This window comes from Nipponia nippon, unplaced genomic scaffold (assembly GCF_047370975.1).
Source record: "Nipponia nippon isolate SJK-2023a ecotype South Korea unplaced genomic scaffold, ASM4737097v1 scaffold_28, whole genome shotgun sequence".
Taxonomy (NCBI): Eukaryota; Metazoa; Chordata; class Aves; order Pelecaniformes; family Threskiornithidae; genus Nipponia; species Nipponia nippon.
The window spans coordinates 3154197-3439022 of NW_028262345.1; the positions used below are offsets into that span (position 1 = coordinate 3154197).

At 45.6% G+C, this 284826-nt stretch overlaps 7 protein-coding genes and 2 long non-coding RNA genes across 35 annotated transcripts; 4 read left to right on the top strand and 5 right to left on the bottom strand.

The window, feature by feature from the left end:
- The first annotated feature begins 12672 nt into the window (after nt 1–12672).
- On the top strand, nt 12673–41795 carry JAM3 (junctional adhesion molecule 3). The gene is made up of 9 exons (XM_087763478.1): nt 12673–12852; nt 36621–36686; nt 37576–37689; nt 38129–38281; nt 38518–38720; nt 39078–39177; nt 39538–39667; nt 40894–40948; nt 41597–41795. The coding sequence occupies exons 1-9, from the start codon at nt 12807–12809 to the stop codon at nt 41630–41632; spliced, it is 903 nt and encodes a 300-aa protein (XP_087619604.1). The 5' UTR covers nt 12673–12806; the 3' UTR covers nt 41633–41795.
- Nucleotides 13644–43842, bottom strand: LOC148054982 (uncharacterized). 5 transcript variants are annotated; one of them, XR_015706092.1, is made up of 11 exons: nt 43707–43825; nt 30395–30527; nt 29836–29970; nt 26655–26948; nt 25595–25720; nt 19100–19159; nt 18817–18972; nt 17042–17305; nt 15754–15876; nt 14881–15049; nt 13644–13957 (listed from the first exon to the last, which is right to left on the bottom strand). It is a non-coding gene; the product is annotated as an uncharacterized LOC148054982 (long non-coding RNA). The 5 variants fall into 5 exon arrangements; XR_015706093.1 differs by adding an exon at nt 16068–16329 and having other exon boundaries at nt 18817–19159; XR_015706091.1 differs by having other exon boundaries at nt 17042–17180; nt 18817–19159.
- A 1347-nt stretch (nt 43843–45189) lies between these two features.
- On the bottom strand, nt 45190–75310 carry NCAPD3 (non-SMC condensin II complex subunit D3). Of its 2 annotated transcripts, none has more exons than XM_087763322.1 (35): nt 75177–75310; nt 74796–74950; nt 73898–74060; nt 72909–73087; nt 71145–71324; nt 70660–70721; nt 70305–70392; nt 68844–68977; nt 68047–68119; nt 67312–67437; nt 66881–67133; nt 66303–66365; nt 66044–66127; nt 63210–63283; nt 62139–62273; nt 61136–61356; nt 59470–59661; nt 59029–59126; nt 58783–58898; nt 57231–57338; nt 56569–56683; nt 56366–56473; nt 55108–55346; nt 54289–54368; nt 52852–52989; nt 52382–52515; nt 52032–52231; nt 51317–51427; nt 50742–50897; nt 49778–49950; nt 49396–49535; nt 49192–49269; nt 46203–46277; nt 46041–46101; nt 45190–45948 (listed from the first exon to the last, which is right to left on the bottom strand). In XM_087763322.1, the coding sequence occupies exons 1-35, from the start codon at nt 75247–75249 to the stop codon at nt 45837–45839; spliced, it is 4497 nt and encodes a 1498-aa protein (XP_087619448.1). In that variant the 5' UTR covers nt 75250–75310; the 3' UTR covers nt 45190–45836. The 2 variants fall into 2 exon arrangements, with proteins under 2 accessions (XP_087619448.1, XP_087619447.1); XM_087763321.1 differs by having other exon boundaries at nt 66282–66365.
- Nucleotides 75311–75475: 165 nt separating this feature from the next.
- On the top strand, nt 75476–90993 carry VPS26B (VPS26 retromer complex component B). Of its 4 annotated transcripts, none has more exons than XM_087763265.1 (7): nt 75476–76032; nt 79434–79590; nt 80440–80604; nt 81380–81555; nt 82237–82379; nt 86877–86912; nt 89592–89666. In XM_087763265.1, the coding sequence occupies exons 1-7, from the start codon at nt 75480–75482 to the stop codon at nt 89649–89651; spliced, it is 1290 nt and encodes a 429-aa protein (XP_087619391.1). In that variant the 5' UTR covers nt 75476–75479; the 3' UTR covers nt 89652–89666. The 4 variants fall into 4 exon arrangements, with proteins under 4 accessions (XP_087619391.1, XP_087619392.1, XP_087619390.1 ...); XM_087763266.1 differs by lacking the exon at nt 89592–89666 and adding an exon at nt 90854–90993 and having other exon boundaries at nt 75477–76032; XM_087763264.1 differs by lacking the exon at nt 89592–89666 and adding an exon at nt 82966–83145 and having other exon boundaries at nt 75480–76032; nt 86877–86995.
- THYN1 (thymocyte nuclear protein 1) lies at nt 86667–92875 on the bottom strand. Of its 8 annotated transcripts, none has more exons than XM_087763276.1 (8): nt 92451–92875; nt 91880–91969; nt 91179–91262; nt 89931–90160; nt 89385–89453; nt 88600–88692; nt 87808–87903; nt 86667–87163 (listed from the first exon to the last, which is right to left on the bottom strand). In XM_087763276.1, the coding sequence occupies exons 3-8, from the start codon at nt 91219–91221 to the stop codon at nt 86879–86881; spliced, it is 816 nt and encodes a 271-aa protein (XP_087619402.1). In that variant the 5' UTR covers nt 91222–91262; nt 91880–91969; nt 92451–92875; the 3' UTR covers nt 86667–86878. The 8 variants fall into 8 exon arrangements, with proteins under 8 accessions (XP_087619402.1, XP_087619400.1, XP_009467821.1 ...); XM_087763274.1 differs by having other exon boundaries at nt 91876–91969; XM_009469546.2 differs by lacking the exon at nt 92451–92875 and having other exon boundaries at nt 86667–86899; nt 87013–87163; nt 91179–91265; nt 91876–91927.
- On the top strand, nt 91214–99434 carry ACAD8 (acyl-CoA dehydrogenase family member 8). 5 transcript variants are annotated; one of them, XM_087763268.1, is made up of 12 exons: nt 91217–91354; nt 91864–91981; nt 93151–93251; nt 93647–93816; nt 94629–94738; nt 94999–95075; nt 95355–95492; nt 95861–95996; nt 96099–96196; nt 96442–96594; nt 97538–97640; nt 98548–99434. In XM_087763268.1, exons 2-12 carry the CDS (start codon nt 91921–91923, stop codon nt 98598–98600), a joined length of 1200 nt encoding a protein of 399 aa, XP_087619394.1. In that variant the 5' UTR covers nt 91217–91354; nt 91864–91920; the 3' UTR covers nt 98601–99434. The 5 variants fall into 5 exon arrangements, with proteins under 5 accessions (XP_087619397.1, XP_087619394.1, XP_087619396.1 ...); XM_087763270.1 differs by lacking the exons at nt 91217–91354; nt 91864–91981 and adding exons at nt 92127–92266; nt 92886–93048; XM_087763271.1 differs by lacking the exon at nt 91864–91981 and having other exon boundaries at nt 91214–91354.
- Nucleotides 99435–100096: 662 nt separating this feature from the next.
- On the top strand, nt 100097–125619 carry LOC104016663 (beta-galactosidase-1-like protein 2). The gene is made up of 19 exons (XM_087763406.1): nt 100097–100228; nt 104478–104675; nt 105275–105343; nt 105661–105756; nt 106665–106773; nt 107085–107177; nt 110072–110153; nt 113310–113374; nt 115665–115749; nt 116786–116923; nt 117599–117679; nt 117913–118019; nt 118428–118574; nt 118993–119064; nt 119998–120076; nt 121304–121391; nt 123206–123320; nt 124264–124380; nt 124857–125619. The coding sequence occupies exons 1-19, from the start codon at nt 100146–100148 to the stop codon at nt 124941–124943; spliced, it is 1911 nt and encodes a 636-aa protein (XP_087619532.1). The 5' UTR covers nt 100097–100145; the 3' UTR covers nt 124944–125619.
- A 525-nt stretch (nt 125620–126144) lies between these two features.
- Nucleotides 126145–165909, bottom strand: B3GAT1 (beta-1,3-glucuronyltransferase 1). Of its 8 annotated transcripts, none has more exons than XM_087763411.1 (7): nt 165426–165909; nt 142447–142565; nt 142145–142291; nt 138759–139231; nt 135838–136134; nt 129791–129908; nt 126145–128525 (listed from the first exon to the last, which is right to left on the bottom strand). In XM_087763411.1, the coding sequence occupies exons 2-6, from the start codon at nt 142448–142450 to the stop codon at nt 129822–129824; spliced, it is 1008 nt and encodes a 335-aa protein (XP_087619537.1). In that variant the 5' UTR covers nt 142451–142565; nt 165426–165909; the 3' UTR covers nt 126145–128525; nt 129791–129821. The 8 variants fall into 8 exon arrangements, with proteins under 8 accessions (XP_087619537.1, XP_087619536.1, XP_087619533.1 ...); XM_087763410.1 differs by having other exon boundaries at nt 126145–128522; nt 138759–139267; XM_087763407.1 differs by having other exon boundaries at nt 138759–139267.
- Nucleotides 165910–194609: 28700 nt separating this feature from the next.
- Nucleotides 194610–252752, bottom strand: LOC148054983 (uncharacterized). Its single transcript, XR_015706011.1, has 3 exons — nt 252445–252752; nt 203322–203381; nt 194610–194718 (listed from the first exon to the last, which is right to left on the bottom strand). It is a non-coding gene; the product is annotated as an uncharacterized LOC148054983 (long non-coding RNA).
- Between the last annotated feature and the right edge of the window lie 32074 nt (nt 252753–284826).

The window sequence follows — 284826 nt, forward strand, 5'->3', positions numbered from 1 at the left end:
CCAGAGATGCAGAAATAAGCAGGTGATGGACAAGTTAACCAGGGCCAGGGAGCTTCCAAAATGGTCCGCGAGACGGACGCTGGCTCTGAGCCACTGCAGCTCATCCTGCCGTCGGTCGCACCGAGCCGGCGAAGAGCCACAGTGACATTTCAAGAGCTGGGAGAAAACACCTCCTGGCAAGAGACTTAAACTGCTGTACCCACACAGCCGAGCAGAGATGTAGGGGCTGCAATGCCCCCGGGAGCAGTGCTGCCCGCTGCGGGAGCTTCAGTCTGCCGGGGAGAGGCAGCGCAAGGCTGTGGCTGGGAGAGAAAACCAGGCAAACTCAAATTAGCATTAATAAGGCACAAATTGTTAGCGGCAAGAGGGATTAACGCTGGGAAGAGGCTGCCAAGGGGCACGGGGAGAGAGAAGCACCTCCTCGGGTTTCCGCTCAGCTCAGAGTGGCGTCTCCCATCCCAGCAGCAACATGGGAGCTGGCCCAGGCCCTGGTTCACCCAGGCACCTTCGGAGGGGAAACCTCTGCAGCATCCCCCGGGCTCCCCGGGGGGGACAGCTGTGCCTCGGACCTGCCACAGCCTGCACACGCCAAACCCAGGAGCTGCACCACGCCAACGCATGTTTAGCAATGCCAGCAGCCAGATCCTGACCTATTCGGGGAGCAACTCATTCACAGCAAGCAGACCAGCTCTATCCCTGGCTCCTGCCCCGTGCAGGGCTTGGAAAGCAGCTTGCAGCCTTGCCTGGCACGCTGAAGCCTGATCCCCAGCCCAACAGCATCACTGCAGGACAAGCACTGCAGCTTCCCATGCCCAGGGATCTCTCTCTGCCGGGCAGGAGCAGCCGCAATCCCATATGTCCATCTGGGTGTCCAGCGGGACGCGTCGGGAAGATGCTCTGCAGTGCTGCCCCCCATCCCGAATCACCGTGCTGCCTTTGGAGACCAAGGGGTCACACACAGGAGCCCACCAGCTTCCCTCGCCTTTTTGGCAGCCCCCAGCCGGGAAGCAGCCCCTGTGCTGTGCCGGCTGCGGGCGGCTGTGGCTGCGGCGGAGGTGGGAGCGATGACTCAGGAGATAATGAAGCAGATCAGAAGGAGGAGAGGAGCGGCGAGCGGACGTGGCGGGGAGGCAGCTGCGTCCTTCGGGCCTACACCCGCTCCCCCCTTACGCAGCACCGCAGCTGGGGTGCGGGCACACGCGCCCCCGGCCGCTCTGACTCACCCGGGGGGCACAGCAGCGCCGGGGCGGGGGGATAATTTTAGCCCCCCCCTCGGGTACATCCATCCCTCCTCCTGCCAGGGATGGGGGCCCCCAGGCGAGGAGGTGAGAGGGAACTGGGGCTGCATTTGGGGCACCATGGGGACGATGCCTCTGGGGCCCCCACCCATTGCCCACCGCTCGGGCTCTCACTGCCGTGCCACCCTGCAGGGAGCCCACGGACTGGCTGCCCTGGCTTGGAGCGGTGCCTTTGATCCACAGGGCTCCTCCTGCTGCCAAACCTGCCGGTTCCCCAGCTCCAAATGGGTAAACAGCCTCTCCTGCCTGGAGAAACTGAGGCAGGGAGACATCAGACTTGCCTGAGGCTGCCGTTTGCGACAGAGCTGGCGAGGAAAGCCAAGAGTCCTGGCTCCCGTGTTCATCTTCATCCCAAATTCATTTATAAAGTCATTTTCCCCTGTGTGCCTGTAGGAGAGCAGTCCCAGTCACCCGCAGGGTGGTCGATGCCACTGGATCACCCTTTACTGGCCCAGCCCGTTGATGGCTTCACCCAGCACCAGAAGAAGGCAGCTTCTGCAGCTGAGAGCCGCCCCTGCCTCTCCGTGTGTCCCCAGGCACAGCACATCATGCTTCCCAGCCTCAGTTTCCCTTCTTGTCCAAGGGCATCCACCCACTGCAGAGGCAGACCTGGTACTGTTGGGTGCCTCAGTTTCCCCATGTCAGAGCTCAGCTTTGGGCCACCTCGCCCCTGGCAGTGCCGGGAGCACCAGGGACCCTCCCCAGCATGGGACGGTTGGGCCCTGCCGGCCCACAGCATCGTACTTCCCCGGGAGCCGAGCCTTGGCAAGGGGAAGGAGCTGCTTATGCAGAACAAATGGAATCAATCAAAACAAAAGGCAGCAGGCCTGCTTCTATTTATTACCCATCCAAGGGTTTAAAACGCATCTACAGGCATCCACAGCCATATGGAGAAGGGAAACCCACCGGGGCCACCCTGGCGGGCAGGGAAAGGCAGAGCCAGCCGTGCCCACGGTGCTCGGACGCAGGTGCACGCACCACCGGCTGGCCGTTCGCCCTGCTCTGCCCCTGGGCTGCTCTGCCGAGCCCTCGGCCGGGGTCTCAGGGACACCTCCCAATCTCTTGCAGCTTTTCAGCCCTCTGTATCACACCCTCAGCCCATTCCTCGGGACCGCACTGGTCCCCAGCCACCCTATGTTTAGGGATGCTGCCACCGAGCAGCCAGGGTGCATGGAGCGGGGGGGGGACGGGGAGCAGGGTGCCGGTGCCTGCCAGAAATAGCCGGCGCTGGGTGCAGCGCATCCCCTGCAGCACCACCTCCACGGACACTGCAGGTGCTCGGGATCCACGGTGGAGGATCCAGCAGCAGGATCCAGCAGCAGGATCCAGCCCACACTGCCGAGTGAATTCAATCTGTGCCTGCTTTCTCAGGGCTGCTGCTCCTGCTAACAGACTCCCTGAGCTCCAGGCAGCTTCTCGCCTCTCCCTCAGCCTTATCAGCTCATGGTAGAGGTGATGCCGGAGGTACCTCTCCACTCCCTTCCCAGCTGGGGCAGCACTAGATCGAAACAGAAGTCGTCAGCAGCAAGGAATGCCAGCAAGAGATGGTTTATTAATGTGCTGATGAGGCAGCAGCCGGGCAGCGGCGCGTCAGGGCCTGCATGCCGGGGGGACAAGCTGGTTCCCAGCAGATATGGCCAAGGGGACCTGCCGGGAGAAGGTGCCTTTGTGGCCGGGAGCTGCTGCGAAAAATCACGGACTCTCATCCTGCGTGGCTGACATGACACTGAGATTGACTCACGGCTAACAGCAGACCTGGGCACAGTTGCCTGAAAGTCCTGGTCCTCTGGCTGGCACCTATGGGCCCACCATGCTGGGGTGTAACATGCTCTTCTTCCCTATGCATGCCCAGCAAATGTGCCGGAATGTGCCTCAGTTTCCCCGTGCTGTCAGACATTGCCCACCCCGCTCTGCGACCTGGCCCCAGCGCAGCAGCAAGACCTGCCGAGCCTGACCCACCTGCGAATCCTGGGACCCGATCCTTGCAGAGCCGGCAAAGGGTCGGCTCCCGCGGGTCTTGGCTCCAGCTTGCAGCCCCCCACGAGGGCGTTACACCCCGGCCTGGCGTTCAGCCGGGCTGTGCATCGAGAGCGAAATGACGCCACGCTGCTGCTCGCTGCCAGCACGTGGGGTGCAGCCATGTGCTGCACAGCCATTACCCAGGCAATTAGGAGATGCCAGCTGGGCTTTGTGGTTATCGGAGAACAAACCAGGCCACGCATCTCCCCTCGGGTTATCGGGCTCCTCCTTGGCTGAAGCTCAGCCCTTCCCACCTACCTGGGCTCCCCGTTGCATCCCTCCAGGGCCCCCCGCTTTGGGCAGCACTGGTGGGGTGCAGGCCAGCTTGCAAAGATCTTTGCCTCCAGAAGACTAAATCCGATAGGAATCGGGGGGGCAGGAGGGGAGGGAGAAGAGTTACTATTTTCCTTTTCCGATTTGATCTTATTAAAACGTCATTCAAAGAAATAGAATTTTCATCTCAAATCTCATGCAAGTTTCATGGCACTGCAGGTGGCGGAGTGGGAAAATGCCCGTCGGTGAATTTAATGACAGCATCTGGCCCTTAAATGGGTTCCTCACCAGGGAGGGCTGTGCCGGCTGGCCCGTGGCCCTGCTGCCCACCCAGAGCACCCCCCAAGCCATCCCCCCACTCCCATCCTCTAATCGCTTTGCTCACGTTCTTCCTCGTTAAATCTGCAGCACTCCCGTATTCATAAATCCCCCTGATGCGCCAGATGCAGGCAGCAAGCGCAGCCCATTAGGAGATCAGCGTGGCCGGGCCATGTCCTGCTGTCACCCCTCGCCACACACCGTGCCTCAGTTTCCCCCATCTCTTGAGCAGGGATCTCCCTGCTGCTCTGCTGGGAGGGGAGGCAGCGAGCGAAGCGGCAGCATCAGAAGCGGCGGTGGCATCGCCGCGGCCTCTTGCGGGACCTGGTTATAAGCGTGCTAAACGGTGCGGGTGCCCGGGTGCCTCAGATGTCTCCCGAGGACAGCAGAGGAGCCTCCCACCCCACGGCAGGAGGGGAGGCTGCCTCTCAGGCTCTGTGGGAGCGGTGACTAAACAGCATCCCCAATACAGTCATTAATAAACATCGATGCCGCCCGGGTGCTGCTCGCCTCCGCGCCGTGTGGAGCCCTGCTCAGCATTGCAGCGAGGTGCTGACTCATCACGGCTCGCAGGGAACCAGCTCCCTTCGGCTCCAGCCTCTCCTCCTGCCAGCCAAGAGGGAACGGGGCTCAGAGAGGCTGCGCAGACCTCTGGCCTGGCCCGGGGGAGCCCGCGGAGGCCTCCTTTTCGTGCTGCAGCCACAACCACCATTAGGCAGCTGCAGAGCATCTGGTTTCCTACGTAACAGGGAAGCCCAGTCCGTCCCCCAGCTCATCCGCCCAGAGGTGGGTACGGAGATGCCAGGGTCTTCACGGCTGTCCTGCTCTCAGGCCCTGGCTGTGCTACGCAGCCCTGCTGCAGCCCCCCATCACGGCTGTGATGATTTACCTACCATAAACTGGCTGTCCATAGCTCAGCCGTGCTGCAGGGCAGGCCTGTGCCACAGCATCCCTGCACAGACACAAAGATGGGGGACGTGGGGCGTTCAGCCAGAGCCCGGGGGGATGGGGTGCAGAGGTACCCGGTGCCGGGCATCCCAAGCTGGCTCATCACCCCTGGCGAGGCAGGAGGCTGCGGGAGATGCAGAGCTCTGCTGAGCCGAGCTGGTAACAAACCAGCTGCGGCTCCGCAGCCTGGCAGATAACCGCACACCCCTGCCTGCTGCATTCGTGCTGAAGACACCCCGGACCCCCTGCCCCAGCACCCCGGGGTGCTGCTCTTCAGCCACGAAGGAAGCCTGCGAGGCACCGGGTACAGCTGCTGCCGACCCTCCGAGCACCCAGGGGGGCTGGGGGGCTCAGCCCAGCCCCAGCCCCGGGCCGGGCTCCCCCGGCACCCCCCCACCCTGCTCGGTGGGGCTCGGGCAGCGGATGGGCTCCTCGCCCGGTGGCGAGCAGGGCAGCCGAGCCGGGAGCATCTTGCCACAAGGGGGAACCCCTGGGCTGGAGAAATTCATCCCAGAGAGGCTTCGCGGCTTTGCACCCACAGCCCCTCTTTGCAGAGAGGGGTTTTTTGGCCAGGAAAGGATGCTCTCCTCTCGCTCAGCTGCCTAGCAAGGGCTCTTGGACCCCTTCTCTTGCCCCAAACTACCTGCAAGCACCTCCTGTCACTCCACAACCCACCCTGCCCCAGGGGTGGTGTGGCCCCGTGGATACGTGCCCTGATCCGGTTTTTGGTTCATGGGATTCCTCTCTCTGACCTCCTTTCCCCAGCTGATCCTAGGGATGAGGGTCAGGCAGGACACGCGACTCGCACTCGGGATGCAGGGGAGCGCTTAGCCGAACGAGGGAGCGTAGCAGGGCAAGGTTTCCTAGGCATCTGATCGTACCAGAAGAAAAAGCCACATATTCTGCGTGGGTGGATCAGTCAAGCAAGGACAGCTGGGACACTCGTATCATCACGGTGAAGGAAAGCCAACAGGAATTCCAGGAAAAATATAGCTGGCCTGGCTCCGGTTGCCATCCTGTAGCACCCACACAGGTGTATCAGGAGCAGGCTCCATCCCAGCAGGACTTGCAGCACTCAGGAGGGAGCCCAGGGTCCTTTGGTGGGGCAGAGACAAGAGCCACCGGAGCTGAGCACTGGTCTCCAGTCCTGCCATTCAGCTTTACATCCCCGGTGGCTCTGGGAAGCCAGGTCAAGCTTTGCAGCCATTGCTCTCACGCATGGACGTGCATCTTCCCCTCACCTCCCCGAAGGCTCCAACCCCCCACAAAAGAGCACTGTATTTAGGTTGGCTGCGTAGCTCTCCAAACAACAGGGCAGTTCCAGGCTAAAGCTCCCCGTGGTGCTGTTAGCAAGAAGCCCACAGGAGTGTCTGTTTAGGTAAAAGTATTGAATAAACTCCAGGCTGGGCAGGCTCCAGCGCTGAGCACGGCTGGCCAGAACCTGGGCCAGCAGCTCAGCACCTGCAGGCCCCCCGGTTTGTGGGGTGCTGCCTGAGCTCCCCAACCCTACATCTGGGGCCCTGGCAGGAGCATCACCGACACATGGGTTGACAGAGCACCAAGCATGCCTGGAAGGGACCCGAGCAACGCTTCATCACATGGAGCAGCAGCACCAAGGGGGGCAGATGGGTAAATAGAGGTGACAAGAGCTACAGCGGGGTTGGGAAGTTGTTTATCCAAAGCCCTGGGATGACAAGATTTCCCTGTGGCTTTAATCTGCACAGGGACGCTTTCAGCAGAAGGAAAAACATTCCTTGGAAGACAAACTAACAGTAATGTATTGGGAGAAGGGTGGGGGATGCTGGGAATTTGTCTGCCCTGAAAGACCAGAGATGCTAGTACCAGGAGCAAAGGAGAGAAAAGCAAAGCAGGGAAAGGGGAAGAAAGATGCCAGGAGGATGGAGAAGAGAGGCATGGACCAGCAGGATTAGCAATGATAAACTCGCAGCTAAACCAGGCTTATGTCAGCATGTATTACCCGAGAGTGACAGGAATGATGGGCTTGCTCATCTGCCATTTATAAGTGGCAAATTCTCCCTCCATCCTGTTTACTATGAATTAGCTGGCATATGTCTAATCGTCTTTGCAAGCGCAACTCAACTGGCAGAGATTAAGGCCCTGCTCCTCCTCCGAACGAAGCACTGCTCTTCACTGCAAGGCAGGAGGAGAGTGCTTTCTACCTGGCTGCTGAAGGACAGCAGGGAGGGAGGGGACGAAGGATGGCACTCAGCTACATCAAGCAAGGTCAATGGAGATAAAGAAATAGCACTAACAGGTACCTGAGAGATCAAGAACCACATTCCTGACTCCTTTCCAAGCAACCTACTGCACTTGAGCACAGCTGCCAATCCAGAGCCCAACGCAGTACTCAGGAGTCATCAAGAGCCATTAAAACCGGCTTTAGCTGGGGAGCCTAGCGCTGTCTGCTGGAGAGCCGCAGAGGAGAGCCGCAGAGGAGAGCCGGGATGGCAAAACCCAAGGCACTTATTAAACAATAAAGCAGTGCCATAGGCGTGTGTGTGCGTGGGGGGTGTTTGCATGGCTAACTGCTCGCCCCAGGGCGTGTGTTGTTTGGCGAGCAAGGTGCTGCTTGGGTGGTGGGAGACCCTTGGCTGACACTCGGCTGCTAGTCAAGCATGTCAAAACAATCCTGGAGAGTTTGGAAAATTCAGCTCGCCGACAAGGCTGCTCCACCACATCAGCATGAGTCCTCGGAGCCAGAATAAACAGTGGCTCAGGAAGAGAATGAGCAAAGGTGATTACAGGGGGATAGGTGCGTTGGGAGGCAGCGAGAGGCACTGCAAAAGCGGGCTGTTCTTACCTGCACAGTAGGGATTTGAAGACCCGACTGGCCTCCTGCCACGATGCCAGAGCAGCTCCTTCAGCCCTGGGTATCAGCAGCCCGAGTGTAAGATCAGGAGCCCCGAGCTTTGCAGGACATCCTCACCCTCCTTAAGCAAATGTCTTTCCCTCTTTACCCCTTGGCTTCTTTCAAGAACAGAGATAAATTCAACAGAGCGTTAGCTCTAGCAGTTTTTAGCATGTTTGTGAACCAGTGTCTAGGTGGGATCAGAAGAGAGGAAGCATCCCCTTCCCACTGACAGTCAAAACTTGCTTCCACACCCCAGGCAGAGGAAAAGGGAGTAGTATCCCTCTCCTCCACACAGCCCCGGCCTGGGGGAGGTGGCGCTTGCCATTGCCGGCGAGGCGTCCGGTAGCGTTAAGACCTGAGCTGGGTCACCAGCCTGAGCGCCCAACCTGCCGCTCTGCGAGTTGGTGCCATCCCCCGAGCTCGCCTTGGCAAGGGAAAGAGAGCAGTGTAACGTGATAATGACCAGCTGGCCTTGTAATCTGCAGCTCCCGTTTGCTGAGGGCTGGGGCAGGAGAGAGAGGACTTGGCTGTGAACAGAGCTAAGGGAAATCTGCAGCACGACGCAGGCAGCCCGAGGGGTGCTCGCTGCCTAATGGGTCAGCCAGATGCTGTTTGTTCGTCAAGGAGAGAAAAGGACTGCACGCACCAACCGCTGCCAGGGCTCCCTCGCGCCTCTGTGCTGCTCTGGGGCTGCTGGGGGGATCACAGCTTCCTTCCCAGCTGCGGCTTAGGAAGATGCTGAGAGCCAGGTAGACAGCAGTGCTTGGAGAGACCAGATTCCTAGTTGGGCAACCTGGTTCCAGGTCATCTCTAATGACTATCGCTCTCTTCTCCATCCCTGGACCACCACTGGGTGAGTGAGCTCGACTCAGGGATCCCCAGGGACGCGGACTGCTCCAGGCCGTGAGCCATAACCATACAGCTTGGGGACAGCTGCAGGGAGCTGCGAGCAGCCATGGGCAGTGGGGCTGCAGGACGAGAAGGCAGCTGCGTCCATCTCTTGGGGGTGTGGGCTGGCTCCTCCACATAGCTGATATCCCACCGCGCTGCCGCGGACCCCTGAGGAATGCAAGCCTTCCCCCTCATCCCGGTCTCTCTGGAAATGTGCTGCTGGGAGGTGAAGGGCAGTGTATTTATTTAGCAAGAGGGATTCTATGCATGGCCAGTCCCCAGCGCTTACTGCCTGCCCTGCTGACCACAGACACGAGAGCCCTCGTATGCAAAATATCCAGAGAAAACTACCTCTAATTAGAGGGTGGAGTTAAAAATACCCATAGTCCATGAACAGAGGGAGGCAGACAGGGAAAAGGCACATGCCAGTGTGACTGACGCCCTGGGAGGGAGACGAGATTAGGAGCGACTCAGCCTCACACATAGAAATGATTCAAAATAGACAAGCATATGCCTGAGCAATGAACTAGGGAAAAATGATGGGACTGGTGTAGGAGTGGGGTCATGGTCTGTGACACCGGGGAAGCAACAACTTGTCTAGACTACAGCAGACAAAAAAAGAGATGCTGTCTTAAGTTAGGAGTGAGAAACACTGCAGCACGAGCGCATTCATGGAAAGCTGCCCCAGCAGCAGAAGCAGCACGGAAGAGGGAGGGATGCAGGCCAGGCACCTGCACCTATTCCCAGAGCTGCTGAGAATGACCTTGGGTAAATGGAGTATCTGCAAAGTGCTTTGAGATCCTCAAACCAAAAGTGATATGTATAAATGAGAGAATATCTTTTTATTTGCAGAGCCTCAAGTCAGTCTAGAAACTCTTCCAGACAAGGCAGGACTTGGCTTCCAAACACCCTACCCAGTTAGACCAAGAGGTCCTGTCCAGCCCCTGCAAAGGGGAAAGAGCCTCGTTCAGCCAGGGCTGGGGTACAGCTCCACACGAGTGCCGTGGCCTCCTGCTCACCCGAGTGCGGCTCTGGAGGGACTTTCTCTCTCTGATGGCTGATTCTGTCACGTAAAGATGGCTTTAGAGACACTTCAGATCACCTAACTAAACCCTGTCTTGCTGGCATTTGCCCCCTGAGCAAACACAGTGGCCCACAGCCCTCCTCTGATGTGTAAAGAAGTTTCTCTTCCACGCTGAGCAAAGTGGGTTACTTCCAGGGTTGCCGTCCTCCCTCCGGGGCAGCACCGAGAGCAGCCAAACTCTTGCGCTGGCTGCGGTGTCTGCCAGGACCTCCTTCTTCACAAGACAGCAGACCAGCCTGCCATAATCACGGCTTCGAAGTTAAAGAGGTCTGGAGCGAAGCTAATGGTCGGGACAGGTCCAGATGGACAGCCCTGCGGACTCAGACAGGCTGCTCCTCCGTGCACGAGGTCTGTCACAGCTCGTTGGCAGAGTCCTTGGAGCCCCGGTGCCTCAGATAATAACATTCCTGTCTGCCATGTGTATTGCTATTGAAAACTCATCCTGACAGGCACAGCCTGTTATTACAGGTTTGAGCAGCTTCTTCCCAGCAGGGCTTGAACCTCAGTTTGGGCCTCCAGGCACTACAAGCATCAAAAGGATATCCATTTTTTCTGAGTTGCCTTCAGCTGCTTTCAGATCCCAAACACTCTGTGTACAACACGCTCTGTACAACCTTTAGAAATCCCTAAGGTGGGTTTTTTTTTTCAGTTTAGTCCTCAGTCACCTTCCCTCTGTTCTTACAAGTGCCAGGAGCAAGGCCCCACTGCCTTATCCTGCACCTCTCCAGTGCCAGCACCACTGCCCGCGCTTGGGCTGGATCACACAGCGCTTTCTTCTCCATCGCTCCCCAGCGCAGGCCTTCGCGGGAGGACACATGCTCCCTCCCTCTCATCCTGCAGGGTCCTCCTCTCGCTTTGAGCACAGATGGGAAGCTCTTCAGAGAACAAAGAAATCATAGGAGGAGGCAGGTTTACGCTGCCCCTCATCATGCCTGAATACATCCCTGCACTACACAGGGCTCCTCTTAGCGCATATTTTATTCTAGTTACGTGTTTCAACATTAAATAATGAAATGGGAGCTCCATTTGTGTGTGAAAATCAATGTTTTACACTGCAGTGCTTTGCCATCCTGGTTTGACGGGCGCTGCGGTTCTTGTAAAATATTTATTGTGACTCCTTTGGCTTGTTGAGTTTCACATTTCAAATGGCTCCTCGGTGGCAATGGCAGATTAAAAGGCAGAACCTTGCTGTAATAAAACCATGGAGGCAGCACAAAGAGAAGAGCTGGCACTAGCCCTGTCTGCCCGAGATAGGCGACTGGCACATATGTCCTGTGCGAGGATGTATATACAAGATGATGTTCAAGGTTTCACGCCCTGGTGTTATCTGCTAAGGTCCTATCTGCTTTGATTATTCGCAAATGTCCTCTCAATGCACGCCCAGGCTAAGCTCCAGCAGCCTGGAGAGGGACATCAAGGCTTAGAAGAGCCCCTTAGCACTGGTCCAGCTCCCCTTCGAGTGGCCCAGATGGCCCGGGGAAGCCAGCACACCGCAGCACGGGCCACCTGCTGCTCTCCCAGCACTGCTCTTCCCCACTCCGGCATGGCCGGGCTGAGCCCAGTTTCCAGCGGGGTCCGTGGCCAGCAGTGGATGGAAAGCCCACGGCGTGGGGCTGCTGCGGGCTGTTTGCAGGTCCACGTTTCGCCTGGCCGCATAAACACGGCTTAAAAGGCCAGGAGAAGCACGTAAGAAACCCTCCCATCCTTTCTTGTTTCCTCTCTCTCAGCTCCACTCTTCCCTGCTCAAGCTGCTGTGGGAAGTTACAGAGGAACCTGACACCTGAGTGATTACACTTTATAGCCAATTATCCTCCCTGTCATCATATTTTACATCTCCTGTCATTTCAGTCCAAATGGACTGTGTTAAAATGACTCCTTACTCAACAGGGACCCAACCCAAAGATTGCTAGTCAGGTTTTAAGCTATACAGTCTTACTAGGCGATTCCTTTCCCTTCATCCTCAATTGTCCCATCTGGCCATTAGAATTGATGAGAATCTCTGTATTCATTTCACCAGGCTCAGATCATCCCTTTAAATCTACTCATTAGCGTCTTGAATTAGATCTGCTACGTTATCAAGTTAAATACATTTTTACATCCCTTCATTTCTACCAGCTCTCCCGAGCTGGTTTACAGAACAGCGGAGAGCTCGGCTTTCATTCCAGCTGCTTGATCTTCAACAGCATCTTAATTACATCTCCATCACACGCGCCTGACAGTAAGTGACGCATGAAGCAGCGTTAACCCAGGAGTGTCCCGTGCTGATCGTTTTTGTTTCTGTCTGTTAATCAAAGAAAAAGGTCCTGGGACACTTTCGAGGACCACACAGCAGCTCGGGATGCTCTCTGTGCAAAGCCACTTTTCAGGGCAGAATCACTAAATTAAGCCCGTGTCAGAAGCAATTTGGTCCAGCACGAGGACTCGGGGAAGCTCCTCAAGGGAAGCACTCTCGTCCCAACTGGTTGTGTTTCTTGCTTCAAGTTGCTCAAAAGTTTATAGTGAAACGGACAGTTCAGCGTGAGGTAGCTTTTTGGGGAAAATTCTCGCAAGGAAATTCTTCTTTTTAGGGGTTCTTATTCAATACAGGGGGAAACAGCCACTCTGGAGCAAAACTTGGATGGGGTTTGGTAACCAGAACGCTGCCTTCGAGTCAATTTCCAGCTTTTGCTGGCTCAGAAACATTTGAAGTCTTCCCGGCTCCTTTCTCTCGGCGACTTTCCCTGCGCGGCGCCTGGCAAAGGGTCCCGCGTGTGGGACCAGCGCCTCTTCCCAGCCGCGGGCCCAGCTCTTCCCGGGAAGCGGCCGGAGGACCCGCGGGATGCGCCCGGCTGGGGGTCCCCCCTCCCCGCCCCGGGGCCGGCCCCGTCCCTCCCTTCCCCTCCCTTCCCCTCCCTTCCCCTCCCCTCCCCTCCCCTCCCCTCCCTCCGGCACCTCCCGCTGCCGGCCCCCGCCGCCCCCCGCGGTGCCAGGCGCCGGGCTCCGCGCCTCCCCGCCCGGTTTCCGCGGTAACGGGACGGCGGCACCCCCCGCCCCCGGCCGCCCCCGCCGCCGCCCGGGCAGTGCGCAGGCTCGGCGCGGCGGGCTCGGCTCCGCACACCCCATCATGGCGCTGCGGCGGCCGGCGGTCCTCCTGCTCCTGCCCCTGCTCGGTGAGTCCCGGCTACCGGAGTCGTCCCGGCGGGCGAGCGGCGGCGGCGGGGGCCGCCTCGTCCCGTCTGCCCGGCGGAGCCCCCCCCCCGCCCGCCCCGGGACCCGCCGCGGGGAAGGGGATGCGCTGCCTCGGTGGCGATCCCGGGGAAGGGGAGGAGGGATGCGCTGCCCCGAGCCTTGTCCCGGGGAAGGGGAGGGATGCGCTGCCCCGGCGGCGATCGCGGGGAAGGGGAGGGATGCGCTGCCCCGCTGCCGGGGGGATCCATGGACGGGCCCGGGGATGGGAGGAGGGCTCCGGGGCCAGCCCCGCAGCTCGCCGGCTCCCCGCATGGTGCTGCAGGGAGGGGGGGGAAACAAACCAGCCCGAAAACCCCAGCTCAGCAAGGAGCCGGGTCCAGGGATGAGGGTGCCAGGAATGTGCAGCCTCGGCAGGCAGGCAGGGCGGACACTAGTGCCTATTCAGGACCAGGCACAGGCGGCTATTGTTCCGGGGGCCCCGCATGAATGTTTGCAGTTTTAATTGCAAAAACATTTGCTAATTCCGCTCAGGAATGAATTTGGGCTCATTTGGTGTCTGGCTATTAATAGTGGGGGGGATGAGGAGGGGGACAGCAGCCGGTGGGCTCCCGTTGCCCTCCCCCAGTCTGCCCAGACGGCAGAAGGAAAAAATGGGATGGAGCGGGGTTAGGGTGACAACCAGCAACTGATTACTAAAATACCCGGGGCTGTGCACACATGCACATGTGTACAGACACACAAATAACTGTTTTGGGTCAACTCAAGACTGAAATGTATTGAAATATTTCAAACAGTTTAGCGAAGGACAAAACAGTTCTCCGACGACTCCAAGTAATTTGCAGATTCTCTTGGGCCTCAAAGTGAGGTTTGGGCACTATTTACCAAAAAAAGTGAGTGGAGGGGTGAGAAGATGGCTCTGACACATATCTGCGATGAGGGGATGGTTGTCACGCGCTCCAAGGGTCTGTTGTTCGCTTGCTTTACCGTGGTTTTTAGCAGAAACAGTTTCAGCAGGAGAGACTGCGAGTGCCTAATCCTGCAGCATCGCGTAGTCTTCCAGGTGCTAACTCTGGATTCGGATGCTCCCTTTGAATGAGAAAAAATGACAGACTTAACACGGCTTTTCCTTACACTGGGGCTGCAAGGTAGAAAGGTACCCCGTCTCCTTCCCCTGTTACGTGAGTAGTGCCTAAGTGTCCAGTTGAATCTGGCCTAAAAGGCAGCAAGACTGGAAATGAACTACAGATACTCCTGCATCTCTTTAGACAGACAAAAGTTGCTAAAAACAGCCACACACCACTAGTTTCACACCTCTGCCTGAGAACAGTTATCTGGTGAGTAAATGAAGTGGTAACAGGCTTTGCTCTCTGTTTAAATACAATGGGTTCTGGCCAAATCAAAGTGCCTCATCCTGTACTGATTTCCAGCAGTTTTCAAATTCGGGGTTATAAGCCCAGAAGAGTGGGCAGAAGCAAGGCTGAGAATAAAAAAGTTTGTTCCACTACACTTGACTTTACGTACTGAGGGGCATCCCGCTAAGTTAAGGTTACGCTGACAGCAGTACATAAAATTAAACATGTACTGAAGTCTGCAGGGTTGGTGCTGGATAGTGGGCTAGGAGTGAGACCATAAGGATGTGTTTGATGCCAACTGACTACTTAAAAAAAAAAAAAAAAAAAAAAAGGCAAAAAAGGAAGCTGACAAAGCTAACAAGATGCTGACATCCCAAGCTGCAAAACTCTGACTTGTATGCTTTAGACTATAAACGTGCTTTAGACTATAAGGTGCTGCTTAGACTATAAGCGCTGCGGAGCGGGGATTGCCTCCTCCTGCAGTGTTATTGCCAGAACAGACCCTACTCTTGGTCACGGCCTTAAAACATCGCCGCGAAACAGGAGCCAGTGAAGCATGGAGTATTCAGTGCGTACCCAGCTCTAGGCACTAAAAGCGTCTAAAGATTCTGCGCATCAGGGAAATGCCATGGTCGTAATTACACTAGCGGAACTTACTGGCATCAGCGATGGAAAGTGGGGCTTACAACTGACATCAGTGTTACGTCCTGCCTCGAGGTCTCTATTGCAAGCTTCCCCATGGAAACAAACATTTGGATTTGGAGGATTTCACGTGCTGGACCGAAGGCAGAGCTGTGGAGCCCTTCCCAAAACTCTCAAGTATTTCCTGTTGAAAATAAAACACGTTGATACCTTACAGTCCTTGATGGGGAGATCCGGCAAGTCCCTGGCACATTTCGGTTTTAAAGCTCGATGTATTCAAATCTCCCTTTGATTTAATTCTGAGGTTTTGGTAATATGTTGGAGTTTGCAAAGGGCTTTTGAAAATCTACAGAGTAGAAGTTCTCATTTCCATATTTTTTTTTTTTTATACGTGAAGTCCATCTGTCCCAGCCACCAACAACTGTTCCGAGTCAGCTGTTAGTGCCAAAAACCACTCAGTTGAAATGTTGTTAGCTCTGCTGCAGTTATGATAAGTTGCTTGTTGGTATTTTCTGATGGGAAGTATTTGCAGCATTGCTTTCTTTTCAATAGGCAGTAAAAAAACGGGACAAACAGCTTTGAGAGCCATGCCAAAATCAGACGCTTAGTAAGATCTTCAAAAAAATTCTTAGGAAGGGCTTGGTGTTCCTATTTGGGTAAGCAATATCTGGCATCACCACCAAAGAGTAGTTGGATGCACATCTATTTTACAGCTGTTGACCAAGAACGTGACACCAGCACATTCCCTCTTGCTGTGAATACTTCTGAGAATTACTTGGTTACTGAAGCACAAGTAGATTCAGAGAGTAAAATGTGTTTTTTTAGTGAGGAGAAAGAGCTGTGGACTGAGATGTTGCTCTGATTGTGAACTTAGGTTCTTTTACTGACCTGTTTATTTTCCTTGTACAAGTTGAATTCTGGGTCTCTTGGCCCGCTGCAACTGTTTTTCAATTATCTGTCCACGCACTGAGGATTTGCACCAGGAACACACGTTGAGTTGCCAAAAATCACCTAAACAAGTAAATAAAGCGGAATGAGCTTCTGCATTTAGCTTGACAAACAAGGGCAGAAGCTGCTCTACATAATGGCTGCGGGGGGGCCTGGTTTCTGAGCCTCCTGCCAGTTTGCCCCTAATTTTAGCTATCTCCGAAGGGTAAAGCATTGGTTAGCCCCGACTTGCTCCTGCTTTCCTTGCAGCTTACTTGGATTATTATTTAAGTTTCTCTTGCAAATTGCGTTTGCCGCTTTATGATCCTTTGCGATGAGTGTTTGTGTGTTGAAGCAGAACTGGCCTCCCAGTTGTATATTTAGAGCTAATGCTTCACAGTTGATTGCATCAAGCCCTGATGATCCGGAGAAGGTTCGTGAACTCCTTACAGAGCAGGCCTGAAGTGGTGGGAGGGAGTTAGCAAGGGGAAAGATTTCCACAGACCAACAGGATCCCGAGTCCTCAAGAGTCCTTTTCTGCAGAACAAGAGCGTGTATTGCTAACGTGCCCCTCAACAAGATAAAACAACTGCTTTATGCGTAAAAGCTGGTGGCCTGCTTTGAAACTGCTGTTTATATAAAAAGAGATGAATTCAAGATAGAGAATTAATTAGGATAATTACATTCTCAATCTGGCTTCTCTATCAACTGGAATATGAACTGCAGCATCTTTTTCCAATTGATAAAGGCTGTTTGCCTTCCCTCTGAACCCCTAGGGAGTATCATGTTTTTGTGAGAGACAGGATCAAAACCAAATTCAACCACTAAACGTCAGTTCCATGTAGTGGAGGAGTAAGGGTGTGTACCATGCAGCAAACCCCATTCCTTTGCTGAGTCAGGACACGGCCTAAGAGCCAGTTAATGGCTTTAATTGCACTAATGAATGTTCTGGACACAGTCTTAATTTTCACCCAAAGGGGCTGGATTGCTGTTTGGGTGTGGTTCTGTCAATAGCTGCGCTTGGGGCAGAGGAAATACCTGCTGGGTTCCAGTTCTCAAACTCCCATGCTGGAAATAAGAGTTTTCAGTTTCAGAAAAATAAACAATAACATGAAAACTGGACCTTTTTTTTGGCTGGAAAGCTCACGTCTCTGTTTGCTTATGACCCTTCAGAGTGCTAACACCCTCGGTATTAACTTGAGATTAGAGGTATTGTTTGGAGAGTTTAATTCGGTTTCTAGAGACTTACCAGCAAAAGAGTACATCTGTGGGGAACAGGAGAGCAAGGCACTCCATGGACTTCACCAGAACATTGGTCTCAAGGATAACCAACTCCTCACAAACTTCTGCTCCTTGTTTTAGATAAGCGGAGGTCAAGCAGGCTTCCTCTGGGGATAAACGTTGAGGGAGGTGTATATTAAAGATGTTTCCTGCACAAGAATGGCCAGCTGAGGTTCTGTTATCACTTCTTCCTCAGCAGTCGCTAACTTTGATTGCCTTGCTGCATTTCATTCTGTAAGAAAGCTTTGTGTGACTCCTGTGCAGAAGTTCAGCTGTCTAACACACAGCTTGGAAGTGCAAAACCAAGACAGCTGCATAATTGAGCTGGTGCCCACTTCTTATTAGAGCAGCATCCTAAGACAGGCCTTCAAATTTCTTAGAAAAAACACTAATATGCAAGAAGCAAGGTCTAGAGAGGGTGTTCCTCTGCAGTTCTTAAGCGTCTTGTCAAAGCTCCTTCTCTGCTGTGTTGGGTATTAAAGGAAATTGCTTTTGGTGCATGTTCCAAACCAGACAACTGGCAGAGAAAAGAGCAGCAGATGCAGAAGCAAAATTTATAGATGGGAGTTGGCAAAAAAAAAAAAATTCTGCTATTTCCCCTGCTCCTGAGAGCACGGTTGGGTAGGATTCCCACGAGCTCACCTGCAGACTGCCGAGAGCTGTCAAATGGGAGTCCAGTCAACACTGGACTGCCATTAACTAATTAAAAAGAAAACTAGCCACATACATGCTGTAACCTGACAGCCCACAGGTACTTGAGATAAGCTCAGAAAATTAATGGGAATTGTTCTGTCATGCAAGAATCACTTGTCAGTATAAATAATATAATGTATTGGGTTATGTAGTGCCCCTCGTGGGATGCAGCACAGGGCTTAACACAGAGTCAGTTACAAGGGGAAATGAAGGTTTCAGTGCAGCAATAGATAAAGTAGATGAAATTAAATTGTGTTCAGAAAATGCTCAAGGTTTTCTTTTTTTTTTTTTTTAAAGTCATAAATCCCAGAGATTTCAGAGTTAAAGCCAGAACACGCTCACATCAATGTACCTGATTACTACAACACAAACGTAAGATCAGCGGGTTTTTAAGAGTTCTCTTAATTCATTTGGGCACAGCTGGCTCACTGGAAGACACTGAGCTTTAAAACTGCAGCGTGCCAGGGACTTACTGTATCTTTGGCATGTGGCTAAAAGGTAGCAGTTGACAACATTCAGCAGTATTTCAAGATTTTTAATCGCACTATTAAAAATACATTTTGGTGGCCTAGGTAAGATTTCTGCTGAGCTGGAGAAATCCACTGAAGTCTAAGGGGATTTGTTCCCATTACGAAGCTGCATTTCTGACGCCCATGGCCTCTTCTGAAAATCCCTGCCTTAATAAACTTTGGGGCAATTTCTTATGTAGGTGGGCAGCATTTTACAGGTAGGATGTAAATTGAGGCACTTTGGTTTTGATTGTGTTTTGGAGGGTGAAAGTGTAATACTTCTAAAAATTCAGGTTCATTGAAAGCATCCAACTTCCCTGCTCACTCCCCCACCTGAGACACCTAATTCACTTGCCATTTTCGACAGTCTTGTCAGGATGTCTTAGGACGTATAACCATGAAGTCCTTCAGTAGTTGCTGAAGGAGCCCATAATGTTCTACATATCCAAAGTAAGTCAGAATTTTTGTTTCATTAGCAATAAGGAATAAGACTGGCAAACAGCGCCATGAAAGAGAAGCTGTTTTGAGAAACCAAGCTTACCTTTTAACAGGGCCAGCAGTGCTCTGCACAGCAGTCCTGCTTTTCATTCCCAGTAAAAAGGTTCCTGCCACTTTACATCTCTCCAGGGTGGCCGCGTGCTCTCTCAAGCCTGCTTGAGTGTAGTCGGTTGCGCAGCTGAGGGCTTAATGATTTTGTCTGCACATAAATGTACAAGGCTCTGCTTGATCTTTTAGGCCAAGATCAGCCATGGAGACAACATTTTTGTTTTGCTAGGATGCCGTCCTTGGAAAACAAAGGCCTTGATAGATGTTACTGCTTTTACCTGCATTACAGTAGCATGTACGGCTTCCGTTCATGGATCAATGTCTGTCTTTGCTAGGTGCTGTCAAAAAAAAAAAGTAAGAAAAAAACTCACTATACCCATTTGTGTCCTCGCTCAATGAAAGCTACCAAAAAGACTAATTCATTGCGCTATTGGGCTGCTATGAAGATGAGGAGCATTCCATAGAGTATTGGATGATAATGGCTGCAAGAGCAGCCCTTGAATCGCAGCAGTGGAAAGAACCGAGTGTCCATAGGCAAGGCAGCGTCTCCCACAGACCCCGAGGATCCATTAAGGAGATTGCTGCCTGCTAATGGACTTCCTCCTGAGGCGCTCGGGCTGCTAACACTCTCTTGAATGATTTCCGGGAGCTTACACAGTTAACGGCAGGGAAGGTGTTGCAAAGTCCTCAGTTCTTGCTGCTTCTGTAAAATAGCTTTTATCCCCTCGAAGGATTTTATCAACAGCTCTTTTTTAATACACACTTAAATCTTTGCTTTAATCTTTTTCTCCTGCATTGATCTCTGCAAGAGCCCAAAGATAAATATTTCTGTATACCCACCACGGAGTTAGTTATTTTTAGAGCCTGGAAAACATCCGCTCTGTAGTAGCGAGGTCCTCTGCATCAGTAACGTACCTTGGAAGGGGAAGTCCCAGCTCTGTGCACAACAGCGAATTGTACCTCTGGACCAGCCCCGACTTCCCTGGCCAGTGGGAGTCCCCCGTCCTTGAAAGAGCGGGTTGTTTTTGTTTGGGTGTTTAGATACCAACAACCAGGGTGGAAGGAGTAACACACAACCCCCTGTTAGTGTGAATGATCTGTGCTTTGCTGACAGGACTGGATGCACATGCCATGAAACAGGTTAGCTTCAACCACCATGGATCTCCTTGTTGATCTAGTAGCTCCTAGAGCAGAGGAGGTGCTGGTTTCTTTCCCTCTCTGGTCTTAGCTACTCTGCTGAGATTGCACATCGATGGGGCTAGTCTGATTTCTCAGGAAGCGAGGAGGCAATGGCTTATCTCATTTCTTGTGCACGAGCAAATAGCTATTAGTTGGCTACAGCTTGGGCAGTGCTGATGGAGTTGCCTTTGAACTGGCGATGTGGAGATGAAAGGCAGAGTGCCTTCTGATCGCCTCCTGAGCCTCATGGGTTCTCCCTCAAGCAGAACCAGCTATTTGAGTTGGTAAGCATCCTTATATATCTGGTGTTTTCCCTTCGTTTTGGCCAGTTTTCAACATCCCATAAATAACAGGGCAGTGCGGAGCTCTGCCTGCCAAAGCTGCCTTGTGCGTGCTGGACAGGAGGTTAAACCAGGTACTAACTTCTTTCTTCTTCCATCAAAAATCCTCTGGTGGGCCTGGCCAACACACAGCTGTCCTCACCCACAGGCACTGCATGCTCTCCCACACAACGGGGCAAGATAAGCCCTTTGAAGTCTACGTTTGGGCTGGCAGCAGCTTCTAAGGCACTCGGGTGCCCCCCTCTCCCAGTTGCCAGCTGCGCCTTGAGTTCTCCAAGTCAACAGCTGAGCTACGATCAGGGCTGACAAGTCTGCAGTGCTGGACCGCTGGGGCTTTGCCAGGGGACTCCAGATTCCAGTTCATTTGCGGTGCTCTGTGAGCGTGGGAGGACGCGGGGGCTTTTTCCCCCGACATTTGTGCCGAGGCGTGCTCATCGCCCGCCAGCAGCCCGCTGTTGGTCAACAATAGCGATTGTGCTCCTCGCCCGGGCAGGCTCCTGGTGTTCTGCTGCAGGCTCCTCGATCCTCCTCTTTCTGCAAATATTTGGAACAGATCCTGTTTGGCCCTTTTGACAGATTGACTCAGCTATTAAATGACAAAGGCAAGCTGGACTCAGGTTCACCACGATAACAAGTGGCTCTATGAAGAGGGGAGACTAGGGTCAAACTCAGGGATGAGGCAGCATGCTCTGTGGGGGAAGCACAGAGGAGGTGCAGTGACCTGGCCTCCGCTGTTGGAGCCGGAGCTGGGTTGCATGCAGCAGTTCTGCCTGCAGCATGTAAGGGGATCCCCAACCTTCTTGGCTGTAACGCTGCACAGTCTCAAGGAGAACATGTTCTTGGAGCTTCTTGTGCTCTAGTGACAAACATGTCATAATTCCGGCTGCTTAAACATTTCCCAAGAGCTTTTCAATTCCTGGCTCATCCTCGGTCACTTCTAAGACACACATGTCATATGTCTTGCATCTGTCACTCAGCTTCACGTTCTGGACTTGAGGCAAAGCCTGTCTTTGCTACAAAGCCTTCCCTCTTTTCCTCCCTCCCTGGTTTCCTTTTTGTATCTGTGTCCCTCATTGAGAAGCAGTAGCTCCTTCAAAGAAGTGCGAGGGAGCCCATTTGCAGAATTTACAGCTGCTTCCTGAGGCTTGAGTGTCCTCCTCTTTAACAGCAAGCTGTTAAGCATGTTCTTAAGTGGGAAGATAAGTGGTGTTACGATCCTTTCATCTTCTGGCTCAGAGCAGGCTGGAGATAACTGATAAGGGGATGACAGCAAGGAAGATGCATAGGCACCTTTGGATTTAATTCCTACTTTGCAAGGCAGTCTTTAAAGCACATCTCTGGTGGGAACACAGGCTGGTAAAATAAAGCTGGTCCTTCCTTTCTCAGCATATGTCTTTTCCTCATGTCTCTGAGGCAGATCCTCTGTCTGTGCCAGCAGAGCCGGTGCAGAGTGCGCTAGGTTCTCTGTTTCAGAGCCCTCCTTCTGGTGCTGACATTCGAGGGACTTGGCTTGAGTTGTCTCTAGACAGTGTTTCGGCTGGTGATTTCATTTCCATGTTTCCTTTTTTACAGCAGTCCTTTGCGGATTGAAACTGTACTTTAAACAGGGCTGCATTTGCAGTATGGGAGTAGCGGTCTTGCACATGATGGGCAAAGATGCATTCCTCTGCAAGGATCTGTAAGAGAGCCACATCAGCGACAGCTTCACGTGGGTGGGAGTCTTCAGACCACTCTTTAACAGACTGTGCATTCAGTTCCAGAATTCCTGGTTTAGTCCCTCGTCTGCCGGCTGAAACAGGTGGCTAGCACATGCCTGTAAGGCTCTTTATTGGGGGTGGTCTTCAAGGTCAGCTGTATCCAGCCCACATTCCAGCTGAGTCCCTCTACCTCATCTCCTGCTCTAGCTGGCTCTGGGCCATCCAGCCCAGAGGTTCCTAACCATGGCACACATGCTGCTTGTCGAAACCAAACCACTTGAAAGTAGTGTATCTGTGGCCCAAGCCTGTGCCAGCCTGCTGCGTTTTCCTCCAAGGAAAGGGGGAAAAGTGGTTGGGGCAGGACCCGTCAAAAGCTCAAGAACGCCTCTGGGGCGCGCACGCTGCCTGGTGCAGCAGAGAGCCACTGCTCATCCCATGTCCACGTGAGTCCTCCCAGCACTCTGCATGCTCTATGGGGTGGCAAGTCTTTTACAGATGAGGCTACAAACCTTCCCATAGCAAACCCCTGTCTGCCTGCCTGGCAAGCCTCCCCTCTGCTTTATCTGGGGAGCTGCTGCATAGCTGAGCAGTGCTGGCTTTTCCACCCTAGAGCTCTTGCATTACAGCCCGAAGTGTGAACAGAGGCTGCAGCCTCCCTCTCAAACCAGCCCCCAGTGCCTCTGCACCTCGCTGTTACTCTGCACTTTTCACTGTCAGGGAATTAAGTAGGATTTCTAGGTCATTGTGGGCCTGTCAGGAGGAATTGTCTCCTGTAGACCTCATTATCAAGGCTCTTTCTGCAATGCCAGACTTCAGAACAATTGCAGCCTGGTTCCCTAAACACTGACTAATGAGACAGAGCTTTTAGCAGCAGTTTGCTAAATAAAGGCTGTTTCTGCCTGAGACAGAATAAAGCCAGACTGGATTTTTTAGCTGTGTCTCTCTCACACAGAAGGTATTTCAAAGGACCCTTATTAAAATAATGAGCTAGATGTTGCTCTTGTGGTGGCTGCACAGGGTCAGTGCTTGATGCTAGTGCCAGGCGCTTCCCCAAAGCAGTGACTTCAAGTAACTTGTGCTCAAGTGACCTAAAAACCTCTCCAGGTCGCTTGGAGGTATCTTGAGCATTTACCTGAGCTCCTATGACTTTGTCCTGCTCTGATAGTGACGTGCTGCCTCACGGTGGACAGGCTGCCTGTAGCTCTCAGTGACTTCCATCTCCTTGGGTGCCATTAGAAGATATTCTTTGATTTCTGGGTTGTAGCAAAGCTTGCTCAACATTCATGTGCATGGCTTTGGACAGGTAAGGGATCCAGCATCTGAGCAGGTTGGACAAGTGGGACTGCGGAGAGGACTGCCTTGTGTGGCTGCTTTTCAAAGGTGCTGGAGGTTTGCAGATAGGAGGCAGGTGAGATTTCTCCTTACGCCTGGATGCTGAGCAGGAAGGACATAGCCCCTACCTAAGTTGTCTGAGGCCAGGTAACTTCTGTTGGTGTTCCTGAAATGAGATTTTTCATCCTACCTCTTCTGTTGTCAGAAGGGCCTAGATTAAAGATGAACTCTGAAGCAAGATGGGATGGGTCTGACTGCCTCTGGCTGGAGCAGGCACAGGAGAGCTGGGGATTATTACTTGGCCAGTTTGCAGGTTTGTTTGAAGTGGTGCTTTGATGTGGCAATGGGAGTCAATGGAAGGTAAACGGTGTCTAGACAGGTTTTTCTCACTCTCTGTTGTTGTCTCTGAAACAGCAGAAACGGTGCCAAACAGGCTGAACGGCTCCAGGATGCGAGAAGCAGAGCTATTTCTAGAAAGATGGAACAATGGTTCTTCAGGAGAATCCAAGCCAGCTCTCACTGAACCCGTGTCGAACCTCCTGCAGGTGGAACTGCTCCTCTCTGTGCCCCATGCACTGCCTGGATCAGTTAATTGCAGCTAGATGCTATTAAGAGTGAGCAAGGGGAAGTCCAAGAAGTGGCTGGTGTGTTTCCAGGTGGGCTGGCATGGCAGAGAGGTACAGGAGAGGTCCATTAACCGGTGCTCTGGCCGGCAGGGTTGGGAATCCAGGAGGTCAGTTGATTTTGGCAGCATTTGGAGAGCGATCTGGCTGGCTCCAGCAGCAGTGTGCTGAGAAAAGACTTCTGCAGTTTGGCTAGCTGGATGCTGCCAGGATTTGCCCAGCAGAGGTGGCCTGCATGCCCAGTAACAACTGTAGCCAGTGGTTCAGCTACACGGGGAGGGAAAGAAAAGGCAGGCTGTGATCTAGAGAGACTTGTCGCTGGCTGGCAAGCTGTGCTCTCAGCACTGTCTTGGCTCTGATGTGCCATGTCCCCCAGGCTGTTTGGGAGGGGAAGTGGAGACTGCATTGAAATGCCTATTGTCTGTCCTTCAGCTGGGAGCAGAGCCAGAAGAGAGAGAGGCTCTGGCAGCATCTGATACAGGGGGCAGATGTTAGGGGAAGCATACTCATCCGTAAAACGCTGTCGCTGGGATTTTCAAAGGAGCCTCAAAGGTTAAGTGCCCATGTGTTGGAATGTGTACATGAAGGTCAAGAGAGAAATCCTGGGCTCCTGGGATTCCTGCTGGACTCGGGGAAGCTTTCTGAAGGTAGCTCTTGCCACTGGGACAAAGCCTCCTGCGGCATCTGTGAGTTGTCCAGGTGACTGCTGTTCTTGGCCCCATTTGTTCAAGCATAGCTGGGGAGAAGGGCAAAGCCACACACTGCCAGATTTAAGCTCTCGTGGGGGCCTTCAGAGGTGCGCAACTGAGTTCCCCTCTCCCGTAGCCAGCTGCCAGCTTCTGCAAGCATGAGCTGAAAGCAGAGATCCTGCTTTCCTGATCCTGCCTGTCCTCTCCCTTCACCCCTACCAAAGTAGGGCTCGGCCACAGGTTTCAAGCAGAGCTGGAAACTTGGCACTGAGGCGAGGAGCAGAAAAGAGCCCAGCTTGCTCTCCTCTGTCTGGGTTGGCTTCTGTACTGCTGTGGGGAGTACAAATATGTTCCCAATCTGTTTGCTTCACTGACGTGACTCCAAGACACACAGGCAACAGATACACTGACCAAGAAGGGGCCATTGTTAGAGGGACCTTCTTGACTGTGGCTCTGCTGTAACCAACCGCCGCTGCTGCTCTCCCGCACTGGGCTGCAGCCTTCCCCATGCTTCATTCACGAGATCCAGAGTGCTGGATCCTCCCCCAGCGTTAGCTGCACATTAGCACAGACAAGCCAGGGGTTCATTCCTGTTTTACTCAATTTGTCCATCTATGTGCCCTGATCTGGCTTTTTGATTTACATGCCTGTCTCTGGCAGGCAGGTATTAAGTCAAGCTGCAGATAAAAGAAGTTACAAGCATTGCTTCCCTGTGCACCGCCCCAGACATTCACTGACACATTGCTAATTGCACAGAGGCAGACAGCCTGAGCAGGCAGATAGCTTGCTCTGTGCTGGAGGCTGAGCAGCGAGGAGCCAGGGGAAGGGAGTGATGGACTGATGGACAGGTTAGCGTTTTGGCTAAGGAGGAATAAGGACCCCAAGAGAACCAGGGAGGAGGAAGGGAGTTACCTTATTTGTTTCCAGCAGCCAATGCAGGGTTGTCCCCTGAGAGGTATTTCCTTAAGCTTTATCCAGTCCGATTTTAGTTGCAACTTTTATGAACAATAAAGGCTTCCATGGTTTCCCTTGGAGGAACTGGAATGAATCCAAATAGATTTTAGTGCTGAGAAGCAGATCCTGTTATTAATGTCAGCCTAATCATTTCTTTCTATCTCCTTCCCACCTTTTTTTGCCATTCATACTCCTAAAAAGCCTGCAGGTGGTTATCAAGCCCAGTCCACCCTCTTCTTTAGCTGCTTCTGAAATTGCAGACCAGATTGCAGCCTCCCCTGGCTTTTAGGATCTCTGAGAGCATTTAATATGCCTGCACCAGGCTGGTGGGGGGACTGTCCCCATGCCTCAGGAGAGACCTGGCAGTGTGACATGCAAACCCCAGAGCTGGCAGGACGATGAAACAGAGCAAAGCTGAACTGGGGACCAGCACATAGCCAGGAATCATCTTCCATGCAGAGCAGCAACCCTCCTGCTGCTGGGCCTGTGTCTCTCTGGGAAAAGGGCCTCTGACCAGGACTCAACTGGGAGCATTTGGCTGAGAAAATTCTCTGCTAAAAATAGCAGCAGGAGATGTTTAAGGAGAAAAACAAGTCAGGATCTGGGAGAAGTTAGTTCCCAGATATGTGGCTTATTCAACTCTCCCGGGACAAGTAATCTTTTAACTCCTCCATGCCAAGGCTTGTTTCTGCTCTTGGGACAAGCCAGGTCGGCTTTCGTCCTCACTCTTCGCTCTGACATGGCATTACTTTCCTCCCTCTTCCCCTGCTCATTTACGCCAGTATATTCCTAATAGCGCTCTGTGTCAAGCTTTTCATCTTTATCTGTCTGTGACTTCATTTGGGTTCCCTTTAATTCCCGATACACTTCCTAAGAAAATAATCTCTGTTGAACCCTGCAGCGCAACTCCCTCTGCAGGTTTGCAGCCTGTGCTCAGGCTGATGTTAACAAGGTAAGTCTTTTCAGATCTGTTTGAGTGATTCAGGGCTGCCCCCAGAACAATATTCCCCCAACTCACATGTCTTCAGGCCTGCACGTGGCTCGTGCAGCTTTCTACCGAATGCCTTTTTCCCCCTTGTAGATCTGCATCCTTTGTTCTGACAGATTCGCTGCAAAGCTTCAAAGCTGCGTTACAGAAGACGGCCCCACCTCTCCAGCGTGGAATGACGGCAGTAGTTTCACAGGCTCTTGGTTGCACGCTCATAGGCAGATGTGAATGCTCCCTTGGTGCCTGCAGTCAGTCTCTTGCAACGTTCATTTGTACATGTTTTGTGCAACGCATTAGCTAGACAATTCTGTTTTATACCCGAGGCTAGAATTATACACACGCAAAAAGACAAAAATGATGCTGTAAAATCGGAAAAAATGTTCTTAAAAAGAGAGCTGTTTTCAGTCTTGTCATAAATGATTTCTCTGTGTGCTTGCTCACGCCCTCTCCTGTTCCCTTCTCTAGCCTACTCTCAGCTCTTGGCTCTGATGACTACTACTCTCTTCCCAACTCCTGTTTTCCACAGGAAGATGACATGGTTGGTCTCTGATAAGCAGAACTTCAGATCTCTGTTTTGTTGGTCAAGCTATAGGCTGGAGGAGAACGGAGGATCAGGAGATTAGAGTCACAGACAGAGGAATAGAGGATTATAGGCTAAAACCCTGCGAGTCTCTGTATTGATGGTTGGGACACAGCCAGACACTAAAGAGTATTGCAAAGCCTGGTGCTGATAGCATATCCGCTTATTTCCTGTCTTTGCATTTCAGGCAGCTTTTGATAAATGTGTCCTCATCAAAAGCCAGGGTCAGGCAGGTACCGAGCATCCTAGCTCCTTTCGAAGTCAAATACCTGCTGAGATCAAGCCTGTGCGTTGGCTGGCGCTCAGCCTGGAAAACGTCACTTTGGCTTACGAGATTCTCAGCAATCCTTGAGTCAAATTCCCACACAAGACAAAAATAAAGGAACTTGCCCCTTTTCCTGTTACAGTTCATTCTGTCTCCTTGATCCTGGCCATAGATCCCTGCCATGTCTCACTGACCTGGCTCTGCCCTGGAGACTTCCCTTAGCATCTGTCTTGCTGCAATGAGAGCCCTGCTGGGAGGAAGGGAGAGGACTGGAGGAAGACCATTGCCCCTGGCTCTTATCACAGTTATCTGCTGGTTCCCTCCCACTTTGCACTAATTTGGTATCAGCATCTGCCACTTTTGGGAGGAAAGGGACTTGCTGAAGTGAGAAATAACGTAGGATGTGCCTGTATGGCAATTCTTGGGGCTGGCTGGGGAAACAATGGAAGGCAAGTGGGAATAGGCAGGAAGGGTTGGTTTCAAATCTGCCCTGTGCAAATATTCCCACTTCTCTGCAGTGCTCACCATTTTTGTTCTTGGCCTTTGCTTTTGCTGTTGTAAGGCACTCTCATCCGGTAAACAGGTCACAGAACGGTATATCCACTGCCGGCTGAGATAGCGTGGTCCTGACTCTTCCTGTGACTTCCCATTCCTCAGTTTTTTCCTCCAGTGAACTGGAACTGTACATCCTTACCGAATTGCAGGGGACACTGAATTTGAAGGGACTGAGGCTTAACTGATAAATGTACAGCACTTTAACAGATTAAAATGATCCTGGGGAAACACTGCATGTGAGACCCTCAGCAGACATCCAGGGGCCCAGCCAGCTGTATTCCTTGGGTTTTCATGCCCTAAAGCAGAGGTGGGGTTGAGCTGACCTCCTGAGATCCCCTCATGTCCCATTTTCTGTGAATGCACTAATTTTTGTGGTCCGTATTGGCTGTGAGCCAGACCAGTTTGAAGATGTAATTATGCTGTCCATTTGTTAATGAAAATGGCAAGAACAGCGCTCAGTACAGTGTGACTGTTTTGATGCATTCCTAGCCAAGTGATCCGTAATTGTTTCCTTGTTGCCTTATTTCTCTTCTGGCTTTTGCCAAAGACTTGGTGCAGATGTAATTAGGAGGTCTCCTGCCTAATGGCCTTCCCTCAGAGCCACACAGCAAGGCCACCTGCCCCTGTTTTTTCCTCCCGGAGAGTCAGCGTAACATTGTAAGCCCAAAGCATCTGTGTTAAGTAAGGGGCTTGACCTCAGAGGCCAGTAGCAAGGCAAAATAAATGATCTGGGCAGGACTTAATCCCCTGGTTAGTGGTATCTAATGCAAGGCAGAAGCTGCGTGCCCTATTCCCTGTTGCTTACCCAAGGAAAATGAGACTTTCGGTTCAGCCTCACATTTGTTTCTTGGGAAGGGAGAAGCAATTCAGGAGTGCAAGGGCTGATAATAACAGCCTCTTCTGTGCACAGCTTTCCTATTCATGTTTCCTTTCTGTTCCCTCTCCATTACGCTTCATCCCAGATTTTGAGGGGCAAATTCTAACTCTTTCCATCTTTTCTTTGAGTTGAAGATGGCCTGAAATTATATTACAGAAAGAGATGCAATCTGACGTGCTGGAAACCCTCTAGCCCTTGCTGCTTCCATCTGAATCTCTTTTAAGTATTAGGTATTAGTCATCTACCCAAGTATTGTTTCCTTCCCGTCTTGCACGTACGTTCAGTCCTTTCCAGGAGAAAAGCCAGAAGCCGGGGTATGAGCTTGGGAAAACAGGAGAGCTAGGACCAGATCATGCACAGATTAAGATGCTGGGCAAGGCACGTACAGCCACATCTGCAAAGTATTAAATTCCCATCTTCCCCTTGATCTCAACAGCATTTAAATACCTTTGCGGAGCTGGCTTTTGGTCTCTCGAGCCCTGCCTTTTCTGACGGGTAAAAATCGATGTCAATAAAATGGGCTAAGTGTGCTAGGCCCTTCGACCTGGGAGCTTTCTCCCCAGGTTGCCAGCCATCGTCTCAGCTCTGGCTCTCTCCTAAAGCATCTGCATCTCCCTTAGGGAGAGCAGAGCATGAGAACCTACTGGTGGACGAGGTCCAAGCTCAACATGTCCAGCCAAGAGCTCAGGCTTATGCTAAGACTGTGAGTAAGCCTGAACTCTTCCTGTTCAGACAGCTCTGAAGCATGGCTCATGATGCCTCCTCCTAGCACAGGCCCAAGGATTTGCAAAGTGGGTGGCGTGCACATCTGATCTTGAGCATAGGCGGTCTCATTTTTGTGGAGGTGCAGATATGCAGGGCCTTATTATCTCATGTCTAAACACACTGCAATGCCATGAGCAAAATGGCAGCGAAAAGATTGTGAAATTCTTACCTCCAGAAGCCCTTGTCAGATGGATGTTTGAGGCAGTTTGTGTGCAGCTGCATCCCAATGTGACAAAACCAAACTTTGGGAAACCAACAGAAAGCACTGTGCGGTCTTCACCAGGCAACACCTACGCTTCCGTCCCTGCATGGGAGAGAGGAGGAATGTTTGCTGCAGAAGGAGACAGCTTTGCAGAGAGGTTTTTGTCTTAAGAGGGCTCTGTATCTCCTTGATAGCAACCTGTTTCACTACCGAGTGTGGGTGTGTAGGCTGTGCGTATACCAATGGCTTTGCTGTCTGATTAGGAGGTAGAACAGTAAATCCTCCTGTCCAAAAGAGGGGGGAGAAAGGAAAAAAGATTGTGTGCATGGCCTGGATGCTAATGGGCCTTCTTTTCTGCAGCAAATACAGGCAGGTCTTTAAGGTGCTGGTTTAAATCAGGAGATTTAAACAGGTTCAGATTTTGTTCCAGAGCTGTATGTATTCTATTCACAGACAGGCATCTCCTTGCCTTCTCTAGTGGTGAGCAGGAAGAGAGTGAATTAAGAGCAAAATCTGAAACTCTCACATCTTCAGAGGAATGCAAATACTCAATGGTCTTCCACACAACTTTGTCCTGTGGGATCCTGGTCCTGCTGAGACCACCAGAGACTCCCTTATCATCAGCATTTCAGAAGAAACAAGTGCTGTCAGCTAGGTACCTAAGAGAGGAGAAAAGCAAAAGCCAGAACCATGTGGAGCGCCAAACACTGCTCTGTAATGTTGCATTTGCCTTCTCTAGGTTAATTATGCTTCGTGTTCCCTGCCCAGGCGGGCACATCTCCTCTGTTTGTAGGTGTCTATCAGAGAGTTGGCACCCTTTTAACTGAGCGGTCCAAGCCATGCATCTAAAATAAGTCATGCTGTTTTATGATAGCTGGTAAAAATAAAGCCTTACTAGCACAAGCAGCTATAACAGCACAGAGGATTTACGACTGAGTGGGTTTTTTCCAGGGTGGGCTGGCCACAGTCTGGTGATGGCCTTTTTATAACCGTTATCAGCTCCCACACAGACCAGGTCCATCTGTTACTTAATTTGAACAGAGACACTCCTAAGCTTTTGTTCACTAATCTCTCGCTGCACATCTACATTGTTCTCTAGCAGGGCAGCCCACCCGTGAGTCAGGCTTGGCTTGCTGATCTCGGGGAGGCACCACGGAAAACTGGAATAAAAGAAAGGCAGGCAGCAATGTCTGGTCGCTTGACCGGCAGGGTCCACCTGCCTGCTCCCTTGTATCAGCTTGAAGGGGCTTTTAACCTGCAACTTGGATGCCAGAGCAAACACAGCCAGCTCCTTGGACTGGAGGCAAGGGTGGAAAGTTAAGACTCAGTACTACAAAGCAAAATCCTACTGACTGCATCTAATGGCATAGGCTGGGTTTTTCACACAGACCTGTATAAATTGCCACTTAGAAAGGCAGTGAGACACCTAAAAACATAAATGAGGATCAATAGGATGGCTAATTCCCACTGAAATTCAATAAGAATGAGGTATGCCATTCATTCCCTGCCCATACATTTATGCTCCCTTTATAAATCCAGTCTCTATATATCACAAGTGCATTTAAGTCCCTTAAGCTATTCCTAGAACCACAGCCAAGGGACAGTTGGACAAAAAAAAAAAAAAAACAACTAAGTGAAAAACTTAGCGGAGCCAGAGCGGGTTACGCATTTTTTGGTATCTCTTTCCTATGCCATGCTGTGTTGCCTGTCCTACACCACCTTGTCTACACTGGCACAAGTTGCATGGCGGAATTGCGGTGAGATGCACTGGGGATGGAGAAGAGGGAGGATAAAGAGCCTGAAGCACTGAGAGACAAAAGGATGGCTATTTCGAGGTGCAGATGGTCGGATGTTTCTGAAAGTTAGGGCTTATGGTGATTTCCTCAAAAGAAGCCAAGGGGAGAAGCCTGGCCTCCCTCTTCCTTGTCTTACCCAGTCCAGCACTGCGTGGCTTCCTCTGCTCTTCCTCTGGAGGCTTCTCACACATTTAACAGTTAGCTTCCTCCCTACCGCATACACACAACACTTGTAAGGCAGGGACAGTCCTGGGGTCAGCTGGGCTGCCCTTCACAGCAGTGCTTGTCTCCTGCCTGCTGCTCTGATCACCTCCGCTGTACTGGCCTTGTCACCGTTTCTTTCACTGCAGCTCACAGTATTGAGGATGGATGCTCTGGGGGGCATCTCCAAACTGGCAGTCATAAATGTGCTGACATGCAGAGGATTCGGCTAACATGTTTCTAACACCTAACAATATATCACTCACTCTCACTCACTAGCACTCCTGCTACACCGAGTAACTGTCCAGAAAGCGAAGATGCTTAACAAGGCATGTGGCTTATAGCAGCGTTCCCACATGGCTTACATGCATTTTGAATTGCAAATCAAGCAACGGCTTAGTGATGATGGACACCTCAAGCAAGGCATATTTTTGTTGCTTTAGTGGGCAGGTGTTTAAATACAGCTGCATGTTTTTGTACTGCTTGTGCCTGACAGTTCATTAACTAAAATTACCGTATCAGATAACTGCAATATCGGCAAAGAAGCATTGAACAATGCTGCAGCACAGACTCCTGGCAGCAACTTATTTGAACTGTTTCCTGGTCATCCTTTTTACCTTGCCTATAATACCTTAGGAATACTTTACCTCATCTTCAAATTTCTGCCTAGAGTTTTTAAACAGAGAATAGATTGGGATGGAAAGAGATGGAAGGTCAGGCTTTACCTTAAACCTGGTACAGAGATAGGAGATTTAACACAGTCTAGTTGTCTATGAAGCTGTTAGGTTTTTTTCTGAAACTGTAGTTTTGGTGTAGCATTTTAAAATGATTCAGATAACATGAGTCACAGTAACAAGCATGGGCTGGATCTCTTGAGCTGAAAGAAGTGCCATAAGAATATGCTACAGACTTCACTGCCTTGTCCTGGATTCTATTTTGGAGAACCGATGGCATTTGGGATTCAACCATATGTCTGGCTGAGTCTGTAGCACATACAGATCTGGTAGGTATTCGGAGATGTAGCACATACAGATCTGGTAGGTGCGCCTGTGGTGGCACGCATGGTGCTCTGGAAAGGAACGCGCGCCTGTGCCTGGCTGTTCTCCGCATCCTGGGTGCTCAGGCCTTTGAAGGGAGATTTACATAACACAAAACCTTGGCTGCTTACTTGCCGAGGGCTGAAAGAGGTCTAAAGGAACACCTTTGGAATACTCTTTTTAAAAGGTGGCAGTCACCACTAATGATGATTTAACACAAAAACAAAGCAACCCATTGAGTGTGGTCACCAAAGAGACGAGCTTGCCAACGGCAGGGAAATGTGACATAGCACAGATGCCCAGGCTCCTTCAACAGGAGAGTGCTAACAGCTGGGAAACACTGGCTTGGTGCAGATTCCTCCAGCCCCACGGAGACTGGGGAACAAGGGATACCCCAAAGTAACGCTAAGAAGAGCTGTAACAGTGTTCTTCTCCTGCTTTGCAATCTGCCTGGTCTCTTGGGGTTTTTGTTTTGTTTTGCTCCCTGCGTAGCTGTAGCCTTGTTATTTAGAACATGCTACTTCCAGTATTCTTCTGCCGCACACAGAATAAATCTGTCTTAGCTGTGATTTAAGCAGCCACATTGATCTCTGCCCGCAGTCAATACATGTAATAATGTCAGAGCCTCTCACACAGTCTCCAGGGACTCAGCTTCTGTCTAAAATTTGTTGTCATCCTGCTTTGTGCCTGAGGGATAGACCTAAATCTTTGGTGTTTAGTGGGTGGGAAAAAGCCTGCTGTGAACAATTTCCAAGAAATGAGATGGGGCCGGAGTTTGCTGGAGTCCCACTGTCTTGGAGTGAATACTTCTAGAGTCATAACTCCTTCAGAGTAACACAACATTGTGGTATTACTATCTCCACCTTCAACTGAGCTGATAGTGTAGCTACAGTAGGTGTACTTCAGTAGGACTGTTACCACACAATTTTTCTGAAAAAAGATCTCACGTAAACTGGAATGCATAGCAAAAAGCAAACTGGTGCATCGGGTTTCCTTTAAGGAGCAAGGAACCCTTACCACGTACCCTTCCCTCCCCATCTTTCTCTAGCATTTCCAAAAGGAAGATTTATAGGGTAGTACAGACCAGATAGACGCTGTGCAAGCTGGCTTCTTCAGGTGCAGTGCAACTCTATATAGTCATCCGCTACTTCAGGTCTCAGAAGAAAGCTATCATTTGTCGAAGTGTCTTTGTAGTGCAGTTCCCTGGTGAAGGAGGGTGCTGTCTCTGAAGAAAGCAGAACCTACAACTTCCCCCCCTTTTAAAAACTGAGCCAAACGCATTATGAGAGCCACCTGCCCCAAGCAGGAAGGCAACCAGGTCTCCAGCCTGGGCCCTCAAGAAGAGCTCTCTTGGTTCCAGCAGCAGGAATCTCACAGCAGAAGCAATCAAATGCCTTGTTTGTATGAAGTGTCCTACAGTATTGCTGAAAATGCGTCCATAGATTTCAAAAGGATTTTCCCAAGATTGTTGCTTGTCTTCTGGTGACTAGCTACTTCTAATGCTCTGGGGTTTTGCTGGGATCAGTGAAATCTGTTTATGCTCACAAGGGAGCGAAGCAAGGATCACAACCCCAGACAGAACACCTGAGAGGATCAGAGGATGAACACAGGGAAAGGAACATGACGGCATCTTGTGGCGTAATTACCTTTTTTCAAGGGGTAGGTCCGGAAGCACCAGGCCTGATGAAAATGGACTCTGCTTCGTAGCAGACTTGAACGAGTTACTCGTGGCTGCTTAGACCACCTCTGAAAATGGCATTCTCCTGGCTCTCCGAAGTAAAGCATAAGCAGACTGAAAGCCAAGTGCTCACTGTGCTGCCCTGTTACTCATTTCAGCTCCGATACAGAAGGCTTCTCCCAAATAGCTACGTTATAGTCCAGAGCACTGTCATCTTAGTTCAATATTGGATTTCTCCCAAATACTGCATGAATGTCTCAAGTGCAGAAGGGGGAAGGGTGGAAAGGTCCTGCTAAGAGCAGTTTTGGCTGGCCCAACTATTAGTTTGCATCAGCTGGTGGCTGTTATGTGAGTAACAATTATTTTGTACACAAAGCCAGCTTCTAAACCTTGCCAAACTCCAGCTCTCCCCAGTGGTCTTTGGGGTATAAGCACCGAGAGCCAAGGCACCGAGGAAGGCGTCAGCGTTGAACGAACAATGAGGGATAAGAATCGGCAGGGAACGTTTCAAAAATGATGAAAGCATTTTAGGTGTTCAAGGCCCTTGAGCTTTCAGTGAGAGGACCTTCGCAGCTCTTGGGTATTTCTCAGGCTGCTGCCTTGCTCTGTTATGCTGTCTGATCCACTCCACCAGAGGAATTTTGCCCCTGCATTGTCAGATTCTCTCTCTCCAAAAGCTTTCCACCCTGAAGGCCAGGAATTTCCAGGCTGTCGTGATGCTGAGGATCCTTTCTTTCTCCACACCTCCCTTCAGCTGCGTCTTCTGCTTTCTGTTCAGCTTTGTTATGACTTTTTTGCTCCGAGTGAAACAGTCTTAACCTTTAGATACATCTCTTTTCATGTCACTGAGGCACTGGTTTCCATCATCTTTGTTTGATTGAATGCCCAGGGACGTCAGTGGGCATCCCCTAGATTTCAACAAACTTGTGATTGAATTTGTAACAGCAAAGTTGCATATGGGGCCGTGGCATCCCCCTGTAGCTGATTACCTGGCGCCGATTATAGTATGTCCTCCTCCTGTAAGACAGGGCTTTGGGGCAGCCTGTGTTTTGCAGAATACCATAGTCTGACTGAGAGGTGATGGGCTTTGCAACAACCAGAACACCCGGTTCCAAAACATCCTCTATGATGAAGGCATGGCTTGCCTCTGCTGTCTGATTCACTTTCTTCCTACTGCGCCGTGCTGGAAACTAACTGCTTGCTTTCTTCTCCCTCAGGAGAGTTGTTTGTGAGTGTGGCTGCCCAGCAGCACGTGAATGTTGTTGGTACCTGCTCCAGTGAAACGCACAGCAGAAAAGACATGGAAAGCCGATTTTCTTACAAAAAATAATACGTGAAAGACGGAAAATTACTGTATTAATTGGAAACATTTTGGTGCTCAGAGCGGGCAGTACAGTAAAGGGAAATAGCTTGTGGTATACGGATGCCTTGCAGCATTGCATGATTGAGCTTTTGTCCCAGTGTCAGTCTGGCTGGGACTCTACCCAAAGAGCTGAACTCCTCTGTTTTCTCCTGAATCGCAGTCCTTTCATGATTTACTACCTTGCATTTTACATTACCACGCTGAGTCTTAAAATACTTGAAGATGTAATCAGCACATGTTAGAGGCCTGGCATATTTCATCTTTTAGGCACTGACTGGAACTCTGGAGGTTGGTCTGTTTCCTGTCCTTTCCTGATCATCAAATAATTTGCAAAATAACACATTCACTCTCGCATTGTCAGAGTAAGAGTTCCTTTACCATCTATCTACATAAGCATAAGGCATGAGGAAATGGCTTGTGCTGGCACTGCTCTTGTGCGATTATGTTAATCCTCCTCTTTAATTGCTACTTCTAACAATTATATTTTCCTGTATTTACACCACAACGCCTAAATAAACTTAGGCCTGCTGGACCGGCATTAGTAGTCAGGAATAGGTTTTATCTAGGGAAGTTAGTCCATGTTGCTGGCTGAGAAGGTTTCTCAGCAGGCGGTGTGTTTCTAGCTGGGTGACTTATGAGCTGTGCTATTTCTTATTACCTTCTGTTTGTTTTTCCAGGCTGCAGACTCTTGGCTGTGGAACTGACATCCAGCAACACCAAGCCCGTGGTGCAGGAATTCCAGAGTGAGTGCTGCGGGGGCCCGCTGGCTGCCGGACGCGATGGCTGCACTGCCTTCTGCCTGGGGATTTGCATCGGTCCAAACAATTGAGAAAAATTTTGCTTATTGCCCATGGTATCTGGTTTCTTGGGGGAGGCAGGACAACCGAGAGCCTGAGATTCAGAAAAGCGCTTAAGAATACGGCTGTATCTCTCCCTGTTTAGCAAAGCACTTGATTGAAATGGTTTATTGAAGTCCCCTGCAAGCCATTGGCATTGCAAAGTATCTGCCTAAGTGCTTTTTTGAACTGGATCCCAAAAGGAGGAAAGGCAGTCGCCTTGCAATTAATATACTGAAAAGGGGGTCAGGAAGTTTGTATTTTATCTTGGCCCTACTACAGACGTGCAATGCGATACTGGGTAAGCCACCTCTCTTGAACCTGCTGCGATGCCTTCTTCTGTAGAGGAGACAGAGATGACAATGCCTGCTTCAAAGGGGAGTGGGTTTGCTGAATTTATCCCCAGGCATCGTAGTCCTCAGTACATTACCAGACACCACCCAGGGAGATTCTGCATCCCTGACTCACATTGTAGGCTCTGATTAGCAGCAAGACGGTGCTGTGGACTCACCCTGTCATAAGGTCTTGTTTGCCATAAGTTAGAGCCTGTAGAGAACAGTGTGTTCATTTCTCTCCATAGTTGATATCTGTTCGGCTATTATTTTTGCTGGCCAAAATCCATCTTCCCCAATAGCTCCTGAAACCCAGCAGTGTTTCTGTTTGTGAGGCAGATGAAAGGGAAGGCTTTGCTTTGTGGGCAGGATCTCCTAATAAAACACTGTACAAGACTGCTTAAAGCAGAGCAAAAATACAGCTGCTTCCTATTAATCTGTATTTTCTTTATTTCTCCTGCTAGGTGTTGAGCTGTCCTGCATCATTAAATCCACCGTAACACCAGATCCCAGAATCGAGTGGAAGAAAATCCGAGATGGCGAAACCTCTTACGTATTTTTTGACAATAAAATGCAGGGTATGAAGATTTATTATTCTTAGGCTTCCAAAACAGCCTCAGAAACAATACAACTGAGAACAAACAAGTCTGTAGGAGGCAGGACCTCTGCCTGTCTTACTGCTTTCTTCTGGAACTAGAGTTCAGCAGTCGAAGTGCAAGATGGAGAGAGAGCAGGATGCTCTTTGCTCTCTGCCCTATTGACAGTTCACCTTTTGTCCAATTTTGCCACAGTTTTTGAGATTTGGGGTGGTGCTTTCCAGTTCATCCTCTTTCATGGTTAGCAGCGTTGGTTTCCTTTGTGGTCACTGGTGAGAGGAAGGCTCTTGAGAGCATCGAGTTCCTTTCAGGTGGTTCTCTTGACTCCAGAAAGAGTCCAAGATCAACCACTTAGTTCAGATGCCTAAAGTTAGTCTGTGTGACTACCCTGAAATTTTTCTCTCTTTTTCCTCTGTATCAGGAGACTTTGCGACTCGTGCAGAAATTCTGAGCCGGACATCGCTGGTGATTAAAAACACCACCCGGATGGACACTGCCACATACCGCTGCGAAGTGGCAGCACCTTCTGATACTAAAACCATAGATGAGATTAATATCCAGCTTACAGTCCAAGGTATTACTTTAAACCCAGATACCTCTGCAAGCACTGCTAGCTAACAGAAGAGGCTGTGAGTCTCTCCAGAGTTGAAACAGTGGCACTCAACAGACTCTGGAATTTCTCCTTTAAAAGCAGCTGGAAATGGTGGACAGTTTTGATGCCTTTGTAGCACAGCCATCTTAGAAAGTACGTCAGAAATTATTTAGTTCAACTCAGCAGTGCCGTTCACATGGTTTGTGTCTTTCCCACAGTGAAACCTATGACTCCTAGATGCACTGTGCCTAAAGCTGTACCTGTTGGCAAGACAGCCTCTCTTCACTGCCACGAGAATGAAGGTTACCCAAAGTCCACTTACAGCTGGTACCGCAACAGTGAACCTTTATCACCAGACACAAAATCAAATGCCAAATTCCAGAATTCCTCCTACACCGTGAATCCCACCACAGGCACTCTGGTAATGCCCTTACAGATGTAATCAAGACTTGTTTCACTGGACAGGTTATTTTTAAGGTCACTTGTAAAAGAAAAAAGTTATTGCATGGCTTTCGAGGAAGGTATAATTTGAAGAAGGTTAGATGTTCTAGGATCTGGATGACTTGGGAAAGGGAAGATTAATGATGGAAGAAGATACTACCCTAGCTGTTTGGTTTTGATCACTGCCAATACCACATGCCATTTTAGAAAGAGGGAAGGAAGATGCCTCACAGCCCGCTGTGAACCCTGGGCAATGGAGGGTTGCTTATACATGCTTATACCCTCACAGCGCCTTCTCTCTCTCACGTCCTGCTCTCCCCGCCTTTCTCCTCACCAGGTTTTCCATGCCGTGCACAAAGGTGACACAGGCCGTTACTCCTGCATAGCAACAAACGACGCTGGCTTTGCCAAGTGTGAGGAGCAGGAGATGGAAGTCTGTGAGTGGCTCTACATACTTTTCATCAATGCTGATTAATATATCACCATAAATAAAGTGTCATCACCATATGGAAAGAAGGGGGACATCCTAGAGCATTAAGTCTTTCCTGCTTTCTCATAGCCCCAAATGCAGGAAGAAAAAAAAAAATCTAAAAATTCAGGGAAACATTAAAATGTTTAAATTAAACATGTTCAGATTCATGAACTGTTTTAGTCTTGGAATCAGGGACTTACTAGGTCCCTATGAATTACTGGGGTTTGCTTAAAATATTCGAGAGATGTCATTTTAGTGTATGTAAAGCTAGAATATTGCTACTGCTTATAAAGAAATACTGGTTGATGGCTTCTCTCTTTGCCAGATGACCTCAATATTGGTGGGATAATTGGTGGAGTCCTGGTGGTCCTAGCAGTTTTGGTGCTCATCACTCTTGGTATCTGCTGCGCCTACAGAAGGGGTTACTTTGCAAATAGCAAAGAGAGTGGGGAAAGGTAAGCTGGGATTCAAAGTGTTCTTATACAAGTCCCTGTGCCCAACAGCTAGCATGAAGTAGTCTGAAGGGTGCCAGAAATTGGTGGCTAAAATGTATTTCAATGCCCGACTTGGACATATTTCTTCCTGGTTCCCTACCAAAGGCTACAGGCCAGCCCAGTTCTTGAAGTGTCCAATTCCCCACTGCAAACCCTGCACCATGGCAAAGGTTTATTTGTCTAAGGGAGAATTTTGGTGTGGCTTCTCTTGTGCTTGCTACCAAGACAAGACAGAGGAGTGAAAGCTGTGCTCTAATATCATCATGCTTTGCACGGGGAGGGGAGACCAGCACAATTAAGTGCCCACAGGTGTTTGTCCAATAGGTTATGTGCTGTTGGCATAATGAGGTCTACAATTTAATGAACAGAGCTCACTGCACAATTAGTTTAAAGCATCAGGACATGCATAGAAAATATATGCAGAAGAGTAGGCTCTCTGCAGGAAATCTCACTAGTTGTGAGAACCTAAATTTGGGATTAAAAACAACCATTTTAGAATGCACATTAAAATGTTAAAACCAACAGCATTAGCATCAGAAACAAGCCTTGATATCCTTACAGAATCTGTAGAAGAGATAATATATGTAAAACCAAGATTCTCACCAGATAGATTTGTTCCATGTTAACTGTTGCTTTTCAGCAGAAGTCCTGTCTTGTTTGGTTTGGTTTGTTTTTCAGAAAAAGCTCCAAATATCCTATTTAAATGCAGCTGAGGGTTGGCATACACTGGACTTGACAGTCGTATATAAATTCTGAATTCCTGTGGGATTGCAAACAAGTGGTGCTTCCTTATAACTAAGGAAAATGCTGAAGGCATCTGGCAGTGAAGGTTTAAAATGAACTTTATAATTGCTGCAGGAAACAATGCAGGAGGCACACAGAAAGGTAGTGCACAGGGACCAGAGCAGGAGAGCCCAGAAAAGAATCAGTTAATCTCTTTGCAGAATTAGTCTTGTGGAAGCATACAGCAATCTTTTTACCCTGTGCTGAAGGGGAATTTAGAAAAAAAATCCCAGTCATGACAAATGATGGAATAAGCACAGATCTATCATTTGAGCAATGAGCTGGGTTTCTCTCGCTTTCTTTTCATTCGGCCGCTCTTCCTCATTTTCGTCTTTCTTAGCACCTCCTCTCCAAAATCCTCCTGTCTCCTTGTCCCAGAAATGAAATCTTTTCCTTTATTTCAGCTACAAGACTCCAGCGAAACCCGATGGTGTTAACTATATCCGGACAGATGATGAGGTAACCAATGATTTGCATTTAACATCTCTCTGCTTAGGAGAGGAAGAGGGTGGGCAGAGGACTACTAGCTTTTTTAGGGACTACAGACTTTCTTAGAGTGGGCACCATTCAGAAGCAAGGATTTAAAACATAGAGAAAACAGAAGGGTGAAGGCTGAGTCATTTCCTTAGAAACGATGAACAGTTTAAGTTGCCTTAAGTCACTGATGCCAAGAGCTATCAAATGCAGCTCTGCTCTGTCTCAGTTATCTTATGGCTTGACCCCTTTAGGATGAGTTTCATTGGATTAAGTGGGCAGGCCATGATGCTTTTACAAGAGAATTTGCATTTTGGGATTTGAATAGATCACTAAGCTTAAGATCAGAAAAAGCCTCTCCCTATTAGCAGAGATACTGAAGAGGGAATGAGAAAGTCCCCCGCCATGCCTTGGTATGTGAGGAGGACAGCAGGAGAAGGAGCGTCTGGCCAGTATGAGTGGTGGCTCCCTCTCCTCACCAGCTGGAAGCGGGTGCCACCTAGACCGAATGCTAGAAGTTATACAGGTTGGGTCTGCCTTTCACGGGCATGTTGCAGTTGGGGGCAGCAGGAACAAAGAGGTGCCTGGAAAAGCCACTAGATCCTTCCTACATCCAGAACTGTTTTCTTGCAGGGTGACTTCAGACACAAGTCTTCATTTGTCATCTAAGACACCAAAAGAATATTGCAAACCAGCAAAAGCAAGTGTGAAAATACCTCCTCCAGGAACTCAAAGCAAGAGCAAAAGATGAATTAAGTGCGCTTGGAAGAGTTTGGAACACACAAGAACTTGATAGCTAGCTATCTGTATATCTTCTTTTTCTTTGCCAAAGTTTAAAGTAACTCCTCACTGCCCAACTTGCGTCTCCCCTGCCTCCGGAGATACCAACAGGATCACCTAAACCTGTCCTTGGACTAAGGAAGCATTTTAATACTTCCCAAGAGACTGGGCTGTGGAAGTTTGTGGAATTGCCTTCTATTTGTGCTGCAGGGACACAGCCACAATGTGCAAACCAACCAGGGGAACAGCGTTAGGTAAACGTGTAGTAGACATTACTAGTACAAATTACTAGTAGACAAAAAAGGTGCTGATACGGCAATAGACGGACTTCAAAGAATAAGATTTATCCATGCAAGGGGCAGCCTTCCTCTCAGCAGCTTGTTGCCCAGGCCTGGCTGGTGACTTTTACACATTTGTGATTGTCTTGTGCTTTTGACTCTGACTGCTCAGGTGCAGAACGGGGTATCTGAATAGCCTACAGTGACAGATACCGCTACAGTAAACGCAACTACTGTTCTCAGCCCTTTTGTAAACTTACTGAATTCTCGTTGCTCCATTTAACATGAAACATGGGCAGCATCAGGCCAGAAGGATTGCTTCTGTTCACTGCTTTATAGAAAACCCATTGCACGCAGGTAACCCTTCATTCTAATCTGCACAAAGCAGGCTTGCCTCTTGCGTCTTCTGGTGTTTTAAAGAGGCTTATAGTGGAGGCAGAGAACCTAGTGCTAAGACATCCCTTTCAGGAAAATTAAAGCCAAATACTTTCAGGGGCTAAGATTCCCATAAAAGGTACTGAGGTGTCTTCAAGCTTTTTTACCTTCTCCATTTATTTTTTAAAATCCCACATTCTAAATTTTTTGCAAAGATATATTTTGATTACTTCAGAAAAGGTAACATTTCTATTTAAAGTGTAAATACATGATGCCAGCAGTGTTTAAGGAATGTAGCTATTTTTTTACTTTTTAAGCTACAGAGAGGAGCTCAAATGTTGCTATAGTATGGCACTGTCAGAGCATATCAGTATTATTGCAAAGTGTAATAAAAAACTGCAGGTGGAACAGCATCTCCTTCCTCTTAAGCTAGCTTCAGCAATTTCCTTGTCACAAGAGGTCTTACCAGACACAGAACAGAGTCACTCAGGGATAGTTTTTGTAAATTTATGGCAGGAGCTATCAACTTTCTTATATATAAAACTTACTTTTCTTGCCAGTGACCAACACTTTGTTTTTGTTGTTGCAAGAAATATCCAGGGATGGCTTTTGGATTCAGTTCCAACAAGGTGACAGAGTGACTTCAATGTCTGCTACCCCTCTGCAAGTTCCCTAAAGCACTAACACAGTGTGACCAGCTGTGGCAACTTGACAGGTTTAAACTGCATAGCCAAGGCAACTGTTTCTGGAGTTAGGAAAGCAAAAGCTCAATACAAAAGCACTTTTGTAGTGTCAGTTGCAACTTTTCTCTAGATGGTAAAAGAAAAAAAAAAAAAAAAAAGAAACCCAATCTAGTTCTCTTGCCTTTAGAGAGAATAATTGGAAACACGTGTTTCCCAGAAACATGTATGTTGATAGTGTTGAACAGCATTGGGTAATATAAGACTGCAAGATGTGGATGCAACACTAGAACTGTGCTGTGGTTTAAGAATTTTTTTTAACGTAGCATAATTTAGTGTTCTTGTATTTCCAATATGAATTGAGTTGTCTTAACTTTTCCTGTATACAGTATTTTGGATACTTGACGATTTGGACTGTCAGTGTTATTTTTTAGTGTTCTGCATTTATCTGCTTTGTTTCCTAGGGGCCTCGCTGGACATGCCATTGCTGCATTTGTTTTGCCTAAACAAAGTGTTACCACTTCTTCTTTTGCTAATGAAAGTAAAAATAAGGATGGGGCAGCAATAACCATACGTTCTCTGTGTAACTCGGACATTACCACTGCTATTTTGCAACTACATTACGGTTACCTTCTCAAGACGTGCTCTTCGACCAAGACACACTGTACCGTTCACTGGCTGCACGCTGCCTCTAATCATTCTGACAGTAGTGAGCGTAACATTCCTTTGCACCTTCTGTATATCCACTATTCCTTTTCTATGCTGCTTTTAGGATACCTATAATAAGGGAGAGAAAGAAAAGGTTTGAATCAGGGTAGCTCTGGGCACTATGGGAGCACAATCTACAGTCTCACCATGAGCCAAAGGCAGCCTTCGTGTGAAAAGCCAGCAAGCTAAGAATCAAGACTTATTTTTCAGTTCTAAAATGTGACAGTGGCATCTCTAACGAGAGAAGGGGAGATGATCCCCCTGATACAGCTCACGAGATCTGATTGATGGAATTCATTGTATCATTGTGAATAATATTCAGGTTTGTACTAATGTATTACGTTTAACTTTGCCAAGAATGTTTTACATAAATACCAAGCTATAAAGCATTTTTGTAGGGTTTTTTGTTTGGTTTTGGTTTTAAACAGTCATATTATTGGAAGCTTCTGTTTTCAATTCAGTGAAATAAGGGAAAGTCTCTTCTGTCAGAGCACTCACTTACTTGTATTGGGCTGAAGGTTACAGAAAGTCCAAGGTATCTTGCTCTTCATCAGTTTGTTCTTGGACACTTGTCTATCCCTGGTTCTTCTCTAGAGAAGACAGATTAATGCTCACTGGGCTCATCTAAATGCTGCTCGAGGACAGAACAAAAACTAGAAGAGCACGAAGTAGGAAATGAACCGTTCCAATTTACCAAAGTGGTTAAATAATACTTTAAGGCAGGAGAGAAGGTACAAAATAAATGGATGTGGCCATAACTGACCGTCACTTAAGCCAAAGCCATTCCATACGTCCCCTGTTCCCAGGTTTTGACTTTGACTTTGAGAATAAAGTTTAACCTCACTTGAAGGTTTCTCTGATCTTCAAAACAGAATAGGGAAAGTGAGGGCAAATGATGGGATTCCAGTGCAGAAGGTAAGTGCCTCTGGAAGGGCTGTGGCAAAAGCACGCTCAGCCTCTGTTTCCACTTGCACCGAGAAGCCTACTCCGTTTCTGTTGTGAATTCATGTCTGAGTAAGACAAACCAGCATGAATAAAACAGATTCCATCTTCAAGTTTCAATGACATCTAGGGCAAGAGCTCTGTAATAGACGTTAGCAATGGGAAAAACTTCAATTAGGTTAACAGGGCATCAGAGAGACTCAGGAAGGGTCAGATTCCAGCATTTACACAGCGCATTTACGATAAACAAGTTATCTGCGCAGAGCACAGCAAAGCTATGCATACGACTTACCAACCTTGATTTCAGTGAGTTACTCATTTCCTGCTTGCAGTCAAGTACGAGTCTATATTTAAAAGCTGCTGGGTCCAACATTAATTGAACTGAGTGCCTAAGATACCAGCGACGTAGTAGAAGAGACTTTGAGGCTGTAGAAATCTATAGAAAAAAATAATTTCTCTGTCAGATCAAGAAGAGGAGAGAAGCTGTGGGTGGAATTAATTCTGTAACCATTTATTTTCATAAAATTTTAATAGTTGGAAATAACATAGTTCAAGAATGGAAATATTCCATATAAAAGAACATTAAGGCTGTTCATACACACAGGAGTTTGCACAACAAATAAGAGGTGATGTAGCGTGCAATTACCAGATTTAGGGGTGTGGCAGTGACAAGCTGTTATACCTTTGTTCAAATTAAAGCAACTCTAGTATATAACCAAGAGGGACAATGAGGGATCGAGTAAATAAGCTGAGCCACTCACTCCCTGCAAGCTGTGATAAATGCATTTATTGCTAAGCTTGTGGCAACATTATGCTCTTACTTTTCCAAATGGACAAATTATACATCCTGTGAGTGAAGAGCAGGCCTCCCTTTATACTGCAGCTTTCTAGCACTCCAGTGAGCTTTGTCAACAGCAGCAGTTTATAATACATACATGTGTTAATGCAGGCTTTGTATGCCCATATTCTAGACAGTTTCATGTAAAAACCAAATAAGAATAGATAAGGAAGGAAGGACGTGTGCCCACAATGATTTATAAGTACAGAGGAAAAGGACAAGGACAGATTTCGGGCAACATGATGATTCTGTACAAAAGTTCAATGAAAGGATCAGTTGTCTGGTTTCAGTGGAGTCCTTCGCTGGGACCGTCTCAGAGGGACACGTTGGCTGCTTTTTTTCCTTGCTGGGGATTCTACTTTCCATTCCCGTGGCAGGGACGGGCTAGAAGAGGGAAGCAGAACAACCATTTATTTTAAAGCACTTTATCAGTCTTTCTCACTGTGATTGCTGTTTCAGACCTGCGTTGAACTTACGGTTTCTCTGGTGATGTCAAACAGATAATATCTCTTGGCTCATCCTCAGCCTCTTTCTTCTCTGCAAATAATGCGTATATTTTCATATTTTAAAAAATGCCACAGATTTGATCATTTGGGTTTTTTTCCCCCCCTCAAATTAGAATCACAAAGATAACTTGCCTGGAGCTGAACCGGGTGTGTGCGTCAAGCTGATGTAACTGACCCCAGCACCAAAAGTCAAGTCATTAATGGTCTCTGAAAGAAAAAGCACATATTAGCAGTCAGCTTGTGACATAGCCAGAGGGCAAGGCATGCTGTAGTAGAACACTTAAGTGTCACAGAGTAAGTATATCCCGTTAATTGCAAGCACATACACATCTCTCCTTTCCAGCCCAGCAGATCTCAGTGTCTCCCGTCCAGCCTCAAAACTATGTGCTGAATCTGATGGGCCATCTGTGCACATCAGCTTCATTCTCCAGACTTACGGCCTCCCTTCTATGTGGAGGAACTGAATTTAAATACGGGACCTCAGTCACGCACCTCCTTGTCCCACCCAGGTGGGAGAGCCACACCTTGAACCGAAGCTTCGCCATCTTTCACAACAACATGTTAGAGTCAGGCCAGTTGCTTTGCCTAGTCAAGGCAGAATATGGGGCCCCTGAGGACGGACAAAGAACCTGAACAGCCATTCTGTAAGGAACTGCCTGCAGCCAGAAAAGAGGAATCACTTGACAAGGAAGCTAAGTAGAATTTAGCTTGCCTGAATAGGCCATAGTTGTCAGCTGTCTCTTTCCTGTCATTTATCTCGGGAGAGATGTCACAATATTCAGATTTTACTTTACTGAATGCTCTGTTTTATGCTCATGTTTCCCAGAATCTTTCACAAGGAATTAAGGTAGAAAGTGCTTTATAGGGCAGGAGTTGGAAACTCTGGTAAAAGGACTTCTTTCTACAGACTACCTGGGTTTGCTCTTTAACTGCTTCCCTGTCCTGCAAGGGAATCACTGAAGCTTGTAGTGGAAATCCAACTTGATCTATCTACCTGCCTCAGTTGGCCTCTGCATCTCAAGGCTGACCTGCAAGTGTCCTGACTTTGTGCAGTGTGTGCCTTAACAAGTTATCTTGGTTAATGAGAAGTTTATGTGAAAGGAAGGAAGGGAGGAAGGAAATGGTAGACAACGGTCATCAGGTAGGGCTTCCCATGCCATCAAAGGTGGTATCTTCACAACGTGTGTTTCTTTACCACAGTGAAGCAATCTCCACTTGCCCAGACCCACTTAGCCATTCCCAAAGTAACGAAGTTGAGAAGGAGACCCAAAGACAGCAGGGGAGAAAGTGACAGCCAGAACGGTTGAATAAGGTAAAGAGAAGAGACAGCTGTTCTTAACTTCTCAAGTACAAAATGGTTTACAAAGAACTGCATCTCCAATAGTTTTAGAATGATATACCAGAGAAATAAAAATGTTTTATTTTGATTGTCTACCAGCCTGCAAGACCCAGCGCCACCATGCAGATGGCTCAACACACGCTAACTGAAGTGATGATACTGCACTGTACAGTTTGTCTCCCTGCTGAAGGACACATGCTGCCTCGAAGCAAAGTAGGAATTCAGCCCTAGTACCACTGCAGATTAACATCCTTCCTCCTTTTCACCATATGGTGCTCAAGAGAAACAGCCACGCAAGCTTCCAGACAGAGATATGGCGCTTAAAGATTTTTGCTCTCTAAAAACATGCCCCCAATTTTTTTGCAAAAAGATCATTGCTTGTTGCTCAGGCAGCAAAGAGAAACATTGAGGCAGACAAATCTAGCCAAACAGCGGAGCATACAGGGAAGAGAAGGGTCGGATTTTCCAGTGGATGCACATCACTGCCGCTGGTTTGCTCCTGCCTGCTCGCGGATGTCAGGTATTTGCAGACTGCCGCACAGCTGACTGCCTTATTGGCTACATGTCGCTTGCTCTCCTGTGTGCCTGCAGGTCAGGAGTTTGCACAGATACAGGCAAAGAGTGCAGTCAGGTACCTATGCTTCTGCAACATCGACCCCTCCCCGCAACAATTCACAACTGCCTAATGAGAGATGACCTGTCAGACACTCACCTGTACTCCCAGCTTAACTGGAGCTCTCTCCAGAGTGCGTGAGGGTGTTCATCACACTCACAATTCGCGCTACAACGGAGATGCCCTAAAGGAGCGCAGCAGCAAATTGACATAAAGGAAAGGAATCTACTGCTGGAACTCAGTTTACTATAACTGCCCCTTGCGCTTGCAGAAAGCGACACTGCAGAATGCTGCGGGGCTGTCAGAATTTTCCAATAAAATCTAACTTTTGAAGGTCAGGTTTTGTGAGATGGCGATTCAACTGCAGTGGACGTAAGCACAGCAGGCTCTCACAATTTGTGTATTAGAGATTCCTCTCTGTGTATTTTTACTTTAATTTCCACAGCAGAGTAAAAAAACCAAATCATTCATTCTCCAATGCTCATTTCAGTTCTTTCTTAGGGTAGAACACACACACACAGAGTCAGAAATGACTGTGCAGGTTATTAATCCCACTTGAGCAGATCTTTGTGTTCTCTTGCAATTGTCACAGGTCACTGCCTGCTCTAGAAGCAGGTCCTAGCTCACCTGAGATCCTTTGTTTGGACAACAGGAACCCCCTGTCTTAGAGCTGAAAAGGATCAGACCTTCAACCCCTCCTCCACAGTAGGGTTCTGTAATTCAGTCTAAAAACGGTAAGCTATGCTTCCAGAGTTAAGGAGAGCAAATGTCTCAATGCAACAGAATCACAGAATCTCGCACACTTTGGGCAACGCATGCTATTAAGGAACGATGACAACATGCCTCCTCGGCACCCCAGAGTTGATGGAGGAAGAAAGGGCAGTAGCTCTGTTACTTCAGCAGCCCAAAATAAAAGCTTTCCTGCACTGACTCAATACTATAATATAATAATATATAGTATTGGACTGTCCTTTCCTATGCACATCATTCATCTGAGACCTTCAATTTCAGAACAGTTCTTATTTACTACAACCATTTAGATAAATACATAATCTGTAGCTACCAATGACTAGTTTTCTCTGCTCTTTAGGGGAGCCATGCATTGCTACCTCTCTCAGAGAATGAGTGCTCAGCCCAATTTGGAAAGGGTTTCTTTGGGTTACACTTACGTTCCGGTGTGCTGATTGCACGGCCCACCACAGAAACATTTTCTCCGGTAGACTGTTGATTCAGGCTTTGAACGGATACTAGAAATAACAAGGAAATAATTAAGAATAGAAATGTATTCACTTAGAGACCTCAAGGGTCTAACAATCAGGCTGTGTCAACTAGATCTAGGCCAATGCCAGATGAGTTTGCAGCAAGCTTCCTACCTCGCTTGCTGCCAGCTGCGCTTGATGGAAGCGATACAGCCGATAAACTTCCTCCAACACTCTTGCTGCGTTGCTTGCTTCTGGCTTCCGTTGCTTTCCTGGCAGAGTTCAGGATGGCAAGCGTGCTCAAGGACGCTGGCCTACAGGGCAAAAAACACGACAGAAACAGTGAAGTGATTTCCTTCTGCAAGCCCAGATGAGATACATGTAATGAGGAGAGAGACCTGTCCCCTCCCAATCCCTTATGATCTTAAACACCAAATGTAACAGAGAAGATGATGCTGCAACACTGGTGACTTTCATACCACTAAGTAAGGAGTGGATAAGCAAAGCAATAGCCCTGCAGAATATCATAACCAGTAATATAAAGAGAAACCCATACCTGCAACTGAGTAACGGCTGTTTCAGAACATCAGCATTATGTGTAAGAAAGTCAGAAGGCACAGAGGAAGGACTCGATCCAGGTGGCAAGGACTGTCTCCCACTTACAGGAGACTGACTATTATTATTCCAGCCACCAGAAGGTGGTACAGCTGTCTCCAAAGACAGAGGTTGCTACAGAAAACAGAGGAAAATATCATATGTCTAACAATGGATAAAAGTGTAGAAAACCCTAGATACAAGATGCTTAGACCTACGCGCTGTGTGATTAAGAACTGCCCTTTGTGTGACAGACGTAGAGGGGTGCTAGGGAGAAAGAATTTATTGGCCAAAATTTTAACAAGAATCGAATAGGAACTTTTGATGGGATACACATGTCCCAGTTTAGAAGTCTATATATAGGTGCTCTTTTAAAGTCAGCAGAGAGAGAAAGGTACTTCCAGGGTAGAAGTCATCTCATCTTAAGGTATGCATCTAAAATAGTTCAGGACAACTGACCCAAGCACACGCTTATTTCTTTACACTAACTTTAAAAGAGGATCTGCATGACTAGGCCAGATGTAAGTTTCCACTCTGTATACACCTAAAGTCAGACAAAATGAACCCTTTTCTTTTTGACCTGTTTATCATCTTTAGCGCTCTGGGAACAGAGAGCAATACGACATGTAAGCACAGCCAGTGGCAAATTAGACTTGGTTTTCCCTTTAAATTGAATTCTTTTTACAGTAATTGCTTGCTGCTCCTCTTTGCCTAACGTGTGTTGTTTGTTGTCGTTCTAAGCACATTAAATCACTCTGAAACCAAAGCTTCCGTCAGCAAATGTGAAGAAGTATGATAACATTACATAACCATTCTGTTAAAAGTGCTGTAACAAGGTCCACAGACATACAGACTCTGGGTGTTATGTGTGCACAAACTTTAGCAGAGGAGACAGTACGTATACAAAGTTAATGGCACCAACAAACCTCTGCCTGCGCTGCTGAGACCTGCTCGTAGTGTGACTCCTTCTCCCTGGCCAGCTGCTCTTCATATTTCTTCATATCGTACTCCAGCTCGGCTGCCAGCTGCTTGTCCACAGCAAAGAAGTCTTTGATTTCATTTCGGTAATCTTGCATCATTTCCTGGAGCAATAAGGAATGTTTAAACTCTTTCAGAAATCTCTCCTGACTACTGATTCATGTCTCCATTCAGATCACAGCTGCTTAAGTGCAAAAGGAAATACCAGTTGGTAGAGCAGAGGTGTTTTTAACAGACTAAGAGTTTCAATTCCAATTTGTACTTCGGAACATGAAAAAGCTTTCCAGCATTCAAGCGTTCTGCCCACGTTCCACTGAGGACGCTCACGCATAACACACTGTGAGATCCTTATCTAAAATCCCTCCAACCTCCCACATTATTTAACACAGTGGCAGTGTCACAACATCATATGCCTTCTAAATTTCCTTCTAAGAAGGCTGTTCGTTCCATTACTGATTGCACATGTAACACATTAACTCAACAGAGGAAAAAAAAAAACCAACAAGAAAACACTTCCCCTTACCCGCAGGTAGTTCATAAGGTCCCTAAGAGCTGGGATCCTCTTCTGCTCCATCAAAGACTTCAGTGACGTGATTATTGGGATGATATTTTCTACGAAGTTCTTCTTTTGAACCTTTGTTTGAACAAGGCACGAATAGTTACACGATGCAATAAAGGAGAAGCCACTCTGTGGCTAGATGAATGGCCTAAGTGAGAGGAGTTATCACTCCATAGCACGGGAATTACCGCAATTAAGCCTGCTCTTATGCCGCATGCATGTACACAGGCTTTTAACCTAAGTGGAGTCTTTTAAGATACATCACTAATTCAGTCAGTTCTCACACTGAAAGCAAATTGCCAAAAGGTGCACAAGAAACATTGTTATGCTCAAATGTTTTACCAGTAAGAGATCTGTGGAACAAACGGAGCCTAGCATAGCTTCACTGACTTCAGAGGAAATGCATTTCTGATTACTCCAACTGACCCCTCAATTACAAGCCCTTCACAAATTTAGCCTTAGTGTTTTGTTTTTACAACACACAGTGCTTCCACAGGTGCCCTCAGATGAGAGTGGGCCTGCAGACAGAGCCTGAATAACAGCCTACAGGCACAGTATGTCATTGGCATCGCTATGTTACTTGGATAATTTTTGTGCAAGTTTCTCCACTGCAGAAAGGTAAAATTCCTCCCAGTATGGTGGCCAGCCCTCTTCCCACAACAGATCAAGTGCCATTCACCTGCGAGATCAGCTTTTTTTGTGCCACCTGCATGACAGCATTGGCCATTGCCATTTCATCTTCATCAGGCTGAATGTCTTCATCGGGTTTTGATCTCATAGTCGATAGCTTGATTTCTTTGCAGCTAAGGACTGCAAATGTATCCGAGAGCAGCTCACTGGCTTCCAGGTCCAATGGAAGGACCTTATCCACAAAGCATGCTGGAACACACAGGGAAGAAATAAGAAGTATTTTACTGGAAACAGCAGTGCCAGTAAAGACAGGATGATAACATGGCTGGATTGAGAGCCTAATGGTTTTATACAGACATCCGTTCTTTGTTTGCCAGATTTTTAAAGATGGACCCTTACCTAGGATGCTGTGGCTGATCTTTGTTGTGATGTTGAACCTCTGCTCATCTGTAAAGTGGTCTAGCAGGAACTTATAGATATGCATCCTTTTTTCTTTGTTATCTTTTCCCTTCAGAGAGAAAAGATTCTTCGCCCTGTGGTAGAGCAAGACATTTTACAAGGGCCGAGTCACATTATGCGAACTCACAGAAATAATAAGGCTTTAAATCAGCAAGGAATATTTGAATGTCATTTTCAAGACCCATAAACCTGTTCGGATACCACACACTCCCACAAATTACATGCAGAAGTCCTCCCAGAAGTGTAACGGGGAAGGCAGGACGCTCTTAATTTAACAGTTTCCCCTAGCTGTTTTCACCCTATTGCATACATAATTATAAAGTGCCATGAGTGCTTTGCTGTGACCAAAAGCCGCATGGCCAGACAGACAATCATTTAGCAAAAAGGAGATACAAATGTGCTTAACTGACCGCACACTCTGGGGGAACCTGTTGTACTTTTCATGTTTCTCATAGCTATTGAAATGGAAGATGCACTCAATGAAGTGTTGGGAGAACATTACTGGATTCCTCTTCAGCAAGAGATGCACCAGGCAGAACTCTCCAAACCTGGAAAGGATGAAAAGAAAGAACTTATCATCAGGTAGCTTCTAAAAGCCATGCCCAAAACAGTGTAGGGTTCACAGGCCGTAAAGCAGGGGGATGGTTTTCCTCTGCCAAGTCTCCCTCAATACCACGTTTAATTCTTGCCCAGCTCCATCTGGGCTTGAACAAGGATATCAGCTCATTGACTTTAAGCCTTTTTTCATCCAGAAAGAGAGAGATGTTTTCAGCATCCACAATACTACTTCCTTTTTTTACCATTAAAGTAAACAGAGACAGAAATAAATTTGAACTTGAATCCAGGCACAACACTTCCATTATTTAAATAACTTAAGTTCCATTGTGGCTGAGACACTTACAGTACTTTGCAAAAAGTTAATCACCAAAAGTCCTGCAAAAGCTGCAAGTCAATCCCAGACCTGAAGAACATGTTTTTGTCTGGACGCGGTCACTGAATGCAGATGCAAAGAAAAAGGTTCCCAAAGAAACAGCACCGTGTTCCTTAGCTAAAGCTCTAGGAACATGATGTTGCAATGTCACCATCTACTGGAAAGACATTTTTACATATTAAAAACTCACTGAAGAGAAAAGTAAGTGTGAATATGCACTAGCAAGCAACGACAGGTTGACGGCCTTGGAAACACCAATCTTCAGATTGATTGTTCCAGGTAGAAACAAGTAGCAAGGTGTCCAAGCCTTCTCTGCATCCAGCATCCCTGCATGATCTACCATCCTTAGAGAAATCTGCCCCACTCTCATTTCTCACGTAATAGAGCAGCTTGAGACTTTGAAACCTACAAAAACTTCATAAACATGCACTTAAAGCCAGTGTGCATAATTCCTCTTACATGTCAAAGTATTACAAAATGTGGTAGAAGGCTTAAAAAGACAAGGCATGCCATATAACAAAAAAGATAATATTTAACCCTATTCCTAAAACAAAACTGGCACTCAAGACAGAGCCTATTAGAAAACCATGAGGAAGATTTCATAAAGGCTTGTTTCAAAAATTCCTTTTTTTTGGATAACTGAGGGTCAAAAATAGAGCAGAGCTGCATGCTTTCAAGACAGCCCAAGCTTGCTACTTGGGGACCTTCAAATGACTTGGAAAGAGGTTCACCACTCCTTTGCTACCGTTGTAGACCTTAAAGCATGAACAACTGCAGAAGTGAAGAGGTTAATGGGATAATCATCTACTCTCTCACTGAAATTTTTCTTTGCGTGCTGAAGGTGCAAGACCGGGATTGGTTTTGAGTACATCTCTGATCTTCAACTCCTTCATTATTTTAGAGATGAGTATTTTACCTGGCAATATCTGGATTTGGATCCACCAAGACACTGACGAAACGGAAGAAGAGACAGTCTTTCCATTTCACAAACTCCTCCTGTTAGAAATCGGCAGAAAGTGAATTATCAACCTGAATCAGGAAAAACCTAGTGTGAACCTTCAGACTGTAGTCAGGACAACATCTGATGGAGCCTAGCAGCATGTACATCACGCAAATGAGCAAGCTACACAACTTCAGCTGGAGGTACACAAAATAAACCGCAAGAAGACAATGTTTTGGAGGATGCTTTAAACAGCATAAATGCCACAGCAGCAGGCATCTAGGTCTACCACAGGTATCAATATAAAATTGGAAACATGAAAAATCTGTTCTCCCATCCCAAGGCACACATGCTCTTCCACACTGTTCTCAGAGCTAAATGCACTCCAAATCTGCCTTGGTTGGTTTCATATGAACATTGGGAAGGTAAACATCTTGAGCCTCTCAACATTTACACAACAATAAGCAGAGACAGTAGGAAAAAAAGGTGCTGTGATGCTTGTTATATTCATTCATATAGGAGTGAAATTGAAGGGAATTCACAGAAACAAAGACCAGAAAAGAGGTAACCATTGCCTAAAAACAATCTCATCCAACTGTGTTAAGTGTCCTCGATATGATTTCTGCCTAGCTAGCAAAACAAAGCAGTAACAAAATATACAGTTTAAAGTCTTCATGATTAAACGTAGATTAATCAAGGTACAAGCAATACACACACTGGTCAGGTTGCCAGTATTCAGCACAACAGCGGTACTTGAAGCGGGCTGTCAGATACAAGCTTAGGACCTCTATTTACCTGCAGAAGGTTGGTAAGCAGGATCAGCGTCTGCTTACGGATGAAGGGATTTGGGTCCTTCAGACACAACGAAATGTTGGGAACGTATCTGTCCACCATGGATGTGTAGCGGATACATAGATCACACATAACGATGACAACGTTATTGCGAACAGCCACATCATGTGACACCTCCAGTTCTCGAGCTAGAGCTGCAACGCATTTCTTTGCCAGATCCTCATGCTGTAAACACAATTTACCTGTGAAACAGAGACGAGACTGTCAGTGCTGTGAATTTGTTCTTCTTCCTAACCACCACAGCCCAGCTTACTGCCTCCTTTGAGTCCAATATGAGCCAAGAAAGGAATCAGGAAGTAAACAGGGGAATAAACAAAAAACACTTGCTGAAACTTGATGAGCAATCTGCACGATCTCTCAAAGAAATGATACTTCAAGGAGTTCTTCCAAACTCCTCTTAGACCTATAGTGTGGGTCTCTATGCCAAATTCCCTCCTTCACAGCGAACTATTTCTGTGTACAGGGTTTTATTCAAAGCAGCTGAAAAGAACAGCCCCAGCTGTCATAGGCATAGCAGGGAGACACCCACCTCTAAGAGCATCACTAAACCAACTTAATATAAAATAGCCTGCGTTCCAACATTACTTCTCCCTAACTGTTTCTAAGCTCTGTACAGAAGTATTAAGCTTCCCAAAGCAGTTAAGGAAAGAATAATACTATCTATCTACAAGAGAAGAGACTTGTTTCTAACCACAGAGGTACTACAGAACTTTCACTTAGTACTCTCCGTAATACTGGAGATGTAGATTTGACCAGGCTTCTATCACAAAGAAGCTCTTTGTTCATGCTGAGGAGAACAAGTAACTACGTGCAGTCATTCTGCTCTAAACTGCATCGAAAGCACCAAGTTTTCTTCATCCTCTGTTGAGCACCTTACTCCATGTAAGATGATCCCTCAGCCAGACAGCAACCAACTTTGAGTACAAGGACAGTACAATTCTGAATGACGTTACTAATTATTAATCACTATTAATGCATTAACCACCTCAAGAAGCAGTCACATAGATGGCAGTATTTTTACGGTTTGTGCAACTTGTTACCATGGATATTTGCATTGCTAAAAGCTATCAGCTGAGGCAGTGCAACCATTGAGTACTGTGGCTATCTGTTACAACTGACACAGCTTTTGAGCAGAACTTTAACGAAAAAGGCTGAGAATTGGGTACATGAGGGCACGCTTCTACTGCAGGATGGCACTTACCTAAAGTAATGAATGCATGAGCTCTGACTACTGGAGGCATGGCTGATCCTCTGAATTGGGACAGTGGCTGAGAAGCTGGAATTTCCTCACCATCTGGAGAACTAGACACTAGGAGAGAACAGGTCAGGAATGAAAACATGCTTTTCTGGTAAAGAGTGTTGTCTGTAAATGCAAAACCAAAGGCAGTAAGGAGAGCGCCTCACATGGGTCCTCGTTGACAGAAGAAGCCAGAATGGACTGAATCAGAAGAAAGATGCGTCTCTCCACTTTGGCTGGACACAGCTGTGCAGCCTCACCCAAGATGAAGAGGTGTCTCACCTACAGAGATAAAGCAACACTGCAGTCAAAAGGCAATGGCTGAGCTGCAAATTAAGTCAGCAGGAGCCGGTATGGTACTTCTCCAAAACCAACTTAAAATTCCCTCAGTCTTTTCAAGAAGACAGTGGCTAGAGAACAGGAGGTGAAGCTTTGAAACAGAAATAGGGTGTGTGCATGTGTGTGTTTAATACGCTATAACTCCCACACATCTACTAATAATACTGAAATACTCCTCAAAGCATTCTATGCGTTTTACTGACTTATTTCCCAAACAGCTCATCTAAGAAGTATGAGTGGAAAAGCAAAGAAAAACCATGTCATTTTATTAAAAATACATGGGGTATCATATCCTTAAAGCAATTGCTGATCATAAAACTGTTGTATGCTCCCAGGCCCATAAATACCAGATTTCGTTACGAGCTTACGCCCAGGGAGAGCACATCAGTATTTTCCTGTGTAACACAGTTATTGACGTGAACTTTAAGGAACACCAATTTCAAGTAGACCTACATCCTTTGACCAGTCTGTGAAGGGGAACCAAACTTACCAAGAGATCTTCTTGCAGCTGCTCTGCTCCATCCTCTTTGAGGACTATATTCGAAATATAGCTTTCACAGGTGGATACTAAATCTCCACACACCTGGTTGAGCAGCTCCTGTTCCATAATTAAACAAAATTAATTCAGCACTTTATTAATTAAACAAAATGTAGCTGTAATATCTGTCCACACATGAATCCCTAATCTGAAAGTCTTGATATGCTTTTAATAATCTAGGACTTATTGAAATCAATCAGACAGTGCCTTAGAGCTTTAAAATTCTTCCTGCACATCAAAGGATGCGTGCAAGTGTCAAAACACCTTGGAGAATCTGGCTTTTAATGATCCACAGGCCTAAGTTTACTTCATTATAGAAGTCACACAGATTTAAACAAAAAGGATTTAGGCGACTGTTTCATGTATATCCAACACATTTGAGGTTGTCTGTGTGAATTTTTAAATGTTGTTTGGAAAATGCAGTTCCATTCAAATGAAAACACGATGTCAATACTGAGGAGTGGAGGGGAAACAGAAAAAAGCTAATCGTCTACCAGACTGTGATGAAAATAAAGCATCATTTCTCTTTTTCTACCATCTAAAACTGGTAACATGAGAAACCAAATACATATACATATGGCAGCTAAGGTGTTAGAACTGCTAAAGTGACCAATGTACAGGAACATCTGCATGTGGTTGTAAGCCAACATACTGTGATGCCTTTACCTGCAAGGGAGGATTTTCTGACTGTTGATCTAAAAAACCAGAAACCATCAACCCACCCTGGCTTCTGAAGCACAGAGTGCGCAGTTTTGCATACTATTTACTGAACTTTATTGGGATGCCTATTATAAAATAGATGTCATCCATATTGAAAGAGAAATATAACACATACACAAAGAGAAATCATTAGCAAGAGAGACCTGCATCTTCTTTGCGACTGTGCTCAGGCCGAGATCTCTATTTTACCAGCAGCAGATAGCCTGCCTTCTCACTACAGGAGCAGAACAAAGCCATGGCATAAAACAAATGGGGGCAGAGAAATGTGCAAATGATGTGTTATTAAATCCCTGTTTGGTGCCATGAAAGAGGTCTAGAAAAGAGAAATGTGCAATTGATGTGTTATTAACTCCCTGTTTGGTGCCATGAAAGAGGTCTAGAAAATATGTGTACCTACAGCAGCTCTGATATAGAATAATCAGAGCATATAGTATAAACCTGTAGCTTCAAACTGGACCAAGCCTGAGAAATAGCTGATATCATAAAGGCACCTTTAGCAATTCCGTAAACTTTGACGGAAGGCAAATTTTGGGTGGGGAGAAAAAAAATCCTTCTGAAGAAAAAAGATTTCTTACAAGCCCATGCTGAGCTACAGGATGCTCTCTAGCACAACAGCAGTAAAGCAAGTAAAGGAGCTGAGCAGAACAGACTCAAGTTGCTGGAGTCAGATCCTCTTTGTTTAGAGAGCTAATCAAGCAACAGACTGGAGACAGAAGCTGCCTTCAAGAGACAGCCCCCCTAAGTGTGAAACAAGCTATTTTAGAAGACGTATTTTAAGTCACACCTGTGCCTCCTCCGGCACATCTGCATACGCATGGCAGAGCTTCTGCAGAGTTTCTACAGCTGGGCTAATCACTTCCAAGGGACCCTGAGACTCCCTCAGCCAGCACTTGATATTATCTGAAAACGAGATCACACACATAAAATGAGCATTTTCTAAGCTTATCAACCGCTTCTGGAGAAGACATAACCATTAAGATGGGAGGCATGAACCCTGCCTTCCCCTCTGCAGTTTCTCAGGGCCACTCACCGATCAGCCTCTCACAGGTGCTTTTAGGGAGGTGCTTTGCAACATGACCGATGACACACAGTATATGTCCTGTAGTATCAGTGTTCATGTTCTGCTGCCTGAAAAACAGCAGAGCAGACAAACTAACATTATCACTAAGGAAGAACACCAAATCACAGTAGAAAAATCCTTTCATCTGGGATATGCATTATTAAGGCTGACCTGTCAAACCAAATGAAAACTCAAAAAGCTTAAGGTAAGAGTTGGTTACTGCACAAATCTGCGGGCCATTGCTTGCCTCCTACCTGCAGAACCGATTGCCTGAATAAAGAACTGTGATCTAAGCAGCTAAACAGCAACCTGCCTGTGGAAGGACAGAACATGCTCACTTGCTGTGTTCCTCCTCTTCACCCCCATCTCTTTCCTGCAGAATGGAGGATGGAGTTCAAAGCACACATATACCTGCTGACATTGTCCCAGGATTCAATGATCTTGGAATAATCCAGCTTGGGTGAAGAACCTGCCACCTTAGCAAGCAACATCCAAGCCGCTACAGCGTGCTCCGTTTCCACATGAGACATGACGTTATTAATGAAAGTGGAGGTGAACTTATTCTGTCTGGACCACATATGAAAAGCTTTGGTCAAGTAACGGCTACAGGGAAGAAAGAAAAGAAAAATAAGTTAAAGGAGGAGTAAACAAAACACTTGGTCTTAAACACTGGCAGTAAAATCCAGCATCCCTGTCCAGGATACACGGGGCAACACAACGAAGCTGCTATCGCTTGGCATTCCCATTACTCAGAATACATAGGGATTTCTACTACGTATTTTACTAGCAATATTTTCAATCTTTCAGTTCATAATCCTGACGCACTACAGACCGGGCATACAAGCATGGTTGTAGTGCTCTGTGTCAGCAACACAGAAGGTCCAACTGATACCATGACACATCAAGAAAATACCATTTCAGCAATCTGTAACAAAGACTTTCTAGTAGTTGTTATTTAATACCCATAATGGGACAGGATACAGTAATGTTAAGGCACCAAAACTTGCTCAATTTTCTATTTAACCCTAATTACCTACTTCACGCTGAAAGAGTTCTGAGATTTATCAAGCTGCAAGGTACTCTAAGGTCATGAAGAAGAAGGTACCATGAATCTCCAATCTATGTTATAAAATAGCCCAAATTAGAACATTGACAGTTTCACAGATTGGCAAGGCAGCAAAACCAGTATCTCATTTTCTATTTCTGAGCTATTATGCCCTGTTGACTAATAAACATACAGCTGTCTTTAATCAATGTTGTGTCCTTGTCATACTGTGTGTCATCCCGTTTCTTCTGCTTCTTCCCACAGCATTCTCCAAAAGGCAGAATAATTCTATTTGTCATAAGACGAGTAACATATTGTACATCAGAATTAATAAAAGGCGATGTTCTCCTTTCTTTATATATCCTCTCTTATTTCTGTCATCAGAACACCTCCATTTGATTTAAATATTCATGCTGCTATCAACACATCAAGAACAGCATGCAACACTCCTGTATATGAACACTCGAGTTCAGGGAGAGAGCACAGGTAACAAGAGCAGCAAGTGAAAATACTTGACACAGAGGAAAACTGCACTCTTCTCACCCATGGCCAGCTTGTCCGTGCTCGACAGCTCCCCTGTCCCAGGAACTGGCAGAGCAACACAAGCACCTCACAACGTGATAGTTTCCAACTCTAGCACTAACAGGCACTTATACTGACTGTTTCAAGCAGGGAATTCAAATAGCTTAAAAAAACCCCAAACAATAAATTTAGTTTCTTGTCCTTGCACAACAGACAGCACAGGCATTTAAACAATATGTAAACTATGATACCTAATGGTCTGGGGCTACACAGTGAATGAGCGTGCTGAGAGTATCAACTCATACTCTTATCTGAGTCCTCCAGTTAATAGGCAATTTCCTTTTGTAAAGGAAAAGTTGTGTATTCTAACAGGATTAAAAGTAAAAAAAAATCTGGATTTTGTCCCTGAATGCTAACATAGTAAAGGCAATAAAAACATCCAACGCATTGGACAAAGGGCTGTTACAGAAAAGCCATCAGAGCCCACAATGAAGGGGAAAACGCACTTACTTCAGCTCCTGGCTTTCTGAAGTCAGGAGGGTAAGGAGATCCCACGCTAGAGTCTGCTTTTCATCTTCACTCCTGAACTTATTATAACATTTTATATGTTGCAACAAGAGCTGATCAAGGCAATCCAAGGCCTTTTCTTGGACAGAACTTTCAGTGTCCATCACAACAGGCACCACTCCGTTTAACCAGGCCTTCTGCACTAGAACGTTATTGTGCTGAGACTGAGAGAAACACACATTGTATTAGAAACATTTTTAAATCATTATAGGATCCTATATGCATAGGTAAGATCAGCAAAGGCCTAGCAACATCCAGATTCAGCTACTAACTTTGAAAATAAATTTCAATAAACCCCAGCATACTGCTCAACTAGCACAGCAATGTGGCAGCATACGGGACAAGGGGACTTGTATCCCCTTGACACCACAAGGTATTTGATCATATCTATGATCAAGCTACCTGGTGCTTCTGCTAAAGTACTGTAATACTTTGTTTTAAAACCCTATAAATAATTATAACAGTATTGCGATAAAGCTCTACAGCAGATGATTTAACACTAAAAAAAAAAAAAAAAGAGCTTTGCTTAATATAAACCCTATGCGCCAAGCTTAAGTTACTAACCCTTTGCGAATAAATAGAAAAGAAGGAAAAATATTGCAGTGCTATCATCTACACATTCCATCTTAGTAAAGTGATTCAGATTTTTTTTTTTAACTTGAGAAGGCCAGCAACATAAACATTTTCTCCATGACACATAAATCAACGGCCAGGAAAATAAATGTTTCCAACAGTTGGAAGCATCCTACATAAATCAGAAGTATGTATAAGAATGAGTCATGACTTACAAGTCAAAAGGTAATAAAAAAAATTAAAACACAGTCATAAAATGAAATTCACTGAATGAACAACTGACGTGTACAAGATTTGTCTGTTTCCTCCTTCTTTTAACCCAGAGTTCAATCATCTCCCGTCTGCATAAGAATTCATGACATTTTTTTCTCACCACAAGGAGCTCTGTTATAGACTGCAAGGCCTGCTTCCGCACAGAAACAGCAGGGTCCCGGCAACGATCCTGAAGAGTGGACAAATCTTCTTCAGTACAAGGGATCACTTTGTGCTTCAGGATGTTCATAAATACCTGGAAGTCAAATATCAGCATAACTTTGTTGGGAATACAGGCCATGCGCGTTGGGTAGCAAATCAAAAATACAATCTACCCCCTACCAACTTTAACTGGAGATTAATTTATCTCACTGAGAGTGAAACATCACATTAATAATTTATGAGTATTGGGCACAACCAGAGATGTAGAATGAAACAGAAAGTATCTTTTCAGTCATTCCGTTTTTATAACAGCATTTGGATAGAGTGAATGTCACAATTTCCCCTTGAAAATAATGTGTCTCTTGTATGAACCATGTCTTTTACCTGGTAATAAGGAAGAGGGGATTTTTTTTTTTTTTAATCAAAAAGCATCAGAACAAGACAATTGTAAAGCCTTAACTTGAGAAGCTCAAATCAGCCTGTGAACTGAGGGGGAAGAGTTGGGCTGAAGAGGACTAACAGAGGAAGGCAGTCAACAGCAGACGCAATATTTTTTAAAACGATGAAATTTTCATTGAAGTGTATCTCTTTAAAAGCTAATGACTTCATCAAAAAAATTAAGCAACAAGCAAAGCAATGCATACCTCAAAAAGAGGCTGGATATAACCTAATCTCTTTGTTAACAAGGTCAAAACAAACTAAGCAGCTAATATGCTTCAGTTTATAAGGAAGTCGCTTAATTGAAATGCCTATTGACATTTGAAAAGAGCCTCTCTTTCTAAAAGACGGAATAAGAGAATGCCAGCAAGAGTACTAGAAAAATTTTCCATCATCATCCTTGCATTATTTACTTATCAGGAACTAGTAAACAAGACCTTTTTAAGGCCTGTAGGCACTCTGCAGGAATAGCACGAAGCTACGGGTGGGCAAAGTCACATGCAGTTCGCTACAGTACTATGGCCTAATTATTTATTTTAACAGCATTCTGGGTAATCACTGAGAACAGGGAAACATGCAAAAACCACCGTACCTGGAGAGCAGATTTCCTCACATTGGTTTTCTCATCCCCAGCTCTCAGTCTCAGCACGGCCATGACTTCTTTTCCTATCCAAAACCGCGATAAAAAGGAATTACCCACACCACCATTTAGCAGCACTAAAACACTGAACACTGTGCAGCAGCAAGGCGGAATACAGCTCTGAACATGACAATTTGTTGCCCGAGACTTTCAGAGGGCAAGAGAGGAGGACTGAACAAAGCACAACAAAAAACCACCCAGAATAATTCAGAATGAGGTATAAGCCAGAGGGGAAAAAAACCAAACCAACCATTTTTCCCAAGTTCTTTCATTTGAAAATATACCTTGGACTATCACAAAAGAAAGTGACATACCAAATCATTCCATACACGCAGCAAAAAGAAAAAAAAAAATCGGCAATTTCTGACCTATTTATTTTTCTACATAAAAGATGCTAGGCTACCTTCACGGTTTGAAAGCTCATCAGATGAATCATGCACCGTTCTAACAAAAGCCCATAGCACAGGTAACCCTGTCATCTGTGGGAAAAGCATGTTGAGGGCAGACCACAGACAAATGATGCAATGCAGACCCAAGATAGGTTAACAGACTTGCATGCTGAGAGCTTAAAATGCCTACAACCTTTTGTGAGTTATGCCTCAGAGCTCCACACGGTACAAAGTATTAATATATGAACTGCTGTCGTTTTACAGGAGAGATGACTCCACATATGAACTGACTGAATTCCTTGAGGCTGCAGAATGGCAGCTGCAAAGAAGAAGCCAAGAGCCTACAAGGAAACCAGAACACATTTCCCCTCCCTGAATGTCATGCTAGGCCTCAAATTTTACTTTCATAGCCATATTCATACTTATTTCTGCACGTTCTCAAGAAAAATACATAATCGAGATGATAGTTTATTAAATGACACACAACTGAATACACAGAGCCACAATCAATTATTTCTCACCTTTTGAATCATTCAAATGGACTATTGACAAGCTGGCAATACTGATTTCAAGCATTTTACCGTTGCTTTTAAGGTTTCTATTTATTGCTGTGCGTTAGATTTCTTACAGCATTAAGTAAGATTTCCCAAATATATGCCAAATTCAGAGATCAGTTACTTAGAGAGATTCATGTGGAGATCCACTCTGTTGCCATTAAGAAATAGGATTAGTCACAGGGAACTAATCAAAAGTAGTTTGAAAATAAATTTTTACCAAAGGAAGCAAAGGGACTTTGATCTGCGCTTTCTTAACGGGCAGCTAACTTCAATTGTATCTTCCTCCTGAGAACAGCTTGACAGAAAAAGCACAGAACCTTTTTCTTGCAAGATTTTGCCATTAAAATAGTCCAGCTCTTGTGAAGGTGACCAAATCTGCTAAAATAATCACACTTTGCCAACTGACATCGGTTTCACTCACAGTGACACAGAAAAGAGAGAAAAAAAACCCAAACAAAACAACAAACCACCAACCAAACAAAAAACCTGAGTTCTAAATGGCTGAGAAGTACCAAGGGAACATTATGTTTGTATACTGTTGGGCAGTGGTAATTCTGCAGCACGTACTTCACCCTGCAGATTATCCCTACCCTTCTTATCTTTGCCCTTGCGCATTTAGCACGTTCTGACTATCCTCAGCTAAGATTTATTTTGCTTCTAAAATATGAGCTGTTTGGTCTTCACAGAAGTGCAAAATTAGCACAGGCATAAGCCAAATGCAAGCGTGTGCCAGACAGCTTTACTAATGCACCTTGACTGACTTGGAGAGCCCTGTATTTCAGCTATCCTCTTGAGCTCCAGACAGTCCTTTTTCATCCAATCCTTTTCTTAATTTGTTTTGCCAAGTGCCAAGTGTATGCTCAGCTGGGTATCAGATACAAAACCAGGCGTCCTCTGCCACAAAGAGTCTGCAACTGAGCAGGGAAGACACAATACCTTAAGTGGCCTGGAGGACATTTCTATCTGAGAGGGCAGATTAACAAAATTTATCAGCGAAATGTTTTAAAAGAAAGCTTTCAATGGAGAAGATTGGAGGCTGGCTCGTGGAGATAGGGAGAGAGATCCCATGTGAAGAGCAGCATGAGATGTGTAACAAAGACACAAATGCGGGATGTGAACTAAGCAGAGAATTGAATTGTCAGCAGTTCAAGAGAGGTGAACTGCACGAACTGAGAGCAAAGATACTGGCAGAGGCCTAAAGGTTAGGAAGAAAAGCTTTTACGTGGAAGAGGAAAAGAAAGGAAGAGATTCAAAGAAGGAACATCGTGGCCACAAAAGCCAACTTACATGCTGATTTCATGCTATCAACAAATTAGAACTAGCTGCTTGCCATTCTGCATCAGTCCATTTAACCTGACACTTTGCTTTCAACTCCAGCCAATACTCGATACTGCAGAGAAGTGAATTCTTCCCTACATAACAGTGCTAGTCAAAGGTGCTGTGTTTTATGTAGGAAAAATATATTAGTTTTTTGTGCACTGGAGCAAGGGATTTAATTACCCTTAAATTTATGGAGTTACAAGTATTATATCCCACGTCAATTACCATCCTTTTTGGAAAGGATAAATTACCTGCTTTTCAACAAGTGTTGCCACCATATTAGTACACATGAATGCCAGTATTTCAAGATTAAATGTATTTTTCAGACTTGAGTGGAAATAGTATTTCTTTATGGCTGGCACTTCCACCCCCTTCATCACCCATAAGTGTTTTTTAACAGCTCTACAGAAAGCTCTGTCCACTTTCTTTGAAAAATGGACAATGAATACACTTCAGAAAGTCTAATTTCAATTAAGGTTTTGAAGAGTTATCTGAAAAGGCTAGTATAATTTTGACATACCATCAAGCACAGTAGTATCACTGCTGTCCGTCAACTCAATAGTTTTGAAAGTCGGTAAGGTCTTCAGTGGATGGTTGGACATAGCTGAAAGAAAAGTTAAAAGTTTAAGAATAAAAAAAGGCATATGTTCACCCAGCAAGATGGTGCACAGTCAAATAGAGAGCCTCACGCATGCCCTAGGTTTTACAGATATGCATATTTTTAGAAAATGGCATGCCAAGAAAAGCCTGAGACTTACTATAAGAGAATGACTCTATACCTTCTGCAGTGACTATCAAACTCGCAGTGTTTGTGTTTGCTTCCAAGACTGTATGGTCAGAGGCTGCCAAAAAGAAATAAAAAAAGAAATTAAATGAAGTATTTTAATTCCAGATATTCTGTCATTCCAAATTTTTTCAGGCAAGTAATCTAACCGTAGGATGCTATGTGCATACTTCTGAATTGTGCCATCTGGCCTTTACCACACCTGAGGGAGTCCAGAATGCCAATCACGAACAAAACAACTTAGCAGAAGCAAAAGGCAACTCAAGATTTAATCAACTGTCAGGCAAGAATCAATTTTTTTTTTTTTCAATGAGCAATTTCAGTCATCTGTAAATATCCTTCAAAGGTATCTCATGGAGGAATCTATTTAGGACTGATATATGAGAATAAATGCTTTCCAAATATAAGGCTTCATGAGTAACAAGACTCATCTATTACTTCTCATTATGACACAATACATAAGGACACTATGTGCATATTTTTAAGTTCCTGACGACTAGTTCTCCTGTCTCCCAGTAATTATTCCCCAGAATGTTCAAGAAATATTTTCACTAATTTATCCATAATACTTACAGCTTTGTAATAAGTCCTGTATACTCTCCAAGGTAGCAGCAGCTTTCATTTCAAGACAGTGGGCAAAACTGCTTAAAGCTTTGCTACGGACCACGGGTGCTTTGTCCGAACACCGGCCAAACACCATGACCTGTACTAAAAACTTATGCTTTAGAAACTTCTGATGATCCAGGGACAAGGAGCTGTCCGAGTTCCTCTCTGGCACATCCAACAAAGCTAACGCTACATCAAGAGCAAACACTCTGTAGGCAATCTGTTCGGAAGAAAAAGCACACATGATGCTCTGATAACATAAGCAAAGACAGAAGCATTGCCTACTCCGTTTACCCGCTTTTAGGTACTAGCAATAACAACAATGCTATTCAGTACTGATATTGGACCCTTCATCTTCAAAATACCGCTGTATCCGAACATCAAAGAGATGTACTTACTTTCGTGTTGTGTGAGTATTTATAAAGCCAAGCGATGAAGTTGGCAAACTCTATACAAGGGAGTTTATTCAGCAAATTCACCAAGGCCTGTGCAGCATATGTGCGATAATCGGCCTTATCTGGGACCTGAAAAACAAGGGCAATCGCATGGTGTGATATTTTGACGCTCTGCTGTAGAAGCCAGAATGGCATTTTAGGGCTTAAGAGAAATATTTTTTATTTAATGAGGAGATACAGTCACATTCGGCAACGACTGGGACAACAATCACAGCTTCCTTGGTCGTTACTTCAGCACTCACCCACAGTCACACAGCAAATTCCCCAAGGCAAAAGTGGAGCTTAGATTAAATCCAGAGGCAGTATTTATACGTGCCAGTCTTCAGATAGTTAGCTAGGCAAAGATCTCTCATAATCCTCATTTTCCTCTACCAAAACAGTGGCAAAAGCAACTGCAAATTTCGGAAAAGTCAAAAGTAGGGTACAATGAATTGTGAATGAGGGGGGAAGCGTTCACCCTCAGTATTCTCCTAGAGTGTGACACTATTTTTAAGATGTCTGAAAACTCCGATAAAGATCAACAGAAAATGCAATCAGGCTGTCAAGAAATTTGCAAATGATTAAAATCTTTTCATTCCTTACAAAACGCTGTGAAAATGGATTTCCTAACTATGACAGATACTGCAATGTATTCACGCATGAGTTCTTCAGCTTAAGATGGAAGAAAGCTTAGCATACCTTGGTACAGATATGTTGCAGTAATATTCGAAGAACAGGAAAAACAACTTCTTTCAGCTCATCTACTACAGAACTGCACAGAATAAAAAGAAGCAAATTTTAATAAGGCTGGTTTTATAAACAGAGCAAAAATAAAGTCAAGGACATTCCTTTTGGATTGCACTTCAAAAGTCAAGAAAAGTGTGCGTTCTGGAATCACGAGAGCTAGGGCAACAGGATCTGGTCAGAGAACAGACCTACTTACTTTCTACATTAACCTGGCTTTGCAGGCAGAAAACATTTCTTCCAATACCTTTCTACAAGTAGAAGGACAATATGAAAAGCTTCTTCATTCTCAGTCTGCTTAGTATATGTTGTCTGGGGATCCCTGCACAAACCACACTTTCCAACAACACGGATCCCTGCACCCGGTGAGTAATAAACAGGCAAAACAGATCTTTAAGCAGGAGAAAGCAAAGAACTAAGGAGAAGCGAGCTCCCTATTAATCTTTTATCTTCTTTACAATACTTTGTAGTAAACTACAAAACCTGAAAAACTGACACAAAGCAAAATACAGAAGGTAGGTCCCTTACACTCACTGCCACTTTTCTGTCAAACAGAACCTTCTTTCCCCTCCACCAGCAAGTTCAGTAAATTCCCATTACAGACATTTTAATTAAACCTCATTTGCACAAACAGCTTCAAAGTCAGTGCCAGTTTGTCTCATCCTTTTATCAACTAAACAGTAAAGCGAAGGCATGCCAGAAGAAAGAGCAGACATACCCAGGAAGGGTAGTGCCAGAGCTCTGTACTTCACCTGATGAATTTTATAGCCTGATTCCTGGCACTGATCACAGTTGATGTGATTGCAAGGACTGAGCGTCTGGAACCCGTACCACTTTCCAGCATAAGAATGACATTGAGGATTCGCTGGAAGACACTACGAAGAATCTGGAAAGAAAAGGTTATTTTCAGGTTCATTTCAGTAACAACTGGAGCCCGTGGATAAGCATTCTGACCAGGTTTATGAATAATTCTGAACCAAACAAGCTTAGATCCAAACAATAGCACCTGTCAAAATATGAATCCCAGCAAAATAATTCAAAGACAACCCATTAATACACACAACATCTTTTGTAGCTGTGATGCTCTCATACAAGGCCTAACAAGGGCTTCCTGACAACATCAACACATCCCCTCCAAAGCAGTGGACTTCAATTCACCAGACATTTGGAATCTGAAGAAATTAGTTGGTTTTTGCACAGAAGACGTCTTAAACTAAGTGCATATTTTTACTGCCGTGTGCACTTCAACTTTTGGAGCTCCCTCCTCTCCACACTTTTGGGACCACAGCGTGCCTCATTATCCTGACATTCACTGGGCAGTCAAACAGGAGAGGCAGGGAAGATGAGGCAGGTCTGAGAAGGGGAGCTACTGCATCTTGCTGATACCAAAAATGTCAACAATTCTGAAAAGCCTGTGCTGCACTGAGAAACCGAGGAGGTTGAAACACACAGGTCTAAGGCTGCCAAAGCTGGGCAGACACTCAGGTATATGCCAGGTTAGTGTGTACTAAGCTCCAGGCTTTCCTGACAAGACAGCTGCTAATACCCTGGCTTGCTAGCTGGGAACTAGTTCAGATGGGTTTACAGAGACTCGCAGACACAGCAGCACGGTCACACCCAGAGTTCAAAAGCCCCATCCACAGGAGCAGCACACAGATAAGTGGGAGATGACACAGTGTGCTTGACAATTTAACAAAATAAAAAGGTAAAGCTGCAGACACATTTCTGGTAAAACTGGATGTTCCATGATGACAGAATATTCTCTGAATGAGAATCAGCCCTGCTTACCATCATCTGCGCATAGCACTTCCCCATCATGCTTCACTGCTGCACAACCCAATGCTACCAAGCAGTGCTGGAGCTCCACCTAGCAGGAAACCAAGAAAATTCCAGGCAAAGGCAGTAACCTGGAATTCTCTTTTTTAAGACAGAGATCTAATGCCACTGTAGCTATCTGTTTTTGATTCATTTGCCGCAACAGTCTTAGAGTACAGAATTCAGTGATCATGAAACGCATCATCATACAAGTCAAAGTAAATAAGGACTGGGGTGGAAGAAAGCATCTTGCCTCTGACCCAGCAAAGACATGCACACACACACTAATGTAATAAGTAAAAAACATGCGAGCGAAAATGACACGCGGAGAAGGAAAGAAACAACTTCTCCTTTTCAATACAGCAGTGAGAATTTTAAAGATTTTGTCCAACTTTTACCTTATCTTCCGTTCCATGTAGAGGGGAACAGAGTAATCGCAGTCCATGATAGGCCAGCTCGGGAACGTACTTGGCTTCATTAACGCTCCTAAGCAAAAGAAGGCAAAGAGATGTCTTCACCTCTCATCAGAGAAACATTTGCTGCAACTGTTACAACTAAACATGCTCATTGACTGGAAAACATTCAATATTCACTAAATGTTGTTTACTGTTATCTAGGTGGAACACGTTCTAATTACCTTCAGTGAAAGAAATCACCGCTTTCATTTTCATATAAACAGAATAATAACAACACAAGCATTGAGTGCTTTACTTGTTCAAAGCACCGTATAAACCTTAAGAATTATTTGCTCACATTGCTGCTGAAAACTCGAACTCGTGTACCGCTGGCTCAAAGTTTGTCATTTCAACAAAGATCTGCAAGGAAACACAGCCAAGCTTAGCTAATTCACATGAGGGGAAGACGTGCAGGTCTGCTTGGATGTCAGACCACAGAGAACTTGAGTCTAACTTTCCAACCACAGTACCTCCCTTGAAGCAGAACAAGCAGACCCCAAAGCCCAGAGGCTCAATGCCATGCGTCTTCCCCACGGGTACGGGGAGGGGTAAGCACCTCAGAGCAAACCACGAACTGCCTGGCTGGCACTAGCCAGCATGTGCTAAGCATAAGAAACAGACATGGAGCAAGCACGCCGCTCCCAGATTTACACTGAGGACAGTTTAATCGGGACCAGTTTATGAAAGGCAGGGCTGCCATCACTCCCATGGCTATGGAGTGCTCTGCATCCACCAAAAGTTTCTGTTAGGGGACATAAGGTTCCTTCAGTTGAATCTTATTACCTGCAGGCAGTTCTGCACACAATGAGGCTTTTCTTTTAGGGAGAACTTCAGCAGAAGTCTTAAGAAGTTTTTCAAAAGAAGGAAGATTGAGTTGCGAACTTGAAGAAGATCGTCCGTTGAAAAGTAAACATTTTCACAATCCTCTTCCTCCTCCTCCTCCTCTTCCAATATCTCTTCTCTCTATATTGGTAGAAAAGAGAAAGAGCGCCTTCCTGTCCCACAGCACTGGCTGATCTCTTTTGCACATTTCGGTGCTTCACACAGTTCTCAGGCTAGATCCTACATGATTTAACATCCAAAATTCTAAATCTTTTCTTTCAGATTAATTAATGCACTTAACAGTGGTAAAAAACCAAACAACAGACAGAAAGAGGAAAGTTGGATAGAAAAAAAGAAGGCTCCAACACAGCCTATTCTCATTTTGAAGGAGAAAGTCCATCAGAACTGAAGACAATTATCTGAATTCTACTCTGACACTTCGAGATTCATCTCAAGTAATTCCCATTGTGCCTACGCCGTTCTTCCCTTGCTTGTCATGAACTTGTGGCACCTGGGGCACCAACGTTCTCTCAGGATTTCTGATGCATAAGCCTCAATTCTGTTAAAAAAACCCAAACATATAAATGTTAGAATGAGCAGCTGAGTACAGCTAACCAAAGCATCTGGAGTGTGGCTATCGATGGCTACAGGCTGTTCAGAAGGGACAGGCGAGGAAGGAGGGGCTCAAGAGTCAAGTCAGGACCCTGAATCATGGAACAGATCCTCCTAGAAGCTATGCTAAGGCACATGGAGGACAGGGAGGTGATTCGAGACAGCCAGCATGGCTTCACCAAGGGCAAGTCCTGCCTGACCAACCTAGTGGCCTTCTGTGATGGAGTGACTACATCAGTGGACAAGGGAAGAGCTACGGATGTTGTCTATCTGGACTTCTGTAAGGCCTTTGACACGGTCCCCCACAACATCCTTCTCTCTAAATTGGAAAGATATGGATTTGATGGGCGGAGTGTTTGGTGGATGAGGAATTGGTTGGATGGTCGCATCCAGATGGTAGCGGTGAACGGCTCAATGTCCAGATGGAGACTGGTGACAAGTGGTGTCAATGGTTTTAAACTAAAAGAGGGTAGATTTAGACTAGATACAAGTAAGAATTTTTTTACAATGAGGATGGTGAAACACTGGCGCAGGTTGTCCAGAGAGGTGGTAGATGCCCCACCCCTGGAAATATTCAAGGCCAGGTTGCATGGGGCTCTGAACAACCTGGTCTAGTTGAAGATGTCCCTGCTCATTGCAGGGGGGTTGGACTAGATGGCCTTTAAAGGTCCCTTCCAACCCAAACTATTCTATGATTCTGTGATTCTATGATTTAGTCCTTAACTTCCCATCAGTAAGTTGGGAAGGAAACTCAAATGTCATTTGGAAGCTGGTCGCATACTAACTTGAAGGTCTCTTGAAGAAGCTGATATAAATTAGTTTCTCCTTCTGCGACTGAGCTTTCTAACAATATGCCACAGACAAATAAGCTGTATTTTTTCTATTAGTCAGCAGCCAGGAAACTGCAGCTAATGTTGAATCATCAGATCTCTGAAATTCCTAATAATAGATAGAGGATCAAAAGCGGAGCTGAACTGCTGAATAAAAGGTTAAGACCTAAAAAAAGGGTGGAAAAGAGGAAGAATATCACACTGACCTAGAAGTGAAATAGCTTGCCAACAGTTTGCTTATTAATAGAGATTTATATCTGAAGAGATTATACAAACATCTTACATTGCCATTCCTGCACGGTCTTCCTTTCTTTCTATTTCTTCTTCCATTGGTCTGAGAGCTTTGAGCGTGCATCTTCTTTCTTTTCCTCATCAGATCTGGTTCTTGAGGCCAACATTTTGTCAGGGTGTGAAGACACTTATCAAACATCACTTGATGGAACAGCTGGTTAGCTACGCTGCCTGCACAGAAAAGACAACATCAGCCATCTTACAGCCAAAATACAGAGGGAGCATCAAATCATCTGACCATCTCTCCCTTTGCTTTGACAGCCAGATAGGTGGCCAGGACAAAGGCAAGGAGTAAGAAAGTTCAGGAGAAGAAAGAATTGTTTGAACAAAGCCAGACTGCATCAGGATGACATGTCATCAGCGATGACATTTTCCAGTAGGACCACCAGGTGATTGACCCCTTCTAGCTGGTAACATGCTGCACGACAAAGATCAGCAAAACTGAAGCAGAGTACGTGTTAGCCTTGAATACCACAGGATACTGCTGTGAATCAACCTGCCAGAAAACTCCAGCTGCTGGTTATTTTAAACAAATACTTTTGTTTTCACAAATGAACCTGTCCAAAAGCACTGCACAGTGAAACCCTCTCTAGCTACAGAGCAGGAACAGGAATAAGCTTCTGCCTTTTTTATGTGTATTATTGTCAAACCAGAGGGATATGTGTGGTTCCAGCTCTGCGTACCACGCAGACTCCTCTGTCGACCTTGTCACAGAACTACTAAGAAGACGCATGGCAATGCAGACCCGGACTGAGACCATCAAGCCACTTTGTGGCAGGAGACCAAGCTGCTATCAGACCGTAACAGCTGTTCAGCACTCAACACCATGGCTCAGTTTGATCCCTGAGGATTTCAGGGACATCAAGCGAACAGTTAAAAAGCCATCACTTGTTCCACCTGGAATTCTTATAAATGAGAGAAAGCTGATTTTGCCCAAACAATGTTTTATCCAACAGTCGAGAGGCACATCCCTTCGCTCACCTGGGATTTCCAGCAGTAAGAAGTACAACCCAGCCGCATGAAGAGCGTAAACCCTCTGCTGTGCATTAGCTCTTTTATGCTGGCCCGCTTGGACAAAGTGATGCAACACAGCCACGAGAGCGTTATGGGAGAAGTTGTTTTCAGCAAACAAGGTCCAGATATTCTGAGGTGAAATATACGAGTAACGGTGAGAAATTCTGTAATAACATAGCTCCCTACCAGTAGATACAATTCACGTTTTAACAGTTGCTGCTGCAAACAACCTCCTATATACATTATATATTCTTTAAAATATGTTTTAATAATTACGTGATAGTATATAATACCATATGTACGCTGGAGATGGACTTTTTACAAGGGCGCATAGTGACAGGACAAGAAGTAATGGCTTTAAACTGAAAGAGGGTAGATTTAGATTAGATATAAGGAAGAAATTCTTCAGCATGAGGGTGGTGAGGCACTGGAACCGGTTGCCCAGAGCAGCGGGGGATGCCCCATCCCTAGAAGTGTTCAAGGCCAGGCTGGATGGGGCTTGGAGCAGCCTGGTCTGGTGGGACCCTGCCATGGCAGGGGGTTGGGACCAGGTGATCTTTAAGGTCCCTTCCAACCCAAACCATCCTGTGATTCTCCAATAATTTATTTTCTATTATATTGTATTATATTGTGTTGCGTCATATCGTGTTATATTATTACGTTATGTTATATTACGTTATAAAGATGTTTTCTAAACTTGGGAATAGCTTCCCTCTGAAGCATCCTGGCAGACGTGACAAGAATTGTTCGGTGCAGTCTGAAACTCTTTTATAAATTGAAATTTTTTATAAATTCCGAGGCAGGGCAGGCTTGGAGAAGAGGAAGGCACAGGACCCGTACCTGCGCGAAGCAGAACTGGCCTCACCTCTCTGCTCTCCCGGTCCTCCCCAGCGAAGGGCGACAGCGCCCGGTGAAGCCCGGTGAAGGCATCGAGCCCCTCTCCCGCGATCGCCTCCGCGACCCGGGGATCCAGCGGTTCCGCCTCGGTGAAATCCAGATCCCAGACGGCGTTCGCCCAGACTGGCAGAATGAAAGCGTTTATAAGCGCTTATAAGCGTTTATAAGCGCCGGGCGCGAAGCTCGGCCGCGGCGCGCGTTTCCCCCGGGTAACGCTTCGAACCCGGCACGCGACCAAGGGAGGGTCGCCGGCCGCCCCAGAGGTCGGTGCCCCGAGGGTGACGTCACGCTCACCCCGTGCCCGCGGCGGGGTACGCGCCCCTCGCCCCCCGCCCGCACCGCCCCGCACCTCGGCCGACGTCACGCAACCGCCACCCCTCCAGGGCGCGCGACAGCTCCCCCGCCGCCGCCGCCGCCGCCATCCCGCCGCCGCCGGCCCCTTCGAACCGGCCAATCGCGCGCGGCCGCGGGCCGCGGCCAATCCCCGCGCGGCGCCCGCCCGCTTCCCGGAAGCGGCCGGGCCGGCGGCCTCCCGCGCGCCTGCGCCGGGCGCCGAGCGGCGCGAGGGGCGGGCGGCGCCTGCGCGTCGCGGCGGGGCGGGGGCAGCGGCGCCGCGGTCCCGGCCCCGGCCCCGGCCCCGGGCGGGCGGCGCATGCGCGGTGCGCGGCCCCGGGACGGCGGCGGCGGCGCTCCCGCGGCGAGGCGGGGGCAGCGGTCGCGCGTGGCGCCGGGGGGGGCCGCGCCCGCCCGCCCCGGGCTCCCTCAGCGGCAGCCGGGGAAGCGCCGGGCCGCTGGGCCTCGCCGCCGCCGCCGCCCCGGCATCCCTGCCGCATTGCGGCCCCCCGGCCCGGAGCGCCGCTGTCACCGGCCGCGCCGCCCCCCGCCCGGCGCGGCTGCCCCCGCCGCCCGTCCCCCCCCGGGGCTCTGCCAGCGAGCTCTGCCCGCGGGGCGGCGGGGTCCGCGCCGCCCCGCCGCCGGTACCATGAGCTTCTTCGGGTTCGGGCAGAGCGCGGAGCTGGAGCTGGTGCTGAGCGACGGCGAGAGCCGGCGGCGGGTGGAGCACAAGACGGAGGAAGGGAAGAAGGAGAAATATTTCCTCTTCTACGACGGGGAGACCGTCTCCGGGCGGGTGGTCCTCACCCTCAAGCACCCCAACAAGCGGCTGGAGCACCAGGGGATCAAAGTGGAGTTCATCGGGCAGATCGGTGAGCGGGGCGCGGGGGGCAGGCCTGCTGCGGGGCCGCCGTCTCCCCAGTCGGTCGCGTTGCGGCGGAGGTTGGCGCGTCCCTTTGCGCGCACGTTAGCGCGGGTCCCGCCGACGTCGCCGCGCCCCGCGGTACGGAAAGCCTCGCCGGTGCGAAGTAGGTTAGGCTCGCTCCCGAGCAGCGCCTTGCCGCACGGAGAGTTGCCACCGCCGCCTGAAAGCGTTCGCCCGCCCTTCGAGCTGGGCGAGCCGGCCTGCTCTCTGGGCTCCAGCCCCGGTGGAAGGGAGGGGGCTCCGGTCCCTTCCCGGGTCATTGTTCTCCCGTCCTTACGTCTCGCTCCTGCTCGGTCACCGATTTCAGCTCTAAAACGCACACGCCAGGAGGTAGGGGAAAATTCGTTTTCCGTCCTGCAGATGCAGGTCTGAGCCCGGACGCCCTAGCAACGCCAGCCGTCGGGCGGTATTCTGCAGGCTGCCTTTATTCGCAGCCCTGCGAGCTGTCTGTTTGCATTTCTTGTGTGCCTGTTGATTCGGTCAGGGAAGCGGCGGCTCTGCCGGGGGTGGTGAATCGGGTGGGCTTTGCCCGTACGTTTCAAATCACCAACGGCACCTTCCCAGTCCCCACCACACAACGTGTTTTACCCGGGTAGATCAGCTTTCTGGAGGCCTACGTGCTCAGCTCAGCTGATTCCGTCCTTTACCCTCTTATTCTTGGAGCGGGTGACCACGCATCCCTGCACGGTTAGTTGGGTGGCTTCAAGTTGCTCAGAACTCACGGTTATCTGTGCGTGTAACCAATTTAGATTTAATATTTCCTGCTTTCCTAGAGGAAAGGTAACTGCCACCCTTCGATCTGAGTGGAGATGTCCATGTTTCATGGACATGCCCGAGACCCACAAGCCAAAATAAGTTCAAGATGTTCCCCGTGCTGCGACTGTGCTCGGCGCGTGCAATGCCTCACGTCTGTGGCTCTCCCTACTCGGGTTTAACCCTCAAAATCACTGCGCGAGCCGTGGGCCTGCAACCTTTGCATTGCAAATCATGCGGCGCAGGAAAGCGAACTAGAGGTTTTCCCACCCAACCCCGATACTGCTGTTTAATATTTTTGCTGGCCTCGCTTGTGCGTAACACTGCCTTGGGAAAGAAAGGGGAGGACAGGCAGAGGGAGCTTGTAAATGATGGAGTGTAAGCGCGCCCGTTCATCAGGAGCTAGCTTATGATCTCCTGCTATTTGATTATGATCGTCAGTGGAAATTAAGCATGAACTTTGTTTCCTGCTCCACTCTGTCTCCTCTCTGCTGCCTCGCCTGCTTCTGATTCCCCATTTTGGAAGACTTTTGAGCCATACTTACTTAGAGTAACTGCTTTGAATTCACGTTATTGCCCAAGCAGGGTGTGTAAGCAGCTGCTGTGGCTGCACATGAGTCTTTTCTCTTTGCCCGTCATGCCGCTTTAATAAAGCGCTGAAGTTTGCAGTGCTGATGGCAATTCCTTAATGCTTTCCATCTCAAAACAGCTCGCCTTATATTCTGACTTCCCGCTGCCATGGGATCAGTAGCTATATGAGACAATTTAACAGGTAGGGAGACTGAGACGTAAAGGAGTGATGTGTCACAGGGAAGATGGCTGTTCCAGACGGGGTACCAGAATCCGGACTGCGAACACTGTGTCCTGCGCGGTCTCCGGTGAACACAGAAGCCATTTAAGATTTCGTTTCGCCTGTGGTTACTGTGTCCTGAGCAGGCCACCAAAACGTTGGCAGGTTATTTTTTTAATCTGGAAAGCTTAGAGCTCTGAAAACCTGAAATTACAGCTTATGCCTGTTTGACATGCTAATGTCTTCTGAAGTGTGGGAAACATCAATCCTTCTTCTCCTTAAGGCTGCCAGGTGCCAATCTGTGCCCTTCTGAGGTAGCAGAGAACTTAGTACACTGACATTTGCCTCCCCTTGCTTTAAATTCGATCGTTGCCTTCTGCTTCGTGTGGGAAGATGATATATTTCTCTTTTTATATGGCACGTGGCTTCTTCCTCTCACATCAACAAGCACTTTCCTCTCAATGGACATGTCTTCAATGCAGAGAGAGTTGGTTTATTTATGTCACCTGCCTGCCCAGCCTAAAGGGCCTGATGGCACTCGCTGTTCTGCGTAAGTGAGGGGTGTTCTAGTGCCAATATTTCCATTATAGAGATAAGGTGAGCAAAGGGGTGTAAGAAACAGGCATTACTTAAAAGCTGAAGCCTCATCCTGCACCTCAAGGAGCAGAGAACTGAGTCTCGCTGCAGCTCCTGAACTCTACTAATACCTCTCAGAAGCCTCCTCTGCACAGTTTAGTGCTGACAGCGAACTTGTGTGTATATGATTGTCTGATGAGTTAGGTTTTTGTTTCCTCGTCTAAACCTATCAGATTGGCTAAGGCTTTACCTTTTTGAAGGACTGTGTGGGAGTCTTGTAGTCACACAGCTCAGCGCAGGGTTGGGCAGGGCAGATTTCATTGATGGTTATGTGTAATAGAGAGCTGTTAATGCAAATTGCAGAGTTTTAAGTTTCTGTTGCTTTGACTTAAGGGAGAAAACTTTGTGGAAGTGCAGAAAGGATTGCTTTCGTTAAATGAGGAAACCTGTAGTTGTTTCCTGCTGACGCAAGAAGGCTGTGGGGAAAGCTGACCATGTTGGTTCCTTGACCTGGTTTGAATGGTGCTTCCAAAGGTGAATGCTCTTCCCTCATCGGTGTTCACATGGCCATTAATGTGTTATCCCGGGGCTGGTGGAACAGTTGCCTCAACTGCCTCCCCGCACGCTTGGTAGTCGTGCACTGAACACTGGCTTTGTGCAGAATCGGTGAGGATTTCCACTGTTACTTACTCCCTGGTGCGAATCAAGACCACTCAAACTCTGTTGTCAACGGATAAGCAGGAACAGTTGGAAGCCTCCTAGCCCTTCATTTTTGCTCTGTCACTGTTTGCTGTTCCAGAGAAGCAGTGGTGTTTTTTCCTCTCTTTACAGTTGCAATGCCTTTGTAGAAAATTCTTGGAAGGGATTGCATGAGCTGCTTGCTCCTCTTCTCAAACAGCCTGAACATAATTAATATTGATAATAGGTGACCCATGTCACTCTAAGGCAAGCTGAGTTCCTGGTTCGTTGCAGTAGGTGAGGCTGTGCAGACCTCTTCCTTCCTCCTTTCAGGGAGGAAAGTTCTGGACTGCACCTGGCTCCGACGGAGAGCAGTGAACAAGTGCAGTATGTTGCAGCCACAGGCTCCCCTTGTAGGTTCCCTGAGTAGTGGTGAAGGAAGTAGTGATCTGGACAGGAGCGTTGCTTGGAGCTGTGAAATCTCCTGCCTTTCCTCACTGTGTCACCTGGGATTAAGCATCACTGCTTAACCTGGACTTCTGTCTTCCTAGAACTCTACTATGACCGAGGAAACCACCACGAGTTCGTGTCTCTGGTGAAAGACCTGGCCCGTCCTGGTGAATTCACTCAATCGCAGACATTTGACTTCGAATTCACACATGTGGAAAAACCTTACGAGTCCTACACGGGGCAGAATGTGAAGTTACGGTGAGTCTCCTCCCCTTGCTGACCCCAGTTCTTGGTTCTCTGCAGTGTGCAAGTACTGATATTTACTGTGATGATACTGGAGTGCAGCATCCCTTCCCAGACATCCTTGCAAGCTTATAACGTAACTCCAAATGATTTTTGGTGGGCTGAGTTGTAAAAGGTTGTCTTTGAGGGCTCTGCTTTTACAAGCATGCGTCAGGCTTTATGGAACTTGTTTTGCACCATTTAAGTGACAAGAGAAATCAGCCCCTTTTGAATCAACCGGATAGTTTCTAATTTATTTGGTAATTCAAAAACCAGAAGAAATTGTTTGTTTTAGTCTCCAGTGGGGACATTTTCACTGTCTTGTAATCAGTCTTGTTGACTTTAATTGTGCTCTATAAGCAAACAGATGCCTAGCTTGTAGCTTGTTCGTATGTTGCAAACTGTATTTCCCATCTAGGCGCTTGAGTTGACTTGAAATCCAGTCACTGGCTTCAAAGGGGGGGGTTGGAAAATTCTGAGATCTGCAGAATGAGGTGTGTCTGTGGAGACCGGTGTGATCTAATCTCTTGCAAAAGAGCAGTGGTTTTAACATGTGCAGGCTGTTACTCAGATCCCCAAAATGGTGCTTAGGTAACTCAGGCTCACAAATGTATGAAAGCTTAGAGAAGTCTTAGAAGAGTCTGCTTTTCCATTTGAAAATTCCCTTCTGTCTTTTCCAACATGGGGTATTAGCTGCTCCAGAAGCCAGGGTACCAGTAAGACTGCTTGGATAGCCCAGTGCAATCCATTCAGCCCTGTGTCCTTCCCTGCTTCGTCTCTCTTGCTACCTGTACAACCCTAATAGGAGGGGGACTCTCCTTGCAGGTATTTCCTCCGAGCGACTGTCAGCCGCAGACTGAACGATGTGGTGAAGGAGATGGACATAGTCGTGCACACTCTGAGCACCTACCCAGAACTCAACTCCTCTATTAAGATGGAGGTGGGGATTGAGGATTGCCTGCACATTGAGTTTGAGTATAACAAGTCCAAGTAAGTGTCTCAAGAGCTGCCGGTGGCTGTGGGGAACCATCTGCTACAGGGGACAGCTTGGTTTGGAAGCCCGAGGCATGTGTCTTGCACGTGATCCTCAAAGGGGTTCTTTGTTCACACGCTCCAGCGAGGCTGGCAGACAGTTCAGATCCTAGTTGAGGATCTTTGGGTTCCTCTCCTTGCCCATAGATGTACTTTCTGGACCAAGGAATCGGAAGAAATGGCTGTGGCTTACTGAGCTTTGGAGCACAGCGTGAGGTTGTTTTGCTTTGCATTCCCTGTATCCTTGGCAAGATCAGTATTTTCACGTGTCTTCAAAGTATAACGTCTGCTCTTTACCAGACGATACAGCTGAAGTGGGACCTTAATTCAGGCACAGAAGTTGGAACCAGCTCTTTTAAAACTACTTTTACTGCATCTTTCCCAGCTGATGCTAGCAGATTTCCCTGCAGTGTAACATTTGGGTTAGTTTTAATTGACCTAAAAAATTGGTTTTGGAGGCTTTGCTGTCACAGGGGTTTCTTGCAGCTATTCAGCCTGAAATTGCATTTAATTTCTCTGATCGTGCTAAATGTTCTTGTCAATTTCCAAAAGACTGGAGGATGAAAGCTGAAGTGCTGTTTACAGCAGCCTAGTGGAGGAGGTTGATATGCCATCTGAAATTTACAGCTGGGCCACCGATAAGAGCAAAGTGCCTGACAAGCAAGTTCCCACTCTTCAGTCCTGGTCTGCTGCGCGGTGTTTGACTGTGGTGCTGTCTTCCTTCATGTGCTAGGTATCATTTAAAAGATGTGATTGTCGGAAAGATCTACTTCCTGCTGGTGCGAATCAAGATCAAACACATGGAGATAGATATCATCAAGAGAGAAACAACAGGGACCGGACCCAATGTATATCATGAGAATGACACAATAGCTAAATATGAGATAATGGACGGGGCACCTGTGAGAGGTGAGAAGGCAGATGAACCCTTCAAAATTCCTCTTCTGAAGTCTTTTGGGGTGGGAATAAGAGTCCTGCAATGTCTTCAGCTGCATCTGTGTGCTCAGTAGTAGTATGCCTCCTATTTCAGTGGGGGACTCACGGCAGTTTACATAGGCGATTGAATCTGATCCCCTTCCTTCTCTGGTACGATGAGGAAGAACTGAGGCCTAGTGAGTTGCAATGACTTAATTCTTTTGATGAAGCAGTGGCAGAACCAGGAATAGATGTAAATTCGCTGTTGGCATGGGCCACCAGCTGGCATTGCTGCAACTTGGAGCAGAAAGATGGTGTTCTAGCTCTGTGCCAGTCTCCTGTGCCACTTGTTTTCCAGTTCCATTGCCCAGCAGAGTCACCCACCAGAGAAAAATGTCACCTTACTCATTTTTTCCTGCAGTGCTGTCTTGATGCAGGTCACAAATGAGTCCTGTGCTGTTAAAGTGGAGATGGAATAGCTGTCAGCAAGGGCAGGATCTGGCTATGGGCCACGCATGCTGATTTTTGAAGGGAGTTAAGGTCTTTTAGCTCATCTTACTCCACTTCTGGAAATGGCCACAAAGTTTGTGGCCTGGTGAGATTTTGTTTTGCTGGTGCTCTCCCAGTTTATATCTGTGCGTTCTGTCTGTGCTGATGGTTCTGTGCACTTTGTAGGGGAGTCCATTCCCATCAGACTCTTTCTGGCTGGCTACGAGCTGACTCCAACGATGAGGGACATCAATAAGAAGTTCTCGGTGCGTTATTACCTCAACCTGGTGCTGATCGACGAGGAAGAGAGACGCTACTTTAAACAGCAGGTGAGAAACAGACCTGTTAGTTCTTCTTGGACCTGTAGACTGTCGCTTGGGATACCATGTTATAAGGACCTTCTGGGAATTTGGGATTCCCATGGGGGAGAGTCATGCTCTTGACTGAATATCTGTAAGGACTAGACAAATGAGAGTGTGCAAAGAGGGTCTAAAAGGAATGGTCCATGCAGGTCAGATGTGCGTGGTGGTAGGGATGCATGTAGAAGGTGCCCACCTGGGACTTCTTTTCCTCTCTGTTGCCCTGTGGTGGAGCTTCTGTGCTTCACTTTATCAATTCCAGTGTGGTAATAGGACAGAGCTGCCCTAGATGTCCAGTGGGTTGCCTCTGTGTGCTCAGATCCTGGGGAGGAGCACTCTACCCAAATTTTCAGGAAGGCTGCATTGCAAGGCCTCCGCTTGCCACTGCAAGCGGCCTCATGTGCGTGGCTGCGGGTGGAACATGCCAGCACGGGCTGAGTTCTCACTGGGTGCGAGCTGCTCGCCTGGCAGCTTGGTTCAGCCTTTGGGTCTGGGTGGGGCCAGGAGAAGGTCTCGCAAGCCCTGACAAGCCGTGGTGCTGGCTGTGTTACTACAGGAGGTGGTGCTTTGGCGGAAAGGAGACATAGTGAGGAAGAGTATGTCCCACCAAGCAGCCATCGCCTCCCAGAGGTTTGAGGGGACATCCTCACACACCGAGGCCAAGACCCCCAGCCAACCTGCAGAGAACAACGGCCGGCAGTGAGAGGCCACGCAGAGGAAGGCTGCTGTGGAGCCGGTGGGGACAGCAGCAAGGAGGAAGAAAAAAACACTTCAGAGACTTCATGAAAATAAATATCCGTTTTTGACTTAATTCCTTTCTTCAAAGGACTCGTAGGGTGGGAAGGGGATGGGAGGGCAAGGCAAGCTGGAGCACTGGTGGTGCGGAGTTGAAGGTACCTCAGTGCTTCCCAATCAACTACATTCCTCTGGGGTCGGCTGCTTTGAGGCATGTGTCCGGAGGCTGCGGAGCTGCCTGATCTCCTCTTTGCCCCGAGACCCCTTCAGTGTGGCAGCGGGGAGGGAGAGAGCAAGTGAAGGCCAAATCTGCTGCTTCTTCCCAGCAGTGTGGAGGTTGCTTTGGGGCTGTGTAGGATGGATATTTTTCTTGCCTTTCTGAAATCTTCACGAAGGGAAAATGACACAGCGATTAGCTGGAAGGTAGAGGAGGGAGTCAGAGACTGAGGTGCGGCCTACTTGAAATTGCTTAGTGTTATCCCCTCGCTGCCTCCCCTTCCTCTTCATGCTGGCGTTGGATTCCTTGTCAAAAACACTTATATAAGGTAGTTGACTCAGCCCTGGGACTGCCACGCGGAGCACGGGCGGCAGGCGTGCTGTTGTGTCCTTGCTGTGGAGCTCCTGACTGCCGTGTTGCGTCAAGGGGGAGCTGCGGCTGGTAGGAGGCAGCGAGGCATGCGAAGGCATAGGAGGTGGCACAGGTTGGGCAGAGCGGTGAAGGTCCCAAGTGCTGCTGGGTGGGCAGGAAGGCTCCTGGCTGAGAGCGGTGCTTTCCTAGTCCTGTCCCGGCAGCTGCCTGAGTGCCTCTGAGATTCACTCTGTCTGGTTGCTGCACTCGTACAGGTCCCAGTTGCTGCTGTAGAGCAGGGGCAGACCAGCCTTGAGAGGTCTAGAGAATAGTTTTGGAACGTGAGAAATAAATGGGGGCTCTCTTGGGAGTGGGCTTATGCTGCACACGCTGCCCTGCTCGTGTCTGTGTTCTTGTGGCAGAGCAGGCTTTGTAGTAGGGACAGATGGCGGTACAGAAACACGTGTGTGTTCTTTTGTTTGCTCCCTTGCGCCTGTGGGATGAGGATTAGTAAGGACAGAAAGTGGATGCAATTGTTTTAAGAAGCTCGTGGCCTGTGTGTGCTGCTAGATGAAACCAAGCAGCAACTGGAAGGATGGTAGAGCTCTCTGATTCCAGAGACACATTCCTGAGGCCTGAGCTGAAATCACCAGTGAGGTCTGAGGGTATCCCATGAACTGAGAACCTGAATGTGGGTTTTTTCTTTTCTAAAATAAGCTTCTTCTAGTCTTCAGCTAAGTAGAATCATGAGAATGTTCCCAGAAGGGAATCACTCCTCCATTAAAAATTAGATGTGGCTTTGTAGACATGATTGACTGAGTCTGGAGAATATCCATCCTGTTTAGATGCCCTTCAAGGAAACAGGTGGTTAGACCTCCTACCAGATGCAGAGACAAGACTGCAATAAATGCTAGGGATTTAAGCCCTAGCAAGTGGGATTTGTCTGGATTTCCCTGTGAGTTTGTGGCTTGCTAGGGTTTTGTCCGGCTTCCTTTTGACTCTGGAATGAATCTCCTCTGCCTCTGTCCTACAGCTGAATGTAGAACAGTTGTCTCGCAGCTGGGAAATGGAAGTATCTTTGCTTTGTTTAGTGGAACAGTGCTGGTGGGGGGAATGGGGCCTGGGTGGGAAGGGGAGCTTTTTATGTACTAAGACAGCTACTGTATTTCAGTGATAAATGTGTGTTTCTGCTTGCCAAAGTAAGTTATCTTTTACTCACCATGTGTAAGGTTGTGGTTTTTCGTAGAGCTGGACAGTCTCGCTCTGTTGTAAAGGACACTAACGATCTCATCTCTGCTGAATGCTCGTGTCACACCATGTTTCTGCTCTGTAATAGTGAAGACGTGGCTTGCTTTTCTTTACATGAGAAGTCTGTGCCATGGGCTGGAGCCGTGTCTTCCTAAGACTGAAGCAAAAGCTTACTTCAGACAACTACCTTGCTATGCCAGGGCAAGGGGTGGTAACCTGCCGCAGGTCTCACATGGCAAAGGAATCTGGATGTTGCTTTTGACACTCTACTCCCCGCTCTGTGCGGGCGGAACCACCTGTGCTGTGGCAATACACAATCTTTTAGAGACAAGCGAAGCTCCCATCGGGAGCCTCTGGGGATAGCAGACTAGCTTTCCGTGGCCAAGCTGAGCACAGCAGCACCCTAACCACCCTCTAGCTTTCCCTCAACTCCCATCCCGCCTAGAATTTTTTTCCTTTCCTATTCCTCTTGATTGTAGGCCATGTGGTATTAAAGAAACCCCATGGATGAAGATGTCTCTGCATTCCAGGAGTGTTTTTGTGCACTGGCCGAACAGCATCAGTACTGGATATAAGATGATTGTCTGACAAGACAATGCACTGTAGGGAGATTTCTATTAAACATTTGTTCATCGCTTCTGGAGGGATTACTTGGAAAAGGTGCATGAGCCTATACATTGGGTTGGGTTAGGGTATTTTCTTTTCCCCGACTTTGTGCCCCTCTCCTGTGTGTCCCTACTTGTGGAATCAGAATTTAGAAATGATCCCCATTTTTACTTAATCTAAATGGACCATTCGAGCTGTTACCTGCTAGGCCCTCTGTTTGTCTGGGGTGGAGCAGATGTGCTGAGCATCCTTAGAGAGAAGTTGAAGCATAAGGTCGCTCCAGGACAAGGTACTTTAGAAAAGCATTTCATTAGCATGGTAAGGGGCAGACACTGCTCGAGCAGTCGTGTCCCCCTAAGCTGGGCGGTTCTGTTTGGTACTTGGGTCATTCCTTCCCTCCCAGGCAGAGTCAGGCAGGGGGGAGTGTGCAAGTACTAAACCAAGCAGTGCAACCTGTAATTAAGCCTCTGCTGTGTTTACATGTTTCTTAATTCGTCGTCTTTTCAATGGCTGTATTTTAAAACTTGGGGTTTTTGTCTCTCCAATTAAAAAGAGCCAGCCCTGGCTGTCAAATGCTGTGCATGAGTTTGTCTGATATGGTTTATATTGCCTGGTCTGGGTTTGTTTCGGTTTTTATGGTGTTAAGACATTTTTCTTTAGTGCCGTGCTGTGCAGCCCTCCGCACATGCTCGAGGAGTTTCTCCTTTGTTATCTTTATAAATTCTTGGTCTTTCTTTAAGCTATGTCACTGCTTAGAAGCTGTTCTGGCGGAGGACCCATGTAGCTTAAAAATTAGCAAGCTAGCTTTATTTGCTTCTATTTCCCTGATGTCAGTCCTAAAGTAACATGGGAAGTTTTGTACCTGCAGGAAGTTAACTGTGAGCTGCTTTGCAGCAATCAGGCTGGATGTGTACATACATCTAAATTTTCTTGTTCTAGGCAGAAGCTTAGTGATACCTTTCTGCAGAAAAATGTTCCTCTGCGGGACACGGAACTGCACTGGATCCTCTAGTAAACATCCTCAAGGAGGATGTGCCTGTTACGTGCTTCAAGAGATAAATTGCAGATTTTTCCACTATTAAAAAATTGAGTAGTTGCAATTGATTCTAAAAGGCTTTATTTAAAAATAAGCAAAAATAACAGTGTGTCAGAATAAGGGACGTGTAGCTGCAAATCATGTGCGGGCATGTTCTTGTTGCTGCGATTGAGCAAGTAAACTTGCGAATTACGCTGGTTTAGGAGGAGGCATCAGTGGGCTGGGTAGAAGCTGTGCTGCTGTCAGTTTCTTAATGTGGCTTTTCCTCTTCCAGGCTCAAGACAAAATCAAATTCCTCTGCGTTGAAAAGGTAAGGAAGAAAAAGCCATCAGTGGAACTTCCAAGTTCTCTGAGTGAGGGCTGCCTCTCAGAGGGAATGGCACCAAGAGTCCAGAGAAGAAGGTTCTTACCTTGTGTCAGTGGTTGGATGGAAAGACGTTGTCTTGTGAAGAGCATCATGTTCTTTAGGGGGCCTCCATCTGCTTTATGTGCCAGGTGGTGAGCCTTGATTTCAGAAAGGGGGATGAAACGTTTTGTCATCCGCACAAACTGGACATCCACCTGGGAAGTGATGGGCAGCAAAGGAGCATGGTTGGAGAAGGATATAGCCTCCAGATGTCACATAAGATCTTTGGGAGGATAAAGATTTTAAACTGAAGCAGATGACTGATGCATACTATCTTATAATGGTACGGAAGCTTTTCCTTGCTCAAGGCTAAAATAACTTTCAGATACTTCTGGCAGGTGATCTGTTTACAGAAATCCTAGCACTGTGCACTAGCAACATGCATTCATGTTGTCACAGACAATACAAAATTAAGATGCGGGATGTAGCCAGCCTGTGAACAGTCACTTCCCTATAATTTAGTGTGCCTCAGAACTACAGCTTTGTTTGCTGTAGACTGAGAGCCATACTTGAAGATGTTCCTTCTCTTTCCTAACCCAGAATTCTGCCATGCACAGAGGTCAGCTCTGCATCCAAGTAAGATTTGAAAATTTAGGGAGATATATTTTGGCAGCCTTCTGGAAGGGAGAGGGGAAAGGTAGAGAAAACAATCAGGATTGGATTTTCTCTTGAGAGAGAAAAAGGTAGCTAGGCCAGGACAGAAGCTTAAGAAGACGTGCAATATGAGGATAAGAGGCTTCTAACTTCACTCAACTTGCTTACAGAGCTTGAAACAGCTGTATTTAGTTTACTACATTACCATGGACCATTTGGGGTTCTCTTTTCTGCTGGAGGAATCATAATGAGGATCCTTCTGATCAAACTGTGTGTGATCAGGGTATGCCTCCTTTACAATCTGAAGCAGAAGGGGAGAAGAACATGAGACAAGTTCCCATCAGTTAAGAACTATTGTCAGCACAGGGTATGAAATGCCCTTAAGAAAGCTGTGACTAGACATAAGGAATAATCCTGGTACAAAAATCAACCTTGCTTTCCCTGAACTCCATTCTAATGGTGGGATATATTTCCTTCCTTTACGTTTCTTGGTCAAAGTGCTGCAGAACAGTAGGGCTGTCAATGAAGCGCCATCACCTCTTTGGAGAGTAATGTGGAAGGAGCACACGCAACAGAAGAAAAGTGGGTAGATGATAATGATAGCCTTTATGACGAGTTCTGCTCTTGAAGAAAAAGCTTTTCTGTGCCCTAGGTTTTATATTACTGCCTTGCAGGCTCAGCTGACTAAAATTTAGTGAATCAGATTTTAATCAGAGTGTGGAGCAACACTTGACTTGGCTGGAAGCACTCTGAAATGTCAGCAGGATAACAGCAGTGTGGTTCCATTTCTCTGGGGAAAGATGCCTGAGTCAGCCCTGCTGTGATACGTACTGTTGAGCCTAGATGCCCTAGGCTCAGTCGCTGCTCTGACCGGACAACTTTTGCACTCCTTTGGTGCTGAGACAAAAGTAGGGGTAATGAGCTGTTTGATAACTCACCAATTATTATTTTTCCCGCCCCCTGCCCTGTGAAACACAGAATGAGAAGAGGCACTCACCTTGACAATGCCAACAATGCCAGGCTCTTTACAGTTACTGTGGTAGAAGAAGGCCTGCTGCCCAAGTTTCATGGCTCTCAGGAAATTCCTTGCCTGTCAGGTATAAACAAGAGACTTTGAGCTCTTTGTATCAAGCTCTCAGGGTTGTATTATAAGCAGCTAGGAACAAGAACTAACAACAAGAGAGGTGTATGTGCTTCAGAGCTACTCAGGTAAGGTTTCCTATAGTTGTATGGATGTTTTGTGCTGCAATGAAGTGAAGTAAAAACAAGGCTAAAGAGCAAGATCCTGTTGGTTGGAAAGTATGTGGGAGTTCAACGGCTCAGCCACCCTCATTCAGAGATAGCAGAAGACTTAAGACTTGTAGCTGTCAGCAAACAAGCAGCAGAGCGGACCATATATAGTAGGGGGATCATATATAGTGGGGGAAGCATGCGTGGATTTCCTTTGCAGAGAGGCCTGGAACAGAAAGCTGTACACTGACAAGGCATAGTATTTGGGTAAGTACAGACTTGCTAAAAGGTGTCAAGGGAAATAGAGGCTGGTCTAAGCTAAACACCAAGCTAAAGAAAAACTGGATGATTTGACAGAATATTACTTAGCCTGAATCTGCCTTTGACCTAGAGGCAATTAAGCAGGAGTTTTGACTCTAATGCACCTGTAAAAACAGGCAGAGTGCCTCAAAAGGAAATCCTTCAGGCAAAGGGAACAAGTTATCTGTGGGGAGAGCCACCTTTTTTTCTAGTGCTATTTCAGCGACTCCATCTTTGAGATGTGCTCCTTACCTGGTAGTTTCTTACTCCATCCCAAAAGGTTGTCTGATTGGGCTGAGCTTTCAAGTCATCAATGCTGAACTGCCAAATGGAATGAAAATACGGGTTAAGGTAGTCTGATCTTTATTGTGGCATTGTCTACATTGTGCCTAAACATTTGTTCTTAGTAGCTCCTTCAATTATAGTACAAACTTGACACAATTTTTTTGGTTCCCACAGGGGCTAAAGAAAAGCCTTCACAAAGGAGGAACACTGCAGCAGTGTAAAGGCAGAGTCTGAAACAGACACTGCCCCTGCTATCAACAGCCAAGCATTTAGGACCTGATTTTTATTACAAGTATGAAACCCCAAGGTTGTCACTCTGGAAGAGAAACAACATTATGTCTTTTTGTTTCCAGGAAGACAAATGTTTTTTGAGAAGTAAAGACACAATAGTGTTAATATTGCAAACAATCTTAATTGTCTGATCCTGTAACTCGGCATTCAGGCACTAATGCTCTGGGTAGTAGTGAAACTGCTTCTATACTTTGCTGAATAAGGATGGGTGTCGGTGCTTACTTTCACATCCACTCCCTTCTCGAGCCTGCTCTCTGGTTCTGATTTCAGAAGCCAGTGACAATAGGTTATCTTGCTTTCCTCTCCACCGGAGTCAGATTCTTTTGTCTTCTTCCAGTTCTTCCATCCTGACTTGGAACTCCCAGCTGGAGGTTTTGTGGACTTCTCCTCTTCCTCCTTATCTGGAGTCTCCTCCTCAGTTTTGGCAATTTTAGCATCAGGCTCCTTTTTATCTTAAAAGAAACAACAAAAAAAGACCATTCAGATAAAACACATTTTGTTTCTGATAAGGCCTGGTGCTGAAACATTTTTAGTCATCCTAGCTAGTTTCACGTACTGGTATTTGACTGCAGCAGAAGTTTGGTGCACCCCAGATGCTATGTGTAAGGTAGTAGTATTACGCACCAGTATTTCTGAGTATTTCTAGTTTGCATCTGAAATAAGGATTTTTTTTTTTCTGTGTGGTGTGCACAAACATAGTTTAATAGTCATAGTTAATCATAAAAAAATAAAAACCAGGGTAGACCATGTTGCTCACATGAAGTGTAGTTGAATTGGTTTTTAATTAATCGCTGAGGAATCAACTGCAGGCAACAAAGTTGATTTAGGTGAGTCTGGTGAATAACAGGAGAATTCAGCAGCAAAGCAAGCTATTTCAATTACTGCAGTAGCTGGAAACCTTAGATTAAGCCTCCACCCTGCTACCTGTTCGAGGGGGTCTATGTCCCTGTTTGTCCAGGACCCAGACAGCAAAAAAGAATTAATAAGAAGCGATTAAAGGGTAAGAAGGTGGTTATTTGCTGGAGTTTATTAAGCAGATGAGTGGGACAGATGAGCCAACTGTATAATTTTTTCATCTTACACCTGAAACACCACATAATGTTGCCTCAAGTGCAAGGTTTTTGGTTTTTATTTTTTTTTTGCAGATGGTACCACATCACCTTCCTGCCACTACACTGGGTGTGCTTTGACCAACCATCTCTAACGCGTAGGACCTGTAAGCTCTTCATAAATGGGCACGAGTTACGTTTCTTAACCACCTTGTGCTGAGAATACATCACTGTCCCTATCATACATCTAGCTGACTTGTCTCAGTCACACATGGATGCCCAGCCCATTTTTACAGAGGAAATGCTGTCTATAAGACACGCGGCTTTGAAAGACAGACGGTTAAGATGACTGACTGTAGTTTCACTGTGGCTTGGAACCTCAAGTGAGAGATGGTAAATTAGTTAGGATGTCAGCACATACCTGCTACTGCTCCTTTGTCTCTCTTTCTGCTCGGCCAAGGCATCTCTGGTCTCTTTGAATTATCTTCTCTTCACTGAGAAGCACCTGCTGAATGAGAGAAGAAGGAAGAATTACTGCTTATTCGGGCAAGCTGAAAAAAGTGGAGATATCTGAGACAGAACAGTGAAAGCTGTACGGTAAGTGGAGAGTAAGTAAGTTTCCTTCCTTGAGCTCGGCCATTTCCTCTATCAGTGCAAATGCTGGCGGTGGTTGAGGACCACACCCTTGGCGTGCTGGAGGCAGGCAGGCCCTCCACAGCAGTGCTCTGATGGACATGGGCAGCAGGGCTGCTTTTCTCCACGGTGGCGCAGCTGTTGGGAGAAAAGTCCCGAAGGTGCTCGGCCTAAGCGTGGCCCTTCTCTGCCGTGCAAAAGGAGCTTTTGGAAATGGGAGAACAGCTTGCCTCCAGAGCTCGGTCCAGCCTCGCGCCAGGGGTGTCTGGCTCAGCTTGTTGCTGACAGATTATGCATGCAGAGTCCCTTTGGGAAGGGGAGCGAGCTGGCTGGTCCAGCCCCTGCCCCTTCTGCCAGCAGCCCGTTAGAAGTTATTTGGCTCCGAGCTGGCCTCCTTCTGCCAGAGCGGGTGGCATCAACTTTTCCACCTTCTGCGCCAAGCTTCTCCCCTCCTTCCCTTCCACCCTCCCCAGGCTCCCCCTCACCGGCTCTGGCCGCAGCAGCCCCCTCGCCTCGGACTGGGGAGAAAGATGCTGTCGCCTCGGCGCAGGAGGAGGAAACACGCCGCCTCGAACCCGACTGGAGTCGGAAGTGGGTGACCGTTATGCAAAAAAAAAAAGGAGAAAAAAAAAAGAGAGAGAGAAAAAAAAATACACAGGCAGGGCCTGTCGCCTTGCCTCCTTCCCCGCAGCCACCGCGCGAACGGGAGGCGCCGAGGGCCGGACTACCGCTCCCAGCCTGCCCCGCCGAGAGGCTGCTGCCCGACGGCTGCCGCCCGGCCCGGCCCCGCCATGGCTTGGCGAGGAGCCCCCCGCGTCGCGGCCCGGCTGCTGCTGCTGCCGGCGGGGCGGCGGGGGATCGCCTCCTGCCTTGACCGTAAGGCCCCGCCGTCGCTGCCCGAGGGAGGGAGGGGGTCTCCGGGGAGGCTCGGCAGCGGGTCGGGGAGCTGGGGCCTCCTGTCCCCGCCGGGAGGGAGCTGTCCCTTGCGCCGGCCCTGCGGTGGCATGCCGGGCCGGACCGTGCCCACCTGCCGGGAGAAGCTCCTTCCCCTCCCCCGTACCTCTGCTGGGTCCTCACGGGTTTTCAGCTTGGCTGTGAACCGGAGAATATCTTGGTGAAACACTGCGGAAGATGGGCTGCCCGTTCGTGAGTCGGGTTGTCCTGGGACTGAAGTCATCTTCTGATCGCTGGTGACCGGGATAACAGCTGTGTCTGAGCCGGACTCCTCCTACAGCGTTCCCCAACGCTTCCCAGATGAATCGCTTCCATGTTTAAATGTAACCACGTTTAGGATTGAAACGGCAGCATCCCTATGAATTTTAGGAGAGGAACTAACAAAACGATGTTGGATCTATGTGCAAATGAAGCAGGAGTTTTCAAACGGAGGGTGTGACTAAAACTTTAGATGCTGTTTCCGCAGGGCTGCTGTATTCATTGCTTGCTTCCTAGTGTCACTTCTTTGAAGTCCCAGGGCTGTGTCCTTGTATTTCTGCAGCACAGACCTAGTGAGACGGAGTGCGGCTGCTGTGGACTGTGCTGCTCCTGTCCATAACTAGCGTTGAGTAGAGAGAGATAGCTGGGACCTCGCGTTTGTTTTGCCCTAGGAAAGCCCCCTCCCAAAGCCCACTGCCCTCTGTCAGAGACTCTGAGCTCTTTGTGTGAGTTAAGGGACACTTTGAAATTGTCTGGGGTATGGAAGAGGTGCTGGTGCTTGCTTTCCCGCAACAGACGCGTATTCTCATCTCTCCCTGCCTCTCTAGCATCCGCCGGCCTGACTGAGGAGCAGAAGGAATTCCAAAAAGTTGCCCTTGATTTTGCTAGCAAGGAGATGGCTCCGCACATGGCTGAGTGGGATGAAAAGGTACGACAGCCTCAGAAGGGTTGTACTGCTCGGTTTTTCCTCCCTTAGGACGCTGTTATCCCTGGGTCTCACCAGAGGGGTTCCTGCAATAGCTCCTCAGTGCTGCAATGCCATCTGTAGAGATTTTCTTTGAAGCTGCTGCTGTACCTGGGGTGGGAAGCCATCAGAAATACCTTGAAGCCTTCCTAGCCAGGCTGTTCAATCATCTGACAACCTGAAGATGATATGTATCTGTCTAGATAGCTGCCTCTTCTTTAACCCACCCAATTAACTTAAACTCTGCAGGAGTTTGGGACTGGACTGGGTAGCCCAGGTGAACCAGAAGGAAGAGATTGAATATCGAGATTGAATTGATCATGAATATTCACTTGCGATGTCTCTGTCTGTCCCAATAGGAAATATTCCCTGTGGAAACAATGCGGAAGGCAGCCCAGCTAGGATTCGGTGGGATCTATGTGAAACCAGATGTCGGTGGCTCTGGATTGTCACGACTCGATACCTCCATAATCTTTGAAGCTTTATCAACAGGATGTACCAGCACCACTGCTTATATGAGCATCCACAAGTGAGTGTCTCTGCGGAGCGGTGGATGCTGTCAGCCTGACTGAAACCCACATTTTTTCTCTGGGCTATAAATGCAGCTGGAGACAGCTCTCTTGGTGCTGCTTATTGTTTAAAGTTGGGACCCCAAGTAGACACGTCCCCGTGAGGATCTCTTGACAGCAGTAGACAAATAGGCCACAAAAATCGAGATGCCACCAAGAAATAATTTTAGCTTGGTGGCATGCAAGATGGGATTAAGTTCTGGATTTTGTTCCCTGCTCTTCCACTTAAGCTGTCTATAGATAGTAACCTGCCTGGGAAAAGCCTCTGTGCTTTGGTCTTACTGTGACAGAGCCCACAGGCACCAGCTGATGCCGGGGCCCTGTCCTGCTTGTACAGACATGTTCAGTGATGGGCTCACTTTGCACGGAAAGATGGAGCAATGATGCCTCCTTCTTCCAGGTGCAGTTTTCCAAAGAGACAGTAGGGTTTAGCGCTGAAGGGAACACCGAGGCTGTTAAATAGGAACCTGCTGTTCCACAAGGCAGTGAGTCTGTGGGGAATGGAAGGCGATCTCCTTCCTCCCAGCTTCTGTGGCCTGTAATTTTGTTCCCTTTCAGTGTGTGTGGGGACAGGTGGAAGGAGGGCTGCCTCCGAGGCTACTTCAGATAACCTACAGCAGAGGTGGAGCAATACGCTTTCAAGCCTGGGTGTTTGGACTGCATTCCGTGGAGCTTTGTTCTTCTGTTCAGCCAGGGATGTTCTTGTGTGACCTGCCTTGCTCCCAGGGCTGTGTTCACGTACTGTAATGCTGCTCCTTCTCTCCTGCTCCAGCATGTGTGTTTGGATGATCGACACCTTTGGCAATGAGGAACAGAGGCGCAGGTTCTGCCCGTCGCTCTGTAGCATGGAAAAATTTGCTTCTTACTGCCTTACTGAGCCAGGTGAGCATCCTCAACCAAGAAACCTTCTCCCTTCCCTCGCTCCTAACATCATTTAACTGGACATGAACATTGCACAGAGCTGGAGGCGAAAAGTTTATTTTCATGTTCATCTGGGCAATCACTGGGAAGTTGGGAAGGGGCAGATGGTGGTTGCCGAGATGCTCATGGGGCAAACCCGAGTGTTGTTGGGTACGATCCCCGGGAGAGTTTGCAGGCTCCAGACCTGCTGCTTCACTGCTGCTTCCTTACCTCCCGAGCAGGAAGTGGAAGTGATGCAGCTTCCCTGCTGACCGCAGCTCAGAGGAAAGGGGACGCCTACGTCCTGAATGGCTCCAAGGTACCTCTTTGCTCCTCCTAAAGCTGCTGGATGGCACTGCATGCACAAGGGGGCCTGGGTCTCACCCTCCTTTCCATTTCCTACTGTCTCCTCATCCCTGTGTATTCTCCCAAAGTAGGACGTGCTCTGCAGAGCGTTCGCCAGAGCTTAGTACAGTTGGGTCCCTAAATACCTCCTGGCCGTGGGGTCTTTTCCCCTCCGTCTTTGTGCCCTGGCTGCTGCTGCAGGCTTGGGGTTAGCGTATGAAAGCCACCCCTTTCTTCTTGTGCCCTTCGGCAGGCCTTCATCAGTGGGGCAGGTGACACCGATGTGTACGTGGTCATGTGTCGCACAGGAGGCCCAGGCCCCAAGGGCATCTCCTGCCTGGTGCTGGAGAAGGGAACACCAGGGCTCAGCTTTGGCAAGAAAGAGAAGAAGGTAAGAGGCTTGGTTTTTACTTCCTGCGCGCTTGAGGGAAGTGCAGGACAGAGATGAGTCCCAGCCTGGCATGGTTTTTCTAAGCCAAGTCCAGCTTTGGTGAAGTTTGCCCAATACCTGTCCATTTGGTAAGTGAAGGACTTTCATCTCGGGAACATCAAGGTTCGTTGGATCTGTGCCTCTTCTCAAATACATGCATTCCAGTTCCCAACTCAGCACGCTAAGGCCAAACCACATAGACCACAGGCACTCTGCGGCAGCTTGGCAACGAGGCCGAGGGGTTGAGAGCAGGCTGGGCGGTTCTCTGCTGGGAGCTGGAGGTGTGCTGCTCCTCAGGCAGTCTGGAAGATGCTCTGTTTTTTTTCCAGGTGGGCTGGAATTCCCAGCCAACTCGGGCTGTGATCTTTGAGGACTGCGTTGTTCCTCTTGGCAACCGGCTGGGAGCAGAAGGGCAGGGTTTCAACATTGCCATGAAGGGACTGAATGGAGGCAGGATAAATATTGGTAAGAAAGACAGCTGAGAGCAAAGGGAGGAGGGCAGGATCATCTTGTTGCCTGTCTGCGTTAGCTTCATATTCACGCTATGTCCTTGGCTTCTCCCACCAGCTTCTTGTTCGTTAGGAGCTGCTCACGCCTCTGTTCTTCTGGCTCAGGAACATCTCGCTGTCCGCAAACAGTTTGGAGAACCCCTAGCAAACAATCAGGTAACCTCTCCACCAGATCTGCAGTCCCAGAGCTGTGCTCTTTCTGATCTTGGCTGAACAAGCAGCCAGAGGTCCCATCACTCACTTCACAGGGTCTTCCCTGGAGAAGTCAGGAACGTGCTTTTCCTGAGTAAGAAAGCGTGTCAGGCCTGAGACCTGCCTGAAGGTAGCGGGGATGTGGTTCAGGACCCAGGCCCCTCCAAAGATGCTGTCCTAATTTTTCCTCTCGTGCTGCCTGCTGGCAGTACCTGCAGTTCAGGCTGGCAGAGATGGCGACGCGCCTGGTGGCAGCACGGCTCATGGTTCGCAATGCAGCGCGGGCACTGCAGGAGGGACGGGAGGACGCGGCTGTGCTGTGCTCCATGGCCAAGCTCTTTGCTACTGATGAATGCTTTGCGGTAAGTTACTTAAACCTCAGCTGGCAACATAACTGCAAGCTTGGAGACGCCTCTTGGTGCCCAGGATTTCAGAAAGAAGTTTGAGACTGTAGGGACCAGACCCAAGCATGTTCACTGAGCCAGAAGCCTCATTTCAGGACCAGGATGTTTTAGGAGACAGAATTCTGCACCCTGTGCAGGCTGCAGTATCAGCCTTGCCACAGTTCAGGCCTCCTGGCCACTAGTGCTTTCTACACTACTTTCTAGGGGACCAAGCGGGGAGACAGGACAGGGAGCAGAGCATTTTTATTTTCAAAGGATAATATGCATGTTGCAGGCTGATCATTCCTAGGTAGCAAGTGGTCTTTCCTAGACCACTGAAGAATACGTTATCCCAAAATGTCCCTGAAAAGAGAAAGCAACAAGGGAGAAAAAGAAAGGAAAAGGAAATCTACACCTTGACACTTCCTAGATCAGCGTCATTTAGAAGCTACCGTATTTTCTCAGCACTCTGCATTTTTGCTATTTGTTATGTTTTGTGTCCCAAGTTGACAGGTAATGACGTGTGGAGTCATGTTTCAGTAGAAACCAGAGCCCTGAACAGATTCCTCGACCGACTGGCCGCTAGATGGTGATCTGGCGTTTTGCTTTTTGCACCAGTAGCACCATGGAAATGCAGCAACAATTGCCTTAGTTAAGTAAAGCGTTTCCTGGGTATTTTGGTGCTATCACGTTCACATAAATGCACCATTAAGGTGAAACAGCGCTTAGGTAACACGATAGCACCGAGAGCAGCACTGATGGGGACAGAGAGTGCCTTGCCATCACACCACACTTTAAGAGATGACATTAGGTGACCAGAAAAAAAAAAAAGAGCCCAGGTTCCTGGGTTCTTACCAAGCTTCTGTCACTGGCTTGTCCTCAACACCAGCAAGTCACTTCACCAGCGATGTTATCTTCTTAGATCTGTAACCAGGCTCTACAGATGCACGGGGGCTACGGCTACCTGAAGGATTATGCTGTGCAGCAGTTTGTGCGAGACATTAGAGTCCACCAGATCCTGGAAGGTAAAAGGCACTTTTACTACCGGTGACTTGGCAGTGAAGCCAGGAGAGAACAGACCCTCTGGAGGCCCCCGCCTTCCCACATAACTCTCTGACTCTTGGGTTCAGAATCCCATTTTGCTCTGAGCATGAGGTGTCCTTGGATGTCACATGTGTGAATCCCCTGGCCAAGAGCTCTTGGTGTACTGGAGCGGTTACTGTGTATTTTAAGAGTCTTACAGCAGTGGGGGATATCTAGTTGTCATGTTAGCAGTGCCTCTGTCCGGTTTCATCCCATTACCCCTACAGACACGTGCTGACGCTCCCCAACAATTCCCTTCCTGTGATTCCAGTCTATCTTCACTCTTTGACATTGTGTCTCTAACCGTATCTGGCCTTTTCTAATCTCAATTCAGCCTCCTAACCATTTTGTTTTCCCTCCTTTGAAATCCCTTCACCTACAACCAGGGTACCTGATAAGAGACATAATCTTTCCAATACCGAGTGGGTCTACAGTTTTTCTTTCTGTGTGTTGTATATGTTTTAAATCGTAAAGTGGAGAACTCAGATGTTGGTATATAGAATCATAGAATGGTATATATACCATATACATATACCCAGTTCTGCTTGATGCCTGGTGCCTGCATCCTCTCAATGCCCAAATAAAAAGAAGCACCAGCACCTACCACTCTGAAACCTTTACCGAGCAATGTGCTGGCACTTGGCAGTTGTATTTTGGCCCAGCACCTCCTAAATGCCACCGCAATTGTTGTATTTTGGCCCAGCACCTCCTAAATGCCACCTCAATTGGTGGGAAGAGCTTTTCTGTGCTTTGAACGGCAGCTCAGGGAAGAATTCTCTTTTCCTTCATTGGGGGCAGAATCAGACCATCTTCTAACTGTCTTTCTTTTGCCCCCTCATCGTGCTGCAGGTACGAATGAGGTGATGCGGATGATTGTGGCCAGGAATCTGCTACAGGGCTGAAGCCAGGAGCTAAGCTCCAGCCTTAAATTACTTCGTCTGTTACAGCTTGGTCTGTTTCCCTCCCCTGTTCACCAGCTCTCTCCCCGGGACTGGAGAGGGGGATACCCCAGGGGAAACAGTCTTTCTGCCTTATACTGACCGGGAGCACAGCTGGATGCCACCCACACGCTGCCACAGCTGCACTCTGTGCCTGGCAGAGCTGCTGTTACTAGGCTAGTATTGTGCAGCCTGAAGATATAAATGACAGCTGCGAATACAAGCCTCTGTCTCCAAATCTTGGTCATGGGCTGCGTGCCACCCATCCTTCTCGGAAAGAGAAACGCTAGACCTGTTGGCCTTCTCTGCTGAGTCAGGACCGAACCAGGAACTTCAGGCAGAGGTGCAGCCTGATCCCATAGGCCTCTATCAGCGAAATCTTTAGTTAGAGGAAACTAGTTGCTCTGCTTAAAAAACCTGTCCTGGGTGCTGATTGCACCACTGCGAGCAAGTTAGCCACAAGTACTGCAGCTCTAACCACTTGCAGAGTGCAGTGGCTTTGTAACTGAGGAGCAGGATACCTCTTGGTTGTCTAGAAGCACTCCTCTCTCTTTTCCCAGCACACCTTTTCCAATGTGCCGAGTGGTTCTTCTCCGTGTTCCCACCACATACTGGTGCTTAAATCTCAAAGAAGCCTTTGCAGTAGAGGTACAAATCAAGAACTAAGGTCTTGCACAAAAACGTGTAATTTAATTAGTACTGCCTGCTGTGTACAATGTAGGGGGAGTAAAAACATGGGTAAATTAAACTATTTTTCCCATCAGATTTGGAATCAATAAAGCAATGATGGCAACTTTACTGAGAGCGTTGGAAGTTGTGCTCGTTTTCTTCTGCGGTATTTCACCAGAGGAGCTCTTTGAAGAAGGGGGCTGCAAAAAAGTTCACTTTCTGAGGTTTTTCTCGTTACAGCGTCTCTGTTAACCTCTTCAAATGCACCACCTCCCCTGTTCTCTCGGCACATGCCTAGTCCATGGCAGGGAAGGGCGATGGCAGAGCACCACCGGCAAACACAGGTGTTTTTCGACCTCGGACTTTGCTCCCCGGCGCGGCCGTTGCTAGCAGGCCTCCTCCCGCGGCTGCCTGCCCGCTCTGCAAAGGGAGTTGCTCTCGCAGGGCGGCGAGGGCAGGTTAAAGCGTGACCGCGGCCGCCCGCCGGCGGGGAAGGGGCCTCCGCGCTGCCCGGGGCGGGCTCGGCGCCGGGGGTGCCCCCCGGGCCCGCTCCGCCGCGCTACCTGCGGCCGGCCCGGCCCCGCCGCCTCATCGTGGGCACGGCCGCCGCCAGCCCGCAGCGCCCTCGCCCCACCCTGCGGGCGGCGGCCAATGGGAGGCGCCGGCGGGGGGGAGAGGGCGGAGCGCGGCGGGCGGGCGGCCAATGGCGAGCGAGCGGCGGGCGGAGCGGCCCAAGGCGGCGGTCGGGGCGGGGGGGCGCGGCGGCGGTGCCGGCGGGCCGGGGCCGGGGCCGGGGCCGGGGCCGGGGCCGGGGCAGGGCCGCGGCGGCGGGCGGCTGCCATGTGGCCGTGCGGCGGTCGGCGGCAGCGCCGCCTCGGGGGCGTCGCGTTCCTCGTCTTCGTGCTGTGGCTGCTGCTGCGCAGGTGAGAGCCGGCACGGCTGGCGGGAGGGGGGACGCCGGGAGGGGGCTCCCGGGGCGGCGGGGAGAGGGCGGGCAGCGGGCTTGCACGCCTGCCGCTGCCCCGCCGCGCTGCTGGGCGCAGGCCTGCCGCCGCGACTTGGGTCTGCCGCCGAGAGCAGCCGCGCTTGGGTGGAAATCGGGGGAAGACGGTGATTAACTTCGTGCTTCCTTCTGGCTGCCTGGAAGGTGGCGGCGCGGCGGCCAAGCCACCTCTGACAGCCCGCGGGGGGGGCGGCGCTGACGGAGAGCGTGGGAAGGACCCGAGAGAGCAGTGCCACCTCCGTGCAGAAATGGTTTAAAAGCCTTAAAGAAATGTAGCGCGTAATATACGCAACTTCTTGTCTGCCATAAAAAGTAATGGGTAAGGAAAGACCAATTGCCAGCGCTATAAATCGGATTCTACGTTAGGCTAATGCTATCCCTGCCGACCTTGGCGCTCGTAAGGCTTTACATCATCGTGGCTCTGATGGATGATGCACGTTTGCAAATCAATCGCTCCCCCAGATCTAACCCATCTCTGAAGTGTCTCCGACGCGCTCGCGCCAGAGCTTCGTTTCCCTCTCGCTCCAGCCTCTTCTGGGTCTGGTCCTCTCCGGTCTGCGTCCCCGCCTCGTCGCTGGCAGCGCGGGCTGAGCGGCGCGGTGCCCACCTCTCCTTTCAGGACAGTGCGAACTTTCTTCTTCTGGTCCCGTTGGTAGGCTTCGGGCCAATATCCGTTCCTCCGTAGCCCACCCGTAGTAACAAGAAGTTATCCGAGGTTCTAGCTGCAATCCCGTGTGGTTTAGATCACGTTCATTTTGGGGGCGATGCTCCTTCCTGGACGAGCGTGTCTCATGTTATAGCCAGAGGTGTGTGTCTGCACAGTAGCTTCTCCGTGCCAACTGACAGAAGCTCTTCAGTCCCTGACAGCAGAGTGCTGGAGATGACATTCAGGCAAGGGAAGATGGTAGTTATGTTACCCCTCAGATCCTTTTTATAACTTGGATATTTTATAATGGCTTCTTAAATTCATAGTAGGAAGTTACTTGATCCTCAAAGCTATAGAAAAGCCTTGATAGATCTTTGCTTAATTAGAAGCAAAATTCTTTTATAGCTGGTCTTGGGTTTGTGCCACATACGTTCTTAGCAGAGATTTATTGCAAACTGATACCTGATAAAAGCACAGAAGTCTGGCTCCTGCAAGAGTGTATCTGTAAAACACCCTATCCATGGTACCCAGTGTTTTTCCGTGTGGCCCAGGTCACCTGAGAATCAACTGTACTGCAAAATGCCGTGGTCATTGTCCCAGCCGTGCTGAATGTGCACCTGGGGCTTGTCTGACCGACGCAGGACCTCGGTTGCCACAAGGCAACGAGTCGTGGGTCAAGGCAACTCAAAGCTTTCACTTTTCTCTGGCCAGAGGAAGCCCAGAATAAACAGCAAAGCCCTCTGAGGCAGGTCTAAGTAGAGCTTAGGGATTAACTGTAAAGTCCCTTGTCCTCTGAAGCGCGTCCTTTAGTATTGGCGAAGCAAGCTAATGGTCGCCGTGATTTTTCCCCTGTTTTGCCTTTCTTTTTCTTTTCTGTTAGCTTTTTCTCCCAACTGTTCTGGGTATGTGGTAGCCTGATACCAAAGCTAAATCTCTTATCTCATGCAGGGAGGACTTCAGCTAGGTTTTTGTTTTACAGGCATGCATGCCTTAGCGTAGCTGTCTGGTTTAGCAGTTAACTGCGACTTTCCTGTTCAGCTTCGAGTGTTTTGCACTTTGACTTACGTCTTATAAAGACAGATCATTTTGTTACGGACTAACTTGTCCAACCCAATTTCGAAGCTTCTGTTGTGGGGGAACTTGGTAATCTAATGCCATTTTTTTGCAGAAAAAGAGACTTCCCTGAAGCAGGGAGGAAATGGCTACTGAGGGACAAAGTAGGCCAGTAACCTTTAGCAAAGACAAAAAAAAGATTCTTTGCAACCTGTGCTGTCATTATAGAAGTGAGAAAAAAATCTACTGGGAGCTATACATTGCTCTCAAGAGGAAGCACAGAGCTGTAGAAATGCAGCTCAGGGCAACAGGATGAAGCTCTGCTGAGTCACAGAAGTTTTTTTCTGAAGTCACTTGAACAGATCCTAGTGAGAGATGTGGGTTTCAGGATATCCAGGATAATATGTTAAAAATATTGGGAGCCTGGGAACTTTCTACCAGTCCTTCTTGGTGAGAAAAAACACTGGAGATGGGGAGTTTTAAGGTAGGAAACTTGAAGGAAACTTGCCAACTAAGTTATGCCCAGGATTAAGAAGATGAGCTTAAGTAATTTGTTTATTTTTGTCTGGCTATGTATGCTTCCTGAGCACAGCCTTCACTCTGGCGCCAGTGGCAGTTAGCAGCACTGTTGTGTGCAGGGCTCGTTTAGGGCTTTACCTAGCTGAGAAGCAAATTGGAAACTTAGGTGTTTTCCAACCTAATCTTTAAAAATTGGAGTTTTGTGTCTCCAGACCCCTTTGAGCTTTGCACCAAGCAACAGAAGTAGATATAGCTGCAGTTTTGGGATCTGATTTGCAAAAGTGGCAATCTGTGCAAGATGTAGTTCTAGCAGAATAGAGGGGCAGGTAGCCATAGGATATCCTGTGCGTGGATTGAGAACCACCTCCCCTGCTGGTAAAATTCATAGTAATTCCTTGGGAGCAATGCCGCCGTTTCCTGGCCTCACGTCATCATTCTCTGGCTGTGCCTAGTGTCTTGTGTAGGTGAGCATTTTTGGTCCTGGTGCCATTCAGGCGGTCACCCTTTAATGTGGCAGTTAGGTATTTTGTGCTTATTTCTCCTACTTTGAGCTGCGCTATCTTCATAAAAGCTCTGTTATTACTGCACCACCTTCTGAATGGGATTTGTTACGATCTCCTTGCTCAGCACTATTTTTTGTAAATGGTTTGACAATAAATGCATGCGAGTGCTCATTGACTGAAGGCAGTGAATATCTAATCTAGACTTCCTTTTCCAGGTATTACCCATGCCTGCTGCCGGTTGTTTCAGAGCTCTGTGAGAATGCTGTGCTACACAGGTACCCTCTGTGCTTGTCAGCCAGCCCGTGCAGCATCCTGGAAGTCTTAGATTTAGTTCCTTTGTAGTCTCCTTGTCTTGTGTCGGAGGACAGGTAATCGCTGCAGGCTCCTGGTTAGCAATCCCTGTAGGCTGTGAGTTCTGAGAAGTCCTCACCCTCTGCTAATACCTGCTCTACACGTAGTCTAGAAAACAGCTGGAGGCTTAGGTGTTTCCCTCCTCTCTGAATGTGACATTTCTCTCAAATGTGTGGGTCACTCTTGCTTTCTTGAGATGGGAATTCATCCCTCGCATCTGGCTGTGATAACGTCTCAGAGGAACAAGCTGCTGTTGTCTAACAACTCCTTTGTGTATTCAGAGTTATGGAACTGGGATGGTTTGATGGAGGCAGCGTAACTGCTCTGGGTCTGGACTAGTTGATAAAACGTTTTCTTGGTTCAGCCAAAACGAACTGGGGAGTCATGTAAGGCAATAGGAGGTAGTTCCTTGCGTGCAGGAACTGACCCAAATGGAGCTGTGATGGCATGAGTATTGAAACTGGTAAGTGCTTTGCAACCTGGTATCTCCTTTGCTCCAGTTCTTTTGGGAAATAACATGTGAAGGAATTAATCTAAGCAGTAATGCGGGCAGAGGTAAGTTTGTGATGACAGCAGACCTCATCTTTCCTGAGTGATGAATGTAGTCCAGGAGTTTCCTTTAAATTAAGGAAAAGGTTCTCTGTTCACCGTGAACAGGTGAGGGTTCTTTATTTTTTCCATGCATTGAGTTGGAAGGCATCAGAGACCACGAGACATTCAGGGTAGCAATACTGAAATGCAGCTGCAAATCTTCTGTTTTCAGCAAGTTAGTTTCATGATCTCTGCCTGAGCGGTGGTACCTTTCAGTTGTAGAGTATTGCAGAGTGGCTTGGGGCATTCAGGATGGAAGCTACTAGTGAAATGAATATTAAATACACATCTTGGGCAGATCTTCCATCTGTTTTATAGTCTTCTGAAAAATCTATATGCTCTGTATGACAAAGGGCATGGTTTACTTAAGACGTAGGAAGGTCAGAGCTGATCCTGCCAGGTAGGGTGAAATGAGCAGCCTCTCTTAGGGGGCCAGATTGCTTTATGATAAGCACAGATTTCTTTACTAGAGAGTGGATGCTTATATATCTCTCTTTCTCTTCTAGGTTTAACTGGAGTGAGCTGATCCCTCTGCGGTTATGGGGGAGGACCCTAGGTTTGCAGACAGAAAACTCACAGTTCCTCCTGGAAGGCATGCCTTTCCGCATATTTGGAGGCTCAATGCACTATTTCCGAGTCCCCAGGGAATACTGGGAAGACCGCATGCTTAAGATGAAAGCATGTGGCTTAAACACCCTCACGACGTAAGTGTCCTCACTCCCTAGGCTCTGTCACGTGCACCTTGCAGCCTCTCTCCTCTTCCATAGTAGTTGGTGGGACTTCGTAATTAATTCCAGTGGGCCATAACAATGTCTTTCTGTACTTGTTATTACGAGAAAAGACAAAAGAGTAGTGGGGACTCAGGTTTTCTTTAACCATCACACGCTGCAGTATCCTCAAATACCGACTGGAACAGATTCCTATCAGACGTACTGGGAAAGTGCCTTCTTAATGCTGACCTGATGAGGAAGGGTCAGGCTCTGAAACAACCATTCAGCATGGCTGTGATTTAGAAGTTGCTCTGGTTTGGAGAATGAAAGATATACCTAGAGAGAGACGACATTTGGCGGTCTTGAGAAACTCCAATATTGCAGAGTACAGGAAAAGAGCGCAACAAAATAAGGACTTGTCAGAAAAGTGAAAGGCACAAATAACTGTAAATAGACACTTGTAATGTGTACATGCAGTAATCTCTGGATCTGTTACTGACGAAAAAAGGGAGTACGTAGTTTTTTTTCTGTGCTTCACAAATGCAGTGCTCTTTTCAGCCCTTCACCTCCACTGCCCTAACTCTGCATTTCAGGTACGTGCCGTGGAACCTTCATGAACAAGAAAGAGGGAAGTTTGACTTCAGTCGAAATCTGGATCTAGAGTATGTGGTACAGACAACTCTATTACTAAATACTCCTGTTTTGAGGGGTGGGTGTGCATGTCGGTTCTGGATGAAGATGTCATTTCCAGCTTCTGAAGCAAAGCCTGTACCTTGATCAGGCAATGGAGACTCTCAGTCCTTCCCCTGCTTTCTGGAGTCCTGGGAACTTACAGGTTTAGTACCAATCCAGCATAGTTGCTTCATCAAGTGATTCTCTTCTGGTTCTGGTACCTAAATTTCATGGTGATTGGTGTATTAGGAGTGCATGGAGTAGGGATTCTGCAGTCAGACACTAATTATGCTGTCTGGATCTCTAGGGCCTTCCTTTCACTGGCAGCTAAAAATGGACTGTGGGTGATTCTGCGTCCTGGACCTTATATCTGCTCTGAATGGGACCTTGGTGGTCTGCCCAGGTAAGTGTGTAAATAGTTCCGTGGAGGAAAGCGTTTGGGACTGTGGAAAAAACAAACAAACAAACCAAACCAAACCAAACCAAACCAAACCAAACCAAACCAAACCCTCGATTACACAGTTGAGCCTCCTTCAAAGACTTAGAATGGCTGGCTGTTAGATGGGAATATTTATTTCCTGTGTCCCCAAAGCAGGTGAAGACCCATTATGTTATTGAGCTCTCCTAAGCAGTACAGATAGTAAGCCTGGAACCAGAATATTTTTTGAGCAGTTATTCTTTAAAATAATAATTGTGTTATGGCATAATGGTTACAGCAAGAAAACAGAATTGTGGAAACCCATCTTCTATTGCTGTTGCAACTTGACTGTCTGTATAATATGAATAGTAGTATTTGCAGCTTGATGTAGGAATTTACTTCATCTTAGGTCCATTTTAAAAGTCCTACTAGAACATATGTACGATATGGCTGGCAGTAATAAAGACCCATAACTTTTCCAACCTCCTACTGCATTTTCTCCTAAAGCACACAGCTTGTTGGTAAGAGGCTTTGAGAGCTGAGTTGAATACGTCAGCATCGAGACTTGCCTGGTTACTAGATCCCAGTGGAACCAGTGCCAGGTTACATACCACTTGTTTTCCTTACCTTCACAGAGTATAAACCTCAGTGGAGACACTTGACAAATTTGGGGATTATTTCTTTTAATCTTTTCATTTCTCAGATAGCCTCACATGGTGTCATTCACTGGCTCACGATGTTGTCCATACCTGCACTGCGGGCTTAGCCAAGTGACACAGAAAGATCAGTGATTCCTGCCCAAATGCGACTTGATGTCAGTGGGTGGTGTTACCTCTGGCAGCCTTGACTGGACAGGAGACTCTAATAGATTCTGTTTGCTGCTTTTCTCATAGTTGGCTTCTGCAAGACCCAGAGATGCAACTGAGGACAACGTACAAGGGCTTCACAGAAGCTGTGGATGCCTATTTTGATCATCTGATGCCTGTTGTAGTTCCTCTTCAGGCAAGTACAATCCATTACCCTCTCTGTCCACAAGTGGGGACTGTCTGCACAGATGGTGTGAGCTGTGTGTAATGGCAGCAGGTTGAAGCAATAACAAATCTACGAGCTCCGTAGTCCAGTATGGACTGTAGTTGTCTGTGTCAGCTCTCCAGATCTAGCCGTTCGGTTATGCATAGACTTTGGGAGGATGAGAGGGTGGAGCTGAGTCCGTCTGAGACTCGTGCATCTTTCCTGCAAGCCAGTGCCCCTGTGATTTTGGTCCCTCTGATTAGAAATCATGGTGAACAACTTCTCCCTTTTGTTCCCAACAGTACAAGAAAGGAGGCCCCATCATTGCAGTGCAGGTGGAGAATGAATATGGTTCCTACGCCAAAGACCCAAACTACATGACCTATGTTAAAATGGTAATGTTGGCACATTTACTTGTTTCTGTGGTGAATCTTTTTCATAAACCACCTTCCTTATAGTATTTTCTTTCTTCTGAATAACTTTTGAACATGGCTTCAGAAACCCTTGAAAGCGTCAGTGCATAATCCAGCTGCATTTCCCTTGATGTTTCTTCCTGGAGTGGAAGAGATGGCATATGACCCTCTCAGTATTGATAAACCTGTGTTCTTATGTCTTCCAGAGAAGGGGGTGATAGGGAAATGGGGGAGTATCTGTAACACATAGCTGGCCTTGAAGAAGCTGTCTTCTGCTGGTCCTGTTTTGCTTCTCTTGATGATATTAGAGTAAGGTTTCTTTTTGTTTACTTTCCTGGGAGGAAGGTTTATGTGAACAAGCCACCAGCACACTCCTAAACTTGTGTCATCTGGAGCTCAGCATCAGGGAGGTTGATTTGCCTAATGCCTCCCTTACCCTTGTCAAACAGAGACTAGACTGTGGCCTGGCTCCTGCCTCTGAACCAAATGATAAAAGAGTTGGCCAGTGTCCAGGCAGGCCAGGTTATCCTGGTGGATCTAACATGAATCTGACCTGTTCATTTGCCCCCAGTACAATTGCAAGGCAGACAGTTAACAAGATCTGCAGTATGTCTTACAAGGTTCGTTGCTTAATTTCTTCTCACTGAATGCTTAAATGCGTCGCTGCACGTGAGAGAGGTTACCCATCCAGTGGCGTGTACATCTATAAATTGTATGTTCCCTGCTCTTCTGCTACAGCATGCTCAGATCCTTCTGAAACCGGTACCTCAGCTTCGCCCTGAGCATCCTGAGGTTAGCTCTGGCTCAGGTTGTCCTATTCCTCAAGGTATGCAGAGGCTCTTCAACCAAATAAATCGCGTGGCAGGAGTCCTAATCTGCTTAGAGTGGTGCCTGCTCCTGCACTAACTCCATCTCGTGGAGTGATTTAACATTGCTTAGAAGGTTAAATATGAAGCGTACATACGGACAAGTTAAAGAGTTAATTGCCGATCTGAACTGATAATATTAAAATTGTCTGTTCTATCTACAGTTTCCCTCCCTGTGTCCCACCAGTGGAAAGCACATAAGCAAATGGCTTTCAGAGCCTTAAATGAATAGGGCATAGAGGCTCTGTTGTGTCTGAACAGCGTGCCAACTCGGTGCTTGCTTTTCCATATCTCAGCGATGAAAGAGCTTGTGATGTTTCACAGACTTGTCAGAACAGATAATGTTTCCTTGCCAGGACTGTGGGTATATTTTTGCAGTGCTGTTTCGTCATATTCTGGTATTGTGTGCAACTTACATCTGAGGAAGTATATTATAGTGGTTAACGACGAAAATGTGGGAAAGCAGGATTTGCAGGGCTTCCTTTTTGGTCGGAGTGGGATCTAATGTGAGGTGGAGCTCCTAGTCTTTGCTCTGGTTTGGGCCTCGAGCTTTGAATGTGGCAAGTTGATTAATTCACATCTGCATCTAGCATATATGACAATGCTGCAATCTTCCTGGATTAATATACCCATTAAAAAAACCCCACAGCTCACACAAAACCTGAAATCCCCGTCCTTATCTCACTCTTTTGGGTGCAGTGCCTTTGCCTTCCAAAATGTCTAGGCCATGAAAGGGTGCATGGGCACCTCCCTCCCCACACAGTACATGAGCTGGGATTAGTTGCGCACACACCTGTGCCTGCCTCAGAAGCTGTTTCTATTCCTGGTTTCTGTGCTGCACCCTGAAATCCTGCAATGCATTTCAATGTGTGGCAGCTCTCTGCCATTTCTCCATTTTGCACTTACATCCAAAAGGAGGGGAAGAAACTTAGTATTAATGCAGTGCTCAAAGAATTATTGTAATAACATGTTATACATTCCAGTTCCCTCAGTAGCTGAATTTTGTCAGATACCAGCATCTGTTCAGGTATCAATTTAGTGATGATAGGTTGCTAAACTAACCAGGTTGTCTTAACTCTGAATTGGGTTTGTCTTTAAACTCCGTGTTGTAATGCTTCTCTAATGTAGACCGTGTGTGATGTTCAAGTCTACCCTGTGTGCACCGGGTGTGTAGGCATGTGCAATATGCAAAGGTTTCTTTAAATACACAGCAGACAAGTTGGTGCACGTGACATGGGTAACTCCTGTGTGAGCTGATGTGTCTTTATCACCATTTTACAGTTAGTAATTTAGAATTAAGAGACTGAAGGCTTGCTTTCAGAGCTCCTTGAAGCTGAGGGAGTGAACTCCAATGCAGGTACAGGGAAAAGAGGGGTTAATTTGCAACTAGGATTTCCTAACCTCTCCTTCAAACATCAGCCACTGTTCTGTAAAAAATATCTGTAAGAGAAAAATCCTAACGGGAAGAACCTTGTGTGTGCATATGCATATTAAAAACCTTAGAGTGCTCAGTGCTGTGGTACTGAAGAACCAGTAAATTAATTCAGACTTAACTATTCAAGAACATAGGTACCTGAACTGTCCTGTGATGGCATTCACTGGCAAAGCAGCTATTTTCTCCTTTCAGCTTCCATTGTTAGTCAGGAAGGGTGAGCTGCTTTTCTTGTTCTTCTTCCACCTGAAGCCCTGTTTTGATGGAAAGCAGTTAAGCTATTTATTGAACTGATCTCAGAAGAAAAAGATAAAATCCTGAAGTTTGATGCATCGCTGAGAAACCGATCCAGCTTTCTAAAACAAAATAAGATTTTTCAGTTGTCTTTAAGCTGGAAAAAGTAGGCAGGGAAGCTTCAGGAGGAATGCGAGATGTCACAGGAATAATATTTCTTACCAAGCCACTACCAGTTTCAAGCTATACTGAGAGAAGGTGATAATGTACTTTAATGCTTTAATATCCTGACAAATACTAAACTCGGGCTGTTAACACAATGGCTTTTCCTCTTTTTAATTTAGGCCCTGTTAAACAGAGGGATTGTGGAACTGTTAATGACCTCGGACAACAAGAACGGGCTGTCATTTGGCTTAGTGGAAGGAGGTACGTGCTTGTAGGAGAGCAAGGTAAGACTGTGTTCTTTGTGTGAGGCAGCTGATGAAATGTAGCCTTTGAATGAGAGCAGTAGGCTCCATTCGCTAAGCTGCACCCGTTCACTGGATTCTGTTTGTGGTAGGAGCTTCAGCCGCAGAAGAGGGACCCCCTTAGCTGGATGGTATACGCACAGAACAAACCCAGCCCTTCCCAGAAAGGTTTAGAGTGGTTTTTTTCAACACAAGGTGTAACACAGTGATGGCAGAATTCCTCCATGGGGAGGAAGCCTCTCTGCTCAAGGACATTAAGCGTGTGCAGACTAAATACTTTGCTGCCTTCTGTCTAGTATTGGGCATCTGGACTTCCCAATGAGGTTAGTCAAGAGATGGCAGCACCTAGCATTTATTGGTGTTGTTTCCACCAGATTACAAGGTTGAAAATACTACTTCTTACTGTTTCATTTGAATAGATATTAAACAAGTACCTCAGCAATTACTGATAGTAATAACTTATTCTTAAGATACCTGCTTTGCAATTAAAAAGAGAAGAAAAAAGGCCATCAACACCCAGATTCTGAACTCTAACATTCTGTAAGTTTAGCAGTAGTTTGTGGGACAGCCCTGTCTTCTCAGTGAGCTTGCTCTGGGGTGTGCAGCCTTTGGTAGGTAGGTAAAGGAGGGTATCAGATGTGCATAATGCAAAAGCATGTCCATTTTCCCTTTCCCTTTTAAAAAGTGTAATTCTATTAAGTGTTTAAAAAGCTGCTTAGCACCCTTCCTGCTTTTCACTTGAAGAAATGGAGGTACAGCTGTTGAGTTTCACTGCGCCCTAAATCTGACTGGGGCAATGCGATACTGATTTTCAGCTTTGCAGATCCAGTTCAGCCGAGATTGGCCTGTGATCTCTCCTGTGTTTCTGCCAGTTGCCTGCCTGAGTAGTAATTGCTTCCCTGAACGAAGTGTTTGTAGCGTGCAGTCTTTGAGTGCTCCTGTCATCACTCAGTAGTAAATACTGCTAATTTTCTAATCTCAGGCATGAAGATGATCAAAAGACAAGACTTTTCCCTCCTTTTTTTCCTTCTCTTATTTTTATTTGAAAGCACGAGAGGGACAAATTCAATAACTCTGAAGTCCATGGGCCTTCACCAGTACGGTGGTCTTCCCTGTTGTATTTTTTTGGAGCGCAGCAGTTTCCAGCCTTGACCACAGAGAGTCACTCTCTCCCTGCCAGCGAGCTGACATGCAGAAGGGCTGGTGTGGAAATCCCTGTCTAGCCCTCACCATCTTCTGTGGAAATGTTTACTGCCTCAGAGCTCGTTCTTGTTTGGAGTTGTCTTTTCCAGCGCCTTGCATGCTGAGAGCTCTTTGATACAAATTTGCCTTTTAGATGTCATAACAATCTGCTCATTAGAGTCAACATGTCAAGTAATCAGACACGTGGAATAACTAGGGCTCAAAGTGGTATAGCAGCAAGGTGGTTATGAAAGCGCTAAAAGAGGGAGAACAAAATCCACTGTACAAATGTGTTAAGAAAACAGAAGACTCCAGTATGGAGTCAAAAACTAATGCAGTGATTCTGTCACTTTGTTTGTTCTGTTCATCAGTGGTGTACCGATTTCTTTCCAAGAGGCATTTGTAGGTTCCCGTTAATGCCAGTAGTCAGTCTGGTGCTCTGCGGAGAAAACTGTCTGTCGTAGAAGGACCTGGGACTACAGCATTGTAGCCCTTGTTTGGTGGTTGCAGCACTGGGGATGAGGAGGAAAGCTTTTGTTGTCGGGGGTCCCCTTCGCTCATAGGTATAGTGGGATGTCCCATGCTGTAGGGAGAAAATCTCGGTCAGTCTCAGGGTACCTGTGCAGCTCCTGCAATCCTCCTCCCTTCACGGGCACAGTCAGTGGCAAGAATCCCAAACCAGGTGGCTCTAATCTGACCTGGTACAGCCTTTCTCGGAGCTGACGGGTGACAAAATAAAAACTCTGGTTTCCCTCCAGGCCATGGCTAAAGCACCATGGTGGAAAGCTGTGTGTGTATGTTAAAACTACCTGCTGTGGAAAGGACGAATAAGGCTTTGGGGGCTGGTTCTCCGCACCTTTGTACCATTTTCAATGGCGTGCTGTTAATCTGCATGAAGAGCAGAATTGGGCATGTTCACCTTCAGGATTGCCATCAATGCTAAATCCGTGTTTGATTTTGTTCTCCCACCATGTTTGCCTGTGCCAAATTCTTCAGCTTAGCACACTACATAGGTCAGCCTATTAAAATCAAGGTATAAATAGTGAGAAGTGAGCTTTTGCTTCTGTAAGTATTCTGTTTGAAGTGCTCTGTCTGACACAACTGGGGCTGGATTTGGTACCAGCTCTCTTGTAAGAAGTCAATTTTTAATACAGAATCATATCATTGCTCCTGCATTTTCAAAGTTTCTTGGGAGAAATATCATCAGTGTGACCGAAGGCTAGGAAAGTATGAAAATGGTTTAAATGCGTACCAGGGGCTGGGACACCGATACCATGTTAGAGTCTTCTAATGCATCAGCTCCTGCAGACAGGTCTTCCCACTCCAGTGCTTGAAGATCATGCAGCGACTTTCACTATACACGCAGCAAACACAAACTAGTTGCCGGTTCCCCCATGCTGCACAGGGCAGAAGCACAGATAAATCTTCCAATGACAATTTCTATCTGGTTCACTTGTACTGTGGTTTCTCTCACCCACCCCCACAGACATGACAAGCTGTAAGATATTGCCTGGGTAGCGATTCCTGCAGCTAAAGCCTGGGAGATCAGTGTGACATCCAGATATGACTTTCTAATAATAAGTTTGCTTTTATGTTGTGCCTTTTATCTGAGGATCTCCAAGTGCTTTACAGCCTCTAATTAAAGCTTGTGACACCCCATGAGCTGCTGTGACGCTCTCTCTTTCTAGTATCTCTGAACGTTAGAGCTAAAAAGATGGCCTGCAAGTATTCCACTGTGTGCTGCAATCCAGTTAGTTAGGTTCTGTATACTAAGTAAAGGCTTTGATGGGAAATTTCCGAGGAGGTTATATTGGTGGTTCAGAAGATGTTCCAGTTCCCCCTGAGCTTGTGCTGGGCTGATGCCTAAAGAGATGGTCCCCTAGGCATTTTGTACCTGTCTAAATTAATAAAACCCTTTTTCTTTTCCCAATAGCACTGGCCACTGTTAACTTTCAGAAACTGGAACCTGGGCTACTGAAATATCTGGACACAGTACAGGTAAAATGCAGAAAAACTTTGTTCACCTAGATTTTCCAGGACAGCATTAGAAATGAAACACTGACAGTCTATTTTGGTTTTGTGTGTTGGTTTGGATTTTTTTTTTTTTTTTTTGAACAAATGTTTGGGCTTCTTTCTCATTAGGCCAAATCCTTCTGGAATCAGTGAAAATACTTACGATGATTTCTCTGGAAAGTGAAAGTTTTAAGTGTACTGTTATCCAGCATCTTCTTAAAGGCTTTCCATTCAGCTGTGCCCTGTGGCCTGTGTTTAGCCATTAGGGGTTAGATTTCTTCAACTTTTCAAGTGTTGATACCCAATAGAATCCTACTTTGCAGTTGTCAGACCTCTGTCTTGAAGTTCAATCATCTTTTTTCCCAAACTCTTTTACCCTGATTCTGTGGATGCCATCAACAGCCTGTTTGAAAACTGTAGCCTTCAAATGCTGGGTGCTGATCTACTGCACTTCTTTCAGGGTACACTGTGATGGGTGTTCCAGTCACCTCCAATATCTCATATTCAGTGTAGATATGTAAAGTTGTATTAACGGCATGCTGCGCCAGAAGAGAGTATTGGCTCCACTAGGCATTTGGTCCTATTTCTGCTAGCACCTGCAGCAGAACCGATCAGAGGAACACTTTGATTTCAGATATGCTTCCACAGTAACTTCACAAAGCACCTTCCACACAGCGCAGTCCCAGGCTCTTCCTGCCTTCTCAGCAGCCCAGCCTACCTGGCATTTAACAGTGCTCACTGCAGAAAAGCATTCAAATTTAGCTTCAGCATCTTTAACCCCCTGTGCTGTCGGAGATGTGAATCAGGGACAGGGAATTGCCTAATGAACCCTTGATGTGAAAAGTATCTTGATTGTGTGATGAGGGAGTAGTGAGGGAATAACAAGTTTTGCTTTTTAGTGACAGGTTCTCTCTCTCTTTGCATCCTCCATCCTCTTCTTTCCCTGTTGCTCTGCTCGCTCCAAATGTCAGCCTGGAAAGATGTGAGCAACTGACATCTGCCCCTGGCCGTGATCAGTTCTCTTCTGATCTCTTCCCTTGGCTTTTGCCTGGACTGTGAAAGGAAGGCTTGCTGCTGGCATGCTGAACGTTGAATCCTACCACTTTAATTTGTTTTCTTTTCCTGTACAGGGAAAAGAGGCTCTGCTGCATGTGCTTTCGCCTTCTTTTGGTCTTACAAAATTCCCCAAACCCTGCAAATGAACAGAAGGCGGCACCTTCCCCACCAACTGAATACACAAATGTAATGTGGCCCAATAAAAGCAGCTCCTCCTTTGCCACACTTACTAATTAAAGGATAGGAAGCCTGTTATTCATATTTGTAAGGATTATGAAGCTATGTTATCTTTTCCTTGTTATGGTCTCTTATTCCAGAAGGTGAAAAAACTCCTTCTTTGACTAGTTTACTGGGGACAGATTGATTAAACATATTTCCAAGAGCTGGACTGAACCTGGCACAATTAGATTATTACAGGCACCTGCGGTTGTTTTCTCCTAATGGAACACGAGTTTCTTTAATGCCACTTACCTTGGCCATTTCATGTGGCATCAGATAAAGCCCCTATCAAATAAAGGGCAAAATTGCCTTGACTAGAAATAAATACCGTGAGCAGGGAGTGCCAGCCAGGCTGAGCACATGTTGTCCTGTCCAGTGTGATGGGGCCGGGTGGAATTCCACAGGAGCTAAGGGAGCTGGCAAGCGGTGACAAACGGGAAGCAATTGCTCTGTGTGCAGAGCCTTTTTAATGAAGACCTAATTCCTGCAAAGGCTAATTCTTTCCTGCCAACACCATATGTGGCATTAAAAAGGCATTAAGCTGCTAAGGTCTGCTGTTCCTACCTTGGCAAGCATTGGCCGTGGTGCACCTGCAAACTCTCAGCTGGCAGTGGCGTAGCTGATAAGCAGACATTTATAAATGTGTATTTCTAGCAGAAGCTGAACGGTGACAGTTGGTTTGTCTTTTTGCTACAGCTCTACCAAACAACAATATCCAGAACTGTGTGGTATCGCCCGATTGTGTGCCATGGTTTTTGCTTTGTGCCTAGCAGAGTGCTTCTCTGCTTTGCCTGCCTGTTCTGGGCATTGCTGGCCCACGGCATCTTGTTCCTCACTTGTTCAGAGCTCCTTAGCTGCTTTTTTTATGCCGACTTGCGAAGAATACGCTCTTGTAAACGATGTCACCAAACTGCATTTGAACAATGCTTCTCTAGAAGACAGGGATGAGTGCAAGACTGCCCTGTCTCCATTTTAACTCTTTGGTTTTGTTTTGATACAGAGAGATCAGCCAAAGATGGTCATGGAGTATTGGACCGGATGGTTTGATAACTGGGGAGGCCCTCACTATGTCTTTGATGCAGACGGTGAGCACCATATGCTGTTCTTGTAGATAGGAGAGTTTATCGTTTGGCAAACAGTCACAGGAAAATGACATGCAACGTCTTCAAATTTTCTGTCCTGCTGTAACCTTTGCTTTGTGTAAGTCTTTGTAAATGAATAATCTCTCAGTGAGTGGGTCACGTTGCCGTGCCTTGGATTTTCTTTAGTAGTGTTAGTAAATCAATTTTTTTCTTTTTATTCCTCGAAGAGGGACTCTGTGGGGTGTGTGGAGAGCCAAACATCTGAAGATATTAGTGTCAATGTGTCCTAAGGCCTTGTTCTACTCTATGTTGATTTAAAAAATGCAGCCCAGTGATTTAAATCATCTCTTTCACCTCCTGAGCTAATGTAAATCCTGTGAAGACTTTATTTATATTTTGTAAAAACATCACAAGTTTTATGAAACCTCCATCATAACGACATTACTTGTCTAGTGACTAAACACTCCTCATTGAGAGGATTATTTTACCTTCTGTGGGAATATGGTGAACTTAAGCCTCTTGCAAGTATAGCACCTTCTGAAAAGTATCAGTTTTTTTCTAGTTTAAAAGCTCATTAGGAAGGAAGACAAGTACTAACAAAAAAAATCAACAACCCCAGAACCTCCAGGGCATCTTAAGTACAGAGAAAACAGAGCTATATCAGACTATTTTAGTGACTCTCTTATCCTCCTGCAATTGTCTTTGTAATTGGGTCATTGGTGTGTTGAATTTAGGAGTCTGATTGAGTAGTCCGTACAACTCTTCTGCTTAAAGGCAAAATTCCTGCTCAAGTACATGAGCTTTACCTGTTTTCACCTATAGGAGAGGTATATTTCCATGTATTAATATCTCCTGATATGTCAGTAGACGTGCTGCCCTTACTGAGGGCAAAATACAAATCACAATACAAATCACTGTAATTACACAGGCGTGACTGACTGACAAGGACCAGAATGTTTGTGTCTACTTTGAATTATTGGAAGAGTGTTAGCCTAGCTTCTTGGTCTGTGGCCTTCCTGGCACTGCCCTTCCTTTACAGAAATGGTGAATACTGTAGCAAGCATCCTCAAATTAGGAGCATCCATCAATCTCTACATGTTTCACGGAGGCACCAACTTCGGCTTCATGAACGGTGCTTTGGAGGCTGATGAATACAAGTCAGATGTCACCAGTTACGGTGAGTTTTTTTTCACTGCCTTGCCCGTGCCCCTATTGTGAGAGTACAGCTCAGACTACCCTTTGGGCTAGTTACAGTTGATAGAAGCATTGAGAAATGATCAGTACAACCACTTTGTCATGGATAGATGAGTTGGAATATAGCTCAGAAGCACATGCCTGTCTAAAAGGAGGCTTACATTAGTGTTTCCTATTTCCAGACCCATTCCAGGATATGGAGGATCCCCTCATTCTGAACTGGGAATAGAAGGTGCAGATGATGACTTTGTTTCATGTTATCTCCATGCTGGCTCTTCTTTCTAGTGAAAGATGGTTATCCAAGACAGTTCCGTTTTTTAATTTTACCAAGTGAAATTGTACCGTAAAAGCTCTTTTCATCCCAACAGCCCTTTGTTAAAATTGTTAATTGTTGACTTAATCCTGTGTGAAATTCTGGATATATCCAAATTAGATCTCCAAAAGTATGTTACTCCTTGGTGAGTGGCTCCTCTCCAAATTAAGCGACTCTATGCTTGTCTAGCTACATTCACACAGATAAAAGTGTACAGGTTTCCATAATATAGACAGTGCCAAGAAAATTGTGTCTTGGGCTTTTACTTCTTTGATGACAGTGTACATGAAGGCTGTCCCAGAGCTGCTGTATTTTTTTTTTAAAACATATGTGCTGCTTTTTCAGATTATGATGCTGTGCTGACAGAAGCTGGAGACTATACATCCAAATTTTTCAAGCTCCGACAACTCTTCAGCATGATCATTGGTAATTATGAATCCAAGAACCAAAATACTGTTCTACCTACAGCGTTAAATCAGAGACTTGTTTAAACTGGCCCTTCTGCTGGAGCCCTGTAACTCTGGTTGGTTGACTGGCTGGGTGCTTTTTCCAAAAGATGGGAGGGAGGACCAAAGGAGGTCTGGAGGGGCCTTAAATCTGTGTTGGCTTTTTGCATCTGGAATAGTTTTTCCATCTTTCTCTTTCTTTTTGCATCACAGGCCAGCCTCTTCCTCTGCCTCCCATGATTGAAAGCAAGGCATCATATGGTGCGATCCTGTTGCATCAATATATCTCTCTCTGGGATGCGTTACCATCTCTTTTACAGGTAGTACTACGAATTTTAATGCATCTCGGTACTAAAAGGCATCACCTCTTAGGTGGAAAAGGCTATTACTGCACTGGCTTGCTGTCCCATGAGGATAAGGTTGGGGAATGTTTTATCAAGGATATGCAAAGGAGGCAAATCTTTTATCTCACCTTTTTTTACTGCTACTTCTGTTCTCTTGCAATTCCAGTTTTGCAAGTCTTTGGCTCGCTTTTCTGGTACCTTGTCTTCATTGCTGTAGCTTTCATAGAGTCATAAGGTAACTCAGGTTGGAACAGACCTCTGGAGGCTTACAGGGTAAATGTAACCTGTGGCAGAGTGAAACACCTATCTTAAATGAATTGCCTCTATGTGGCCTGTCAATGCTGAGAGGCCACTTCTGCTGTTAAATTTGTTTCTCCTTTGCAGCCCATTAAGTCAGAGTTTCCTGTTAACATGGAGAATCTGCATCTAAATGATAGCAGTGGGCAGTCGTATGGATATGTACTCTACGAGACTGTCATTTTTGGTGGTGGACATCTGCATTCAAGGGACCATGTCCGTGACCGAGCACAGGTAAGGAGCAGAGGGCAACTGTGACTAACTTCAGTCAGATATAAACACTTTGGTCTTGGCAGCTAGGCAGGAAATGGGTCAACCGCGAAGGAAAATGTGAAGTTTTAGATTAGAAGTGTGATTCGCTCTTTTTAGTTCTCAGCTAAGCCCCAACCCTCATAATTTGTAAATTAGCTTGAGGTTCCAGTCTACTAAAACTTACAATATCTTTAAACATTTCAATATTGAATGTTCTGAGAAATGTTGTGATTTTTTTTCCCCATCTAGACTGAAATCAGTGACACAGTTACAGACGCTGAGTTCTAGTTTCAAGTAGAGACAATTTCCTCCGCAAATACAACTTCAGTAACCTACGCAACACATGATTATAGTATAATTGATGAGAAGTTGCTCTCTTCTCTTGTGCTCTGTTCTGCAGGTGTTTGTTAACACCATGTATGTTGGTGAGCTGGACTACAACACCGTGGAGCTCTCCCTTCCTGAAGGACAGGTAACTAATTGGAGATGGCTCACGGCAATAGTATCTGGATAACAGAACCAAGACCGCTAAAGAGGCACCTCCCACCTAATCCAGTTAACTAGCTGGTACGGTAGCCTGATACAGGGAACAGTTGTTATACCCTAATTAGACACTATTTCACTAGTGCAATACAGCGTGATTTCACTGCCAAGTTACTATTTGTGATTAAGAAGTGGTTTTTTAATAGTTTTCCATGGATAAAATTCAAGTCACTGTAGTCCTTGCTGCACAAAATTTGCCAGCCTTCCTGCCACATCCACAACTGTAGACATTGAGTACCGGTACCGTGTTTGTGCAGATTAAGTCCGTGTAGGCTTCATCTTCCTTAGCACAAAGCAGGTTTTAAGGGGGTTTGGGGGCTTTTGCACCTTTTGGGTCTCAAATGAAATGAGGGGGAATGTCTCTCTTTAGCTCTGAGAGTAGTCTTACCCTGGCAGAAGTTGGCAGAGGGACTAGTATATTGATTGAATGCATGTCAACGGATCTGTGCGTGGCTCCTAGGAGTAGGTGAGTGGGTGTATATACTAGTTGTTCTTATGACTTGTGGGAGAGCTATATGACATAAGCCTGTACTATGTCAAACTCCATTTCTGGCTCTGTGGGTGATATCAAAGTGGTACTTAAAAATTCAACAGAAGAAAAAGAAAACTTTTATGAAAAGGCCGAGAGTTCCTCAGTGGCATAACTATCTGCAGTAGCTGAAAGATATGGGGACACTGTTCTGTCACATAATCCAGAATTTTAAAGTAAACAGATAAATTGCAAATGCCAAAGGTATTGGTGCCACCTCCCCTCTTAAACACCTCTACTGACCTCTGTTAACCAAGCATTATGGCTGATACAGCACATGCTGTGCACTGGTCCAGCTGATGCTCTTCCTTTTGTTTTTTTTTTTTTTTACAGGGATTCAGGCAGCTAAGACTCTTGGTAGAGAACCGCGGTCGCGTCAATTATGGCCTGGCATTGAATGAACAGAGGAAAGGTAAGTTAAGTTCTTTGTTCTCAAATTGTCCTACATAGTTCTCTGAGTTTAAACATTGTAGAACTGTCTTTCTTGTGTGCTTTACACAGAACCAAACTGAGGGCCCAATACAGCTATCGTAGCGCTAGCCAAGACTACCATCTGGGAGTTGGTGGGAAACGGTATGACGGAGGGAACTTGTTAAAAAACACAGTTCATCACCCCCTGCCTGGAGCGATGGTAGATGAAGAGTAGTGGCTGCTTGATGGCTTGCCTTAAGGCTTCTTATTTTATAGGGGTACAACTAAACCCAAGGCATCAATGAATCTTATTCTGCTCTGGAGTTGCTAGGTGATGTTAGGGTACCCTTTCTCTTGCTCTGTGAGCATGTTACTTCGCAGGGAAAGAAGGAAAGTACCTTTTTTAATCTGTGTTTTCTCCTGGGTGTTTGATATTGGAGGATCACAACATTTAAAAACTCACACAACATGAAGAGGAATAAATTGCATCCTGTTGAGCAGAATTTACTAAAATGTTCAACTCTATCACACACAATTGTGGAGCTGGAAGAGGTCAAAACCCCAGGATTCTATTTTAGTGGGGAACTGTATGCAAAAACTGTACAAAATGGACTAATGGAGTTAGGCACATGACTGTACTAATTTTTTTTTACTGCAGAAGAGGTGCATAAAGCCTCTGTGCTGCTTAGGCAGTCTCAACTGCAGTCCTGTAATTAGGAGGCTGGATTAGGACTCAGGCTTTGCCTGCTACATGGAGAATAACTTTATCTAACTAGAGAGTGCTAAAGGTAAATTACTCATTAAGGTGTCTTAAGATCCTTGGATGAAAAGCACTGGATCAGCACTGGACATTAGTGCTTGCCCGTGTTATATTTTGCTGTGCCTATTAGAGAAGTAACTGATCTACTGTTTTAAAAACAACTATACATGGACAGCTAACTAAAAAACAACAACAACAACAAAACCCCATCTGCTGCGTGTGCCAACAACGTTTTCTGCTTGGAGGGTGTTTAATGGCTTGGTGAGTTGAAGCAAAGAAGAGAGTGGAAAGGCCAAAGTATAGTAATGTTCCCCACTCAATCTGGATGAGCAATGGGACCATATGGACTCTTAATTCCATTGCAGAATGTGGCTGCTTTCCATCTCCTGCTGTTCCTCGCATTCAAATAGGAAAATCTATCAGCTTTAGCTGTTTTTCAACTCTTCATTACCCCCATTGCTCTTGCAGGCTTAATTGGTGACGTCTTCTTGAATAAAACCCCCTTGAGGAACTTCAAGATTTACAGTTTGGAGATGAAACCTGGCTTTATGAAAAGGTTTGTGGGATCTGAAAATTTTTTCTTCCTCATTTGAAACCAACTGTTTACCAGCAGTACAAAATCTAACAGGTAGCAGTGAAATGTAGCAGAAGGGCAACACAAGGTAAAAGTAGGTAGGTAAATTTTTGTACCGATAAGTTCCTTGCTGATAGTTTTGCCCAAAATAGTGCAGAAAATTGCGCCACTTTATCATACCATTATTTAGGGGTGAACTGTATTCCACCTGTGGAGGATTTAAAGACTTCCTCACAGCCTGTACAGCAGGGTTAGATCGAGTAGGTAAAAGCATGGCTTACCCAAAGGGGTGGGTCCCAACACACCCACATGTTGAAGAGGTTTGTATCTTTCTTGAAATTAGCAATATGGCTGATATATTTAGCAATTCAAACTCGCAAGGGATGGATTAATTCTAGGAAGCTACTAATAGTACATTAACAAGTCCAGATGGCTTCCTCTCTTTTAAGTTATTTTGCTTTAATTCAAGAAAGACTGAAAAAGAAATCTAGCAGGGGTAAGTCAGGGAGCCTCCGTTAGTAGATATAGAAAACCTTAGCAAACGTTTAAGGCAACAGATGCCCTATGGACTCTGGCCATGATCCAGAGAGACTTGTTCCCGGTTATGTTGTTAATACCAGAAAGTAACACATGTGCATCCCCCAAGATATCACAGCTCCTGCATTTTGTGTAGGAAGGAAAGAGAGGCCATGTTAGAGTGAAATGGCTTTTAAAAGAAAAAAAGTCTACATTTTGAAATTTCTAAGGACAATGTTAACTGGTGCTGGGGGGCTACTTGAAGGATTCTTATTGATGGGGTAACTTGCATAACCTTTGACTGCAGGGTTTTAAAAGAATATTTCCAGCGAGGAACAATAAAGCAAGTGAACTGCCGTGCCCAAACAAAAGCCAGATTAGTCAACACTACAGTCAGTTACTGGCAATTGACCAGTAGCAATGAAACACAATCAGCTTACAGTCACTGTGTAGGAGGATGGAGCGCATGGTATTGTGAAAGGAATTGTCGTAGGCTTTTAGTTGAATAATTCAGTAGCAGTCAAGCTGCACTGGATCAATAACTTCCCTGAATCCAAGAGATGTAGTTCATAAGGGTCGGAGGGAACATGTTCTGCAGAAGCTCAAGGCTTCTGTGGGACTTCTACACTCCTTATTTTCTCTTCTGTTTGTCCCCTGCTCCCAAATTGTTGCCACAGGTAAGAAATAATGCCAGATTGAACCTAATTGCTGCAAACGTGCAAGGATGTGTTCATGTTCCTCGACAGGCACATGGGCAGGAATGTCTGTTTTGAATCCTATCAATTCTGCAGGTTTTCCTTTAGCCTGTGCAAGCCACGTGCATTTAAAGCTTGCACTGTGGCACTGTCATATCTGAAGGAGGATGGGCCCTTCAGCAGCCAACATGAAGCAGAGATTTTTACGTTGCTGTAAAGTATTAGAGATGGCGATATCCTTTTCTTCTACCAGAAATTGGCCTATCAGTGATATGGCAGGCATAGGATAATGAAGACTGAGACATGTACCACCAGTACACTTATCTTAAGCGGAGGGGAGAGATCAGCTAGGTGCTTGCCTTGAATGTTTACATGAGATAAACACTTCATCCCTTTGCAGCATGAAGAATATTACCTTTAGGCCCTACTACTAGAAAGCAACTGCTTGACATTCCAGGCACGCAAGGAAATAGCAACCTTGTTGTAACAACATCCATCCGCCATTGTAAGCAGAGGTTTGAAATGATCTTGAGATCAGTGTTGTCTCTCAGCGCTTCCCTGCTGTGTTTGGTCCTTCTCTTACAGCTTGCGACATGTTGCGGGATGGAGTGCAGTCCCAGATTACTTTGTTGGTCCGGCTTTTTTTCGCGGAAGGCTGTGGATAGAGCATCAGCCACAGGACACTTTCTTGAAGCTACAGGCAAGTCCTATTTTTCTTTCCCCCCTATTTTTTCTTGATCAAGATTTTTAAAAAGCTGATTAGAGACACACTTGTGTAATAGCTCTGACTGAGCTCTTGTTTTATAGTCTGTAGTTTTGTAGTCTTCCTTGGATCTCGGAGAAAGAGAATTATTTTGAGGGTGTAGAAGTCTTCTCAAGCTGGCAGGTAATTCTGTTCAGTCTGTAGTGGTCCTGATGAGGAAACACGTGCAATACTGACCCTGCAGAGCTGCTAATGAACAGTTAGTCTTTTTTACTGACATACAAATGCTATTTCTTTTCTAGTTGCAGAGGAGTAGTAGGCACAAAAAAGAAGAGAGGCACTAGTTTTATCCCTGCCTCCTCAATGTGGTATGAGAAGAGTCACTTCTTTGTAGACATGGCATGAGTTAGCTTTCACATCTTCCTTCTGTGGAAAATTGCTGCTCTTGCATAGAACTTAAGATGAGATATTAAGCATTATTAAACTTCCTCCTCCGATTTCACTCCCTTAGAGCCAAGGTTCATGCCAATCATTATTGTACTGCTCACTTTTCCATTTATACTTTGTTGTAAATTATGCTAGTCAGTAGCAATACAGTATTTCTGTCACCTGGGAAATAGGTGAGGGGAGATATTCTATGCTTGGGAAGAAATAGATATGTCTGCTCAAAAGGATGAAGTTTCCTGTACAAGCAGGAATCATGAATTGCACATTTCTGAAAGCTTTATCCTTTTAATTAGTACATTAAGGATAACTCCTGTTCAACAGGGCTTACTTAAACGTTCATGGCTTCAGGGAGGTTGCACGGGGAAAGCAAGCAGAAAACCTGCAGAAAGTGGCCTGAAAGAATGCAAGCGTGAAAGTAGACTTAGTTTCCTGTGGGGATGCTGACTAGGCAATACAGCTGCATCAGTAATTCTGTGTACTGTCGCCATTCTAGGGCTGGGAAAAAGGAGTTGTGTTTGTCAATGGTCAGAACCTGGGCCGCTACTGGAAAATTGGACCTCAGGAAACACTCTACCTTCCTGGCCCCTGGTTATGGAAAGGGAGCAATGAGGTGAGAGGCTTTGGTGGGATTTCTCTTTGCTTGTTTGTATTATTAAAAATCCTGCTCCCAGTCACGTGCCAAAGAGCTAGACATATACGGTATATTAATTACCTATCTCTAGCTGAAAACCAGTGCAACAGAGAGGAAGGAGACTGTTATCTCCCAAGATCTGTGAAAATTAGGGAAGGTGCTGCTCTAAAGCTGGCTATGGCTCTGACGGCCATTAAGACATGATGAGGATGGCAGCTAAACATCAAAGCACTGCATCAAGTTCAAAATCAAGACAAACCTGATTTGGTGCTGGTTCATTTTCTGCATCATGTGGCGCTGAAGAAGAATCACAGTTACTGTTCAGACTCAATTGATTGATCTCCTTAAATGATGCTTCCTTCCCCTGCTGTGATTGTATGCCTTTTCCTCCTAAAAATATTTAAAGTAACTCAGCCTTTGTATGAAGAAACTTTATATATCCCTCTCTTCTGCAGATTGTCATTTTTGAAGAACGCACTGCAGGACGGATAATACAATCTGTCGACATACCTTATTTAGGAAGGACCCAGTACGTGGACTGATGAGAGCTTCTTTCCCATGTTTGGTTTATCTTGAATATTCCTGGTTGCATGTCTGGGGACACAATGGCCCAGGTACTTGGGCATGATAATTTCTACTAGACCCAGGTAAAGAATTTGCTCTTTGGCAGTAAGTTCAGAAGAGAGAATGGGCCCCGAAGGAACCAGAGTCCATTGTTTCATAGATGGATGCAGAAGCTCATCTCCCTGCACTACTGAGGACCCACAGCTTGGATGGCTGCGCATGATGTTATGGACTGTTTGGTGAATGTGGGGGAGTAAAAAGGTGCTGGAGACAGGAGGGGGGGAGAGAGAGAGAGAGGGAGAGGGAGAGAGAGAGAGAGCGCGCACGAAGGAACTGAAGCCATCTGAACTGAAAGCTGAGCTCAGCTCTCCAGTGACTTTAAAAATGTGTTATTACTGGCCTCCTCATTTTTATAATTAGATAGGGAGAAAATAGTTGGTGAACATGTGAGTAACCAGGTGTGGAAAAACATTTTGTTGTGCTTCCAGGCAGAATTTAGCAACTCCCTTTGCGAAGAGGGCATTACTTGTTCACTTGTTGGAAGCCAAGTTGGTTCTCAAATGACTTTAATTTGAGCTTTTTTCCCCACTAAGTTTTACTATGGAGGTTGTCTCTCTCTCAAAAAGGGAAAAAAAAAAGTTTTTAAAAGTGAAATGTGTTTTGTCCTCTGTCAAATAGGTCATTATGTTTCAGGCCAGGCAGGAATGAGAACTTCCAAGGAGGAGGTGCAGGAGGAGAAAAGGACAAGTTAGTCTTCCAGTCATCCCTCCACCCCTGCTCTCACTGTGAAGCGCCTAAAGATGAAATTCCCCCTTGTAAAATGAGCAGGAATCAGATTTTGGTTGGGGTAGAAGTAAAGGGGTTGCATACATAGTTGCAAATGGGAGAGCACACCCGTACTTTCTATAGTTAAACCTGCTGTGACATCCTGGGTCCTGTTTTCTTTTTGTCCCTCAAAACAGAAACAGAGGATTTAGGAAAATATGACATGTTTTTTTCACTCACCAGCTCCGCAGTCACTGAGGAGCTGCCATCTCTTTAGGGAGGGGAAGAGCTCAAATTCAAGCTGCGAATCTGTTCAGAATCTCCAAGAAGTCGCTCAGCCCCTGCTTTCTGTTCCAGTAACCAGAGGATTCAGGCTATGAGAGAAACACCAAACATGTCCACTGTCTCTGATAATGGAGTTGCAGGGTATTCTGGCTCTTAGAAACCATAATTTTATTTAACAAATTTAAATACAGTTTGTTTAAAACTGAGAACAGACAGCGCAGCTGTAATACACTCCATCCTGGCCAGAGCTGGTCTTACTGAACATACGTATCTCTGCTCCCGAGGACCACGGTAGCCTCTGCAAGTTGGAAGTGCCCAGGCTCGTGTGACCAACTTTGAGGAGAGTGGAGCGTATATGCAGGGTTGTGTTCAGGACTCGATCCTTTGCATTTTTCTGAAAGTTATTTCCTTCCAAGGAGGGAAGGTTGCAACCCAGCAGGGACTGGAATTAAGATTAGTGAAACAAAACATGCAGCTAGGAGAGGACATCAGTTGGAAACTATTTAAATGGTATGAAAACTTTGTAGTCCTTTAAAAATGTCTCTTTCCACTCTAGGGTTTGCAGACTGAAGTGAACTTGGAAGGCTAGTACAATAACAGAATAAATCTGCTTGAGTACAGAGAGCTACTGTTTTAATACAAGATAACAATACCAGTTCCCATAGAGCAGCCAGTAGCATCAAATGCTTTCTATCCAAGTAGCGCTTCAGCCAATGCATCTCAAGGAACATTTTTGTAAAGGCTACATAGCAAGGCTTCTGTGACTGGGAACTAAAGAATGCAACTTTTCCCCAATGGTTTTGATATACAGTGGGAGAAAATAACTTACAAAAAAATATTTTTTTTTAAATATTAGGAAATACACAATGTCATTAGTCCAAGGGGAGACTTCTGCACTGTGAAGCTAACAATCAAATCTATAGCATTTTAATAGTTCTATGTGTTAGGGCTAAAAATAACCATGTCTATTTCCAGGATTACACTTTCTGTCAATTCAAAGGTAAAATTGTGCTTCAGACCTTTTTGAAAGAATTGGGACAGTGGAGGTTGATCAAAGGTTTGACGACAACTATGAAGGGGGAGGTAAGTTTTGGTTTTTTTTAGAAGGGGCTGAGGTGGGGAGAAGGGGTATCTTGTACCTCAGTTTCTTCCTCAGCAAGTTTGTCAATCTCAAATACAGAGTCAACCAAGGCAGTAGCACCCAGGTTCCTCTTCTGCATTGCTCAGTCCTGTGTCTCTCACTGAGAAGCAAAATATAGTTTCATCAGAGAACACCCTTTCATAAATGCTATCTCAGGTCCTTTGATGTTACAGAACAGGGAAGAGGCAACTAATGTTCTACACAGATAGTTTTTCAGCCTACCTCAAGCCAGGTGCTGAAGAAACAGAGCACTAAGCACAGGATCCCCTTTACAAGGGTGCTGCTCTATCCATCAGAAGTTAACTCTCAAACTGCTCCAGTGTGGCTTTTCACGCCAGTAGCTCTGCAGTAGTTCTGGCATGGCCCTGAAAAAGGGTCTGGGGCTGAAGGATACATTCCAGTAGAATGGTAAATGCAATAAAATCAGTTTCTATCATTCAATCCCTAGTTTTAAGCAGTTAACTTTATTTTTTAAGAGTGGAAATTTGGCTTTATGTAGGAGCACCCTTCAGAGAATCCCACACCTAATGCTCATATGAACCAAATTAGAGCTAAACAGAACCAAGATCTGAGCCTGGATGAAGTACTATGGTGTATGCCCACAACAATCTCATTAAAACCCACTTCCAATTATTTTGGCATGGATGAATAGAGAACCACATGCTGTAAACTTAACTCCATCCAGGAACATAAGAGTGCCCTCCAAACCATGAAACTAGTGAAGGGAAAGGAGGGGGAGTACAAAGAGAACAGAGATACTTAATGGATTTGTTCTAACCTGCCTTGCTTTTCACCCTCCATCGAAACCTTCCTGTCTTGTGCAGCGTAATAAACACTGATTAAAGTAGGTTTAAAATTAAGGGCTAAGGTGCCATCTCAGAAGGCAGCTGTCCCCTCCATGAACAGAGAGCTGCTTAGGCTGTTGCACACATAGCCACAAGGTACGTGTGTCTCAGGAAAAACAAGTCATCAGGGGCCAACACGCTCCTGTGGGCATTCTCACCCTTGCTTTCACATTCTGTAAAACAGCCCCCTCAGTCTAGACTACCATTCCAGCTGGGCCGTGTCTTCAGTGCATCGTGCCCTCCATGCACTTCTCCCAAACCGAGCATCTCACGAGGCAGCTGGTCTTGTACTGAAGTTGATGTCAGTCCTGTATTTTCTGTGCTTTTTCTCCACCCCCAGAGCATCTGGTTCTGCTCAGAGTCCAGGAGGAAGGGCAGGGGAATCCGGGTAGTTTATGTATGCAGTGTTGCTTGTTTTCAGTACGCTAAAACTCTTGGAAGTCAGCAGAGGTCCTGGCTACTGCATGTCTGGCTGGTTGTATGCTGTGGAGAGGAACCTTGCAGGCTGTGCATGAAGAAATCTTCTGCAACAGAGACACAACCAGCATGTATATTACCCTTTTGCCTCGCTGCAGTTAGCTGCCACCCCTTGGAACTATCCCAAAACCGATCTAGGATTGCAGATCTGTGCGTACTGCTGCTAGGCAACTGGGTGTTGGTGAAAAGCAGTTGTGACAGCGCTGAAGAGCTATGGCCTCTCTGCAAAGCCTCTATATATAGCACAGATAATATGCCAGTGCAGGCTTTCCTCTGCTGTCCTGCCAATGGGCCGCAAAGGCAGGCCACTGCAGCAGGCAGGGCTCCATCCAACTAACCTGAGGGAATGTGCTATAAGAGAGCTCATTACTGTTAAAAATATACCACTGCTGAGCAAATCTACCCCTTTCCTTTGCTGTTCTTTCTTCTCTCTATTCAAGAGGAAAGGAGAACAAGCAGCAACCCTCTCTCCCCTCCAGGCCTGGTTCTACACTCCAGTTGAAGGGAGTTGTGCATTTATTTTTTTCCCCATAATGATGAAAAGTGGCAACATAGTCTGGATGCAGATATAAGTGAATAGCCCACCCTTCACTCTAGCAAAGCAACTGCAGAGTGCACTCTGGAAATACAGAAGACTAAACGCACCAGGATGCTCAGGTAATTAAAGGTGAGAAGCCAGGGCATGAACAAATGAGCAGGAAGTCACCCATCAATGTGCGCGTTCTTTCCTCCTTTCCATGGAAGAAGAAACTGTGTGCTCACCTTAGGTAAATACTTGTCACCAAATGCCTCACGTGGGGTTTAATCCACCCTCCCTTACTTGTCACTGACTTTGTGTGGCTTTGATGTGGATATAAATTAAACTCTTCCCTTGGTGAAAGCTCTGCCTGACTTAAAAATGCTTTCACCAATATTGCCTTGGCTTTCCTCAGGTGTTTCCAGGTGGATGAATCCACATCCTTCACCCTTGTGCTTTAGCTATGTTAGTACAGTTAATAAGGCAACCTTCTTGTTTAGACAAGGGTTTGTTTTTTTATCAACGTAACTTCTGCCTAAACTCTCACTCCCTGGATTTCTCTTCTTTCCCCCAACCTCTCACCAGGTATTTCCCCTTTAGCAGCCTGTTTTAAAGGTAAAAAAGAGAGATTAACTAAAGGTCTCAAGAAGTTCTGCAGTAAAGGAAGGTCAGAGATGTGAAAAATGGAAATTAAAAAGCACATTTAAAAGAGGTCTTGTCTTTTTCCTGTCATTGTCTAGTATTTTCCCTTTTTACTGTTGCTTCTCATTACTGTTCAAAAATGTGCGCTCTTACCAGGTGTTGGTCTCCGCTCAGCCATGCACAGTCAGATTTCCACGTTGGGATCTGTGAATCCTTTCTTCCCCTCATTCACCAGCACAGGCTTTTCTGTTCTCGTATGCCAGACTAAAATCTGAAGAAGCCAACAGAAGTCATTAGCTGCATCTCTTCACTGCACTAACAAATATTCTTGCACATTAAATCAATAGTGCAATTTAACCATCTACCCTGGAGCCTAATGGCGCATTCACAGCTGAAAGGAGGTTTGCATAAAACTTCATTTAGGCAGGCCTACTGCTATCCAAAATGCACAGTGCACAGAAATTACCCATTTTATAGTGTACTGTCTTGGGACATTAACCTGCTCCTTCCATGTAGTTATCAACCATCTTCCTCGAAAGGCTCATCAACCTTTTCAATGATGTAAGGCAGTTCCTTCACAACCAGAGAATCACATGCATGTTTCCCCATAGACCAAGTTCCTTACTCCGGTTCTTGGTTATCATGTTACTACATCCTTGGCCAGTGTGGAGTTACTTGCTAGGAGGTAGAGTGGAAACGCAAATTCTTGCCACTTCAGGTCACACTGTGACCCGTGCATTAGAGGGAAGCTGCTCCAATTGTCACCATTGCCTTCGGTTCTGTGAAATTTTAAAATGGATTTTTCAGTGCGTCTCTGAAAATCCATTATTGGAGGGAAGATATTGGTCTGCTCTCTAACCTCACTATCGCTACTTTTTGACTTTTAAATTCGTTTAAGACCCTAAAAAGATGTGAGAGTGACACTGATCTGAGAAGTACTTACTGCTGCTTCGGTTCTCTGTTGCAACCTCTGCTGTCTCAAAGCTGCAAGATGCAGGAGCTAGTTACAGCTAGTTACTCCCTTCCTCCCTCATGCTCTGGGCTGTACACAGCCCTTTCGTAACCCAGCAAGCATTAGTCTACCATATCACCTCAAAAGCCCCACACATTTCCTTTGAAATGCTGGCCCCACGCTGCCGTCCACTATTCTGTACCAGGTACGATACGTTGCATCGCTTTAAAGCCCCTCTCCAACTTGCTTAAAACAGAACTGAAGCTTCTACTAAAAGCTTCCCTCAGTCTTAGCAGCAAAGTTTAATATAGATCAACATCTGTGGAGGAGTACTGGAAAAAATATAAATTGAAGAGGTGGTCTAACGTTTTTGGAGGTGGAGGGGGAGTATTATAGGTAAACAGTTTCTACTAGCTGTGCTATCCTGCTGGCACAGACAGTTCTGGAAGCTGTTTAAAATACTCTCCCATCACTAGACTCAATTATACTTACTGCTTTGCTCCTAGAACCTGGATTGCTGGGAGCAGCTTTATCCCTTCAGAGCTACAGTTTCCTGCTTCCCTTCACCTGTTCGCATTGATATTTCCTACCTTCCGGGGGTTTCCCGCTTGTTGCCATGACAATGCTCTGCACATTTAATCCAAGTATCTGCAAACCATTTCATACCCAGTCCCTGCTTTTCTGAAAAACGAGGGCACGTTCTGTTTCTAAAGGACGAACAAAGCACTTTTCAAACCCTTCTGGTTAAACAGGAGCACCCCCACCTTCTCAAGAAGCTGTTTGACCAAATTTGTCTCTGATGTGAGCAGTCACCTCCTGCATGGGGCTTAAATCTCGCCTGCTAATAACTAAGGCAGTAGAGACCAACTGCTGCCTGGAGTGGGTCCAAAAAACCATTTCATCGCTCCCCCACAACCACTTCAGAGCCCGCTCATCAAAGTTAGCCTTTATTATAGTCCTGCTCACCCACTGCAGCAACGTTACTGCAATTACTGCATTACTTTCCTAAAGTTAGTTGGCAAAACCAAACAGGTCTGTACAAGTGGCTCTCGGTGCTATGCAAGCATCAGTTATGGGCTCCTCATCCAACAAACAGAATGTATAAAGCTTAATGCAGTCCAGGTGCTAGAAGATCTTGTAGCCAATTCTCCTTTCCAGTGGGAGCAGGTAAGAGCTCTTTCCTCTTCTGACACATAAACATTCAACCCTGCTGATGGCCAAGGGCTGCGCTCTGCCAGGAATGGGACTCACGCTTAAACAACTCTAACCACATACTCCATAAACAGAAGACCACAGCTACACATTATTAGCTTTTCTTTAAACTGGATCCCACTTTTCCATTGTTAAAGCCAAGTGCCAAAAGAGACAGTTATATTAACTAAAATGGACCGATTTTCAGAGTTTGTGGCTTGATACAGCAACTTCTACCATGTTTCATGCTGTGTTCTTTAATGTGGGAGGGAGATCACCATTTAGTACAGAAACACCTGCTTTTCCTCTCAGCCAATTGCTTGATTTTTTCCACAAGCAGTGTGTTTGGTTTATGCCTCAGGGAAGCTCTGGCTTGTGCAAAAAGTAAACAGTGAGGGGGACCAAGTATCTGACTTCCCCTGAACAGTGATTTCATATAGATCACCTGAGGGAGTCCCTTTTAAAAATCTCCACTTCTAATCATTTACAGCCTTGCCATTCAGAATCAGAGGACTCAAAACAGATCTAAGAGATTACAAGGGTTCATCTCCACAGCAGACTTCTTCTTTGTCTTCTAGCAGGAAACTAAAAAGCAAACGGGCAAGTCGACCTGCAAGGACCAGGATTTCAAGCACACAGACCCTCTGTGGAGGGTTTCAGTAATTGCCATTTGAATGGAGACTACACAACATGAAGAAAAAGAGACACCAAGCTGAAATGACAGATTTGCTTCCTCTCTTGGTCTCCACCATAAGCACAAGGATTTATTCCCTTACCAGAGCCAGTTCCAAGATCCAGGGTAGCCACAGTGTTGGTGTGTGCTTCAAGTACTGCCGGGAGAGCTCTCTTTGCTCCCTGTTCTCTAGCCTGTGTCCGATAGCAACGGGTTATACCGACTGCCATTTAACAGTGCCCACAGGCACCCTGCCTCTAAGGCTCAGAGGCAGCTGCTCCTGGTCCAGCGCAAAGCTTCCAGCCAATCCCTTTTCACAACATCCACCTAAACACGGAGCTGCTAATTTAATCTCAGATCTGACTCAGCCAAGAGATAAGGAGAGAGGAGGAATCGCTACTTTTAGCCACCACTTCAATCCCAGTGAATTGCTACCGAGACCACCCGAGTGCACAAAAGCCTGTCTCACCCAACCAAACGTACCCTCGCCTATCTCCCTGGAGAAACAGGTGGCTCCAGGAGCAGCCTCATTTCCAATGACCTTGTATTTTGTGGTCTGTCCTCTTGTGCCAGCCCACGCTGAGGCTTTTTCAATAGCTGGGGCCACTCAAAGTCTCTCTTCTTTAAGGGCTCCCTGGTTGAGCACTCTGCAGTTTGTTTCCTCAGGTGTTAATAGAAAATGGGGAGCAAAGTACGTCCCAGTTACATCAACCTTATGGGAATACAGAATCTCAGACCTCCATCCTGTGTCGATGGACTGAAGAGAGTATGGTTTGCTTTGGGGGTGTGTGTGGGGAAACGCAGAAGCAGCAGATCACAGAAATACATAGCATGCTTGCAACACCTTATTTCCTTACAACTCCACTATAAAGCAACCCTTCCCTCCTGATAAGGAGGGATAACTCTCTCCTTTCTCCTCAGCAGTTAATACTGACTTCCTTCATTTCTCCCTTCATTTTAGGCAGTTCCCAAATCAAAGAAAATAAGCAGGATGTGTCTTTGGCCAAAGCTTAAGCTTTTTGCTGGAGTGTGCATTTGTGGGCTGAATTCTGATAAATATTACAAATATCAGCACTGCACACAGGGAAGGCAGCATTTTTTGAGAACAGATGTCTGTGCTTATCTTACATACTTCTCTCTGATCCCTCCTTAACGACTGTATGTGAGCACATCATAATTTTTAATGTAAATCTCACTGCAAAGCAGGGGTCTGGTTATGCTTAACAGAAGCAAACCATGACAACTGCTGGGAGCACACCAGCACAATGAGAAAGAAGTCCGTGCTTTGATCTCAGGGCAAGAGAACCCCAGACCATAGCCTACTTTGTCCTTCTCTGCTGCTTGGCTGGACTCTGCTCCTCATCAAATGGGTGAGCAAAACAGCCATTGGGAAATGGAGGCTGCTGGCATCAGCTAAAAGCAGAAAGGCAAAGCTCAACCTGCAAAGCTGCACTCAGAGTTTGCCAGGAGCAGACAGCATTCGGTTCACAACAGGGACCCTTGTAAGATCCCCACAGCCTAGCCAAAAAAAGAAATACAGTCTGCTTCAAATCCTGGCCAGCAATTCCTGCTTCCTCTCCACCTCTGACCTGCAGCTCTTGTATGACAGCACTGACACGACAGCCTGTCTGACAGCATCATTTTTTTCCTCCTGCCTGGAAACAACCTTTTCCTTCCTCTCCTGTTCCTCCACAACCATCATTTCCTATCTCCAGCCTTTTAACACAGCTTCTTCCCAATAGTTATTTACAGCAGGGACAATATACCAAAGATTGCATAACTGGCCATGGAGTAAACACCCCTAATCTGTACAGCAGCCTAAAGGCAACCTGGGCATCTCCTTTGTCCTGCTGCAAACAGACTTATTTCCAGCCAGTGCTTTCTTGTTAGCTAGTAGGCCACACAGTGTCCAAGAAGAGAGATCTAATTTTAATCTAATCTCTTTTCCCACCCTTGGAAGACCATCTGTGTTATTTATCCCAGTGCTGGACAGCCATAACCACAGACATGTAGATTTAAAAAATGAGCCACAGCAAGTATTAGATAATAAACAAAGTTGCTCCTCCCTCTCAGCTCCTCTTCCTTCTTCCTGGACTCCTTGCCTGAGCACTGCTGAACATTGAGATCCTTGGTTTTTCCACGGCTGGGGGCTGTGGAGCAGTGCAGATGGAAAGCAGAGACAAAGGGTATTATTCAAAATTTTTTCCTATCCCAAAAAGGGACGGAGACCTGGATCCAACACTGGGTCTGTCGGCAGTAACAGCTGATTTGCAAAAAAAGAATAATCCTCCTGGGATAATTAAGCAATAAAGACTCCCTAAATCCTATTACAGACAAGGGCATGAGAGTGCTACACAAGGGTCTGTGATCTCAGAGGGATCCCTCCACACCTGCGGTGCTCAGCAGACCCACTCACAAAGCTTTCAGAAGCACTTGACAGCACCTCCATTGCTGATGTGCTATGATTGATGCCTGTCACACTAACCAGCATTGTCTCATTGCATCTCGCACGCTCCCCTGTCATTCCAGATAGATATCCATCTGTTGTCTCTCATCTCAGACTGGGAAGTCTTTAGGGCAAGAACCATCATTGTGTTCTGAGTGTCTATGTTATTTAGCACATAGGGGTCCTGCTCCATGACCTGGTGGCTCCTAGGCAATACGTACAGTCAAATAATTAGCAGTCATTTGACAGCAGTAAAATCCCCCAAAATGAAGCTTTATGGAAGCCTCCTACAGCTCAGAGCAATATTCCAGGAATTAAAACATTTCTACATTATCTCTGGCACAGAAAGATCCAGGTTGTTGTGGACAACTACAGCGACATCGCATAGATGACAAGAGGGAGAAGGCAACTTCACAATAAGGCAGTGACTGTGTGAACAGTCTTTCCCTGCAGCCAGGAAACGCCGTGGCTGGTACTCCTGGGTTACAGTTCACACGGGTCCCAGAGGGCCAAATCTCATACGATGCTGGCTTATCACAGGAGTACCAGTACTCAAAAGCTCCCCTCAGGAATTCACGTAAAGCAACCGCCATACATTTCACCTATGGAGTTCCCTGCCCCAGGGGATTAGCAAGGCCACAGATAAGCCCATCTTGAAAATAATAAGCATATTTTCTAGAGATAATATAAGAATGATGAACAGTTACAGGGGAGAGAAGACTACATATTTCGAGGCCTATGGCCATCGCTATCAGCCTGCAACTAAAAAAGATAACTGCCTTCCACACGTTTTAATACATAATCGCCCATTCCCAGCTCCTTTGCAATGGGGGTGTGCTCTCTTCAAACACAGAGGACAAGTGACTGAATGATGAGGGTGAATGGGCTCTCTCCTACCTCTGGATCCTTACAACCCATGTATGAGGAAGAGACCATACCTTAGTGCAGTTGGCAGCTTTCGGCTCAAGGTCATTCAGGGTCACTAGTTCCCGGAGCAGGCTGCTCTCTTGGTAGCCTCCCTTCACTCCTCGCAGTTTGAAGTAAGCCTGAGATCGCTGGAGAATCAGTCTGAGGTTCACAGCAAACCCCGCCATGTCTATAGCAAAGGGGCGATGGGGGTCAAACACAGTTTTCCAGCCATAGACCTTCCCTGCAGCGTTTACTTTGGGCGACTCGTAGCGCAAGCCACCGACGAAGGCTACTGGCCACACCGACACCTTTCTGGTGCTGCGCATCTGGAGGCAAGGAAAGAGAGGGTATGGTGGGTGCACACAGAAGGATCAGCTGCATGCGACTTCCAACACATAAACCAGCACCCCAGCAGAACAACTTCACCTTGCTCACTGTCCTGCAGGAGACGAATGCCCCTGAGCTTCAGCAAAAACCCTAGAGCTAAGAGCCTGGGCTATGTTCCCAGACACCCTCTGTGGCTTGGACCAAGCCACGGAGCTCATTACTCACCTGTACAAGGATGCACATCCTGCAGCTGGAGATGCAAAGTGCTTTGGAAAGTGGCAACTAACAACAGCAATAGTAATGGATAGCCGCGGAACCAAGCATGAGTTCAGCACTAAAAACAAAGCTGCCAATAATAAACATAACTGAAGTTTAAGAGTGTTTTTTTTGTCCAAAGGTCGTTAGAGCTGTGGGGCATCAGTCCTCCACATGGGCAGCTGGGGAAACCAGGACACAGAGGAAAGAAGCACCTTGTCCAAGGCCGCCTGGAAATGCAGGCATGGCACATTTAGGAAGAAAGGTGCTTTCTCTGAAAGCTAAGGAATTTGAGCTGCAGTCTCAGCCTACGAGCCACAGTAAGGCTAAAAACATCTTTAGAGTGAGGCACTGCAGCCGTAGCCGACAACCTCAGGGACAGCTGAGAAGCACAGCCTCTCCAGAAACTCCCAGGATGCAGGATGGTGCTTTGTAGCTGCTCCTGCTACCCAGCGGAACAATGCTGGATGCCTCTGCTCCCTGTAGAGTCAACAGAAATAGATAGGAGCCATCAGGGGACACTTCAGATGCCTGCACTTACCAACGCAGATGCTTTGAATGCCAGTCTGCCCGCTCACCCCCAGCGCCCTGTCCTGCTCTGCTGGCAGGCTCGGCCTTGCGTTCTGCTCTCAGCCCAGTCTCTTAGATCAGGGATCTCCCAGAGCTAATCTCATCACTGCTAATTACGGCAAACGAGACCAGAAGAGCTCTGGCACTTGCCCTTCTGCATTATACACACGCTAACGGCAGCCCCTGTCCACAGGGAACAATAGTGCGTGTCTTCTGCATTTCACAGCACGTTTCATTGGCTCCATGTGACCTTAACTGCAGCTACAGATCAGAGAGGAGAAGCCTCTATGAGCAAAGCACATGGGTGAACGAAGGAACCCTTTCTGCTTTATTAAAGTGCGGTGTCTGTCTCAGGATGCTGCCAGAGCCAGCCTCAAAGGGGACTTGGAAGACAGACAGTCAGCCTGAATTTGCTTTCAGCTTTAAAAGCGTGTATGTTCCTGTGGCTACCCAAGCTCAAGTGAAAGCCATCAGGGAAGGGAAAGGGGGCATGTATGGAGCAAATAAACAGGAGATCCCTGGTATGAAAACTGGCAACTAGTGGGGAAGGAGGCAATCCTCCTTTCTGGTCCCTTGCTGCAAGAGCTTGGCCTCAGGAGAGCGAGGGAACAAGCCATTTCTGAGCTGGAAGCCAGGTGAGGTACAGTGTAGCTGGCACTGCAATACCATAGCATACCTGCAGACAGGGGAAAGCTCAGGAGTTCATTTGGAGCCCCAGTAGGAGTGGAACAAACAGCAAAGGTGGGAAAGCAAATGGGAACCTTCCCCTGCTCAAGCCCGACAAGATTGTCAGGACATGCTAAAATTCAGCTAGCCATCACAGTTCCTGGAGCTGCAAACTTCCAGGCTGAGATCTCGTGGTCATCACCTGCTTACAACAGCCTGAGGGACCATCTGTCCCCTGATGCTGCACGAGGAAGAGCTCTGGAGGGGAGCACTGCACACATCTCTTCAAGGCAGTGCATGAAGGGCCCCACTTTTCTGGGAGGAGAAGCAAGCACTGACAAACGCATGCTTCTCGTGTGTGCGGCAACCCAGAAACAACCACACAGAGCATCTCCGAACAACAAGTCCTGCAAGCCTGTGATTGTGCTGACACCATTCAGGTATAACTCTGAAAGGGCACTGCTACCTCAGCTGGGGATCTGTGCAGAGCAGGCACCAGCCTCTTGACAGGTACAGAATTTAACCAGTGGAAACTCCGGGATGAGAGCAAACAAACGCAAACAGCAAGCAAGGAAGAGAAACCCCAGGGACTCCTCAAACAAGAACAAACATGAATTAAGAGACAGACAAGTGCAATACATAAGGGTGGTGGAGAAGAAAGGTGGATAACATCAGATCAGGAACCAGCCAGAAATCTCCTCCAGGGTGGGGTATGGAAGGAGGATGGCCAAGGTCTCTTTTGCTAGGCACGTGCTTCTGCACAGGCATGTCAGACAGCAGGCGATGTTCCAACCCTAACAAGGCTCCCCACAGCACAAGGCAGCTCCTCATTAGCTTCCTTTGCAGTAAAAACTATCTGTTGCCTGATCACATGCCACAGGATAAGCTGGGGTTCCTGTTACTTCGCACAGGATGCCTTTGACACTGGGAAATACACACTTTGCAGCACAGTAACCAAGTCCTAGATAAAACTTCAGGAAGCTGCAGTGGGACCACTGTACAGAAAAGACTGATCCAGAGCTCAGGAGAGGAGGTACACAGCATCTCCTCAGCTCAGTACACAGCATCTTTTACACCCCACGTGCTAATCTATGGTGCTCAGCCAGTTGGGAGCCCCCCAGCAGGGTCTTACCTCCTCAAAGAGCTCCAGGCTGTAGGTGTTATCATCATCGGCAAAGTAAACAATCCCAGGCTGGCTGTTATTTTTGTTAAAGGTCTCTCTCAGCCATCTCAGGGCAAGGTTCCTCTGCATGGTCCCCCGGGGAATGCGAGGATCCCTCATGTCTCCCCGCAGCTTGTAGTTGCGGGGTGTCTCCACATTGAGGTGGGTGTAGTTAAGCCCTGTGTCCCGCAGCAGCCGGGTGATGAGAGGCGTGCGCCGCTGTGAGTCCTCCACCAGGATCCAGTGCAGGTTTGGCACGTGCAGGAGGGTGTTGGCCAGGCGTGTCAGCTCTGCCTTCTGTACGGGCCGGCTGTAGGTGGGTGTAATGACGTGGATGGTGGGAAGGGTGTCTGACCACGGGGGCGGGCGGGTATAAACATATTCTGTCCTCACCACCTCCACAATGTCCCGGTCCGACAAGCAGTATTCCTTGGAGTCCAAGCCTGCAGCGAGATCACGCCGGGAGTCACCACCATCATCTGAGCAAGAGTATGAGAGAGAAGAAAAAGCCGCATGGACTCAGTCCTCCAACACCCCCCAACTGAGCCAGCTGGCTGCTTGCTAATAGCAGGTCACCCTCATGGTTTCAGAGGAAAGGAAACAAGCTCGGATGGAGGCTTTAATAAATAAGTACACAAATAAATAAAGAAATCGGGAACGAACACACATGAGAAAAGAAGTTCCTGCTGTTAGAAAACCAGCACCAAAAAAGGCCTGAGAGCCCAGGACAATGCTGCAGCTGCGTGCTCAGAATAAGCAACTTCAAAAAGCACCCAGAAGAGAGGCTTGTACAGCGATTAGATCTAGATAAAGAAAATAGCACCATGGATTGACGATCTGTCATTCCTGAAGACCTCCAGTGCTCTGGGCACCACACTCAGTGGGACGGGACTCACGACTCTGCACTCAGGCACTGGAACACCTGGACTGGGAGGCAGGGAACTAACTGGTGGAAAACACCGAGTCAGTGAAGATCCCCCAGCAGCATCATCTGGCCAGGATACTGCAGTACCCCACTGCTCTCCTGACAGGCCTGGGATGGGGCACAGAGAAGCAGGGAAAGACACAGTTCAAATCCAGAAATGGAGAGTAGAAATTAAAGCCTGTAACTGCAGGCTTTTTCCTGCAGAAACTTTCACCTGCCTCTGACTAACCTCTCCTCAAAAAGACCCTACCAGTCGCTGAACATAACAGCCCATTCAGTAGTGCGGATGTGAACAATGAACAGCATATATATATAGGATACACTGATCCAAGCATATAAAATCCTTGCAAGGAGAGACTTGTTCATGATCAGCTCAAGGGGGAAAAAAATGTTCATGCACCTGTCGTCTCTTTTCCAGGGTGCGACTGTCACACTTCCGTACCACTGCAGACCAGCAGGAATACCACAGTCTACAGTTAGGAACTGGCGGAGATGAAGGGGCACTTCCATTCAGGATATAAGCCAGCTGCTCTCTAGTGGGCACATAATACTTTGAGCCATAGATTTTGCAAAACCAGCTACTACCAGGAACTTCAGATGAGAAAGAACAGGAACAGACATACATTAGATCTGACCCAGCAGGGTACTATCTACGGTTTTGTCATAGCATGCTACTCTTCCAGCAGCACAGGCTTTGATACCAGCCCTGAACCGAATGAAGGCCTCGTACTCCATGGCATTGACGGAAGGAAGGTGCATATCTGGGGGGGGGGGGGGGACACAGGGACAAGGTGTCCTGCACATGTTGGTATCAGGCCCTATATAAGGCAAAGCACATCAGCATCACATAGCAGAGCTCTCTGAAAGCAGAGAACACTGGAATCAATTAAAAAATAAATCTGCAAAATGCATTGGACACAGACACAAATGTAATTAGCCAGGAGGGTGCTTGAGACAGTTTGCAAACCCCTGCAGGTCAAACCCTCAGCTGTAAATCCTGGCATGTGTAAGCACTGCTGTTCTATGCTCGCTAGCGTATAGATGCACGTCTCTTTTTCAGCACCTGCTACCAAAGGATCTCAGAAACACACTACAAGAACAAAACGATTTCTCCCAAGAGCTTTCAGGTTGGTCTCTGTTACCACTCATTTTCCACTGGGGGCTCAGAGAAGCAGAGGCAGAGGATGTGTCTTACCAAGGTCATCAGTAAGTTCAGGACTGAGTCAGAGCAGTCCCTGTGCTGCAACTTCAGTGTCCGTGGCCATTCACAAAAAACAGCTCCCAGTTTTCACGGCACTGAATCAAACTGGTATACAGACAGCATATTCTTAGTAGTCTTTCAAGTCCTGTTTTAGAGCCCCGTAGATCCCTCATCCTCTGAAACACTGTCTACCTTCCAGAGGGGATCACAGGCATTTTTCCCTTAAGAACTGCCCAAAGCCTCATGGGCAGCTGACAGTCCTCCAGGGGGAAAGGTAAAGCTGCTCAGGACAGACTCTGAACTTCGGACAATTCAAACTGCACATCAGACAGGATAAGCAACTGTGGAGGATGGGTGCAAACATTAAAATGAAAAGGGGAGAGAATCTCCCAGAGAAAGGGACCAGAGAGGCAAAATGAGCTGGCCTTCTTCCCCACAGACAAGCCTCCCCAAGCTGACCTGCCTGCCCTCAGCAGAAGGGCAGAACCAAGAACGAAGACTGCAGTTGGCAGCGAGGCTTCTTCCAGCCCAAAAGAGCTCTCACAGCCCCTAGATATTGCTGCTATGCCAAAAAGAGCATAAAAACTAGAGCCCTTCTGGCCAGAGAGGATCCCTCAGAGCTTCCTGCATTCATCTGATTTGGGCCAGGGCTCTATTTAATGCTTTGTGTGACAGGTAGCGTGCAAGCTAACTCTCTCATAGCATTGTAACTCCACCAAACAGTCAGGTGAGATGCTGGCTCTTGCCTTCTCCTTCAAGTGCAAGAGCACCAGTTTGCTGCTTTCCTAAGGACACTTAAAAAATGCTCTTTGCCTTATATCTCCCAGAGAAGCTGTCTCAAGTGGCAGCTTTGTTTCCTCTGCTCTCTTTTCTGCAGCTTTCCTGCTGGACTAACTTGTGTGCAGAACGCTGCGCAGGCCAGCAGGAAGGGACTCCTCTCTTACGGATCATCAGGGAACAAAGAAAAGCATCTTGCTTCAGTACTCTGGATTTAGGCCATAAAGAGCTCTCCAAGTGCAGTGACCATATCCCATGGCTTGGAGTTTGATGTCTCTGAAGAACCCCTGTGAGCCCTGGGCTGTTCCTACAGCAGAAGTGGGGAGGCTTCTGCATGAGCATGGACTGGTTGCTGAGATGAGCATGGCTGCCATGGAGAAATGAAATGAGAGAGGAGATGAGGACGAGGGAGGGATGCACAGATTTGGCATGGGCTGGTTTGATTTCTCTCACCCTTGTGCACTGCAAGCAGTGGAGCAATGGTGCTCTGGTGCCAGACGGTGATTAGTAGTGTCCAGGGCAGAACTATCAGCACGATAGCCAGGATGTCTCGTCTCTTCGGCATCTCCAAGACTGACTGGACCCACAGCTCCTCATTACCTGACAGTGAAAACCCCAGAGACAGAACAGCAGAGCACATGGAGAACAGAAATAAATGGGCAAGAAGGAACAAGGACAGAGAGAGAGAACGCGAGAGAGGGAGAGAGCAGCGAAGGCAACACGACTCGCAGGTCTTACCAGTGCTTACAACCCACCCATTGCAGAAGCAGGTTTGGAGGGGCCTCGGCTGCTGAGACCAGGAGCAGGAGGGCACTTCTACAGGACACTGCTGAAGCTGCCAGCAGGAACCTCAGGGACTCATTTGGAAGGAAACCTGCAACACAGAGCAAAGGTGAGTAGGCAGAGAAAAGAACTAGGGAGCTGCTCCATAGAGTTCACAAATCCTCCTCAAGAAGAGCAAATCAAACTGGGGCAGTGAGCAACAGAAATGTGTCCCACCCCTCCAGGGAGAGATGCCTCCTGGGTGTCCAGAGCCTTGCTTTCCTTTGCATCCACTTGTCAAGCAAGTCCCTTGCTTCAGCCAAGCAGAAGTTGCTCAGTGCCACAGTGTCTGAACCATCCCCCAGCGGAAAAGGAGCCTTCATCCACAAGGCAGCCAAGCCTCACACCACCATGTGCTAGGCCCAAGCCCCTAGGAGGAAGCAGAGACCATAACGACCACATTACTTGCCTGTCACATCAGCAAGTGCTCTGACCCACCAGGCCCTCTCCCTTTGCCAGGCAGAGCACTCAGGGTGACTGCACCTACTCTCTTGGGAATACAGCTCCAGCAAAGCTAGTGACCCTGCGTTTTGCCTATCATTGTAATCCCCGCAGCTCAGACCATCCTGCTGGCATCTTTGAGGCAGCCAGTTTTAAATTGGGCTTCCAATGGCCTGTTCAGGTTCATTTCTTCCATCTCGGAGGTGTTGCGACTGGAGTATATTAAACTGCCACAATGGCTTAGTTTGATTCAACACAAGCACATACAAGATTTAAGCAGACTGTATTTTATCCAAGTATCTTGGCAAGCAAAGTACATCACTTAGCAGGGACACGCACGGTGGACAGTTTGCAAACATGGGTAGCAGTTTAGTACCACTGTTCCCATGTGGGGAAACGCATTAGCCCGCTGCTAAAAGGGCTGCATTGCAGACAAGGGCGAGCCCAGAGAATACCGCAGTCGAAGGCAGGGAGCAGCCTGCTCTGGGGAAAAGCAGATCTCCCACTGCACAGCCGCCGGCTGGCTGGTCAGTCATTGACGCTGCGGTGCCCTGGAAACTATCAGATCCCCTCCTTAAATCAGAGGGGAGCTCCTCAAGCCTGGGCTGCAGATACGATGCTACTTTGCAAATGTGTTTCCCGAGACCCTTGGAGCTTGCTGTTTCTTGGTTGCATGGGGCAGTCATGGAGAGATCCCGGTTCAAATCCCTGAGTAGCCCAATTTGGATTGATCTGAATTTCCTCTGGCTATGCCTTGACCACTGGGCTGTACAGTCAGCCTCCGGCACTGAGCCTAGCAGAAGACTTGAAGTGAAATGACTCCAAGAACTGACGGGTTGTCCTTTTAAAGTGCAACCAAGCGATATTCAAATTGCTGGACAGAACCTGGTTTATCCAAATTAGCACTTCAATCACAGAGGTATTAATTTACCAGGGAAAACAAGGTGGAGGGGAAACACAGGTTGGCCTTTGTCCTTAAAAGGGACATGTGAATGTCCCTCAATGAAAGTTTCAGTGAATCCATTTTTTTTCCACACATACAAAAACCCAACTCGTCAAAAAATTACCAGTCAGCGAACAGCCAGTTCCCCACCCAGAGGTCCCTCACCAGGGCGAGGCCTGCAACCTCCCATACAAAAACCTGTGCCAGAGATCACGGTGCCAGCATCTATGGAGCTGGGGATCCATCCTCCTCACGTGCACTCACCCTCCCCTGGCACCATGCACAGAGGCAAAGCCTCACTCAGGAGACCCTCGTCAGAGGATGCAATCAGCAGACGTGCTGGCAAACTGCATTTTGGAAATGCAAGGACCCAGCGGTATGGAAGGAGGTTGTGGTGGATCAGGGCAAGCCGCAGCTGGTGAGGGCGATAAGAGGGAGCTAGTCTTCTGGAAGGGTCTCCAGAGGATATAAGGACAAACCTCTAAACCAGCCACCGAACACATCTGGTTCTACAGAAAGTAGGGTTTCCTGTAGTCAAGTATGGGGAACCAGCAGAAAAAAGCTTTTCACAGCCCAAGGATATGCTCTGTGCAGCTGGACACCCTGCAGACTTCCAAGGAAGCATCTCCCAGCAATGCAGATTTGCCCCTATTTTTTTCAGAACTGGAGGAAGCAGCCTCATCCAGACAAAATAAACCAGGGAGGAAGAGGAGGAATTATTCCAGCAAACATCAGCCTTCTGCTGCATCCCTGTCCAGCTCTCAGAGCCAGAGAAATCCCACTGGCCTAGCACTGCCAAAGCACACGGTGCCCTCAGGAAAGAGCATCTGGCCTCATCCTTGCTGTCCCAGCAGTTGCTGTCAGTGCCTGAACAGAGGGCACTGAGCGCTGGCATCATTTGAATCCTCTAATAAAGCCAGAACATGTCCCTTGAGCATCCCTGTAGGGCAGGGCCGTAAAGTGCCTTCGCTGCAAATGCACCAAGGAAAGGACTCTGCCACTGGAGATGGGGTGGGAGGAAATGACATGCTAAAAGAGCCACTCTGAGTCAATTCACAGCATCTGGCAAGCTGCCACAGTGGGCTGGCATGCATCAAATGCCCCGTTTGTCAAGGGCAGCTGCCTCCAAATACAGTGCTCTTACCTTAAAGATGCCTTTTTCTTGCCTCCTGCCAATCCAGACTCAAATTGTCAGCACCTCCCATAGGACAGGCTGACCCTGGGCTTCGTACGATGGAGAATGGGCACCTTTGGGCTGGGGTGCTGCTCTAATTTCCCTCCCCTCAACACAGGGGAAAATGAGCAGGCTCCAATGATTTGTGCATTGGTCTCTTCGGGATCGATTCCTTTTAATTTGCTACAGAGCATTTAGCAGCTCCCTGGTCAATCATCTGTCACTTTGGTGCTCTGGCTGCCAGGGGCCAACACAGCCCACTCGTGCCCCAGCAGAGAGCTGTCGGCTTTGCTTTGCAGCTCTGCTCGGGCTGGCAGCCGAGAGCTCCCGGGGACGGCGCTCTCCGCCACGGGAACGCTTCCTCCCCATGTCCTCCTGGGGCCGGCTGAACGCTGAGCTCCTTTTGCGCCATCAGCAAGTGTGGGCTGCAGATGTGAATCAGATACCCCGCGCCACTGGCTGTAATTAATGTTCCCTTCCCTATATACAGCGCGCTCCACACGCCCGAAGGGACACAACCCCAGTATAGATCCGGATCGCAGATGGCGATGGTCGGCTGGGGGAGAACGTGGAGCCACAGACCACAGACTGACCCCCAGCTGCTGACCCACGCTTCTGCACGCCGAGCTGCCCATCGGCATCCACGGTGTACCACATACTCTGCTCTGCAGCAAAGACATTTGCTCGCTGTTAATTCCTGAAGCGATTTGATTTTATTGATGATCCTGAGAAGCCTGACTGAAGGACATCACAAGAATTCACTTGGGGCTGCTGTGAGCACTATGAAATGTGGATCCAGATGAAGTATTTCAAGCGTGTTCCCTCCCAACAGGCTAATGCAATTGCGGGCCTCAGTGCAGGGTGACGCCAGTTCTCGGTGTAACAAAGCCACACTCCCACCTCATCGTCACATGTTAAAGCTGCAAAAAGTGAAATCCATTTTCTCCTGTGAACAACATCAGCTAGGAAATACATGGTCGCCTGCGATTTTACACTGCTGGCGAGAGAAGTCACAGCTTCACAGCCCAAGACAGAGGGCTTGCCCCGCATCCAAAAAAATCCCTTGCTACCAAAGCCAAATGATGCTTTTTGTTGCTGTTTATGGCACAAGTGAGGCTAGCCAAAAATTAACCTGGGGAAAATTATGCTTACCTTCAAGGCATTCACTCTACCCCTGCCCCATCGTAATACCACTCTCCTTTTCCCACTGAAAACATTCAAAGCAAAACCTGACTTTGTTCAGATTGTCAATTTTAGGCTTCTGCTGCCTCCTCTTCCACAGGGAAAAGAAGGAGGAGGAACAAATTTAAACATGAATTAATTAAAAAGATCAAACTCTATTTTCCACTACAGAAAGTATATTTTCTTTTTTCAGTTTTGAAAAAATCAGGCAAAAGACACAAATCACCAGCTCAAATGTAAGCAATTTTGGGGCTAAAATACCTCCAAAACAAAGGTGTTCTGCATAGTTTGGAAAGACTTTCCTTGGCAGAAATATATTTGGACATGCTGCAAGCAGAAGGGCTATTGCCACATGGTGAAAGAGATTTCACATCCTCCGGCAGAGGGCAATGGTGTCAAGGCATGACAATATTAAAAGGGCACTCATCTAATAAAAAAGCTTTAATAAATCCTGGAGCCACATCTTAGTAACATGCTGGATTATTAAACACTGAAGGTTCTTTTTTTAAATCAAGTTAATCGGCGTCAGCTCTGACACTTACTGTAGGAAACACTGATTTGATCTGCAATCTGACTTATAATCAGTTTTACCTGCGTTCTTCCTTCGGGGCTGATCAGCCCCAGCATCATTACTCCTTGGTTTCCCCCCATTGAACAGAAGTGATTTAGAACATGTTAAACTAAAGAATTGCTTGAGCTGAAGTTGTATATATACATAAGCCACTGGAGTAAAAATATCGTCTAGATGTAAGAAAAACACACACACAAAAGCCAAACAAACATACCAAACACTTACTTGTATTACAAAACAGCCAGGAAATAACAAATAAACACAGCCAAATCCTACAACAAAAGCTTTACAAAGAAAATAAACACTCATACTTCAGGATACAAAGTATATTCTCACTAATAGCTTTTCCGCTAAACCTAAACACAGGGTTTCTTTCACCTTTGCAATAGCGACCTGGTTCTGATCCCTGCTGAAAAATGGTGCAGGAGCGGCACAAGCCAGAGCTGGTCCCTCTGCTCAGCCCACCTCAATCCACTGAGCCCCTGGGCCACAGCCCCTGCAACCCAACAAACCCTTCTGAATTTACATCCAAGTTCACACGCCTCAGCCAGTCGGTTTGCCCGGAAAACGGCCGCAGGCACGTGAGCGCAACACTGTCGTGCCCACTTTTCAGATGAGGAAACTGAGGCACAGGGCAATTACGGCTCTCCCATGCAATCACACAGCACCGCAGACACTGGGGACAAGGGCTTGGCCACTGGGCTCCCCCCGGCCGCAGGCGGGCACGCTGGTGGCTGGCTCCAGGTACGCAGCCCTGCTCCTCTCCGCACCGCGTGGCAGGGGACGGGCACGACAAGCCTCTGTCTAAGAGTTTGGTATTTGGCAGAAAAGGCTTGTAAAGCACAGGCTAAAAATAAAGGTAGTAATAAAAGCCTCTTGCTCGTTAATTACTCCGTAAGCCATTACTGCCTAAAAACCCCATAACTTTAATGGGGGCTATTATAAGTATAGTAGCAAAACCGTGGAGCTAATTACTGTTTAGTTATTAAGCAGAACATAGCCAGAACTGAGTAATGAGCACACAGAATTGCTTGTTCTTCGAGGATTTAATCAGGGGTGCTAACTTCAACCTCAGATTCTCCCGACTCACGGGAGAAAAGGACAGAGGCTTTGCAGCCCAGCCCTCCCACAAGGCTGCACGCCGCCGCAAGGGGCAATGCACCATCCTTGAGCTAGAGCCGATTTGTACAATGCGAAGCTTGAATTGCAAGTCAAGAAAGGGAGTGAGAATGATTCAGAAATGTTTCAGACCACCATTACCAATCTGCCAGCTAGAGGAGAAGTGGATTCATTCACGGGAATCAAAAATGTTGAGCCCATGCAGACTGGGTCTGCGATGGAGGGTGATGGTTTGCATCATCTCTTCATCCAGCATTTGTTTCCTTCTTTGAAAAAATTAAAATAATTCCTGTGGCCAAAAATAGAGAAATAACGTGTTGTTCTTTTTTCTTTCCTTTTTTTTTTTTTTTTTTGTTTTGTTTTAAACACAAAAAATAGACAATTCAGAAATACTGGAAAAGTCTGGAAAGGAAGCCTGGTTTTAGGAGGCTGTTTTTCCACTCGATACTTTTGTTCAGCTTCACCTGCAAACCCTAGTTCTGTCACTACACTTGCCTTGGCTACATACACAGGGGCCACTTCTTGTGTTTACCAAGCTGTTAGAGAAACTGAGGCACAGAGATTGCAGAATTGCCCCAACCTCGCACCAGTTGAAGCAAAACCTGACCTACTCTCCCCTTCCAGTCCTGAGCCCTTGAGCCCTGTTGCAACAAATGGGATCAAGAACACAGATTATCTCACAGAAAAAAATATTAACCAAGCTTCTCAGAACAACACTTAAAATTTAAAGCAAGCATGAGCAAAGTGGATCAAGGGAGCTCAACACAAGCACAATTAGCTTCTGTAACTTATTGCCACAGGATACTAAGAAGAACAAGAACTTAACAGGATTCGAAAAAGGATTAGTTGTGTATGTGAATAAACTGCATATCCAGAATTAGAATGAACCACCCACCACTTTGGAAAACATATAAACACTTGAGTTTCAGAGCTTCAGCCAAATTTTAACAAGCATCAGAAACTTTCTCTTCTCCAGATTAATCTTCCCTCTATCCTGCTCCACCTCTGCAGACGCCAGTAGAGGTGGCCAGAGCTAGAAACAGGACAGGAGATGTGATGGCACTGCTCTTATGCCGACTACACTGCCTAGTCCCAAGATTTCACTGCTTCCAACAGCAAGACAGATCTGTTAAATCCTTAAAAGATTTAATGCATTGTCCTAAATGTGTTTGCTTTCTTGTACAGGCTCTTACATTGCAATCCTCACCACAGTGCCCAAGTGCTGTCCAGGATTTCTCGAAGATCCTTAGCTACAGTCACTGCACTTGCTTTCCTTGTTGCTCCAAAGACACACAGGGGAATGCCTTGGAAGGGGCAGGTATCCTTTCATTACAGTGCTTTTGAAGAGGGTTGAACCTGGGCTTTGCAATCTTCTTGTGATAAGCAAGGCAGAAGCAAAAAATGTGCCATGCACTTGGCAACAGCAAGTGGCAAGGCTGATGTGGATCCTTGGTGCCTGGAAGAGTCTCACCAGTCTTGGCCTGGCCACATGAGAAATCCTGTCTGTCGTAGAGGCAGCGCTGCCCTTACTGCTTTCAGAGGATGCACTGGTCTATCAGTCAGGATTGTCAACGCTTGGTCCAGACTCTCTCTCAAGCGAGGAAAGCTGTGGTTTGACTCAGGTCTTGGATGAGAAAGCATTTACAGCACCCCATACTTCTTGATAAACGGCTGCACTTCACACATGGTTTTTAAAAAGCGTCTCCATCAAGATGAAAAGCTGTTTGACTTACAGCCCACTTCCAAAATAGAAAGACAACTGGGAGTTGTTTTCTTAGGGGAAATGCTGATGACACCCATGAAAAGTTGTTCGACTTTCTTTAAGGTGGCTTGTGGGTGAACGCTGAATGAGTCCTGGGAAGAGAGTGCTCCGACATTTCGCTCATTTAAGGGCTTCTCCATCAATTCTTCTCAAACTGATGACAACGATACCTTGAGTTATCCCCTTTGCTCATCTAAGACAACATCAACATTGTCAGACAGACATATTTCCAGACTCTCTATTTCCACCTCTGTGGTCTGCATTGCACTGAATATTTTGTGCACCGCTGACTTCCATAGATTTTAAAAAGTGACACTAACAAAGGATGACCCAATTTCAACACGATTGGACTGCATTCCACAGCTCCATAATCGGCTTTGCATAGGCTTTGTCCAAAGGGTCTGAAGACGCACACTTCTGCATGATTCCTCATGTAAGAGAGGCGGCAGGCCATAATGACCAAGCCTCACCTTTCCAACCAGCAGGCCAGTGGAGGCCACTGTTTCAGGATCTGCAAGACTGAATCATTGAGCCAAACATGTCAAGCTAACACCAGGCTCCTTGTGGACTTGCCTTTCTCCCTCTACCCAAGGAAGCCTAACAAGTCAAACATGCGTAACATAGCTGGGTGATGAAAGAACGGACACGGCTGTCAGAAAAAAGACTGCGATGCTTGCTAATGCTGTAGTAAGATTACCTCACCACCACGCAGTTCACAGCTTTTGTTGTTAGTGGCTGACAGAAGTCCTAGGCTTTTATATACTGTCTAAATTCAGGGCGTGGGATTCCGTGGGTGCATCTGAGAACCCTGGGCTGGTGGGATATGCTGGGGGCTGCCTCCCATCACACTGCACCTGGGAAAGTTCACAAATATGACCATTGAATATGAAGAGCTGTGCCCAGCAAGCCACGAGCCCTAATTTTATCTCCCAGCTGGCTCTGCAATATGTTCCCAGTTCCAGACCTGGAGATGAGACTGCTCACCTCCCACATGCTGTTGCCTCTTGACTTGCCAGGGAGACAAGGCCGGGGGAGTGCAACAGGGCCCACCGCCCCGCTCAGCTGCAGGTCAAGGCCCGCAGAACGTGGCACACACCTTTCAGCATCAGCTGGAAGGCAGCTCACCAGCTCCGTACCTGAGACCTGGCTTCATAGCCATCAGCACTTATTTTTAATTATTGAGCTCTTCCCTTTCTCACCCCTGAAAAAAAAGAAATCCTGCTCTATTTAAAAAGAGTTATTAATAACCTGATTCTAATGCATAAAAAAGGGGAAAAAAAGAAGCCTTGCAGAGCTAGTGAGCAAGCTAGCCCTCTCCCACTGCAGCACGCCACCACTGTGCACACTAAACACCTTAAAAAGGGATTTAGTTTTCAAAAGCACAATTTTTCTTTTTTACAACAGCAAACATCAAGTATCTTAAAGGCGGGGTTTTTTTGAAGGCTGGGGAAAAAAATATGCAGGCATCCAAATTCTCCATTACTTTTGAAAACACCAGCTGTTGTGAGCACAAGTCCCTGAAGATGCCACTGAAGTAAAAACTGCTTGCAGGAGCTGTTGTCAGAGTTGCTTGATACCGTGCACGTGTCCAGGCTGAGAGGTGCTCCGGACAGGCAGCCAAGAGCACCCATTGCCGCAGGAGCACAAGGGTGCTGCTCCTGCTTAGGGGAGGCAGAGTGCTCCTAGCACGCTGTAAATTCACACGTGGCGTCTCCTCCGCACTCCTTCCCACAACACCACTTCCAACACGTGCTGCTCACGAGGCAGCTGCGGAAGCCTGGAATGAGTTGCTTTGTATTTCAGAGGCACTAAGAGCAGCCATGCAGGTAATTCGAGCTGAAGAGCTTCTGAGCTATAAATTCACATGTAAATTTCTGCCTTATTGCAAACTACCTTTCACTGCAGACAAGCCTGCAACAGGGCCAGGGTTCCCAGGTTAGCTGCTGCACCCTACTTAAGCAGCCTGTTCAAGAGTCCTTGTTAGCTGCTGCCCAAGCAACAAACCCTGCAGCATCACAGCATACCCCAATGCTGCAGAAATATATTTATATCGTAGCAGCAGTGCTTGGAGGGACAGGGCCATTCACTGAGTCACAGAAGTATTTCTCGCAGGTTTTCTCTCCTATGGCCTTGCGGGACAGATCTAGCGAAGATGCAGCATGGCACTCAGAGCTCTCAGCTCCTTGGATAGCAGTCGGTCAAAAAATCATAGCCAAACCCACTACACCAATCTACAGAGAACCCCCCAGCTCCCATCCCCATTAGATGGCTTCTTTAAAGAGATGAGGCTCAAATCCTAAGCCCTGCTCAGTGCTGGGTGGTCAAACAGGGCATAGAAAGTCTGACAGCCTGCAACCTCTGCAAAAGTCACTAATGGGACTGAAGGATTAACATCGATTCTTTCATGCTACAGCACGGAAAGGGAAGGGGGGGATCTGGGATGATAAAGCAAATGCCAAACTATAATTCAGCAGCATGCAACACAATCAATCACCGCTTGCAGTTCTGCAGTCCATTAGTACACCCACAAACAGACACAACCTTCTCATTGGGAACAGGAAGGTTGTTTTAAAATTATCTTCCTTCGATTTCTGGTCCCTGCCGAAATTCAGCAGGGTCTCCTAACCCCTACTGTGCCTGCTGAAGGGAAGCACACAGGGCTTCCCGTGATGCACTCGTCCTTCTTCCCTCACCTCCTTTCTCCACAGTGAACATGGAGGCTTTTGCCTCCTTTGACATGAGAGAATAACATGGCCCGTCTTCCATTTGAGAGGCATTTGGAAGGAAATGATTTCTTTTCTTCTACTAGCATAAAAACCCCACATGCAAATCCAATAAACCCAGAGCTATTCCAGCATTGCCCAAGGAGGTGGGATTTGGCTCTTAGTTTGTCTCTTAGTGGGAAAGGCATGGGCTAAATCTAAGTTTGTCCAGCTTCCAATCTAAGCCTGGTACTGACTCTGGCTTCCCCTGTGGCTTAGTTATTTTGGCTCACCTGCACCTCAGCTTGATCTAGAGGTGAGATGAAAATAGCTGCCTACTTTTGGACAGGAATCACAAGGCTCAAGTAGCTCACAGGCTAAATACAGAAATGGCACAAGCACTGATGCCTGAGGTGCTGGCAAAGTGCAACTCACACCAATCTGACAGCCTGGTGTGCATGCCTGGGGAAGGTCATTTCTCCTAATTTTAGAATCACCCAAGGGCCAAACCCAGCCCAGATCTTCTCCATATGAATGAGAAATGGGGAAGCCAAACAAAAGCTGGAGACAGAATTAAGCCAACAGTTTCACAGCCCAACTCAAAAAAGCAGTGAAGAAGCAGCCCTCACAGGAAGACGGGCACCTACGAGTGCCTCTCCCTGCTGCCCAGCTCCCCAGTACCACTCGCCAGCCCCTGCCATTTCCAAGAGCATCTTCATCACTTGCAAAAGCTTGACCTGCTCAGCCAAGCACCATCCTGCCACCAAACTAGCTGGAACATAGGGAAATATTCCCTGTGGTCCGCAGAGTGTCTCAGCACCAGGGAACTCTAATCTACAAGTGGCTGAAAGCATGCACATGTAATCCGACACAGAGAGAGATGCAGACACAGCTGATGGACAGACAGACTCCCTTGCAGGGTTTTACTTGCAAGGTGAGGAGCGAGACAAGCCCTTGGGGAGCTCTGAGAAACTGGAGGGTTTTGTAATGGCTGCTCTAAGAATATTGTAATCATGCAGTAATTATGGTGCATCTCAAATCAACCAGGCAAATTACATCATTATTATTACGACTGTCACCAACCTTGCATGGCAGGGGCAGAGAGGCAGGCCATCCTTGCCCACGGAGGGAACAGGGTTAGGGGAGTATCGGCAGAGCCACAGCACAGACCCATCACACTCCCTTCAGGCCTGTCCAACCCATGCGATGGCAGCCTGGGAGCTTCCTCAAATGACTAGGACCACATCTGTACTTTCCTAGGCTGTATCTCAAGGTACAACACTTAATTAGTCAGGTTGATTTTACCTGTTTTTAATTAAAAAAATATTCAAGCATAAGAGCAGCCCTTGTCATTTGATTGGAACTGTCAGTCTTTCAAATGTCATTCCTGCAGATGACTAATCTTTAAAAACAAGACTTACTAAACTCTTTGACTCAGTTGATAATGAGCCAGAGCACTAACGATGGTTAAGACAGAGAGGGAGAAATCAGTGCTGCCTGGACTCAGAAGGGCTCAGTGCTGCAGGTGGCCCTAAAGCCTTTTTGCAGCTCGAGGGACCGGGGCTTTCTGACAAATGCAGAATGCAGGCTATGAAAATGGGGGATGCAGCACGCCTGTGAGGACGTCTTGGCACACTTGCTCCTCTGAGTCGCTGTCATGTTGACAACAAAGAGAAGAACTTCCTCTTTCAGTCACTCTGAACGTGTTGGTTTTGTCAGTGCAGAGTGAAGACCTCATTTCATTCTGCCTCCTCCGCAGGCTCCCTTTCGAACAGGTTTCCCTGGACTCCCTGATCCTCCATATTCCCACATCTACCCAATGTAACAGTGCTTGAGAAGCATCCCAAGATTTACAAGCTGAAAGTGCACCACAGTGTTAGCAGCCGGGGAGTGCACGTGCTGATCCCAACCTGAATGCGAACACTCGCCTACTCCACAACCCCTTTCCCCCCACAGACCGGGGTCTCAGCCCTGGATTGCTGCATAGTTCGCAATTTGCTCTGTAACAAGAATGACTCAGGCTGTCGGATAAGTTATTAACTTCAGCAGCCAGAGTCTCTTCCCATTAGAGCGTTATGGTACGAGATGCCTGGGTGAGACAAAAAGGACTGCCAGGCAGAGCACGGAGCGCACGAGACAGCAATGAGAAATAACGTTGGCAGCATTATTAAAAGACAAATTGGAGGAAGAAAGGAGGTGTATGTGTGGGGTGACAGTTTCAGAGGATTGTAACAAATCCTTTGCCACCAGGGGCTTCACAGCTGTGAAGTTTCCCAAAGCCAGGGGACAGGGCAGTGGCAGGGAGACGGCTTAGGTCCCCCTGCTCCACAGGTCAAAGCATCCCTTCCACACACGTGTCCTGCTAGTGCAAAACCCCGAAAGTATTCAGCAGCAATAGGTTTACGGCGTGCAATGTTTTCCTGACCCTAGCACCTCTTCACATGATTACACTGACAATAATCCCAGTATCCTCACAATGCCATGGACAGTCACTCCTCCGCAAAGGGCAGAAATTGGCAGCTCCCCCTCCTACCGTTCTTTGGGCTTTATTTATAGAAAGGCACCTTTTATTGCCACTTTTGCTTCTTCCTGAGGCTAGTCTGCCAGGCTCGAGGCAGAGATAGTATCTACACCTCCAGGATCCAGACAGCTCCACCTTGCTGCCAAGGGATTCATCTTAGAGTAATTTTATTCACAGTTATGCCTGCCAGGCCCCCTTCTCAATACTCTTGGCTGAACACTGGCTGCTTGCACTTGGAGAATTTCAGAGCTAAAGTAACTAATAACTTAGAGTAACTAACTCTGTCTGAGGTAGATGTGACTTCAAACTGAGCCACCCAAGAATGAGTTGAACTCTCATCACTTTGCTTCACAGTGTCTTTTAACAATCTCCTGCCACACCTGAATCTCACTGCCCATGCCAAGCTTTGTGTGGCAAAGTTTTGGTACTGGGGGGGGGCACAGGGGTGGCTTCTGTGAGAAGCTGCTGGAAGCTTCCCCTATGTCCAACAGAGCCAACGCCAGCCGGCTCCAAGATGGACCCGCTGCTGGCCAAGGCCTGGCCATCAGCGACGGTGGTAGCGCCTCTCTGATAACATATTTAAGAAGGGGGCGGGGGGTGGGGGAAGCTGTGCAATTGCAGCCAGAGAGAGGAGTGAGAAGATGTGAGAGAAACAACCCTGCGGACACCAAGGTCAGTGAAGAAGGAGGGGGAGGAGGTGCTCCAGGCGCCGGAGCAGAGATGCCCCTGCAGCCCGTGGTGAAGACCATGGTGAGGCAGGCTGTCCCCCTGCAGCCCATGGAGGTCCATGGTGGACCAGATACCCACCTGAAGCCCATGGAGGACCCCACGCCGGAGAAGGGGGATGCCCAAAGGAGGCTGTGACTCCATGGGAAGCCCACGCTGGAGCAGGCTCCCAGCAGGACCTGTAGACCCATAGAGAAAGGAGCCCGCGCTGGAGCAGGTTTGCTGGCAGGGCTTGTAACCCCACAGGGGACCCACACTGGAGCAGTTCGGGAGGAAATGCAGCCCGTGGGAAGGACCCACATTGGAGAAGTTTGTAGAGGACTGTCTCTCAAGGGAGGGACCCCACGCTGGAGCAGGGGAAGAGTGTGAGGAGGAAGGAGCGGCAGAGACAACGTGATGAACTGACCGCAACCCCCGTTCCCTATCCCCCTGGGCCGCTGGCGGGGAGGAGATACGGAAAATTGGGAGTAAAGTTAAGCCTGGGAAGAAGGGAGGGGTGGGGGAGAGGTGTTTTAAGATTTGGGTTTATTTCTCATTACCCTACTCTGATTTGAATGGTAATAAATTAAGCTAATTTCCCCAAGTCAAGTCTGGTTTGCCCATCACAGTAATTGGTGAATGATCTCTTCCTGTCCTTATCTCAACCTACGAGCTTTTCATTATATTTTCTCTCCCCTGTCCAGTTGAGGAGGGGGAGTGATAGAGCGGCTTTGGTGGGCACCTGGGGTCCAGCCAGGGACAACCCACCACACGTACAAATCTATCAGCATCCCTCCCCCTGCCCAAAGAGCCTGCCACTGTATAGACACCTCACGTGCACGCCAACGGCTTCCCACACAGGTAGAGTTGTCCTGGCTCCCACCCTTACCACTCAGATACCACCCAATCTTTTCCATGCTCCCAATTTTAGCACTTGCAATTTTTTCCTGTTAAAAATCATGCCAGAAATGATGCTCATCTAACTGACAAACAGAAACAAAATATTTCCAAACCCTCACAGGTCAGTCCAAGAGCTGCACACTGTCTGAAAACGAATATGTTAGAGTCACGCCTTGTGGATGTGCCACTATTATAAGAAAGACACTGGAAGAATTATTGATTAGTAGTGACTTCTGTAGCTCTAATCTCCATAACCAGCTGCCATTCTTCCAAGTGGATCACAGCCCATCTGAATAAACCTTTGAATGTCCATACAACCTCACATCACACAGCCAAAGTCAGCCTCTTCTGGGGCATTGCATCCCTGCAGCTACTGCAAGAGCTGAGGATGGGGAGGATAGAATATTCCTGTATCTCACCAAGGCTGTAGAGAGCATGCAGACAGAGAGTGCCATAAACTGGCTGGCAGCCTTTCAATGGTGGCAGTCTTGTGCCAGATTATACTTCTCTCTCCCAAATTAGAAGCAAAACGTGCCACTAGAAAGTCAGGTGAAAGCTGTCTCTCAAGGAAGCAAGAGGCTGCCTCGGTACCACTGCGTGAGGCAGCATCTTAAAGCATCCTGCTAATCGGAGCACAGCCGTTGCCTCCCAAAAAAAGCCACAGCTCTCAGGGTCCAGCCTTGCTTTGTTCTGTCCCAAACCTGCCTACTTGCCCTGGCAGACACCCGTCACGGGCTGCTGACCCCCACCATAAACTGTGCTAGGATTTAATCACAGCACCATTCTCCCATTCACACATTCACAAGCCCCAAGCCCCTCACGGAGGCAGATAAATGGTATCATTACAAATATTTATCTTCCTCAGCCCCGGAGCCTGAGCTGGGCAGTGGCATATACTGACCGTAGGAGACACGAAAAGACCAAACAGGCACCCTCTCTGCCTCAGTCATGCAGGTTTACCATTCAAGCATCATCCCTGCACAGTCCTGCCAGGCTTCCAGCATCCAGCAAGCTCCCAGTTCAGAACAGGACTGCAGCTTACTCCGTATGTCTCACTCCCTCCTTCAGAGACCCAGCCCACTCACAGATCTGCCTCTCAGCAACCATCATGTGCATCTATTATTCAGAAGAAATATCAACTTATTCATGAGCCAAAATAGGTTCCAGGTACCGCACCCAGTCTCTGACAAAATTCCTCCTGCAAAGCTGCTCTTTGCTCAGCCTGGACTCAACCGAGAAAAGTGCAGTGCTGCTCTCGCTTTGATCCCTCCGGAGGGTTTTACAGCTTTGTTACGGTGAGGGACCGGAGTTAACAACCCTGTCAGGCCGCTCCCTCATCATCTGGTTAATGTACCTCGTTAATGGCTACGGCACAATATCGCTCACCTCCTGTACACGCCACAAACTCCAACCTTTCCCTTGGGCTTGCAGTTACAGTTCCCGACAGGGACGGAGGGATGGCAGGGCAAGAAGGGCATGGGAAGTGATGTGGTGCCCACGGGAGGACAGTGACTTATCTAGCACATTATCACAGGCCCCTGCAGAGTTATTCACATACCAGGGAGGCATCTAGCTACAGCAGGCACGCAGGGGCTCACACAAAATAGCAGTTATGCTTCCCTTCCAACAAGTCTGAATATGAATGTGGCAGTGCTGGACTGCTCAGGACAGTGTAATAGCGGCCCTGGGTTGGACGATAGCTCCTATGCCCAATGAAACAGCATGAATTTCTTTCAGCATCGCCCCCGATCTACACATACAGAAAAGCCTTCTGGAAACGTTACTCCTTTGCTGATGACAGGCAAGGCTGGCTGGCTGGGCAGGCACAGAGAGAAGGAGGCAGGAGGAAACATGCAAGCTCAGTGCATCTCTTGTTGCACTGCGAGCATCCACAGACGTTCTAAAAATGAGCAGAGCACATCAGTGCAGACTGCAGAAAAGGCCCAAAATCCTGCATCAGAGCACCCAAAAATGGTACAGCACTCTGATGTGCTTCTCCTGTGCAGGGATGGGCTGAAGGCCTTGGGACAGTGGTTCCCACAGTATTAATTCCTACCCCAGGACTGTTGCATCAGTACCAGGGTGGCACTATGTTTTTGTGGTTGGATGGGGAGGACATGAGCTGAAGCTGGAAAAAGCTCACTTGGATGCACTAGCCAGAAGCACTGCAGGGCCACTGGTGTTTCAGCACAGCTCCAGGTTTACTCTCTGTGTCAGTCTATGGGATTCAGATGGAATAATCATAGAAGATCATCTAGTCTGGTCCCGTTTGGCCAGAGCAATGTCACTCCCCAGCACTTGCTGGCTTTTCCTCTTTCCCTAAGAAGCTGGCCTCCCCCAAGGACTTTCCCATGCAGCCTTTGGTAAGCACAGTTCTGGCCCTCACAGGGCCACCTGTGTTAAGAGAAATGCGTTGGTACACATTTCTTCTTTAGCTTTAGAAGCTGGTAAACAGACGGAAAAACAAAGGATGAAATCTAAGGAGTTTAGCCAGAAGGCTTCAGCACCAAGGTGGTATTTATAGACAAGCCCAGGAGAGGTAACCCAGGCACCCACTCCACTGTCACACTGCGTTTCTCTGCAAGAGGCCACGGTGTGCTGCTTCGAGGCAGCGTTACCCGTGCAGCCTGCTCAGCACCCACACACATATGCAACCAGACCCACTCATTCACAGAAGCACACAAAAGCATCTTAGCCCTCGCTTCGTGCCACCAGAATAAGAGTATGGGCTATGCAAAACTACAATTTATCAAAAGTGGGATCCCTCTCCTACTGATCGTGATAGGAGTTATGCTTTTTATTCACTGAGAGCCGGAGTGGGCCCCGAATCACACTGGCATTATGTTATGATAATGCTGGAAGTATTATAAATGCTTTGCGTGCCAGACAAATCCTGGAGCAGGCTTCCAAATCCCCTCAAAATCCCCACTTGCATCTCTAGATTCATCCATTCATGAAATCCAGAGCAGAGCCTCAGCATCCATCCTTTTGCTCCTGGTCTCTTTCCAGCTGAATGGAAGGTGAGGCAGAGTCAAGGTATTTCTCCTGGATTAGCCTTCTTTTGTCTTTCAGGTGCCGCATCTGAGGAAGAAACTGTGCTAGGGCATTTAAGAAGCTGAAACAAATCCCATGCCCCTTTCTCCTCTCAGAAAGTGAAGCATGTCTCATTCTGCGTGATCTCTGGCCCCCATAACCACAACGAGCTGCGGCACTGGAGAAACTGGGGCTCTGCCACCCACACAACATAATGCACGGCGTTCACGAGGCTGGAGGAGTGAGACCTTGCAGCCAGCCAGGAGGAGATCTTTGTGCCGCAGCTGCAGTTGTGGACATCTGGCTCCAGACGAATTCCCACTCACAAAAGGTCAGACGAGAGCTGCACTGGCCTTGCAGTACCCATCTGCAGGGGCCCAGGGTGGGAGACGCCCCCCTGCTTCCTGCAGTGCCCTAGGTGTAGGTCCCCACAGCAGAGCTCGCTGTCTAGATTATTTCTGCAATAACGGGGAGAATTCATTTGGCCTATTTTAGATGAATGCCTTCAGATGAGATGAGCTGCACCCTGGAAATGCCCATTTCTCTGTACTATGCAACTGAACCTACACGAGGTGACATCCGCATCGTCAGTACACTTAAGCAAAGGGTTTCCCACCTTTCTGGGGGGTAAGCAGACTTTCTCTGAGCTACAGCTTTCAATTCGCCATCCGCTGGGCTTTGACAGGGTTCCCAGATGGCAGACAGTGCAGAAGAGCAAATTTTTCTGACAACCCAGCCCACCGGTCTAGAGTGCACAAGGCAGGAATGGAAGGAGAGAGTCTGAACTCTACTTTTGACGTTGCATTAGCAGGGCACCAGCTGTTGTTATTTCAGAGAGGATAACCAGTCTCCAGCAGACACTGTGGAAGGAACTCAGGGATCAGTGGACATCTCTCTTCTGTGGGCTCTGCAGTGCACGCAAGTCTTTGCAACAGCCCAGAGCTGAATGGAGAGAATTCTCAATCATGATGTGAAGATGTAAATGCCCTCCCAGAGGTGTCAGAGATGGGTTTTTGTAATGCCTTTCTGAAGACTGTCCCATTCTAACTGGCAGAATTTCTTCTCTGGCTTCCCGTATCTTTGCCAGGGGACTCCCTACGTGATCACAGGCCAATAACCTTTCCCTTGTCAGCATTTGGCTACCCTTCCATCAAAACCAAGCATGCAGTATTTTCTCTGTCCATCCTGTTTACTTACATACTATGCTTCAATGCAGAGACTAGATGTTCACAGCACCAAGGACTCTGGAGTATCAAACCACGTCTCAGGAACTAACAATAAATAGCATTCCAGGGCAGCATACAGGCTGGAGCTGGGCCAGCAGTGACCAATGCATTAACACACCCTTTGAGAGCTAATACATCACCTGCTCTTAAAGAAAAGCACAAGAAGAGCAGGCAGCCTTGTACAGAAGCTTAGGTCTTGTCCCATATCTTTAGGAAAATAGCTCAGATCCAGGCAGGAGGGAGATCTTGAGCATTTCCTATTTATTCTGCTGTCACTGCCAGGCCTATCACATTGTGTTCCCCACGGCTCATACGGATAGGATAGCTGGAGGCATTTCTAAGGTACCACTGCAGCTGGCAAACTGCTGAAAGGCTCTGTGGTACTCGGGCAGGACAGGGCATTTCTCAGACGGAAACACCGAGTATGTGTGCATCTGCGCACAGCTGTACAAGGGGAAGAACATGCACCCCTATACACAGGCCAGGATGGAAAACATAGGTGTGCAAAGCTGCCTGTGCAAGCGTGCTGCAGGCACAGTACAGGCACCCATAAGGTAACCTGCTGCGCAGGAGTCATTTTATAAGCCTGTGAACAACGCGCCTTGGAAAGTGCCACTTGGTGCAGTTAACACATCCGTAGACAGAGAGGGTCAAGAACAGGAGGAGGACTAACCTGGCTAAATTTATGGGACAAAGCCATTAGCATTGCAAGAGACTGGGATCTGCTCCCTAGCACAGTGAATTATTCTCAGTTATTTCCTCAGTCTCTCAGTGCCTCAGTTCCCTGGAGGCGTGGAGTTCCCATTAAAAAATGTAGGAGGATATATTCAATAGTGACTAATATGCTGTATTACTTAGAGCACGTGGGGGTGGTCCACGTGTCTAGATCAGGATATGAAGATTAATTATGGGCCACACCCTGTGATCTCCACTCAACAAAGCCCTTATTAGCTTCTGAAGGTGAATCCAGCCCTGATGTCAACTTGCCAACCTAAACACAAACAGTTTGGGCTCACGGGAGAAAAAGGGAGAATCTATCCTCACCCTTCAGATCTTGTGCTTGGTAAAGATCACTTCTCTTGCCACCAGACAAGCAAAATACTGGTAGGTAACTGATTCAGGATCTCCACAAGCAAAGCATAAAAGACAACTTGTTACAGAGAACAAGGACCCATGAAAAAGACACTGCAGAGGGCCCTTCCAGTGACAATGCTTCCAGAAGATAGATGCTTTGCTTTCAGGTGGGTTGAAGCCACACCAAATGCACCTCCAGCCATATCCCCAAACAGGACTTACAGCTACAGCCCACCTAACTTTTCAAGGCTACTGCATGCAATGGAGGGCTGCAGAAAAAGTGGAGGGCGAGAAAGCCACAGAGGGCATCACCCACAGAGAAAGATGCTGACCAAGGCCTGCTGCATCCCCAGAAGTCAGAGATCTTGCTGCTAAGCCCATATGAAAAGCAGCCCTGGAAGCCAGGCAGCCTCTGTCACTGCTCATCCCTGCAAGACAAAATGCACAGTGATAAAAGAAAGGACCATATCCTGTCTTCTTATGGATTCAAATCTGCCCACCGGGTTTTGTTTGAAGAAGAAAAATCTGCGCAACTTTTTTTGGAGCTAGTAGAAATAGAAGAAGGGCAAGAGAGAGCAAAAGTATTGCAAAAGGCAAGTCTCCAAGAAACACTAAAAAATGAATTGCAACATTTGCCCTAGTGTCCCTTAAAAGACAGTTCTTTTCATTTCCCAAGGCTTCTGCTGTTGCAACATGAGGGTGCTGGAAAAGATTAAAAGGGCAGACGCGCTGTTTTCCTTTCAGAAAGCATTATTTTGACATTGAGCAGCCAGCTTCGCACAAGGGGAGAGCATGTGCTCACACTTTGTTACTGGAAGATTTCTTGCTCAGCTTGGGCCAGATCTCCCAGCTACAGCAATTGTTTGCCAGAAAGATGCAGCATTTGTGAGCATGCTAAAAACCAGCAGGGCCCTGCATGCTGGAGGCACTTGCTGCTCTTCTTGCCTCAGAAGGTGCACAATTGCAGAGCAAAAACCAGAAAGACGCAGAACAACACTGCAGGTCAAGGGAGGGAAGAGAGCAAATCCAGGCATCGCTGTAGCTGGCTGGAGCTCTGTGAGACACTGCCCCGATGAGGACAAAGCCACAGGAGAACAGAATCACTGGCCCCAGTGGCACCGCATCAGGCCTGTGATGCATACAAGGTGACAGGCACATCCTAGGGTTGGGGCACTATCCCCCCTTTGCATTCACTCTCCAATAGGAGCCACCTTGATGGGTCAGGAAACTTTGGGATGCCAACTAACAAGTGGGAAAGCTCTCCCCATCTCCTCCTTGCTGACACATGCATGTGGAGGGAGACCTTCACGGATGCCCTCTCACTTTGCTGTCCTAGAGAATCAAAACGACAGGAGACCTTGGTCCCCTCTGCACCTTCCTCGGGTCAGCCCGGCTTGGAGGGAGCCAACCCTCATTAAAGCTGTTACTGCGTTGCTAACAACTCCAAGTTCACAGTGCTCTGCCAGAGAAGCTGACACCGTTTCACTAGGAACGCCTATGGGGGTTGCAGGGAGGGATTTATAACTCAACTGCATGAAATGGGAAAGTACTCAGAGCCAATGTCACCTATTTCATTTTTCTTCCTCTGTCTTTCATACACCCATACATATTCAACCAGGAAAATAAAATTATTGGGCAGTTACCTTCCCATTCTAGTAGCATCCACTGTCCTGCTGGCTTTGGCCATTTCCAAAGCTCCTGGCCCCTATCAAGAACTAGCCCTCCTGAGAGAAATATCCTTCATTTCACTGTCTAATTATTCAATTCCTTCACCAGAACGTCGTCTATATTCCTCAATGCTTTGAAGCTGACACAGAAAACAGAGTTAGGCGCTACATACAGAAAAGATATTTTGCCCTCTTTTCCCGACTGCCTCTGTTTTCCCACACCTTTTTGATTCCAACTTTGTCAGGTAAGCCAAGCAATCCCTACCACTGTAACCTTCCAGCCAAATCTCAGTTAATTCATTCGCATTGGAGATCTGTGTACGGAGAAGGACTAATTACACAAACAAGGCAAGCAAGATGCATCTCGGGTGAGTTAGGAGAATTTCCTCATGTGAGCAAGGATTACTCACAAAACAAAAGAATGGCTTGAAGCTCCACTGTACGTTTACACAGCCCTTCTTCCGTATTTATGTGCACACACAAACATACCCAGCCTCACTCATCTACACAAGTTGGTGACACCTCACCATGCTCAGGGACACTAACAATTTAGACAAGTATGTACAGACCTCTGCAACAGACTGCACAGTCTCTTCCAGTCCATAACATTGGACCATAAGCTCCTTAGATGTGTATACAAGTTATTACGTCAATTGACGGCACACTGGAGCTCATGACTTTCTGCACTGCGTGCACATAAGTGGGGACTTCTGTGACACATCATTATCTAAGTAATCAAAGCAAATGCTTCCTAACCCCATGCTAAGACCAATCAAGAAGCCCCTGAAGGCAAGGGGAGGAGGGGGTATCTGATGGACAGCACAGAACAAATGGATATTGCAGCAGCAAGATCCTGCCAAAGATAGTGAGGGACACCCAGCCGAGACATCTACTTGCTGCGATTAACTGGATATGGGCTCCACAGCTGTAAACATCAGGTTCTCCTCAGTCCTTTCCCAAACATCTGGGCTAAGCCACCTCCCCATACTATTTGAAGTTGCGCTTTCTGGTCTGACTGAGAGAAATGAGGACTTTCAGGGTCAGAGATCCAGGAATTGAGTCAGAGAGAGGCCCAGCAGGGAAAAGGAAAGCATCATTTGCGGACAGCTTCATTGATCACCACGGACTTTCTCCCCCATAATCACTATTTTCCATCCCCACCCACTCCCACAACATAACACAACACAGAGATTACTCGTCAGATGGCAAAACATTGCTCAGCCACCTCCTATTCCTCCAACAGATAGCACTCAGAAAGCTTTTCCCTTTAAGCAGCCTCAAAGTTGGCTCTCACCACTGCTGGCACAAATGAAAGGGATTTCAGTTCCCCCTTCTCCTAAATCCCATCTCTTTCTGTTGTGAAGAAAAGGCAGAGGATGACCAAGGGAAGAGAAAAGCAACTCTCAGTCACCTCTCACCTCCCTCCCGTCTTTCTGCACGGATGCACCGTCGGGCTGGAAGGGCGCGGGGCCATTGTAGTCCCCACGCAGCTTCCCCGAGAGCCGCATGCAAGCCCACGAGGGGAGCCCCAGAGCAGGTGCAGGTTTGGGAGGGCAAGGCTGGGAGCACAGTGCTCCTGGAGGCGAGACACGGGCATGTTTCCCCATAACCCAGCCAGCATTCCCCAGGCAAAGCAGCTTGGTGTCCTCAGGCACCCAGCCTTGAGAAAGGCGGGGGCAAAGTGATCTCCAGCACTGCAGCCCCCAGGACCCTATTCCGCATTCTTTAAATGTACTGGGAGGGGTAGAAAAATCGCTTTCGGTCTTCCCCGCTTCCTCCCGCTCCCTGCCCGCTGCATACACACATATACACACACACACCCAGCCCTGTGCATAAAGGATCTCTGTCCTGCTCAGCTCAGCCATGCAATGCCTGCAAGAGGCAAGAGTTACCTTATTCCCATAGCCTGAACCGCCTTCTCTCTCCATCGTGGCTGGGAAGCTGCTCCCATTCATGCTTTAATCCCTGGGAACAGAGGCACGATATAAAGCGGCTGTTCACCCACCGGAGTGGGCTCCCCCCAGCAGCCTCCTCCTCCTTCTCTCCTCCCTTTTTCCTCGTTTGTTGGGTCCGGATTTTTTTTTTTTGAATGTATTCTTTCTTAATCCAGGCAGCAACCAAGACACTCCTTCATTGCCTCTCTGCCTCCCCGTTTCACTCGCAAAGAAACAGCATTGAAGAGCTCCTTCCTCCTCCACTGCCTCTGTGGACCTCCGGTTCCCCAAGTCTGCCTTTCTGCAGCGTGGCGTTAAGGGAAAGAAAGAGAGTGAAAGAGGGAGGGAGCGTGCAAACAGGGAGGAGGAGGGGGAGGAAAAGGAGGAGGAGGAGGCCAAGGGGTGCAGGAGGAAGGAGCCAGAGCGTGGCTGGCTGCTTTGTATCCAGAGCAGAGCCGACAGCCCCTTCCCTCCCCCCCACCAGAGGAGGACCTGCGCTGCTAATGGTCTGTACCAATTTATTCCACTTAGGCAGGGGCACTTCTCCCTGTGATGGGAGGAAAAGCCAGGGAAGGCTCTGAGATGGCCCCTTAAGGAATTGGTTCCTGCTCTCCTCACTCCACAGCATCACCCACTGAGTTTGCAGCCACAGGCTAGGGGAGACACTCTCCCAGCTCAGCAGGCAAACGGCAAGTGTGAGGCTAGGAAGGGCTGGGAAGATCTCTGACAGAAAGCAGTGATCATATGCTAGGGGGAAAGCAAGGTTCCCCTCCAGCCTCTCAGGAAGGCGGCTGAGCTCTGCTCCACTTTCTGCACGCACACTTTAGCAGAAGCACCCTCTGCTTCTCCTCATGCCTGCCTCCATGCGCAGACTGATGGCTCCCCAGCTGAGTCCACTTGGGCTTTGCAAGCAGCGGGTAACACTCGTTGGATCATGCAACTCCCCTTCTATCTAGCACCATGTCTTTGCATGGCCGCACTCAGCCATCCCTACGCAAAGAGCAAGGTACCCCCATGTCCACCTTGGCAGCTGACTAAGGGCCCCGGCACTGGGCAAAGGACAGCAGGAACATGCTTCCCCCATGGGAAGGAGGCTCTGGGTGTGCCTAGGGCTGCCCCTAATCTGGGGACAATTGCACCAAGCGCAGTGGGCAGACAGGACACTTCTGTGACCTCTAACAATGCAGCAGGACCCTAGGGATGCTCCCTTCCTTCATAGGAACCACCTGGAGGATGCAGGGCTTGAAGGGGCTGGGGACCAGAGTAAAGATCTTATCTCCTGATACTGCCCTTTAATAGTTAACCCAGGCAGGGCTGACTCATGCTCAGCAGCAGATTTCTCCGAGATGGCTGAGCACCACAGTACGTACGTCTCTGAATGCCATGCTCGCAGCTGGACAGCTTAACGTGAACCAAAAGTCAGTCCTGAGGTTGGGGGCAAGTTACCTTTTACCTGTCCTGCCACTGCTGCCTGCTCACCTGCTTCCAACCAGATCAGCCCCCTCCATGTACTGCCATCTCTTCCTGGCTACATGTTCCACAGTGGACATGCACAGATCAACAGCTACAGCTATTCCCTTGTTACTCCCTCCCTTCCAGATCTGGTAAGGCTACAGTGCCATGGTAACCTGGAGGTATAGGGAGATTTACTTATGCTTTACCAAAAAAGGAACAACAAAGAAAAAACCACCACCTTCCAGTTACTGTGAAAAGCTTCAGTACTCAGGGAGCTGAGGTCCATATTGTGGAGCAATCTCAGTGATCTTCACCAGTGACTCCCACAATTTTCACCAGGCTTTTCGTTTTGAACCTATAGCATTCAGACCCCAGTTTTAACTTCTGGATCTCGAGGGGTACCTGGGAGCAGAGATGTCTGCTAAGTAGCTTGGAAGTCAAAGCATTACCCCCAAATTAGCAAGCGTCAAGACACACTGACAAATCCTAACTGCACCATCACAGGGCTGTGGACAGTGGCTCCCATACTCTTTCCCCCTTAAGTGAAGCAACCTGGAGGACTCCACACATGGCCCCAAGCCACTGCCTCAGGTGCAAGTGAGCTTTGCTGAGACTGGCAAGGCCTGCACTGGACAAACCAGGGGGATGATGCCTCCAGGGCGGTCCTGAAGTACTGCCCACAGAGGGTGATGCCTGAAGGAAGGTGCTTTATAACAGCCTCTGCCCCCATGCTGCACCTACTCTGTGGATGAACGAGGATGAACAAGCACTGCCAATCCAGAATCCTTCATGCAGAGCTAAAGGGACGGCACAGCCAGCCTAGCTTCTGCTCAGCCACCTTCTCTGCGAAACAAGGCAGTTCTTGCAATCAAAGGGAACATGGTCTTTTTTTGTCCTTGGTCTAATTTTCTGCAAGGTACCTAGGGAGATATCAGCTCCAAAGACTACTTGCCTGGGAATTTTGTGCCAATTCAGCTAGTACTAAGGGTTTCACTGAACTCTATGTCTATTAAAAATGCATAATGTCCACTTATATCAAAAGGGTGGATTCAGACCCAGCGCTTTTCCAGCATGTCCCAGGCTACCTGCTGTTATGGCATTCAGGAGATGGATAGGAAGGAACTGTCCCTTGAGGCCTATATCAAGAAATAAGAAAGGGCACATTCATTGACTATTTCAGGGCTGGGTGAGAGAGGGGAACACAAGGGAGAAGAGACGTAAAAATGCTCCTGCCACAAAACCTAAACACATAAAAACTCAGGGAGGAGGGAAAGGACATGTGCTACACCTGAGATTTATAAAAATTATGGGTGAGCAGTAATATTTCAGGCTCAGCCCTGCACCAGTGTCTCCAAAGACTCACAAAGGTGAAAGGCATAGGGAAAAGTCTCAAAGAAGCTCAGGAGGGACGTGGCCACATACACAGAGGCATTGCTGCATCCCTCCCCTGCCCCTTCGACTGAAAATTACAGTCTGACTCGCTCAGAGCTCCTTTTTGTGATCAGAGCAGCAGAACAATGGTGCAGAGACGCTGCTCTGACATTTTCCAAGGTTGTCCCTTTGAACCTTAGCATATCAACTTGTTTGCATGCTTGGTACGGAGTGTGCCACATTCACCAGAGCCAAATTCCGGGAGAGGGCAAGCCTGCCAGCAAGAAGGGTATGGGAGGAGAGGCTCAGGCAATCCTCCCAAAGGATCTCATGATAAAGGAGGGAAGGGTGTTGTTTGCCTGGAATCCAGAGTGCTTCACAGAGGATGCGAATCTGAAACGCAGCATCGCTGTTGACAGCAGTGTATATAGACAGAGCAGTATTTTCCTGCTCCCTCCCCCTTCTTATTATAGCACAAAATACCCCAAAGTAAAATACATACACACAACAATCCACTATAAAAGGAAAACAAAGCCCCAAGTGTGCACGTGCACGCACACATAGATATTCTTCCGGAGAACGTAGCATATATTCAATACCTTAAATGTCATTTTTTAAATATTAATGCTGTGCTTCCAGCTAGGTTTATGTAAGGTTTATTACCACAGGACTGGAGGCACAAGAAAACCTAAACTAGCTGCTCACAGCCTGCCCCAGCCGTCCGGAGGCCTGTTCCTTGACTGTGCTCCGTCTCCCCCTTCCAGACTCCAAAGCTGTGCAGCAGCGGAGCTGGGGCAGGCACACTCCCACCAGGCTTTTTTCCCGGGAGGGGGCAGAGCTGCAGCTCCCTTTCCCCCTCTTCCCGGCGCTTGCGGCTCGCCATCTGGCACTGTCAGGAGGATCTCTGCTTGGAACCACGCTGCAGCCAGGCACAAACAGGAGCGGATGCCTCTCTCCGGCTAAACAATAACCTCATTAGCCAAAGCAGTGCAGGGCAAAGGGAAGAGCGCGAGGGCAAATATTCAGCAAATAGCAGGGTACGTTTCAGCAGTGCACGCACAAGCACAGTGCTGGGCTGCTGGAAGGGAGCCACATACCAGCTGGAGCAACCCAAGGGCTGATGCGGTCCACGTTGCCCCGTCTAACCTGGCTGGCAGCCTCCCCTGCTACCCCAATCATAGCTTCACCCCCTCCAGCAGCGCTGTCTTGTTTTCAGGCCGCAGGCAGCCTGAACATGGGAACTACCTCGCCTCAGGCTTTCCAGGACTTTCCTCAGCCCGTACGTAGGCTGGGCTCCAGATTATTGTGCTGCCAGGCTTGAGATACAACTATCTACAGAAACAGGACGGGAAAGAGATGGGCCGGTTTTTGAAATGACATGCCTGAGCTCTTCAGAGCCAACCTTGACATTAGAAAGGGAGAACCTCATTTGATAGTCCCACTTAGCTCGTCATGCAGATGAGAGGGACACTAGGCTCTGGGAGGGGCCTTGGAGAAAAAAAAACCTCAAAGTTTGGCCCCTTTGGCAACTTTAGACAATTCCCATTCTTCCCACAGGAGGGCTGAGCAGTAGCTGCTCATAACCACAAATCAAACTAATCACTCCTGTTAACTCTCCATGCAACAAAAACCCTCAACCTATTTATGGTGCTCCCTTTAAGCACCACTGTCCATCCCACTCTCTGAAACGGATCCTTGCTCCTCCTTTGGTTGACATGTGCATACTGGCCAAAAAGGTCCTCCAGCAAGCACCCGCTAGCCCAGTTATTATTCTCCAAGGGGCAAACAGAGGCCAACAGGTTTTCAAGCAGAGCATAAGCTTCTTACGGAGTGGAGCAATACGTTCTGCTATTTGCACAGACCATTTCCAGCGCATGCTGCTATTGCCCTTGTTGCTGTGCTACAGAGAGCAATTACCAGCCTTTTAGTCTGTTGGGCTTCAGTGGGGGGGGAAACTGGCGGATAATTCTGTGACAAATCTACTCTGAAGCCAAGGTTTCTTTTTCTTCTGGTAAAGGTACAGCAAGCAACAATAAAAGCTGTCATCCCATCCAAAATCTCCTTATGTTCCATTCAAAAAGTCTATCTCACGGGCTTCACCTACACAAGCTATCAGAGATGCTTCCTCATCACCCAGCTCATCTTCTGCGACCAGCGGCCAGGCACAGACCGATCACTAAGCACTTCCCAGCTGGGCAGTGCCCTCAGACAGACGCAAGGAACTGGACACCAACAACAGGCTTTGGAAGACGCGCAGGACACCGATGCACCTGATACAATGAATGTCCAAAAGGACTTTTGGAGGAAAACCATTCTCTGAGTACAGCCCATCTTTACCTTGAAGCCAAGACAGGGAGATACTCTCTTCCCTAGCAGAACTGCCTGTCAGGAGCTGTTTCATCCCATCAAGGCTCTGTATGTGCACAGAGGGCATTTATACACCCTGAGGTGTGGATTCAGCACACCCTTAGGATGCTTCACAGATACATGCAAAATACATTTAGGAGCGGATCAGAGCAAGCGTTGAGACCAAAAGAAAGCCGTGGTGATGTATCAGCAGGTGGTGCTCTCCCCTTCAAATCAGCAAACAAGTTAAGCCCTAGCCTGGCATTTTACCACTGGGATTTCCTCCAGTAAAGATACCTCAGCCTAACGCAAGACCCCTCTTCTCTGCACTGCTGAGAGAGACAGAGCCTGCATCAGTTCAGAGCCCAGGAAAGGAGAGCCACACTTTGCACAGAGCTCCCCTTGGACAGTGGTGCTTCTTAACATCTTGAAAGAAGCTCTTCACAGGCTAAAGACCCATTGTAGGTAAACCTAACTCAGGGGAACATCTAAAAGGAAATGGTTTAGCACATTGCTGGGAGTTGGCAGGAGTGATTCAATAAACCCTGGACTCCCTGTCCGGCTACAGCCTTTCTCCGATCATTATCTTGGCCAGAACCCAAGGCAGAGATTGTTCAGAGACTAGCGCAACCCAGACGGTGCTAAATCACATACATCCAAACTGTCCTCTGAGGGATTTTAATTTATTGGGAAGCACCCTTTTAGCAAACAAACATAAACAGCAATCCAGCTCTCTCCACATCGCTTTGTAATTAAGCTCCACCCAACCCTCCATGCACCCATCACACAGGTCAGAAACTCTTGTCTTTGCTCTGCATGCCACAGCTTGAGACCAGGAGAGAGGAGAGGAAGCAAAACATGCATGCACCGCTGGAATTACTGCTGGGTCTCTCGGTGTGTTAAGTGAGACAACCCTAAATGGGGACTTCCAAATGACAGAAGTCACAGGCCCTTTTTGTTTGTAGGGCTCAGGAGACTTACCAGCAAGTCCAAGTCAAAAGCCTGCATTTCTCTCTGCCTTAATACTTTAGCTGTACTTTACACACATGCCCTGCCCCATTTTCTGCTCTGACGTCCCCACATTTTCTACCACTGCATTGCCAGGCAGCTTTGGATCTTACTGAGAGAGAACCTCCTTCAAGAGCAGCTTGTGACACTCTGGGATTGCAACACAATGAACCGATAAAGCGAGACATAGAAGCGCATAAATAATCATAATATCTCACATGTCCCAAGATCACACAAGCAATTTAGACTCTTTTTTCGTGTCCCGTTCATAAATATTCATTTCAGAGCTCTTTTAAACCAACAGACCCTCCTGCAGAATTGCTCCAAAAGCTCAAGCAGCCTGCCATTCCCATGCAGTGTGCAGGCAAACTGCATCTCTTTGCAGGCTCACCTCATCCTGCCAGGGTGAGCACGGCCCTGCTACCTCTTGCCTACAGATATTCACAGACCACGACAGCACAGCACAAAAGAACCAGCAGCAAATACCTCAGCATCTCCTACTACTCCTGTGGCAGCCATTTCCCCGCCATATGCCCATTCCTTGCTATTAACCTCCATCTCAAAACTATTATGTGACAACATGGGAATCACGTCACCTTGCCTGGGTTTATCCAGCTGCCGCTAAACAGAATCACTTGGATTTATTAAAAAAGCTGTTGTGTTCATGCCTGGAAAAGAAAAATTAGTATGCAAACACAGTGATAAATCTTCTGATGTGCACATTTATGTTTTTATCATGTAGTTAATCAGGAAAGAGTATGTTCAGTTTAGATACAGCTCCACACTTTGCCTCTATAATCCGAATCCCAGAAGGGCCTTATAAAACCACAATCTGCAATGCAAAATCGCAAAGCATATGGGAGTGTCTATAGATTTTCCAAATCACCTGTGCCCTAATTTAATATGAATAACAATTAGTTTACTCTTATCAGTTAATTGTGCCCCTTGTGGATTCAGCAACACTGCATCTCGTCACCAAACGCCTTTGTCTGAGCAAACTTTAATTACACTTCCTTGCTCGGCCCAGCCCTACTTGCAGCTCTCGCAACAAAGGCAAAATTGCTGTTAAACAAAAAAACCACCACCACCGACAACAAAAAGGGAGTGAAGCACGCTGCTTTCTGATAGAATCAGAGAACTAAAGAAAAGCAGTCTGGGATTAGTAGCGAGGAGTGTTACTGCAGTCCCTCCAACTCAGAAGAGCAGCCAACATCCCCACAGCATCCTAGATGAGCAGCACGAGGAGTTTCTCCAGCCCCAGACAGCACTGACAGCCCTCCATCCATATCTCTGCTCCAGCCGCTCCAGGAGAGAGGAGATGTGCCTCCCAGCCCTGGGCACTAGCAGCAGAAGATTGGAGAAGGCTTTCATTTCACCTCCGGTGCTGTGATTAGCAGAGGATTGAGAGCCAAGGCACCAGGGTCCTATTTTCAGCTCTGCCGCTGACTCCAAATATGCAAGGGACTTAACTCTGAGCCTGCTTCCTCACCCATTTCAACAGCAACAACATTGTCATTGATAAAGCTGATGGGATGTGCATATACACTTACCCAACGCTTTGGTATCAATCCTACACTGAAAACACTGTTAATGCACCAGTAAGCGTTGCAACATTTATCTATTGGCATGGGATACACATTTTCTTTTCAAGGCCCAGAAGTCCCCTTGTGAATCATACAAAATAAACAGATTGAGGATGACTGTGTTTCTACTTCCATTTCAAACACTGCAGGGTTTTGCACACACAGGCCTTAAATCTCAGTTTCACCATAACCTTGGCAGCAAAATGTTGCCTTTTCAGAGTAGAGGATGCAGGCTACAAACCCTTTGGCAGAGATGAAGGAACAAGCCTGCAGCGTGGCAGATAATGCTTCTGGTGTTAGGAATGTTCCCAACCCACTAGATTCAGCCCAGGAATGGAGAGGCATCACAGTGGCAGAATTAGACGTCGAAGCCACAGAGGATATGCATCTTCGCACTAAGGATGCTGAAAGCTCCAGCAGGCTGCTGCTGCTGCTCTCTCTCCCTAGAGGACTGGTACCACTGTGGGGATTTGGCGCAGATGCTCGCTTCCCCTCCGCAGCATGAGGAAGTCCTGCAGCTTCTTGCCTCACAGCCTCCAGAGCAGGTGTAAGGGAAGGCTTCTTCATAATCTGTGCTGACTCCTGCTCCTGCACCACCCTGAACACAGATGAAAAGGACACTCCCCCTGCTCAAGTCAGGGAATCCATCACCTGCCACATCAAATATGCTCATCATCTTTCCATAGCATGACCTCTGCTCCTCTCTAAAATGGGATATCTCCACCCTTACAAAGGAATAAGCCTCTGTGAATACTTAATTGCTTTTATTACTCTCCTGTAATTGTTATCGTGACCTTTCCATGCACTATTTTGGTGTGCCTCTCACCAGGTCATTATTTCTGAGCCATAGGCTCCTGTGGAAGAGAAACATTAATCTCCTACAGACAGTATATGCAAAGTTCATGGTGTTTGATCTCCCCTGGTAAAAAAGGATGCCACAAGCTAGACCAGGCTGAGCTCTGGCATTCTGGCAATGCCATGAAAGATCTCTGACTTTTCCCAGTGGATCCTCCTGCCTCTGTCTTTGATCACCTCATTAGGTTAGCAAGCAGTGAAGAAAAAGCAACTACAATTACAAATTTTAAATAAGGCCAAGCGTCACTCACTTGAGTAACTGGAACAATGTGAGTGGGGAGTCCAAGCTGCAGCAGCCAGAATAATCCTGCAGGCAGCATTAGCTACCTGGACAGCAGAGTGAGTCACTCCCCAGACTAATTCCCAGCTAAAGAGAGAAATCAGGCTTTTATTCTCCATGGAGGTTCAAGCAAAAACACCTTGGCAGTACTCATTTCTGCTCCAAGCCATCCCACACAGCACACTGCCAAACACATGCAGCATCAGTCAGGACTATCTGGCAGGCGAGAACAGGGCCTGTCTTTTGACCATCTAATACTTCTCAGAACAAAGCTTGCGGCTCAAGCAGGGCCACTTTGGCTGAAGAAAGAAGCTAGAAATATAAACCAAATAAAAGCTTATCCTGCAGACCTGCCAGGTTTGGCAGTGTTCATACAGGTCTGACAGCCTCACCCTGTAAATAAATTGTTTCTTGTGAAAGCAGAGGAGAGATCTCATCCATCTCAGATACTGCAAATCCAAGTATGGCATGGAATTGAACTGGCCTTTCTGAGAGACTCTCTTTTATTAACAGTGCTACCAACTTATCAAAAAGCCTTTTCATAAACAGAAATTTAACATTTACTCATTATTCATGCTCCTTTCCTCTTTCCTGCCTTGTCTCTCAGCTACTCATTCCCATCTAGAAAGACAGAGACAAATCTCCTAAAGCAGACCTGCCAAAAGCAAGCTAAAGCCTTGCTCCATCTGTGAACAGACCGCACTCCAGGTGAGGGACTGCCCAAGTCCTTTCAGGAAGAAAACAGCTCAAGCCCTGACTGAAACCTAAAGGACTACTGTGCTTGCAGGAGCACACAGGCTTAGAGCAATCTTACTCACGCATACCCTGATGACATACGAAGAGGCAGGAAAAGGCACAGCATTTGGACTCAAGCACAGACACACAAACGTGCACTCTTCCTGCAGGAATACAGATCTGAGCTTTGTGAGCTGGGTTCTCTCCAGCACGTAGAGCATTTATGTCCACAGCATCCGTGGACGTGCGGGCTGTGCGTGGCATTCACATAGAGCAGCATCCTCTGCCAAGAAGCTGAGCCCATCATTTCAAAGGAACACACTATTATAAAAACAACAAACATCTCACTTCTAAATAACCACTTTGTTGCTGAATCTCAAAGCCCTTTTGCACAGCTGCTCTAATGCTTCTCTCACGCAGGCGTGACAGCAGAGACAGGAACGGGATCTGGACTCTTCCTTGGGCCACAGGGCTCCACTTGCACAGAGGATGTTTTCAAACTGGCCCAAAGCGTCCCTAGAACTAAATCAACTTGGGTCTGCAAACACCCAGTTTAATGCTGTGTTCGATGCTGATCCCATTTCTCCTCCCATCTCCGTTCCAACAAATGCAGCTGTTCAATGCCAGCATAAGACAAAGAATCAAAACAGCAGAGCTCAGAGACTTGGTTGGTCATGATGCTTCACTTCAGGCCTGCAAGCTGTAGCACCAAGACACCATGCTATCTTTTTGTTGCTTGCGACAGTTCAGCAGCTCATGTCCGTTCAGGTAAATTACATATTGCCCTGATTAGTTCTGATACATGCAAATATGCTCCACCAGCAGCTGAGAAACAAGCAGACAGGACAAGAATAACATTTTTCCCTTGCAATGAAATGAGCAAGTGCAGTGCTTCACTGGGAAACAGCCCTGTGAAGACAATTGTTTCTAATCTGTATGATGTACAGTGCCATTCCCACTACGGAAACTACAGCCGTAAAAACATCTGGATTAATGGAAGGGAGCTTCTGCCCACAGCCACTCCTGGGAAGGCTGCTCTTCAGTCCATATCCTTCCTGAGACCAAGCTCTGGATCTACCCATGAAGTTGCGCACACAACCCAGCTTGTGCCCAGGTTGTTACAGTGCTGCCTGTGTAGGCAAACCTTCGCTCACCCTTACACCATGGCCTCAGGTGGGAAGCCTGATGGATTCCCGCAGGTACCAGCTGATGGAGGGAGCAGCCACTGCCCGTCAGAAAGCATCATGCTCAGGAGCTGTCGCCTGCATTCAGCTCCATCCTCTCTGCCGCCTTCTTGCTCTGAACAAACACTCTTAACTTCCCATTTCAAGGGTGCGTCTACCCCCAGGCAATTACCGATGGGTTTCATATTCTAAATGGTATGATTATTATTTTATAGTAAGCTGGATGGATGCAAAGCTTCATGAAGTGGGCCTGCTTTTCAGATGACATACTCACTTGAAGGACGCCACAATAAATCTGTGAGGGAAGGAAAAGATTTGGAAGTATCCAAATGCTTGGGATAGAGGATGCTCTTTCTCTCCTCTCCTTCTTTCCCTTCTGGTCCCTCACCCTGGGGAGACAGCATTTTCTGTTTTAGAACGGGGCGTGTCCAAACACTGAGTGTTTTGCAAAACATTAATTTTGTTGCTCAGACCTATCTCCGTGAAGCAAAGCGAGAAGTGAGAGCTTTAGATTTGCCATGTGCTCAAGTTCCCAGAGTAGGTTAGTAATGAAACCCATGCCTCCTGGTTGCCAGGCACTGCTTTAACGTGCTCTTCTGAGACTTGCTCAGCTCTGGACAAAGAACATACATATATTTCAGTCTTGCAGCTCAAAAAGCCTTACCATTCTCCTTTTCTAAAACAAGAGTGGTAACCTCATCCTTCCCCCAAGCCACACATATAGAGGAGAGGCTGAGTTTTGGAGATACCAAGTCCTTACTTAGAGCAAGATATCTAATATATGAATAATGGAAAAGTCTGTAGCAGCTCCATGTTTAAGTTTGCACAGACATTTGCACTTAAAGCAGACTAAAATCCCTCTGCTTCACACTTCCCTGATTGAATCCAGCATCCAGACTCAGTACAGTAACTCCAAGGGCAGTGAAACATCCCATGCAACTGAAGTAAAATTTTAACTTATATTTGTAGATGATTTCTTTTTAAATGTCCATGAAACACTATTCCGTTGTCCTGCATCTTTTAGCTCTTCCCTGGCTAAAATGCGAGTCACACACACTATCACAGCCCAGGCTGCATCTGAAGTAGCAGAAGTCAGCACATAAGTTTTTTTTCTCTGTTCTTCCTTTCCAAGATAGTAACAGTGCAGGACACTGCTAAAAGTCTGCATGCACAACTCATCAGCTTATATGGAAAGAGGAAGGACCAAGCTCTACACTATATGCCCCTAATTGCCACTATTTGCCCCAAGACAGTCTCCCCAAGCACCCTAAAGTCCAGTTGCTATTTCACGTGGATCTCTTTCTTCTCTCCTCTGCTGACTTGCCAGTCCTGGGCATCCCTGTTGACAGGACCTGGGTTCTACCCTGGTGTCAGAGCTGTCAGTCGCTTGCAGCAACTGACAGGCAGCCGTTTGGTTCGGCACAGTTGGGTGAACAGCCCCTTCCAGCACATTTTGTTATTCACATGCTCCGCCTGCTAATTGCTTTCTGAAATAGGGAAGAAACAGATGACGAGCAGAATGCAGCTCCTGACAAATTCCCCAGCACTGTAAATATGACTCACCTTGCTGTAAACAAGGAAATGCTAAGTGGTGATGCTGGTTTGTGCTTAAATTAAAAAAAAAAAAGAAAGAAAGAAAAGAAAAGAAAAGAAAAGAAAAGAAAAAGGAAAACACACAGTACAGCCAAAAAATCTCAAACTCCTGTGCTGCAAGACAGCCTGCACAAGGGTGAGAACCCCATCTATTTTGTGTGTTTCACTCTGAAGACACCTGTGAGCCTCTGGAGAGCACATGCTAATACCAGCACGACTGCAAGCCGTTTTGCCAGCACTGATTAGTGCTCAGCAACCTCTTTGTTTTGCTGAAGATACCCAGAATCAAGCTCCCACAGGCAGGCGCTCTGCCTTCAGAACTACATCCACCAAAGAATGAGAGCAAGGAAAGGTTTAAAAACAAAGAAAAGAACTTTATTTCTTTCAGATTCTAAGCATCTCTGTATCAGTTATGTTAGGTGAGCAGAGGCCCCTGCGTTTTACAGCGCACAGCTCCACCACAGAATCAAGGATCTGCTGGCTCTTTGCAGGCATTATGTCTCTGCTACTTTAAGGGAAATACAATTTGCTCTTAAAAATAATGAGATTTAAAATTAATAAGCTTGGGGCTTTCAGCTTTCTGGATTGTGAATCTGTAGGCTACACTTTTACCACACTTGGAGATTTCTGCTCTATAGCCACAAGGCCTAGAAGCTTATTTAAAAACAAAAGCTCAAGGTTCCTATGTTTCCAGGAACAGAGACTCTACAGAGAAACATCAAATACCATTAGATCCACAATCACATTGCCATAATTGACAACACTAGTATATAAGTACACAATCTTACTACTTACTTCCTGATCTAAACTATTGTGCTGTGATACGGTTCAACAGCATGAGTCACTCCACCCCAGAGACAACTGCATTTCAATACTAGATGTAGAAGCAATACAAAAACCAGGCACACGCTCACAGCTGTCATTCTCTGGAGACAGAAGGTGCTAGAAGCACTAAGATTATAGAGGCTGCAAACAATGGGAAACTCCAAGAACAACAGGTAAGTAAATGCTTTCTACAAATACCTTGCAACTCCTTGTAGAAAGACCTAAGTAGAAGAAAACTTCCATGGGTGGAAAATGAACTGTTACTGTTTGGGGCACAAGGACATCCGCTCTGATAGAAGATACCAAATAAAGTCAAGCAGATTAGGGAAAATGACCGTGGAAATTTTAATTCACAGGGTCCTTTTTCTGCAGACAGATGGTCATTTCAGCTTTCTATTCTCTAATCCCTTGTTCTGCAGAGCAAACATCCTAAATCCCAGATAATGTAGGTTTTACCATCTCATACATTTCGCACAGCATTAAGGCTGGCCCCAGCGATAGGATACATATGCTTAAACATCTGTATGCCTAAGTAAGTTACAGCCACAAGAATCACCTACCTGGAGTCAGCACAGAGGTGATCTCTGCATCCTGGCCTCCAGCCCCAGAAGCCAGCATGGGCCCCTGCTAAAGCAGTCACCTTTTCCAGTAGGCACCATGGGGATTAAACGGAACCTTCTCCTGGGAATGGCCTTTCTCTGGGACAGCCAAGATTCCTCAGCCATGTCTCTAAAGAGGAGGAAAGTCGAGCACATTTTACAGCTACCATATTACCAACACTCAGGAAAAAATACCATGTAGCCAGCAGCATGGCAGGAACTTTGCATAGTAACTGCCTGGGACTTCCAGGAGACACCAAGACCTCAGATCCATTTTTTTTCCCTGTCATTTGACTTAAAGAAGAACTGACCTGCCAAACTGCCCTTTTGGAAACAACAGCAGGTAATCCAGGTTGGAGGCAGCAAGCAGTTCAGTACAACATTACAAGAATGAGGTTTTACGTGACCTACTTATTCTCCTAACTCTGGAGGTGCACAAACTATGGGGAAGTATCAGACAGAAAGGGGGCTAGAAACTGCCCAAAGCCAAAAACCAGACCTGAAACTGTGCTGGAAAGAAATCAGGTGGTCTGGCTGCCAGACTTTTGCTCCTGGACCCAGGCAAAAGAGCTAGTTTCTGAGGCAAGAGGGAGAGGAGCAGGAGACTGAAGAAGGCTTAGTGCTCAGTAGTTCATTATGAGTTCCTCAGTTTCAGTTGTTAGCTCAAATGATTCACAAGGAATAGTAAGCATCTCATAGCCTCACAGAGAGCGTTCACAATTAAACAGATATTGAAAAGAATTTAATGAAATATGCATATTGTCTGCTTCGTAAAAAGGTGTTTAGATGACATGAAAAGACCAGAAATTAAGGATTAGATCAACAGTCACTCTCCATTTACCCTCTAATGAGTCCTGGATGGATGTGGAACAAAGGGATAGTCTGTAAGGGCTCTAAAAGAGGTAGGAGCACCTGATGTAAATCACCATATTGAGAAATAATCCATAGCAGTTTGAACCAGCTGAAGATCCAGTCTGTCTTCCACACAGGGCAAAATCTCAAAAAATGTATTGCTGCAACAGAGAAACCACACCTACACTACTACTAACGGCTGCATCAGCAAAGTCCCAATGGGACTTCAAAAGGTGTTGCACAGTGGCACTCTTTACAAGCTCCAGAGGCAGAGCAAGTCTTTGGGGAGCACAGAAGCTGTGGAGGAGCCCATGGCTGGTAACAGGGCTGCTCCAGCCACGTTGCGAGAGCAGAGCTCAGTGGCAGGGGTAGGAGACGATCCCCCTTTCTAAGGCAGTGCCAGACAGAACCCAGCATTGGATTCTCTTCCCCTGCTGTAGCAGCAGGATTGAGAGCCTTGCCTTTACCCTCCTCCCACATCATTTTGGGCAGGGGAGTAGGTTTTCATCCCCCAACTAGGAGGAGTCACCCTCCTCACACACATAGCACTTCAAACCCGCAACCTCTGCACATAGCAGGATTTGGTGCACTAAAAGCTGTGGCACAGACCTGGGCATATCCTCAGTGATGTTCAAACGTAGCCCATCGCATCTTGGGACTGTTGTTTCTGACAGGCTCTCTCATCTCGCGTGGCTAATAGCTCATTGTTTGTATTCATGCATGAGGAGTAAATTCTTCATTATTGGAGAGATCTGACATGTACAAACAATTGGAGTAAATTGATTGTATTTTCCAAATCATCACACAGACTCTAATTCTATCTGCAAGGCGTGCTAATTTGCACTAGAATTACCTCCTAAATTAGGAATTAGATCTTCTGACAGAGAAGAGCAATGACTGTCCTTGTGCTGCAAGGCTAGCTGGGGGAAGGGTGAAGGTCCCTTCCCAACTCACACTGCAAGAGGCCTCTTGTCTGCCCTCAGACTGAAATGTGGTGAAGGAGAGAGCTGATTAAACGAGGTTCCAGCGTTTTTCAGAGAGGTATCTCATTGGTTTAGATGCACATTTAAAAGGAAGAGAGTATTTAAATTTAATTGTTCTACACACAGTGCCTACCTTTTTCTCATGCAGGAAACTGGGACTCTCCTGATCCCTTGAAAACTGGGCGTATAAGGCTCTGCACATCTTTTATTTTTTTTTTTTTTTAAATGAAGATGCTCAGTACAGAGCACCACTGAAAATCAAATCTCAAAACATCCCGAAAGTGCATTTGCTCCTGCTGGAAGCAGACGAACAGGGTGCACTGTGCTCTTCCAGACATGAGGTCATCGGTGCTAATCCCAGAGGGTATGCTGTACCAGCTCATTTAGATGTAAAAGAGACTAAAACATTAAGATAACTTGAATCATGCACCCAAGAAGCATCTCTGTCTCCAGGAAGGGAAGCGATCAGAGCGTTCAGCACTTTGAAAATGCCAGACACAAGGTGTGTTTCTCGGACATTGCCTTCTCTATCTGAAACACAGCAAAATTTATACTACTTCCAGTCCTCAGATGCTCCTTTCTCAAGGGTAGGGGAAAACAAATAATGTGATAGATGTCAGTTATATTGCTTAAACAGTGAAAGGAACACCATGTAAATATATAAGCTAAATATATAAGCCTCTTAACACTCGAGTGACTCTGTGAGCAGCGGAACCAGACAACCCTGAATTTCCTACAGAAATGGATCGAGGTTTAGGCGCTGTTTTTTAGAAAGATGCATTCTCACAAAGCAGCTTTTTCTGTTCTTGGGACATTTGCAACGTCTCCCACACAGATCCTGGTTTCTAACAAGGGTGACCTTATAGTGCAGGCCCCGGTAGTGGGATTAACAGTCTTTTCTCTGGCCACCTATGTTTATGAAGCCTATAGAAATATAGGATTTTGCCAGTCCCTTTGGGTAATAAAAATAACATTCTCTTTGAGACTCACACGCTCTGGAGAAATTTGTTTGAAATTTGCAAATGGTTCAAAAGCTATCAGAGGGCCAAAGACAGCAGGATCTCAGAGGCCCTGTCTTGTTTGCAAATCCAATGAAAACCGTCTCAGAGGAATAAATATAATTATCACCACAGCCCAGAGAATGCTCACAACTTAAGCTGGACCTGACACAAAGGAATAGACGAATAATGGAGAGGGAAGGGGGAAGGCAACACCGCCTCTCTTAGATATGCAAAAATATCCAGCTAAACCCCAGGGAGTCACAAAACTGACTTTGTAAAGGCATGATTAAAGACAAAACAAACACGAGGAGTTTTATTCCTTTGCCTTTCAACTCCAGCAATTATAGAAACTTAACCTGAAGCACACTCTATCTGCAACCAGTTGATCTACGTAACTATTTATGGTCTTAATTTGAACGGAAAGCTGAGATACTCATACAATCGTGCAGTGCTAGAAACTGAAGATTTGTGGAGGGGAACAAAGGTATTTCATGACTCTTGCAATGTTTGATGAAACATTAAGATGTTTAGGTCAGGAGAGATCATGTATATTCAGCAGTTATTTCCTTGGGCACCTGAGCGTCCTTTCTCTCCTGCACTCCTTGTCAGGGAATCGTCAGATGTGGGTTTCTGGAGGGTTCAGTTCCAGCCGATTGTGTTGTTGTAGCCACACGTACAGCGTTTAGGGGACGTGCGTAACAGTGCCCTGGCACATGTTGCTGGGCTCATTGCAGACAAGGTGCTTTCTGACAGCCCAGGCCCCTTGCACACACTGACTGCAGCACTACTGGCTGCGGGAAACAGAGATGATTATGGAGACTGAGTTCCTACGTGGAGTGTGTTGTTGGATGACGATGGAACAGGACTGATGGTTTGTTTCTCTGCTCAATAATACAAATTTCCTGGGATGAATAACAGAACCAGCGAAATAACACCTGAGGTCAGTCATAGGACTGGTAAAGCATTACCTCTCTGGCAACGTCTCTCTAGGACATATACCAAGTCACCGCATACCCTAAGATGAGCCAAGACAGTACTTTAGGAAAGGAGGAATTTCACCTCTGAAAACAAAGTTTAAATCTGTTTTTGGTCCTGTGCCACCCGCAGTCTGTCTTCAAGACCATTCTGAGTAAGCATGGATTTGCGTCACAGTTCTGTATGACAGCTACATAGTTATTTCTACACTCACAACTTCGTGCAACAAAGTGCACTTAAAGAAAAGATTTTCCCGGCATTTTACTTTTTTTGATCTTTGGCGTTTGCATTCCCAAGCTTTCTCCCTCTGCCCACAACCACGAAGATCTGATGCTCACTACGGGGGACAAGGGGTGGGGGAGAGAAAGCAGCACACTGAGATTCTGGGAAAATAACGTGATTCCAGGAACAAGAGCTTTTAATGAGAAAACAAACCACACAGGTGATGCAGATGAGAACCCAGCATTATGAATCACAGTTCAGCAAGCTGGTGTCAAGTGACAGCAATGTAGCTGGGAACAGTGGAGTGCTCTCAGGCAACACGAGATGGGAGAGAAGTAGTAGACATTCCCCTAACTTCTGTTCAAACAGTTCCAACCCCGTCACTCAAAGAGTGCACAAATACATTATACTCAACCAAAAATATATCCATAAGCAGTGCACTTGTATAAATATAAAGGTAACTGATGAGGTGCTTTATGGGGTGAGCGTGTTAGTGCCCTGGCTTTATTACCTATTAGCAGTTCGGCTTGGTTAGGATCCTGCATTCTTCTGATTATGCAGATACAATCTATCATACTGTTCTGGAAACTTGGTTAGAGCTGTGCTCAGAGAGATGGCTGCAGCTGCAGCATGCTCAGAGAGAAAACACACATCATTGCTCTCTTTTATGAGAAGGAAAATTGGCCGTTGCTGCTCCTGCAAAAAGCAGCTGTTATTTGTTGTTTTCGGGGTGATTGTTGGTTTTGGGTTTCTTATTTTGAGCTATTATGATGAGTTTGTCTTCTCTTCCCACTTAACCGAATTACACAGTGCTTATGTTTCCAAGCCTCTTGTGGAGATGTACTAAGCTGGCACGCCTGCTGAAGGCCGAGCGGGGGTGATGCTTTCCTCCCCTCAAGCAGAAGCACACCTCGGGCAGGAAGGATGAGCCTGTGGCTAGGACTAGGAGCCTTAGCCAGCCACCTTAACTGCACCAACCACCTGCTGTGCAGCTTTCTCTTTCTGTGCAATAGCAAGAATAGCAAAATACCATGCCTGGACTGAAAGCCTCCGGCCTCATGGCTCTTGCAGGAGGAATGCAGTGCTGGCTTCATCGCCAGATAACTATCAGCAACGGTATCCGCTTTTGTGGCTCAAGACCTGGGCCATCGCAAGGCCCGCTTCCCCCTTCAGGGATGCTGCAAAGCCCTTTGCTACCAGAACCAAAGACCCGGTGACGATCCTAGCAATGGTGACGCAGAGCGGTTCCCAGAGAGAGAGGTGCACCCTGAACTTGGTGGCGATACATTTGATACTTGATTGCTCCCCTCCTTACCTTGGAGTACTGGGTCCTTGCTATCACAGCAATTTCTACACAGCAGAGGAGAAGAATTTACAATTATCCTAAACGCAAACTTTGCCTAAGCACAGTTTTCCACAAGGTCAGTCTGTATTTGGGCCAAAGAAACACCTTACCATTGTCAACAGCCACTACCACACCCTTCACGTAAAACTGCAGAGCGTTTGTGTGCGCAGACAGAGCCTCAACTGTCTCCATAGAAAACCCAAATGATCAGAGCCTAGCCCCTGCTTTTCAAAAAAGGGAGTGGAGGAAAAATGCAGATTTGCCTTACACTGTAGGACAGAAATACAGCCACAGTTTTCCCTCCCAAATGGTCTTTTTTAATAAAACCACCTCATCCATTTCATAAAAGCAACTCATTTTAAAATAGCACTACTTTTGCATTAAAAATGTTTCCCCTTCATAAAACACCACTGCTACATTTTTAATATAATAGCAGTTCATACTGTCTAGAATATGCTGTAGCTTATATTTAAATGGATCTTAAAAATGTTTCCAAGACACAGTCACTATTCAAAGGCATCCTTCCTCTTTTTGTCCCCACATATGGGATAAAAAAGCTTTTTAAAAACCCACAAAAGATAACAATAGATGCCTTCCTTTTAAATCACAACTGTTACCCACTTTTCAATCAGGATTATACAAGTCATCTGTGTCCACAGCACACAGAAGATGGAGGTGTGGAGTCCAAGTGTCCCGGTTTCGGCTGGGATAGAGTTACTTTTCTTCCTAGTAGCTGGTATAGTGCTGTGTTTTGAATTTAGCATGAGAATAATGTTGATAACACACTGATATTTCAGTTGTTGCTAAGTAGCGCTTACACTAGTCAAGGAGTTTTCAGCTTCTCGTGCCCTGCCAGCGAGAAGCTGGGAGGGGGCACAGCCAGGACAGCTGACGCAAACTGGCCCAAGGGCTATTCCATACCGTATGACGTCATGCCCAGTATATAAAACCGGGGGAGTTGGCCGGGGAGCAGCGATCGCTGCTCAGGAGCTGGCTGAGCATCGGTCAGCGGGTGGTGAGCAGTTGCATCACTTGTTTTTCCTGGGTTTTGTTCCTCTTTTTTGGTGTTATTTTCCTTTTGACTACAATTTATTATTCTTATTCTTATTTTATTTCAGTTATTAAACTGTTCTTATCTCAACCCATGAGTTTTCTTACTTTAGCCATTCCGATTCTCCCTCCCATCCCACCAGGGGCTGGGAGGGTGAGCGAGCGGTTGTGTAGGGCTTAGCTGCCCACTGGGGTTAAACCACGAAACCAAGCTACAGAAAGTTTAATTTCCTCTCTGTGTGTCCCTAGCTCAGTTCCTGGCATTTCCACCCAGATTACTGACAGTAACTGACACTTTCACACATCTTGATAAAAGGCCAACAGGTAAGCGCTAAATTCAAATTCCAGATCTCACACAAAAAAGGCTAGACAAGCGAGGAGTCTCAGGGCCTGATCCTGCAATCAGCTTCCTGTGCCCAGATCCATGCGCAAACTTTAATGGGTTATTATGCTGACAGGCGCTGGCAAACACATATGCATTTGGCTGGAAATCATGGTCTATTCTTTTCTCTCCTAAGCAGCAGGATGTTTCATTAACTAAAAGCAAGTCATTAAGGCAAAAAAAAAAAAAAAAAAAAGAAATGGGAAATCCAAAATAATTTTGTTCATTTTCGAAGAGTGCAGCAGTCACTCAGATGCACTGCAAAACACTGGCACAAAATAAATGTTAAAACAAGAGACTTGCCCTGTGCTGCCAGCTGGCTGCAAACCTCAAGTCTGCTGACAGCAATATCAGAAGCTGGTTGTATCTTTGCACTTGGTGATGGTCAACCCACGTGTCCAAGACAATTCTAGCTGCTGTCGCAGAACTGCTGTCCCCTATAAGCCTTAGGCTTCTTAATATAATATTTCTCATTTGCATATTAGATGGTTCAACTCCTTGAGCCTTCTAAGCGATAGCCCCTTTGCATTCATCTTGCCTGTATGTACTTTCTACTTGTGAAACCTCCTTTCCCTGGAACTAAATCCTCTGTTATTGTCCCCAGCCCACACACATCTACAGGCATTCTTGGCTTTGACTCACATTTCTGCACAACCTGCACCAAACCTGAAACTCCATTTCTGTTAATAGCATTTTAGCCATCCTCCAACATTTTAGCTCAGTTTTTTCCTTATACAAAGTCCATGCAAACCATGGAACACTTTTTTGAAACCACTGCAGAACTGAGTGCTAAAGGCCCAGAGAATGGTTGCCCTCTGTACAAAGGTCTGGGACGCCAGGAAAGGGAAGCAGCACATGTTATCAGCAGATCCAATTTGCTGCATGTCTGTAGATGGAACTGTTGTAAACACACAGTTTAAAAAGAGTGGGGCAAAGCTGGATATACGGATATTTATTTTCCCCGTGGGTATAACATGAAGCAGAAAGAGGTGAAGTGATTTGCCTAAGGCAGCGGATCAATTCAGCAGCAAAATTAAAAACTGAGTGTGTGACCCTTGACGGTCTGATGATTAGCCCACCTGACTACACCACCTCTTGCCTGATCTGCAGAACGTTTATATCCCAGCATCATTAGTTTGTTGTTTTTACGCAGGCTGAATTTACACAGCAGTGAAAAAAGAAAATATTTAGAGAAAGGGATTTGCTACAAGAGGATTCTGTATTAACTAGGCAGGGATATGGAATTTATGAGACACAGATAAGCATTCAAGGAACTAGGGAAGAAGTATTCATTTGCTGGCAATATGTATTCCCATGCAGCAGAAATTTTTTCCTTCCGATCAGCAAATCACACCTTTTGCAGCAGGATTAGTTGATGCCTTTAATGATAATGTAAGAAGATTATATTTTCCCTTTCTCTTCACAAGTCAAAGCTCTTAAATACAGAGAACCAGCTTTCTTGAAATATCACTATGGAATTACCACTCTGCTCACATAAAAAGCTAGATAGGCCATCAGAGTGGAGCAAGGGTATTTGCCTCAAACATATTCCCACAACAGCTCAGCAAGAGAAAATAGCAGGAGCAGATGAACGCTTCAGATCGCCTCTCTGCTGAGGGCCTGTCAATTGCCGTATATCCTGATCCAATGATAGTGCTCAAGAGATTAACAGATGCTCTTGGCTTTCTGATGGAGACCTAAGATATGACTCCATCCAAATACTGAGCAACACTGCCCTTTTGGATGCTTCGGGGCCATCTGAGCTGTAGCCAAGGCTGAGGAAAATGGCCATTGACCATGGGAGTTGGCAAGCAGGGGAAAACTGTTCTGCATTACCCTAGCTCTGTCCCTAGCAGCTTCTTCTTGTGAAAGGGTTTGTAGCTTAACGCACTGGTATCCAGGGGATATTTATATTGGAAGATGCAAATTATCAAACATTTCTCTAAGACAGAAAACTCTAATTAGCAAATAGTCCATCCCGGCCCAGTTAAGCATTTAGATTGATTGACAGAGCTGAGCAGGTCTTGGAAACTGAGCTGCAGCATTTTTTAATAGCAGAAGGCCTACCCTTTCAAAGTTTAGATACAGGGGAGTTGAAAGTAAGCCAAAGTGAGGAAAGAAGAAACCAAAGGTATAACAAAAAACTGGCTGGGGATGGGAGGGGAGAGCTTTCTGTGAATTAAATGATTCAACCCAGTCACTCTGGTCCTCTTAAAATTCTTCTCTCCTGTTACTGAGTAACAGAAAATCATCGCACTTTGATTAGTTTGGGTACCTATGATTAGGGATTCCTAATCCATTCCCCATTTATCACCTACCTTGCCAGGGGAAGGCTGGGTGGCACAAAGAGTAAGTGTTCTCTTTAGGTAGGCATCTTTAATGAAAACCTTTCTTGAACGATAAAGGGCTGATCCAAGAAAGCTTTCACAGGACTTCTTTCTTAGGAAGAGCCTCAAACACAAAGTGGTGGTGGGACTGTTTATAGCTCATGAAACTTCCAGCCCTTTCCATCACAGGGTGATAAGTACCTAAAAAATACCAAGAAGACAGCTGCTTATGGGAAACTTAATAGAGAGAGAGACACTATTTTTCTCTATATTTTGAACCTGCTTTTACAATCCCTTATATGAGACCTTACTCTCTGTTAAAGTCTAGTGGATGATTTACAGGTATAGAAAGGACCTAATCTCTATAGAACTACATAGTTTTTGACTTACTGCTAAAGAACCCTTTTTAATTCTAAAGAATTCTTTTGGTTTCACCCTTCTGAAATTCCACAGGCCTCTCAGACATCAGTATGGATTTGCGAGGCAGACAAACAGCATTTTTTTAAAAGCAATAGAACAGAAACAGAGCTGAGTACCAGTACAGTGACTGTGGTCATTTCCCTACTGAGCAACAGTGATGCTGTTTGCTACATTGTGCACCAGCCCCTGAGCCTAGGAGAGGCTGATGAGCAGTATTGCTGCTTTCATATTTGTACCACTCCACAATTCAGGGGAATCCAGTAAAGGGAACCCGAGAAAAGGTTTTCCTGGGTAGAAACTACACAGACACACTGGAAAACAAAAGGAAGGCTGAATATGTTTTGATGCTTACTGTTTGCATACTGCCCACGGTGTCCAAAGTCCTTTGCAGACATGCACAGAGACACTGCTTCAGTCCTAAAAGACTCTGGCAAATCAGGATGTAAAGAAACAAAGGGCTATGTTGCTTCTTTCATGCACACCCGTGTCAGGGGCTTTGATTTCATTGCCTCCCTGGACACTGGGATTTCAGAGATGTGACTGTCTATTTCCAGTGATCAATGGAAGAAACTGATCAGTCTCAGAGTTCTTTTGGAGCACAGGCTAACTGAGCAAACTGACAGTGGGTTGTGTATAAATTGAAGAGGGAGCTACAGGTAAAAAAAAAAAAAAAAAAAGAATTGTTTCTACCAGAGCATCTGGAATAAACCCAAGCGCAACAAAGAGAGATCATTTCTGGGAAGCCAGACTGGTTTATTTGTCTTCATATCATTCATCTTCCTTGTTGCTGTACCTCTACCCATGTGTTTCTGCTGCTCCCTGAGCCAACGAAATGAATAAAAATCCCAGGTTGAGCCTTTATTAGCGTGTGTAATGCAAGTCAAGCTGCTCTGAACGTCCTCTTGTTGGGTATTAATGCAGCATGCCATTTGTTACACAAGTATTTTGCTGTGGCAGACAGAAAGTGACATTTATGGGTCTATCATGAGAATGAATTTCACCATCCATTAAAATGATGTACAGGTAAACACTCCATTCATTTTAAATCTATGAGCTTTGGTTCTTTCTCTGCTCTGGTAGATAGGTCCATCAATACAGCTACTATTAGCCAAACTATTTGCTGGGAAGTGAGAACTACTGAAAAATGTTACAGGCCTGTAATTAAAAGGATTGTAGCTTGAAGGGAGAGTACAGGAATTAAAGTTATTAGTGAACTCTCCTCTTACAAAACTGCATGTGTGCAGCAGCTGTGATGCCTCTCTAGAGCTCTGCTGCTGGAAAGGCATTGTCCCATTCAGTCACGAGGAAACACTGCTCCTGGCTCAATCATCTACTAGAACCGAACCCAGGACCAGGAGATCTACAAAATATGTATTTACCATTCAAAGTAAAAAAAAGGACAATGTCTGGAAAAACTATAAATCTGACGGCACAATGGATTTATAAACCTCTCTGTGGGGTACAGCCACTGAAAGAAGACAAGCGAGTGTAAGATATTGACACTGGCTCCTCAGCTACCAGCTGGAGCTGTTGCCTAGTAGGGCAGGTTGGTGTTAATCAGCCACCATGTCCCAGGGTAAGTTCTTAACACAACACACTACAATACTAAAGAATCCTCTGCTAGGGAGGATTTACATTACGTATGTTTTCTAGAGAATTGCTATGAGAAATGCGCAAGGTAGAAAGAAAACATGCTATAAATGTAAGCCACGTCACTTGGAAAATGAAGTACTGTTGTTTATCCACTGTAATTGTAGAAATTAAGGTAATAACAATTACAATTAAGTGACTCATATGTACTACTGTGCAATTAATTTAGGCTTAGAGGCAATGTTATTGTGTATTAAATAAAAGCCAAATGATGATATATGAAGTTGTCTCTGTGATTCAGCCGGTTGCACTGCTCATCTGGACCCAGAACCAGGCCATCTGCAGTGCAACGTGATGTTCAAGGAACCTGTACTTACGGAAGAGGTCACGCTTCCTTTGATGCAACATTAAACTGTCTCTCTGATGACCTTCGATGCTTTTTGCAAAGTCAAGTTGTTCATCTGGCTTTCTTGGGCAAATGCCAGCCTAAGAGAGTTGTATTTGATCTATTTCAGTTTCAGTCATATTTGTTTGCCATTCCTGTTCTTTTGGAGTGTGTTCCTAACATCAGTTTTAATAGTTTCAAGCAAAATGTTGGTGCTATGTTGGACTTCCTATGTATGAGTCAAATCCGGAGGTCCTTTGTATGGTATATTACACAGTATTATTTAGACAGACGCCTTAGAGTTGAATTATGCAAGGATCTCACATACTGGTCCACCATGAGCAGTGTCACTAGTTCAGCACAACACCAAGCCAGGGGCCCTGTGTAAGATTACAGTCAGGCAAAGGCTCCTCCTCTACCCACAGACAGACAGAAATTATGCAGAAGCTTCAAAAGAAGAGCTAGTTATCTCAGCTGTTTACCGACAGTGAAACATCACAGTGACAATCACAGGAACTATATTCTTAAGATAAATTGCCTGAGTTCCACACACACTTGTTGCATTTATGTGAACGCTTTTCCTGCAGGGAAGCCACAAAGAGGTTTTGCGAATGTTTTGAGCCACTGAATCTCTAATCCTCTCTGTCAGCTTTTAACTCTTAACTTGCTGACACTCATTATAAAAATATGGTTGTTCATAGCAAAATGTGTGTCTAGCCCCACAAATCAAAAGAGAAGGTAATGTTCATGTGTCTCTTTTTAAATTGAAATTGCTACATTTCCACAGTCTAAATATTTCTAACTTAAGTTTATGATTTATCGCCTGCAGTCTCCTACTTATCCACTAAGAAGCAGAGAAATTAGAAGTTATGGCAGGAAAACTTTTAAGAAAGAAATATCTTTCTTTTCATGATACTATTCTTAAAATAAGTGAAAAGAGCGTACAGAAAAATCAATGCAAAAAAAATTATTTCTAAGTAGGATGTGTTACAAAATACTCCTAGAGGCATCAGCAGGTCTAGAATCCCCATAAATATGTTTTCCATAATCAGCCAGTATTTAATTAACACCCAGAAACTGCCTGACAGAATCTAAATGGAATCTTTAAGACACTTAATTTAGAAAGTGTGGCTGAAATGTACTGGAAGTGGTTCTCCTGGCCTGGCCATCCAGTTGTTTCTCTCGCACAGATGCAAAAGCTTTATCTCATGGGCAGCTTGTATGAGTTTGGAAAACCTGAAAAGCTACAATTCACTTTCAAAGTGGATCTATTTAATTCATTCTCCTCTTTCTTTCAATTACAGCCCCTTCCCTGAGGAAAGGAAACCAAAGAGAACCTGTTAGCTGTGGCTGAAACAAGGAACCAGAAAGCAAGTAGGTAAAAAAGGGTATTTCCTAAAAACTGCTTTAGGAATAATTAATAAAACTGCACAGTTCTTGTTATACCAGGCATACGAAGTATTTTCAGAGCAGTCCTCACTCTCCTTGCTAATTTCTGTTCAGTCATTTTGACATGTATGCTTTCAACTGCCTTTGTATCAGCTAAGCTTTTTCTTTGATCTCTTTAGTAGCAGGGGTCCTTGGAAAAGTATTTTTATTAAAAAATATGCCCTGGAAAATGTTCTATTGTAAAATCAGTCCTGGTGTGGCAATCACTGCCTCGCAGTTTTCTGAGCAAGGATTAAAGCATGATACTTCTGTGGAAGACTGCAAGAGATTAGCTAGCATTTTCAGTGGAAGAAGGAGAAGGGTTCAATTTGCCTGCAGAGCCTTACCAAATCCCACTAAAAATCCACCTTGCCAAAGACACTGTGTCTCAGAGTGGGTAAAACCAAATGTGAAGGAAAAAGTGTAACCAGAGGGCAAGCATACCTCTCCCCAACACAGTCTCCAGAGATGGGCATGTCAAAGATTTCTTGATTCACAGGTGGCATCTTTGTCTTTCACAGACATGCAGGATTTTTTATTTTTTTCCCATTAATTTGTGCAGGCATACCTGTGTGTTTTGTCATTTTCAAGTAGGTACAAATGACCTAGAAAAATCCTGCATTTCTGCCTGGATTCTCATTGCCTCTTCCCAGTTTTGACCTGACTGAGACACTTCAGACAACTCAGACCCTTCTTCAGTACTCTGTGATTTCAGCTGCTGTGGAAAGCCCTCATTTCAGATAGGGCAGGGAAGGGAGGAGGGAGTAGATGTTGCAGAAAATATGAACGCTGGAGAAACGCAGCTCCTGATTTCATGTGGAGGGCCCCTGCAGCACGGTTAGCAAAGGGAACAGAAATGCCAGCTGACGTGCATGCAGAACGGCCCCTAAATAGAAGGCTTTTCAGAGCTCCTCCCTAGGCTGTGACAGCTCTTTACTAAAAGGCACTGCAAAAATGTTGGTCAACCAAGGAGTCCCTGCACTCCAGGAGAGTGGGCTTGACTCCCTGACACACTAATGCGGTGCGGCTGGAGTTACCTTTCCCAGAGCAATACGTGTACTCCAGCACAGGGAGTCAGAAAACAATCAGGGTTAGCCTCTTCCAAGCCCCATTTCTCTTATCTATTTTACCCCTGTGTCAGCACACGTTCTTGGCACTAGAAAAAATCCTGCTCTGGTGGAGATTTGAAATTCCGGGTGCTTTTCGTATTGAAACTTTGGCTGTTTTCCCATCTCATCTTCAATTTCCATTGCGTGCAACCTGTGTAGCTCTGCAACTCCAAAGCAGTTGAGCTACCAAGATCACGTAAGACAGAACAACACAGCCTCAACAGATCTCCAGAACACATTTCACTCTTTGATAAAGGTCCAGAGTAGCTCCTAAAGGTGCCTGGGCTTTTACACACCATTTCAACGTAGAGGGTATTCTCATGACATAAAACCGTCTGGATGCCCTGCCACAGTACCTTCACAGATGTCATCTCTCAGAAAAGCTGCAGCTGTTCACTGGTGGCTGAGCTATTTCCAGGCAGCTGTGCTTAGCCTATTGTTTCCATTGCAGACAAGGGATGTTTGCAAATGCGTTCGAATTTCCCCAGCCACAGTGGATGTATCTATGCTAGATTTTTAACTGATTGTAATGGACACAAGATAATTTACACATTATAAAGATTGATCTACAATGCAGAACGATTGTTTCTAGCCTTTGGAGTAAGGCTTTGAAAAACAGCCATTTCTTTTTGTGAAACAGAGGCATTCAATCCCATTCACAAAATGGCAAATAAGAAGGCGGCAGTGTCAGTTGAAAGAAAATTATCTCAGGGAAACTCATACTGGCCACATGTCCTTTTTCACTTTTTTTGGCAGCAGGATATGAGACATACTGCTCCAAGCTCAGAGCATCCCCCTGCCACTGGAAGAGAAGTCAAGCCTAACCTCAGCCTGTGGGCTCAGTTTGTCTGCAGATCTTGTTCACGTACTTAGCAAAGCATAACATAACACAGGCTAAATGTCCAAACCAAACTGTTCACAGGGAACCTTTCATGCATAGGGACAGAAGGGGAAAGTACTCACACAGCGGCATTCAGACCAAGGATATAGAGGTGATATAGCAATTCTGAATACTGGGCGTTTCCTATTACTTTGGGAGCTAGGGCTTCAACTCTTTCCAGTCCACTTTCTCGGCAGTCTTGCATTACTTGAACAAGTAAGGACATTAGCAGAAACCATACCCTCGCTGTGGTCTAGCTATTCACAAAAAGACGACATTTCTGGGCAGTGAAAGACTACAGAAAAATAGCTTGGAAAGTGTCCCTAGAAAGATTCTGCAAGGCAAGGGTCAGTACACTTACGGTGAGATGAAAACGTGGTGTGCCCAAGGCCATGAAAGGGTCAGCGAGTTCCTGCGTCACTCAGCAATGATGGTACCCAGCATCTGCCAGGGGTGGGTCCAAATACCCTGTTTAAAGGACAAACAAAAAGCTGTAGTCCCAAAGGTGCCAAGATCACACTTGTATGATAGAAAACGCAACTTCATCATTAATTAATTCAGTTCTGCAGAGCACTCCAAGATTCTTACGTAAAAGGTACCAAATAAATCCAAAGCATTATTAACAAAACGTTCAGTCTTTTTACAAATTAATTAATTTGTGATATTTCCTTAATGAGAAATATTATCTAATGAAACTACCACACTACATCAAACAGATGCATACTATTCAACAGCTAATCCAAGAAGAGAGAGTGATAGTAAAATGTCTTTAGGGTTTAACAGGGGAATAATAAACAAACAGGCAATCACATATGTTTCATTTCATTTAATATCTGCTATCTGTGTGTGAATAAACATTTCATATCGCACCTTTTGATGGCTGCCACAACAATATTTCAAAGAGAGAGCTACTTCTTCACAAGAAAGTGGAAGTTGCTCTTCTGTGAGAAAAGATAGATGAAAGACAGCTTTGCGATGTAGTTCCAGCACAGCCCCAGACCTTTTGAACCGTTAGGATTTATATGTCATTAAATAATTAACTCAACGATGCATGAGAGAAAGTAATGTGACGCTCTGTAAAAGACCTCAATTAATTGCTTTCATTTCAGGAGACACTGAGTCTTCATGATGAGATATAAGCGAGGTGAACTTTATTTCAGAGATTGTCTGATAGACGCAGTCATAAAAAAAGTGAAAAATGACTTGTTCAGATAAGACTTTTGTTTGCTAGAATGTTTTTTGTGTTGCAGTGTCTTTGGCTTAAATTAACTGACATAATCAGATGCCAAAAAAAACCCGCTAGGAGCCTTGCCCTTGTGCTACTCCATTCGCTTTGTACTGTTCCCTCTCCTCGTGAATTCCAGGGACAGTAAGAGGCATACCAAAGCATGTCTGAACCATGGATTTTTAATTAATTTATCTGCTGCCTTTTATCTTTCAGTATTCACAAGCTGGTATAAGCAATTTGATTTAAACTATCTGCCGCATTCTGCCACCTCTCTTGGGATTATCCTGTAGTCTAATAGGATATAATTCCTGATAGTGTAAACCTCTCTGTGCTTTATTTAATCCCACTAGTTTTATTCAGACTTTACCACCTCACCATTAAGCCCCTTCCTATCTTGGCACCCACAGCCTTTCACAGGCTGGTCCTGCAGCGACTGGAAGGAGGAACTGGAAGGCTCAAGTCCTAGACTCAATCCCCAGGGCATCACGCTATAATCAATTAAGTAGTTGGACAATCCATTCAGTAGAAATAGAGAACAGTCCACAACCAACTCTCTGACCCAACCTCTTACAAGCCTAGTGCCAGCTCCAAGGTTGGGCAAATGTAATTTAAGCTAAATTTAGAGTAAGGCTCTTTCTTGTTCTTCCAGCCTGTTGCAATTTGGTGAGTGGGGAGAGAACCGCTGATGGTAAAACAAGGCAGCAGTGGAATATTCACTAGTTTAGGTTTCTGGTCAAAGGTCTTCAGCTAGAAGGGAGCATTTCTAATCCCAGATTTAACATAGGTGGAAACGAAGTCACTTAACAGAATCGATTTCCAGCCATGCAATTTGTGTGCCAGTGACCATGCTCTTAACTCAGCCCATGGTGAGATAACCTGCACTTAACCCCGAGGAAGATTAGGACTATATGATCCAGATGGGGCTATTTTAGCCAGGTTGCTGCTTCATTATTTAAAAGGTTACCAAAAAAAAAAAAAAAAAAAAAGTTAATCTGGTGCCATCTGCTCAGGATGAGGTGAGAAGAATTCTGCCAGCATCTTATGTTCACCCCTGTCTGCTGGGTTCACACGGGTATCCATTCCCACTTAATTACATGCTGTCACATTTACTGCTGTTGCCTTTGAACTGGCACCCGAAGGCTGGAGAGTGGCTCGAGAGAAATGCTCTTCTCTTTTCAGCAGATGGCACAGCCTTGGCCAGCAGGAGACAGGTTGCGGTGAGTGTTGAACGGATGCTCTCTGCCCTGTTTCCAGCAGTTCCCTGCTGAGAGGATCAGGCATTGCAGGCTGTCTGGGAAACTGGAGCTCTCACCACTGGGAAGACTGTTCTCCAGTACAATCTCGAAACAAACAGCTTCGCAATTTGTGTGAGGAAGCACAGCAGGCCACTACCAGGTCTGTACTGTTTCTGCTGGGGATGGTGCAGCAGGAAGAGAGGTGGAGAAAAGTTGATCCTGCAAGATTTTTGCACACAGACAGGAAGGAGATACCAGCATCAGCCTACTGCTCCCAGACTGGAGGCAGGTGTCTTCAAGCCATGGTCAGGAGGCTTGTCATCATGCTTGGTCATCATGCCTCAGATCAGAATGACAGTTTCAGAGCTGGATGTCACTGTGTGGGATGTCATTCACCTGAGGTGGGAGAATACACACGGTAGCATGAAAAGACAAATGCTGTGTTCTTTAGAGCTCATATTTTTCAGCTGTCCCCAACTCTGCAAAAGGAGGCAGGTCCTGACCTTCTAGGAAGCGTGTATTGCCAAGCACGGTTTATTCTCTCACCTTGGCCACTTTACACCTCCTCTGCTAGTAGGCAGCACTGTCAGGTCAGGAATAATAAAGTCATACTGTGACTACAAGACAGTCATTGCTCACTTTCCACAGTCTCTGTTTCTGCAGTACAGCTAGCTACTTGCAAAGACAAAAATCACCTTGACCATGACAGTGAAAGAAAAGGGTGCATCTAATGGGCTCTTAATTGGGTGGGACTGACAGGCAGTTGAGGTTCTCCCTGCCTGAGGCTCTGGAAACCAAAGGGAACGGACTTTCCATGGAGCCAGTGACATCAGCTGTGGTCTTCACGTGAGCTGCCTGGAATGAGCTTCATTAATGTTTTCCTTGGTATAATCCATCATCCCTTCAACAATGCATTTCTGACAGTTAATTAGACTCCACAGAGTGGAATAAGTAGTGTCGTGTTTGGAATTATAATCCGTTACTGAAAAACAGATCGTATAAGGCATATCACCAGCCGGAGCTCTTGGACATCTTAAGTAGTTTTTATTCCAAAAGCTTGGTAAACTGTGTTTAGTAAACAATTCTGCAGCATATTTGCAAATGGCTTCATTACAAAGAAGAGTCAGGAATCAGAGGCCACCTGTTCATTAGCAAAACCCCAAATAAACAAACAAATACATAAATAAATTCAGCCCCTCTCAATGAAGATGAAACCCAAGTGTCATTAACTACCCTGGATCACACTCAGTACATTAGAGATGAAATCCTTCTCCATCTGATGCCTGTGGCAAAGTTCCTGCTGATTTCAGCGCAGCCAGGACTTGACATGAGAAGTCAGTTACATCAACTAGAATGCAAGAAGGATGCAAAATGCTGCAGTGGTGACCTGCTTCATCTGGATTACCTGGGACATTTGTTTTTTGGAAAGGTGCTGTTATTTACTAGGTATGCAGAACAAAACCAGGAATCTGGGAATGGCTTCTAAGTACAACTGTGATAAAAATAATCACCCTGAATAACACTAATAATAATGAGATTGGATTCATAATATTAGTGACTTGGCTAGGCTAGGAAATCCTAAGCCAGAAGAGCTCCTGTGGATGCACAGCAAGGAAAGTAATGTTAAAATGGAGGACAGAACTGGCTCTATGATGAATGGTATAAGGCAGGAGAGATGTTCTTCAAGAAGTACTCTGCCTGCAAGTGCTCAGGTGTCCGCTTGCTTCAGACATGCAACAGTGCTGCTACCTTGAGGCCCCTGAGCACAAGCACACTGTTTTTACAGCCGGCAATCAGATGAAGTGTGACAGGCAGAGTATCAAGTTTAAACGGACCTAGACCACCACTTTCCACACCTGGCATCATTTCCCTCTATCTTCTCATTCTTAACTGGTTTTTAATTTACTGCTTATCTAAGCAGCATTTGAAAGATGTCCCGGAACTCTCTGGATGCAAATAATCAGTTGAACGTGACCATGAATCTTCTATTTGTAAAGCTTATACAGCCATCTGGAAGCATCCTCATCTCCAGATGTTAAAAGGAGAGCCAGTGCCTTCACCTTCTTACCAGCCGGTCTCTTACAACTCTGCCAACACAATGCGTGCTGAACAGAAAACACAGCGGGGGCTGCCTCAGGAGCACAGTGCCAGGGCTACTGCTTAGCATCCTTGGTTTTATCAAACCACAGGTGTGGCTCTGCCTAGTAGGTACAGCAGCTGCCAAGGACACGTAACTCCTACTTTCAGTGTTGAATTTAAGTTGTCATGAGACTTTGGGGAAGTCACTTAGAAGAACAAGGGCTCCAAAAGATCAGTTGCATGAAGATCAGATGACTGATCCCTATGTCTTTTTGTGGGCCAAGGCTAAAAAGATTTTAAACTACAGTCGTTTTCTTCTTCAACGATATGATATCTGTTCCCTGAGGCAGAGATGCTTCACCTGTGAATACAGGCCATATATCACAGAGAGACAATTTTCTGGGCAAAAGGCCTGCTTCTGATGTCCCTCTTTCTAAATGGTCCCTCAGGTGTCAGAGTAAATGAACGGTCACGGTGAACCACAATCTTCCCTCCTGCCGCATAACGAGCGTGTGTTTGTTTAGATGAGCAAGTAGTAGCAGCCACCCCCAGCAGCCTTTTTTTGCAAAGTGCTCCTTGAATCCAAACAGGGAGCAAGATGAAGGCTTTTTGACTGCACGTGGATAGTTTCGCCAATCTGCACACACAGAGAGAACCTGGCACCGCCGGGATACATCAAGTCTTCTCTGTGTGCACAGATCATGTATACTGCTTATGCAGCTATGGAGAGCTTTGGTGTACATTTCTCTCCTGCCGTTAAAAGACGATCTGAGAGCTGACCAGCTAGTTGCCCACTGAGCAATTCGCTGAGAAACTGTGGAGCGTTGGCAGAAGGCTAAAAAACACAGCTTGTTAAAGAAAAACTAGCAAAGCAAAAAAGGGCACATTTTAATATTATAATTTGTTTGCTGCAACAGATTCAGTGGCTAATTCTCATTTCTCCTTAATCTGAATTGTTACCACCACAAAGTCACAAAGAACCTGGGTTCCACATTTATAATTACCTTATTTTTTAGGTATTAAAAAATTTATTACAAAATATTTTTGTAATAATGGCGTGGGCCACAGAAGGTGACACCAAGCATCTGCATAAGCCAAGCTATTTTGGAAACCTGAAATGAGACTGCACCTTTAACTGTGAATCAGATTTTTTCTTTCATTTTATTGTGCTCAACTTTTAGACATTTTTATAAAAAGCAAGCTGTAGTGCAAGCAATAGAGAAAAAAGTGATCAGAATTGGAGCAGAAGATTAGATACACAGCTCTCAATGGTCCTGACAGTTATTCATTGATTATTTTGGGCGTAAATTGTATTGATTATGGCAATGAGAAAGCCCAGTGACAAGTGACAAGCCCAGTGATAGGGAAGCTTCCCAGGCCAGCATTTGTACGTCTGAATGCTATTTGCAAAGCATTGCTGGAATTCACACAAGTGTGAACTGATGCAGTTTCCGTCCCTGAATATCCCAGTGCATCTGGACCACTAATGAGAATGCTTAATCAGATAGAGCTGTGGATTTCACACATGGAAAAATTGAGGCAGAGGAAGACCTGCTTTGTCCAAGAACATACACGAAGGAAGTCTCTGGCAGAGCCAAAACTGAACTCAGATTTTACAAATCCCTAGCCAAGGCCTGTTACAAAAAGAGCATCTTTCATCAATACTGAATGCCTCCAATCGCATTGTTTTTGTGCTGGGGGAAACCAATTTTCCAGTGTAACCTTTCTCAACAGTGAATTGATGAGGGGCTGATATTGGAAAAGTTATGAACTACTTCTTTTGCCAATCTCTATTGTGACTCCTGGGAAAATAGGTCAGCAGTTTTTCACAGGGATGTTCTGAGGACAGATACATGAAAGATTATAAGATGCTCAGATACAAATGTATAAGACAGCAAATGAAAGCCAAAGTATAATTGGAATTCCACAACAAATATTACCAGTATTGTGTTTCTTGTGCATTTTTCTGCTGCAATCAAGGATACCTGATACGTCTCTTGAAGCCCTAGCTCTTGCATTCATGTCAGTAAGTGTGAATTTCAGCTTTCAACTTCTAACCACCAACATATTAGTAAGAAAGGGGTTTTAGCATCTGCTATCATATTTTAAGCACAGACTTGTAGCTATTTTAAGAAAGACCTGTAGCTTTGTCTTTACAATGCTGGTAAATACTTGGTGCCTGTTTTACTCTACCAGAAGGTTACACAACATTAGTGCAGAATGAAAATGTCACGCCAGGCAGAGAGACAACTGTGGCTTCTGTACAAATTCTTTCCACACTATAAATATAGATCTTCCCCCATAATTGCAACACAATCTCGATCTGCCTGTGGTGATAAAGGGAAAAAAAAGCAGCTGTTTAATTTAATTAGAGTCCATTTGAAAACCTAGTAGCATGAAATAATTTGATATACAAAAATAACCCTCACCCGCTACAGACACCATTTTATTGTGTCTTATCTTGGGATAACAGTAACACTTACATTTGAGACCTTAAACTGTATAAACAGTGTGACTAGAGATAGCCCTAAGAACATTTAAAATTGCGTCAGAATATCACCACTTATTCAGCTCCCTGTTCTCTGTCAGGCGAAGATGCTAAAAATGCTGCTAGCGTATCATTCACCCTTGTGGAAATTTATAGCTAATTCATGTCCATCCACTCAGCAGCAGTTATTTTCCCTCCCAATGTAAGCATGTCCTACTAAAGGCTCCTTTTCTTGTGGGTAAGAATACCATTGCTGGCATAAGGGGGCCATGCTATATGAAGTATGCCCTAAAATTATTTGTGAGGTATAATGTTAAAAAACCTTTTGATTCATACTATACCAGGGCATTACTAGAGGTACAAAAACATAGGACTGAATCAAAAGCCTATGGACAAGCTGGCAAAAAAAAAAAAAAGCTCATTTTTTTTTTTTTTTTGACAAAAATCTTGAGGGGAAAATACTCCCCCCTAAATTTCCTTTGAATACTTTTTTTGCTTGTTTGCTTACTGCTTTACTTATTTTGGTCTAATGAAAATTGAAAACCCTGAAAAGAACAAAGTTGCTGCAAACCAAAATATTATCTGCTATTCAAAAATGAGCTGTTCTTTGTTTTTACTAACATATTTGGCTTCCAGTACCATTTTCTAGTTTTGGAAAACAGAGAAACAAATACTATAACCACACATTCTTCTGTTGCTTTGGCATTTTTTCCTCCAGAAGTAAACAGTACAAAAGAAAACACAACCTTTCTTTGAAGGTAAGAGGGACCCAGCTGATTATCTAGGATTATCTCTTGTATATCACAGACATTACATTTACCATGATACACATGATAGTTACCTCTACTAAGTCCAGTAATTTCAACTAAATAAAAGCGGTTCCATCTCCTATGGCTAAACTGTGGTTTGCCACAGCAGAGTTCTGCAGATCTTTTAATTTGACTTCTAGTAATGTAAAGCTAGGCAACCCCTTCCCACACTTCTTCCCTTTCAAAAGGAGCAAAACCTGTTTCTGTGTGACACCAGAACTAAAGGTATAGAAGCATGCTTTCATGTATGTGTGTATGTGAGAGACTATTTATATATGTGCAAGCTAAAGCTATAGGAACCTTCTCAACTATAAGGCAGATATACACACAAGGTAAATCTATAAAAACAGCTTGTGTATGCATTTCTGTATACAGATATTTGCATGTGCGAGAAAGATAGAGAACCTAAACCTATAAAGCACTGCCTCTGTGTGTGAGGAAAAGACAAGGGAAGGGGAGGTTAAATCGATAAAAAATACCTCGTGTGAGTAAGAGAGGGAGATAGAGAGATTCAGAAGTAAAAACACAGAACCTTTCTTCTGTATGTCATAGGAGAGATCTGGAAATTAGCAGCCCCTGAGACAGGTGAATTGTCCCTCCTCCTTACTTTCTGTTCCCCTCATTTTAGTGTGTAGATCACTTCAGTGAAATCTAAGATGTTTTTCCTCTTAGGGATATTTTCCTCTCATAGCATTATAGCATTAGAAATTCACTGATTTCCAAACATGGTCTAATCTGCAGGAACGTTGGGAGCGTGCAATTTAGAGCCCTGCGTGGCAGACAAGCACACTGGCGAGGGACTGAGATTCTCCTTTTGCAAAGATTTCATGTAACTCTTATGATCTAAGGTCTGTTCTCCCACTTGCCCATAACTGCTTTCTAAATGTGCTGTGAACAATCACAAGGAATCCCCTTCCCCCAAACAGCCAGACTCTCCCCGCGTATTAGCCAACAGTGAATAAAAAGGGGCACAAACATGGCTGAACTGAACATCTGTACTGAGTCCGAACAAAAGCTTGCAAATGCTGTTTATGAAATACTGAGCCATCTCCTGCCACTGCTTGCCAATGTGGATGGCGCTGAGCAATGGAGAGTTTCAGATAGCTACTCATACATCATTATTAATTATTAGTATTTACACTGTGATTAGCATCCGGCAGTCTTAGCCAGGGAACGGAAATTCCACTATGCCATCTCCTGCTACAGGTGTTTTTATACCAGTCACAACATACCTGGGGTAAGGCTCTGAAATGTTACAATGGATCCACTGTCTTGCTGGATATTGCCGATTCCTGGTTTAAAAAGAAAAAAAAAAAAAAAGACATCAGAGTCATACACTAGTTTCCCATGGGGAAAAAAAAAACAACCAGAAATTGTCTTAATATCTGCAGACCAGCCCGGGGGTGACAGAACTGGGTGATCATACAGTTCTTTTTCTGCTCTTGATTTGCAGTGATTCAAACCCTCTGCCAAGAAGATGGTTCAGAAGAAGGTTCAAATCAGTACTCAGATGTGGATGCAGCACAGAGCAGACTGGTGCTATTTATTGATTCTGTTTTGGAAGAGCCCAGAGGCCATAATCAACATCAACACAATCAGATCATGACCTGGAGGAGCATAAATGCTTTGCAGCAGTGATGTGGCACAGGTGGCATCAGGTGTGGCACAAAGGCTGAAACTGGACACCAGGTCCAGCTGACTGACAGTGCTTATCCCACCTCTCCCCTCTCCTTTCCCAGTCTTCTCAGCCAGCTTCCTAGACCCTTTGAACCACAGGCTCCGTTGCAATTGCAATGCCTCCACACACAATCTGTAAACGTGACTTATCCCTCCCCGCCTCCTGTCAAGTTGCATCTACATAAATCTGCATTTGTCTCTGACGATAGCCCAGTTTTCTCTCTTTATTTATCTACCTGTCGACTCATTTTACAGTCTCTCTCTGGACAGCCACAGAGCAAGAGACAGAACCAGATGCTACGGCATGCACTGAATGCCAACTAGCTTGGTGGAGTGTGCAAGCGTCCTCATGCAGTGGAAAGGTCCTTTTGTAAACATGCCTTGTGATCAAAGGGCTGATGCTTGCTGATATTTTCAATATTAATAATCTCCCAGCTGCCTCACACCATTCTCTGGCTCCCTATTTACCTATCCTTCATAGTTCACAGAGAGGCAGAGCTTAAAACAATGAGCTGGTTGAAGGAAAGGAAGGTTGTTTAAAACAGGAATTCACATGAAGAATAAACCATATTGACGTTGCACAGAAATGCATCAAATACGTATAAAATCATTGTATTGTCGTAAACTGTGCCTGGCACAGCCTGAGAGGCATCTAAAGATATGTGCACGCATGCATACAAAACCAATGTACATTCACATCCACAGTCCCTCCAAATCCATATACTGCATATGTTCATGTGCCACACCTCCTTTCCTATCCCCTATGCGGATATATACAGAATCAGAGAATGAAAACATAAGTGTGTTTCATCAATCAGAAACATTACTGCCAAAAATAAATGCACATGCAAGCTACTCCCAGAAGAAGACAGGTAGTTGGCTATTTTGTTTGATGGTTTGTATGTTTGCGAAAGAGTAGCAAGAAGTCTAAGGAAGCCAAAAGAGAAGCTATGGAGAGGCAGAATTAGCAGCAGTAGCGCATCTCTGAAGGACAGCGAAGGGAGAATATCTGGTCCAAGTGCTGGCTGAGAGAGACCCAAAGACGCAAGGAAAGGAGACACTTTCTGTTGCTTGACTCCTGCTGTGCTCTGTGAAGCAGGATGTGCTACATTCTTAGTCAATCAACAGGACGGCATCAAAGACCCCTGATTCCATTGCCAGTCTCTCCTCCTAATAGATGTCCTTTTGCTCAAGGAGAAAGCTGTAATAAAAGCTGGTTATAAACTATGCATACACTAGGAAAATGTCATCTGTCACTGAAATACAGCCAGTACTGGCATGGTAAGCAGTAGACCTTACAGCAGCACACTGCCAAACGACCAAGCAGTTTGGCGGAGACTGTAAAACATACCACATCTGTCTGAAACGGCAGGTTTGATTTAAAGTCAGTGGAAGGAATCCAGCCAGACCACAGCAAACGGGCTGAGGTGAGCCGTGTCTCACCAGAGAGTCCGCTGGGCTCTTTGCTGTCTGCAGGCTGCGGCCAAGACGGTTCTTTAACTCACATGCAGGAGGACCCTTCCAGCAAGGACACCACTTGCTAGTGGAAAACCATGGTGCCAGTTCGGGTGTCCCTCCACACAGGACTTGTCTGCTGACTCGCGGGGTTTTCTGAGTCCAAGTGGCCATGCTTAGGCTGTCCCAGCTGCCACTTTGTAGAGCTGCATAACTGGGAGCTGTTTAGACAAACAATGTCTCTATGCCACCAGCCACTGAAGCTAGACCTGCAGGAATGCTCTCCAAACGCCGTACGGTCTATTTACATGTACTCTAATTTAGGAGGCTGCTGGCAATTTGGTGCAGTTTTGCAAAAGTACCGTATTTTGATTCTGTCATTTTTATCCCTTTTGAAATGTATAAAATAAAGCACATAAACAAAGCATGTAATGTCTATAAAATTTTATAACATTTTATTACATTCTGGACACAAAATGTGGCCTACTGCACAGGTACCTGCTTGGGGAGTCAAAGCTATTGGAAACAAGGTCCATTTTTGATCCATTAGAGCCTGACAATGTCACAAAAATAGGACTAATACTGACTTGCCAGCAAGGGTGAAAATTTATCACTACAAATATTTTGCTCTCCTTCTTTCTGGTACTTAAGGGCTTTCTAAACTCAAAGGTCAGAGAGAAACTGCTGAGAGGAATCACAATCAGGGAAAATGCTTCCACAGGGGGAGAATCTTTCTGTAGGAAACACATGCCCAGACTGACAAGAAATCACGCCCATGGCTTTATAACATCCCAAGACCTTGCTGTGTGCTAGCTGGAAAAATGCACTCCATTTTCAGATCCCATTTTAGTAGCTGCATTTCCTGGTGTAATCCACTGAGAATTTCAGGCTATCTAAATGTCTGGTTTATCACTACATCCCTAATATATGCAAAGCACAGTGATTTTATCTATGGCTAGAATACTGCGTTGTATTGCTAGACCTGCACTTTAGAAGCCTGCTTATATAGGTTAGGATTTCACTTCCTTCCTTCCCTGCATAAATAAATATCAGCATTTAAATGCAGTAGGTGCCATGTCAGGACATTAGGACCAGGATTTTAATTCCTGATACATAAGGACATGGGCATTTCAGAAAGGAAACCAAAAGCTTCTTTCTCTTGGCCTCTCAGATACAAGGAGAGCACAGACAATCAGGCACCAGGACTGTGATTCACACCATCAGTCCTTCAATACTGGGGGTCCCAGACTGACAGTCACATTAAGTTTCAGAGAACTGGCAAAGCTCTGGTCAGCAGTCCTTGATCTACCCCCTTGGCTAAAGACAAGGCTGGAGGAACTCAGAATTGTCTTGCCCAACCAAGAAATCTGTGCGGCTCCCCAGCATCCCACCCTCAACACCAGCACACATCCATCAGCTGCCCCCGGTATTCACAGGACATTTTTTCTGGTTTAGCAGAGGCTGTTCATTAAGAATCCCCATTGCACTTATTGGTGAAAAATCTTCTTCTAGGACTGGCAGATGGGGAGGCAGGAGAGGTGCAGTGTGAAATCCAAACATCTGCTCGCTGATCTTCCCCCGTGCTGTGCTCACAAGACAGGCCCCACGGAGGGAGGGAAGGAGAGGATGCCATTGACAGCAGTTTACTCAAAGACGTTTAAATCACAGAAAAGCAGAGCAGCTTGCTTGGGAACGAATGTAGTGGGATTTTTTTTTCTTCAGATGAGTTTAGCCCTGGCGAAGGGCCTCTGACTAACAGCCCAGGGTCCAAAATGTGATAAATCTGCAGAATTGCACAGAAAAGGCAGAGCTAGCATCTCCCTGGTCCTCACAGAGCTCCCTCTGCAGGTGAAATAGGGGCCAAGCTCTTTTTGTATCACATTTTTCAGATATGGAAAACACCGCATAAATCTCCAGTGACCAAGTGCACAGAGACACATTTACCGGGAGGAAAAAAGGAAGCTGCAGCCCTGTGCATGCTCATCTTTCACTGTGGCATGTGCTCACTGTGCGATACACAGCAGGCACCAAAGAAAACCCCTCCTGACACATCCACCTTGCAATGGCATCTTGCGACGAAGATGTGCGAACTTGTGAATACATAAAATAAAGTAGTGGGGGAGGGGAATGAGGAAAGGACATCACATTTATGTTGAATATAGGTAAATTATTACTTTTTTCAAATGCATAATTAAGCTGTGGAATTCACTACCAGATAAAATAGAGACCAAGAGGATTTTAAAAAGAACTAATATAAATACTGAGCTTGGCCACAGCTGCTATAAAAGATAAAGAAAAGCATTAGAGGAAAGATCCCTCTTTGCAGCCGAGTGCATGCCAGCCATTTAGACAGGACAGAGGATTAGCCAGACCCTTCCACTGGACTCGGGTAGCACTCCTTATGCTTCTGTTTGCTGCTCTGCCCGCTCCTTCCCCAGCGCCTATGCTGGGTGACGCTAATAAGGAACCTGATTAGCATTCAAGGACCAGTTGTGCCAATTAGGCGCCGGTACACACTGGGGCTGGGTCCAAGTGCTCACGCTGCTTCTCCGGCTGCCAAGTGCCTCGTGGTCATGCTATGGAGCACAGCCACAGTGTCACCTTCCATTAAGAGGGAGCAGAGGATGTGCTCCTGCAGCCAGCCAGGGCAGCAAGCCGGTGCAGAAGGGCTGGGGGACACAGCTCTGCCCCATTTGATATAGGCTGGATCCCTAGCAAGCTATCGGGGTTTGACCTGTGCATCAGAACATGACTAACCTCTGATGAGGCACCACGTGCATCTTCACAGAACAAAAGAGGTGCTGGTAGATGTGCCTGTGTTATTTTGTGGGCCTCTAGGGCACTGCTGGATGCTGCCAAGTCCTGGTCAGGCTCTGAGAGGCACAGCCCTGCAGGAAGATGAAATCCCTTTGCAGTTCACAGAGCAGGAGCATAGCAGGAGTTAGAAAGGCAGCCTGGTAACCATATTTTCTGGCCTGCCAGGCTGCTTGTGGCAGAGGCATAGACAACTCCTGACAACAAGGCAGCCACCGCCTGCTTAGGACCTGGACAGAACTGCGATCCTTGCAGCCAGCTAGAGATCAGAGTCTTCCTGTCTTGCCAGATAGTGCTGGCAGGACCAGGGCACAAAAGGAGGAGGGACAGAAGATAGAGAGTTCGCTAAATCAGCTATAAATTATAGCAGACACAAATCTTTGGTGATATGGAACAGAATTTATCATTTCCAGGAAGGAAAGGAGACCCCATCCTTCCCAAATGACTGGAGGGTGGGCAAGGAGGGACATGGCTGCTGGCAGCGATACTCTCTTGTTCTCTGCCTTGGCACTATGCAATCATGGGGACGCGTCAGGGAGTGGAAAATGAGAAGTGCCACCTTCAAGGGGCAGGTGAGGATACCTTTATATATGCCGAGACCAGTAGACCTTGCTGGATGGAAACACAGCTATTTCCTCACTCTTGAATATCAAATGGAGTGACTCTCAGACAGAGTGGTCATACCACAAAGCAACAGAGAAGGTCTGTGATGGAGCAGAGAAATAGAATAAACAACAGGTATACTTGATATTTCATTTTGATAGCAGAAAATGAGTAGAAAAACCTGTGTACTATGATCATCAGCTTATTTTTCTTTTCAAATCTTCTTTCAGCCAGCAAGCAAACAATTAGGCCTTTGCACAGAACTAGTATCAGAAAATGATATATCCTTGTCTTGCTTGGGTGAATAAAATATGTCCTGAAATAGCTACAGTCTCATAGCTATGGCTCATAGCTATCAAGAATGCCGCTCAGGGTTAAATCTCTCTTTCTTTTCAATTATTTTTTCATAAATTAAACCCCAAATGACAATAAATCATGCTATAAAAATTAAAATGTCATTTGCTTTTATCAGAACTAAAATTAAGCCATACACACACTGAAGATATAACAAAGAAGGAGAAGGAAAGAGCAAGAAAAGGATGATAACTGATTTTTCTTATATTTTGGTGCAGTTGGGATGAGTCACGAGGTCTGCATCTGGAACTGGGTCACAGGACTTTTTCAGACTTAATGTTCTGGTCTAGACAATTAAAAAGAAGCCCAAACTGAGACTCCTTAGCAGAGACCAAGTCTGACTAAGAGCAGGCCTCAAGACTTTCTCTGAATCACCTTAGCACCCTGGAAGAAAGGCACTACAAAGCTGCCTCTAAAGTTTCCAGTTCTGTAAGGCTCTGGGAATTTTGCATATAGTTTTTCAGAATCTGCTTGCATTTAGGCAGTTGATAAATTTTATTGCAACAATAAAAACTGAATTTAAAAGACTGAACTTTTAACTCCTTCCTTCCTTCCTCTCTTCAACTTGAAGTGTGACGCCTGTCTCTGACCTTTTCACACCATTCCCATTCTGTCTTCAAGCAAAGCTGAAGCTAACTGCATGCATTTGGGTACAAGTGTATGTGAAATGTTGACAACCAAACCACACATCATCTACTTAAAACTAGGATGAGTCAGACCATAAACAGCATCAACTTCTGGGCTCAGTCCAGGACTAAGCTGTACATATGACAGTGTTATCAAACCTAGAGGCAAGTCTGGGGTTTAGTCCAGGGCTACAGCATTACAACAGCAGCAAGCTTCACATAGCAGATTTTCTCCTTGTAGTGTAAATATCAAATGATGCTCCTTTCCAAGAGCACAAAAGACCACAATGCCAGACAACGTTAAGCAAGCTTTAGGCTGGTCAGCACTCCACTTCAATTGTTTTATTCAATAATCTTCCCTCCTCCCACATTCTGAAGTCTACAGGAGAAAAAGCTATTTCAACTTTAAAGAGAGCATGAAATGGTATTTACATTTTCACAAGGCATTAACCTTGAATCACGGGACATCCCATTGCCTGAAGGAGGTGGTATATGCAGTGAGAGGAAAGAGGGAAAACAAATTGCATCTGCTTGCTCAAAGGCCAGAAGTGGCCAGAGATATGGCTGCTCATTACCTCCAACAAGAGCTAAGGCATCGAAGTAGACCTGAGCTGCTTGAATTCGCTGCCTGGCTCTGCTCTGTATGGTTAATATTGGGAGAAAGAATTACAAAAACATAATGGGAAAGCAATGAAATATGACTGAAGTCTTCTAATGATGAACTACAATGACTCATAATGAAGACGAGGCAGAAGAAAATAAAAAAAAAAACCAAACAAACAATTCTTGTGAAACAAAAATAAGAGACAGGAAGAGTAAGAGAAGGAAGGGGGGAGTGAAGGAGAAGAGAAACGAAGCAGCAGCTGGAAATTACTTTTAACTTTCCCACTTAGCATTTTAAAACCAAAAAGCAATTACTGCCAGGCTGGCGTTGCCTTTCTGCACATTAATTCCCTATTATGAATAAAATTAATGAGTTTAACAAACTCGTCGTCCTCATAAAGTTGTGCTCTTCATTATTGGTGTTAATAATCCTCCAGGGACTCTGACTCCAAAGCTCAGTACCACGTCCTGATTTTTTAAGGTTTAAAAAAAGAAAACAGAGATAAGGTGGGGAAGAAGATTTCAAGAAATGGAAAATGATAATGTGACTTGACCCTCAGGCACTGCAGAGTGAATGTCATTCTTTATTCAATGGCCTATGTGGTAAAATGACAGTCTGACCCAATGAGGAGGATACTTCTACTTTTGCCCCAGTGGGAACTGTGCAAGAACCAAGCCCGAACCACTCCAAAAGTTACATGGCAGATGTAGAGTGCTTGAAAGGTAGGCAGACCAGCAATATCTTGCTGTCTCATCTCTGCCTTTCATTTGGAAACAAAGATATCAGGGAGGGGACACATACACAATTTAAATGACATACAGGTGGCAGCGGAGAGAAACTTCCTCCAGCTACAGAAAAGCCTACAAGGCTTTGCACAGTGGCAGATGGTGCCGATTGCTCACTATTGCCATGTGGGATCTCTGTCTTGCAATAAGAGATTCAGAGCTGCTTGATTCTACAGCCTGAGACCGAAGCTCACCAGGCAGAGTGTGGCATCCCATGTCCCAGTGCTGGGACTGTGAGAAGCCGCAGAGGAAAGAACGCCAGTTACTGAGGATGTTGAACTAGGGCTGCACCACTGTAAAGCTGTGGAATTTCTTCCCAAAAGGCCAGATGGCTGGAATATGGAAATTTCTGCAATGACAAGTGAAAAACCCTCACCTATCTACCTGAATTCACTGGGGAAACCTGGCTGAGACAGCAGCAATTCACAAAAAAAGACCTGTAAGACTTGCTATGAGATTTACACCAATACCACACTGGGAGGGCCCTGTGTCTGCAGAGGAACCTCAGCTAGCAGGCTGGCATCTGTGCCAGAACGCCTTTTCCAAAAAATGGCCCTTCTACAGACCAGCTGGAGAAGTTTAAGATGTTGTCTCCCTACCTCATGGCACTGTTAATGCCCTTCTGTCAGAAGTTACCATCCCTGCAGCTCAGCAGACAGATTGCTTCTTGAGAGCATTCCTTGATCACACTTCAATCATGATCAGTCAGCTTAGCTCAAATGGCATAAATGATATGTTTGCACTGACCTGGCTGAGTGTGATGGAAGCAGCTTACAGGGCACTCGTGAAACATTCCTCCCACAGACAGGCAGACGGCAATCTTTGGTAGAGATACAGGTTACAAATAGCTAAGACAGGGCTGCAGCATTCAAACCTGCAGAGCTCTTCAAAATAAACATGCCCATAGGCTTACCAGCACGAGGCCCTTTGCATCAGATGTTTGAGGAACAACTTACAACTGTAGGGTCCTACAATACATATGTTTTAACTTGCAGACTCCTGTCCAAAACTTAGGCAGGATGCAGATCAGAACAGTCCAAGACGGTACAGCTGTGTAAGCTGTGTACACTGAATATGGACTGGGTTTTCTAAACATCCTCAGCCAAATTTACAAGAGTTTTAAGCCAGTTTTAATGTCACCAGCATGGCATTGTCCTTAAATTTTCTGTCCTCAGCACGTAAGTGTTTACTTCTGTGAAGTGAACAAACATAGTACAGATCCTTCACGGATCAGAGCACAGAAACACATTTTCTTTTCAAAGCCTTCTGGGCAGAGGACTCCCTATATAAAAAGCCAGAGTTCACCAGGCAGTGGCAGGTTTAAGTTACCTACTTTGTCCTCTCTGCACATTAGAATTTAAAACCTACAATAAAAAGGCTGAAAGGGGAACTTTAATAAAAACATTTTCAAATCTGTTTGAGATTTCAATTGATTCAGCCTCCTGCACAGCAGCTAATGTTTACACTGCACCTTCTGCACAGATTGAAGCACCATCGATGCCCTCACACACTTTTTTTTCTTTTAGACAAATTGCCTTTTTTCCTCAGCTCTGTTATTTCTTAATGGTATGAAAATTTCACAGCCTCTCTGTCTTACTAAACGACCGGGGCAGGACTTGGATCTCCTGAAGCCGATGGTCTTTGCCAGCGAGTGAGTGTAAAAGAGATTAGAATTAAATTCAGATGCCAGACTCCCAACTGTCACCTGCTCCAAGCTAGAGATAACCATTTCCCAATCCCATATAAATCCAGATTGGCACTGACTGGTGGTGGTTGGGTAACAGCATGAACCAAGTTTGCCAAAGCTCAGTCCCAGTGTGAACAGAGAGGTCTCTATACCAAGAAATCCCCACTTCTGGTAGCACTAACTCAACGCCACTGATTTCTGCTGACCAGAAACGGGAGCCATTTCCCAGCTGCAGAGGCCAGAGGGGGAGGTCCGAGGCATCATGATGGTACAAGGTGTGGAGTGAGAATGTGCTCATTTTGTTCCCCTCCTGCAGAGGATTCCAGCCGCCACGATTGCCGCACTAACACCTTTCAGCTCTGATCTATCTATGAAAGTGTTTAAAGCACACAAAGACTAAATTTCCATTCAGTGCAGACATCCCTCTGCTGGAAAATGTCTTTTCTTTCTCTCTTGGGTAAGAAGAGAGCTCAAGGAGCCATCAAACAAGAAGCAAGATGAGAGCTGTGTCTCATCCATAGAAAATCACTATTTAAAAATATAGTGACCAGGAATTCACTACTATACCCAGGCAAATATATTCAAGGCAAAAGCAGTCACGTGTCAGCTGCTGCAGAGAGTGACTTACGCCAGTGGTTATAACACCCTGTTGTATTGCTTGTTGTCATTTATAGTTCCTCTCTACAGGTAACTAAGAGACAGCAAGTATTATTGATCAAAATGCACCAGGTACCAAAGTATCCACTTATTGGTTTGGCTGCCCAGGAGAGGAAACGCAAACGTACTGTAATCCCACAAGCAAAGCACGCAGGAAGAAGTAGTAAGCCTCACATAAGCAGTACACTCTTGTTCTTTTCCATTTCCAAAAGTCAAATGCTGCTTTTATTCTTGAAAAACCCATAAACCGTCAACCACTAGGACGCAAGGAGCTTTTAATAAATCCTGGGTTTCAGACAGGACACCAGAAGTGGGCTTTTCCTACTACATAGAGATCACCAGTGCTAAAATTAAAAGAACCTACCAGATTGAGAAAGAGGAGAAAAACCAACCTTAAATACTACCTTTAATGGTCAAGTTCCAAGTTCCGGCATGCAAACGTTAGAGAATTTCAGAATCAAGCTTACCCAGCCATGTTTAGTTCAGCGCTCTCTGCAGATGCATTATGATCAGTTTGCCACTAGAATGTCCTGCCATATCTTATCTGTGTGACGCCGTCCTCATCCAAAGCTGATTCCATCCTTGTCCAGTAGACATGGTGCCCTGCAACTGAGCAGCTACTCAGGGTTTTGTTTTACCTTCAAAGCTCTTTGTGTGGCCCTAAGCTTTATTTGCAGCTTTCTTTTCAAGCCCTGCTGTGCACACAGAACTTCGTCTAGATCTCAAGTGTTTATCTATACACACCTATGCAAACATGAGTGGATTTATATTTATAAAACTGAGATGGCAGTTCATGTGGGAGGTTACTATCCCTGTTTTACACTGTTCAAAGGGGGGGGGAAGGCAAAATTGAAATACAAATGATCTAACGTTTACATTCTCCTTTAATTTTGTAGTCTGCTTTGAGACACTCAGCACTTAGTCCTATCCAGCAAAGGCTTGCCCTAAATGTGTTTGTGCCCTGTGATTCTGAAATTAATCTAACAGAAACATGAAATTCAATGAAATTTGCATGTTTTTCTTCCTTAGGTACAGCTCAAAATCTCTAATGGTGATAAATAAATACGTAAGATTCTGCTGTGCTCATCAGGAGGGTTTTGAAACATTGCAAACCAAAGCAAAATGTAACTCTCTCTCCTTGAAATAATTTCCATCCGTGGTAGCTCTCATTTCACACAATCTAAGACAGTGAAAGTTTAGAGAAGAAAAATCCCGTACTTTTGAGAAGAACCTGAGTGTGGAAAATAGGGACTTCAGTTAAAATGAAAATGCTGAAGGAGGTGTAGTCCACAGGTGCTGTCCCTGTGAACGGACCTGGTGCCTTGTCCTGTCTTTTTTTGTAACATGGTCAACTCCTTGATGAGGGATGTTGTAGCTGTCAGTGCATGGCTCTGTGCAGTGCCCAGGGAGCTGGGTACAGCAGGACAAGCTCCAGCACAGCATCTAACCTGGTGTCAGAAACGTGTGAACATGGCCTGGGGGCCTTCCATTGCGCCGAAGACAGCCAGACAGCTCCTCTGGAGCTGGATGGTAAAGCACACTGTGATGCCTGCATCTTTCACTGACTCGATTTCAAACTTGCCGTAAAGAACTGGAATCTACAGAGCTTTCTGACTCCACAGTTTCTTTGGAAGCCTGATTCTCTTTTGCCCTGTAGCTTTTTTCACACTTAAGGGGGCTGAGATTTGGTCTAGCTGTAATTTACTGCAATTTTAAACCCTATTACCCCCTCAGCATGGTGCTGTATAAATGCAATGCAGGGCCTTTAATTTTCTAGACAAAGGTATTATTTGAGTTCCTTTCATAGCCTAATTATTACTTAGCAAATATCATGTTGTGGTGAGTATTTATGGATAATTCTCAGATAATACCTAATTATATGGTTAATACTTATAATGATGGGAAAGCCTCAAATATTCAGAGTCCAGATATTTTAGATGATCCCAGAACCCTAGATATTTCCAAGCACTTGTAAATAGAGCTAGGATTTATGGGTTTTTTACTATTTCTAGCATGTAAAAGAGCTCTTGCCACAATATCTCAGACTGCTCACTGGAATTTGGATTCACACGTAAGGTATGGACCGCTTTGAACTTCTGAGTGACCTGACATAGCTCTAAACCCGATTAACTCACCAGATAGCCTGATTCTGTGAATAATTTATATGATTGAACAGGCAGACCTTTCAGAGCATATGCTCTTAGGGGAAAATGGTCTGTGCTAAACGGAGAAAAAGGTTTGACTCAACTGAAATTTCTAATTTTCAAAAACATATGATGGGACAGATAGGGCATGGAGAAGAGAAGGGGTTGCAGGGGAGAAGTTAGTTCTGTTTCTCTCAACCCTTGTGAATTTGTAGCTGTTCTTTGCTGCAAGTGCTTCCCTGCACTGCTGTGATCTGCAGCATGCCAAATTGCTGCACACAGAATAGGACCAATCCGATACACAAACTGTGCTTCCTGTGCGCTGGCCCAGAGCTAAGCGCCAACCTTCATAGTTCACGAAGTTAGTTCATTAAACCACCCATGACATCTCGGGCAGCCCCAAATGAAGTTTAGTCTTATCAGGTAACAAACAAGCTCTTGGCCTCCTGGACTTGAACCTATGAGTCAATACCTCTCCCAGCTGAGACTGTAGACATAATGATTAATTCACTGCTGGCTGCCGGGGTAAACGGCTACATAAATACAGAAGAAATGGTGCCTAGACAATCAGATATTGCAATCTGGAAAGACATGGAAATGCAGAGATACATGGAGAAAGGGAAACAGACAGGCATAAGATTGTAAGAACTGTTTTGAATGGGTCAGAGCAAAAGCCTTGCTGGATCACAGCCCTGACAAAAACCAGTAGCAAGTGTTTAAGGAAGAACAAAATACGTTCAGAGCAGTCCCGTACCTCCCTTCAAATTCTGGCAGTCATAGGCAGGCTGCAGTTAGATCATTGCATTCTACCGTTATTAGTTAACCTGTATTTTGCGAACCATCTCACGAAGACAAAGAAATAAAGCTTTGGTGACTGTTTTTATCACTTCTTGGTCTTGCCTTCTGTAAGTGTCAGGGCGTATGCCATCGTCCAGCTGGGGCATTGCAGGGAAGGTGGGAGAGCCTGAGAACCTCCCTTGTGGGGTGGTTGCAAGACGTAATTTGTAGCTAGGAAGCCTGGGTTCCACTGGCAGCACCACCTTTGACTCAAGCAAGTCGCTTCATATCTCTTAGCCTTGATTTACCCCTGTAAAATGAGTTTAACAGACTACTTCATGAAGTAGTCTCAATTAATTAGCATTTGTAAAACTGCTTTGAGATTCCCAGATGAAAGGCTGGCCTGGAATGGCAAATTGCTAATGATAATTAATAGTTATTCATGATCTCTTTACAGAATTCCAAATTATTTTCTGAGGGGAAGAAAGTAGGGATAAAGGCTCTCAAGACAGACATCACTAAAAAACCCCACGACAGCTATACCTCCCTTCCTGCCCCACCTCCTTCCCCAGCATTAATAGGAAGAACTGACACCTCTTATGAGCAGAGGAAATGGCAGGTAATAAAGGCCCCAGGTGCTCCTGTATTCACTACACGTTCTTCCTCTGGCACACAACGTAGATGGGGAAGGGTAGGAAGGGGGAGTGAGACAGCGGGAGTGGATGAACAGGGGTGTTACATTTCTCTCTCAAATGGATGCAAAGGCAGCCCTAATTAAACAGATGTTCTTAATAATGCTCTGACAACTGTCCCTGCTTTAATTTGCTTCAGAGTAAAGATTAATATAACAATGCAACAATACTTTACAAGGGGAGAAAAGGGAGCTGAGCTAATAAAAGGCAGTAGCTTACATGGTATATTATTGCTTTTCTTTCTGCTTGTCTAGCGAATATTTACCTCCTCTGGGAGCAGTTTTCATATTTATTTGATCGCTCCTCCAAGCTAAAGCTGACTTTGTGGTACACTGCAAAAGGATTAATGCCAGGGCCAAGAGGTGTGCTGGGTGCACAGACACATCAGGGGTCTCCATGGTGATTCTCCAGCCAGAGGAAAGATCCCAGTGGCACTGAAGTTAGCAGCACTATTAACCACAAGCCGTGGTAGCAGAGAACGAATTCCAGGCTCATGTAACAGGAAACTTCTGAAGCAGTGGCAGGCGAGCCACAGAAGATAGGAGATTGCTTTGGGGCTGATCCTTGGACCAAAGAAGGAGTTTCTCTATGCTGCACAGTCTCAGTGTCATAGACTGACACGAAAAGAGCAGAAACAGAGAGCCCAGGCAAGCAGGCCACAGAGAAGGCTGTTCCTGAATTCTTGGGAAGGAGTCAGGACTTCTTTGCAGCTGCTCTCATCTCACATATGTGTGCTGGATTAGTTTAAAATGAGAACGGCTGTATTTTTGCATCTACTTTCCTTTATGGAGGAGGCTGATAGCCATAAGAAGACTGTTGCATCGCCTCTTCTGATCATCCCGAGCATGAACTCCTACCCTAGTGGATACGGAGTAACCAAATCTCCAACATCACATCTTGGCCTTAGCACACAGTGTGACACAATCCTGGAGCATGACATTAAACATATACTCCCAAGTTGCTCTTCACTTTGATTATAACGCTGGGTAGGCTTGTTAAATAATAAAACAATCCTTGGCTGAGCAATATTCACTTTTGCCCAGTTTGAATTTCACAAAATTTAGCAGCAAGAAAGAAACCAAGCTCTCTTAAGTGGGCTAAGCTCTCTTAAGCTCTCTTAAGTCTCTAGCACCCATAGGTGAGTCTGTATCTTTTTTTTTTGGTTCAGGTCATTCAAAAAGGGACCTTTCCACAAACAGGAACAGAATACAAATCTTCGCTTTTGCAAATAAATTCATGCCTGAATATGATGCTTCCTATCTCACCATAGAGCATCTTCTAATATTACGTGTGGGCCAACAGACGAGCCCTAAGAAAAGAGAGTGAGAGGACCCCTGGATGAACTGTCATCCATATCCAGGCACTCCTCAGCACGATAGGTTATTATGAGGTACTGTGGTTTCGCTACCCTGTGCCTGAACTGAAAGAGCCTGCAGAAATGATTTGGCACCTCTGCAAATGATGTCTGTCACTGCTGTGCGTGCTCTTCGACGTCAGCTGCTTTCTCAAGCTGTTTTCCTCTGTCTGAAAGGCGCCCTGCTTGCAGATCTCTTCCTGGCAGCTTTATGCTGGGCATAGCCTGGGGTGGGGCTTAGCTTGAGTTTAGCTGTGACCCTGGGCTACAGCTCTGCACCTCCTGAATCATACGTGAGCAAAAGCACGTGGAAGTCTGTGTGTGTCACAGAGCTTGACTCTGACACTTTGTCCCTCATTTTGCCAAGTGGATGTACAAATTATCTCGTTCCAGCAAGAAGCAAACACAAATGGGAAACAGCTGGCTTACGGATCTCCTCATTACATTTTCCACACCAAATCTCTTCCTTCCCAACAGCTAGGAGAATAACTGTGCTAAACATTGGAGGCACTGGGAACACAGGCGTGCTGTCTGGCAGAGTAAGAGGCTGAGAGAGAAGGAGAGAGACAGAGAGAGGGGCAGAAGCAGAGAGCGAGGAAGGCATCAAGGGAGCAGAGACACAAGGTGAAGTGGGAGAAACAGAAAAGGAGGGATCTATGGAGAGAAGGAAGGAAGAAAAAGACTCACTCCATGGAATATGAGTTATCTACCATTCGACTATTCTTTAAATATTTTAAAGCTCTATTTGTTATGCAATTTGTGAAGCAGTTCACAATAATGAAGCCCTTAGACAATAAAGGGGAAAGCTAAAGAAAAGAGCAGAAGCTGGCAGCTACGTACATTGCCCTTTGTTGGAATTAATGAGGCTTGTTTACTTTCTGGCTTTTTACAGCTTTCTGAAATGTCAGATGCCACCCAGACTATCTTGGCAAAAGCACATCATCAACTTGCCCCCCACATCCACCCCCTATACCTGGGTGTCTTCATCCCTCTCCTGACTTTTCGCTCTAACCCCCTATCCACTGATGGACCTTTGAATGTAGTCTCAAAACATTTTCACACTGGGGACTGCAGTTCTCACGAATGGACTCATTATTAGCGGTAACACATCATTACGGCTATAGCATTCCTGGAGTTGTTACACTTAACGGAGTTAGCAGCACACAAACAATCACCATAGCTGAAATGACTGTGTACAGGAGAAAGCTCTTCAGACTTTTGCAGCTAAGAGGTTCCATTGGTCTCTGCTTTTAAGCAGGGACAAAAGTTGTGCATGTCTGCTGGAATTACCATGGCTAAATTGATGGATGCTCCAGGCTAGGACTGACCTGGTCTTGTTCTTGGCAATTACATTGCATTGCTCTGGGCTCTCCGTTCATCCAAGAACTATTCCCAACACTCCCCACCAGCAGCATCTTGCTGCTGCTACTCCAGTTGCCCCTTTCTTTCATACCCTTCTGTCTCAGCTCAGCTCTAGTGTCCTGGGTACAGTGAGGAAGAGGAGCTTGTCAAGCAACCATCCTAAGCCCATATGCCCCAGGCACACCTCAGCCCTGGTGACAGAGCAAGAATTAATATAGCATTGCAGGGGCAGGCTGAATTATTTAGTTGTCCCATAAATCAGTTGGCTGGAGTGGTCTCTGCACAGCAACAACACTGGCCATTGCTCATTATTCTTGTCCTTGCTAGGACTGCCAAAGAGAGTCTCAAAGGTTAATGACAGAAAGTCAATGCCCCTTCCATTCACAGATGCTTTGTTTTCTGCTTCCAATCATGCCTCTCTATTGCTGCAGCTAGGCTGATTCAAAGCTTGCAGAAACACAGGCCCTGGGGGTGGCTGAGTCACAGCCTCCCACACTCACCACTAGCCCAGACCTCTCAGTGAACACTGGGAACAGATCTCTGCTCCCTACACTGGGCCCAGCCTTTCAGCCCTGTGTGCTTACCACAGCCTCAACGGGCGGGAAGGCCTGAAATAGCCCCTCATCCCTTTTTTTAGCAACCATTTTGACACTTTAACTCCTATTTCCCTCCAGATATTTGTTGTATTTCCCTACGTGGGCTGACTCATTTAATACGTCTTCTCCTGCTTCTGTCCTATCAGAGGATTGGTGGCCCTTAGTATGAATGCGCTCAGCTCCATGAGGACCCCATTCTATCAGCCCTCCCTGTCCCTGTGAGCAGTGATGCTCAGAGTGCCCCTGCAACATTGCTAGCCTGTGCAGCGCTGCAGCACATTACATATGAAATGAGGTTTCACGTTAACAACCTGGGTTACTGTTCTAGCAGAGAAAAAGCATGCACAAACTTGCTGTACATCCCTCCCTTTTCAGGGCACAGGTAAGCCTCAGAAACTAATGGAGAGCCCTAAAAGTATGCAGCCATGGTCCTCTAACTCTACTAAAGTCTACTCTACGGCAGATCTGTCCCTGACTACGACTGTTGACTGCTAACGAATAGTTGTGTCTCTAGGTTATTCAAGGGCCTCAAAGAGTTTTATGGGGATAAATAAATCCAGTTTTGTTAATTCCAGAAAGATCTCCCCAGATACGCACTGCCACACTGGGCTGTTTCTCTTACGTGGTCTGTGATGTCTGTACGCAAGTCCCTTCTGGCATCTCCAGGTGTGGGATCGCAATGAAGAATGTGAAATTCACTCAACATCTTCAAATTACATTGAGTTACTGCAGGGTCTAACAGAGTTCTGCAAAGCACTGGTTCTAACTCAACATTATTCAATTAGTCCATTTTGCTGATTACCATCTGGGTCGCTGTTGTCAGGGTTACAGCTGGCTCAGTATTCACCCATAGATCATATTTGAAAATACACCTGGGGATATGGGGATATTAAAAAATAACAGACCTTCAGTGTAACATGATTTCAAACCATTCCCACAGCTGCTTTACTGATCCTGGAGTGAAGTTCAGTTCATTAATTTTGTCCATCTCAAGTAAAGTAAAAATAAAAACATGTTTTCATGTGATCTCTGCACTGACGGTGGACGTGTGATGCAGAGGAGGGTGGCCTGGATAACTTTACCTGTCATACAGCGTGTGTATTATGCGCTGGTGCTCACACAAATCTAATGATTTCAAGAGATTGTGTCTGCTTGTGCAAGACAGACAATGTCTGAGGGCTTGCAAGACGTTGGTTGTGGAAATATGAGATCCAGAGCACATGAGGATGAAAGTGACTATGTTTGTGCTATGACTGTGTGTAAACATGCACAAAAAAGAAAGTATGAATATTTGTATTTTGAATGCTACTGCTTGTGAACTTGGGACTGTATGTCTGGCTGCATCTACAAGCAAGAAAGCATGTGCCCACAACAGCCTGTGTGTTGGAGAGATTTGACCTGCATGATTCTGTTTGTAAGATTGTAAAAATGCATGGAAGTGCAAAGAGATGGGACAAGAGAGAGAATGGATTGGCTCACATGAATTTGGGATTGTGTGATTGCATGCCCAGGTGTCATGGTGTATGTGTGTGACTGTGCGTTTGCTAAGTAGCAGCTAAAGGAGGTCAGTTTGGGACAAGCCAGTTGCAAAAATAGGATCATCAGGAGGCTAGAGTTTCAAGTGACAAGAGCACTGACATCACTTGCAGTTCAAGCCCAAATAAGCCCATGTCATAGAAGTACAAAGGGTTTGCAGCTGAGCCCTGGCTTGCATTACTCTCCAGCCTGTGGTCACAGGGAGTGCACGCAGCAGTCGTGTGAGCTCCGATTGTGTAATACTCCAGAGAGAGTCAACTTCTAGACAAGTCATTTGTTTTCTAAAAAGGCTAAATCCTTATTTCCGCTGAGATGTACCACTGGCCTGAAGTTCCCAAGGTCTAAGCAAAGCCATCAGTCACAGTCAACTGGGCCTGGACTGCAGGAAAGAGGCAGTCCATATCTATTAGAGACAAGTAGGTACATAGGGACGAACTGCTGACCGGGTAGAAAGGCAATTGCTCTAAACAAATGCATAATGGAAAGATGTAAACTGGCCCCTTTTTCACTTTCAAGGAGATGACAAGCCAGCTACTTATTGCCTAAGAGAGAACCCTCCTTCTTCACTGTCTGTAGATGCACAAGCCAAAGACCGTACATAACTGGAGATACCGCAGGAATAAGAAATGCAGATTAAGTGGCATTTCCCCAAGCATTCAGTGCTGCCTGACTGTGTTTTGGAACTGATTTACTGTACAACAGAACTGGACAAACACTGAGCATGTGTGAACTATCCCATCAATTAATTGCCCTTGTATCCTTCTTCCCTGGCTGTTCAGGGAAGCTTACACCCCAAATGAAATTGGTCTTGTGCATTTAATGTACACCAACTGATGTGAAAGTCCAACCTTTGCACTGTGACTGGTGCCACTAGGTACCAGCCCATAGTGTAAATGAGAATGACCCAGAGGCATCCCAGTAGTCAGCAATACTTTGAGGAGGAATCTCAAGGATGTGCCCCTGCAGGGCCATGGACGGGGTGATACAGATAGCTATGCCAGCTGCGTGTGCTTCTGGGAACCTGTCTGCAAATGGATAATCCAGTTTCCCAACTGCTTTGTGCCACAGAAGTAGCATAAATTACTAGGGCATGGCCGAGAGCTTAGCCCAGTTTCCGTGTGATCTCTCTCCTATGTGAAAACTGAAATCACTTCATCCACCGCTGAAATGCAGCAAATTCCACCTTGGACAGAATATGACAGCTATTTAAGGGTGATGCTACACAGTCTGAGATAGGAAGTGAAAGGAACTGTAACTCGTGCAAATCCAAGGGGAATACAGATAGGAAGAATATTAGTCTGCAAATGGGAAGGCGTCCCAGATCACTAGTACTTAGACATTCAGTTTTATATCCAACCAAATGGCAGTGACTGATGCCACCCTCCGTGACCATACTCCTTTGCCAAGGACCCGATTAGAGGTACTTAACAGTGATGTTCTTGTTAAACAATACCCTTTCTAGCAGTACAGTCACATTTTTTTTGAGAAGTCCCACCCTAAATACTGATCAAACTCAGCCTGCTTAGCTTGATAACAGCAGCTCCATTAAAAATCTCTCATGCACCGACTTTGCCTTTTTCTGTCCCCCATCATGAGCTCATCAGCAAACAGCTAAGCAGAAACTTGATTAAAAATGTGAAAAAAGATTTTCTCCTCTACAGGAAGATTTAATGCAGAGCTGTTTTAAGCTCCTTCCCACAACAGGTTTTCACAACTTGTTGCTTGAAATTATTCACACAGAAGGCTGCCTATCTAAACGCAAGCTGTGCTGCCCAGTCCAGTTTCTGTTCCTCCCACTAATACATCAACTTATCTCAGCATTCCAGCATCTTTTCAATGGTTTTAATACCTGACAAAGATTTACGCAGAGGTGACTCATGGTCAAATATCAACAAGCAATTTACAAGCAACGTTTCAAAGAGATTCTTGGAGGAGGCAGAGATCTCAGTTTATTATGGCATGAGTGTTTGATTACTACCCTCTCAACATAGCCCCTTCAAACCAAAAGACAATTACCAGATGTAGAACTGAAAGCAGAATAGCTCAAGCGTGGCTGAAATCAGCAAAAATCTACTGGTCACAAAAATCTGTGCTAACGCAGAGTTAGAGAACCAATCCCTCTCTCTGTGTGCACAAACATCCTCTGAGGAGGGCACCTAATGCATTTATTTTGGTTTTTTCACTACTGCTGCCAAAGCCTCTTCACTCACTTGCTGTTCTGACCATGTATGACTAACGTACAGCATCTTTGGGAGCCTTCAGGACTCTTTTTATCAGATCCCTGTACCAAACATGCTCTATCTGACCACTGAATGTAATGAAACTTACTGGAATGAAATATTTTTGAGACCAGCATTCTAAGGGTTGACATTGTTTTGATAATGATAAAAGAAATCATGTACGTATTGGGTTTTCTCTTCTCCTTTGAAATGTAATCCTGGGGCTGTGTGTAAAGAAGTAATTGTATTTGAAAAAGAGAAATGGGACTGCGTGAAGTCAAGCTTTGAGAAGCTCTCGGCACGGGCAGAGAAGATTTGAACTGGGGTCTGAAGCACAGAAAAGGATTGACAGTGAGAGACAGAAGCCAAAAGGTGAACTGGAGAAAGAGTTGCATAGGTCACTGGAAGAGCATCGTAGACGGAGGGATGAAAGGACAGAATGAGAGAAAAAAACATATTAGAGATGTATGCATTCATCTGTGTACACATATTTCTACATATTTACCTACCCACACTTCATGTTGTTTTATATGCCCATCTGTCTCTATGAGCAACCTGCTTCCCTATTCTTTCTCTTCTAGCCTCCTGCTTCTTTCTCTCTACACCCTCCTCTCTTTCTAAACTGGCTCTTCCAGTGCATCTCTGCTTCCACTGAAAAGTGTTTCTCCCTCCTCTCATCCACTCAATCCATCACAAGCCACATTTACAGCTATCTGGACACAATGAAATTCCAGTTCCCTGGTATATAAATAATCACTTTTCATGTAATCTCAGGATTATTCATTTCAAAGGGAGGGAAGTAAATTTAATGAATCAATGCTGATATTGTAAAAATAAATGAATTGAGTGCAACAGGACTTTATTAAAATACAAAGAGATTAGCAAGGTCTCATTCCCTTCAATTATTAACAATGTACTTGTTCTCCAGAAAAGTACCCATGAAAATTTAAAACAGATGAAAATGGTTGTTCACTTAAAACTGTTCAGTTAATCTGTGAGATATGTTTTATTCAAAGGCATTAAATGAATACTGCAAGGTTTGATATGTGATAATCCATCATTCATGTGGCACAAACATGGAGATCGATAAAATGTTGTGTCAAGAGGAGAGGTGAACATGGCATCTTTGGAGGATTTCTGCACAGAAGGCTTGTTTCAATTCATGGGTTGTCCAAAATCAATATTAAGTCATAGATTTTACAAACTGGATGCCTTTTTGTTTTTTCATTTATAACTCTGCAGTCTCAGCTCACATTTGGAGGCTGAAATGGCATGACTTGAAAGGAGAAAATTGTCTCTCAAAAGCTTTGGTATAAATTTTCACCAAAGGCAAGGAGATCGTTTTTGGCATTGAGTTTGGGAATGGCCAAATCACTGGGGTTTTAGGATAACCACTACAAAGTCAGCCCGGAAGGAAAGCTGGATGTGGATTATAGGTCATATTAGATTTCTTTCCAAAAACAAACTCAAAGTAAGACTAAAAGGTCTGGCCTAGGCCACAGTAAGAATGGAAACTAATCTAGGAAACATTCATCTGGATCTGTCTGCCGCAGGTGAATGCAGACCTCTGGGTCAGGCGTTTCCTTGCAAGCTACAAGTAGTATTAGCAGGACTGTGCACCTGCTTGAACCTAGTTGGTTTAGAGCTTGAACTCCAACTTGAACAACCTTGTTTTTATTGCTTTCATTGTCTGCATTAGAGTAAGGTCAAAAGATAGCCATCTGACACCAAGGCCATCACAGAACACGGATGTTGCTTTTGTTCTGAGAAAAAAACAAAAGAAGGCCAAAACAGGACAAAGAGAGGAAATCTAGTATAAAAGGAAAGTGTTTTGCACATGGTGCCCGCTGTACCAGTTAAACTTTGAGTACAAGGGGTTCTTTGATCCAGCATGATTATTCTTGAGGCCATGCATAAGGTTTATTTCTGTTTTTATTTTAACAAAAGAGTTCTTGTAAAAGGCTGTTTCCTCATGATGCACGGTGTAAATGCACAACACTCAGAAAAGACGTGGCTAGGAACCAGTGCGAGCCCATAGGCTCAGAGGGTAGAATTAGAGGGATACATTCACTGGGTTTTTCACCCCCTTATTCTTTACTTCCTTTCTATGTTTCTGCAATTACTGTGCTTTCCAAGGTGAGATTAGGCAAGAACAAGGCTGCTGATCTAAGCACACAGATTAGTTTTATCTCTTAAGGATAAGGCTACTCAGCTCATGATAGTCTGTTATCTGTATTCATAATGAGCAGAGATGTAATGGAGAATCACCAGACTGCAGTGAGTAGCCAAAGCGAATTGTAAGCAGCGTCTGTCTCTCTTTGTTTAGCTTGCTCTGTGGTCTGATAATACCAGACTGGGCAAAGAGACGCCAAGTAACTCACATTATGGTAAGGACACAAAGCTACACGTTTGGGCCACTGCAGCCAGGGGCAGAGACAGTTGGCCTCAGGTAGTCTAAGCCTAGGAAAAGAAGAACGAAACAGTGAGGAGAGAGTCATTATTTAAATAAATAATGAGACTGGTGACAAAGAGCACTGAAATATGGACAAGACAAGGTAAGATGCAAAAAAAGACCATGTCTGTTCATATCTTTATGGAGCTAATGATGGAAACAATAACTGTTATGTCAAACTGGCTTGAAGGCAGAGGGAACCAAGAAAGAAGATGATGATAAAAATCATTTTGTTTCTTTCTGGGTTAGCCTGAACAGACCTGCATTGTAGTGGTTTGCTGGGTGAAACAAGGGCCTTGGTAATCTGACCTTCCACATCCTGCTTCAGCATTGCACAGCTCTTTATACCTCATTCAACGGAATAATTCCGTCCTGGTGCATAACAGGCCAGATACATGGTTTAAGTGCAAAAGCTAGGGAATTATTTGCAGGGAAGAAGCAGATTCTTTTGCAGTTTCTCTGGAGTATTGAAACTGCTACCATGGCTCAAAATTCCTCTATGCTGGCGTGTAGAGACTGTGAACTGTCTGCTCTCCTACAAATCTGGGCAGAGCAGCAATACAGAGAAAAGAACAGCTAGAAGTGCACAGGGCTTTTAAGTGTCTGTAACAGCATCTTTGGTTGATTAAAGAAGTGTTCATGTTAATCATATCTTGTGCTTAATGAACTCACACAAATTGCATCAAGCAGTGACTCTGTTATGTAATATGCTTACCCATGATACAAACCTCTGCAAGAAAAATGAAGCGAAACAACCATCTAAGGCATCCCCTTCCTTCACTTGAATGACAGATCTTGGAAGGTTAAAATTAACACAGTGTTTCAAAGGTACCAGTGAAATACTTACTTACACACCACCTTCTGATGAGGGGAAAGACACAAACACATAGACTAGGAAATGAGAGGAAAAGCATAGACAAGAACAGTGTAAGCAATGTAAGAATACCCATTTTATCAGCTTTTCTCCATGCACACAGTGAATCCTAGCTCTAGTGAGTGTCTTACGTTGTTAAGTGGCAGCTTCATCTAACTAGTGAGTCCTGGGTTTTGTTGTAACCTTTCATCATTACTGGTATGTTCATTGCCGGTCTATTCCTGGCTCTGTTTCTGACTCACAGCATGAATTTGGATACATTTCTTTCATTTTCTCCATGCCTCAGCTTCCTTTTTGGTAACATTTAACAAGCTGAAATCACTGCTATGTGTGGAGCACTTTGAAATTTCTGGATAAGAGACTAGCTTCTGCTATAAAAGATGACCAAACTTGTGAATGAATAAACCTAGGGTCAGATAACATATTGGAAAGATATTTGTAAGAGATAATGGAACATTTATTTACAGAGCCATCAGAAAGTCAGACCTGGTCTTCTTGTAAATGGAAGCAACAGTTCATTTCCTTGGGCTCTGGGCCAGTTTAATACAAAGGCTGACACATTATTAAAAACAGAAAAGGTCTATTTTCCATTTCTCAAGGCAGGCTTTTTCATTGCCATATGCTTCTGCTTCTCTATCTACCTTTTTTCCCGATGATCTGATATGGTTCTGCAATCTATTACTGTGTTCTTCAGGTAAAGAATCTGATCCTAAAAGGATCAGGGAGACTTTCTTGTGCTTATTGTTGCCTTTACCCAGGCTTTCGTTGTCCGTTTGGCACCTTGGACACTGGTGGCACACCAGTTTTTTTGCTTGTTTCTTTTTCCTGTGGCAAGGAACCATCTAGTTTTCTGAGACCTGAACAACTGGTCCCCTTTTAAAGCCAGTTCAGTGAAACGTAAGGATCTGTGACCTGCATGGTCCGACCAGTTGACCTTGTTATCCTAAATGAATGCTCAGTGTTTAGAGTAGCTAAGAATCCTTATTCCTCAGTATGCTGCTGTGGATCTGCCTAAAAGCAATTGCCTAAGGACATTTGGCTCTCATGTTTGCCTCAGGATCAAAAGTATCCAGTGGGCAAGGATTATCAATAAACACCAAGCTGCAGTGCTCTATTAGCTATCTCTTTATCAATTTTTGCCTACTTTTGCTGATGAAATTGCATTGGTAGGTAGTAATAAGTGCATTAGACAAACATGACACTCCATTATCCTCCATATCTTCTCTGCCTGGTGAAAAGCAGCAGGACGTTACGAGATTTTGCTCTTTTCCCTGGGCTAAATCACTAGCCTTTCGGAAGCGACTTGATGGCTTGGAGGGAGAAGCGGGAGCGCACTGCCTTGTGGAGCATTTCCTTTGCATATCACCGGTTTGTATTTACTTAGTGATGGAGCACCATCCCTAACTCATGGGTGTACCACAGCCCCGATGCATCAGTTTGGTGACATCAGTGACATGAAAATGCACAGAGCTGTTGATTTTATCTAGGGTCCAAAAGCCCCCATGGAGGACCTTTCCTAACAGAGAACCTAAGCATCCAGCTTCACAGTCAGAAGACCGCAACTGCCCAGTAAAAGCGGACAAGGGGAAGATGAGTGTTTCCATACTGCATAGTTGCAGGGTGGAGCTGAAAGCACATTCAGGGCTGAGCCACAAAGAAGGAAGGTGCACGAATCCTTTCAGATGGGAATGGAGCAGGCACTCACAAGCAACTTGCTCCTATAGCTTTTGCAGTCTTGCTGAAGTCCTCATAATTTTTCCAGGCACTTCTGCTGCAGTGCAGATATTTCAGCCTGGTGAATGGGTAAAAAACAGCCTGATGGCAACATACTGAGGTCCCTTTGTTTGTTTCAGGGAGGATTTTTTCCTCGTTAAATTCTTATTGAAAAAGAATGATACTGAACAATATTCCTAGATTTAGGGAATCTGTCTGCCAATTCAGTTCAGCCTAAGCCAATGCAATCTACCCATCAATATGCAGAGATATTCAGGAACCCACTTGAGAGCTGGAAAGTGAGAAAGTAATAATTTTCTGACCTGCAAAGATGTTGCTGTGAACAAAGTTAACTGGAAGAATTCATCTTCACTGAGCAATGTTTTACTCATGGGGTTTTCAAGGTTGGGGACCGGGCTGCCTGGACACTGTATCATTTTTATCACGGCACTTCTTCATTTTTCGTTTTACGGTTAGCACTTGCCTCTTTCCCCTCCCTCTCTTTTAATTTTCAACCTTTTTGTAAATGGTGCTGATTTATTTCGCCTCTCCATACCTCTCTCCCTCGCCTCTTCTCCATTTAACTCTCCATAGGAAGAATGAATTTCAAGTAGTGGAACTGCTTCTACCATGGACAGGAGGGTTGTGCAGTCATAACTGGTTCGTGATTTGGAAGAGCTCAGATGCTATGGTAACAGAGGCCACAGAGGTATTCAGACAGATATGATAGCTGTCATTTTCTTTTCCCTGCCTGTTCCATACTCTTCCTTTGGCAGGGGCTGCCTTCAAATTTTGATTTCAGGAAACCCCAATTTTAAGTGCGCATGGTTTCATATTACTGGGGTGTGTGGGTGTGTTTGTTTGTTACTATAAGATTGTATGTCCAAACTACCAGGCATTGCAAACATCATAAGGTTTAATTTTCTACTACACAAACAAAACTGACAATCCGATAAATTTCAGTGATTTCCATATGAATGGATGTTCTTCAAAATGAAATCTAATGGGCAAATTCCATATAGCCTGGGATTCCACCGGGAGCTCACTGCACAGCTACTATATGCATGAACACCTTTCATCCTGTATAAAAAACACTCACAGGCCTTAAATGCTTTTACTGCTTTTTTATGTGCACAGGAAGATTATAAGAATGACTGTAAAGAAACTAAAACTTGACTAAAAAAGGAGAGCAGATCATACATCAAACTATTTGTTCCGAACCCTTGGCTGATTAGAAAGTTTGAACATTTAACCCCTTCCAGTTTCATTACTTCCTCAACCAAAAGAGATTCTCTGCCGAGGGATGTAATGACTTACAGCATTGCCAATACTATTTTCCATTCCTAGCCCTTATGCCTCATAGAAGTGTTGGCTGTCTGACTGCTCCAAGTGCTAAGAGCATTCTGTTGAGCTATCTAATAACAAATTGAGTTTTTAAAGTTCAGTTAAATTTCAAAGAGGTTTGCAAGGAGAATAGTAACTTTTTAAAAAATAACTTACCTTGAATTTCTCAACAAAGAAATTAATCTGCCCACTCACCAAACTTGGCTGGGGACCTTCCCTCCGTTTCCCTCAGCTTTTACCTTTGTAAATTCTTTTCATACCAGCTTTGACAATGTTCTCATCCTAGCTGCTACCTGAATCCCTCTGGAAGTTGGATAGCTTTAGAAGCTCAATAGCACCTGAGCTTCAGTCAAATCCCAGTCTCAAAATTCTCATGAGCCTCTGCAATGGATTAACCAAGCTCAGTATAAACCCCTAGCACCTTGTGATAAGCCTTCTTCTATGTATTTTGGACAAGAGTGAGTTAAAAAAACAGAGCTGAAATTCCAGTCTTGCATGTCTGCCATTGGAGCAGATTCACTGCTTGGGATAATTCCTCTGAATTGAACAGCACTAACCCAGGGATGAACCTAGCCTACAAGCCATATGATGCTATGCACTGTAAATCCCCCTTCTCATTTCTTGCTCTGGCTCCATAATATTTATTGTCTGGGCTAGCGAAGCAAGGAGCAGTGTCACATGTTCACGACACAAATATGCTGTCAGGGAGCCTTATGTCTGATGGCCTGGTTGACTAGAATGGGGACTCAAGTATTAGCAGCTTTTATCTAAAAGGGGAGGGAAAGCTCCATTTCCAGGATAGAAGGCATAATATTGAAATGATCCATCACAGCTGATGTACCCAGATGGCTTTATGAATGAGGGAGACAGGAAACGGATTGCCCAGTTCATCGCATTTAAAGCGACAAAGCTGAGAAGTAAATCCTCACGCTATCGGATCCCGTTTCCTGAACGGGAGGTACACCATATCTGCTGCTTGGAAACAAAGAAGTAAAATAAAACTAAAAATTGAGGGTTGTGCAAAAGACTTCCTCATATTACTTTAATCACAGTACAGTACACCTCCAATGAACAAGACAAAGACCAAGTAGATAGATGGACAAAATTAATCTTCAATGTCTGCACTAAAACAGAAACTAAACTGACCTCAGCAGAGAGGAAGCACTGGTCAAGCACACTGGTATCCAGGTTACATTTTAACGCATTCTCATTTTCAGGAAGTGAATCTAGACAGCTGATAAAATGCTTTGGGATCCCTCCGGATGAGAGCTGCTATGGAACCCTGGCAAAATTGTCATTACTGCCTTGTCACGCTTTAGGTGCTTTTTAAGGTAATTTCCTGCTAAGACTCTGATATTAAACAAAATTATATTAAGCACCATCACAAGGTCACTCTATATATTTAATTCTTCACATTAAAATTCCTCATTTGCCATGACTGGTTGATTGGTTTGTCTGTTTATTTAGTTACAATGGCTGTATGAGTTGGGATTCTGTTGTCTGTCAGCAGGACAAATTAGCATATCCATGATGCAAATGACAACCTCCCTTTTAGAATACCCATCACATATAAATGTTAAGTGACAGACCCCATAATTACACGGCAATTGCTGTCTCCCTACTCCTAGGTTCCTGCTCCACATCCTTCTGTCTTGAACCATGTCAAAGCCTTGTCTACAAATTGATTCCAGATTTAAATCTAGTCTGGCTGATACAACTACAGAAAATTCTCAACTACCTATCAGACTTCATTAAAGTTCAGTGCGCCACCGGTCACAACAAGGTTATGAATGTGGGCACTGCCGTACTAACTGGAGCATGCCTATCTACCTCAAATCTTCTTGCTGGCAATGGCCAGGATTCAGAAGCAAATAGGAGAGAATAACAACAGGAAGTTACTGAATAATCAGCCCATAGGATAAGCATCTTCCTCAGCACTGCCATTTGGATGCTGGCTGATAACCTGAGGCGCAATACTGATACGGTGACAATAAACTCTGAAAGAAGTCCTATTCTCTCCACAGGGAGCAATGAACCGCCTGCCAGGACTCTGGTGTGATATGGCTGGAACTGTAGGCTATGTTGATAATATCTGAAAATCGCTATTGGCTAACTCTCAGAAAGAGATGCTCTCTAGTGTAACTGGGAATTGTTAAGCTCGATATTATTGTCATCATTTATCTAGCAAGGGAAAAGAATTACTCCGTTGTATGCAGGAGGCCTACCACAGTGTTCCCTTCTGGCTTTAAAACACACACATTTAATAGCTATGCCTCCTTTTGGTTTGGCATCTCCTGGTTAGGGCTTCAGATGGTGAGTTGGGAATTGTAAGATCTATTAGAGGAACTGTGCTTTACCTCTGCATATCTCTGCGTAAAAATGAGGGCAATGCTTATCTTGGTCACAGGACATTGATGAGGATCCTTTATTTAATTAAATAATTAGGACTACATCTTTCCCTCTTGTAGCACAGAGTTACACAGACAGGTAAGTCTTAGGTTATTATTTTCATCACTTGAGATCATAAGCACTCTAGGGCAAAACCTCTTGTACTAATTGCGGTAAGGTCAGTGGAGTTAAGATGCTGACGGTCTGGCCCTGTGTTCAGCTCTGATGCTAAGCAGTCAGGGTCTCTACGTGCACCGCCCGCAAACCACCCTGCTTCTTATGTGGTGAGGTCCTGTACAAAGCATTCGTTCCCCCTGCATTTGCCTTCAGTGCCCCACTACTTCTGCTCACTTAGCACGCCCTCCTGGCTGGCTGCTCCCTGAGCTTTTTCTACTTTACCACAGAGGAAGCATTAAAGGAAAGAAAGAGATACTTGCAAATCTTCCATGTTTTCTGAGTTGCCTGAATTCCCCCAGCACTAAGGTGCATGTGTGCAGATGCCTATGTTTCCCCAGTGTTCCCTTCAGTGACTATGCTCCGCGCTTTTCTAGCGCGGAGCCAAGGATTATTCTAGGGGAATTACAAGAGACGAGGCAACTCCGTCTCTGCAGAGAAAACAATTTCACAGAAGACTACACTAGGTTAGGACGGGAAGCAGGGACACAAAGGCAGTGAAAAAGAAGCTGATCTCTCTTTGGCTTGCCGGAATGAAGAGCCAATTAGGGTAAACTGGCATCCAGAGTATTTTTTTTAAAGGACAGAAAGGCATGGAAGCGTGAGATTATTTGATTCCACATAACTTTCTTTGCCAGCTTAATTACCATTGTATCTCCATCCATCCCCTTCCTGGGCACTTTATTCTTAATGTTGTTTTTCACTGGTCCCACAGAAAGCTTATTCTGCTTGCATGATGAAGGAATGGGATGTGATTCAAAGACCATGGTACACAGGTACCTGGGGAAGCAGCAACTGGGAAGCCTGTGCACCTTAGCTACTAATTCCACAGCTGATTTTGGATGAAATACACATTCTTTGTACTTAAGAAGGCTAATGACAGAAGGGATGGGCTTTGCTGTGGTTTTACACAATCGAGATCAGCAGGACACCAGACTAACACGGGTGGGAAACAAACAGTTGGATAAGCAGTGTCAAACATTTGACCAATGCAAAAAAAAAAGCCTTATGAAATATCTTGCTTTTGTATTGCACATAGGACTGCTCAAAGCACAAGTTTGGAAAAGACTGATAAATTCCTTTTTGATGGATTTCCAGCTCAAGACATGTGTGGTACATGTAACTTAAATATAGAGGTACACATGCAAACCATTTATTCTGACCTAATGTAGCATCTGTGATTCAGAGGGACAAAGACCTATAGCTCTATATCATCATCCAAAGCCTGTACTCCAGCTCCGAGTTGTCTATCATTTATGCTTTGCAAACACAGGCAGCTGGTTAGCTGCAGGCTTCGTTCATTCTCCAGAAAGTTCCTGAAGCAAAACTCAAATCCTGCCACAACATCCAGTATAGCTCCATGCAACCAGGTTGCATCAGCCTGGTCAGCGACAGTCGCAGACCACAGCATGGTAATGCTGTGGATGGTAAATGCGCACTTCACAATTCTCAACCTCCTTAAACCTGACGAGGAGCCACCTTTCAACTGGCTGTGCAGCATTTAGCTTGATTTCTTCAAGCAGCTAATGCAGACAACTAGAAACACTCAGAGATTAAATTCTTAAAGAAACCTCAAGTGAATAAACTCCCTCAGTGCTGGAAGGGGAATCAACAGTGTTACAGGGTATAAGAAAGAAAGAAACACACCCCGTTCTCTGTCTCCTTTGCAGACATTACAGGCAGGATTTACAGACATACAGTTTGTATGAATGGGTGGAAAACTAGACCCAGAATATTAAGCCTTACCTTTCCGTGTAAATTAGGAACAACTTAAGTGAAATCAATGAAGTGTGAAACACACATACAAAATAAGTCTTTGTTTGATTATTTTTTTTTTCTTTCTTTCTTTTTTCCTTCATCTTATGAAGTGAAATACATTTGAAGAAGCACCTCACTTCTCTGGGGTTCCCACTGCAATGATGTGAAGCTGGAACACATTTCTTGTGTGTACATACAAAGTACAAAATAAAGCTTTGAGACTGAAAACCACAGGACAACTGATGACCTACAACAGAGCGAGCTCAAGAAATGGAGAGAATGCAGGGACCTTTGGGAAATCTGTTTTATTCCTGTATTGCTTGTACCATACTTTGCCCAGCGAGACCCTGACCTCAGATTCACCCTCTTCTGTAAAGGGAAGGTGATGCAACCTGGGGGACAGAGTACTGTTCTACATTTTGAGTAAACTGAGCTCTTTTCTCACCTCTGTCTGGGGCCTGCTTGCCCTGTGCAAGTTAAACCTTCCTCAGTTTCTCCATTTGGAAAATGAAGGTAACGATCTTGACCTTTATAAAGGTGTTGGCAGTAGGTGAACAGAACATGCAATCTAAGCTTGGTAGTACCGCTATAATACAAATAATGGTAGTAACAACAAGACATTTTGTTTTTCTCCCTTCCTGACCTTCCTCCCACACACCATTCATGCCAGACTCTCTCCATGCTCTCAGCTCCCGCAGCTTATCAGTTTCTAGCCAGAGACACTGACAACAAAAATAAAACATTGTAACACATGCAATCTCTTTCTCTTCTCCCCTCCCACCATCCTTTCACTGCAGGAGAGAATGATCGATATTTGAAATGTACATCTCCACCTCTCTCTCCGAGCTGTGATGCTTGCTAGCAAAGGGAAGGTTGTGATGAGGCCCTAGCACCATTGCTCACAGATGTGATTGACGATGACTGTGCTGGAGACTGGGAGAAGATTGGTTTCTGGGGCTGATTGATAAAGTCTATCATGCAGCATGAAACAGTCGGGAAGAAAAATAATGGGCCGTCTGATTCTTTCTAACAGCGAATATTTAGCGAGAAAAGCTTACTGAGGATTTTTCCTGATTAATTTGTAATTATAGAAACTTGCTTTTAGATATGAGTATCACTAGGTCTTCCCTTTGCTAAGCAGATTGTCTGACCAGTTAACTAAGGCAAAGGTGTGTTCATGGGATATCACAGGAAGCCACAAACATTGCTTTCTGCTGGAGCGATGAACTGGACTGTTCAGGCAGTCTTGCTTAGCAACGGGAAGATCCAGTCAAAGAACCCATTTAAGGAGTTCACTTCCCTGGTAGCAAAAACACATGAATTAATGATTGGATGGGAGACAGATAATGCTGGGATTGAGGTTTTAGTGTGTTTTCATGTATATTTCATAGATCTGTTTGCTTTTTGATGTTTAAAGCTCTTTGATTATTCTTTTTAATCCTTTTTTCTAGATTTTAAGTGCCAGTTGCAGCCCTGATTTCAACTTGTAGGCTGGAGCAGGTGAGCTGTTCTTCCACAGCTAACAAAGACACACTATGCAGGGGACAACAGATGATCTTTAGACATTGTTTAAATTTGTGACGGTAGCACATGAGGTTCTTGGATCTGACCGCGGAGTCACCTCAACTGTCTGCTGAAGGGACTGGTCACTTTTAGGTAGCCGAGAAATGCAAACCATCGCAGAGGAAAACTGCAAACGTTGCTGTCTCTTTCAAATTTACTTTCATAATGTAAAATTCTGCAGAAAGATCCTAACTGTACCTACAAACATACAGTTAATATTCCCTGTGTAGTGGTAGAACCGATTGCTCACCTAACAATGCTACCTAAAAGGTCTTCAATTGCTTCACTAATACCCAGTTTGCCGGAGCTGCTTACTACTCAGACATGAACTTGGCAATTACAAATGGAAACAAAATTTCCATTTTGCCCCTGCATATGGTGAACTCTGAGCAAATAGGAACTCAGTAGCTGCGTTGTACTCAGCCTCAGAGATGCAAAAGCAGGAGGAATTACCAAAATCAACAAGAAAATAATCTCTTTAATCCTGGAAATTTTTTAAACAAGTTTAAATAATTGATACACTGTCAGAAGCAGCCTGAATCCATGGAGGGGAGATTAATATTAAATGAGAATGCTTCTCCCTCTCTGTATGGGAAAGGATGGCAAAGTCATAAAACAAGTCCTTTGCACACTACAATTGGCATAAGGTAGGTAAAATGCTGGTGGAATTGCTCCGGTTGCTTCTTCACTCCAGATTTCAGACACAATCTGACCAGTGGTGTGGTGAGGAGAGAGAGGCCGCTTCCCAGCTCTGCCAACTTCGTTCTTACAGGAGATATGAACCAGGAAATATCGGAAACAAAAGGAAAGAGAAGAAAGAAACTATCTGAAAATCTTTATTAACGGTCTCCCTCTGTGACCCTGAGCTTTATGGGTATTAAGGTTTGGCAGCGTCCTGCTTGCCCTCTCTCCTGTGCTGCTCTGCTTCCAGCTGACAGTTTTTAGCTTCCCTGCTCCCTTCAGCCTTTTGCCATGTGTTGGGCTGAGAAGCGACCAAGACACCCGCCACACTGGCATCGCCGTGTTGCAAATCTGTTGACCATGGCACCTGGCCAACCACTGAGAGACAAGCAAAGCCGATGCCTCCAGATTGCCATGTGATAGTTTCCCAGTGATGATCCTTCAAGAAGATATGGTGCGGCTCTCTGAAGCCAGGCAGATCATAGGAAATGCAATTCATTAACCTTGCCCGGGGCAAGGCTGGCAACATGTGCAACCCGTAATACAAAATGGCAGTTACAGTGGGAAGTGGAGACACAACCGCAGACAGAGCATGTTCCACTGTGCTAACACTTCACTTTTTCAGTCATGTTAATTCAGATTAAATAAGGCATTTGTATCCCTATCTACAAAGGTATTTAGATGCTCAAATGCTGCTGAATTCAGCGTCACTTTGTCACCTTTGTAAGTCCGGGTCTTAAGCCTTATTCCTGCAACATGATGCAATATGCTGAATGCTGAGAAGGTCACTGTTCATATCAAAGTTGCTACATTGCTTACTCTCTTACCAGTCATGACACTGCTCTGTCTTCATATACGGTCCTCATTGCAGCAGTGTCTCAAGCTTTTCATGCGAGTTAAAAGCTTGCTAGCTCTGTCTTTGTCTCTCTCTCATCTCTCATTCAGAAGCAGGATCATTATCTTCAATATACCCATAAAAATAAGTACTGTGAGATTACTCAGGAAAGAAGCAGCCTCTCTCTTTGATAGGTAGCAATGCCAGGTCAGACTAGCAGTTACAAAATGCAGCAGAAGAAAAAGAAAGGAAACATATATCCCTGCAGAATCCCAGCCTGACGCTCAGGAGATGTGCTGGAACTGTGCCTTGGAACCTTGTGCCAAATGGACGGGTTTTGCTAGGACAGTGAGTGGGACTGTACTAAGGGTAATGCTTCCCTTAGTATTTAATGTAAATAGACAGCGTTGTATTAACCTGCCCCCTGAGGTACCTAATAAGGATCATGTCAAAGAAGAGAAGCAATAAGGAAATGAATAACAACTTACTGTATTATATATGCATGATGATAATCAATACTACTTTGCACTAAAATAGCAGTTGGCATCCAAAAATCTCAACAAAAAAAAAAAATGCAGTAAGTATTCATTCACCAACGACCTAGTCTTTAGAGGTATTATTACATGCTTTGTAATAATACCTCTATTATTTGTAATTTGTTTTTTAGAGGTATTATTACATGCTTTGTTCAGCTGGGGGACTTTTTGGGCCACAGGGAAAAGACAACACTTGCCCAAAGACAAATAGCTTACAGTTGACAGGGTTGCAAAAAATAGCCCAAGTTCCTGTGTTCAAAGCCTCATAGTGATTAATGCCTAGTGGAGGCCATTATGTTCATAGCACTTAACAAAGGCCATCAGCTTTCAGTCTGCGATTCCTAGATTAAAGTCCAGTAATTGTGCTTTCTTTAGTGCTGGTCTCTTGAAGAACTAAAGATGAATTAGGTGGCAGAACAAGCCATGTGTTAGGTCTAATGGTTGTGACCGATCACTCTGAAAACTGTCCCTCAAAATGGGATTTCTCTTGGGTTGGGAGGCAATATCATACATTGCCTTTAAATCCACAAAAGGCACGCGCCACGGACAATGCAACAACGGCAGCGTGGAGCAAGGCTGTGAGTGATCTGGCAAATGGTAATTGATACCCAGTGGCAATTTACAAGCATAGGCAGCCACGCTGGTATATTTGATTTAACATAACACTGATCTTGCTGACTGCTGACTGACAGCCTCCTCCATCATGCATGGCAATTGCTGGGAGACTCTGGAACCATGTGGTTTTTGCTGCTTGCCATCAATCTCTGCTGCAGGAGGCTCACAGCACACGCACAAGGTACCCTTGTGCCAACGGAGAAATCGGCTCCCAGGTCAGACAGGAAACAACACAGAACCTGCTGCAGGTAACAGAGACTGATGTCACTGGGAAAGTCACCAAACCAGCACTGAAAAATTGGAAAGAGTCTTAAATTCTCCAGCAAGAGCTGAGCAACTGTGCTTTCGGTGTAGCTCTGCACTTCCCCGAGGGTTCCTAAGAGACCGTCTCGCACACATCCATTAAACGCACTGCTATTACAGATGGCAGGGAGACGGAGGATACTTGGCCCTGGGTTGAGAACGTTATTATTTCCTGATCGTTAATACATTGAGTGGCTTCTTACAAGCTGAAATATTGCAGAAAAATGGGAAATGCATAAGGAACAGGGCACAAGGTCACTGTAAAAAATTTTTCACCCAGGGACTGATTCCAGGTCATGTGGTTTATGGGATGTCTTAAAGATACAAGGGCCTGTTCTGTAGACACATGTTATCTGCCCAAGTCTCTCTCCTATACACTGACACCAGCGCACACTTCATACTGGAGATCAGCTTATGTGCTGAAATAGCTCTCCTGGGACATATTATTTGACTGCAGAGTTTCCAGTGCTTACAGATGCACTGTCTCTGGCAATATTTGGTGCTTTTTCTCAAAAGCTTTGACTCCCAGAATCATTAGATTACCTGAGAAGTTCAGCTTTGAGGCAGAATAGCTTACAGACACAAACTCTGAAGATTTAAACCTCTGCAGGTAAATAGTGAAGCCCTGGCTGCTTCTTCATCTTTTTTTTTTCATTTTAGGATTAGCGGGATCAGATAAAAACCTGACTCATGATTTTTCAATGCTTCAGGTTAGCAGTTCCAGTCAGCTGCAAAGGTCCTTCTCACAGAGACTGGCATGCGCTTGTTAAACGCATCAATTAATTGCAGCTCATGGGTGTCATGCAGGGAAAGACAGGGGCTTTGAAGCAATCATGGCTCTACCCATTTTCAGCCAAAAATGGATGCCCAGCTGTCCTGAAGTAGCACTGAAGTCATACACACTGAAAATCCTGCAACTCTGATAGGACAATAATTGCCTGCTCTCTCAGTACTAATATATTTTTGGTTTCTGGTTGGCTGCATTTGCATCTGGCTTTGCAGACTGCCTTCCCCTGAAAAGTCTTTATCGGATTTGCTTGGTCTCATGACTTACTGCATTTTTTTAAACTAAGTTCTAAATAACTAAAATAAGCCCCAGGATGGCTCAGTTTGCTGGAGCAAACCAAGGTACAGACAGGAGTATGGGGTAGATCCAGGCAGCCCAGGTGTGACACGAAGAACATGGGATACACTCCAGGCTGAAAGATATGTCACTGAAAGCGTTCAAGCTGCTCTTCCCTTCCTTGCAGATCAGCAACAGAGCCCTGAGCACAACCAAAGCCCACGGCACAAACACTGTAAATAACATTAATGGGGCCACTGCTGGTGACATCAGAGTAGAAATTAGCGAGACCGGCAACGGCAAAGCAGCAGCAAACTGAAATATTTTCACCCTGAGTGCTTTCTGGAAATGGTCTTTTATCTCAGAGGCTGATTCAGAAGCAAGTAAGGGGGCAGATGACTCGCCCCACACAGCCTGCTGTTGTGAGACTGTCACTTCTGTCTCACTGCAAGAGAGAAGGAATTTCTGGGAGCCATTTCTGATCCCGCACCTCAGACTACAGCAATTTTCATTTTAGGACAATGTACATATTCAGATGGTACAGGAAAAGTGGTTTCTGTGGGTATTTGTCACTACACCGTGATTCATACTGTGGGGTGCGTGGGAGGGAAATGGTGCTAGGTCTTTAATAATCAGTGTCACAACACTCCCTGCAGTGGCTTCTCCTCAATATGGTAGGCATTGCAATGCTGCCACCAGAGCCCCATTTCTCTATTTCCCACAGCATCTCCTGGGATGGAACTGGCCTCATTGTTGCTCTGTGCTGCTCCAAAATTGAGACACCCTATCCTGCATCTTCTCGTCTCAAGTGGAGCTGGAGTAGCCTGTTCAGGACTTCTCTCCCTTTCTCAGCAAACACCTCCAACAAAATCTTAGTAGCAAAACTGTTTTACTGCCAAGGTGTCATTCTGCTGGGATTAAAACCGCTCCTAGCCTTTGGATGGGTCCTCCTGAATAATAAAGCCTGCGTAATAAAACAGTCTGTTAATTTTACAGCTAGAGTATTAAGTATGAATTGTGTAAGAAAGCTCTTGGAAGCAAACCAGACTTTGCTGAAGCGGCCATGAGTGCCGTCAGCATAGCCATGAAATAGCCAGAACGCAAAGAAAGTGCAAATCGGGTAAGGAATGCCCCAATGTAGAGTGTGCTTCAGCACTGCCACAAGACGACAACGACACAGGTTTGCTTAATCTAGGTAGACTGAAGCGCACAGGAGCTAAGGACAACAGCACTTCAGCTAGAAGCTAATTTTCCAGGGTCTCAGGCAGGCTTGCGCTGACTGTACTGAGGGCTGTGCTGCTGCAGTTTTGATTTTTTGGTGCCCAAGCTCTCCAACATAAAGATAGCTCGAGTACATCCAGATGTGCCGCATACACAGACCCCAGCTGCAATATCAGCATGGCTTTTAATAGCCCTCTGTGGAAGACAGAAGTGCTGACATATAACTCCCTCAACCACCTGAGCTCTTCTAGGTGACGGTGACTTGCATCTCCAGAGCCTGATACTGGTTCCTACGTCAGGCTACCAATAGAGTCCAAGCAGTGCTACTCCCAGGCATACCACGCTAGGGTCAACCACACACATACGCGCTACTTCTACATTGGCACAACAATGGCAGACAGTGAAACTCCTTATTACCACCCATGTACTGGATGCCCAAAAAGGATAGAGTGCCTGGCCTGAGGAGATGGCAACCAAGCTCCTGAGAAGATGGCCAAAGCCACATTCGTGCCCCGATTTCCCCAGGCAAAGCTGTTCTGTAATGTCTCCAAAAGAAGTGGGAATCCTGCAGAGCACTGGTTCTAACAACCAAGTGAATCCCGAGACACTTTGTAAAAATAAATGACAAAAGGATAATCAGTGACCTGGCCATTAATTAAAACAGTCATCAATCCTTTCTCTGGAAAGAGTTTTCATTGTTTTGAGAGGCAGCCTCAACCTTTTGCAAAGTCTGGCCACAGTTCCAAAATCCAAATTCTCCTCTTTGTTGGGCAAACCGACATTATTTGTGTTGCTTGTTCCTGGCTCTTCTCTCCCCTGGCCCTTTCTGCTGCAGTTCACGCTGCTTGGCCAGACCTTGGCAGTGCAGGAGAGGAAACATTCATCAGTAGCAGAGGAAGGCTGGCTCCGACTTTTCCTCTCGGCTGTTTACAACAGCTGTCGAGCTGTTTGTTGAAGTCCCTGACAAGCCGTCTTGCCCTTTTCTACAGTCTGAGATTGGGTCATCAGGGATGAAGCTCCTGTCTGCAGACGAAAGCTTGTTATATTATGTTGAGAAAACAGAAGGCAACAGCATGCCATGCAACAGATAGCATCAGCAGAATCTGATACGTTCCCTAGTGAAGGGCTGGAAGGTGTCAGGGTATGCCTGATGGCAAAGAAACCAAGGTCCAAGACTTGATATCACTGGGACATCACAAAAAGATGACAAGGAGGGAGAGCTGTGAGGTTAGCATGCTAGCAGTAATAAACTAGAAAGCACCAATTAAAAGGTATCAACTTGCCATCTTATGCTTTTAATATAGTGTCTGGTATGTTTGGATTAATACTTATACTATGAAAGGAGCTCTGGTTTGGAGGTTGTTCCAGCCTACCTTTGTAAGCATAATCCCTGCCTTGGAGAAACTCCCATCCCATGAAACTAGGTAGGTAATGTTGGAAAAGGAGACAGGCGCACAGGAAAGTAAATGATTTTCCATTAGGTCATGAATAAAAACCTGTTTGCCTGTCCCTTAGGTCATTACTGTCTTCATAGTGCTTTGGCGTGTGACTTAGGGCACCGAGAAAAACAAAGGGTTATTCTTCTTTCAGATGGAATCTAATTTTTTTGCAGTTTAAAGTAGAGATAGAACACACAGATAAACTCTTATTTCTAGGCAAGTTCAGACATGGATTTGGAACCAAATGTTACCTTACAAATTCATGTGGTCCAAAGCACTCCTCTTTGCGTTTCTCAGGTTAGATTACATAGGTTCTACAACAAGTACAAGGTCTCTGTTCACAGGTTAAACAGACTTGCTTTATTTTTTTTTCATAGTTTTGTCTGCCTGCTGCTGTCCTTAACACAGGATTAATGGATGCAATGCTTTGTGGCCGGTTTATGTAAATTGCTGGCAGCAAACAACAGTCATAATACACTTTGTTGCAATGAAATGCAGTTTGTAGTGAAATCTATTATAGTTCAAATATAAATTAATTATAATCCCTTCTGCTGTAGTGAACCTTCATATATAATTAACATGTACTGTAGGGGGAAAAGGAAAGGAAAAAAATCCCCATCTGAACGTTTCAACGTCAGTAATAATTTCCACTTCCCTAATGTCTCTCATCGGAAGGTATATTACACTTCACCTGTCCCTCTACACAACACAAGTCACAGCTGTCTTCAGCTGGAGCCAAAAGACGCTGCTGCAGCATGAAGAAAACATGAGCAATTTCAGATCATGCTGTGTTCTGGTCTCCAGGAAATATGGACAGCAGCTCTTTCTATGTCTGCTATATCCAGCGCAGGACTTGGGAGAAAAGAGTGGTGAGAAAAGGCAGCCTTGTGGGTATCAGTAACTATACCACTTCTGGCAAAGATGTTGGACTCAGGAATGAGTTTCCAGACCCGAGCTGCGGGAGTCCATGTGGCACGTAAAGGCTGACCCTGCCTACGTCCCATAGGCACAATCAGACACCTATGGCCCACCTCGTTGGCCCAGGAAGGAGCTCTGTACACAACTGCGCTCTAACACTCTTGAACAAAATATTTCTACTGGAGCTGAGCTTGCTCAACATGGCAAAATTCCCTGCTCAAACATTTTAATAGCAGCACTGCAATTTACAGGCACTTCATTCAGCCTGCATCAGGTGCTTCTAACAGAACTGGTTACTGACTGCTTAAGGACTTCTAAAGCCAGACTGGAGGAAGGTGAGAACAACATTTGTGAGAATAGGAAAGAAATGTTGATGGCTCAGTGTCTGAATTTGTTCAGGGCATGGGTCAGCATAAACGCTGGGGAAACTAAGGCTGGTAAATGAAAATTTGGAGGATCCTTCCCCCTTACGATGAAGCCTCGTGCTCCCAGTCTCTAATGAGAGCCAATTGCTGCTGATAAATTTTACATAATAGCTTTTTGCTTGTTCTGCAAATTAAGCAGAAAAATTGCCTATTAAAAGGAAAACTGGGGCAATTCTTAAAACTTAGTGTAACCTATTTAGATACTTAGGTCAGATGCAGGGCGGAATCCAAAGTTTCCTCATTAATTTTCTGCAGGGAGCAGCAGTTTGCACTGCTGAAGCAATGTCTTGCTTCAGAGACCCAGCGAGAGCTGATTTCAGAACCACATCAAAGCCAGTTGGTACCAGAGGGGCTGGATTAGTTCCTCTGCTCATGCTTAGGTAACTGACCTTCAGCGCAGCACACCGCTCTCTTCTAACCATTTTCCTGCTGGCTGACTGGTTATCTACACAAAATGTATTTGTTTAAACCAGCAACAAAGACAGCAAATGCCAGGCTTGAGTCTTAGAGCCTCTTTTTAGGACCTGTCACAGCAGCTCTTTGCTTTCCAGTGCCTTTCTGACCCAATCCTGCCCTTCAGCAGTCATCTCCATAGTGACACAGACTGCACCAGGCTTATTTAACCCTGAAGCTGAAACCCACAACGCCTAGCAGAACTAATCTTTTGGGGGACGCAAGTACCACTTCCTGACTCATTTCACTCTGGGGCATAGGATGGCACCAACTTTTACTTACTGCTGGGCCTGGCTGCAATCCGAAAGTGAAAGAATGCAGGCTCAACCCCAACACTTGCAGATATTCAGGCTTTGTTAAAATATCCCCTCAAAGCTTTGTTACAAATCACAGTTGTATATTCACTTTCCACATCACACTCTCCCTGAATGTTTATCTTCATTCTCTGTATGCTGACCCTGTACAACTCCCCCAGCTGCATCTGCCTCCTTATGTTCATCCCTCTGTCCTATCACTCCCACATAACACATATTCATCCTTCCCCATATCCCTTCCCGCTCTGCATAGGCTCCATTCCACTTGCCTTCTATTTCTCTTCCGCTAAAGTGCTTAACAAAGCAGGGCTCAGAGCTCACTGGAGACCAGCCTGGTGGACTGTTAATTCTCTTTGCCAGGACCCATTCCCTCCTTTCCATTATTCTACCTTTGTCATTGCATGTTTTTTTTTAAATTAGCTCTGGACTGCAGATATTTATTTGCAGTAACACTCAAAGCTAAAGCCCCCAGGAAACTAGCAGCAAGATGTATAAGCAGTTTGTTGGTTGAGCTGGGCTGTAGGTTAGGAACAGGTAAGAAGCTGCTGCTCACTGTTCTGTTGTCCTTTTCATCTGCAGTTATTAAAGGCAACGCCTTTTTTTTGGTTTTGCTTTTAAACCATCTGCTTACTTCATCCTCTCCCCTCCCATTAAGACAAGGTAGTAGCAAATTTACAGAAAGCTCCAAATTACAAACTTGGCCATGAGTCCTTCTTACATTCTCCTAACTGGCTCATTTTTCTTTCTCTACCCAGAGCAACACAAGACAGCCTCAGCTCTCCACATGTTTAAGAGGCCATAAAACGCTAGCATGCCCTGGCAATGCTGCAGTCTCCTCCAATTCAAGACGCTGACCAGTGAACAGTCAACATTACCCATCAGTGAGGTCAAGAGCCGATAGCTCCTTACTCTTCCTCCGCTGGTTTTGCCAATAATTGGACCTTATATGTCCTGTCTCTCTCTGGGCTTCATGCACAGCACTGCCAGACCTAATCATGAACACACACATTGTTCCACTGTATTCCTGTATTTGCATCCAGCCTGCCTGCAGTCTGCTGCCTTCACCATCCCCCTGCTCCACCTCATCCATATGAATAAGCAAACACACAGAGATGCAACTGAACTTAATGCAGCCGATTCTGTCTACTCCTCTACTTACTGAACGCAGGACTTAACAGCTCATTTATCTGCTTCTGATATAGGTTCCTTGCATTTTATTAGCTGCACAGGATCCCCACTTAAACCCAGGGTGTGCTTTTCTTTCTGCTCTATCCCTGAGTGTCTGAGTGCTGCTGAAAACAATTCCAAGCGTCTTAGCTAATCAATGGTATCTCCCAGCCGATCTCATGCTCCTGACACGTGTGGGCCCCTTGCTTATCCTTCCCCAGCTGAGAAAGAATTACGCAGAGATTTGCTCAATCCACAATGTGCCTCCAACACCAAACCAATGAAAAAAAAAAAAAAAAAAAAAAAAAAAAGGAGGAAGGGGCAGCGGAGGAAAAAAAAAAGGAAAAAATATCAGTAAAGGTCACCAGATCTAACCTTGGTCTGCTTCAAAAGCTACTTGTCCTTCAAGAGCAGCATCCAGAAAGCACAAAAAATAAGTGGTATCTGGACCTGCATAACAACATAACAGAGTCCTCTTCAGCATTAATAACAATACAGCCATTGTCAGCTCCAGCAACTATCAGGTCTCACAGGGATAAACGCAGTGGGAACAGATATTGTTTATATCTTTTGATTCTGGCTGAGTCTGCGCCAGCGCTCTGAAACGTCGGAGCCTCTTCACTTTGCATACACACACAAATTAACTAAATAACCTCTGTTGGCACTAAATAACCACTGCCCCTTGGAGAAAACGTTCTTAATTGACAAGGAGAGGTGGTTCTAGTAAAGGCTTTATTGATAGACATATGCAGAGGGACTAACACACATGACACAAATTTTGAAATTCTTTCAACCAAAGAAAACAAACTGGAAAAATCAAAACATATTTTTGGCATTTTTCTTTTTTAAACTAACCCTTTCTTTTTTTCATCGCCAAGATCTTTTATTTTAAAAATATGCCAAATTGTAACAGAATGGATAACCTCCTCCCCCTTTCTCCAAAACAAGTCAATGTTTCATTCAACCTGAAACACATATTTCCTTCTTCGTTTTCCCTCCACCCCCTGGGAAAGTAACAAATGCTTCTTTCCCTAAAGTGGGCTTTGTGCTTTTCAGCACACTGCTGAATATAAACACTGATTAGTTACACAGCTCCATTTATTACTTTTTTTGCTAGCAAAACCAATGCACAGCAAGGTAAACCTGTTGCACAGTTAGAAAAAAGCTGCAGAGCAAGCTCCAGTGCCCCTCTCCAGTGGCAGCTCTCTGTCTACCAAGCCAGCTGCTGATTCCTGGCCATGCCTCTCCCACACACACTATAAGCACTTGCCACAAACAACGCTCTAGTTTTGAAGCTCATTTGTGGCTCATTCGCAGAGCCCTAGCAGCATGGGGAGAAAATGCTCAGCGTTCTCAGGGCACAAGCTAAATAAGCTGAGCTTTCACAATCAAAAATGGGTAGCTGTGGTTTGACAAGGTTAGAGCTAAAACCAGAGTATTTTACTGTGATATTTCCACCTCTGGCTAAGCAGAGAAGAAAGACTCGCTTATGGTCATTCCCTCCTGCCCCATTCTTCAGTTTTTCTACCTACTGAGCTATACCAATTGATCAATGCCCCTCCTGATCTCATGGCAGACATCTGGCAAGACATTTCTAATGCTCCCCTAGCTCCATGCTACCTGAGCACATTCCTGTACAATCAGGTAATCATAATCCCACAATTCATATTATATTTGACTACCCCACACGTTAGCACTAATTGGTGAGAGCAGCAGCATAATTCCTGGCAGTCAGTTCTGCTGATTACATAGTATGTTACCATAAGTAGCCTCATATTTGTATCACTCTATGAATTAACTTCATCTGCATCACAGACACAAAACATCGACATAAAGTGAGAAGCAGAGCTTTGGAACCATCTACAAGAACGAGATAACGACTTCACCCTGACTTTTAATTAAAATGGGCTTAGCCACTTCATTTTATTTATTTTTTTGACAGCCATCTTCCATTTTCTTCCTAAATACAATCTACTCCCATTTTCCAGTGCCATTGTAGGGTCAGTGACCAAAGTACAGAAATAAAAATCACATGACTGAATTACTGCATTTTCCAAACACTTAGCATTTTATTGCTAGCAGCTAACTGCACTCAGAGAACATCTGCTTTCAGTTGGTAGTGCGATCTCCATCTCAGACTGCAGCTATAACTGTTCCTAAGGAGCCCGAAGAGACAGGCCATAGCATTAAAGACTGACCTACTTCCATCAAAGAGTTGTTATCACCTCCTTTTCCTTTTCTCTCCTTCCATTCACTTTGCAGCTTGCAGCCTTCCCTTCCCAAACTGGCTTATGTTTCCTGAAAAAGCTGCCACCACATGGACCTGCAAAGGAGGATAAACTGGAGGCTGAAAGGAATGGCAGGCTTGCAGTAACCTCACACTACGAACCCACAAGTTCAAATCTCCGCATGTGTAATTATCCTTTCTCTCTTCTGAACTTGCCGAAATGAGCAACAGATCTCCTTGGAGGTTTCAAAGAAGCCCTTAAGAACAGAGGTCTCACTCTCTCCCTGTCTTCACACTGCGGATAGACTCCTGAAATCCTCATGAATTTCACTGGAAAGAAATAAGCTGCCCAACGAATCCCAGTGTCTTTAGCCAAAACTGTCCCTGTCATCATTTTCTGAACGGACTGGATATCTGTATGATGAAAGCAAAATACGTCCCGGTGCTGGAAGAGCATTCCAGCTATTCCCTTTTTTCATTCTGCATTATAAACTCAAACACTAGCTAGCCAACTGGCAGCTACCTTCACAGAGAACAGCAAAGCCTTTTCTTTATTTAAAGGTTGTGAATGCAGAAAACAGAATGGTGTATGCAGAAAACAGAACAGCATTTCAGCATAGGATTCCTGACATAATGAGAGAACTGGCAGTAAATAAAAGACAAGATGAGAATCAACAGCTTGTGAAAGAGAAAAGGAACATCAAAGGAAATGCAAGAATACAGAGAGGAAAAAGGTAAAAAAAACTACTTTTTTCTCACAGAAACTAAATTTGTAGGGCTTTGGGCTTAATCCAAGGCTGAAAGAAAACTATAGCACAGCTGTCACTGATATCACCACTCTTTGGATCAGGTCCTCTGTTTTTTTATTTTAATTCAAACTTCCTGCCCATACTTGTGAAATAATACATGTGATACCTTTGGAAAGGAACAACAGTAAATCCCCCCTTTCCTCCCAAGTTATCGGCATAGCAAAACCAGGCTGAACAGGCTCAACTATACCACTGAGAGTCCCTAAAACGGCAGTTCACACATCTCAGCTCTGGGTCCTCTCCTGATACTGACAACCTGTAGCATGAAGCAGGGTCCCTTCTTCGCAGTTCAGTGGTAATTGCAATTAAATGGAAGGTTTGCAATGAAAGCAAACACGGTAATGGAGTTAATTTTAGCAAACCACTAATGAGCAATACACCAGCCTCCTTTTTTACCCTTATGGCCAACCTCCTAATGTGCCTTCTCTTGCTTTATTGAAATCATTAACAACTAACCCGCTGTCCTCCTTTTGGAAAACACATTTCTTCCAGATTCTGCGCCATGGGGATCTGAAAGAGCTTTTCCAATCAACAATTCATTGAATGAAGTCTCCAGAAATCTGCTGTTGTCCTTTCCATCCTGAGCTGACCTTGAGCTATTTAAACCTAGATGGATTTCAGCTCCATAGTCCCACCAGCCTACAGATCCTCCTCCCTGCCCTCCACCTGGGATGAGAGAGGCTTTTCAGAACATGTTAGAAGAGGTCTGCTAAATGATGCATTGAAAAGAGCTGGAGGGAAAAACAACTTTATCATCTTGTGGCTTGAGCAGAAGGGGATGGGGTTCCTCAGTGCTTTAAAAGATAATGAAAAAATAAAAAATCCAGGCAGAGAGCAATGCAAAAGGGAGAACTAATACTTTTTGATGGATGAATAAAAATGGGTTAAACAGAGAGCAAGGTCCCAGAGAGTCCTAGGCACTGCGTGTTCAGATTAATGCAAATTCCATTCTAGTACAACTTCTCCTTGGAAGACGAAAGAGTAAAAGGGGTCAGAAGAAAAGCTCTGTCCACATGCTATGGGGATATGCTATGAAGGAGCATGGGAGCAAGACATCGGAGAAGTTACTGTTCAGAATTTAGACACAGCAAGTTAAATAGCAGAAGTTCTTGTGATGGTCAAGGCTGTGCTTCATTCAGTGGTCCCTGCACTGAATTGAAGTTCAGCATTTCTCATCTGGCTTCTGGTGCAGATGTTTGTAGTAGACGCAAGACGGAACAAATGCAATAGCTCATGAATGTGGTATATCCTTGCAGCTGCTCACAGTCTCCGAGCAGCAGCAGGAACTTCAGTGGCGGGTCTGGGTATGCCGCCAGAGCTCCAAGGGAAGGGGCTATATAAGTCTTCATCGTTTGGTCTGAACACCAGCGAGCAACTTTACAAACGCCGTTGCATTCCTCTAAAACTACTGCCTCTGCCAAAACAATGCTAGAAGAGCAATTTATCCACAAACCATCAACATCAGAAAAGTTGCCAAATGCCCCACACAAGGTCACAATGCCAGCCAGACTCTATTACTGCGAGACAAGAGATCACAGAGAGCAGAAGCCAGAAAAGCTGTTCCACTTGCTTGCATTAAGGATCATGATTTGCCTAACCCTGCATGATGGATCACAGGAGGAAATGCTATTGAAAGGAAAGGAGAAAAAAAAAGGGGCAAAACAGGATAAACCTTCCCAGCAGCACCCTCCTCCCCTGCTGAGCAGTTATCCCCTCTGCCCTTGGAAACATGAAGCTACATTACTTAAAAAGAGTTAGGTCAGCATCTCTCAGTGGGGCAAGACTCCTTAGTTCAGACATTTCTCAAGTGCTCACTTATTCAGATCTTTGCCCTGCTGGAATAACACTAGAAGAAGAACAGATTCTGCTCCTGTACCACCCTGTGTCTGGAGCTATTCAGTTGCTTTAGAAATCTCAGGAATTAAAAGCAAATACTCAAGGAAATCCCAAGATAATGTGGCACCCTACCTCCAGTCCTCCTCCAGGAGATGCAGATTTCCATTGTTCTGGGTCAGTGTGCTTTTGTATTTGATAAATATTTATATAATAACATATTAAAAGCCAAAGGTAATAACTGTGAAAGAAACGATGAAGGTACAGTAAGCCAAGCCAGCAATGCCATTATAAACCCGCTTCCTTATTCCCTTTCTAAAAACATAAGTATTTTAAATCTTTCTTAGTGGAGTGAAAATTAAGGAACTAACAAGTTTCCAGAGCTTGCACAGGCAGAAGTAGAGTAAACTCCTATCATACAATTCAACACAATTATAGTTCAGTAGTGTGAAAGGTTATAAATCCCTACACAGCTGTGCCAGCACCTCTGAATCATACCCTGCCACAGCATGGTTATTCCACACAGCTTTGCCCACGTACTACAATTATTGCCCGCAAGTAGCCTGCCAGCTCTGAAGCCCTTTCAGAGCTCTGCCCGCTCAGCCCACACCTTCACACCAGAATCACATCTGGCTCACATTTGTTGCCATACCCACTCTCACCTTGCTAATGGAGTCACTCTACACACCCCTTTCCTGGCTCCCTCGTGTTTCTGGGGTGCCAACCCTATTCTGACATAAGGCATCAAAATATCCAGTGAATGCCAAGCTGTGTTTTCTAGGTTTCCACAATGTTTCCTTGTGCTGTGCATTTACATAAGTTCATGAGGCTTTCCTTCTATCATACAGGCTTTAAGAACCGTATACCAACCACCGCCTAACAGGACAAGCCTCACTCAAGTTCACCTTGCACATGAGCTATTTTCTGGTCACTCATGCAGACAACCCTCCTCCATATATGCATTTCACACAGCATCAGGCAATTTATTCACGAAACCAATGACTCAAAGACTGGGACTTTGCTCAGTACAAATGAGAAACAACAAACCTCGCTCAGTCACGTTGCTGTAAACACCCCTGAAGCAGAAGGAGCAAACGTTTGCCTCAAGCCCTTCTAGTCACAGGCTTGTATATCGAACAGCACCATGGGACAGAGCCCAGCAACTTAATGACCAATAATATCTCCAGAAGTTGACCTCCACACCTCCTCCAGCACCACAGCAACCTAAGGCCCCCAGTCAGGGGAAGCCACGTGTCTGGACCGTGTCCCCCTCAGACCTCCGTATCACCCACAGTCCAGCGCTCTTACCGGGGTCCTCGGCAGCTCCTCCCGCCGCACCTCCGCACGCTCGCTCCACAGGAAAAAACCGCCCTCACTCCTTTCCTCAGGGGCGATAGCTTCTGATAGAAGATGAAGGCTGGAGGAAGCTGCTGTGCGCTGCATTGAAGAAAACCCTCAAAACTCAAGGAGATTTTTTTCCTTTTTTTCTTTTTTTTTAAAGGCATCACCTCGCCCTTCCCAAGCTGGTGCGGAATTGCTGCCCTCAAGGTGCCAGGAAAGGGAGCGGCCCCCAGGGAGAGGCACTGTGGGCCAGGCGGCAGCCGGGGACAGGCAGCGCCGCCGCTCCCTCTCACATCCTCACCGCTGCCGCCGGCGCGTGCTTCCCGCCCACGCTACGCGCCTCTCGCCCCGCCCACTTGCCGCCCGGCGCATGCGCACGCCCCGCCTCCGTCATGCGCGGCAGCTCACTCCTGCCGCGTTCCCGCCATTTTTAGAGCAGAAAATGGCGGCTGGTGAGGGATGGTGGTACTGGTCGGTGTCGAGTCTGGTTGGGAGCCGGATAAACGGGTGCTTACGGGCACCGAGGTGGAAGGAGCATGTGTGCCTTTGTGGGAAGGCGCAGGTATGCTGGCAAGTGTTGGGTTTTTACCTCAGCTAGGCACTCCTTCCCTGTTTAGCCTCGTGGCCTACCTCACGCCTTTATCTGCCCCCGGCATGCCTTCTCTTGGCTTGGGGTGCCTCTCCCCTGTTAGGCTGCACCCCGGAAGGCACTGGGGAAGTAAGGGTGCTGTGGGGATGCCCGATGGAGGTGGCACACCAGAAGTGGGGATGGATGGAGCTATCAATCATGGTGCTGTTTCTAATCAGCTGCACCCCGGCTGGTGAACAAATGGCATCTCATTTGCAAAGCTTTTGCTCTGTTCTCTCATTAGCATAAGTATTGTTTTCCATTATCCGTGGTGATTCACATTAAACTAATGCAAATTCGTCTGTCATCTGAATATATCTGAGTAAAGGGCAACTGTGAATTCAATTAGTGACTATTTGCCCCTCTCTTACTTCGCAGCTAAAGGTGCACACTTTCTCATGGATGTTGCCTGTTGATGTGGTTTGAATCCTGCCTGACCTTGCTGCAGTGGAAGCAGACTTGTATCTGTTTGCTACATCAAATTTGACCTTGTAGATACCGATACTGATAGCATTAGTACTTCTGGCTTCCAAGGGAACTTTGGCTTTTACTGCTATTCCTTGGCTTATGATAAATGGTGTCTTTTACCCTTACCCTGACTCGATCATTTTAAGATCCACAGTTTGTCCACTAGCTTGAAATCCATTGCTATTTATGGGTAGCTTGGATGATTAGAAGGGAAGATAGTAGTCCTAGGTGTACACTGAATACAAGAAAAAAAGTAGCTGTGAGCTGAGTGCTCTCTTTCACATGCTGTGTGGTCATCCAGCTTCATGTAATACTTTTCTAACTGCAGGAATCTGGTTCTGGAAAAAACCCTTCACTTTGGCTCATGCTATTGCACAAAATTCTCCTCAGTTTTACATTATATTTTTTTGTGCTTTATCCAGGGCAGGTACATTTGCTGGTAAGTTGTTACCGTGGTCCTCTCAGTAGTGTTGGCCTGCCAGTGTTGTAGAAAAGACCCTTTCTTCCTCCAGAAAGAGGAATTTAAATGCTGTACTTTGTCAAATGCTAGGGGATCCTCCCAGACGATAATTGCTGCTGAGATGCATTATCAGGTCATACTATGCTGTGGGGAGAAGGTGATGACAGTGGAGTTGCCTGATACTTCCCCTTCTGGATGCTCTGAATTGGATGGGGTGGGAGCTGTAAGGATAAACAAAGAGTCCACAAAGTACTTTCCCTCACCCCAACCACCCAGGCTATAATTCTCCAGGGTGCATACTCTATAAATTCCCTTTCACTGCTGGCATGTTAATGGCACTTGGGGAGATGTCACTTCAAAACTAAAATGAGCAATGACACACGGAGCAGCAGAAGGTAAACGGCTTTTAACTGGATAACGTGTCAGTTAAAGGCTAAATTATTTCCCTGCTGTCACTTCCCTTTACTTTGCTGGCTTGTGTTATTGGCCATTACTGACAATGGTTGAGAGAAGTGATGCCCTTGGCCCTGGGACATGCTGATTACCTTTGTAGCTATCTGTTTATGGTGGAATAACAGGCAGATGGAGCTGAAATCAACTTCCATTCTTTTCTCTAGGATACATGGAAGTGACTTGCACAGTGAGATACTCACCACTTACGCAGCGATATCTTTCACTAGCAATCAGATGTTTGCAGTGTCTCCTAGACAGATTGCCAGCAAATGAAGCTCTCCTAAGTGTGGTGAGTGTTTCTGGTCCAGGGCCATTGTTTGGGCCTTCTAGCCCAAGAAGAAATATATAGATCTAAATAGGTTGGCAAGGTATATCCTCAGATGTTCCTGTAGGACATCAGAAAGGGAAAGGGACCCTTAACTTCTTGAGACTAGATGTTGGGGCTTATAGATGATGGCAATTGGAATCTGTTGTGCTAGGTGCTGTATTAAGATGTCTGATGCTAAGGTAAACACTGCTGCCTTAGAATTTTACTGGGAGGTTGAGGAGAAATTTATGTGTGCAAGTCTCAATGAATTATATGGGTGAGTCATTACATGAAGGTAATGGTAAAAGCAGCATCAGGTGCTATAAAACTGATCAAAATGGGAATGTTAAAGAAATTCTGAAAATCAGTATATTATTTATACAGTGGTCTTAGTATTGGAAAAGCTATACTTTCACAGCAGAATAATTGTTGTTAAGTAGCAGCAGAGTGGAAGAATTGATCTCTGGATTACAAAGCAGCAAAACCAGAACTTTCTGCTTTTACTGCGTAGGTCTGGTTTGAAAGCTGCTCCTGCAGAAATGGCCCTGTGGTTCTGCTTACATCATGGATACCAGGTGGGCACAGTTTGTAGGAGATGATTTTCTTGCATCCAGATGTTTTGAGATCTGCAGATCAAACTAGGCTTCATCTGTATCATCATCCTTGGTAGTAAAGGTTCTGCAGGGCAAATTAGGGTTTTACCTACACTTGGAAAGTTTTGTCGAGATTTGGGATATTTCCTTGTTAGTCTCCTATATTTGAGCGAACTCTGAAGTAGCAGTAAGTTAAAGGTACTAAAATCGGTTAGTATTTCCTTCAAGCTTTAGTGGATCTTATTAGGAGTTAGACTAGGTAATGATGACCCAGTTTAGGACCCGAGTCTTTCATTCTCTCTTTTAAATGCCTTTATGGAAGGTGGGCGAGGAAAAGCCCAGTGAATGAGCATTGTGTAGCAAAGCTGCTTAAAATGCTTTGAGTGTGTTTCTTGTGCCTATTGAGAACTAAAGATCCCTGAGCATCAGAGTCCAGCTTAGGAACCTGAATCCAACAGGAGGTATTCAGAGTTATTTAAAACACTTGGAATGTGGCAGGAGTCTTTTAAGTTCACTGGCAAACACTTGGAAAGCCAGATGGTTTCTTTGCGACAGAACCCTGAACATAGCAGGAAAATAGACTATGTTCCCCTCCCTCTTTTAGCTGGAGAAAAGAATCTTAAAAATGCCTTGCATGTGTGCTAAATAAATAAATTTAAAAATGAACCTTCTGGCCAATCACAGTTTAGCTACCCTGCAATTAAACACATCCACAAACTGGCAACACATTTACATCTCATTAAGGGGAGGCAAATGCAGCAACTGCATGAAAATTTAGAAATTAGACACAATTACCATGTTGGCTGGAGGCAGGAGGGGGGAGCATTATTGAGGGAGGTTTTTAAGAGAAGTTTGATGGTTCCTTAATTGGCTGCTGCCTCCCCAGTCCCACCCAGCTCTGCTGTTTAAATGAATTTTTCAAAAAAGAATCATTGATGCTCTGCCTATCTCTGCAGTGCAGCAGCCCTGAGGAGTTAATGAAGCAAGACCTGCAGAGGTCTGCCAGGGAGCCACAAACCTCTAGGGCACTCCCCTGGCATGGCACTGGGCAGGCCTCCCGGTCACCGAGGGACAAGCCTCCGCTGGCACTTTTCATGGGGTTTGCAGAGATGTGGCTCAGACACGCTGACTCTTTTGCTCTTGCTATGCTCTGCAGCTGCATCCATTCACATGCTCAGTTGTTCTGAAGGGCTGATATACTTAGAATTGTAGTGCGGCACTCACCAAAGGTAAAGGGTGCCTTTGCCTCACTTTGATGGCTGAAGTATTTGGCTGACACCAGTGGTGATGTCTGCTAGTACAGAGGTATTTATTGTCTTTGTACAGCATCCTTCCTCTTTCCTTGTCTCTAGCAGTTGCCTAGTTTTCTTAAGAGGTGCCAAGTTCCTTCCTCCTGAGGTGGCTGTATTTCTTAGGAATTGATATAGTGTGTGTGTGTGTGGAATGGTTTCTTGAATAGGTGAAAATACTAATAACATAAATAACAAATGCTAAGTGGTAATTATGCACAGTAACTGGGGTTAAGGACCATCTCGGCATCACTTCTGGGAGTAGGACCTAGGCTTTCCTGGGGAGTGTCTAGACCACTGAATTCAGGAGCCTTTCCACAATAATACTAATTAGTAAGACCAGTGGTAGGAATGCCCACCGGAAGGTAGAAACTCTTTAGAAAAGAAAACCACAAGGATTTTCAAAAGGAACAGTGAGACAGGGTGTTCTTTTGGTTTGCTTTGGTGTTTTGTTTTTTTTTTTACCCTCTTGCACTGAGGCAGAGTTGGGTCTGTCCACGGGTGCTGCTCCACCCTGTGGCTGTATTTCTGCAAGACTCCAAAAGCACCAGTGATGGTGTTTCAGATCAGCGCAAATGAAAGGTTGCTGTAAATACGTTCAGCCCACTCAAGGGAATCACAAAGCGGTGAGGAATGAACAAGTCTCTTACTGCCAATCACCAAGTCCACTTTGTCCATGTGTTTAATAGCCCTATTAAATATAGCAAGTGTAAATCTTACAAATTGCCTTGAAAAGGATTCGTCTGCTTCCAAAATGGAGGTATATTTTGGATATATGACTTTTGCTTCAGATCCATAACTAAAAAGTTAGTACGCCTTGAAGTTACAGTTAAATGCTACTTAGGTATTTCTTTGTATTTTTGGAAGATATGAGGCTTTCCTTTCTGAAATGTACAGTCCCTCAGCACAGTTTTGTACATGGCTTCAGCAGCAAAATCCGAGTTGGCACAACTGAAACAAGTTAATCAGGGAATGAATAGAAAGTCCTACAGGCTGGCTCATACCCCGCATACCAATTGATACAGTTTGTCTGGTGCAGGGGAAGACAAAGAAAGGAAGGTTTTTCCACGTGTCCTCAGCTGATCCTTGAAAAAATGGAAGCAGTGCAAATGTAAAATAGTAGTTAAAAACACTTTAACTTTGTTTAAACTGGAAGCTTTTAAAAAATATGGCCTGTGAGGTTCAATTGACTTTAAGCAGCTTAAAGTTTGTGTTATCAACATTAATATGCAACCTGCACTATGCTTGTTTTTTTTCCCCCTCAGTATTTCTTTGGGCATCTTGTTGTTGGTTTGTTTTTTTTTTTTTTTTTTTCCCCCCCTTGATAGTACTTTGAAATGTGCAAGCTCTGTGATAGCTCAGGTATCTCTGATCCATTAGATCTGCCATTTTGTTGGGCACTGTGACACTGAGGAGAAGCTTTATCATTAACATAAGAATTGATGAACTGTGTTGAACTGGTGAATTGATAAGGAATTAATGGCATGTCGAGGGACTACTGATGAAGGGTGTAGGGGTCTCTAGGGAATTTATATGTTCTGCTGTAGATGAGAGACTGTGGTGTCAGTAATTCAGGAGACTGTATATGCAGCAGTGAACAAGTTCAGAGTTGGAAGACAGTTCCCATGGCATTAATCATCAAACTGTCATTGAGTTCAGTAGTGTTTTACTCCTGAAGCGTGCATAGCCTTGATATGAATAACTAATATAGGTGAGGTGCGTGGTTAAAATGATGCTTTGGCTGAAATGTAGGTGTCAGGGGGCTATAAAAGCTCTCTGAAACCCGCCTTTTACTATCCCTGCCATATTGCTCTATAGCTCTCTTCCATGCAGCACACTGCAGTATCATGTGTAGCAGATGAAAGGCATACGACTGACCAGAAAACCGCCCTGGCCTGTCGCCACTGCAGTCTGCATCCCAGCCAACTGCCCTAGTGCCTTTCTGCCTTCTATGTAAAAACAGCACATTGCTTATTCATAAGGTGACTATCTAGGAAGGGTTAATACAGATGATACTTCAGAATGTGGCTTCTGCTTTTGGCTGATGATGGGGTTTGTTTAATTTTTATTATGAAGATGTCTTGCTTAGGCAATGAGAAGTGGGCTGCAGCTGTTCCTGTCTTGCCAACTCATACCCCTCTTCCCTGCACATCGATCACGAGGACCTCAGGAATAATTCATACAAATGTCTCCTAGCTTAGCCAAGAGAAGCAATTTCAGCTGGAACAGAGTATAATCCATTTCACCCTGGCATTGAATAAAGGGAAGGGTACCTGCTATTACTCTGATTTTTATTTTTTTTGCAGATACTCAGGCACTACAGTGTTGTGTGGAAAGATGAAATCTAAAGATAGATATAAAGGATATAAATCAAAACCTCAGGTGTAGTCACATGCAGACTCCATGGAAACTGTGCTTGTCCCCCTAATGGGGCAAACCAAGAGTTTCAGAAAAGCAAATCTGGGCAACTGTAAGAGTGAGATCAGGTTTTAATCTTTTGTTTCAGATGTCACAGTACAACTGCATTGTAAACCCTGAGCTCTTGCTTTTGGCAGCAATGGATATTGCTGAAGATCTGTTGTATATCTAAACAAGTTGGAATGGGAGTGTTTTCTTGGTCTTTTCTGAGCACTCCAGTGCCTTGCTCTTAGGAAGAAAGCAGCAATTGTCTCCTTGCCACTTTATTTTTTGTGTAGTGAAACAAATGTTATGAAGGGGATCCAAGTAGGTGTAATTCTCTTGTGGATTCCATCTTTTACTTGTTTGCAATAATTGCCTGACTATGCCAGCATTAGATCTGGAAGGCCCTGGTTAAGATAAATTCCTGCTGTGCTGGGTGCACTTTTATGAAGAATGGGGGAGGAATTGCGTGAACAACAAATTAAAACTAATCTCATCTCCTAAAATATTTCATTACACAAACTCAATTTATTATGCAGAGCTGCCCTTTTAAACACATGCAAGCTGGTAAGGCAAGCAGGGTTTTACAAAGAAAAGAATAAACAGAACACAACAACAACCCAAGATTTGTTCTACAAGAAAACAACCACCTTCTGTAATCTGTCATAACAGCTCAGAAGACTGCCCTAACCTTGCTGTCAGTTAGTGTGCTTTGCACATTCAGGGGAAAGGATTCTCTTCTAAATTGGGGTCCTTGTGGTGTGCTCTGTGGTGTCTTGTAACCCAGGAATCTCGGAAGTTATTACCTCTTTCCCATGCCTCAGATTGAGTGGCGAGTTGCCAAAGTGTTTGGACTGGAGTTTAGATACCTTTCCATAGTGAGTAACCAAGAGCCTGTAGTTGTGGAGCAGATGAGTTTCTCTTTTGCTTGTTTGTGAAATTTCTTCATGAAGACATAAACGTAGGTAGTTTGTGCACATGGTGTTTACCTGCTGCTTGTTCACCCAGACCCCTGATTTGCGTGGCTCAGGATGAAAGAGCTATTTTGAAGAGTTTCTATTGTAAAACTGCTCATTGCCATATGCCTTGTTGTTTTAATTGATCTTGGAGCTTTGCTGCCTTGGATAACCCAAAAGCAAAGATTCACCGAGGACTGTGATCCTTTTCCCTCCCAAACACTGCTTTAATCTGTGAGGAAACGAGGTTTCTCCAATGATGACTTCAAATGAGTGGAGGTTATTTATGCTTCCTTTTCTCTCTCTCCTGGTTTGAGCAGAGGTGAGAGGTTCTGTTTGGTAAGCAGTCTGGGAGCTGCTGTGGAACAATGGGGAAATAAATTCCATGCTGGAATTTAGCAGGCCCTCCAATCAATGTAGTTTCCAATTAATTTCTCTGTATAAGCAGGACTTCTGACAACAGTGTGCTGCTGTTAGCTCTGGCTTTAATTTATTTTGAAAAATGCATAATTATCAAGCTGTGAGCAAATTGCCATTCCTTTCACCTGGCTCCTTTCAGAACTCATTCACATTCAGAGGAGCCATTGATTAATGAACAGAGCAACAGAGGACAAGGATGATCCAATGCAGCCGCAGGCTATAAGCTGCATACAGCAGAAGTAATGCTTCAGGAGAAGGTGTGTTAGAGCCTGTGTTGCAAATCACCAGATGAGACAATGCTGCCCCTCATTGTGGTAAGAGACAAGAATCAGGTCTTAGGAGGTGAACTTCTTTCCCATTCCCACTCTTAGGCAGTGAATGAGCAAAAGAGAGGCCTGATTCTTAGACCCTTCCCATGCTGTGTTTATGTATTAAGCTGTCTTAGTGCACGATCAAATGCAGATGACAAGCCCATGTTAAATTCTTTCTTAAGGGAAAAAAACAGTAAAACTCAACAGTTCTTGTGGGGCAAGGACATTCTGTGCTTTGTACAATGCAGCAAAGAATGGAATAGTTGTAGCTTCTACTGAATTCAAAGGGACCAAAGTTTCTTCCTCAGGTATGCTTCTTTAGAGCCCTTTTTAGCGTCCCCTTTTTCCTTGGCTATGCCTTTTCTGCCCTTGTGGGACAAAGAGGAGCTGGCTGCAAGCCTTCTGTGTTGTTATGTGTAATGATGTTGTATGCCTTTCTGGGGGACATAGATGTACCTGTGAGGCTCGTTCTGTATTCCCACTTCTAGAGGTTTATATGTGGCTGTTGTGCAACTTCCTTTGATCTCAAAGTTAGATTCAGAGGCAGCTGTGTAAGGGACGCTGAGCTGATGGATTTCATTCCTCTTCAATATGAAAATGACACGTCTTTCGCTTCCACTGTTTTCAGTGATTCTCAATCTTTTCTTCCAGCTTCCATCCCTGGCCTTATTAGAATGACAGTCAGAATGCCATTGGGTGTCATCTGCACATCAGCTAGTGGATGTGAATTTGCAGGAGTTGAGATGAACAGAAGTGTTTCTTCTAGAGTGCAGGTTAGTGTCACTTAAACATTGATACAAGGTACTGATTGAGTAGCAGCAGCTCTGTTGTATCCCTTCTGCCTTCTCCTTTTCACCCTTGATCATCTCGGGTGTCACTCGCTGTAGGTTTGCACAGACCCTTTTGTAGCAAATAGGAGTTCAGATCTGTGTTTATTTGCTGCCATGTGCACTCCCCAAAGGAGTGGTAGTTGTGATGGTGATTTGATGTGATGTGAAAACACCTAACTGCTGGCAGACAGACAGTCCTCCACGTTTCTTTTAGAGCTCACGGAACAGCTGTCTGTTATGGGTAAGTTCAGAGCACTATTAAGCCAGGCTGGACTGAAATTGTTTAATGTGGAAAGAAAAAAAAAAATCATATGTGCATCTTTGTATAGTCCCCCATGCCGTATTTTCCCTCTGTTTTGGCTTTCTTGGGGTTGTTAACTTGTTTAGGGGGAGAGCAGATGGTTTTTGGTTATGGCTTTGGGGATTTTTTTAAACTACTTCGGGCTAAACTGCAGAAGCACTGAGAATGCAAAGCTTTTAGTAAGCCTTTGCCAGAATTCAGAGCTTTGCAGGATTGGACTGTGATCCCTCTTACTTGTTGGAGACTTTATGGCTTCCTGTTTCTGCAAGAGTTAAGAACTGTGTGTTAATATAATCAGGTTCTAACTTAATAGCCCTCTAGGCTGAGCAAGCTGTAAGCTGATACCATGAGAAGTAGGATATCAGCTCCAAAGAGGGGAGGAATACTTTATTGAGTTTGCAATGAAGGAGAAAAAAGAAGAGCCTAGCATCTGAGACCAGCAGTTTCTTAGAACCCTGCTACAATCCATTTAACAAATTGTTTCTCCTCTATCTTCACCCTAGTTGTTCTTCTTATTATGCCTGTTATCTGATGGTTATTTAATCTATATTTTGTAATTACTTCCCTTCTGTCTTTCACTCCAACATACATTCATTTTCTTGTTGCGCTAACGCAGTGACCTACATTATCCAAGCTGTAAAAGTCAATTATGCTGCCTGTGATTTTTCAAGTGGTGTTTAGCAAATGAGTTAGTATATTATCCACCCGTTACCTGGTTCCTGTCAGGAGCCAGTTTTTCTCAGGCACCTCTTAAAAGCATCTCTGGAAATACAACTGCTTTTCCAGATCTGGATGCAAATTGCACTGCTACAGTGCTGAGAAGGAATACAGAATGTCCTGCCCACTCATATGGACAATAATGAACATGCATTATACTTTGGAAGTGAAGCATTGCATCAGTTGTCTGTTTCTCGCTGTGAATTGGGAATATATTGTTCCAACCTGCCGTATCATGTTCTGTGCAGGTTTCACACTCTACTTGAGTGTGTGGATTTTGCATCTCTGACATTTAATATCAGGCTTTAATTTAAAACCACGTTTATGGTATTTGATAGGTAAGTGGTCTCACTGTTACCAAATGGATTGCAAAATCATCCGTACCCAACAGAGTTCCCAAGGGGCGGGTGGGTGGGGAGGATTGTTTGTTTTTTAATCAAGCCTCACTCATTAATGCCTGAAGCTTCTCTGCATATAGATCTTCACCCTCCATGCCTTTCCCTGGCTTCCTGTTACAATATTGAGATGTGAGCACATTACAGATGAAGTTTAGAGCCCATGCTAATAAGCTCTCCAGGCCCATGCTAATTTTGTAGTAGAAGAAAAGGGGGTATCAGAGGGAATTTGTTAGGCAGAGGTGCAATCATTCTAAAACTCCGGGCTCTTCCCTAGTACGAAGGCTGATTGCTTTATTACTTCAAATCACGAGACGGCTTACGGCAGTAGCCCTGTAGCATCACTTATCGAAAGACCCACCAGCCATTTGACACGTTCATGCACGCACGTGTCCTGATTGATATACGCAGGTAATGTGTATGCCTGTCACGTATGCACTCAGACATGCACATCTCTGCACACGTTCACATAGGGACATGCTTTTGTAGGGGTGACATGTGCAAAATAAGGATTTAAACTTGTGCATAAATACTTACTCAATGGGTATGCTGTACTTTAAAACACACGTGTGTCAGACATTGATGTATATGTTCATTGACTGACATACTCGAGATGTACGTTGTTCTTCAAGCATTTGCTGACAGTAGGTATACACATGTATAGTCATGTGGATGTCCGCTAAACGCTGACATACATGCACGTGAACTTTCAGACAGATGTGAACGCAGGCAAAAGGCTAACATACTGTTGCCTTGCCTGTACTTGCCAGAACAAAACTGGCATTTAACAATTGGTTTTGAGGTTGATTGTGGGAAGGTGGGCAAAGATTGCTATCGCTGCCCTATGATACTAGAGTTTCACCTCAATTCATGACAGTTGGATTACCATGGCATGAACCTTCTCCAGGACACAGGGCTGTCTGTGCCTGTATTTTCTTTTCGTTAGACTTCATTAGTCTCTTCATTGTGGCATTCTCAGCTCTTCCACTACAGTTGCTATATATGCTATGACACCTTTACCATGAGCTGTATACATGTACGGTTTATTCCACCTCTCAATAACAAGCTGTAGTTCTTGGGATGATGCTTATGAGGGATCCCTCTTTTTATAGTTAAATGTGGAAAATTTCTGGAGAGAATTTGTTCTTCCCCCATTGCTTTCCCCCCTTACCTCCTTATGCATTATCTGTACGTGGTCTATACAAAAAACTTAAAATTGAAGGAGTGGTTCCCTGAAAGCAGTAACTTCTGCGCTGCTCAACAAGTACTCATAGTGAGGTTTTCATGTTCTACATACAGGAAATGTGTGGCATTTTTTACCTCAGGCATTTGGGTATGGAGCTAGTTGTCAGTGTGCCACTGTAATCTCTAATACCGTGTTTGAGCCCAGCGTAAGTACCAATGGATTTAGCTTCCCTTTTTCCTCCCCCCCTTACAATTCCTTCTTTTAAAAGCAGCTGTTATTCCTTCATTTAAGATGGAGAATTAAGGCAGAGAAAAATGAAATGACTTGCCCGAGGTCACTAGCAGAACTAGGAACAGAATGGAGGTCTTGCAAGTCTAAGCTCAGTGCTTTAATTGCAAGCTCAGATCTAAAGGTTAACATTTGCATGTGATTTTTTTTTTTTTTTTTTTTGAGCAGGACGGTGGTATCTGAAGTTCTTGAGGGAGCATTCCAGGTGGTGGATTGTGACCTAGTTTGCATTTGGTTGTGTTTTGATACCTGAGTTTTTCATTATAGCAATTTCTAGAGTGGTTTGGAAACATGATTATTTTAGGAAGTTACAAATTAATATAAGAATAACCAGAAGGCCCCCATGAAATCATGAGTAGAGCTGGAGAGTAAAAATAAATAAGTACATTTTAGCATCATTTTTGAGCTTGTGTTCTCTCTTGTAACCCTGTCAGTGCGTGAATGTGTGCCTGGGGCTGGCTAGCTGCAGACAACAAGGAAAAAGGTTTAATATTGCTGCTGTAAATGTGAGAGTGTCTTGTCACTGGATTTCCACAGATTGGTTTGGATGACTGTAAATGTCTGAATTCTAATATGTGCTCACAGGGAGGTGTTCAGCAATCAGTATCCTCAGTGCTGCAAGCCCAGCTGGGAAGATAGACCTGTACAGGAGCTAATGCTACAGAAAAAAAATCTCTATTTCAAGAACCATAACAGCAAATTTGATTTCCACCAGCCTAGTGTTTATAGGCTGGTGTTCTCTCCTCTACAGGAAGCCACTCTGAGCTTTCACAGGGCTCCTGCTGGAAGAAATCAAATAGCAAATTCATGCAAGGTTTGCAGTAGCAAAAGGGCAGTTAAGGACGTAACTGGTTGTGCTAGTGGGAGGTGAGAGAAATAAGAGATAGGGGAGAATGGCTCAGCAGGGGAGGAGGAACAAGTTGCTGTCAGCCTCACTGCACTTTTAAGAACTCATGGAAAATGCTGTGGTCTACTCTGAGTCACCTTACCTAAACCAGGTGGTCTCTGTTTGATGGAGAGTGGGCTTTTTGTCCACTGCCTAGGCGAGATGAGGAAAAGATGATGCTAGAATGCTTGAGGAAGTTACGTTTGTGAAATCATTGTTTCAGCATTCCCCAGGACAGAGACGAGCTAATGCTACCCAGTAGTTTCATGCATATATTTTTATTGACTTGAGAATGGGGAAGAGTTGACTTTCAATGAAAAATCTGTAGGCCTCATCGTTCAGTGGTGAGGTTGGCAGTGTGCCCTAAAGCCCTGGTCCCCGTGGGTGCTCTCTGGCCACGCTTGGACTGCAGAACGGCTGTCCTCTGCAAATATGCCTCATGTTCCTTTTCTCCCTGCTCATTCATTGGAGTTAGCTGCCAAAGGAAACCAGGATGTGCAGAAGGACGATAGGCAGCCAAGTCTTACCTCAACAATGGCAGCCAGGTTGCTTTTGGAGTGTGTTCTGGAAAAGCAGGACATATGTCCATTACCCCTGCTGTGGACAAAGCAAATATTCCCATCTCTGTGTAGATTCCCAGTAAGGCAAGCCGTTGTTATTGAGAGCAAAATCCTTTGATGCCCTTTAACAGATGCAGGGACTTTTCTTATAGCAGGACCTGAATGTGGCCAGAGGCATGTATTCAATTATGAATCTCTTTGCAAATGCTTCAAGCTGATTTTTGAGTACTAGTGAAATGGAACTTTTCAAACCAAACCTGAGGGAAGCATACTTACCGCAAGATATTTGGTACTTTAGAATAAGACACTTTCTTTTTACCTAAGATGAATTTTTCAGGGGGGAGATGCCCACTGGCCCAACAGAATAATTACATATTTCCTCCAAATCCTCCTGTATAAAAGGAAGGGGAAAATAGGTATGTCGTACCAGGAAAAAGATGCATGCTTGTAGCAGGTGAGAGTTGTACTTTACAGAAAATGGCCCTTTGACAATATACCTTTGTGAAAATGAAGGCTTTGACTGCAAGTCTTTGAGCTTTTTGTTTTGAAATTGCAACTTTGAAAAAATCTAATCAAAACCTCCTTATTGGGTAAAAGGTATTCAATGAAGAAAAAAAAAAAGAAAATCAAGGAAAAAATTAAGTACTTTAGTGCTGGGGGAGGGCAGAAGGGTGAATGGATTGCTGTTCCTGTAGGAGTTCCTGAATAAAGAAATCATTAGGAGTACTAAGAGGGTTTCCTTGGAACTACCACGGCTTTCACTAGCGTATCTCGGTCCTGTTGCTGATACCAGAGGGAGCAGTTTGGTTTGGAGCAAAGCTGTCTGCCTACAAGGTGTCTGAGCGCTAGGCATTTTCACTCTGCTCTTGCTGGATAGGTACGCGTTCATACTTTTATGTGTATTGTTAACACTAGTATTCAATATATATAACAGTCCTGAGTAACCAGTATGTTGTAATAAGTGCCATGCAGAAAGTGTAGCAAGTGTGGGACCGAGGCCCGGGAAAATTAAACACAGTGCCTCTTTTCATACTGTTGCTAGAAAAATCCAACATTTTACCCATCTGTCCTGAGACTAGGGCAGATGCTTACCTACAAGACCACATTCTTTATGTAGTCTTATATTAATACTACGTGTTATTGTTGTATTATTCGTCTATTTATTTGGCGAGCTGTAAATTACACTGGCCATCTTCCCTTCTCTCAGAGACCGGTGTTCCCCCTTTTCTCATGTATTAATCTTATCAACATGAAAAGCAGCATCCGCAGCTGGCACTTGTGGAACTGAAAGGTGAAAAGAAACCTCATGAAGAAGAGGTATGAAGAAGAGAAAGAAACTGTATTCTGCAGTATTCTGGTATTCCAATGATACTCATCTTTTGATTGCTTAAAAATTTAACCAGAATTCTTTGGCCCGTTAATGTAGTGTTGGTACACTTTTAGCTAGTTTGAAAGGTGGTGAGGTGACGTAGCAGAGCAAGAGAGTTGCTTTCAGCAAGATCTTCTTTGGAAGGAGTAAATCGGATTTAGGAATAAGCTGTTATGAGACATTCAGTCTTCTTCCTAACTCCTTCCTGTATCTGCACAAAAAAAGAGCTAACAAGGAACTTCCAAAATTAGTATTAATGCTACTCCTAGGTTTTCTGGAGGTAAAGGTTGGCTCCTCCAGGGCATTCTCTCTCCTCTTTTATAAGTAGTCACTCTTCTACAAATTGTCACAAGTCTGGACGGTAAGTAAAGTTGATATAAGATGTAATAGATTTGGCTCTTAATTCATGTAATGTTCTGAAGTACCCCATGGACCTTTGCACTGGATGGGGAAGGAATTTCAGGTTGCTAAAGAGGCTTTATTCTTGTGTAGCCTGTAATAAAACAACAGCCTCCCTTCCGATTATTGAGATTCTGTTTGGCAAGAGTGAGTATATTTATACAAAAGGTGCCATCGAGACGTTGTTACCATTCAAAATCAATACAGTTTTGGGCTTCTCTTCTAGTAATAATAAAAAAAGAATAATTATGTGGACCTTTATTTTTGGGGAAAAAAAAACAAACCAAAACAAAACCAAAAAAACTTCCATTACAAAAGCTAAATGAGATAAATAACCCCTGACAGAGCAAGAAGGCGATCTCACTAAATTAAATCCAGTCAATTTTAACATTCACAGTGCTAGAGGCAATTTTAGACAGTGTAAACGTAATGGAAAAAACATATTCCTGAAGCTGACTTACAGAACTCTGTATTTGGGCCCTTAATGATGATAAATCAATGATCTAGAAAATAAAATCCCTTTCCTATTAACCAGATGGGCACACAAATTCTTCTCAGACTTTGAGACGTAAGCACCCAAAATTTTCAATTAGCGTTTCACATCCTACTACCTTACAAGTAATTAAATTGGAACATAGTGCAGACACACACATATAAACTGTCTTTCTCTTGCTTTCTCTCTATAAAATAATGTCTGTCTGCTGATTGATATAATTCTTTAACTCAGCTGAGAGATTCTCGGCTGACATCGTAAGAGATGCACTGAAGCAGAACTCTGAAATTGAATTACAACCTTTGTATTGAATCAAAGAGCAAAGTTGTGATTATGAGGTCCTGCCTCTGCTATTTCTTCCCTCTGAGCCCAACTTTCCCAGGCTTTTATTGTGCCCTGAGGAGGCTTCTTAGCTCCCGTACCCTCAGGTGCAAGTGTCCTGTTAGCTGCCTGGCATGCTCTGCCTTCATTTGCCTCTGTGGTCACAGATGGTAACTTCTGAATGGCTTTGTGTAAACCAGAGCAGAAAAGGGAGCAGGGAAGACTTGGGGGAGCTTGGGCTGAGTGGAAATTCTCCTGACTGACTTCACTGCTATAGCACTGAATGAGTTTACAGTAGTCTGAACTTCATGCCAGCTCTGGAAGAAGTAGCTTCCATCTAGTTGTCTACTGCTAGGCTGGGTACAGGGTAATGGGTGAGAGATGGCAGTAGGATCCTCGTTTTGCTTTAGAAGGATCAGATAGTACTTCAGCATCTCAGAAGAACACGTGGCAGCTGAGCGGCTTTACACTATGTAGCTAGACTTGTCCACTGGCCCGTTAGGAGGGTTAGTAGATTTAAATATTTTTGCCTCTTAAACATACTAAAACTTGAGAGATGTAAATTTAAAAAATGCCAGCATTTTCCAAAGTTGTAAATGCTGGGTGTACTACACGCATGTAACGTTGACTGTCTTAATCTGACAATTGCAAAGAAGTCGTTTTGTATCTAGAATGGAAAACAATATTGTAATTTCTGTTAGTCAGTGTAATAGATTTGAACTTGGCCAAATTTGTGTAGATTCACAGATTTCAGAGGTGTCATCCCAGCTGCGCTGCCTAAAGGATTTTGCTAAGCTGAAATAAAAGACATAAGTCAATTTCTGTGAAAACATGAGAGGTTTGCAAGTTGCCTTTGTTTTACATGGCATCTCATGATAGTCGACCTGAAGTGCAGTGGCTGTTCCCTGGATGTTTCACTACTGCTGTGCTTAATGCAGTGGGCAAGATATTTGCTTAGAGAAAATGTTTATTCTGGGCAATCTGTGTGCACAGAACCAGGCAACAGAGAACATGCAAAGGAGGCACAGCTTCAGAAATTGTGGTTCCAGTAAGCTGGAATTATTGAGGTCTCGGTTTAAGCCTTAAGGGGAAAATTGCAGGGGAAATGGAAACTTGAGATAATTGAAAAATGTCAAAATTCTCTGGAAGTAAGACGGACAACACTGTCTCATAGGTATTGCTCTCTCTTCAGCTTTGTGTAGTACATTTAAGCTTCCAGATGTTTGATTATGTGAATGATTAAAGTAGGGTATAAAGTCACTTTTTTATAATAGTGACTGTCATAACTTTACAGTTTCCTGTGTGTAATGACAGTGGAATTAGATTTCAGTTTTGTTTTCAAATATGTAAATAATGCTTATCCTTATGACTAGAAGGTTAACTTCATGACAACATAACAGCCTTGGATATTATTCTTAATGAAGTGCTATTAAACTCTAGATATTTAACTACATCATATTTATGTTGTAATTATTACTACTTGCTTGGTGCATTTCCAGTTACATAAATTAGTGGCAATTTCAAAAAGGCTCAAGCAAATGCATTGTGTACTGTAATTGTTGGGTAATTACTGTGTAATTATATGGTTATGAAATACAGTCCAGTATAACTTTTCTCTTGTTTTGGCTTTTTCTTTTTTTTTTTTTTTCACTGCCCACAAGGTTCTCAAATAGATTTCATGACCATGCCTTACAGCTTTAAGGCAGAGGGCCTTTGAATACCAGAAGTGTTGAATCATGGCATCCTATGGATTAATCATCATGGTTAATTGACTTCAGCACCCAAGAGATCATAGATCTGATGAAAGCTTTTCTAGGCCTGGGGCTTTGGTGGCTTTTGTTTTCTAATGAAATGCTGTCATCTTCCCTCTGTCAGGACACTTGCTGCATGTCTTCACTTACGTTTACCTGTTTACAAGAATTCTATGGAGATTTTGTTATCTGTGTCTCGTGCCCCTCTGTCACATTTGACCAAGTTGTCTCAAATTTATTTGGAGACCCAAAGATGCAGATTAAGACATAAAACCACAGTAAAAGCTTAAGTGTTGTTCTAATGGGAAACAAGGCTAAAAATCTGTGTATTTGCAATAAAGCCGTAGGCAGAAAAGTCCATTTAAACTTGATTTTTATTACCTGTTTTAAAACTTTATTTTAATGCAACTTCAGGAAAAAAAATGTTCTAGTCTGTACCAATTAGGGTAATGGAATTAGTAATGAAGTCAAAACATTTGCTCTAGTCCACGTGCTCAGGGGCATGTCCACAGGTATATGCTCGTTCCCTTAAACTGGGATCTGTAGCTGCTTGACAGAATTTCAATATGAAATACTTTGTCTCCCCCAGTTATTTCTTTAACATAAAACAATGTCCTCTGAAGCCTTCACAGTGCCTCTTTAAACAGCCCTTCTCTTTCTTCTGTTCATCTTTGGACAGAATGTTCCCTTTTATGTGCCCTGCAGTGTTCAAAACCTGCTGGAAAACTATTTTTGTGCATCTCGCAGACTATAACTGCTGTGAATATGGAAGGAATGCCCTGTGTGCCTCCCAGATGTCTTAACTAAATGGACAGGCCTCCCTTTATTCTGAAAGTCTGTCCTTGATAGGCATGGGGGTTATGTTTGTGCTGGTGTTTAAGTCCAGAAGATCAGATAGGGTGCACACAGCACTGGAAGGGCTAAGTCTCTGAGATGGTCCAATAAATGTTACTCTGGCTGTAAGCATGAAGATAAGCCTGCAGCGTCTTTGTGCTCTAATTGATGCATTATCTGGTTAATCATGAGAACTTGCTAGTGGAATTAGTTTTTTTCCAAGTCTAGCCAGGAATAGCCATAGTCACATTTTTAGAGGGCTGTCAGTCTGAGCTTTGATGTTCTAATTCTGCTCATACAGAATCCTGGGAGGGGGGGGGGAAACCCTATTTTGGAAGCAGTCAGGCATGAAAAGCAAAAGGTTGTTGTATCTGAGCTAATAGAAGAGACTTAACACAGAAAGCTGATAGCTCAGGGTTTTAACTTCTGACACTGTACATAGAAACACATCCTGAATTTTTATTCCCCAATATGTTTTCACATATGGTTGTAATTTACATGACATTTTTGAAAACGCCTTCTACACTGCTTCTTCATGTTTCTTCAGATATTTGTTTTACTATCCTCTGACAGGCAAGCATTGAGACATTTCTTCTGTTTGCCAAGCTGTCTCTCAGATGAGGGAGCAGGAAACTTGCCTCTCGGGTCACGGGAGCTCTGGCTGCTGTACTGCAGTAGAAGAGCCTGTGGGCTGCTCTAGGTTACAAACATCTTCCCTTCCTACAGCTGTAAAGCTCTCAAGCAGGAGCCTTACTGGTTTTAGCAGGAGCTGAAAATTTTCTCATGCCAACTTCTGTACACTTTTTTTTTTTGAACAACACAAAATGCTTGACTAGTAGGAAACACTTCTTCCAGGAATGTCAGCTTTCTTAGATCTGGACAGGGGAGGTTAGTCTCATTTTTTTTTTTTATTTATTTTTTTTTTCATTTCCCTCATACATTTTCTATGGATGAAATTGAGGATTATTCTCTTGGTTTCTAAACATCAGGTGCACTTGGGAATGGGCAGGATAATAAAATAATCCTGTTCTGTATTGTCTGAGCCATAGTTCCTCTGTCCCTGTCTCTGAACTTTATCCCTGTCTCTGACTGGAGTGAATCCAGCAGAAACATTTCCCTCAAAGTCTTATTAATTACTTATCCTCCCTATGTTAGCAGACACAAATAAATTAATAAATCACATTGTTCTGAATACCAGCTGATTGTAACTCTTCAGCGATGATAATGTGGAGACATACTTGATTTCCAGGTGTCTGCACCTGTGATGTTGTTGTGATTACAATATCAGTCAGGTAGTTATTTCTCAGAGCTGTTGACCCTTACATCTTGGCTTTGATGCTGTCTGATCTGGCTTTTGGAGAACAGGGCTGACTTCAGAGAGATTGCTTTGCTTGAGCAATGACTTGAGCAACAAGGAGGTCACACTTCGGCGACTCACTGCCACTGATGCTTGACCTGGTCTGTACTGAGCATTGAATTAGGCTCAGCAAAGGCTTTCCCCAATACATACTGACAGGACAGTAGTGGGTCAGTGAGGAAAGGTCTAGACTTCCTAAAAAGCACTGGCAAGGGACTATTTCGTAGATCAGTATATTGACTGATTGCCTGTGCGTGCTATAGCGTGGTGCATCTTCATGCTGCTGTACTTGGACAAATGGGTAGAACTATCTAAAGCATACTTGTACTTTAATCCAGAAATCAAGGAAAATAGCAAGAGGCATTTGAGTGCACAAGATACTGGGGGCACAGCATGTACAAGCTGCATGCCCACCCAGCTGATTTCTTTAGCAAAAATAACAACACCCAAACCACAATGCAGTGTAGATTCGTATTCACAGTAGGAGCTTTTTGTGTATTAAATGAAATGTCTGTAGTCAGTGCAGTACAAAGGATTAGCAGTGCTTTAGCCCTGTACAATCTCTAGGTAGCTGCGAATGATGAAATACAAAATGAAAAGCACAATTACCTTCCCGGGACAGTTCCTGCAGCAATGAGGTAGCGTCTTCCAGTGAACAGCTAAAGCGTCCGTGGTGCAAATGAAAAAAATCTTCCTACTGACACGAATTGATCCTGAATTTCTGTTCCTGCAACTTTTATGAAATAAGAGAAAAGAAGAAGCTTTGAAGCTCATTTCAGCAAAGGCGAGAAAATTTCCACTCCATCTGTAATTCCAAACCTGCCTGCTGAAACAGCAATTAGAGGTATTTTTACAGTAAAATTTCCCCATCATGTGGATGTCCAGATGGGCAAGCTTTTTCTCCTCATGCTTAATGTAAATTAGAGTAGGGAACTGGTAGGCAAGGCTCCTGGGTTCCATTTCCAACTTTACCACTTATTCCCTGTGTGACCTATGAGTAACAGAGTTATTTAAGCTTATGCTTTGTTTGTAAAATTGAGATAATTATATTTTTCCTCAGGGGGGAGGGGGAGCTGTGCTGAGGAATAAATCAGTTGAAAACAGGGTAGGAGAAACTTCCCAAAATTCTGAATGCTACCCTTGTTCCCCCAGCCATTTCTAATGCTGTTATGTTATGAACGTGGTGTTGCACAAAACCAATAACCCATGTGAGTTTATAATCTAAATGTTTAATAATGCAAAGATTTGGGCATTTAATGGGAAAACACATAGTTAATGTTAAGCTTGTTCCTAAGCCTTTGCAGGGTGGAGTGCAAAAAGACACAGAGGGTAAGAATGGTTTCTAAAACGATTAAGTAGTTGGTTAGGGTAGTAATGGACTTGTGTCTGGCTAGTTTCACTTGCGAAGGTTTGACCACACTTGATTGATTGTTTCTATTTGCAATATGATTTGAGAAGATACAACTGAAAATGTTAGTGTCTAAATTTATCCCACATTGTAATACACTGGAGCAGGTAGAGTAGGAATCTGGTGCCTTCTCTGAACTTCGTGGAAAGAGAGAGAGATGTGCAGAGCACAACTCATCCCATCTGAAGTCTCTGCTTTGGTTATGGAAGGAGCCTGGAGTAATTAAGATGTTAATGTGGTCACCTCAGGAACTGCTGAAACTAAGGAGTGATAAATGTAAGGCAATATCTATAAAATAAGACTTTTTTTTTTTAATCGCTTTGGTAAAGGCAAGTGACTGTTAGAAGCCCATGCAAAATGCCTAGGAAGAGAATATGTGCATGAGTTAGGAAGCAGGCACACACTCTTAATGGAAGGGTTATGTCATATTCAGAGACACAGGCTGCCGTTCCTCTGCTTGTCACAAGCAGAAAATATTGGAGGAAGATCTTCAATGGCACAAGGGCAATTACATGTAATTTGTATTGCAAGCCTGTGAGAACTGAGCGGTAGCTGGCCTAGCCTATCGTTGGGTTTTTGAAAGCCCCCTTTAGTCTTTGAATTAGCAACAACAAAAAAAACCCTTACAGAAGTGTGCACGCACGCATGCGTGCGCGCGCACACACAGACACACACAGACACACACAGACTCCTTTTGCCAGCATCGAAGGGAATCTTTTACGTCTTTTAATGAGTCTTTTTTGAAATGTGCCTGTGCTGCTCGATTTCCTTGGCCTCATAAAGGTAGAAGCCAAGAGAGAGATTTCATCGTTCATGCGCCATGAATAAAACAGCTGTGGAAGTTGAATACTTTTTCCAAAAAAGCATTTGTTTAATAATATTCTGCACATAAGCTAAGCTGGACAAACCGTAAAACTGGGAAGTTATCAGTACAGCAGTAGCACAGGATTGCTGCAAAGGTGTGTGATACAGCCCCCAGCTGCAATTCACCCCTGTCTGATGGATTGTCTCTTCAAAGAAAGTAAAGCTTTGAAAATCCCTTCTTCCAAAACTCACCTGCTGTGCTCTAGCTTTTAATGAGCTGCACGACAGATCGGAGAGGGGTCCCTCGTGAGCTTCTTCCCACTGCTCACTTGCACGCCGTCGGTCGGATTCTGCCTCCTAAGGAAACAGATCTTTTCATATAGGCTATAGCAGGGCTGCCTTCCTTGAACCTGCCTTTGTCTCTCATGTTTTAAATTTGATGAATTCAGCCACAGTATGTGTATTTATACAGTTGGTGTATAAATATACTTTGACTTCCATACAACCTCTCTTTGTCTCCAGAGATCTAGGCCCCTTAAAGGAAATATTATTCTTTGCCAGCAGCACATAAGCATCAATTTACAGAATTTTTCATAAATAGACCCCTCCCGAGGGCTGCATTACTGATTTACTTTTGACCTAGCACAGCACTAGCGTCATGATCAGAAAAGGCGACTCTCAAATTGGGAAGTTCTGGTTTTCCTTTAACTTCATTATCCAAACATTCACTCTTTCTAAGGCCTTCAATAAAGCAGCCTACCTCTGCCAGAGATAAATTTTGTTTATGTCTGAGTTGTGTCTCTGATAATTGAGACCTGAATGCCAGAAAGTCATAAGAAGTTCCCTGTGGTCATGAAGTTCCCTCTAGTTTGCTTTTCTTGCGCTAATAATCCTCTCTTTCCCACATTTTTCTTGCTGTTAACCACAGCACATTGAATTACCCAGTCCCTGCAAGAAGCTCTAACAGTCCTATATCTTATGAGTTATTAGGACTGCATTTCATTAACTGTAATAAACCAACATGCAGTGTTTACCGGAGTAACAACACATTGTACAGGTGGAGATAAGCTCCTGTCAGGAAGTGTCTATAAAGCACAAGCAATTCCAGTGCTTGTTCTTTGTGTTTCTGACATTGTTGGTGGAATTTCAATTTTGTATCCTGCAAATGCAAGCAGTGCCTGTGATAGTTAAGTGCTACTGAGATAGCACCCAGGGACTTCCGAGTAGAGAAGCATCCTTCGTTGTACCTCCTTGTCTGTAATGGCAGCAGTCAGGGAGAACAGCCCCGCTGTGCAAGGTGCTGTACAAAGTAAACCAATGCCTGGCAGAACTCAGAGTTTTAAAAAAGCTACAGCAAGGTGTGAGAGTGGAGTAACAAAAAAATGGGAATAACTTGGAGAAAGGCTGTAAGAGCTAAACTGATAGCAGTGAATGGTGCACAAATCATACTGTCTCTGTAGTGAGAGTAGTTAATCTTTTTCAGTAGAGATTCATCCCGCAATGAGCACAAAATTGCTTTTGAGATTTGGAAATAGGTAAAACATTCAGCAGCACCTAAATTCAGGGTGCAGCATTCTCAATACATGAGTATTGAATTAAGTTATTTGAACTGAACAGAGACGTGCAAAAGTTACAGTGCGTTACTGTTCCAGTTTGCATTGGGTGAAGGGGAGCATAATCCTGCTAGATTATGGTCTGGAATAAGTTTCACTTCAACTGGAGATTCTCATTACTTTTCCTCTTGTTTTTATTACTTGTTACGGTAGTATATAAAGAAGTTTTAGCACTGAGGAAAGATACTGTGCCAGTGGCTGGACGAAAAGAGAATGAGAACATAGTTGTTGCCTCAAAGCTTTTTTTTTTTTTTTTTTTTTTTTTTTTCATATTTCAACCATGTAGTCAGATGGAGTTCTGCTTCAAAAGAGAAAACTATGGAAGTATCAGCTGGTTTCTTTGCTGTCAGCCCCTCTCTATCAGGGTAGTTTATGCTGTTTGTCAGCATGGCTTCTAAACACCTGTGGCCTTAGTCTTTGAAGGAGTCCAGCCTCTCCTAAAATTGCTCATGCTTCTTGTGGTATATAGTTTGCATAATTTGTGCAGTGGGCTTTTCCTTAAGATTGAGAGTCATAGGTTATTCAAATGTAAAGGGACTTCCAGTTTTAATCTCCTCTCCTCTTCATCAGCATGCTGTTTATAGAGGCAAAGCATATCTCTATCAATCTTCCTTACAACTCCTCTTTGCTTTGCTCTTTGGACCATACCCTAGGGCATAAAATAGTGTGGAGCATTACATATTTTGTGTGCTAATAAGCAAAAGAAAAACAGAAAAAAGCAGCAACAACCTGTGCAATAATTTGTTCCGGCATGTGCTGTAACATTATTAGCTGATTCCTTTGGAAAATTACCGTCAGTACAGCTTTGCTGACTTGCACATGTATAATGTATAAATGGAGCCATCAAAGTTTAATGCACCCTTAGCAATGTACTTCCTTACATTGCCTGTGACCTGAGTTTCATTTTTTTGTCTCATCAGTTTATCACACTCTGTGTGACACCAGTGCAATATAATGAAGTGCAACTCAGCTATGCCATCCATAGAGTTAATTTTTTTTCCTCTTGTTCACTTTTCCACCATGGCATGTAATACTCATTGATGGGTTTTTTTACAGCCTTAGGTAGTCAGGCGGCCTCTCTGGATTTATCCTTAATACTACAGTAGGTCCAGGTTTCTTCTCTCCTTAGCCTTCATAATTACATACACACACACAGAGTGTAGTCTTTGCCCTAAGGAGGTTGTGATTTAAACAGACTGAACTAAGGGATGCAAAGGTGAAGTTGTTATACACAACAACAATAGATTAACAAAACCAAGCTTCGATATTTTATTACAGGGGTGTTCTGTGACCACTAGATTATACTTTGTCCAAATTTTTCTTAATATAAAAATGAGAGAATGAATCTGAATTGATGATACATAGAGAGGAGGAAGAGATTTATAGAAAGTTACCTAGGTGGGAGAAGTACAAGGCTGGACTCTATAAAAAGAAAATGCTGTTGCTTCCAACTTAGATTTCTGACAGAGGCATTTGCAGAAATCTGAATACCATGATTTAGCGACATCATGGCCTTACGATTAGAAGCCAGTGTGGCAGATTGATTGTCAAAGCCACAGTCTTCATCTTTCAGGAATACATCCATCCATCTCTGGAGAGTGCACAGTTGCTTCTGTACATGTAGCAAGGACATGAAGAGGAAAAGGAAGAGATGCAGAAGGTTCAGTTTTGAGAGTCCACAGCTGGATAGTGGAAAATTATGATAGGATTTAGACACAGCTTCAGCAAAACCTGGGTTTGCAGCATAACTGTGAGAAGTCTGTGGTTTTGCACAACTTTTAGCCTGGAAGTCAGTAGTTGTATGGTTTTACCTGTGAACTGAAACTCTAGGAAGATGAAATCTAAGGAGGAGAAAAAATTAAGTGGGTATGCGAAAAGGCATGCCTCAGCTTTGTAGCATCCAGAGGCCTGGACTGCTGAGCTATGTTGAATAACCAGGCTGTTTCCAGAGAGAGATCGTCATTATCTCTGGGCTCGGTTGGTTTCAAAATTATCACTTTTGGCATAAACATCAGGGATCACCAACAGATGACTGCATAAGTTTAGATGTTTATCCTGTTAAATTAAATGCATTGCATTTAGCATCTTCCTGAAACATGATGTATGTGTTAACTTATACTGTAGGGTCAATATTTTCTTCTTTTTAGGCTAACATATCCAACAGGAACTCCAGGCACTGTGATAATTATATTGAGATTTTGAGCTGTGTATTTTTGGACTGAACTAGTCATTGACTTCATAGATTTCTTTACTTTATTCCTTCTTGCAAAAAATTATGTTCTGCTGCAGCTCAAGAGCTCTCTCCATAATGTCAAGCTCCCTTATATTTTCAACGCCCAGGAGAGTTCACAGCACTACTAATTTTTTCTAAAGCCATCAGGTTTTGATTTAATAAGGAGTAATAGTGTTTTCCAATGTGGATTTATTCCAGGATGATCCAATGGCTTTTCAAAATGGAACCGCACTATTTCCGCAAGGCTCGGATACAGCGTGGCTTCCTGCCTTTCACTGCTGCCCTCCTGTTGGCTGGAATCCCACTGCTTTGTGCCGCAGACCTTGCGTCGTTTGCCAGCTCAGAGTCAGATTTTGGAAGCAAGAAGAACTGAGTTCTCTTCCCGCTGCTGTCGTGAAGTTACGAGCAAAAGCCGTAGGTAACCTTCTTTGCTGATGGGTACATTTCATGCTGCTGCTCTTAAATTTGTGTGAAGTATTACATTTTTGGTGGCTTTTTTAGCTATTCTTTTAGCTTACCCTAATTCCACCTAATTCCATTTGCTTCATTCCTTTAAGCCCACTGGTAAAGTGGTAACAGGAGGAATATTTGCACAGATGACTAAGTGGTGAAACTGCTGTGGATTCATGGGTGCTAGTTTGTACAGGGGACTTGATAACTAATCTGCTGGCAGGAAATAGCAAGCCTTGGAGGCAGCAGCAAAAAAACTGTTGATCAAGAGGAGTTAGGAGAGGAAAAGGACAGAATGATTCCCTTTGTAAGCAGATCCATCAGTAGGCCTGAATCTGGTTTGGAGGCCACCACCCACGGGCAAACAGCTCTGTAGCTGCAAAAGTGCTCGTGGTGCAAGGAAACAGCAATACCTCCGTGCTCTGTGAGCTGAAGGAAAGGCAAACAGGAAAAACCTTTCTTTCTCCTCTTCCCCACTACCCATTATTCATTTTAAACATTAACCTTTTAGGGAAGTAGAAACAAATCACATATACTGGAAAGAAAAATTGGTTTGGTCTTTTCAGTAATGGCTTTCTCAGCTCCAAGAAAACATGAAAGTTAATTTTTAAAACAAGCCAGAACAAAGAAAGGCTGGGAGTAAGAGGAGTGCGAGATGGGTTTTCTTCTTTCCTTCAACATTTACTGGGCTACAGAAGGATCAGAAAGATCAGATCAAACTCAGACACACAGAGTACTTGATTAACGTGGGGAGAAGAGTAAACTAAACTGATAAGGTGACAGAAAAAAGTTATTTCATTTTCAGGTTCCTTTTTATTGAGGTAAGTAATGGATATACTCTTTTCTCTTAGTGTTGTCAGAGCACCTCTGCAGTCATCTCTTGCATATTTAGTAGCAGAAAGGAGAAAGGGGTGAAATTTATAGAACATGCCATTAATTGCTGTTTACCCTTCTGTTTTGATGCCAGCAAGTGATGTATTTCTAACAGGCGTGCACCACAGGCACGGTAAACAGGCAACAAGCCTGAAGCAGTCTCGGTCCTGGAACAAAAATTGTCAGCTAAAAAAAAAAACCCCAACAAACCTGTCAGAAGAAGTTTTATCAGAAGTCAAATAAATTCAGTTTATGACCTCTGTTTATGTCTTTGTTCACTTTCACTGATACAGTCACAGATTTTAGTTTAGTCAGGGGAAGCTATGGCATTCAGGTCTTGGGAGATGCACAGCACAAGCTCTAGCTGAGTAATGCCTGGAAGAGTTAAATGCCATTAGAGCAGTGATCACAGAGGGAAAGAAAAATAGAGGCAGTACAAATCTGGGCCATGTGTCTTTCAAGAGATAGAAGCTGAAATTTGAAATGGGTGGCACAGTTTTTGAAAAGAAATGCCAAGCGCCTAACAATGCTTCTTGAGGTTATGGAGCAGAAATCAGGGCACTTATTTAGAATTTAACTGTAGTGATTTGGGCTTGGTTTTGAAAGTCTTTGCTTTGAGGTATTACCAGGTGGAGGGAGGAGCGGTTCACGTCCTGTCAGAGGAGAGCCAGTGTAAGGGGACAGAGCCAGGTCAGTGTAAAGTAAACAGAATAAGTCCGTTTTCCTCAAAAGCTCTCAAATTACTCAGGTACCTAACACTACCTTTTTGAAGCAATTTAAGCACTTGAGAGTTAGTCACACACAGCAAACCAGTAAATCTAAAAGAAGTTCCATACTTCCATTTTGTGTTTTACTTACGTACTCTGTTTCCTCTGTCATAAATTTGGGCTGACAGCATCCAGGTTCTCTTGCAGAGAAAAAGCACGCCAGTTTCTTCAAGGATTTTTTCTCTCCTGGAAATCTGCGAAGAGCTATCCTACTGTAACAGACTCAAGCCTTTGGAAGGTTAATAAATTGAATGGGTCAGCATGGGAGGTGAGCTCTGTTTCACTCATCAAAACTGATTTATTTATAGTGTTGGCTTTGAGAAATACCTCCGTTCCATCGTGGATCTTCTTGCATTAGTATTAGAGCGTTAGTATTTTGTTATCTTGGGAGTCAGATACAGGAGTTCAGGGCACCTAGGTTTCCTTCTTTGTTTTGCTGTCAGGATATTATGCTTTGCGTAAGCATTTCTCCTGTACCTTTGAAAGCAATGTGTTTTCCCTCCCTGGAGGAAGCTGTAAAGTTTAAGTAATCGGGCTTGCACTTAAAGCAGGGTTTATGGTTTACGGTTGGACTTGATGATCTTAAGGGTCTTTTCCAAACTAAATGATTCTATGATTCTGTGATTGGACTGGATTCAGAAAGCTTGGGACCACAGACCTGCTCTTTGGTAGACTTTCTGGCTGTGCAGTTCATGCAGAATACCTCTAAATTAGAAGCAGCTTTAGGTTCCTAAGTAGGAGATAGGACGGAACCATCTTAGCACATGTGGCCCTCAGTCTTGTCTCCATTCCCTCATCAGCTGCTACCTGTGCGGTTCATTCAGAAATTTTCCAGAAGCATCTGCCTTATAAACTTGGCACTTCTGCCTCACTCTGTGGATTTCTGAAGCTTCTCCCCACCTTTCCTTGAAGGACACAGCCTAAGTATCCATATACAACACACTCTGGCCCTTATCTCAGCTGGGGCTGGTATGTTCTGCTCAAGCACTTAAAGATCCTTAAGGAGGACAACATGCCAAGTCAAAAAAAAAATTGTTAACTTGTACATCATAGGTGACTGTTGGACTGCCTTAATCTGATTAAAGCACTGTGCAGTATGAAAAGGAACTTCAGTCCCTGCTGGTTTATTATCAGATTATAGCAGCTCACCAACATGCTATTTGGAGTCTGTGCTTGCTTTCTTTCATTGAGCCCACTGCTAAATGGAGGTCTGTAACCCTACCCCTGGGAAAAGAGACACCACCACAGCCCAGGCTGCATGTGTGTTAATGACAGCCTGCCTTTTCTCACACATCTCCTTGAAGAAACACATAGGCCAGTAAGATAAGGAGTGGCTGCAGACTGAAATATGTACACGATGGTTTCCGTTCCTCTACAAAGAGATGCTTATTCTGGGCAGAGACATTTAATCTGCTGTTTCATACATAGGCAGAAGTTCCCCTGGCACTCTTTTGACATCTCATGGCATGTTTCACAGGTGCTTAGATTTCAGAGAATGGATAGGAACATTCTTCTACCAGGACAGCTGAAAGAGTGCAGAAAGTCAAGATTTGTACCTTTTCATTTTTGAAACTTCTCACCAGACATTTTCTGTCCCAACGAGATAAGTAGAGAGAGCCTTCCATTTAGAGTGATGAGCAGGTTTTTGCTTTTGAAGCTAGCTCAGGTTCCAGAATTAGTCTGTGGGAAGGGAAGAAAAGAGTTTTAAGTCACACGTTCAACCACCAGTACAGTTAAGCCAGGCAGACTGAAATGAATAACTAAGTTAATGGGTATGAGTAAGTGTCAAAAGATTTTTTTCTATCTAGGTGCTAGACATTATTTGCCTCAGCTTTTCAATGTCCTGTCCACTGTAAAAGGTATAACTGATAATTCTCTGTCTTGGAAACTCCAGATACACAGAAGGCTTCTTCATCGTCTTATTTTGAAGCAGCAATCCTGATTCATTGTCTGTTCTCACAAGTCAAGGAGGATTGTATGAACTAGAGTTGCTTCTGCCAAAAGAGACGACAGCAGCAATGGCTCGATAGCCTGTGTAACATGAAATACACACAAGAGAAGAGGGGTAGTTGGCTAGGGCTCGGCAGTGGGATCCGAGTTAAGCTACAGCTACTACTGCCACAGCAGCAGGTGCACGGCAGACCAGCTCCCCACAGGTTCAGTAAGTGCTGGAAGTAAATACCTTCTTCAGCAAATGTGAGTGACTTAAGCTCATCCTATCTATTGTGACAACACAGTTGGTGCCACTTCTCCAAGGCAGCTAACAGCTATTACAAGCAAATAATACCCATGCATCTCCTTTGCGGAGCCTGGTTTCACTGGGATCTTTGGCAGAAGAAGATAAGCCTGTCGGTGTGTTACTGTTCTGTTAACTGTGCGCAACTTGTAATTGACAACTCCCTCATTGTCTAGATGAACATTTCCGCTACCACTTGTTCGTGTTTTATGAATATTGTTAAGTATTTAGTAGAGACACTGCATCCCTTTACAGACATTCTGTAATTATATTTTGACTTCAATTATGCACCAGGAGGTGGTGCAGTGTCATAGGCTGGAGTCACAGAAATTTAGAGCAAGGCTTCTTTTAGATGAGACACTTGATTAGTTCCTGTCCTCATTCTTTTCTTCTTAATTCCATAAGGACCTGCACCTACAAGCACAAGAAACTGTTTTGCCAGTACCGTCACAGCAGAGCAAATCTTTGCTTAGGAAGTTTGTCTGTTCTGTTTGCAGTCATGAGTCACAAGTGCTGCAGTGAGAACTCAACAGTTATTTCATTGATTAAGAAACACAGCAGAAAACAAGGCTTGCCAAAAGCATAGTCAAGGAGCATAATGACCCCTCTCTTCTGCCTACATGCTTAAGATTAAGGGCCTCACATAGATGTGGATGGTTTGTAATTTATCCATGAGTATTCAGTGTCTAGGCCATTGCCCCAGGTATGTACTTACCTGACCACAGATGTGGCCAGTTATTAAGCTTCCTCTAGAATGACTTGTTAATGTTAAACCAAAACAGCAGTGCAAGACACTTTACTAGTAATGCTCAGATAGAGCCATAGCCTGAAAGCAGAATTTCTTATAAAGGCAAGGGGAATCAATTTGAAATACATGTTTTGGGAGTCATAAGAAGTTGCTTATTGATGGGTGTGAGTGCCAGAGAGTTTATTCGCTGAGCTTGTAGTGCAGAGCACCTGAGTTCCAGTTTAGCTTATTCTCTCATTGTATAAAATCTAGTATTACTCTTGCACTCTCATAGACCTATTTATAAAGCCTGTGTTCTGCCTGGCTGTCTGTGCCAAAGGTCTCTGATGGACCGGGACCTTGAGTAGAGCCGGGAAAAGACTGAGAAGCCAGGTGAAATAAATGGCCTTTTGTGTTTCCCTGCAGGTTTTCTCCTTGCCAATTTGTAGACCTATATAGCAAGTTACTGTGCATAGTTGGCTGGTATAACTATGAAAATCTGTTAAAGAATGGGAGCATGTGTTTTGCTTAGTGCTTTAGAAACTCCACATTAGCTGTACTCTGGGATAAGCTTCACTGCTTTTTGGTAGTATAAAAGCTATCTTTTGCCTAGCAGTTAGCTTTTAGGAGACTTATTATGTGAGTTTTCCCTGAAATTCTGGATTTGAACAGTGTCCCATGCCAAATCTTTCTGGCAGTTGGTATCTGTGTTCAGGCAGACCAAAAAGGCCTGGGCTTTTCCCTCTTGCTTCTTGTCCCATCATTTCTCACATTCTTGGTTCTGTGCCCTCTGCAACTGGCCCCCTGTTTTATTCAGTAGAGTCTTTCTGCTCAGTGGTGGCTGCTTCAGCCTCCTGCCCTGTAGGTTTCTCAGCAACATTCATTCCTTTCTTCTTGCCGAGATTTCCTCCCATTTTTTGGTTCTCTCAGAAGGGGATGCAAGAAAGCCAGGAAAAGCCTGGTGCTTATTCCTGCAAGTGCCAGAATATGCTAGCTAATAGAAAGGGGGAAAACAAAAATCAAGTACTTTGCAGTTGCACTACGGCAGAGCTCAGTTAAATAGATAGATGGTGTGCATAACTATTAGCTTTTTGCAGTCACCATCATGCTGATTTACTGCATTTCTAAAACAGTTTCTGGTCTAAACAGGCAGCATCAGTAATTGGATTTTTTCAAGAGGTCTTTTCTCAGAGATTCTGTTCGCAAAGCAACAAGATGGCTATCTTGTGCTACAAGCTCACGCAGAAGAAAGGAATCATGCTGGGT

Coding starts and splice junctions, on each gene's coding strand:
- THYN1 (XM_087763278.1), bottom strand. CDS start 91,221: ATGCCTTGGCCGAGCAGAAAGAGAGACAAAGGAGCAGTAGCAG. Junction 89,454..89,930: donor AGAAGGGAGTGGATGTGAAA/GTAAGCACCGAC, acceptor TCCATTTGGCAG/TTCAGCATTGATGACTTGAA. Junction 88,693..89,384: donor ATGGAGTAAGAAACTACCAG/GTAAGGAGCACA, acceptor TATACCTGACAG/GCAAGGAATTTCCTGAGAGC.
- JAM3 (XM_087763478.1), top strand. CDS start 12,807: ATGGCGCTGCGGCGGCCGGCGGTCCTCCTGCTCCTGCCCCTGCTCG. Junction 36,687..37,575: donor CGTGGTGCAGGAATTCCAGA/GTGAGTGCTGCG, acceptor TTCTCCTGCTAG/GTGTTGAGCTGTCCTGCATC. Junction 40,949..41,596: donor ATATCCGGACAGATGATGAG/GTAACCAATGAT, acceptor GTTTTCTTGCAG/GGTGACTTCAGACACAAGTC.
- LOC104016663 (XM_087763406.1), top strand. CDS start 100,146: ATGTGGCCGTGCGGCGGTCGGCGGCAGCGCCGCCTCGGGGGCGTCGCG. Junction 104,676..105,274: donor GGCTTAAACACCCTCACGAC/GTAAGTGTCCTC, acceptor TCTGCATTTCAG/GTACGTGCCGTGGAACCTTC. Junction 113,375..115,664: donor AATATCTGGACACAGTACAG/GTAAAATGCAGA, acceptor GTTTTGATACAG/AGAGATCAGCCAAAGATGGT.
- NCAPD3 (XM_087763321.1), bottom strand. CDS start 75,249: ATGGCGGCGGCGGCGGCGGCGGGGGAGCTGTCGCGCGCCCTGGAGGGG. Junction 57,339..58,782: donor ATGTGCCGGAGGAGGCACAG/GTGTGACTTAAA, acceptor ATTATGGAACAG/GAGCTGCTCAACCAGGTGTG. Junction 54,369..55,107: donor TGCTTACCAACCTTCTGCAG/GTAAATAGAGGT, acceptor GATTTCTAACAG/GAGGAGTTTGTGAAATGGAA.
- B3GAT1 (XM_087763410.1), bottom strand. Junction 139,268..142,144: donor ACTGCTTGCAGTGCACAAGG/GTGAGAGAAATC, acceptor ACTCTTGCTCAG/ATGATGGTGGTGACTCCCGG. Junction 136,135..138,758: donor GCCTGGAGCTCTTTGAGGAG/GTAAGACCCTGC, acceptor CCTTGCCTCCAG/ATGCGCAGCACCAGAAAGGT.
- ACAD8 (XM_087763267.1), top strand. CDS start 92,182: ATGGCTTGGCGAGGAGCCCCCCGCGTCGCGGCCCGGCTGCTGCTGCTG. Junction 96,595..97,537: donor CTACTGATGAATGCTTTGCG/GTAAGTTACTTA, acceptor TTATCTTCTTAG/ATCTGTAACCAGGCTCTACA. Junction 97,641..98,547: donor AGTCCACCAGATCCTGGAAG/GTAAAAGGCACT, acceptor ATCGTGCTGCAG/GTACGAATGAGGTGATGCGG.
- VPS26B (XM_087763264.1), top strand. CDS start 75,480: ATGCGCGGTGCGCGGCCCCGGGACGGCGGCGGCGGCGCTCCCGCGGCG. Junction 76,033..79,433: donor GGAGTTCATCGGGCAGATCG/GTGAGCGGGGCG, acceptor CTGTCTTCCTAG/AACTCTACTATGACCGAGGA. Junction 81,556..82,236: donor GGACGGGGCACCTGTGAGAG/GTGAGAAGGCAG, acceptor TGCACTTTGTAG/GGGAGTCCATTCCCATCAGA.